This window comes from Sminthopsis crassicaudata, chromosome 1 (assembly GCF_048593235.1).
Source record: "Sminthopsis crassicaudata isolate SCR6 chromosome 1, ASM4859323v1, whole genome shotgun sequence".
In the NCBI taxonomy this organism is placed as follows: Eukaryota; Metazoa; Chordata; class Mammalia; order Dasyuromorphia; family Dasyuridae; genus Sminthopsis; species Sminthopsis crassicaudata.
Genome location: NC_133617.1, coordinates 738272861 through 738494984, shown reverse-complemented (window position 1 = coordinate 738494984; position 222124 = coordinate 738272861). Strand labels below are relative to the sequence as shown.

The 222124-nt window shown below is 44.5% G+C and overlaps 2 protein-coding genes across 3 annotated transcripts; both read left to right on the top strand.

Annotated features, from left to right (window-relative positions):
• The first annotated feature begins 59127 nt into the window (after positions 1-59127).
• Positions 59128-190371, top strand: FLNB (filamin B). Its single transcript, XM_074284281.1, is given in 47 exon segments — positions 59128-59526; positions 111972-112220; positions 114392-114489; positions 115454-115601; positions 119610-119728; positions 120570-120647; positions 121745-121907; positions 123394-123591; positions 125592-125729; positions 130496-130622; positions 133117-133253; positions 133933-134126; positions 136668-136781; positions 137652-137795; positions 137978-138101; positions 138323-138483; positions 139586-139676; positions 139978-140147; positions 146190-146307; positions 147441-147703; positions 151504-152101; positions 152751-152924; positions 154802-154964; positions 155276-155436; positions 159750-159917; positions 161761-161884; positions 162927-163083; positions 163557-163746; positions 165137-165384; positions 166453-166491; positions 167216-167318; positions 168123-168263; positions 169223-169351; positions 170651-170824; positions 171235-171393; positions 171981-172184; positions 172701-172853; positions 172968-173090; positions 173498-173764; positions 176281-176418; positions 176512-176627; positions 180020-180152; positions 181787-181963; positions 186374-186592; positions 186903-187106; positions 190164-190219; positions 190221-190371. Coding segments are annotated over 47 exon segments (7776 nt in total). The 5' UTR covers positions 59128-59234; the 3' UTR covers positions 190353-190371.
• Positions 190372-202206: 11835 nt separating this feature from the next.
• LOC141551979 (protein SPMIP1) lies at positions 202207-209439 on the top strand. Of its 2 annotated transcripts, none has more exons than XM_074284279.1 (2): positions 202207-203020; positions 203856-204156. In XM_074284279.1, exons 1-2 carry the CDS (start codon positions 202546-202548, stop codon positions 204044-204046), a joined length of 666 nt encoding a protein of 221 aa, XP_074140380.1. In that variant the 5' UTR covers positions 202207-202545; the 3' UTR covers positions 204047-204156. The 2 variants fall into 2 exon arrangements, with proteins under 2 accessions (XP_074140380.1, XP_074140381.1); XM_074284280.1 differs by lacking the exon at positions 203856-204156 and adding an exon at positions 207369-209439 and having other exon boundaries at positions 202262-203020.
• Positions 209440-222124: the final 12685 nt, after the last annotated feature.

Below are 222124 nucleotides of genomic sequence, written 5' to 3'. Positions count from 1 at the left end.
CGACCCTCGTGACCCCGTGGCGGGTTTTCTTGGCGGGGCGGTCGGCCACGTCCTTCTCCAGCTCATCTTACAGAGGGGGAAACTGAGGCACACAGCATGGAGTCATAGCTAGTAAATCCCGAAGCAGGACTTGAAGTCCGGCCTCCCTGCCTCCAGGCTGAGCCCCTGAGGCCCAGCGCGGCTTCCCAGCCCTTCTTCCCCCGGGCTTTGCTGCATTCAGCTCAGCCACCCCGGTCCCTGCCACCTGGGATGTCCATCTCCCCCTCCTCTTCCTCCTCCCTCTTCCTCCTCCCCTCCTTTCCCTCCTCTTCCTCCTCTTCCTCCCCCTTCCTCCTGCTCCCCCTCCTCCACCTCTTCTTCCTCCTCCTCCTCCTCCCTCTTCCTCCTCCCCCTCCTTTCCCTCCTCTTCCTCCTCCCTCTCCTTTCCCTCCTCTTCCTCCTCCTTTTCCTCCACCTCCTCTTCCTCTTCTTCCTCCCTCTTCTTCCTCCCTCCTCCTCCCTCTTCTTCCTCCCTCCTCCTTCTCCTCTTCCTCCTCCTCTTCCTCCTCCTTTTCCTCCTCTTCTTCCTCCCACTTCCTCCTTCTTCCTCCTCCCTCTTCTTCCCTCCTCCTCCTCCCTCCTCCTCCTCCTCCCACTCCCCCTTCCCCTCCCCCTCCCGGTCTCCCTAAAATTCCCCCCTTCTGCAGGCCCTCCTGGTGGTGCCTGCGGACGCCCGGGTGCATCCCGTCCGGAGCTGATTTGTGGTTGGTCCTGGAGGACCGGGGCCGCCTTTTCCCTTTCTCCGCGCCCTGCTGCAGCAGCAGCTGCTGGCACAAATAGCGCCCAGCCTGGCCTCGGGAAGTCCTGTGTGATCCTGGGTGAGTCACTTACCTCGGCTTGCCTCAGTTTCCCTAAAGAGGATAATGACGTTATCGGTCCTCCGGGCTTGTTGAGAAGTTGAAATGAGATACTAGTTGTAACCTGGTATAGTGTTTGTTTCCTTCTTTTTTCTTTTCTCTCCAGCACTTAGCAGAGTGCCTGCAGATAACAGGTGCTTAATAAATGCCTGTTTCCTTGATTGAAAATTATAAAGTAGGGGAGGCCTTGGGGGAAGGGAAGGAGGAAAACAAATTTGGAAGACAAGGTTTTGCAAGAGTGAATGAAATTATGTATATGTTTTGAAAATAAAAAAGCTTTAAAAATTAAAATTAATTTTAAAAAAGATTATTAATTAGGGAGCACAGACAAAATAGTTTCTAAAGTCCCTTGTTGTTGAAATTTATAACCCAGGGGACTTTCAAAGGCATATTTACTATCATCCAAGCGGTCTCCACCTTTTGTGTCATGGCGAGAGAAACCAATGAACCGCTTCCCAGAATAAGATTGTAAAACAAAAACAAAAGTGCAAAAGAAATCTATTGAAATAAAGTTAAAAAAAAAAAAAAAAAGAAAATTGTAAATTTTCCCCATCCAAATGCATGGACCTCCTAAAACCTCTCCAAGGGGCTTCAAATTAAGAACTGTGAATTATGCTAAATCAGAAGTAACTTCCAAAGTGACCTCCTGTAATTTTGAGGCTCCCCTTAGCCATGCTTGACCTTGGTGGCTTCTCTTCTGCCAGAGAATGAGTTAGCTGCTGTATTTGGTCCCTTGCACATGTGCTAACTGGAAAGCTTTGTCCATGAGGGTTTCCCAGTAATGAGCAAAATGGGGAAACTGAGGACTTCTCACAGTAATAACCTTGGGTAATTCAGCACCAAGGATCTGTTCATCATTAAGGCTCTTGCTCTACCAATAGAAAACGTCTAAGAGATAACCCTTTGACCTTTACTCAACTGCTTCTAGAAGAACCTAATAAAAAAAGGCCTCGAGTCTCCAAACTAGCTAACTCTGTTTGTTGATTGAGATAGCCCAAGGTAAACCAAGTCTCCTAAATTATTTTAGAAACCTTTAACCCCTCTGGCTTAATCCATTCCTTACCTCTAAATCAATCTTCTAGTTGGAGGAATTATGTGGTTTCCCATAAAACCATTAACTCAGGCAGATGGAACCTATAACCTAAATTTCAGTAGATGAAGCTCTGAGGGGTTTGGGGAAAAGGGAGTTCTTTGTACAAACCAGACAATAGAGGGCCCGGATGAGCTCAGGCATTTGCAAACATTGGGACAAGCTGGCCACGGTCAATTTAGGCAAACCCACTTGCAATAAGTCAATTAATGGGCCTGACTAGAATTTAGCAACCCTTTGCTACTTCCACCTGAGCAAGCAGTGAAAATTAACGGGGGAACAAGAGGGGCCGGTTCCTACCACTATTTAATTGCTTCTAACTCTGTAATCCGGGCCTTTTCTCTCTGAGAACCCAGTGAGTGGACTGCCCACTTCTAGGAGATTCTAATAAAGCTTCTGATCTTCACTCTGAGAGATCTGAGCAGTCATTTTGAGTTAGGGGTTGCCAGGCAGCCGTCCCACACAGGAAGAAAATCCCAGCAGCCCTGTGACAGCTAAGGAGCCATCTCTTCCCCCCTCCCCCCAAAAAAACCCTGCCCATATGAGGGTGAAACAACCAAGTTAGATTTTGTTAGAAACAGACATTAAGGGGCAGCTAGATGGAGCAGTGGGTAGAGCACCAGCCCTGAAGTCAGGAGGACCTGAGTTCAAATTTGATCTCAGACACTTAACACTTCTAACCCTGGGCAAGTCACTTAAGCCCAATTATCTTAACAAAAACACAAATATCTAGATAGATAGATAGATAGATAGATAGATAGATAGATAGATAGATAGATAGATAGATAGATAGATGGATAGACAGACTAGATAGATAGATAGAAGTATAGGACAGACAGAAAGATAGATAGATAGATAGATAGATAGATAGATAGATAGATAGATAGATAGATGGATAGACAGACTAGATAGATAGATAGAAGTATAGGACAGACAGAAAGATAGATAGATAGATAGATAGATAGATAGATAGATAGATAGATAGATAGATGGATGGATGGATGGATGGATGGATGGATAGATAGATAGATAGATAGATAGATAGATAGATAGATAGATAGATAGATAGATAGATAGATAGATGGATGGATAGACAGACTAGATAGATAGATAGATAGATAGATAGATAGATAGATAGATAGATAGATAGATAGATAGATAGATGGATGGATAGACAGACTAGATAGATAGATAGATAGATAGATAGATAGATAGATAGATAGATAGATAGATAGATAGATAGATAGATAGATAGGAAATAGCCATTAAGTCTCCAGGAAAACATGGAAGGTGTCAACAGCCTCCTTCTGCAATGGGAACCTTGCCCTGAGGAATGAATAAGTCTCTGATCTTGGCTCAGGACTTTGAGAAAAGTGAGGAAAGCTTTGCTCTCAGCTTGTCCAGAAACCATTGGCCTGTCCTTGAAATCTACCCTATTCAGTTGGCAAGTCAAGACTCGGTCTTGAGCCAGCCTTCAGTTCCTTCAGACTGCTGAGTTGGTTCTACCCAAGACCCACAAGGAAATCCAAAAACACGCTCATTGCCATGAGCTCAGGCTTCTGTCTTTTCCAAGCCGTCTGGAAACTCTCATTCACCTTCCTCGACAATACCCACCCACGTCTTCTCTTTAACCCAGTCCTGCTCCCCACTTCTGGGTGATGAAGGAATGCTAGTGTTCTCCCAGGCAGTAGCTTTCCTCCTCCACCTTTCCCTCCCTTCCTCAACAAGATCCCTTGGCCTTGAGTGTCCACTTCCTGCAGGGCCTTCTCAGATTCAGTGTCATCAGCAAACTTTTGGTTGGAGACTCCAAGTTGGGCCTTGGGCCTGCCCCATCTCAGACACTTAGTAGCTATGGGACTCTGGATAAGTCACTTAACTTTCCTGACTTTCAGTTTCCGTTTCTGTAAAATGGGGATGATTTTCTTTGCACCCATCTATTCATAGGTGGTTGTGAGAAGTGCACTTGAAAGATCCCCAAATACCATCAAAATGGCCTTAATTATTTAGGGAATTATGTCACATGAAATTCAAGGTGCTCTTGTGTCCGGCTGACCTGTTTCCTGAGCTATGAAGCCCAGAAGAAATAGATACTAATATGGAGCATAATATTGATGGTCTTTAAAGAGCACAGACCTTGGGTTGTTTTTGCTTCTGTTTTTAAACAAATATCATTTGGTTAGTTCCTGCTTTCTCTAGTGCAGTTTCCCCAGAGCTCTATCCAAGTGGTCTGTGAGCTTCAGCCCACAGCTGTCCTATAAACCAACCTTAGCTGCATCCCCAGACCAACACAGAATTATGGCTTTCCGGCTTTGGGGAGTCCGCCAGGGGGATACTGGAGTCTCCTACAAGAGAGGCATTGTAGCCCGGGACTTTCAGTAACCGCTGTGGTCAAAGGACACAGACTTCCCCTCTGTGAACTGTCCATCTTTCCACACATTTTGTCCAATTGTGGTTAACGAGGGAAACTGACTTCCTTTTTCCATCGGTTCACTGGACATAAAATGATTCAGTCTGGTAAATATTTCATGGTGCGAAGCAGGGAAAGTCCTGGCTGCACTTCTCATGTCATTAAGTCCTTTCTCTCTTGTCTGAACCTTTCTTGGGGCAATGAAGATTTATAAACCTTTACTTTTTCCTATATGATTATGTCTGAAAAGTTGTCTATTCTGTTTCCCTCAAAAAATAGTCTTTCATTTCCAAACCAACTCTCCCTTCAAGTGTTGATAAAGACTGAAAAGCGACACAATGGTTTTTTAGACTCCCGGCCCTTCGGAAATTGGTTTCTGGGAGGAGACGGAGCCCTCAACCTCGATTTTCCAAGGGCCAGGAGGGCCAGCGCCAACTGGAGCCACAGGCAGCAGGTCCAGCTGGAACCCGTGCTGTGTGGGCAGCCTGGAATTCTCTGTCCAGAATGAGCCTAGATTGGGACGTGGAGAGCCGATTTTGCTCCATTACCTATTATCTGAGTGACTTTGAATAAAACCTTCGAACTCCCTTAACCCTTGGCTGTTAAGGTTCCTTCCTGTTCTAGAGCTAGGGTTCTCCTTTCAAGCAGAAAGCGTTGAGGAACACTGGGTCTGGGTTCCACTTGCTGGCCAGCCCATTTGCTTCTTGTACAGTCTTTGTTTTGGGGAAAACCCTGCTGGGTTAGGGGAGAGGGAAAAGGGATACAGGCAAAAATGGACCTGCTCTAACACAGCAGCATGACGACAAATCAGTTCTGGATACCCTGGGCTCTCACCACCCACATCTCTCCCTAGACACGAAGCCGGAGCCACCCAGGTCAGAGGAGTTTGGGGAGTCTGTGGCAGCCCCGGAGCACAATCTGGGCTTAGCATTCAGCTTGCTTTGGCTCAGTCTGGGGAACACTGAAGTTTTATTTTGGGGCAGACTTTGAAGCTACCAGAAACCTACTCTTGTTCAACCTCTTCTTATCCCTGCTAAGCATGTACCCACACACGTACATATGTACACACAGAGACACAGAAAGTAAACCACACTAGAATTAGAAGGAATTTTAAACAAGCTAGTAGAACCGGCTCGTTATTTTTGCTTTATTGATGCTTTTTGTGTGTTACGCCCCAATATATACAATCCTTTCCTAATAGATCCCTCTTTTATAACAAAGTACACACAAAAAAGTGATGTGTTATGTCTGAAAGTGTATGCACCATTCTGCACCCATAGTCCCCCACATCTCTACCAAGAGGAGATAAAGACATTTTTTATCATCTCTTGTCCTGGACCAAGAATGGTCGCTACTATTTAATCTGAGTCTAGTTTCCTTTAACTGGCTTTTTCTTGAAAAGAATCCAAATGTTCTGTCTGATTTTTGAATTATGAGATTGATCCAGGGGCTCATTCTAATGAGCCAATACACTTTGAGGTTCTCCTTTATACTCCATCACTAGAGATGGTAAAAGAGGAAAAGAACAAATGGAGGATTTATGGGGAAATGGGCACACTAATACATTATCGGTGGACTTGGAAATTGGTCCAGCTTCTCTGGAATGCAATTTGGAACGATGCCCCCAAATTTACCAAACTGTGCATATGCTTTGACCCAGCTATATCACTGCTAGGCTTATGGCCCAAAATAATTAAAGAAAGAGGAATATTGACCTTTATATACCAAGAAAAAAAGCAGCTTTTTTCATGTTACACAAAAATTGGAAACTGAAGTGGTTTCCTCCTTTTGGGAGATGGCTAAAGAAATTGTGGCATGTTAATGAAATGGGATATCATTAAAAATTATGACATGGACAATTTCAGAGGAAAGTGGGGAGACCTTTGTGAATTGATACAGAGTAAAGTAAGCAGAGATAAGAAAAATGTAAATAATAACATTATAGAGAAAAGCAAGTTGAAAACTTTAGAATTGAGTTCATCAGTGAAATGATAAGCCACAATAACAGGAAAATAAAGATGAAATATGCTATTCATTTCCTAATATAGAAATACTGAATTTAAAATGCAAGAAGAGAAATATGTTTTTGGAGAGGGTGAATATTAAACTTTGATTTGATTGTCTCTGAAGCTCCCTCCCTCCTTCTCTTTCCTTCCCTTTCCTTTCCTTTCTCTTCCTCCCTCCCTCTCTCTCCTTTTGTCTCTCTCCCCCTTTTTTCTCCCCTTTTCTGTCTTTCTTTCTCTCTGTCTCTCTCTGTCTTTCTGTCTCTCTTTCAATATCCAAGGATAATGAAAGACAGATTTTTAAAGTGAAAAATAGATAAAGTTGACAAAAAGAAAAGAAAGGGCTCTTCCACCAGGCACGTGCCCTCCAAGAAACAGGCTCCCCGGCTCAGATCATTATATACGGCAACAACAAGAGTATAAGATGATCAATTCTATTGGCTCTCGTCAACAATGAGATGATCCAGGTCAGTTCTAATGGTTTTATGATGGAGAGAGTCATTTGCACCCAGACGCAGAATTGTGGGGCCTGAGGGTGGATCACAATATAGTATTTTCACTTTTTTTTTTTTAATCTGATTTTTCTTGTGCAGCAAGACAATTGTGCAAATATGTATAGAAATATTGCACTGTTTAGGGGAGGAAGTGAGGGAGAAAAAATGGAAGACCAAATTTTACCAGGGTGAATGCATGTGTTTTGAAAATAAAAAGCTTTAAAAAAGAGGAAATTGCACTCTGAGTCATGAAGACCTGAATTCAAAACCTTCCTCAAACACTTAATACCTGTGTGACCTGGGCACTGACTGCTTAACTTTCCTCACCCTCAGCTTCTTCATCTGTTAAATGGGGGCATTAATAGCCTCTACTCCTAGGCTTGTTCTGAGGATCAAATGAAATAATATTTGTAAAGTGCTTTGGAAACCATAAAGTCCGATAGACACACTGGCTAGATTCGATCAGTGATGATAGAGTGTCTCCTAGCCCTTGTCTGCATTTTTAGAAGAGACCATCAAATGCACAGTTTCCAGGGCAGCGATACATCGCCATGGCAGTCCTGCACCTTTTTATAAAACATGAGTAAAGCCATTCGCTCCCACAGCTTGGGACTGATTCACAGTTTCCACGGGGGAAGTGACCTTTTGATTTGTAGGCAGGTAGAAGCTGTTGATGGGATTTGGATTCCCTTCCACCTGCTTCCCCAGGTGCGAAGGTTGCCATAGAGTAAAGAAAATAAACGAGTTTCATTGCCCTTTCCTGAGTTCCAAAAAAATCCCCAAATCCAAGTTTGGAAAAACTAACAGCATCTCTCCTTTTTCTACTCTTTTAGGATAAAACCCTCCCCTGCAGTCCTCTGCTGATGTTGGTAGTCAATCATCAAACCTTTATTAAGGGCTTACTGTGTGCCAGGGATGCGAAGAAAGGCAAAAGGAGCTCATGGACTATTGGGGGATTAATGGATCATGGAGCAGAAAGAATACTTAAGGTCCAAACTTACCTGTATGATCTTGGGTTGCTCACTTCACTTTACTGGGCCACAGTCTCCCCCTCTACAAAATGGACAGAAGAAGCTTTATCTTGTTCAGCTATAATATTATGGCCTCTGTTTATTGGCTCCCCGGGCCTGGATTTCCCCATCTGTAAAATAAGGGGGTGATCTCTGAGCTCTGCCCCAGGGTTGGAGCTGTGAGCCTATAATATGGTAGGGAGGGACCTTGAGTTCTGGGACACACTTCTCTAAGTCCTTTGCTCCTGAAAAGGCTTCCAGGCCATGACTAAAGGGTGGACGAACTGGGTGTCTGCTGTCCCAAGACCAGCCTGGCTGAGGGCAGAGAGTGACCACTTCCAGAGCTTGGGCCACCAGCTAATGGATTATGTCCCGAGGGTGGCAGCTGCCCAGTGAGATACCCAGCCAGCCGAGGTATTCTAAGTGGCTGTAAAATAACAGGGGAGAGGAGGGCTGCAGCCATGACCGGCCATCCACGTGGCTTAAGCACCCCAAAAGACGTTCCATTTTGGTGAATGAGCTGGGGGTTTTACCCATCTATCCATGGTTGGCAAGCAATTTCCCTCATAAAAACCTTGCAGCTGGAGGCTTCCTTCTCTACACAGCCCTAATCGCATTGAGCGAAACTAGGAATGGCTCTGACCTGGCAATGCCAGGTAAGTCCAGGCAGAGGAAGTGGGGGCCTAGAGGACTTATTTCTGAGCAGCCTGTTTCCCATTAAAAACCGGCAGGTCTTGTAAGGAGAGCAGAAGTTGGACACACCCCAAGCCTCCGGCTCCCACCCGAGCCTTTCTCTAGTCTCTACTGCAGCCCCCCTGCAAATCACCGGGAATTTATCTTGAATGTGCTTTGATGTTCTCTCTGTTAGAATGTGGGCTCCTTGGGGTCAAGGGATTGTTTTGTTTCTTGTTTTAATGCTTCCATAACCCTGGTGAGTGCTGGGCACATAGTAGGTACTTTTAAATGTTTGTGAGTGGATTATATATGGTTATATATATATATATATATATATATATATATATATATATATATATATATATATATATGAACAAACACATATACACATATATGTTATAGTTGTTGGGTTGGTTCACATAGATAGGATTTATATATATATAAATACATACACATACACACATACATATTATAGTTGTTGGGCTGGTTTATATAGATAGGATTTATAAATATATATATATATATATTCATACAGAGAGGATTTATTTATATATATATATATATACACACACACACACATACACACATACATATTATAGTTGTTGGGCTGGTTTATATAGATAGGATTTATAAATATATATATATATATATATATTCATACAGAGAGGATTTACATATATATTTTTAATACGCACGCGTGTATTATGTATTAGAGTTGTGGGGTGCGCTCACACAGATAGGATTTATATATATATATATATTATACACACACACATACACACATATATATTATAGTTGTTGGGCTGGTTCATATAGATAGGATTTATAAATGTATATATATATTCATACAGAGAGGATTTACATATATATTTTTAATACGCACGCGTGTGTGTATATGTATGTATTAGAGTTGTGGGGTGGGCTCACACAGATGGGGTTTGGAGCTTCCAGGCTCCGAGTGGGAGGAAGGCTGGTGCTGTAGCCTAGAACCCAGGGTCACTCCTCAAAGATCAGAAGGGTCAGGATTCATATGCAAAAGCTTTTACTCTTTTAGTCCGTCCTCCCCTCCCCCCCCATCATGTCCCAGGCTCCTGGATGGAAAGAGCCCCCAACACCATCTAATAAACAGTTTGTGGCAAATGAGGAAAATGTGGCAAGCAGAGTTAGGTGACCTCACAGCTAAGTTTCGTCTGAGGCTGGATTTGAACTCAGGACTTTCCGCCTGTAGCCCCGGCCCCACCCAGCTGCCCCTGGTGTATAGTAAAGCCCTAATAAAAGCTTATTTTGACCCCCTCTTTAAGGAATGTGAAGGGAAATCACAGAAATGAGTCTGAAAACCTTTCCCTTATCTTGATTTCCACACCCTGCCTGGGAAGAAGTGGGCTGCCTGAGGGTTCCCAGCTTTCTGAGGGGTGTTTGTGGGCCCGGCCCTGCCCGGGACTGGCAGCCGGAGGACATGCTTGGTGACCGTGGCAGCGCTCCCGGTGGATGGCACATTATGTCTGGGTCCCCAGCTGCCCTGCCTACGTCCCAGAATGGCCAGGGCTCCCCTGGCCGCCCAGTGCAGCCTCCAGGCCTTCCTGCTTTTGTGGGAGCTTTTCCTTCCTTGAGCCTCTCGCTGAATGGGGAACAGAAACAATTGAAAGGTCCAGCTTGCTCCCAGCAGCCCCCTCCCCCAAGCTCTCGACCTTTGTCCCTCCCGTGGGCAGCCCTGGAGAAGCTCGGGTGGAGCTTGAGTTTAAGGTCTCCCTTCTCCCAGCAGAGGGCTTGGGGGAGGCATGGGAACCCCACTTTTGGAGCCGGCCACTTTCTCTCGGAGGACTTTGGGAGTCCAAGGTCCTGGAAGTTCAGTGATGACGGGAACTTGGGAATCCAGGGGAGCAAGGAGACCTGTGTTCTGATGCTGCCTTTGGCGCTGTCCAAGGTGGGGCCCGGGCAGGTTAGTTCTCCCTTCACCATCTGCCCAAAGGGTAAAGAACCATCATTACAGCATTGCATTTTCACTCTTTGTTGTTCATTTATATTTTGTTTTCTTACTCATTTTCTTTCTTTTTTCTTTTTTGCTGAGGCAACTGGGGTTAAGTGACTTGCCCAGGGTCACACAGCCAGGAAGTGTTAAGTGTCTGAGGCAGGATTTGAACTCAGGTCCTCCTGACTTCAGGGCTGGTGCTCTATCCACTGCGCCCCCTAACTGCTCCTTTTCTTTCCTTTTTGATCTGATTCTTCTTATGTAGCAAGATAATTGTATAAATATGTTTACACATATTGGATTTAACATATATTTTAGCATGTATAATATATATATATATTGCAATCCAATGTGGGGGAAGGAGGGGAAAATCTGAAACCCAAGGCTATGCAAGGGTCATTGTTGTCAGTTTATCTGTGTATATGTTTGAAAATAAAAAGCTTTGTAAAAAAAAAAAAAAGAAAGAAAAAAGAAAAAAAGAAAAAAAAGATTAAAAAAGAGAAAAATTATCTGTGCATATGTTTTAAAAATAAAAAAAGAATCATCAGACATATACCTTTTCCCCCTGCCTCCACAAATTTGACACCTTGATAAACTAATCCGCTCTACCTTTCTAAAGCACCAATAGTTTTATCAGAAACTGATAAAAATCAAAATGGAAGGATCTGAGAGGAGGATCTAGCATCTGGGTAGATAGAATTCTGGGCTTGGAGTCAGAAAAACTCATCATTGGGAGTTCAAATCTAGGCTCAGACACTAGCAAGTCACTTCCCCCTGTCTGCCTCAGTTTCCTTGTTTGCTAAATGAGCTGGAGAAGGAAATGACCAACCACTTCAGTATCTTGGCCAAGAATACCCCCAATGGGGTCATGAAGGGTGGGACAAGACTGAAAAATGACTCGTGAAAAACAACACACACAGTGTCTGCGGGTAGATGATGGTAATCTAAGAGCCGAGGGGCTAGCCACCTGGGGAAGAGGCAAAGGTCTCCTGTAAGGGTGTTGGGGCAGAGCCCCCGAGTCAAGGAAACGGGAGATAAGCCCCTGGAGGAGCAGCAGGAAGGCCATTTGTAAGCTGTGAGAAGGGAGGAAGAAGGTCAAGTAGACTAGACCTTTCCAGTCCCCTTTGCCCCCTCAGACCTCACTGATAAACCATCCTGGGGAATGTTCTAGGGAGCACTTAGTCAGCCGTCTGCAAGCCAACCTGCCCTTTACGGCATTTCTTCACCCACTCTGAATGCACTGTTCCCAGGGAGGGAGATACTGGGGCGAAGGAGATGGATGGAAAAGAGGGAGCAGATCACAAGGGAACTGAGCCACAGAGAACAGGATCATGTGGCTTGTGGGCATCCATGGCAGGGTCAGGACTGGGAGCATCCCCCGCCTCCAGGGTCAGGACCGGGAGTGTTCAGTGCTTCCAGGGTCAGAACTAGGGGCTTCCAGCGCCTCCAGGTTCAGGACTAGGGGTGTCCAGAGCTTCCAAGGTTAAGTTGTGGACCTGTGGGAGCCGCTTCAAGGGGGGGCCACACCCTCCGGTGCCTCAGTGACCTGGCGTGGCACCCGGCCAGGGGATCGGAGGCCCGAGCTGTTGGGCAGCTGCCCAGGCTTCCCCGGCTGAGTCAGACGCCCTCCTCTCCTCCTAATCTCTCCCTGACTGAGCGGGGAGATAAAGAGTCCATTCCGGAACCGAGGGATGGGTAGGCTTCGTGGGCCAGGAAATGACTTGTTGGTTTTTCTGTGGTTAAAGGTTTGGGGCGAGGCTTGAGTCACCCCAGGGAGGAGGTCCGAGGCCGCAGCCAAACCCTCAGTCAACAGAGGCTTCTCCGTCCAGCTGCCACACCCGCCTAGGCTACTGAGCCAGGGGTCAAGGAGAGGCCGGAGATCTGAGGCACCCGCTGACCCGAGACCCGCCCTTGACCCCGCTGACCCCTCCACGACCCAAGTTCTCCTTCCCTTTGCATCCTCTCTTCACTTTCTCTCCATCCATTCCCTTCTCCATCGCTTGCAATCTCTTCTGACTCAGCTGAAACTTTCCTCCCTCCATCCTCGGCCACCATATCCCGTGCCCTTTTCTTTGCCCTCATGAACTTCCCACTCTGGCCTTTGACAGGAGGCTCTTCCCAGCCTCTCTCTCATCAGTGTGATCTCTCATCAGGGGGCTCACCCCCCCATAAGCCCAGGTCTTGCCCAAAGCTCGTCCCTGAGCCCTGGTCTCCTCTGAAAGAACCCTGGACTTGTAGTTCCCAGACCTGGGTTTGAGTCCTGCCTCCTGATCAATCACCTAATCTCCTGTTATCCCATCTGTAAAATGAATCTGATTAGCAAGCTTTCCTTAAGCACCTTAGGTATAACAAAGATGCAAAGAGAGGGGCAGCTGGGTCACAGGTGGATGGAGCACTGGGGCTCATCAGCCAAGTCACTTCACTCCATTTGCCTCAGTTTCCTCATCTGTAAAATGGGCTGGAGGAAGAAATGCCCAACCAGCCCAGTATTTGTGCCAAGAAATCCCCGTGGGATCATGAAGAGTCAGACAGAACAACAAACTACTTTGGATAGATATCATCTCAGTATACATAAATGTGTGTCAGCCAGCCAATTAACAAGCATTTATGTGATTAATCGGTCAGTTTACGAGCATTTCTTAAGGGCTTACGATGCACCAGGCACTGTGCTCAATTAAGGCTTCAAAGAAAGGCAAAAACAAATAAACTTATAGAAGAAAAGAAAAAAAAAAAAAAAAAAAGAATAAATGGAGGCGCCACACACAAAAAAGTAAAAACATCACTTGCCCTCAGGAAGCTTACATTCTAATATTCTAGTGAGGGATACAACCTGCCTATCACCAGGTCCATACATATGTATGTATATATACACACACAAATATATATATATATATATATATATATAGTATACATATAAATTATACCTATACAAACATATATATACCTGTGTAGTTATAATAAAGAGTTATTTTTGTGGGGAAAGCTCTAATAATAGGAACAGGACCTCCTATAGAAAGCAGTCATTGAATTGAGTCTTAAAAGAATCTAGGGAAGCTAAAAGGGTGAGGAGAAAGAGCATTCCAGCCCCGAGTGACAGCCAGTGCAGAAGCCTGAGTTGGGAGATTGAGAGTGACAAACAACAAACAGGCTCCGGGGCTGGCTGCAGTAGATAGAGATGTAGTCTCCGTGGAGTGGGGAAATTTCCGGAGTGCAGATTTCCTCCAACACTCTGGATTTGCAAAATGATCCAGAAGAAAAGGAAGAGGAATTCCAAGAAGGGCCTCAGTTGGGCCGGCTGGGCGGATGGATATGGCGGATAGAGCCCCGGCTCTGGAGGCACAAGGACCTGAATTCAAATCAGATTTCAGAGACTTGCAGCAAGCTGTGAGACCCTAGGCAAGTCACTTAAACCTGATTGCCTCACACACACAAAAGGGGGTCACAGTCATGTGCATTCTTTCCACTGCACCATAACAGAACCGAAACATTCAACCCCCGTTGAGGAGAAGATTTAGCTTATTCCTGGTGACTCTATGAATAGCCATAATAAATGATAAAGAGTAAATCTCATTATCAATAAGGAGTAAACAGAAACGGGAGAAGTTATACAGAGCAAGACACAGAAGAACACATTGGAGTGAATGAGCTTTTCGCCAGGAGCTAGATAAAATCACTTCAGCTCAAGCAAGAAGATGATTATCTCTGGGGGTTTCAACTTCTCTTAGCTATATCTAAGAGGCACAAGCACCGGAAGTCAAGGGGCATGTTGGGGGATTGCATTTCAGCTGAAAGTTTGACTGTTGCCTCCCTTGGCACCTTTCCCACAGTTCTCCAGTCTCAGATGAAGGCCCTTCTCTACTCAAGGATAGAGTATTAAGGCTCCTTTTCATTCTGGATTTCTTTGATGCTGAAACTAGATACAAATTTATGTTTGGGGGTTTTTTCCCCTTGAAAGAACTTCAGAAGGCTTGGACAAGGAGCATCCAGCACTATCCCCCCAAATGAGATGGACTACAGCTTAACCGACAAGAAAAGACCAGATATTTGGGAGAGTCATTTGGAAATGAGCTGCCTTCACAGTCAGACTGTGTAAAGTAAAGGTCAAAATCAACCCCAAACTAGAAGAGAAATAGCATTAGAAAAGGGGCTTCAGTCCCTTAGGGTTACACCTAGGACCCTTTCTTTGGAAGGAACCTGCCCTGTTCATGGAGTTCAAGTTGGGAAATTAAGTCCCAGAGTGTGCGTTTACATACATACATGCAGATATACACATATACGAACAGTATAGCATTTTAACAAACAAAATACCATATGGATAAACATTTATACAGTTCTTTTGCTGCACAAGAAAAATCAGATAAAAAAAGAAAGTAAATGAGTAAGAAAATAAAATGCAAGCAAACAATAACAGAAAAAGAAACTACTATGATGTGAACCACACTCTGTTCCCATGGTTCTCTCTCTGGCTGTAGATGGCTCTCTTCATCACTGAACAATTGGAGCTGGTTTGAATCATCTCATTGTTGGAAAGAGCCACGCCTGAGCCACTGAGCCACGTCCATCAGAATGGACCATCGCATAATATTGATGTTGCTGGTGACACAGTTTCCTTGTGTTTTTCCTTCAGAACAACCAGTAACTTGGTTAATATGTCAGAATTACTGATAAACTGGTTTATGCTATTTCTACAAATGGAGAGGATTCATCCTGATTGTTTTTTTTTTATAGACTCTTGGCTCTAGAGCCAGCAGGGATCTTAGAGGCCTTCTAGTTCAACCTCCCTTCTTCCCCCGGAATTTTGTAGATGAGAAATCAAGGCCCAGAAGGTAGAAGGACTTGTCCGAGACCACAGGGCTCGAGGTAATCCCCAGCAGTCTTTGTTACTACGAAGAGGAGTCCACTTTTGTATTTCTACCGGGCAGTTCTTGGCTTCCAAGTATTGCTCTTGGTCACCTTTTGCCCTCTGAAATTGTCTTAGACTGAGGGTCAAAAAGTGACAGGAGTCTGGACTTCCTCTATTTTTTAGATAAGATTTCATAAAGACTTTTGCACCGTTTCAGTATCTCTCTGTTTCCAAAGATGACATTTGAATAAAAATTTAAATCTTCCCAACTGGATCTATACCTGGTTTATTTAATTTGTATTATTCTGCTTGGCTTCAGGGCTGGCTTTACCAAAAGCAAAGCAGGGGACTGGAATCACATTATGACCCCCCAGGAAAAGACCATATTTTCCAATTAAATTCGGCCTCACTTCTTTGATCCCTGAAATTTTATTGCTGTTCGAGTCACCAAAACCATTTGGTATTGGCTAAGAAATAGACTAGTTGATCAGTGGCATAGGTTAGGTTCACAGGGCAAGATAGTGAATAAAAATAGCAATCTAGTGTTTGACAAACCCAAAGATCCCAAATTTTGGGATAAGAATTCATTATTTGACAAAAACTGCTGGGAAAACTGGAAATTAGTATGGCAGAAACTAGGCATGGACCCACATTTAACACCACATACTAAGATTAGGTCAAAATGGGTCCAAGATTTAGGCATAAAGAACGAAATCATAAATAAATTGGAGGAACAGGGGATGGTTTACCTCTCAGACTTGTGGAGGAGGAAGGAGTTTGTGTCCAAGGGAGAACTAGAGACCATTATTGATCACAAAATAGAACATTTTGATTACACCAAATTAAAAAGTTTCTGCACAAACAAAACTAATGCAAACAAGATTAGAAGGGAAGTAACAAATTGGGAAAAAATTTTTACAGTTAAAGGTTCTGATAAAGGCCTCATCTCCAAAATATACAGAGAATTGACTTTAATTTATAAGAAATCAAGCCATTCTCCAATTGATAAATGGTCAAAGGATATGAACAGACAATTTTCAGATGATGAAATTAAAACTATTTCCACTCATATGAAAGAGTGTTCCAAATCACTATTGATCAGAGAAATGCAAATTAAGACAACTCTGAGATATCATTACACACCTGTCAGATTGGCTAAGATGACAGGAACAAATAACGATGAATGTTGGAGGGGCTGTGGGAAAACTGGGACACTGATGCATTGTTGGTGGAGTTGTGAAAGAATCCAGCAATTCTGGAGAGCAATCTGGAACTATGCCCAAAAAGTTATCAAACTGTGCATACCCTTTGACCCAGCCATACTACTACTGGGCTTATACCCCAAGGAACTACTAAAGAAGGGAAAGGGACCTGTATGTGCCAAAATGTTTGTGGCAGCTCTTTTCATAGTGGCTAGAAGCTGGAAGATGAATGGATGTCCATCAATTGGAGAACGGTTGGGTAAACTATGGTATATGAATGTTATGGAATATTATTGTTCTGTAAGAAATGACCAACAGGAGGAATACAGAGAGGCTTGGAGAGACTTACATCAACTGATGCTGAGTGAAACGAGTAGAACTAGGGGATCATTATACACTTCAACAATGATACTGTACGAGGATGTATGCTGATGGAAGTGGATTTCTTCAACATAGAGAAGAGCTAATCCAATTCCAATTGATCAATGATGGACAGAATCAGCTACATCCAGAAAAAGAACACTGGGAAATGAGTGTAAACTGTTATTTTTACCTTCTGAATCCAATTCTTCCTGTGCAACAAAAAATTCGGTTCTACACACATATATTGTATCTAAATTATACTGTAATATATTTAACATATATAAGACTGCTTGCCATCTGGAGGAGGAAGGGAAAAAATCTGAATAGAAGTAAGTGCAAGGGATAATGTTGTAAAAAATTACCCATGCATATGTACTGTCAAAAAAAAGTTATAATTATAAAATAAAATTTAAATTTAAAAAAAAATTATTGCTGTTCGGAACTTTTTCACTCGTGTCCAACTCTCTGTGACCCTTGTGGGGTTTTCTTGAGCAAAGGTGGTTTGAGATTTCCTTCTCCGGCTCATTTCCCAGATAAGCCAAGTGAGGCAGAGTTAAGTGACTTGCTTCAGGCTCACACAGCCTGGCTGCAGGAAGATGATTCTTCCTGACTCATCCATCCACAGGCCACCTCTTTTAGCTGGGGACTATCAAAGTGCCCTTAGGAAGGGAATTCTTATGCAATGGGGGACTGGCCACTGTGTCTAGTCTGCATGAGTATGCACAGAACGCCACTGATGTAATCTCCCACCTAGAAGAGGCTAAAAAGTCAAAAGAAGTACCTGGGAGAGATCTGGAGAACGGACAGATGTCCTGAGTCTGTTTCTTGTCCACAGTGGGAAGGAGCAGCCTCTTTGTCTGAGTCTGGTAGCCAGAATAGGGCTCAGCCCAAAGCACAAGTTGGCCGCTTGTTGGGTTGGTCAACTTGGTTGGCCATCCCACTTCTTCCCGGCCGGCAATGCCTGGTGAGGGAAGAGGTCTTGGACCCTCCTGCTCCAGGATAATATTTGAACCACAAAATCAGGCCTAATTCTTTATCAGGGATTTTTTTTTTTTTACATGAAGAAATTAATCTGTATGCTATGACCTTGTGAATTTTGAAGGTCAGAAGAATGACCTCTGGACCTCAGGACCAGGAATCCAAGAGTCAAGTTCATGACAGGTTTTATATTCTAGCTTCAATACCTTGAGGAGCAGGAGTGACCCTTGCGACCTAGCTCAGCAGTGCCTTGTTTAGATTTGAATTTGGTCTGACCTTTGCTAATTCTAAGCCCACTCTCCCCAAGGTCTGAGGAAAAAAATATACCCCCTCCCTCCCAGTGTTGGGAAATGGGAGAGGAGCGTTAGTACTTCTGGTTTTTTGTTTTTTGGTTTTTTACTATTTTTGACAATAAATATCCCTTTATGAGAGCTAATTGAGGTTAATTGGTTAAATGGAACTAGGCTGAGAGCCACTGGCTCTCAAGTGTAGGGGTGGGGAACACATCTGGAATGGGGCTTGAGGTGACAGCATTTGAGAAAAGGCACATTGGTCTCTTAGAAGTACCTCCTAGAACCCTGAAGGGGCAAAAGTAGCTAAACTAATTCTGGGACAGTGAGCTCTGGGGACTCACTACATTTATTATCACTTGGCATAAATGAATTTCAGATCCTTTCTGGTTTTCATTGTCTTCTAAACAAAAAAACCTCCCACCCACTCTGTATTTTTCTCATATATAACTAATTGTTTACACATTGTCTCCTTCCATTAAAATGTGGACTCCTTGAGAGCAGACTGTTTCTGCCTTTCTTTGGGCTTAGCAGAGTGCTTGTATATAGTAGGTGCTTAATAAATGCGTATTAAGTATCTGACACATAGTAAGCACTTAATACATAGTTGCTCTCTGGCTGCTGATTGTAAGTATCCAATGCAGGTTAGCACTGATTGGATTTTTTTGTTTTTAAGTTGTTGTTTAGACTTGTGATTTCATCCTTGGAGGGAGCTTCTGGTAAGGTAAATCCCTCTACCCATCCAGATCCACACTTTCTCTGCACTTTGGAATCATAGAGATGCCCGGAGCACTTGGCAATGAAGGGACTTGTCCAGGGTCATACAGCCTGACGGCTCAATCTTGATTCTGACATTGCTTTTGAGCTACTTCTGAGGGGACTCCTAGTCGGGGAGAGAAATTCTCATGAACATATTCCATGTAAACCCCATGAAAAGTAACTCCATGCTTCCACGAGAGTTTTTTAAGTGCTTTTGAGTGCTCAGAGTACAGGGAGTAGCGAGCCCCCCCAAAATCCCAGTCTCATGCACCCCACAATAAGGCACTGGAGCCCCTCAGCGGTACAGCTACCTGAGGTAATAGACAATATCACTGTTCTTAAAAATACAATTTGTATTTTTAATGTAAAGTAATCCTCCTTGCCTCCCCATATGTGGATGGCTTCTTGAGGGGCTGACCCCTTTGCCCAGCCTCAGTTCTGACTTTCTGGACTGGCATCTGCTCTTGCCCAACTCCACTGGTCCCGGTTCCTTAAACCAGCCTGAGCTCCCAAATCCAAGGGAAATGGCCTCCAAGCCACTTCTCGTTTTCTTATCGGAGGAGAGCACACTCGAGTTTCTGTTTCCAAATACTTGACTACCTCAAGGATCTGCAATTTCCTGGGTGTGAGTAGCCTTTCCTCCCACAGAGAGAGAGATAGCAGCCCTTTGAGTCCCAGGGCTTTGAAAGGGTCATTCCCCTGTTTCTAGTCAGTCGGTAAATATTTATTGAGTATTTATTATTACCGGGCACTGGGCCAAAGCACTGCAAAAAGGGAAGGCAAAAGACAGACCTTTCTCCTCCCGAATTCCAAATCCAATGGTTGGATTTGACATCTTGTACAGATCAGCTGGACCGGGCTAACAGGCAGCAGAGGGAATTAAGAGGGATTGGGAAAGGCTTCCTGGAGAAGTGGGATCTGGGCTTGGATTTGAAGGAAGCCAGGAAAGGTGGAGAACTGGGCTCCTGGGGAAGGAACTGCTCTTATTTGGCTAAATTGGATCCAACCAAATGTGCGATTAATCCATCCCAGGCCGGGAACGCGGGCGTTCCAGCTTGGTGGAAGGCAGCAGACCGCACCTCCCAGGCCAGATGAGCCATCAGGACGGGGCTTTGGTGCAGATGACTCCAAATGTGGCTGTGTGACAGCAGAGCTTTGTTCTGCAGAGGTCCAAGACCCCACAAGTTCAAGGCACCCATTATTTCTGGCTGCTGAACCACTTACAGAGACAGCGAGCGGCCATTGTTTTAGGAGACAGCAGGACTTGGGCTGCTTTGGTTTAAAATTGGGGCCCGGCACTGATTTCTTCAGGGTGGGCATCTCTTGCTAAGTGTGGGTCAGCAGAGTCTGAGACAGTTGCCAGGATCACTGAGATGTGCAACATCTTGTAACAAAGAGCAAAAAAAGGAAAACAGATGAGTAAAAATTAGCCGATACATAAAACAAATGTGTGATTATTGGCTCCCCAGAGTCCTTAAGGATTATAAAGGACAAAGAAGGAAGAGAAATCTCTTTTGCTAGCTCTTCTCCAGGCCGAGCACACTGATGATAATTGTACACTTTCAGATTTTTTTTTTCTATTTATATTGTTACAGTCACTGTATATGTAATAAAAACCTACATGTAAAAAGACGTGCAATATAGAAATAAACAGGCCCACAAGGGGGTGAGGGTAAATATTGGTGGGAAAGGTAAATACTGGGACAGGTAAGAGTAGTCCCCAAACTTGAAAATATCCTTCCCCACAGGCCAGCTGCTCCACGAGGAACTAGAAGTTCTTGGTAAACACCTGCAAGGAGTCCAATAGGGTGCCCACCAAAAGAGTTTCCCTTCTCCCTCTGCTTCTTAACCAGCTTGTAGAATGTCTGCAGTGTAGGGGATTTTTGAAACATTCTCACACCCTAACCTCTCTCTACTTATTACTTTTTCTTCTTATCCTTTTGGGTTGGCCAAGAATTAGGACTGCACAGTAGCCAAAATCTTTTTGTTGTTGTTGTTTATTTTTAATACACATTGTTTTATGAATTATGTTGGGAGAGAAAAACCAGAGCAAAAGGGAATAACCATGGAAGAGATTTAAAAAACAACAACAACAACAAAAAACAGAAAAAAGAAGTGAATATAGCATGTGTTGTCTGCTTGCAGATGGCATTTTCTGTCCAGAGTCTATTGGGATTGCTTTGGATCACTGAAGCACCAAGAAGAACCAAGGCTTCCATAGCTGATCATCGCACAATCTTGCTGTTATTGTTTATGATGTATTCCTGGTTAAATTTATTTATTTTATATTAAAATTGTTTTAAGAATTATATTGGGAGAGAAAAACTAGAGCAAAAGGAAAAACCATGGAGAAATTTTTAAAAAGAAAAAAACAGAAAAAAAAAAAACAGAAAAAAGAAATGAACATAGCAAAGTGTTGATTTGCATTCAGTCTCCTTAGTTCTTTTTCTGGTTGCAGATGGTATTTTCTGTCCAAAATCTATTGGGATTGCCTTTCACAGTTGATCATCACCCATTCTTGCTGTTACTGTGTACAATGAATTCCTGCTTCTGCTTGTTTCTCTCAGCATCAGTTCATTTAAATCTCTCCAGGCCTCTCTAAAATCAGCTTGTCCATCACTTTTTTACAGAACAATAACATTCCATTACCTTCATGTACCACAACTTGTTCAGCCATTCCCCAGTCGACGGGCTCGTTTTCCAGTTCTTTGCCAGTAGCCAAAATCTTTATGATCTTCTAGGGAAAGTCCTCGGGTCCAGTTCCTCAGGGAGATTCTAGTTGGGTATTCCCTTTCCTTCCCAGTTCCCCAGTTTGCCAATCTCTATCATCTTGGCTAACACAAAGCAGGACACACAAGGGTTCTCAATTTCTTTACATAACACTGGAATAAATGGTAGCAAGAGACAGGACAAAAGCTGAAGGAAGAAAGAAGAGTTGGTATGAAAGGACTGGCCCGTACATTTATTTTGTTGAAAATGACTATTTTTATATTATATATATATATTATATCAATATAACTAAATTTATATTTATTTATATTACATCAAAATAACTAATGCCCCCAAATAATCTGTTTTTGCATCAGATAGAACACTCCTGGCATAGTTTCTCCTGCTCAGTCTTTTGGCCTTTTGGTGACTGCCAAGGAATAATTCCGTTAAAAAGTGAGCATCGCTCCCAGCTCTGAGGCAAAGAGGGCAGAGGGGAGCTCATCTGGGCTAATCATCACTGAGCCGGCGATGGACACCACTATAGGAAAGAGCCGTCTGCCACTCCAGCAGAGAAGGGAGGCCCACAGAGAGCTGTCAGCACCTCCAGGGCCAGGGACAGAGGAAAGGAAATGGTCAAGTCTGCAAGGCTGCCTCATGCAAAGATGGAGTAGGACCCTTTTCTCACCCTCTTGGTCTGTTTTCTTCCAGCCTCCTTCCTCCCCACATCCTCTGGGAACACACCCAGAATCCCTTAGTTTGGCGATGTCAGAGGAGGCTAGAATCCTAGGAAAGCATCCCCATCTCCACAGTTATTTACATTCCAACACAGTCACCTGTATGTTTTTCTCTCTCAGTTACTTCACTTTGTGTCCGTTCATATAACATCTCCAAGCTTCTTTGAAACGTTTCTATTTATCGCTCCTTATAGCCTGGTAATATTCCATGACATCCCTGTACCCAACTGGTTTAGCCTCAGGTGATGGATATCTGCTCAGTTGGCTGTTTCCTGTTATCAGAAAGAAGCACTGTTAAGACTCTTTTTGTGTATTGAGGAGCTTTCTTTTGATCTTATCTATTTGGAGTATGTGCTACACCATGGGATCTCTGGGTCAAGGGGTATAGACAATTTAGTCACTTTCTTTAGCCTTTTCCTTGTGGCTTTCCAGAATCATTGGACCAATTCACAGTCTCACGGACATTTCTTATATTCTGTCATCACCAACATTGATAAACTCTTGGAAAATTTTCTTTTTTAAAATTTTTTTTATTATAGCCTTTTATTTACAAGAATATGCATGGGCAATTTTTCAACTTTGACTCTTGCAAAACCTGTTCCAACTTTTCCCCTCCTTCCCCCCACCCTCTCCCCTAGATGGCAGGTAGTCCCATACATGTTAAATATGTCAAATATGATATATATATATATATTTATATAGTTCTCTTGCTGCACAAGAAAAATCCAATCTAGAAAGAAAGAAAACAAAATGCAAGTAAGTAACAACAAAAAAAGTGAAAATGTTATTTTGTGGTCCACACTCAGTTCCCACAATCTGGGTGTAGATGGCTCTCTTCATCACAAGATCATTGGAACTGGCCAGAATCATCTCATTGTTAAAGAAGAGCTATCGTTGTATAGTCTTGTTGTTGCCGTGTACCATGATCTCCTGGTTCTGCTCATTTCACTCAGCGTCAGTGCATGTAAGTCTCCCCAGCCTCTCTAAAATCATCCTGCTGATCCTGCTGATTGGGAAAATAATTCTTTTCCCAATGATTTAGAACAAATAAAGTTCATTAAAGATATATTTAATAAAACGATGAGTTCTTCTTCTTACTGAGCTTCTTTGTGACCTTCAGGTTAGAGGTGACATTCAGGTGTCAGTCATTCATTTATTAAACATTTATTAATTAGGGCAGCTAGGTGGCGCAGTGGATGGAGCACCAGCCTTGAATTCAGGAGGACCCGAGTTCAAATCTGGTCTCAGACACTTAACACTTCCTAGCTGTATGACCCTGAGCAAATCACTTAACCCCAACTGCCTCAACCAAAAAAAAAAAAAAACATTTATTAATTAAGCATCTGTTATGTGCCAAGGACTGGGAGAGCTGCAAAGTTTACTAAAAGGATAGACCTCCTTCCCTATTGCTTCCATTCAAATAGGGGCATAGTGCACAGACACAAATAATTACAATATATACTAGTCTGTGACAAATCCATTAGAGAGGAATCAAATAATTGTGCTGTATTCTGCTGAGGGGAATTACCAGGAGTGCAATGATGGGAAGGAGAGGGGAGGGTGGGCTGCTGTGAGCAGGAAAGGAGAGGGAATGGTGGACTCCAAGGAGCAAAGAAAGAGGTACCATTTGAAATTGGCCTCTAAAGGACATGTAGAATTCCCGTGTCCAGAAAAGGGAAATTGTAGGGAATCCCATGAGTCAGGAGAAGCATTGGGAGCTCATCAGATCTAGCTTCCCTTCTCTGAGACTATGGAGCCAGAGAAAATAAGTTTAGAGCCAGCTCCACTCACACCAATCATTCAAACAAGTAGGAAAGAGTTTTTACTTGTGATTATTCCTCAGCTGATTTCTTGTAAAGGAGAGGTATCATGGAGAAGGCAAGAAAGAAGGAGAAATCTTTAGGATCTCCTGGGACTCTCCTAACACAGGTTAAAGAGGATCTAAAAATGAACTGGATAGAGCTGGGAAGACCTGAGTTCAGATATTTACAAGCTGTGTGACCCCAGGGAAGTCATTTGATCCTGTTTGCCTCAGTTTCCCCATCTGTAGAATGAGCTGGAGAAGGAACTATCAAACCACTCCAGTGTCTTTGTCAAGAAAACCTCAAATGGGACTGTGGGAACTGAATGTGGATCACAACATAGCATTTTCACTTTTTTTGTCGTTGTTTGCTTGCATTTTGTTTTCTTTCTCATTTTTTCTTCATTTTGGATTTTTCTTGTGCAGCAAGATAATTGTACAAATATGTGTGCCTATATTGGCTTTACATGTATTTTTACCACATTTAATGTATATTGGATCTTTGCCATCTAGGGCAGGGGGTGGGGGGGAGGGGGGGAATTTGGAACACAAGGTTTTGCCAGGGTCAATGTTAAAAAATTATTCTTGCGTATGTTTTGATAATAAAAAACTTCAATAGAAAAAAGAAAGAAAAAGGAAACTTCAAATGGGATCAGGAAGAGTCAGGAAGATAAAAATAATCAAAGATCTCTTCTAGGCATCAGTCAAAAGTCCTTTGATTTTCTGATCTTAACTCTCACTATAAGCTCTGAAGTCCTTGGGATGTCCTTGAGAACGTGATAACCAAATCCTTTTAGCCTGAAAGGGAATTGACTGTTTATCCTGCTTGGGTAAGAGCTGGGAGGTGCAGGAGGCAAAGGTCAGAGCCGCCTGGCCTGGGTGGGGCTTCCCTGCTTATGGGGTAGGAGTCACTGAGAGGAAGTTTAGCAACACCTCCCCCCCCCACCCTGGGGAGCAGGGGTTATCTCTGGCATTGCCTCCCTTGGCTTATGGCTAAGGGATCTGGGGCCTGCCCAAAAGCTGCACTCTGGGAATTGATGGGTCCGGGAATGGGAGAGCATTCTCTTCCTCTTACTCACCGAGGAGCTAGATCTGTGAAAAGGGATGGGGGCGAACCCAGGAAAAGGGCAAGGCCCTGAATGAAAAATAGAAACTAGGACTTGCCATAAAAGAGGAAAAAAAAAGGTTTCATTGCTTGATCGGAAACCGAGGAGCCAGGTTCGGATGCCAGCCTCAGTCTTGGTAATAATACTGGCTGGCGGGGGAGGGGGGGGCAGCTACGTGGCACAGTGGATAGAGCACCAGCCCTGAATTCAGGAGGACCCGAGTTCAAATCTGGTCTCAGACACTTAACACTTCCTAGCTGTGTGATCCTGGGCAAGTCACTTAACCCCAGCCTCAGGGAAAAAAAAAAAAAAAAAAGAAAGAAAGAAAGAAAGAAAAAATTAATAATAATAATAATAATAATACTGGCTGGCCAATGTGAATTCACTCTGTCCTCCCATAGCCCTGACAGGCAATTGCCATTATCACTTCCATTTTATAGTTGAGGAAGGAGGCAAACAGAGGATGTGTCTTGTGTGGAGTCACAAGGATTCTGGGGCCAGATTAGATACAGGGCTCTCTGTCCTCCGTCCCACCTCTGACTGTCTCTTAGTGCTTTTGTTCCCTTGGGCCTCAGTTTCCTCATCTGTAAAAGAAAGCAGTTCGATTATTTAGTTGGCTTTGGAGGTCCCTTCCAGCCTTAAATCCAGAAGCTCCTTGAAAGTGAGCATCATTTCATTCTTTGTATATGTGTACCTGCTTAATTAATAATCACTGATTAATTTTAAACTGCCAATACTTGCTGAAGAAAACGCCCCTGGCATTTCTCACTTTAAATCAGGGGCTCCTCTAGAAACTGTCATCGGAGTTCTTTGGCAAAGCCTATGGACATCTTCTTAGTATCCTGATGCATAAAATGAAAGAGGATTACAAAATAAATCCGATTGACTCATAATAAAGTTACCAAAAAACCCTTTTTAAAAAAAAAGATATCAAGCTTTCAGATTCCCAGGTTAAGAGACTCAGCTTTAGAAACATTAACTCATTTGATCCTCACCACAATCCTGAGAGGTAGATATTATTACTCTCATTTTAGGGATGTGGAGAATGAGCTCATTGACTAACTTTGGGACTCTGGGCAAGTCAACTTTTCTGCACCTAGTTTCCTTATATGTAAAGGGATGGGATTAAACTAAAAAAGATTAAAGGTCTCTGAGATCCTTTCTCAGTTGTAACTCTATGATTCTCTGAACCTGTGTACTTATTTGCACAGTGTTGTAGTGTAGTTTTAAAATGTCTGACTCATGGATTCTATAACCCCTTTTTATTGCATATAAATGAATATGGTTTTGTTTCTTAAAATTTTATAACAGTCAGTGCTAACTTTTTCCCCTTCAGGTCATGTAAAAAGTCAATATTGCCTGCTATCGAACGGACCCATGCACACATATGTATGCATATGAAGGAACACATATATTTCTATGGAGTTATATGAAAAGAAATGCTTTTATTCTTCCGTTAAAATTTTTTGTGTATTAGAAGTTGAATTCTCCTTCCCTATGAAACCCAAGCTAGCGTTTTTCAGATAAGATCTCAAGGAAAAGAAACCCATATGGATATTTTAAGATTAAGACTTAACCCAGGACCATTCTCCTACCATTTACTAGGTAATTCAAAAGACAGAACTACCCAGGAAAATGTAAAACTAGAACACTTGGCATGAGTCCTGTAAATATTAATTGTTCTTTGCCTTTTGCTTCTCCCTTTACAATCAGCCCAAGCAGGTATCCTCCTTTTTTTCCTATTGTCCCCATAAATAAAATGTTTCTTTAGGCCTAGATAGCCTGAGAGCACTGTAGCATCAGAGATAAGACCCTTCATATGATCTCACCTTTTTTAGCCCAAAGCAAAAGTACCCTGATTTCCTCAAGGATGGCTTTACTTGAATTAAGCAGGGTATATTTCATTCTTGTATGTCCATCTCCCACAAGCAATTTCTTCACTAAATATCTTCAAATCATGGATTCACAAGCACAAGAATCAAGAAAAAAGCTTGATTCTCTACCAATCATTGTTTAGGAAGTCTAGAAAAGGAGGGAGCATCGGGGATACCTAGCAGAGAGGAGGGACAAAGAGCAAGTGGAGAAGCCATTTTGAAGCTGCTCTCCCAATTTGGATCCCATTTGGAGGGCCACAGCGTTCCACTCCTGATCTCTAGCCCTCCTGGGGCTTTGATTGACTGCATGGAATATCCTTCAATAAATCTTTTGTTGGTTCCATAAATTCTAAGTAACCCTTTTTCTTTTCCTTCTAGCATGGATGTTGAGTTGCCATGTAATCACTCATTTAGAGAAGTCTTTGATGCTCAATGTAGGAACTCATAGATAGAGGCTACACCTGCCATAAATTTCCACAACCTAATTGGTTCTAAGGGTGAGATGACTTTGTGCTATCTCAGACACTGAGAGAGAAGTAAAAGAACAAATTTAGTGGCAGAGATTATCTCTGTCTTTTGTGCTTTGTGGCTTTAATCCAAACTTGCTACTTCAGGTTCTTCTTAAAGATGGATATGGGAAAGAGTAGATTTTGGAGATGACATTCAGTGATTAAAATAAGTTAAAGGGGATATAATGTGTGGGATTCCATAAATTCCAGCAGAGTTGCTCTCAAAGATCCACTTCTCCTTCATAGTGTTTTCTGAACATCTCGTGTTCTAGACTTCTCTTAAGGGATAGACATTTTCTTAATGGGAATAGTCCATCCACCCTGTCAGATCTCTTTTTTTTTTTTTTAATTTTTTTTTCCCTGAGGCTGGGGTTAAGTGACTTGCCCAGGGTCACACAGCTAGGAAGTGTCTGAGGCCATATTTGAACTCGGATCCTCCTGAATTCAAGGCTGGTGCACTATCCACTGTGCCACCTAGCTGCCTCCCCCCTCCCCCCATCTCTTAAGTAAGAGACAGAAAAAGATGTCTGCACAGCAGCTGTGTGCTGGTAAATGTTTAACAATGGGAAAAAAATGCATACATGACATACTTTAAAGTTTAATTTGCAATTATTTACATTTTTCTTTATCACTTTCTTTTTTTTTAATTTAAAAAATTTTCCATGATTATTGGAAATTAAGTATAATTTCCAATTATATTTAAAGATAGTTTTCAACATTCATTTTTGTAAGATTTTTTTCTTCCTCCCTCTCTTATCTTCCCCCCCCCAAGCAATCTGATATAGATTTTAAGTGTACAATCTTGTAAAACATATTTCTATATTTGTCATGTGGTGAAAGAAAAATTAGAAAAGAAAGAAAAAAAATAGGAGAAGAAAAAAACAAACCAAAACATGATGAAAATCTTCTGCTTTGATCCACATTCAGTTTCCATAGCTCTCCCTTTGGATGTGAATAACATTTTTCATCCCAAGTCTATTGAAATTGTCTTGGATGAATGCATTGCTGAGAACTAAATTTATCATAGATGATCACCACATAATCTTGCTGTTACTGTGTACAGTGTTCTCCTGGTTCTGCTCAGTTTATTCAGCATCAGTTCACATAATTCTTTCCAAGCTTTTCTAAAATCAGTCTATCCATCATAAAATAATAATATTCAATTACACTCATATACCATAACTCATTCAGCCATTCTCCAACTGATGGGCATTCACTCAGTTTCCAGTTCCTTACTACCTCTAGAAGAGCTGCCACAAACATTTGTGCACATGTGGGTCCTTTTCCCTCTTTTATGATCTCTTTGGGATAGGCCCAGTAGTAAGACTGCTGCATCAAAGGGTATGCACAGTTTTATAGCCTTCTGGGTATTTTTCCAAACTGCTCTCCAGAATGGTTGGATCAGTTCACAGTTCCACCAACAATGCATCAGTGTCCCAGTTTTCCCACATGCCCTTCAACATTTATCATTGTCTTTTCCTTTCATCTTAGCCCATCTGAGAAATGTGAAGGGATATTTCAGTTTGCATTTCTTTAATCAATATTTGAGTTAGAATATTTTTCATATGACTATAAATACTTTTAATTTCCTCATCTGAAAATTGTCTGTTCATATCCTTTGACCATTTATCAATTGGGGAATGACTTATGTTCTTATAAATCTGACTCAGTTCTCTACACATATAATATTTACCAGAAACACTGGCTTTCTGCTTCCCTCCAATCTTGGCTGCTTTGGTTTTGTTTATGAAAACCCTTTTTAATTTAAAGTAATCAAAATTATCCATTTTGTATTTCATGATGTTCTCTAGTTCTTTTTTGGTCATATCTATCACTTTCCAAAATCTATCAATAAAATGGTGACTCAAGTCCTATTCAGAGTTGGCTAATTTGTGCGATGTAATTGCTGACACTTAAAATGACCTCTACCATATCAGGAGAGATGGTGAATTCTTCCTTCGATAGAAACAAAGGTTTCTGGGTAATATAGTTGTAAACCATTGTTACCAAAAGAACAAGAGAGAGAGGCCTTTGTGAGCCAAACTGACCCTGGGTAGGAATTTTTCCTTCTCGACTTTCAAGTCAGGCATTCCACCGATATCTTAGAGTATTTAGAGTCTCTAGGTTTTATTGGTGGATAATAATTTAACCAAAGCTAATTTAACAATGGAAGTTGGTTTTTAACCAGGACATACAAACAGGAAGTTAGGGATTTTTCTAAGCAAGAGGCAGAGTTCACTTGCAAGTCAAGGTATGCTAAAGAAACCAGTCACTATCTCCTTATTTTGCCACGTAATTATTTCATTTTGTTTTGTTTTGCTAAGGGATCCAGGACCCCAACAGGTTGAGATAAACAGGCTTCTGCTTTGAGAGAAGCTCAGCAGAGGGAATTAGCCATTTTGGTTTTCTTGTCAGTTATATGCAGAGTTAAAAAGGGGGGAAACTGAAGATGAATTAGTATCAGACATCCTAGAAGCTCCAAATCCACTGAGAAAATTACTGAAGTATCTTTTCTAAATTATCGTATAGTTTTTTCAGTAACTGGGAGACATCCCTTCTTGATTTGAGGAATCAGGGGCTTTAATTAAAGAAACTTTGGTTAATATCACTCAACTCACAGACTTGGGGCTGGAAGGAGCTTTTAAGACCAGGGGTCTTGTCTTAGAAGCAGTAAGAGAGAGCTGGGATTTGAACCTGGGACTCTATGCTTTCCACTGTACCAACTAATCTTTCAAAGAAGACTTCTCAGAATCTCTCCTACAAGGAACTCAATCTGTCCCAAAGCATCCTGGGCCTTAGTTATGTCTCAGTCATGAATCAATGGGAAGAGAGGTTTTGTCCCAGCAGCTCTGGGCTGACTTGGAGCCCCAAATCCCCCTTTCCCTCAAATATGCACAGCTGGTCTGAGTTCTCAGACCATGTCTGGCCAGTCCTCCAAATATTTGAATATTGGTGTGACATTTACTCTTTATTCAGTCTAATTTAAAGTGAATTTAGGGGTTAGGTTTCAGCCCTTGAATAAAAAGTCATTTGTTTAGAGCTGGGCTACATTATTGATGAGGAGGAGAGCCGGGAGTTTTCGGATTCCCCGTGAAACTTTAGACACAGAATATGGAATCGGTTAGTTATTTGTTTCACAATTTGTAACTGAGGTTGCATTTAATTTTCCATCTTTTTTAAACAGAGCAATGCTTAGGAATGAATGCAAACATAATTAGACAAAGAGAGTGGGTTTAGGGAGATGGGCTGCAAAGGGAGGTTTCCAAGGAAACGTTTAAAAGTCACGGGATAAATGTCCCCCTCGAACTCAGCAACAAAATGTGCTGCTCATTTGGAAACTTTTTGATGATTTTTCTTTTAAAACAGTCATTTCTGGGTATACCCATCCTCAGCCCTTCCTGCTCCCACCCCCTATACCCAGTTGGACACCAAGAGAGCCTTTTCCTAGTTCCCAAAGAAACCCAGTCAATAAAAACCAGCCCAGTCGCTCCAGCTGACAGGGGGTGTGACATTCTGTTCCCCTCCAAGGAGAGGACAGAGATTCAGTTTCTTGTCACTTCTCCATGGCCAGCATTGGTCATTACAGTTACGTATCATTAGGATTCATTTTGGAGTTCTTTTTTTTTTTTTTTTTTTTTTCCATTATGGCAGTCGTTGATTCTGAGTCTGCTAGTCATTACATGGATTTATGCACGTCTTCCCATGTTTCTGAATTCTGCATGGCTGCCATTTCTTAAGGCACATAATATATTCCATTATATTTGTTCACCCATTTCTCTAGATGTTCTCTAGATCTAGGTATCACTCTAGATATCTCTGACCCCTACTCAGCTGAGAAGGAAGCCCGTTGCAGTGATTTGGAACGTTGGGGGAGGGAGATAAGGGGTGTGGGACTCCCAACTCTTCCCCCAAGGCCTCAGGGGCCCCCAAAGCTCAGACCAAGCCCTGCCTTGGCCCAATTGGAGACTTCCTTGGCTGTGCTGGTGCTCAAGGAAGAAAGAAGGTTAAGGATGAGGCTGTTTATGAGAGATGGTTTATGAAGATGATGATGTTCAGAGCTGGGAGCAGGGGAGACCAAAAGGCCTGAACTTGGGGTCAGTTTTTCTAGGCCCTTTCACATAAAGTCATAGGATGATAGGACCTCAGAAGTCATCGACAGAGAAGGAACAGGCGGAAAATAACCTCGCAGTCCATATTTAGTGCTGCCTCTTTTATTCACCCGGCGATCTCAGACAAATTGTTCAACTTCTCTGTGCCTCAGTTTCTTCCTCTGTAAAATGAACGGCTTGGACTCAATGGCTGCACTTCCCACTTCCATATCTACCCTTCAGTATTATCCCACGTACCTATTTTTCCTCTCCAAACTACAGGCTAAAGAAAGTCTCCCAAATCACAGGTTCACATTCTGTGGGACTACATTAGGAGCAACCATAAATCTCTCAGGTCTGTGAGCTCCGACCAGTTGGAGAGAAAAGGTAAAAATTATTTATAAAATTGGGAACTTCTCTGGATCTCAGTTTCCTCTTTTGAAAAATGAAAGAACTGGACCAGATGGTCTATAAGTTCTCTCCTAGTTCTTAGATCTCGGTGCCTGTTTCCAGTCAGGACAAGAAACACAAGAGATTGAATTCAGTACCAGCAGGTTAATTATCCACTAAACACTTATTAAGCACCTACTGTGTGCTAAAGTTAAAGGCAGCCACATGGCTGCCTTCGATTGGTGGGAGTAACACTCTTGTGGAATCCACTTCCTATGTGTGACTGAGATGTGGAAGGTGTGAACTACATGATGTCTAGAGGGCGGGGTGGGGGGTGGGGGGGGAGAGGGTGCATTAAAATCAGGAAGACCTGAGTTCCAGTGCCGCCTTTGACACTTAAGTGTCCAGCTGAGTTTCTGGCAAATCACTTAACTGCTTTTAGTTTCAGTTTTCTCATCTGTAAAATGGGAGCAAGGAATCTAAGTGTCAGAATCAAGACAGTAGAAGACTTTGGAGTCAGAAGTCTTGGTTTAAAATCCTACCTGGAGTAGATAGAGCACCAGCCCTGAAGTCAGGAGGACCTGAGTTCAAATCTAGCTGTGTGACCCTGGGCAAGTCACTTAACCCCAATTGTCTCAGCAAAACAAATAAATAAATGAATAAATAAACAAATAAACAAACAAATAAGTAAATAAGTAAATAAATGAACATAATAAATAGATAGATAGATAGATAGATAGATAGATAGATGAATAAATAAAAATAGATAATGAAATCCTGCCCAGGGTTAGCTGTGCGACTTTGGGCATCTTACTCAAACTCCCCAGTAAAGAGAGCACCTGGGACTAAGGACTCCTGAGTTTCCAGTCCCCCATCTTGTCATTCCTACAAATTGTGGGTAGATTAGAGAGTGATTTAAAAAACCTCCATTAAAAAAAAGGTTCCAAGTCCGTGAAGTTCTCTGACTCAATGTCTGGGGGAGCAGAGCAGGGACATGTCTAGGAAGGAGTTCTAAATGTCAATTCATCCATCCCCCTGCCTTCGGACAGAGCCACCCCCCCCCCCCAAGTGGGACAGAGGCTGCTTCCTTTCTCTTCTTCCCAGGGAGGGAAATCGGTTTCAGGCTTCCCGGATTAACCTCTCCCAGGAATTGAGGCCGGCCCTCCCGGCAGGCTCTGGGGCAGGGCTACCTCTCCCATCCTGCCGATTGTCTGAGCTCCTCTTTGGGGCTGCTGGGGTGTGTGGGGCTGTGGGCCATGACATCATCACATTCCTGGCGCATGAGGACTCGGCAGCCAGCGCCTTTGCCGGGATCCCTTCCTCTATTTCTCCCCTCCCCCGGGCCGCACCTCATCTCCCGGCCTCCCTGAAGCAGGAACTTAGGGGAAGGAAGCCCTGAGACTCCTGGCACTTGTTCCTCATCTATTTTCTCTTACTCTCAGGGATGGTGGGAGGCAGGATTTACAGAATGAAAGCCTGATGTTTCAGGAAGGGGTCCTCAAGTCCTCCCCCCCCCCCTTTTTTTTTTTGCTGAGTCAAGTGGGGTTAAGTGACTTGCCCAGGGTCACACAACCAGAAAGTATTAAGTACCTGAGGTCAGATTTGAATTTAGGTCCTCCTGACTTCAGGACCAGTGCTCTGGTCACATCTGATGGTCGTTGGAGGTCTGCCCTGGGGTTCCTCAGTGGGCCACCGGTGTTCTGGCTCAGCTAACTCCAGGGACATGGCAGGAAGGAGCTCCAGACAAGACCCACTCCACTATGGTTTGGGCCCCTCTCATTCCACTTGCTTCAAACACTAGACTACTTATTAATAGGCAATATAATTAATTAATAATTAATAAGCAAGAGGGATTTCCTTAGCTCCTACCACAGGCAAGGCACTGTGGGTATCGGTACTGGAAATACAAAGACAAAAATGAAAAGCAGCTCCTGCCCTCCAAAAGCTACAATCCACCGGAAGATATGAGATTTCTGCAAGCATGTGATAAGCAGATTTGACATGAGATCGAAGGGGCAAATCCTGCCTCTGCTGACTCCCCTACACAGAATGGAGGCTCCGAAGGGACTCACCAGTGGGCAAAGGGGAACACTCCCGATGAGAAGGCCAGGGGGTAGCTGGTTGTTCCAAGGCAGAAGAGGCCCCAGGGACTAACCTAGTTCCTGAAGGTACCTTTTTTCTGGCTGGGTTCCAGGCGTGGGGAAGCCCTCCCTCTTCTCCTCTGCCTCCGAGGCTTTCAAGATTCTTCAAATTCCACTTTTTTTTTTTTTTTTAAATAATAGCTTTTTCTTTTCAAAATACATGCAGAGATAGTTTTCAACATTCACGCTTGCAAAACCTTGTGTTCCAGATTTTTCTCCCTCCCTTCTCCCCTAGACAGCAAGTAATCTGATATAAGTTAAACATGTGCAATTCTGCTAAACATATTTCCACATTTATCATGCTGTGCAAGAAAAATCAGATCAAAAAGGGGGAAAATGAGGAAGAAAAAACAAGCAAATAACAAAAAAATAAGGTGAAAATGCTATGCTGTGGTCCACATTCAGTTCCCATAGTCCTCCCTCTGGGTGAATCACTTCATTGTTGAAAAGAGCCACGTCCATCACAGCTGATCGTCACACAGCCTTGTGGTTGCCATGTACAATGTTCTCTTCATTCTACTCACTTCATTCAGCATCACTTCATGTAAGTCCTCTCTGAAGGCCCCTCTGAAATCATCCTGCTGCAAATCCCAGCTTCTGCTTCAGATCCACCTTCCTGCCAATGCTCTCTCTGCTATTACTTCCAGATACGTTGTCTGTATGTTATACGTACATAGTTCCATGCTATTTCCCCTCTTAGATGTGAATTTCCTACAGAGCAGAAGCTATTTTTCCTTTCTTTGGATAGTGCCTGGCACATAATAAATGCTTGATAAATGCTCCTTGAAATGAGATGATTCAGGCCATTTCTAATGGTCTTGTAATGGAGAGAGAGAGGACTATGGGAACTGAGTGTGGCTCACAACAGAGCGTTTTCACTTTTTTTGTTCTTTGCTGGCATTTTGTTTTCTTTCTCATTTTTTTTCTTTTCTTTTTGATCTGATTTTTCTTATGTAACATGATAATTGTGGAAAATTTCTAGAAGAATTGTATATGTTTAATCTATGTTGAATTACTTGCCATTTAGAGAGGGAATGGGGAGAAGGGAGGGGAAAATTTTAGAACACATAAGGGTGAATGTTGAAAATTATCATGTATGTATTTTGAAAATAAAAAGCTCAATAAGAATTTAAAAAAGAATAAAAACAAAACAAAACAAAATGCTCATTGACTGATTAACTGAATCACTTTCACAGAAGCAGAAGGGAGATATCTTTCTATATCTTATTTGGGGCAAATTTAGCCATAATTCCACATCAATCCATTTCAATTGTTCTGCTTTGCTCTTCTTTACATTTGCATTATTTTTCTCATTGTGCATATTTTCCCCCGGTCCTGCTTGTTTCACTTTGTATATTTTTTTCCTATGATTCTCTGTATTCATCAGATTCATCATCCTACAGCAGAGTAAACGATATAGAGGTAGAGATATTTGTAGTACTCCCTCTTAAATATTTCTCCAATTTGCAATGAAAGGTTAGGTACCCAGGAGCAGTTATTTTCAGGGTTCAAGTGTGGATGCTGTGGTATCACACTGCTAAAACTATAGCCAATGAACCCCCACTTGTGTGCTTTCCATTAATAATCAACCAATTGGTTCAATTAGTACTTAGCAAAGGCATTTACTCAAATGATCTAAGAATAACACTTATAAAATATTCAATGGGGAGAGTAGACACAGACTAATACATAGAGAACACAAAAGGTCAAGAGAAATCACAACTTTGGAACTGTAGGGTCTTGGCGATCTGTTTAGTTCTTTTACTAATGGGCATCCATTCTTTTTTTTTTAGTTCTTTGCCATAAAAAAATACTGCTATAAATATTTTGTTTAGATGGGATCTCTGTTTTTATCAGTGATCTTCTGCGAGGGCTATTCCATGGAATAAAGGGAGGGAATATTGCAATTTAAGTGAGGCAGTGTGGACCAAAAATATCTCTGCAATCAGAAGGATCTGACTTCAATCTCCATCTCTTACAGTCCTTCCTGTGGGACCCTGGACAAGTTAATTTACCCCAACTGGCTCAAGCCTCTATCCCAAATCAGTGACAACTCTAAGATCACATTATTGGTCACATTCTATGGGCTGGATTATTGGTCAACGGGCCAGACACTGTGCTAATATCTGGGTGCAAAAGCAAAAAGGAAAGAATCCAGACCCTAAAAATACTTTCATTCTGGATGAGGCAACAACATGTACGTGGATCAGTTTATACATGAAGTTCATCCAAAATGAATGCAAGTAGGAAGATAAGGCACTAAGACTGATGGAGGTCAGGAAAAGCTCTTCAAGAACATGGAACCTCAGCTGGGTTTTGAAGAAAATAAAGACTTGTAGAAGGGGAGAAGGGAAAGCATCCCACTCATGGGGGCGGTGCAACGGTGCTAAGGTGGGAGATAGGATCTAAAAGGTGCTTATGAGGAACAGTGGAAAGACCAGTTGGGCTAAAATGTAGAATGACTGCAGGGGAGTTAGGTGTAAAAATGCTTGAAATATACACTGGGGCCAGATTGCACCAGGAGCTTTAAGTACCAAATAGGGGATTTTGTATCTGATCCCATGCAGCAAATTTTTTTTGCTCGTCCATCCATCAGGAAAAACTTTCAGGTGTGCAACCCTGATATGTGTATATTTACTTACTTATTTCTTAAGTTACTAATAATTATATATATTATAGAACATAAGTAAGATTAAAAAGTCCATTTATCAAAATAAAAATTTAAAAAGGATAGAGAAACAGGAATCATGTTTAGTCCTGGAATTAATAGGAAGCCAGTGAAGTACATTGAGTAGGGGAGGTGACACGGGAAGGTTTGAGCTTTAGGAAAATCACTTCGGCATCTGGGTGGCAGTGAGAGGATGCCTGAGACAGGAGGCTGTGGCAGTAATTCATGGAGAGGGCAAAGGGAAGAAATGACAAGATTTGACCGCATCGGCTAAATGGGGTGGAGGAAAGGAGGGAGTTGAAGGTGATATTGTGATGTGGACCTGGGTGACCGGGACCAAGTGCCCTCCCCAGAATAAGAAAATTTGGAAGTGGGGAGGACTTGGCGGGGGGGAGATAATGGAATGACCTGTAAGTTCTGGTCATCATGCATCCATGTCTGTTCATCTTGTGAGACTCCTCCTGTCGAAAAGGAGAGCATGATGTTCTCCCTCACTGGCCACTGCCCTCCAAGAGGTGACTACCATGTTGGAAGGAGAGGAGCAGGGGCAGGAGGGCCGGGGATGGACATAGGGAAACTGGCCCCAGCTGCTTCTGCGTTCGCCACAGTTGAGATCACATTATAGTGACTTAGGTCTCAAAAGGTGAGAGGTTGGGAGTTTGAGGGGGGAAGGGACAGCTAGCACAAGGGGATTCGGGTACGTGTGGATGTGCTAGAGAAAATCCTCCCCCCCGCTGGCTAACTTTGGGAGGATGTCCCACTAGTCACTAATGACGTGTCCTTGAGGTCGTGCCACAGTCACTTTGGAATCAAGACAACAGCCCTTCCTTTGGAGTCCACTGTTGGAAGAAATTGGCTCTTTCCAGAGGGGCGAGTTCCTGCCTGCTGGGAGCTCTTCAAGAAGAAGTCTGATGGCCCCTTGTCTTGTATCCCTTTTGAGTATTGGTTAATTAGGTGGCTGTTGAGGTGCCTCCCAATGGTCTGACTCGGTGGTTGTATAAAAGGGAGTCAGGGGAATTTACTTAACAGGAAAGAAGCCTGTTCAGGCCTGTACTTTAGGAAGATTGTCGGGAAGTCAGCCAGGACTGCTTTCTCTTCAGACTGTTAATCTGGAGCCTTTCTGTTAGGTGCGTAATAAATATCTGCTGACTTGGGTAATGACCAGTGAATGAATGGCAATACGGGTGAGTTCATTTGCTTGGTTGATCCCTCTTCGTGTGATTGCAAAACCTCCCCGGCTCAGTTTCCCGGCCTATAAAATAAGAATTCTGATTCCCTCACACTCACATGTCAGTGAGAGGATGAGTGAGATCATACCTATCAGTAGTGGGAACCCCAGGATGAGTCAGACCAGGAAAACATGATATCACCGTCTGTATCTCAATGGAAGCCAAGTTCCTAAGTACACAGAGCCCTGAAAGAAGCCCAAATGTAGAGCTGCCGGCTCCCTGTTCTAGGTCTTTCAAGAGGAGGAGAAGGTTTGGCAGGCCTGGGGGCCAGGGGCTGGGCTCCAGGGAGGGCAGAGAATTTACAAAATGACTCTGTGCCTCCTCAAACCCTTTTTCTCTTGGGCACAAACATGACAGGGCAGCTTTCCCCTCTCCCCAATGCTGGAAATTGGGAGCGACCTGCTCTTGTACTTGTTCAGGGACTAAGCTGTGTAGGGGAGAGAACTTGTGTGTGTGTGGAAGTTGTCAGAGAGCTGTCAGAATTCTAGCTCAGTCACATCTTGGCTGTCACCCACTCTCTGTCAGAACTGTAGCTGGGAATGGGTTTTGTAAATTATGAGCCGCCAGCTGTATACACAGAAGGGGAGGACGGGTTGACGGCTCCCCTCTAGGATGTCACCCGTCTCTCCTTTTCCCGAAGCTGGGACGCTGTTTATGTCTGTAGACAGCCTGGCAAGGTGAACCAGCCATGTGCTGAGTGCTCCTTCCCCTATTCCCCCCCATCCCAAGAGCATAACTCATAACCTCATGATGTATAAAATCCAATTCTTCTGCCCAACATGATCCGCGCACAGCTTGTTCCTTTCCTCTGGACAATTCAAGGGAAGTGACCATTAGCCCCGGCCCACTGGATCCCACCCTCATTCCTAACCAGATCGCTCTGAAACCCAGAACCTCCGGCGTGCATCTTTTCCACCCATCCGTGTCCCCCGAACTGCTGAGTCTGCTTTTCGAATCACTTTCTGCCAAGTCCTTTCCACATCCTCTTCCTTGGCTGACAGGGATTTCAGCATTTCCGTTTGTGCCGGCCCCAGACATCCTCTGCATTTTGTAAGGCAAAAAGAAATTAATTAGAGACCAGGAGAGGAAAGCATCTCCCATTCGCCCCCCTGGGACTTCCCTTCGTGAGCTAGGAGGAGGAAACCGGGCTTGCTGGGGAAGGTCCACCTCCTCCTGGCCGTGGCTATATTCCAGGAAGGCAGCCCTGGACCCTTTTTGTTATTTCTCTGTTTCCCTGCTCCCGGCTGGATTGGAAGCTCTTTGTGGGCAGGGGGCTGTACTTACCCACCTCGGTCTCCCCAAGGAGGATGCGGTGTTTAGGCGTGTTTGGTACCTAGGAGGAATCAGCACGTCGGAGAGCTGGAAGGTACCTCAGAGAGCATCTCTCCCCACAGGCCGGCCATGGAGTCGGCCACACGAGTCTCCTGATTCCTAGTTCAGGCCTGGACCACAGGTTGTTTTGTTTTGTTTTGTTTTATTTAAACATGTTAAAGTATATCTTAAATACAATATATGTGCATATATATTTATACGGTTCTCTTGTTGCACAAGAAAAATCGTATTTAGAAAGAAGGTAAAAATAACCTGAGAAGGAAAACAAAAATGCGAGCAAACAACAACGGAAAGAATGAAACGCTATGTTGTGGTCCACACTCATTTCCCAGTGTAGAACACTGGTTTTGTAAGACCATGACTTTCCTGGTCCTGACGCAGGTCTATGATTTTCTGGTGTCGTCAATGTTGACCCCTCAGCTAAGCTAGTCAAGAACTTAATTCCTCCTGATCCTCTCTTCTCAAGAAGGATAGATTTGGGGCTTGGGAAAAGAGAGAATGGCTTTGGAATTCCCCCTTCTTGCTGGGAATTGTTGGTGGAGGCTCTGAGGGGCTTCCCAGGAACTCTGGGAAAGAGGAAAAGGCTAGATTGTTTTGATCTGCAACTTCTGCTGAAACACGCTCAAAGCAAACTTTCTGGGAAGAAGGCTTCTTCGTAATTCCCAGGAAAGCTCAGGACCAGGGCTTGGCCCCACCTCTGCTGAACGCCATACTGTTGGGCTCATCTGGTTCTAGAGGGGTCTCTAGCCATTCCATGGCCCCACTCCTCAGGTTACTGACGGCTCATCACTCTTGGATCGAGTCACCAGTCTACTGGAGGTCTGCACTTTGAAAAGAAAGAAAGAAAAAATAGAGTTTCCCAGGGGAACTGTGTTCAGAAATGAAAGAAATATCCAAAACAAAAGCATCAAGGAGAAGATGGATCTACTTTTTGGGTATAGACTCCTTTTCCGAACAGCAAAGGATTGTGGTTGGACTAGGCTGGATTTGAGGTTCTTGCTGCTCCTCTATGAAGAGGGAATAAATAACAGGAGAGAATACGGACAAGGGAAATGCTGGGTGTTTGGGGGATAGCTTGTACGTAAAAGTCTTCATAATTTTCATAATGTAAAGGTTTCAAACCCCAGCATAAGTTTTCTCTCCAATCTTGTCTCATATCCTTATGTCCCAGACAAACTGGATTTACATTTACATTGTCCTTAAATCACAGAGCACTTTCCTAACCTCCAAGTGAATCACCGATGCTTTCAACCTTTTAGAGGGCGATAGAATGGCGCAGTGGTAAGCATTAATGGATCTGCATCTACGTTCTGGTTCCGTCTCACACGTGTGGTCTTTGGGCTCTGAGCTTGTCATGGCAATTTTGGGGGCCTCAGTTTCCCCCTCTCTGGTCCCTTTTAGTTCCCATCTACAACCCTATCTGGTGATCCCCTAGTAAACTCCCTGTAACAGGGGCTAGGCAGAAGTATCAGATCAGAATAATCTAAAAGGGAATCATCCAGTTATTTTTCAGTCCTGTCCCACAATGTTTTACCCCATTTGAGGTATTCTTGGCGGAGATCCTGATCTGATTTGCTATTTCCTTCTCTAGCTCATTTTACAGTTGAAGAAACTGAGGCAAACAGGTTAAGTGACTTGCTCAGGGTCACACAGCTAGGAAGTATCTGAGGTCAGATTTACTTTCAAGATGAATCTTCCTGTCTCTGGGCTTAGCACTCTATCTGCTGAACCACCTACCTGCCTTTTTAAAAGGGAAAGTCAGAGCCTGAATCGATCATACTCAGATGGTAGAATTTCAGGCACTGAGCAGTTGGGAGAGAAATAATGTACTAAGTAATGTGAGTTGTTACTTTTCATTATGATTACGGTAGAGCAGAAAGCTTGCCGAGCCATCCCTTAGATCACACCAGGTAAAGGGCTGCCCACTTTGCTGACTTTTCATTGCCTCAGTCTCTACTGAAGGCTTTGTGTAATGTTCTTTAGCTAGCAATTTCCCCCCAAAAGTCAAGAGTGATGCTCTCCTATGGAGAGACATGGTGACAGATGAACTGAGACTTCACCGGCGCCATATGTAGCCAGGATTGGAATAGGGACCTTCCCCTTCTCTCCCCCATCACGGGAGGTCTGAAATGTCTCAAAGGACTCCTTATAGACTCAACAATAGCCTTTTCTTAACCCAGATCCAGAAAAGTGGATTTCTGAAGGATTATCGGGGGACGGTTTCCCGTAAACGTGTGACATCTTGGTTGACTGGTGCAGTTTCCAGGAGTGGGGGCTGGGAAAGAGCCACAGCAGCTATTGCAAAAATCAGAGCTATTTGGGGAATCTTGGCTGGGAGACAGTGCAAAGGTAAGAACTTAGGTCTCGTCAATCTAATCGAATTGTTTCCTTCTTGGTGGGTCACCAGAGTCCGCCGGCTTTGAAGACATGACCGGGAGACCATAAATCATGGCTAAAGGAGACAGAATTTGTACTGATATTAAAACACACCCAAACCTCCGTGTCAAAGAATGACAGATACCTGAATAATAAGCTCCATTTTTTTCAGGAGACATCCTGTTGGAGGTGGGGGTGGGGGTGACGGTGACATTTTGGACTCGTATTTGCTGGCCAAAGTCTACTCCAAGGCAAACAAGACAGCTCATTCCACACATTTCTAATACCGGGAGCGCCCTGTCCGTTCAGTCTTCCTGGGCTGAAACCCAATGTCATTTCATCTATTTTTCCTCTTTATCTCTTGTAGGGGGGAAGGGAGGACAGGGAACAGAGATTAGCTGGAGTCCTAATTAAGAATTTTGGTGCCTGGACCCAGTAGAATGAACTTTATCCTCAGTTTGATCAATCATTTCTTAAGAGCCTACTGGGTTATGTTGGACTACTTGCCATTTAGGGGAGGGCGTGGGGGAAGGGAGAGGAAATTTGGAACACAAGGTTTTGCAAGGACTAATGTTGAAGAACTGTCCATGCATATGTTTGGAAAAATAAAAAGCCCTTAATAAAGAAAAAAATTGTGAATCTCAAAAAAAAAAAAAAAAAAAAAAAAAAAAAAGAGGCTACTATGTGCCTGACACTGTCCCAGGTGCTGGAGATATAATGAAGTGGTCTTTCCTCTCAAGGTGCTGACCTTGTAATGGGGAAGACAGCAAACACATACACAAATATATGCAGACTAAATAAAACTAGAATAAAGACAAAAAAAAAAAAAAAACCAAAAACCCAAGGTAGTCATATACATGCTAGCTAGAGAAAGAGGGGAGTTCCAGAATTTCACATTATCCTACAACTACTTAACGGTAGCTAGGAGCCGAAGTGGAGAACTAGGCTTAGAAAACTCATCTTCATGAGTTCAGATCTCAGACATTTTCTAGCTGTGTGACCCAAAGCAAGACACTTAGCCTTGTTTGCCTCAGTTTCCTTATCTGTGACCTGCCTGAGTTTTCTCATCTGCAAGATGAGTTGGAGAAAGAAATGGCAAACCGTTCCAGTATCTTTGCTAAGAAAAGCCCCCAAGGGATCACTAAGTCAGACACAACTGAAAGACTCAAACAACATAACTATGTAAATGTTCTTTTGAGTTCTGGTAGTCAGTGGATTTTAAAGATTAATAAAAATTTTTTAAATTTACAATTAAAATTAAGAATAACTTTTTAAAAAATTAAAAATAAAATAATTTAAAATTAAAAATTTAAATAAGAATTTTAAAATTAAAATGAATGAATGACATTTACATTGACATCTTGTCTAAAGTACTATAATAATTTGTAAAAGGAAATGATCTTGAGGATTTATGTAGCAGGCTTAGGGAGAAGTGGATTTCAAGCTGTTTCTTCAAAGGAAGCATTCTGTGAGATTGAGGCGAAGCGGGCGTGTTTTCCAGGCATGAAAGGCACGAAAATGGGAGAGAGTATGCCCTGTATGAGGAGCAGAGGACAGACGAGTTTGGCAGGATTGCGGAGTGCAGGACATCAGTTAACGTACATTGACAAGAACAGAAAGTGTCTTGAAAGGGTAGTTTGAGGCCAGATTGTGAAGAGCATTAAAGGAAGATAGAGAGGGTCCCCTGTGATCCTAGGGACCATAGCCTAGGGCCACTGGAGTTTTCCTGAGTAAGGGACTGGTGATCATTTGCGTCAGATGTAAGGAAAATCACTTTAATCATTCAAGGGGAAAGGGAAGTGTACCCTTGTGTGAGGGCACTGGGACTCTGCCACCAGGCTGCCCCTGGGTTAGCAGGCAGAAGTACAGAGGCTGAGAATGGGAGGAATTCACAGTAGCTAGGCTATCCAGAAGCTTCCCAGGTAAACTAATTATTCTTATGCATTGAAAAAAAAATTTTTTTTTCTATGCTGCTGAAGCAATGACTATTTTTTTCCCCAATAGTTTTTAAATAAACATCCTAGACAAAGCTCTGGTTGCCCACCCTAGTTACATCTCTGGGGACGCAGATTTTTTAAGGAGGTTTTTGCATTGGACTTTTTCTCTCCTGAAGACATTGGCAGAGGAAATGGTGGTTTGGAGTCCAGAATGCTTCTGTGCCACAAAGCCAGAGCTCTGTCCTGTGTGCAGCCTGAAAAGTGCATCGTGGCATTCTTTTGTGGGGTTGAAAAAACAAACCAAGCCCACATATAAATCTCACAAGGGAAGGAGAGCAAAGGAAAGTGGGAGGGGTAGGACTGGCTCCTGCCAGAAGGTTTTCTTGGTCTTTCTGGCCAAGATTAAGAACACAGGATTAGGCATCTAGAAAAGCAGATCTTTCAGGGATGGCAAAGTCAAGGGAAGTGCTCTGTGCTGGGAGCAACGGTCACCGCCTGAGTTTCCGTTGCCATGGCCCAGAGGCTGGTGAGTCTCTGCCAAAGGGAGCCAATCTATTCTGAGCATGTGTGACAGTTCCCTCAGCCAACTGGACCACTCGGGAGCTGGGCGTTGTGGGTGAATGAAATTTCAGGTTAATTTAGCATTACCCAGAAATCCCTTTTTGTTCAAACCTTGCTGTGGAGAGGCTTTCTCTAGTGTCTTTTCTAATTCTAAACATCTTGAATTTTATGAACTCTTGTTGTATATTTATGTGTCCCAATGTGTGAGCACACATTTTAGTAAGATAAGTTGAGTATAAAGGGCAGCTAGATGGTGCAGTGGGTAGAGAAAGACAGGAGGACCTGAGATCAAATCCAGCTTCAGATACTTAATACTGACCCTGAGCTAATCATCATTGCTTTGCAGAAAGAAAGAAGGAAGAAAGAAAGGAAGGAAGGAAGGAAGAAAGAAAGAAAAAAAGAAAGAAAGAAAGAAAGAGAAAGATAAAAAAGAGAAAGAAAGAAAGAAAAAGAAAGAGACTGAGAGAGAAAGAAAGAAAGAAAAAGAGAAAGAAACAAAGAGAAAGAAAGAGAAAGGAAAAAAGAGACAGAGAGAGAAAGAAAGAGAGAAAAAGAAAAAGAAAGAAAGAGAAAGGAAAAAAGAGACAGAGAGAGAAAGAAAAAAGAGAGAAAGAGAAAGAAAGAAAGAAAAAGAAAGAGACAGAGAGAGAAAGAAAGAAAGAAAGAAAAAGAAAGAGAAACAAAGAGAAAGAAAAAAAGAGACAGAGAGAGAAAGAAAGAAAGAAAAAGAAAGAGAAAGAAAGAAAGAAAAAGAAAGAGAAAGAAAGAAAGAAAAAGAAAGAAAGAAAGAAAGTACAAAGAAACAAAGAAAGAAAAAGGAAAGAAAGAAAATGGAGGGAGAGAGGGAGGGATAAGTATCTGCTATGTGCCAGGTACTGGACTTAAGTCCTGAGACTACAAAGATAGGAATAAAAAAAAATCCCTGCCTTCAAGAAGCTTCCATTTTATGTGGGAAGATATCATGTATGTGTGTATCTATATATACACTCATATATACATATATATACCTATGTATATATGTATGTATATATCTTGTTTTTCCAGATAGGATGTGCGCACACACACACACACACACACACACACACACACACTCATAGACATACATATATTTGATTGTTTTGGTCATGTCCCCCTCTTATTATGAGGTTTTCTTGGCAAAGATTAACTGCGGTCTGCCTCAGTTTCCTGTAAAATGGAAATTATAAGTGGCACCTCTATCCCAGAGTTGTGAGAATAAGATAAAACATTTTGTAAAGCTTAAATCTATCTCCCTTATGTGTGAGCTATTACTATGATATTCAAAATATTTACAAACAAATACAAATTAATTTGGGGCTGGGGGAGGATGGAGACACTAGGGGCTGGGGAGGTTAGAACAGATGTGGGTTGGAAGGGGGCGACGTCTGAGGTGAGTTTTGAAGGAAATCTGGGCTTTGGGGGATTCAGACATAAGCAGTCTTTGTCTAGCACTGGAGGAAATGGAGGGGCAGGATCCAGGAGTCAGACTGAATGGGGACAGACCCCAGAAGTTTCTCTTTGTGAATAAATGCCCTGTCTCAGCTTATTTTTCACTTTTCTTTTCCTGAAGTCAAGTGTAGACAAAGAACGCTAATTAACCAGAGGAACAGTAAACAGAAATTCAGAGTTTCTTCCTGGGGCTTTCTGGGAGGAATGATAAGCCTAAAAAAATGTTAAAAATCTTGCGAAGGGAAGTTCTCAGAGACTTAATTGGGAAGGAGCATCTGAACTCAAGGGGAGGGGGTAGGGAGAAAAGGCGAGCTCCCCCATCAGCCACACTGACCCAGCCACTGGCCCCCTTGCAGCTGGCTGGGGCCCAGAGATTGATATTATATTTTACATCAAACCTTTTTTTTTTTTTTTTAAATAACACACTCTTTATTCCCCCAAAACCCTCTCCCCCCCAAGGGCCTGATTTTGGGGTGCCATCCTCGGTGTCCCACTCCCGCCCTTAGCCTCTTTCTTGGACAGAAGGGAGTTGGGAATAACTTCTTGGGTGCACAGTTCCTAACCCCTGGATCAGCAGTGGACAACCTCCGGGCCTAGTCTCACCCCAGGGACGTGGGGTTGGCCAGTGTGAGGGAACTGTAAGGGAGCCAACACCTCAAGAGGCCAGCAGGAAAATCAGCTTCTTGTGTGCTCTGGGCAACGCCCTCCTGCTTCATGACTAGCCTTGAATGACCACCTCTGTCTATGGGTCAGAGAATTAGACCTGGAAGTCAGTTCAAAGGTCACGGAGGAAGGGGAGGTTGAGAGGTAGGGACCAAGATTTGAATCTTTTTGACTTCAAATCCAATATCGTTTCATTTGTGCCTTAAATTAGGAAAATCTAATGATGTTAATGGAAGGAGCTGATAAGACACTGAACTAAAATTTGACAGGTAGGATTTGGAGATTTTTTTTTTTTTTTTTTTTGATAAGTAATAGAACTTGCCTCAGATCATATTATCTGAAGCTGAATTTGAACTCAGGTCCTCCTGACTATAGGCTCACTCCTTTATCCACTATAGCACCACCTCGCTGCCCTGCCTAGAGATGTTCTTATAGAAAAAAATCCACCCCATTATTCTAGGAGACTGAAGAACTTTGGGTAATCTGATGAAAAAAGAGCCCCTGGAGTTCTTGGGACCCTTCTGAAAAAGTATTATTTCACGTGTAATATTATTAGCTGTGGGCAGCTGGGTAGAGTATGGACTCTGGAGATAGGAAGACTCTATGTGAGTTCAAATCTGGCTTCATATACTTCCCTCCTGTGTGATCTTGGGCAAGTCACTTAACCCCCGCTCACCTCACTTTCTGTATGTGTAAAATGAGCTGGAGAAGGAAATGACACATCAGAGTCTTTTCCAAGAAAACTCCAAATGGAAGAGTTGGACATGACGGAAACGACTGAACAAAAACAATCAACTACTATGTGCCAGGTGATAGGCAATGGGCACATGAAGACAAAAAGGAACCGGTTCTCGCCCTGAAGGAGTTTACCCTTGGGATCATGTATTCATATCTGGGTATAACAACTCACAGGATGAAATTGGCTGGCTAGAAATCCCCCTTTGGAAACCGAGGAAACTAGTGATCAGTCCTTGCATGGGGGTACCTGTGTTTCCATAAGTAAATACAAAATAGACAATTCTTGAGAAGACGGGATGATAGCATTTGTTTTTTCTGTTTTTAAATTATTTATTAGCATTCATTAAATTTTATTTTTGCATTTCAATTTTTTTCTCTCCTTCACATCAGTAGAGAAAACAAGCAATATAATAACAATTATTCATGTGAAAAAAATGTTTCAGTATTGCGAATGTTGCAAAAATAAACCACAAAATAAAAAACAAGAAACATAAAGTTTAAAAAATTGTTTCACTTTGCTCTCAGAGCTCATCACCTCTTTCTTTTTAAAAAAAATTAATTAATTAATTTTTACAAAAATTTTATACAGAGGTAATTTTCCAGCATTGACAATTGCAAAACCTTTTGTTCCAATTTTTCTCCTCCTTCCTCCCACCCCTTCCCCAGATGGCAGATTGACCAATACATGTTAAATATGCTAAAGTATAAGTTAAATACAATCTATGTATACATGTCCAAACAGCTATTTTGCTGTACAAAAAGAATCGGACTTTGAAACAGTCACCACCTCTCTTTCTAGAGATTGATAATCTTTTGGAATTGTCTTGATTAGACTAGCTAATCCTTTCCTAGTTGCTCATCCTTATGATATTATTGTTTATATATTGTTGTCCTGATTCTGCTCCCTTCGCTTTGCATTAGTTCATACCCAGGTTTTTCTGAAATCATCCCTCTGATCATTTCCTACAGCCTCCTTTCTTACTAGAAAACAAGCCTTTGCAAACATATAATACAATTTGTTCAGCCATTCCCCAGTTGATGAACATGCCCTTGATTTCCAGTTCTTTGCAACCACAAAAAGAGCTGCTATATATATATATATTTTATATATATATATATATAATATATATATATATATAAAAATATATATATAAAATATATATAAAAAATATATATAAATATATATAAATATATAAAAATATATAAAATATATATATAAAATATATATATAAAATATATATAAAAATATATATAAAAATATATATATAAAATATATATTTAAAAAAATATATATATATTTATATATATATATATTTTATGTAGATAGGTCCTTTTCTGCTTTACTTTGATGTCTTTGGAATACAGACTGGGCAGCGATACTGTATTACTGAGTCAAAGTGTATGCAGTTTTATAGCCCTTGAGGCAGAGTTCCAAATTCCTTTCCAGAAGGGTTGGATCAGTTCACAACTCCATGAACAATGTATGCGGTTTTATTTTTCCATATCCCCACCCGTATTTGTCATTTTCCTTTTCTATTATTTTAGCCAATCTGATGGGTACCTCAGAGTTGTTTTAATTTGCACTCCTCTAATAGTGCTTTAGAGCATTTTTTAATATGATTGGAGAGCTTTGATTTCTTTTTCTGAGAACTGCCTGTTTATATTCTGTCCATATTTAAATCAATTGGGGAATGGCCCTTATTTTTTATAAATTCTGCTCAGTTCCCTACACACTTGAAAAAAAAGACTTTTATCAGAGAAATTTGCAGAAAAATTTCCCTCCAGCTTCCTGCTTCCCTTCTAATTTTGGCTCCTTTGGTTTTGTTTGATGATAACAATTTTCTGGAACAACTCCTGGGGAGTAAAAGATGACCTAATGCCCCCTTGCTCTAAGGGCCTGGGAAGTCCAGCTGGGTAACCTGTGCGTAAGCCCAAAAGCAGTCCCTCCGCCTCAGGGGGCCAAGCAATCTGTCCCACCCCAGCAGAAGGAGCTTCCGGGACATTCCTCAGCAAAGGTCTCTTATTTGTTGGGTTTTTTTTCCTTGACAGGGTGTGGACGCCATCAAGTCCTGAGTAAGAAGACACAGACCCTCCCAGGGTGAGGCCCCTGGTTAATAGTACTGAGTGTATGGGAACTGAAGGCAGAAGGATTCATTTTCTATCTCATGGAGGGCCTGGGGTCACTCTCCAGCTGGGGGCCTTCTTTCCCTTTTTGGGCCTCTTTTATTTGATTGGACTATATGACTTTTAAGACCCCTTCTAGCTCAGTTTCCCCTCCTTTCCATGTCAGGTAGCAATTATCTTCTCCTGGGTCCTTTTCATATTTTATTTCGTATTTTAATTTACTTGTGCATCATAAGCCTTGTTAGACGGTCAGCTCCCAAGGGGAAGGCTTTTATTTCTAACCCTTGTATCTTTTATGGAAGGTTCAAGGGACTTTGCATGCACAGTGGGTGCTTGATAATCTGTTAATGGATCACAGGAGCATAGAACCTTAAAACATGAGTCCAACCCCTTCATTCTATAGATGAAAGTGTTTTAAGTGACTTGCCCAGGATTATACAGCTATTGCGTGTCAGGGCAGGATTTGAATCCAGACCTTCCTGGTTCCAGGTCCATCTGGCTTTGACCCCAAAGGACTTGGGTTCAAGTCTCATCTTTGCCATGTCCTGGCTACTAGATTCAGATTCTTTCTCTGGCCCGTCCTGGTGGTGTGACCTTAAACAAGTCAATTTCTTATTGTTCCAGGGAACTATCTGAGGTTTTAAAGTACACAGAAGGTGCAGACCTTCATTTGTAGATGTGGGCAGAGTGAGTTTTTCCACCACTTATATCAGGGTCCAGTTTAAAAAAAAATTGAATATTGATTATTGTTGAATTAAATTGAATTTCTTCTACGTCAAATCAAATCAATAAGCACTTATTAAGCACTTACTGTGTGCCAAGCACTATGCTAAATAACAGAGGTACAGAGAAAGGTGAAAATATGGTCTCTGTTCTCAAAGAGCTTTCATTTCTTTCTTTCTTTCTTTCTTTCTTTCTTTCTTTCTTTCTTTCTTTCTTTCTTTCTTTCTTTCTTTCTTTCTTTCTTTCTTTCTTTCTTTCTTTCTTTCTTTCTTTCTTTCTTCCTTCCTTCCTTCCTTCCTTCCTTCCTTCCTTCCTTCCTTCCTTCCTTCCTTCCTCCCTCCCTCTTTCTCTCTTTCTCTTTCTCTCTCTCTCTCTCTCTCTCTCTCTCTCTCTCTCTCTCTCTCTCTCTCTCTCTCTCTCTCTCTCTCTCTTACCTTTTTTTTGCTGAGGCAGTTGGGGTTAAGTGACTTGCCCAGAGTCATACAGCTAAGTGTGGGAGACCAGATTTGAACTCAGATCCTCGTGCCTTCAGGGCTGGTGCTCTATCCACTGTACCAACTAGCTGGCCCAGCTTCCATTCTAAGGGACAGAATTCTTGTTCTGGAGAGTTTTCTGAAGTCTCCATCCCTATAGCAACCATGTCTGATCACACACACACACACACACACACACACACACACACACACACACACACACACAGGGTGGGATGGTGCACAGATGAGCCATCAACATGCAAGGCTTTGCCCACAGATGAAATCTTGAGGTTTCAGTTGCTGTGATCATTTCCACTCTAAGGGAGATCTATGGCAATTTTAATCTTCAAGAGTGTGAAGATCACAGAGCAATGTGTATTAAGAATCAATCAATTTAAAAAACAAAGAAGAATCAACAGCGAAAGAGACACTCATTTGTGGGACCAGGTCCAGAGCAAAGAGCTGGAAGACACGAGGCTGCAAGGGTCCAAATAACAGGGCCGGGGATGAGTCACTGAAAGAACACAGAGCCGTAGGACAGCCGGATTTGGGGGTTTTCGTTAACCAGGAAGACCGCGCAGAACGGATAGAGGGGAATGGAACATCAACATCGGGGTGAAATGGCTACTTGCTCACAGAGTGAGCAGGCCGTACATTGAGTAGCGGGCTCTGGTCTCCATGGGTCTGCCTTGCTGTCCACACAACAAACCTAGGTTAACTGTTTGAGGTTTCTGACAAGGGGAGGTGGCAGGAAGCCTTCATTCTGCCTCCCTGGTTAACTGAAAAAGGCGGAGGCTGTGGGAAGGTCCTGGAACAGGAGGATGCTGCTAGGAGGCAAGTCCTCGAACCTGACAGGGTCAGGCATCTGATGGGAGAGTGAATCTGTAGCTGAAGGTTTTATTGAAATTTGAATAACTTAATGGGTATGGGTAATGAACAGTGACACTGGCTGTTTTCTGGCTAATCAAAAAAATAAAAAACAATCCTGGGGGCAGTTAGATGGTGCAGTGAACAGAGCATGAGTTCTAAAGTCTGGACTGCTGCTGACATTTAACACTTTCTGTGTGGCCCTGGGCAAGTCACTTAACTCCATTTCCCTTGCAAAAGCAAAACAAGACAATCCTGTTGTGATCTTATGCAAAAATAGAAACAATAGCAGTTTTTCCTTTAAAATTCTCCAAGTGTCACCAGGGACGGTAACATAGTTCAGGTGCTAAATGCCTTTAATTTGAATTTCTTTTACAAACTTATGAATTGGGGGGTGGGTGGCATCTATGTAGTGCAGTGGATAGAGCATTGGCCCTAAAGTCAGGAGGACCTGAGTTCTAATCTGACCTCAAACATTTAACACTTCCTGGCTGTGTGACCCTGGACAAGTCACTTTAGCCCAATTGCCTCAGCAAACAAAACAAAAACCAAACTTATGAATAGGTGGACATTAAAAAAAATTTTTTTTTTTTGCAGACTAGATTAAGAAAAGTATAACAAAACATTTCTTTCTGAATTAAAAAGACTGAGTAAATAATATCACATAGGGTGAGAGTTCTGCTCACCCTGCAGGGCCACACTGTGCTTCTCTTCCCAGGTGAGCAGCTCTTTTGCTTCCTATCACCCACTGAAAAAGGGTCACCTCTCTGTTATTATTTTGAAAAGCAGAATGAGAAAAGGCTGTTTTTTGAACCACAGGAGCCGGGTTTGAATCCTGCCAGCTTCATGCTGCCAGGATGACTTTCACTACATCTTCTTCTTTCTCTGGGCCTCAGTTTCCCCATCTGTCTGAGGTTGGCAGAGAAGTTGCCAACCTGCCTTTGTAGACGTGGGCTGTTTTCCAATCTGGGCCTCATTTTTCTGCTCTGTGACAAAAATGGGTTGGACTAGATGGGGAAATCTGGGCTGGAGTGCTATGGATAGATTTCAAGGTCTCTGTGAATGGGAAGGGGGAAAGAAAATCACACCTTGGCTGTTTTCACTAAGACAATTTTAGCATTTCCTTCAGTCATTGACAAACATCAGTGTGAGAGGAGTTCCATGGCCTTGACCAGCCAACCCAAAGGTCATCACACGCACAGTCAAGAACTTCAGACCAGGTGATTTCTGAGGTCCCTCCCAGGTTGTTCTCTGGGGTCCTGGATGGCAGCAGCTCTCAACGTGTGGCCTGGAGACTTCTGGGGCTCCATGCAAAGCTATTTTCCTAATAGTAAGAAATGTTAATGTTAAATGTTAATTTAATTGATTTAAGATAATTTTATAAAGATATGGGACTGCTTTGCCATTTCTTTCTCCTGTGGATTGAAGAAAGTGGATTTTCCAGGGTCACATTGCAAGTTAGTGTCTGAGATCACATTTGAACTCAGATCTTCCTGACTCCAAGCCCAATGTTTGAACCATTGAGCAGTCTGTCTGTCTCTTAAATGTACATAAAGAGAGAGAGAGAGAGAGAGAGAGAGAGAGAGAGACAGAGATAGAGAGACAGACAGAGACACATAAATAGAAAAAGACACACACACACACAGAGAAAGAAGAGATAGAGAGAGACAGCCAGAGAGGGAGAAAGAAAGAGAGAGAAGAGAGAGCAAGAAAAAGTGTGTGTGTTCCAAATAAACAAAAGCTCTATGCTTTGTCCTCAATAATTATTAAGATTATAAAGGGGTCTTCAGACCAAGCAGTCTGAGAATCACTGCGCTGTATATTATTAAATTCTGTGGAAAATGAGTTATTATCGCAAGAACATATTTTGTAGATCAGTGTTCAGGCTAAGATAGATCTCCTCTTGGATGCCGCCTGAGAGAACTTGGCCAGCTCATCACAGGCTTATCTCTGAAAAGGTGGGGCCCACAATCTGCATCCTGAAGGCAGCCTTAACTTGAGGTTTCTGGAAACCCCAAATATGAAGAAACAGCTCTGAGGAGTGTGGATCTGAGCCCCGCAGAGGGCCGGAGTCCCCTTTCCCTAACAGTTAAAAGCAAGAGGTTGGCATTTAAAGCATTTGATCAGCGTTTATTTTTACATCTGTCCTTCCTTTCCTTTTTGGCATCTACCTGCCTGATGTTTGTGAATGTGGGAGTCCAGGCTGTTGGAAGCTGCCGCTCTGTTTATGTTTTCTTGGAAGAAGTTTATTTTCTGCAGTTCTCCCTACTGTGGCTGAAGGGGTTGTTTAAAATTTTGACATTACCGCAATTCAGTCCAATTCAACAAACACAGAGAAATGTTGTCACCTCTTGGGCAGCAGGATGAAAGGCCCGCAGGACTTCAGAACTGGCAAAGACTGGAAAGGATTGGTCTCTGCTGAGGTACCAGCATCCCCCTAGTCACTCTGGGTGAAATCTTGAGAGTCACTTAAACATAATTTTCTTTTTTCTTATAAATAAACATGAATATTTCCAAATACAGAGAATAAAAAAAATGTCCTTTGTACAAGTGGAGGATCATGGGCGTGGAATATTGTTTGTACAATTAGACTTGGCAGATATGTCAGTTGTTTTGATAAAATGCCTTTTTTTTCTCATTCATTTTTAATCTTTGTCACTGAGTGTACAATACAGCTTGTACAATCAGACATGGCAGATATGTGAGTTGGTTTTGCCTTTTTTTTCTCATTCATTTTTAATCTTTGTTACAAGGGATGGAAGAAAAATATTTGGAAATGAAGGAAAATGATGTAAGACAAATGATAACAAGAGAGAGTGAGAGAGTAAGAGAGAAAGAAAGAGAAAGAGAAAGAAAGAGAGACAGAGACAGAGACAGAGAGAGAGAGACTGAGAGAGAGACAGAGAGAGAGAGAGAGCAGTGAGTAACTTAGAATCACAAAAGTTGTAGGCATTGTCTATATTGTTTTCTTGGTTGTGCTGACTTCACACAGCATCAATTCCTAGAAATTGCTCATATTATTTCCTTTTTTTAAAATTTCTTTTTTTAATTTTATAATTATAAATTTTTTGACAGTACATATGCATGAGGAATTTTTAAAAAAACATTATCCCTTATATTCATTTTTCCAGATTTTCCCCTCCCTCCATCCACTCCCTCCCCCCGATGACAGGTAATCCCATACATTTTACATGTGTTACAATATAACCTAGATACAATATATGTGTGTAAATACCATTTTCTTGTTGCACATTAAGTATTAGCTTCCGAAGGTATAAGTAACCTGGGTAGATAGACAGTAGTGCTAACAATTTACATTCGCTTCCCAGTGTTCCTTCTCTGGGTGTAGTTATTTCTGTCCATCATTGATCAACTGGAAGTGAATTAGATCTTCTTTATGTTGAAGATTTCCACTTCCATCAGAATACATCTCCATACAGTATTGTTGTTGAAGTGTATACTGATCCCCTAGTTCTACTCGTTTCACTCAGCATCAGTTGATGTAAGTCTCTCCAAACCTTTCTGTATTCCCCCGTTGGTCATTTCTTACAGAACAATAATATTCCATAACATTCATATACCATAATTTACCCAACCATTCTCCAATTGATGGACATCCATTCAACTTCCAGTTTCTGGCCACTACGTAAAGAGCTGCCACAAACATTTTGGCACATACAGGTCCCTTTCCTCTCTTTAGTATTTCTTTGGGATATAAGCCCAATAGCAGCAATGCTGGGTCAAAGGTTATGCACAGTTTGACAACTTTTTGGGCATAGTTCCAAATTGCTCTCCAGAATGGCTGGATTCTTTCACAACTCCACCAGCAATGTATTAGTGTCCCAGTTCTCCCACATCCCCTCCAACATTCATCATTATTTGTTCCTGTTATCATAGCCAATCTGACAGGTGTGTAGTGGTATCTCAGAGTTGTCTTAATTTGCATTTCTCTGATCAGTAGTGATTTGGAACACTCTTTCATATGAGTGGAAATAATTTCAATTTCACCATCTGAGAATTGTCTGTTCATATCCTTTGACCATTTATTAATTGAAGAATGGTTTGATTTCTTATAAATCAGGGTCAGTTCTCTATATATTTTGGAAATGAGACCTTTATTAGAACCTTTAACTGTAAAAAATATTTTCCCAATTTGTTACTTCCCTTTTAATCTTGTTTGCATTAGTATTGTTTGTACAGAAACTTTTTAATTTGATGTAATCAAAATCTTCTATTTTGTGATCAATAATGATCTCTAATTTTCCTCTGGTCATAAATTCCTTCCTCCTCCACAGGTCTGAGAGGTAGACTATCCTCTGTTCCTCTAATCTATGATCTCATTCTTCATGCCTAAATCATGGACCATTTTGAGCTTATCTTGGTATATGGTGTTAAGTGTGGATCCATATCTAATTTCTGCCATGCTCATAATATTTCTTATGCTGAAGTAATATTTCATTACATTCATGTGATATAATTTGTTTAATTCTTATTCTTCCAAATAATATGTCAGCATCACAAAATACCAAAGGACAGATCAGAGAAGACAAGTCATCACCATCATCACTACCTCATCATCATCATCATCATCATCATCATCATATCATCATCATCAGCAGAAGCAGCATATGCTTTTATTAAGCACCTACTATATGCCAGGCATTGAGCTAAACACTGAGGATCCTGGGAAGGACAAAAATCCCTGCCCTGAAAGAGCTCAGAGCAAGATGCAAACAGTTGTGCACAGTGTGTAAATAGGGCGTGTTTTTAGAGGCTGGGCCCAGCCCTGGTGGATGGGAGAGGATTGAGAAAGATCTGAAGTTGGGCTGGAAGTTTAGGCTGGAAGGGAGCCTGGGATGGAGGAGTGGGAGCATTCTAAGTAGAGAGCATAGTGAGAAAGCACAAAGTGGGGAGCTGAATGTCGGGAAGGCTGCTGTAGCTGCTTTGTAGCACATGAAGAAGGGAGGAAAGTGTAAAAAGGCTGAAAAGGCTGGAAGGAGCCACGTTTTAAGGGGCTTTAAAAGCCAAACAGAAGCTTTTTTCTTTGAAGATGGAGGTAATAAGGAGCCTCTGGGGTTTGTTGAGCAGAGGCCTGTGCCCCTCCAGATGACTTTGGCAGGGGTATGGAGGATGTACTGAGAGTGGGAAGAGATCTGAGTAAGGGCTTAGGCAGTGGTCTGGACATGAGGTGATAAGGGCCTGCCTCCGGATGCGGGCTGTGTGATAGAAATGGGAAAACAGGTACATAGAAGAGAGACATTGTGACAAAACAAACACAAAGACATGGCAATATGTTGGATACGTGGGGAAAGGCATGGAGGGCGAATCCAAGATTATGAGCCCAGGTGACTGGGAGGATGCGGGGGATGCAATTAGCAGGAAGTCTGAGGGGGAAATAAGAGAGTTCTGATTTGGAAATGTTGAGTTTGAGCTGTCTACAAGACATGTAGCTCAACATGGCCAGTGGACTGTTGGTGATCAGAAAAGAGAGGGCTGGATAAAGATCTAAGAATCATATGCAGAGAGATCATTATTGAATTCATGGGAGCTGATGAGTTTGCCAAGCCAACAGAGAGAAAAGACAGAGCCTTAGGGGACACCCACCATGAGTGAGCATTCCTCATGAACTTTCAGGAACTGAAAAGGAGCTGTCAGGTGAGTAGGAGGAAAAGCAGGGAAGAGGAGAATCTTTTTTCTTCCTCTTCCTCCTCCTCCTTCTCTTATTACTACATTATTTAAAAAAAATTTTTTTTCTTTTAGCTTTTTATTTAGAAGGCATATGCCTGGGTAATTTTTCAGCATTGACCTTGCACTCACTTCAGTTCCAACTATTCCCTTCCTTCCCCCACCCCCTCCCCTAGATGGCAGGTAGAACAATACATGTTAAATATATTAAAGTATATGTTAAACACAATACATGTGTACATGTCCAAACAGTTCTTTTGCTGCACTAGGAAAATTGGACTTAAAAATAAGGTAAAAATAACCTGAGAAGGAAATCAAAAATTCAGGGGGACAAAAATGGAGTGGAAATGCTATTTAGTGGTTCACTCTTATTTCCCAGAGTTCTTTCTCTGGGTGTAGCTGGTTCAGTTCATTACTGCTCTGTTGGAACTGATTTGAATCTTCTCATTGTTGGAGTGGGCCACAGTCCATCAGAATTGATCTTCATACAGTATTGTTGTTGAAGTGTACAACGATCTCCTGGTCCTGCTCATCTCACTCAGCAGAGGAGAATCTTAAAAACCCAGAGAGAGAAGAGGGAGATCCACAGTACGGGGAGGGGGGGGCACTCCAAAGCGTTCCAGAACGCTGAAGACTGAGAAAAGGCCCCTGGCTGCAGCAATCACGAAACCACTGCTGCCTCCGGAAAGAGAAAGTTGAACGTTAAGGTGGGAAAGACCTCTTATAGCTGGACTTTAGAAGGGCCTTTAAAGGCCCGTTCAATCCAACAGCTTCATTTTACAGATGAGGAAACTGAGGCACGAAGTCAGTAGATGAAATGTCCTTTGTGAGTGACAGGGATGGGCAGCCGAGTCTGGAGACGTGCAGATTCCTCTCGTGGGATGACCTTAGACAGGTCACTGAATCTTGGTAAGCGATTGTTTTAATTGAGCCAAGGAGGACTCGAGCCTTCCCTCCCCTCCCCCCTTCTAAATCGTTTGCAAGCTTGTAAACTCCTTTTGGACCGGGACTGGTTTGCTTTTCATCTTATCTCCGGGACCCAGCCTAGAATTGAGAACAGAACCGACGCTTGATTAAGCTTCTGAGACGGAGGAAGGATTCCTAGCCTAGGCCACAGTAGGATTGGGGACTAGATCTCTGATTTCTTGGGGATGAGGGAACTCCCGAGCGAGGAAATTCCCCCAACAAAAGCGCGTTATTTTTGTAGTGGCCCCCGGCACTGAGAGATTAAGGAGTCCGCTCCGAGTCCGGGGGCCGGTCTGTGTCCGAGGCCCACCGGGCCACCCGGCCTCTTCAAACAGCAGGCGCTTACTAAATGCTTGCTGAATAAGTAAGCGGAGTGAATCGGTAGCCCTTGGCACAGGCCGTGGCACAGAGTAGGAGCATAAATGGAGGGAATGGCTGGCACGGGGTCTGGCACACAGGAGGCGCTCAATACATGCTTGTTGAATGGTACGTGAGGGAGCCCATCGCACTTGGCAAAGGCGCCGATCGCTGCTTAGCGGCTGAGCACTCGGGGGGCTGAGGCAGCTCCGAGGTGAAGGAGGCAGCGGGGCTCGCCAAGTCCGGCCGAGTGTGACTCGGCTCAGCTGGGAGCCTCGCCCGGCCGCCCCTGGCGTCCGATCCCCGGGTGCCCAGCGCCGGCAGAGGGGAGGCGTGGCGAGCCCGGGGTCCGATTGGCCTCCGCCGGGGGCGGGGCCGAGCCCCGCGCCGCCAGGTAGCTCGCCGGGGGCGGGGAGGGCGGGGGCGCCGGACGCGGCGGGCCGCAGTGAGCCGGTCCGGGCGGCAGAGGGAGACGGCTGGCCAGCCGAGCACAGGCCCGGAAAGGCGGAGGGAGGAGGGGGAGGAGGAGGAGGAGGGGGAGGAGGGGGAGGAGGAGGGGCCGAGGCGCGCAGCCGGGGAGGGCCGGCGCAGGCGCGGGGCCAGGCAGGACGCACGCCCGGGGCTGCGGGGCAGCAGAGAGCGCCGAGAGCCGAGTCGAGCGGAGCCCCAGAGCCGAGCGGAGCCCGAACAGCCGCAGCCGCCCCAGCATCGCCCCGCCGCGCCCGGCCGCAGAGATGCCCGTGACCGAGAAGGACCTGGCGGACGACGCGCCGTGGAAGAAGATCCAGCAGAACACGTTCACGCGCTGGTGCAACGAGCACCTCAAGTGCGTGAACAAGCGCATCGGCAACCTGCAGACGGACCTGAGCGACGGGCTGCGGCTGATCGCGCTGCTCGAGGTGCTCAGCCAGAAGCGCATGTACCGCAAGTACCACCAGCGGCCTACCTTCCGCCAGATGCAGCTGGAGAACGTGTCCGTGGCGCTCGAGTTCCTGGAGCTGGAGAGCATCAAGCTCGTGTCCATAGGTCGGTGGCCGGGGCCCGGGGGCGGGGCGGCCGAGGCTGGGGGCACCCTCCTCCCTGCGGGGATCTCCCCCATCCCTTCCCCTTCTCGCGCCCCCCAAGCCCGTGATTCGCACTCCGGGGTGCAGGGTGCTCCCCTAGAAGTCGGGTGTATGTGTGTGTGTGTGTGTGCGCGCGCGCTCTGAGGGTGGGTCTGGCTCCGGAACTCTCTGGGGGGGGGTCCAGCTTTCACCCCTGTTCTGGGTCCTTTTTGCTAGGATGGGGGCGTGTAACATGTGTCCTGAGCTCACTTTTTTCTGGGGGACCGAGGGGGGGGGAGGGAGAGGAGTCTGGCCAGGGCTTCTGCAGGAGAGAGGGAGAGGATCTGGGTCCCGTCTCTCAAGTTTCCTTCCCTTGATATAGAGGGGCTGGGGGCGGGGCGGGGGGCTGAGTGGCGGAGGGTGCGGGGCGCCGGACGCCCACGAGCGCGGGTGGCGGGAGGAAGCTGGCTAGCTGCAGGTGAGACCTCGGGCTGGCGGGGGGCATAGCCTCGGGACTATTTCCAAGAAGTGTGGTCGACGCCAGCAGCCCCCGAGGAGAGGACTAACAAGGCTCTCGTACCTCCTCGACGGGTGCGTCTTTCGGGGCGCCGGGGCCCCTGCACCTGCTTGGGCGGCCCAGCTGGCCCCTGCTCACCCCGCTTTCCTGGGGACACCCGCTGGGCCGGCCCCCGGCTTGGGTGGCGTCTGTGCCTAGGAGAAAGGCAGCGCGGTGCCGGGGAGCCGCCGGGGTCCGGCTATTCCTGCGCTTGGTATCTGTCCGATCTAAGCCGTTAAAGCTTCAGTTCCTTTCCGGGATAGAGACTTCCCGGGGCCCCTCGCGTTTCTCTGGGTTTGGGCCTCTGGGTCTTTCCTCAGAGAATTTCTCCTCAGGTGAGGGCTGGCGGAGGGGTGGGGGTGGGGTGATCCACTGACCCCCAAGGGCGGGGAGGGAACCAGATGGCCGTCTGGGCTTGGGAACCTATAGGAAATCTTGCCCGGGGCTCGGCTGAGCTCACCTGGGCCTCTTACCCCTGCAGAATTACCTCAGATGAGTTGAAAAAGAAAGTCCATAGCCCCCTGGGGGGAAAGGGAGGGAAAAGCCGTCTGGCTTTAATGAATATTCCTTCCTGGGGTCTTGTGTGGCTTTGAGATTGCTAGGGTGGGGAGGTGTGGAGCTCTGGAATTCCCGGTCCTCTCCCTTTTTAACAACTCCCAGAGTCACCCCAGGGAACTAAAGGAACTACAACCAAAAAAAAAAAAAAAAAAAAACCCAACTCTGAAGGCCTGCAGTTAAAGTCTGGAAGCTGGGGTGGGTACTTAAGAAATTTGAATTGCAGAATTGTTATTTTCTCCAGTTTTTCCTGTGGATAAAGGACCCACCCTTGGTATCATCTAACTTAAAGTTCTAGAAGCTCACTACTACTCCTTCCATTCGTGGCCTTTGGGTTTGCCCAGAGTGGCTAACGGGGGTATTTTGTGTTATGTGGGGTACGTTGGTCTGGATAGAGCTTGCTTGGTGTTCTCATGGAAAGAAGGCTCCTCCTAAACGCAAAAGATGAGCCTACTTGCATCCACTGTTAGCAATTGGACCTTCGGCCAGCCTGAGTGTTTCCTCCATCTGCAAAATGGGATTCATAATCCTTTTGCACTACCCAACTGCTGAGGATTTGTAAATCAGAAGCACTGTAAGATGGGAATGGTTGTTAAAAACTTATAGTGTATGTCTGATTCTCTACTTAGAGAAATTGTCAGACGCTGAACTGTGCCAGATTGGGCTCTCTTGCCAATTTGTGGTGTAGGTGGTAGTAGATAGGGTGCTGATCCTGGAGCCAGGAAGATACATGAGAGTAAATGCTGCCCTAGATACTTCCTAGCTGTGTGACCCTGGGCTAGCCATTTAATCTCTTTCAGGCCAGGTAGGGAATAGGAGTTTAATAAATGCTAGATGACTTATTGACTCAGTTTCCTCCTCTGTAAAATGGAGACAAAATATCAATTTACAGGCTGTTTTAAGGACCAGCTACATTCAATGCTTCACCAACTTGAGAGCACATTAACCAACTCTGTTAAGTCCTTTGCAAACTTGAAAGCACCATATAAATGATAATAAATGATAGCTGTTGTCTATTGTCTTTGTCCCTTTTCCCAGCACTGGTTTGGTGTTCAGTTCTGCTTCTGTTTCATCTGGTGTTCTGATAGCAAAAGGAAGGTCATGGGGTAGGTAGGATTATGAGTTTTCACCCAAAACAAAGGTGTAGACAAAGTTTGGCTCAACCTCTTTTTTTCACATTTGAAGAAGTGGTTGAGGTGAGATTTGAATAAAAAAGATTAAAAGAAAGAAAACATAGGAAGTCATCTCCCTAAAACATGGAATTGACTATGTAACTCTTGCTCTAAAGCCTTCCATGAATCCCTATGGCTTCTAAGACAAAATACTGTTTGAGGCTGGCATTCAAGGCCTTCACAATCTTACTTTTTTATTTGAATTCTTCAAATAGTCTGTTTTATTCCTCCTGATTTTTTTTTCTGATTTTTTTATTTTTTCATCCCTTAAGGCTTAAACCATGAACCATTTCTTCTAAGATACGATACCCTAATTTTTGTTTCTGGTCTCCTAGTCCAACCTCCCCTAAGCAGAAAGTGCTCTTTCCTTGTCTTCCCCAGATACACTTTAGAGAATTTTTCTGAATTTCTATTTTATTCTTACTTATCTGTGGTCCCCTTTATCTGCTCCTCCTTTCTGAAGTGGCAGGAAGAATTTTTCTTTTTGCTTCTACTTCAGTTCAGTGAATGAATGGGGGGAAAAAGCAGCACTTATTAAGCACTTACTGTTGTAGTACACTTTGATATGACGCTTACTGTCTTAAGTGAGTACTCAATTGAATTAACATTATAACACATTTTACAAAGCAAAATCAAAAATATTGTCTTAAGTTTCTGTAAGGAGTCCTCTCTGTGGGTGTCTCTTTCAAAGTTCCCCAAACTCCCTCAAACTTTCTTTTAAAAAATTCTTACTGATCACAATATTCCATTGCATTTCCATGCCATAGTTTATTCAGGCATTTTCCCAGAGACTCCTATTTTTCATAATTTCAAATAAAACAGCTTTTGAATGTTTTGGATGATATTTTTAGGAGAAATGGGATTCCTAGATAGAAAAGCATAATTTGATTCTTTTTTTGTTGTTTGAGGTTTCTTAATTATATATCAATAGACTGGCAGGAGGAACATCTAGTTGGTTTCTCTGAAATTTACTACTCCCTGGCTTTTGATTTGGTTCAGGAAAATATTTGAATATGCTATCTTTTTTTTAAAGGCATTACAATTAACTTATAAAGGAATCATTTCATCTAAAACTAACTCATAAGTAGAATAATCTTTAATGAAAGAGTCTCAAAGAATGCAGATCATTTGACTTTAGGTAAATAGAGTCAAATTTACTCTAAAGAGCTGGATACATCTCTCCCTATGCCTCTCTACTGTAGATTGTAACTATTATCTCTCCTAATCCTTCCCGGTAACCTCCCCAAACTGTGGAAATTCTGGCTATCTTTCTTGAGTCATTTAGCAAATACCCAGAGGCACCTAAGTGATATAATCAACTTGAAGTCTGGAACACCTGAATTCAAATCCAGCCTTTGGGAGCTGTGTGGCTCTGGGCAGTTTCTTTAATTGTAAAATGCGGGATAATAATAGCATCTACTTCATAGGATTGTTGTGAGAATCAAATGAGATAATATTTGTAAAGCACTTTTATAACCTTTAAATGCTATATACATGCTAGCTATTATTATTATCTTCTAAGATAACCTCACCCAGTAATAATCAGCCTCCCTCCTGTGATAGTCTTCTGTTATCTTCATATTTTATATATATGATCTGTCATATATCGTTATTCACTTGACAATATGTTGTTCCTTAAATTTAAACCAAGAAACATTAGTAGCAACAAATGGCCTACTAAGTGCCAGGTGATACAAGGCTTAACAAAAATAAGATAATTTCTCTGCTCTCGGGAAGTTTATTGGGGAGATAGTTACAACTTGTGCCAAATAACAAATGGAGAATAGATTTAGTTTTTAAGAAGTATAAAGAAAACGTTATGGGCATTCAGAAGTCCAGGCAATCACCTTAGGCCTTGGCTGGGCAGGCCCAGGGCGTGGTGGGCCAGAGTGGTGGAGGGGCCAGCAGAGTCTCATCAGTGAGGTGACCAGGCCTTGAGGGATTCCAAAGTTTGCTAGAGGTAAAGGTGAGAGGGATGGGCCAAGGCCTGACAGTGATGCATGATGGGAGCAAAGACTGGGAATCCAGAGCCTATTTACTGGATCAGGAGCAGTGTGGTTTGCTTGGAATGTACTGTAGGGGAAGGATAGGAGATGAAGCTGGATGGATTGGTTGAAACCAGATAATGGGAGGATTGGAACATTAGACTAAGGAGTTAGGACAGCTATCACATTCTATCCATCATCCATTGTTCTAAGCTTACTAACCTCAATTCCTTTGCCTAGTTCTTACTGTATATGTTGTTATAAACATATTTTGATTTTTTTAAAACATTAAAATTTTTTTAAAAATTAGTCTCTTCATTTATTATTAATTTTGGGGGGGGTCCAAACTGTGATTTCTGATGGTAAAGTGGATAATGTGCAGGGCTTAAAGTGAGGAATACTTGAGTTTAAATCTTGCCTTAGATACCAGCTACCCATGTGACCCTGGGTTTCCCCTTTTGTTCTGTAAAATGATGATAATAATGCTACTCACCCGGGGCTGTTGTGAAAGGCAAATAAGATATTTGTTAAGTGCTTTACAAATCTTGAAGCATTGTTATATATGTTTTTATAGAAATTTTTCATATTTAAAATCACATTAAAATACATTATCTAAATGCCAGCTGCTGCTGCTGCCAGCTGCCATTATTATTATTCTATTGAATTCAGTGAGCTTGTCATTAGTTAACCCTTTGTCATATTAGCCGCCAGTTAGCCAGGTCTCCTCCAATCTGTCTGCTGGAGTTGAATTGCTTTTAGCCTGAGTGATATCTAGACATAAATCTTTGCTGATTTCAGGCCCCATTTTGCTTGCCTGTCTATGTCTTGGGATTTTGAGCTTTCGAGCACATTAGTTCTCTCTGCCAACTTATGGCAAGTGCCCATTTGATAACTGAGTTCTGACCCTCTGTCCCCACTGCTGAGGTTGATTGACATCCATCCAACAGTCACATGGCTTAGTTTGTTCAGCTTGCTATGAATCATCCTAATTTCTCTCATCATGAACCATTTCTGAAGAACTGTTTCTTTCAATTTTCATTCAATGGAAGTGGTTCTCATTTAGTAAACATCTATGAACTTTAATTTTAATGGTTAATAAAAAGCTGCAAGTAAGTGTAGTATACTTTTAACACGGGAGTAAACCAAGGACATGAGATAGAGGAAAGTGGATAGCATTTGAGCCAGAGATCCAGGTCAAATCCTGACCCTACTACTTACTTTATCAGTTAAGGTCATGCTAGAGCTGCTTTCAAAGTATTCTGGTCCAGCGCAGTTAAACATGTGGCTCACAACCCCCTCCAGTTTGGCCTGAGCCAGATTAAAATGTAATTGAGAAATATTTGACAAAAGTATAAACATATAATAAACCAGCTCACATTACATTTTAAAACTAAGTTAATATGCATAAAGATCCACAGGGATCTTTATGTATGGAATAGCGCCTCCAATTTCTCTGTGAGTCTGCTGTCTCTGATCTAGCCCAGCCAACTTTCTCTTCTTAAAGAGGAGAAAACTGTCTCAATCTCGGCCTGTGCATTTTCCCTAGACCTTAACACACTTTTGTCTAGTCTGTGCATCTTAAAACATGCCAGTGGCTTCAAAGGGCATTTAGGGGCCCAGAGACATGAAGTTAGTGGCCCAGAGGCGCACAGATAAGTCAGAGTTGGAATTTGAATCCAACAGGATCTACTCCATAAATCTGTCCCTCCTTTGCTTTTTTTTTTTTTTTTTTTTTTTTTTTTTTTTTACAATGGTAATTCCATTGTCAAGTACAGTGCTATGTATGGAATAGAGGCTTACTGAATGCTGATTGACTGATTGGGTAATTGATTTGATGACCTCATACTATGGGAAGCTCCATTGAAAAAAACAGGGGTGTTTTACCTGTGGAAGAAAAATTTATAGAGGACATGGTAGCTATCTGCAAATATTTGAAGAGCTGAGGAGAAGGATCAGAACTAGGAGTAATGTATAGATATCCCAGGGGAAAAAAGACAGCAAACTTTTCAACCATCCTTATTTAACTGTCCAAAGTAGAATGAACTGCCTTGGGAGGTGGTGGGGTTACCCCTCACTGGAGGGCTTCAAGTTGAGCCTGGCAGACCCTTTTGAGGGTCTTTATTTCTATACATATATACATTGAGGCTTTATTTCTATACATATATACATTTTTTTTTTTTTCTGAGGCAATTGGGGTTAAGTGTTTTGACACAGATAGGAAATGTTAAGTATCTGAGGTCAGATTTGAACTCAGGTCCTCCTGACTTCAGGGCCAGTGATCTATCCACAGTGCCATCTAGCTGCCCCGTATTTATTTTTTTTCAGGCATATATGACTCTTTGTTCCTCCACTTGAGGTGTTCTTAGCAGAGATAGAGGAATGCTTTGCCATTTCCTTCTCTGGCTCATTTTTACAGATTAGGAAACTGAGGCAGACAGGGTTAAATGACTTGCCCAGAGTTATACAGCTAGTGAGGGAGGCAGAATTTCAACTGGGGTCTTCTTGACCTGAGGCTTCCCTAGGCTGAGCCTATGGATATGTTGTAAAGTTTATTATTGGATTAGATCATGGAATTTTAATGTGTGTTGGGGGGGGCTGTTTTTAAAATATAATTTGATAATTGTGTTTCAATATAATTTTTTCCTCATAATCTTAGGTACTTTATGCTTTGAAAATATTGTTCAAAGAAGTGATTCAGACATTGGATCCCCATGAAGGCAGCTTCTTTTTTGTGTCCCCATGATTTAGGAGAGTGCCTGGTCCGAGGTATTGATTGAAAGTAGTTGACTCACTGGAGTTGCTATTAGGATGACTCATCTTCATGAGTTCAAATCCAGCCTCAGTTACTAACTCTGTGACTCTGGGCAAGTCACCTAACCCTACTTGCCTCAGGTCTACCACCTCAGTATCTTTGTAAAAAAAAACCCCAAAAAACAAATCAGACATGGCTCTGCAATCCTGTTGACTTCGGGAGAATGTTCAAGGAAGCCAGACATAACAAGGTTAGGGGATGGATGTGGAGTCCCTTCTGATGGGAGAGTCTTTGTCACATTAAAAAATATCTAATTTGTAACTAGCTCTGATTTGGATCAGGAGAATTCAGGCCACAAATGTCTTCTACACAAGGGGGTCTCGAAGCTGATCTTACATAGGAGGGTACCTGCCAGACTTCTCACGGTAACCCCCAAGTTTAGCTACTAGTGTGAAAACCATTTTGGTTCGAGGAAAAACAATGTTTTCTTACTGATTAAAGCTGTGAAAAGTTAGGTGCGAGCTGATCTCTGCTGGACGGAATAGAATCTTGGAGTGATTTAAATCTTGCTTGTTTCAAGCTGAGTAAGACCTTGGCTTTGTGCCAGGAGAAATATTGAACTATATGATATCTTTCTTCTATTTTTCCTGAGAGTCTCGAGCTGGCTTCTAACACATTCCCTTAATCAATTGCAGGCCTCTTGCCTTCTCGCCATTCCACGGCAAGCTCTGCGCCGTGAAGGGAGGTAGTGGCCCGGATTTTGGTCAGGAACATGTGGGGAGGCGTGGGGGGCTCTAGGCAGTCAGCCCCTTGCTTGATGTCCTTTTGGAAGCCAAGATTTTTCTGTATCGGATTAGAAAAATTCACTACTTCTCGGGGATTTACTTTGTATACATTTCTAAGTACAAGTTGTCTCCTCTGATACATTGTAAAGTCTTGGACCAGAGATTGTTTTCTTCTTGCTGTCCTATCACCAGTGCCTGGCTTTGGCTTCGTAAATACTTCTGGATTGGTTTAATTCGAGAAAAAGAAGAAAAAAAGAAATAATGATGTTGCCAGAATACCCGATTTTCTCCTTTTATTTAGTGCTTCCCCTAAACACCCAACCCTCCCGGGAACTGACTCCTTAGATGCTCTCCCTCCTTCCTTCCCAGGGTACCCGGGTCGCAAGAGATCTCAAAAGCCATCCTGGGCCAGCTCTTTGATTTTCCTGAAAAAGAAACTGAGGCTCAGGAGGTTATAACCTTGGTCAAGGTTACATCAGCGAAACCTTTGACTCCAGAGCCATTCAGGGTCCTCCACTCAGAGTGGTCTCTTTAGCCTTTTCTAGGCTGGCATTTTCCTGCAGAAATCAACCCTCCCTGAGATCAGGGACAGAGATTTTAAAATTTGGTCTTGCACAAAGTCCGTGCTTTAATATATGACTCCTTCACCAGCCCCCCCCCCCTTTTTTTTTTTTAAATTCAAAACTTTTATCTAACCCATTCAGGGTGATGAAATCTTGGGACAGATTCCCTGGCTTTCGTGAAGTAGCACAGGCCCTAAGTGAGAAGAAAGGCAATTAATTAGAATCCAAGAGCTAGCTAGAAGGGGCCTCAAGTCATCTCTCCTCCATCCTATGGGGAAATGGAGGCAGAAAGCTTGTTCAGTTTCTCGGCTATCTGAGGCAGAGATGCTTTGGCAGCCTTTTTGAATGTGGCTCAGCCAGAAGTGATTCATGGGTCCATAAATCTAGAGCTGATCTAAGTGCCTCATTTTACAGATGAAGAAACTGAGGCACAAGAAAGCCAAGAACACACACAGAATCCTAGATCTAGCATTAGAAGAAGGTACATTAGAGGCTGTTTGGGTGAGGAAATTGAGGCTCAGAGAGATTGTCATTTATTCAAGCTCAAACTGGCAGCAAATATCAGAAGCTGAATTTGAACTCAAGCTCCTTGACTCTAGAGTCACTCCAGAGCTCTTTCCACTGTTTCCTTTTGATACTCTTACCATTCAGACTTGGTTAAAGGTGAATTGAAAAACTGCCTCAAGCCAACCTTTCTTCTATCTTTATTAAGGCTCTATACTCCAAAATCTTGAACTGGAGTCCTTTTTCTAGTTCTGGACATAATGAATCCTTATTTCCTTACTCTTGATATGATGTAACTTGAGAACTTGAAGTTAAAGGTCACTTGAGAGTGTCAATGAACCCAACGTAGGCAAGGAAGTTGGCCCCCTTCTCACCCATGCCCCCTTAAAAAGGCCATTGGAGTTTGCTGATTCCTTTTCTCTGTAATTGTGGGATCTGAAATTGGAAATGGTTTGGGTGGGAGGGGAGTGGATTGGAATGGACTTTCAGGGGAATCTTTGTTGACAGCTGCCACAAACTGATCCCTGGGCCAGAAATGACTTCACCCCCAGCTTTTCCTGCTCTCTTTAAATATTAACAGGGATGGTGTGTTGGGGGCTGATGCCTTAGCTAGTGGACAAGAAGCAAGGATGAGTTAAGTTTCTGAACTTTTACGGGGAAAACCGGACCCTTTAATATCCCGCTGGGCAGGAGGTTTTTGCTTGGTTAACTCGTGGGCAAAATTGATCCCTCGGTGGCCTCTTAAGAAGTTCATAGTGAACTTAGTAAATTTAGTTCTTATGTCCCTATAAGTAAGCTTTCCTTCAGGGAAAATTAAATTAAGTCAGCAGAGATTTTATTAAGTACTTACTCTGCACCAGGAACCGGGCTCAGTGCTGGAGCTCCAAAGAAAGGCAAAAGGTAGAACCAGTCCTCAAAGGGGCATGGGGCCTAATGGGGAGACCACATGCTATGTACCGACAAGCTATTTAGGGGCTAAATAAGGAATAGCCACCAGAGGAAGGGTGATGGGCAGAGGCTTCTGGTGGAAGGTGAGATGTTGGTTGGGATTTGGAGGAAACTCCAAGATTTGGAAATGAGGAGGAAGAGAATTCCAGGCTGGGCAAGCAGAAGATGGAGCGCCCAGTTTGAGGGTCAGCAAGGAGGCCGTTGGCACTGGATCCAGACATGTGGGTGTGGGAAGGAAGGTGAGAGAAGGCTGGAAAGATGGGGAGAGGCGTGAAGGTTTTAAAAGCCTGCCTGAGGAACTGGGCCCATTTCTGCCTGCTCAGCCTTTTGCTTGGCTCGTGCAGCTTTAGCCACCCTGTGCTCGCCCCCCCAGATCCCCTGCATCATGGTGAGGGGGATAGATCTTAACACAGTGACTCTGTTCCCTCCTGTCATGGAGTCAGAGGTACAGAGTTGGAATGAATAATCTTCCATTTTATACATGAGGAAATGAGTCCCGGGAAATCACTTCTCCCATGTCCTAAAGCTAGGAATCATGGGAGGGAGCATTTGAATGAGGTCCTTTGACAGTCCTGTAGCCCAGTTCCTCTAGGTGAATTGATCTCAATTCCTTTTTCCTATAGATGTGAGGACTATGTTTTGTGCCCACTAATCAGAGGGCTGATTTCTTTGGTTTTCTTTTAAGGATTCACAGATTGAGAGTTTGCAGCGACCCGAACAAGCCATCCATCTTGTGCCTTCTCAGGGGGCACTGGTCCCTTTGGCATGTGGTGTGAAACACGCAATCTCCCTTCTCTGAAACAGGCTTTTAAATGCAGGAAATAAAATGCCCAGGACTCCAGTTAGCCAAATTCCATAACAATCAGGTTCCTGGGCCCCTGGTTAAGCCCCCACGAGGTAGAGCTTGAAGGGCCATGGGGACCTCAAGTCCATTAACAAATTTCCAGATGAGAAGTTATTTGTCCAGGTCCCACACGTGATGAGATGGGCAGGATTTGAATCCAGGTCTTATGGGTCTCTCTCCTCCCCAGTGTCCCCAGTTTTCTAGCCCTTCCCCCAGCTACCTTTGCCTTTCGGTGGGCTTGGAGTGGCGCTGATCCAGGCAGTCTTGGGGCAGGGGGACATGGCAGGTTAAGAATCTGGGAGTCTATTAAAACCAGACCGGGTTCTTTCGGCAGACCTCCCCCTCCAGCAGCCAGGCTCCCTTTGTTTTTTGTTGGATACCTTCTGGACAAGCAGCTCCCTGCCTTGCTAAGCGGAGCGATTTGGCTAGTTCTGTTTGTTGTAATCTGAGAGCACATTCCTGAGCCCTTCCCGTGGGGGAAGGCGCCCTTTGCTTGCTTGCTTGAGAATGAAGCTATTGTGTGGATAGGTAGGTTGGCTGGGCAGCCCGGGGAACGGGGAGGAGAGGGGGCAGCTGTGGCAGGCCCTGGGCTCTGAGAACAGGCTTAATACACACTCAGGCCTTTAACTCTGGTCAGCCAACTCCGAAGGGTCTACCTTGTGCAGGAAATTACCCCTGTAGTTCAATGGAGTGAGTCCCTGCAAGTCGGCTTAGAAGACCCAGATCCAAATCCACATCATTCCCTTTTCTCTCCCTAACTTTGAGTGGTTTAATTCCCAGAGCTCTGTCCTCTGTACAAGTCTGCATACAAAATAACCAGTGGACCAGCCTCTGGCTCCTGGGAGCTTAGCGGGCAGCCTTGGATAAGCAACTACCTGGTCATTTGGAGAGAAGGAGAGGGAGGGAGAAGAGGAGAGAAAAGGAATAGGGCAGTAGGGGTGGGGAGAGGGTGGGGAGAGGGAAGTTTTTTCCTTTTCTTTTTATTTATTCATTCATTTATCTATCACTTTGTTCATTTATTTATTTACAAAGCATATGGTAATTTTTCCAACATTGACCCTTTCAAAATCTTCTGTTCCAAATTTTCCCTTCCTTCCCCCTCCCCCTCCCCTAGCTGGCAGGTAGTCCCATACATGCTAAATATGTTGAAATATATGTTAGATTGAAATACATGTTAGATGAAGTTTTCTTTTTTTTTTTTTTTTTTCCTGCTATTGGTTTCTTTTTTTTTTTTTTTTTTGTAATTTTTTTTAAATTTTTTTTTTATTTTATAATTATAACATTTTTGACAGTACATATGCATGGGTAATTTTTTACAACATTATCCCTTGCACTTACTTCTATTCAGATTTTTTCCCTTCCTCCCCCAACCCCCTCCCCCAGATGGCAAGCAGTCTTATATATGTTAAATATATTACAGTATATTCTAGATACAATATATGTGTGTAGAACCGAATTTTTTGTTGCACAGGAAGAATTGGATTCAGAAGGTAAAAATAACAGTTTACATTCATTTCCCAGTGTAGATGAAGTTTTCTTAAAGTAGGTAGTATCTGAGGTTGGCTTTGAAGTAAAAAAAATTCATTTTTAAAAAAAATTAGTTTTCAGTGGTTAAATTCTTTCCTTCCTCTCATTGAAGGGTAAGAAAAAAGAAATCGATTACACCTATATAGACACAAAACAAATTTGTACATTGGTCATGTTCTAAAAGGAAGGAAGGATGAAGGAAAGAAAGAAAAAGAAAGGATGGGGAAGGGAAGGAGGGAGAAGTGAAGATTTAGAGTGAAGGAAGGAAAGGAAGGAAGGAAAGAAAGAATAAAAAAAAAGACTGGAAGAATCAGAAGAAAATAAATTTCAATCTTCAGAGACTTTGGGCTCTCTTTCTGGAGGTAGATAGTACTTGGAACTCATCATGAGTTCTTTGGAATTATGGTTGGTCACTGTGTTGATGAGAATTACTAATTAGGGCTTTCATAGTTGATTATGAATATAATTATTGTGTACATTATTCTGGTTCACTTTGCATTAGTTCTTATAAAATCTTCCCAGTTTTTCTGAAACCTTCCCCTTCATCTTTTCTTTTTATCTCTTTTCATCATTTCTTAGACCATCACAACTATGTACCACAACTTGTTCATCCATTCCCTCATTGATGGACTTCCCCTCAGTTTCCAATTCTTCACCTCAGAAAGCTGCTTTAAATGAATATATTTGTACATTTTGACCCCTTTTCCTCTTTTTAAAAAAATCTCTTTGAGATATAGCTCTAAGAGCAATATCTTTGGATCAAAGGATATGCACAATTTAATGACTTTGAGGGCAGAGTTGCAAACTGCTTTCCTAGAATGTTTGGACTTTTTCATAGCTCCACCACTAGGGCATTGATGCACCTATTTTCACACATTCTCTCCAACATTTTGTCTTCCCTTTTTATCTTAGGCAACCTGATGAGTTTGCTTTTTTTCTAATTACTAATTTTTTAACTATTACTGACTTTGAGCTTTTTTTATAATATGCTTCCTCTGAAAACTGTCTATTCATATCTTTTGACCATTTATCAATTGGGGAATGATTCTTACTCCTGTAAATTTGACTCCTCCATATAATTTTTAATATGTGATAATTTAATGTGATTAAAAAAAAAAAAAACCTCATCAGATAAATTAGCTCCCAAGATTCCCCCTACCCCAGTTTCCTAGGACATGGAGAATACCATCCAAGGGTATGACATGAGTGTCCTGCCAAGAAGTAGATTAGTAGAACCTGGACCATAAAATTCATAGCGGGAGGTAAAGAAGGAGAAAATTGGACAGATAGAGTCAGGTTGTGAGAACTTTAGATGTCAAACAGAAGGTTATCTGTTGGATTTTTGAGGTACTAGGGAGCCACTGGAGTTTGAATAGGGAGATGCCTTTTTTAAAAAGCACTTTGGCAATGCAGTGGAAAGTGGGTCGAGTTGGGGAGAGACTGGAGGCAGGGGGATGGATGAAAAGACTTTGGGAAGTCCAGTCGAGAGGTCATGAGAGCCTGGACCAGAACCATGTGAAAGGAGAGAAAGGGTTGCATGGGAGATGCTGTGGAAATGGAATGATGGACTTGGCAGTTTGGATACATGGATAGGGAGGGTGAGAAACTGAGAGTGCAACAAGGTTGCAATAGGGAGCTACCAAAAGCTATTAGTCAGGGTAGTGAGGTCTTTGTCCTATCATTTAGGAAGATAATAGTGGCAGCCATGCAGAGAACTCATGCTAGAGAAATGGATCACACCATTGCACCATCCAGGAGAGAAGTGATGCGAAGCCTGTTTTTGTGTGGGTCAAGAATTAGCTTTGGACAGTAGAGATATGGGAGGAGGAGCCACAAGTTTCCATGGATGCATTTATGTGTGTGTGTGTGGGGGGGATTAAAGGAAAGGTTGGTTTGACTCCACTTGGGATGCTGGAGAGATGGAGGTCCCTTCCAAAAAAATAGAGAAAATGAGAGGAGAGGTGGACTTAGAGAGGAAGATACTGACTTCCCCCTTGGACTTGCTGAGGTTTCTGGGAGGGGGCCTGGAGTTCAGCGGGGATTAGTACTGGCTATATAGTTTTAATCATTATTTACGTAGATCTGAAGGAGTCTTGATTAAGCAAGTGCAGCAGAGAAGTGAGAGGAATGGAGGGAGAGAGACAGAGGATAAGAAAAGAAACGAAGGTGCTGGACACACATTTAGGGGTTGGGAATCCATTAAAGAATACCAAAAGAATGCTCAGAGCCAGAGGTGGGTGTTCTAGAAGCAAAGGTGAAAAAAGAACATCTTCAAGGAGGGGATCAAAGGCTAAAGGGGTCAGAGGTCCTTAGAGACCAAGGATTGAAGAAAAGCCATTGCATTGAACAGTTAAGAGAGTCTAGATAACCTTTGAGAGCTGTTTCAGTAGAGGAGGGTAGGGGTGCGGGGTCAGAAATCACATCCAAAGGCCTTCAAAAGTGAGTCAGCTTTCTTTGTCCATTCATCCATATTAGACACTTTCCCACACAGTGAGGGTTCTGTTCTGATCTGTTTTTTTTTTTAACCCCCTTTTCTTTATTTTATAAATTTTCTGTTGAGATTTCCTTTTTTTTTCACCATGTACTTCAAATCTTTTTAAAATTTAATTAAAATTTTTTTTCCTGTTCCCCAATCTTAGTGGCAATTATAATTTCCCTATAATTTGTAACATGCCTCAGTTTACTCAGATAGTCTCTTATAGCTAGATTTGGATTCTCTCCAGGTTGATGTTATTTTTTTTCCCATTAGGCATATTGCCCAGTCAATGCCTGCAAGATTTAGGGTCTGCAAGGAGATCCAGACCAACCTGGCAGTGCTTGGGCCCACAGACTCTTTCAGACTCTGCATTTTTCAGGGTTTACCGGGAGAGACAGGCCCGGAGGAGTTTGTAACATTAGAAAAAAGAATGGTATAAACTTTATTGCACTCTATTGCAATAAACTATTGCAAGGATCATAATTGAGGACAGAGACCAATTTTTTTTTTCCTTTAAAAAGTTTTATTGCTGCCTTTTTAATTTTTATATCATAGTCCCACATGGATGTTCTTCCCTCTTGCTTTGGCCCACTCCTACCTCCTTAGTCATCGGCCTTGTCAAAAAGGAAAAGCAATCCACACAGCGAGTCTGAAAGTGCATGCAGCTTTCTTGCTCCCATAATCCTCTTCTCCCTCACTCAAAGATGGAGGAGGGATTTAGAGGGTTGAGAGCTTAGCACAGCACCAGACACACAGTGAGTGCTTAATAGACACCCCCTGCCTTGCCAAGATTGGTGATTACAGTTACTTGGCCTTGGGTCTCCTATTGAGAGAATCCATTTTCTTGCTTTGTCTCATTTTTATATTGCTGTGACTGGTGCCGATTGATCACCTGGTTCCACTTACTTTGCTGTCCATGCTTTTATGGCGCCGAAGATGCTTCATATTGAAACGCTTGTGGCAGTTTCTTATGTAAAAGGCAGCCAGATTTTAATAACCTGGTGGATGAGAAGTGCTTGAAATCCTGCGTCGGCTCCAGAGAACTTGGGTCTGGGCCCCTTTGTGACATTTGGTGTCAGATCCTTTGGAAGTGTGGGGAGAGTGTCCAAAGCACTGGGTCCCGGCTGTGTACCAAACTTGGTTCTGTTAGCTTAGAGTTAAGCGGTCTCAGAGATCCCTTGAACTCTAAGATTCCGGGCTCCTCGGAGAACGTCTTGAACAGCTAAGAATTCTTTCCTAATACCTCTGATGACATCCATGGTCATTAAGTTTCTGCTTAAATACTGCTGATAGAAAGAGAGCTTGTTGCTTTTAATGGAAGTTTATTTTATTGATGGCTCTAGTCAGTGGTAACTTTTGTTTTGAAGCACAACATGACAGATAGAGAGCAAGTCTTGGAATCAGGATGAGGATTTAAAATATATTTTTTAATACACATTGCTTTATGAATCATGTTGGGAGAGAAACGTCAGAACAGGAGGAAACATGAGAGAGAAAACAGAAAGAAGTGAACATAGTCTGTTGATTTATATTCAGTCTCCTCAGTTCTTTTCCTGGATGCAGATGGCATTTTCAGTCCAAAGTCTGTTGGGATTGCTTTGGATCACTGAACCACTGAGAAGAACCAAGTCTTTCATAGTTGATCATCTCACAATCTTGCTGTTACTGTATACAGTGTATTCTTGGTTCTGCTTGTTTTGCTCAGCATCAGTTCATGTAAATCTTTCCAGATCTTTCTAGAATCAGCTTGTTTGTCATTTTTTGTAGAACAATAATATTCCATTACCTTCACGTACCACAGCTTGTTCAGCCATTCCCCAAATGATGAGTGTCAACTCATTTTCCAGTTCTTTGCAACCACAAAAAGAATTGCTACAGTTTTGCACATGTGGGGCCTTTCCCCTTGAGGATCTCTTTGAGATCCAGGCCCAGTAGAGACACTGCTGGGTCAAAGGGTATGCAGTTTGATAGCACTTTGGGTATAGTTACAGATTGCTCTCCAGAGTGGTTGGATCAGTTCACAACTCCACCAACAATGCATTAGTATCCCACTCTTCCCACATCCCCTCTAACATTTATCATTATGTTTTCTTGACGTCTTAGCCAATGTGAGAGGTGTGAGATAGTCAGAATGAACGAGCCAGGTCATCCTAGGCAAGCCACTTTCACTACTCTGTTGTTTAGTCAGCTAGTCTGATTCTTCCTGACCCTGTTTGGGGTTTGCTTGACTGATTCTGGAGGGGTTTTTCCAGCTCATTTTACAGATAAGGAAACAGGCAAACAGGATTAAGTGACTTGCCCAGGGAAACACTCCTAGTAAGAGTCTAAAGTCAGATTTGAACTGAGGCAGGACTTTCTATCCACCACATCACCTGGCTTTCCTTCTCATAATGTCACTAGCACCTCTGTCACTGGTTGGTGTTAGAAACAAATGACTAAATATTCACTGCCCTCTGCAGCCTTTAAAGTCATTATCAGAGGTGCTTAACCTTTTATGAGTCAAGGCTACAGCCTAGTGAGCTTTAGACTTTTTCAGAATCTTGTTTTTAAGAAAATAAAATATATAGAATTACAAAGGAAACTAATTATGCTGAACTATCATGATTAAGACATTAAAAAAAATTAGGCTCCCTGAGTGAAAGATGGCTCTCGGTATCATTCATCCCCTTTACTTCCCTCTCCCTTTTTCCTTCTCCCCCTTCCCTTCCCCACTGTCCCTTCCTCATCATTGCTTTCCTACCTTTTGCTTGCCTTCTGAAGAGCCACAGGCGGAACCTCCGAGGGTCTGTTTTTAGGTAAGTGCTTGGAAGCCGCCGAGAGACTGGCAAGTTGAACCTGAGTTATCTCCAACACTGAAGGCTTCCTGGCAAGCTCAGCTGTTGAGGTGTTCTTTCCAGATAGCATCTGGGCCTGCCGGCGATGGCTGCTGTCTTACCCTCTTCGTTTCCAGAGGGTCCTTTCTTGAATGATTTTTGTTGCTGATAGAACTGATTCTACTGGTGGACTCTGGATGGTGTGGGGCTTCCTGCCTCATGTCTCTGGGGCCTGGAGGAGCCCCATTTGTATGTCTTTGTCTCAGTCTGGGCTTTGCGGAATTGGAGACTCATCCCCACCCTAGCCCCAGGATTGATGAATTTTTTAGGCACAACCTTGAAAGCTTATGCCCCAGCTGGGAGCTATCTCACGCTGATGAAATCACAGTCTTAAAAATAGGATCATAGATTTAGATCTAGACGGGGACCTCCAGGATCCATTACCTAGGCCAGCCTGCTCATTTTTATTTAAGTTTTTTGAGGCCACGTCTCCTATCTCATCCTGGCTGGTTGTCAGTGAGCATCTGGAGAGCCCTTCTTATGTGGCCGGCTTTGCCCTAAGTACTAGGGGTACAAAGAAAGGCAAAGTGACTACCTGCCCTCAAGGAGCTCCTAGGCTCTTCACGCATTGTTACATGTGAGTGACAGCAACATGCTGAAGTTAATGTCCCCATAAATATTACTATGAACAGATGAGGGGAAAAGCTCTGGTTCTTTTCAGTCCCAGTTTCCAAAAAACTGAAGGTAGATAATAGGTGTCAAGAAGAGATAAGGGAGAGGAAGACAGCTAGGGAGGAGTGTAGTGCCTGTGGAAACCAGGAGAGATTTAGAATAGGCCCCATGGCTTGGCTTTTACTTGGTTTTTCTTAAGATTTCCATTCGCAAATAGTCCTTGGTCTTTGGAGCCATGTTCTTCTCAGGGTCCATGATGTCAGTTGCCAAATTTGGTTCGAATTTTATGGTTTTTCCCTCCCCACTGCCCTTGGAGGCTGTTAATGCATTTGTTCTCTTCAGACCTTTGCCCTCCTCTCTGTTTTCGGAACTATTGACTTCTGTCCCTTTATTATTTAAGGTCACTTTGCTTTGAACCCAAGAGACTCCTTTTCTCCTAATTACACTCCCAAGTTTTGTCCTGAAATGCATGTTCTTAGTCATGATTCCAGCTGGCCTTGGGTCTCCATAGTGGGTGGGCTTAGCTTTGAAGGCCTCGGGTCCCTTCTCCATCTCAGCTTCCGGGATCTGAGGAGTTTCTCATCCTCTGAATTGCTTCTGTTTCAGACCATCGCCATTTGGGAGGTAGGCGAGGAGGCACATGGGCTGCTGGGTGTTGTGGGGTTTTATCAGCACAGTGGGGCCACTGTCAAAGTGGAGTGAGTGGAAATATTTTAGTAGCTTCCTATCTGGCCCATTCTCTAAGCTCAATTAGTTGCTCTCAGCTTAACTGTGTCCCTCCTGATGATTATGTCTGAAAGGAGAGCTTAAAGATCAGCTGAGGGGAGATCCTTCCCTCCCAAATACACACAAGGTGATCCTTGACATGTCAGAGCTTGAGGGTAGAGTTGAGGCTTAGTGAGGTGCTAACTGTTGGCTGGGCAGTGAGGATCCCTTCTCAGCTAGTTGTAAGCAGCAGAACTGGGACCTGAAGCCAGGAGCCAATATTCTTTCCAAGACAGTCAGCAAATAAATTTATTAAATAACTATTATTTGGGGGCAGCGGATAGAGGGCTGGGCCTGGAGTCAGGAATACCTGAATTCAAATCCAGTCTGATTTATCTGGGGTTTTTCCCAGGTGAGAATTAAGAGAATTTGTTCATAAGATTTTGCAAGGGAGAGTATCAAAAATTATCCTTGCATATGATTTGAAAATAAAAAGCTTTAATTAGAAAAATGAGAGAGAGAGAGAGAGAGAGAGACACACACACACACACACACACACACACACACACACACACACACACACAGAGAGAGAGAGAGAGAGAGAGAGAGAGAGAGAGAGAGAGAGAGAGAGAGAGAGAGAATGTGTCCATTTAGCTTGTTTTGCAGTCCCAAGTCCTTTGGATCTCGTTGGAGTCATACACAATGGCTACTTTACCACTGTAGTTGTAGCTTCTGAGGTAGACTAAGCGAGCCAGCCTAGGTGGTTGTCTGGGAAGAGTGCCGGACTTGGCATTGGGAAAGGTCTGAGTTCAAATCCCACTGTTAAGGCTTACCAAAGGTTTTGTCATAGGCAATCATGAAGGAATCACTGAATTAACACGGACCAAACCTCAGATTATCTGGCTTACCTGAATCATTTTATAGAGGAAAAAACAGACAAGAGGTCCCACAGGCAGTGAGCCTCCGAGGCAGTATTTGAACTCGAGGCTGCTGCTTTTCTCATTAGGCCACGGGGCCCACCTTTTATAGAAGCTCCATCTGGTGTCTGTTTTGGAAAGGGAAGAGGCTGGAAGGGGGAGGTGGGGAAGAGAGGCTCCTGCTGTATTCTAGGGGACCAGGGCACATGGGCACCCACAGAGCTTCCTGGTGTTCTCTGGTTCAGAGTAGACCTGGAACCGTAGCCAGGAACACATCGGGCTGCCAGCTCCGCTTCCTTGGCTCTGGCCTGCTCTTCATCCTCCCTCTGGCTTGCTCCTCTGTTGGCCACCTTTCAGCACCTGGGTGAAAAGGGTTCTGAAGCTCAGCACCTTGGGGCGAGCTGATAGGCAGCCGGCCAGCCCGCCTGGACAGCAGCTGCGGCTTCTCCCTCCGGGCTGCCTTTCATTAGAATCTGCAGGGAAGGCTGCAGCAGCTGCCTTAAGGATGATCTGCAACTGCTTGATTTTACAAACAGGGAAACTGACTCCCAGAGAGGTAGAGGGCTTGTCTGAAAACTCCTGGGTAAAGAAGCAGAACCGAGGCTTCTGACCCCATTCCTCTGACTTCAGATCCAGTCATGTTTGAGCCAGGGACACTAGAAATGGCCCCTACATTTATGTAAGGTTTATACAATGCAAGACAAACATCTTATTTGATCCTCACAAAAGTCATGGAAGTAGGTGCGATTAATAATAATAATACTAACAGTGATCCCTGACATTTATATAGTACCTACTATGCGCCAGGCACTGCCAAGCACTTTACATAAATATTATCTCACTTAATAACTCATGATAACCCTGGAGGTAGATGCAATTAATACTAATAATGATAGCTGACATTTATATAGTACCTACTATGGGCCAGCGCTTAGTAAATTTTATCTCATTTCATCTTCACAGTAACACAGCAAAAGTTGGTTGTGTTATTTTCCCCATTTTTACAGTTGAGGAAATGGACAGAGGTGAAGTGACTTGCTCAGGGTCACAGAGCTAGTGTCTGAAGTGGGATTAAACTCAGTTGTTCCTGACTTCAGGTCTAGCATTCTGGCTGTCGGTTTGAAAAGGGGCAACTGAGTCATTCTTCAAATTTTCCCTACTCCCTTTCTTCAGTTAGTCATAAAGGGGACTTACTCAGCAGGGGATTGACAGCTATTTCTAGAAACCATCTATGAGTGATAGTTTCCTTTTCCCTTTTAAAAATTGCTGAAATTAAAACTTTTTGTCTTGTTTTTGTATTACTGACATTTCCCGGTGTATCCGTCCCTTTTCTGGAGAGTAATTTTTCCAACAATTCAATATCTCCTGAGTCTGAGATTAATAAGCAGTGTTCCATACCCACTCCCTTTCTCTGGAGAAATAAAAGTCTTTGTTTGACCATAATATCTTTTTTTTTGATTATTTTGTTGTTCTTTCCATTTCCATCGCCATAGTTATTGAAGTTTCTTGGTTTTGTATACTTTACTTTGCATCAGTTCATTGAAGTCTTCTCACACTTCTCCATAGTTTCTTACATTTCTGTAATGTTCCACTGGGCAGTTCGATGGTACTACAGTGCACAAAGCCAGCAGGCCTGGATTCAAGAAAATTCAAACCTGGCCTCATACATTTATTTATTTTCTGTGTGACCCTGGGCAAGTGACTTAACCTTGCAATATTCTATTGCATTCATGTGCTATGGCCATATGGCCATTCCTCTTTTGATAGGTCAGAGATAACAATCCTTATCAGAGCTATTTGATAGATACTTCCTCCCCAGCTGACTGCTTTCCTTCTTAACCTTTTGTTCATACAAAACCTTTTTATTTTGTAGTTGAAATTATTCTGTTTGTACAAAAACTTTATTCTTGTATTGAAATTATTTTATCTGTTGTAATTGCATTTATACCTCATTTGTGAATTTAAAAAGCCTAAATCGTGCTTGTGAAGGATACTTGATTTTTTTTAAAATTAAACTTTTTTGTGGCCTGATTTTTAGAATGTGGTGTAAGAAAGTATTCTCAACCTCATTTCCACCAGGCTTCTTTTGAATTTCCCCAACCATTCTGTTTAAATAGAACATTCTTTCCTAGGGTTGCTTTAGATTTTATTGGATACTGGATTATCGGGTTTGATTATTTTTTGTTCTTCTAGGAAGATGTTGATTTAAGTTCCTTGAGGACAAGAAGTATTTAATTTCTAAATACTTTGTATTCCCAATGCCTGGAAGAGCAAGTGCTTGCTTATGAATGTGAGGGGAAAGATTACTTCAGAGTTAGACTTCAAAGTCTAGTCATTTGTAACCTAGATTTCTGTTTAGAACTGCCTTTCCTTGATACTCCAAGAGGGAGTGGGGTGAGGTGAGAGGACAAAATCAGATGCTCATAGTGAGCTTCATGTACAGTTTTATAATGAGAATGTCCTTCCATGCCCCCATAGCTTAAAAGGAAAAACTTAAAATCACATTTTTATATGGTTTAAGTATATTTTAAGATATGTAAACATAGAAATATATTTATATTTATAAGTAAAATATTTATAAATGAATATATTAAATAATATAAATATTACAATTTTAAATTTATTTTTGCATAATTTTAAGTTAGAGTCTGTGTAATTTAAAGGTGATTACAATAGTGTGTGAAATCAAATAAGCCCAATTTAGCACATTAGTTTTCCAATCTTGTAAATGAAATAACCTCATCCTTTGCCATCTTCTTCCGTTCCGCAAAATCATGTAGGGTGCTGCAAGTACAGCTGGGCGTAATGCCTGGAGGATTGGGTTTGAATCTTGCTTAAATGTGGGGTTCAGGGCAAGACTGGATGACCCATAGTCTGTTTCCCTAACTCTCTAATGAGGCTGATAATATTGGTACTTATTTACTCAGAGGGCTGTTTTGAGGTTTGCCAAATGCAAATAGGTGCCATGGTGGATAAAGTGCTGGGGTAGGAAAAGCTGAGTTCAAATTCTGCCTCAGTGACTAGTTGTGTGACTTTGGGTATGTCACTTAATCTGTATTTGCCTCCGTTACCTCATCTGTAAACCTCACAGGATTCTTTTAAAGATTAAATGAGATCGCTTTGCCAACTTTGAAGTACAACATAATTGTTAACCATTATCGATAATATACTGTTAATAATGGTTTATTAAAAACATAGCGATGGCAGTTTATTATTTATAATTGATTGTGTATTGTTACTTAATGATATTTTAAAATTACACTTATGAATAATAATAACTGAATCATTTTATAATTGGAATAAAGTTCTCATTGCCCTAAAGTGGATAGAGAAATACTCAGGGGAATCTTTATCCTCAAAGGTCAGATGTTAAACAAGCCTGTGAATATGCAGTTGGAATCTCTTTTGTTTCTGGCTTAAAGTGGGATTGGGGGAATAATGTAAGTGGGTCCTAGTAACATTAACAATTATATAAAAACAAGTGCTTGTGGTCCTTGGCTTTCCCATGAGCCAGGGCAAGTCATTTTGAATCAAACTGTAGAATGGCCAATCCCACTGAAAAGGTAGCCCTGGGGATTTCTGGGTAGAGGAGCCCCAGCATGTTCACTGAGGGATGTCCCACAGAGCATCCCGTTTCCCAGGGAGATGTTTATGCCACATGAGGGCTCAGGATAGTTCTGCAGGCTTCTCATGTGCAGACAACATGGGGATATTTATTTGTTTCTAGGGAGATGTGATTAAAACTAAACAACACCCATCTTTTCCTATTTCCTTGGAGTTTACTCTTCAAGTAAGAGTTACTTGTAACTCTTTGGTGATTCAGTTAAAATTCCTTCATTAACCGACCCAAGACTTGCCTTGATTGTGACATTGTGACCTTAGAAATGCTTCTTTGTCCAGAGTGACACAGTCTCCCCACTGGAAAGAATCTGGTCCTCCTGATGGTCCACAGCTACCTCACCTAGTGATGTTGGGAAAATCATGAGACCTTCTGGACCTCAGTTTCCTCAGCTGTAAAAAGGGGATTCAATTTGAAGGCCCTCTCCTGCTCTGTATTTGATCCTCATAAAATGCTTTTTTAGTATTAAAATGAAACATTCTACAGATTTCAGAAATAGAGAGTAAAAAAGCAGAAGTCTGTTAAGAAAATGGCCTTCCCTGTGGCTGCAGAGCTTTCTCAGGACAGATTCTGTTCTCACAGCAGTTCTTCAGTTGTGGAGGGAGATTGGGACAAGGGTTACTGCTGCCTTTGCCTTCAGAACCTCGGTGGACTCTTCCTGCCCCTTCCAACTTCTGTGACTTTGGCCACATCCCAGGGTGATCCCAGGCCCAGCATCCACATCTGTAGAAGGGGATCGGGCCGGACAATCCCTGATGACATTTCACTTCAAAGTGAGAGAACCCTAAATTTGGAGCCAGGGATCCCCCAGAACAGGGGAGTCGGGCCCTAAGCTCCGCCTGCTGGGCAGCCACAAGCTCGGTTTTACTCTCTTTCTCTCTGTTGGGGCTTTTAGCTACTTGAGGCTCCTTCATGAATTTCACCCAGTTCAAGCTCAGCCAGAAAAATGACCTTTTTGTGTATTTAAGCTTTTCCAAACAGTTTTGCAGAAACTTTCCTCCCTGTCAGAAAGTCAGTTTCATGGATGGGAAAACTGAGGTCTAGACGGATGCTAATTAGCCTGCCTGGGACTGTGGCCTGGGTAAGGCAAGGTTAGACCTGGGCTTCCCCGGCTTCCCCTTAGGATTTGCTCTGGTGTAAGTCGAGATGCAGTCACTTGATCTGGTGATTCTGTCCTGGGAGATGGCCAAGTTTTAGAAAACAGAAACCTGTAATACTTTCCTTCCTAGGACATACAGGAGGCACTGAGACAACTGGGTGGTGCAATGGTTACAGCCCTGGGCCTGGAGTCAGAAAGATTCGATTTCAAATTCTACCCTCAGACGCTAGTTAGCTGTGCACCTTAAGCCTCAGTCTGCCTCAGTTTTCTCAACTGTAAAATGGGGATAATATCAGCACCTACTTTCTAAGATTGTGAGCATTAAAAGAAATAACAGCCGTAAAGCACCTTATAAACGTCAGCAATATGGCTCCTGCTGCTTCTTTTTTGGGGGGCAATCAGAATTAATTGACTGACTCAGGATCACACAACTAGTAGGTATCTGGGGCTGGATTTGAATTCAGGTCCTCCTGACTCCAGAGCCAGTGCTCTATTTGCTTGGCTGCTCTTTTTTTTTTTTTTTTAAATTTTATAATTATAAAAATTTTTTCACAGTATATATGCATGAGTAATTTTTAAAATAACATCCCTTGTATTCATTTTTCCAGATTTTCCCCTCCCTCCCTCAACCCCCTCCCCTAGATGACAGGCAATCCCATACATTTTACATCTGTTACAGTATAACCTAGATACAATATATGTGTGTAAATCCAATATTTCTTGTTGCACGTTAAGTATTAGATTCTGACAGTATAGTAACCTGGGTAGAAAGACAGTAGTGCTAATATTTTACATTCATTCTCTGGGTGTAGTTGTTTCTGTCCATCATTGATTGAAGATTTCCACTTCCATCAGAATACATCCTCATACAGTATTGTTGTTGAAGTGTACAGCGATCTTCCGGTTCTGCTCATTTCACTCAGCATCAGTTGATGTAAGTCTCTCCAAGCCTCTCTGTATTCCTCCTGCTGCTCATTTCTTACAGAGCAATAATATTCCATAACCTTCATATACCACAATTTACCCAACCATTCTCCAATGGATGGACATCCATTCAACTTCCAGTTTTTAGCTACAACAAAAAGAGCTGCCACAGACATTTTGGCACATACAGGTCCCTTTCCCCTCTTTAGTATTTCTTTGGGATATAATCCCAATCTGGTTGCTCTTTTTATGCACTTGAAGGGACCTTGAATATTGAGTCTGAGAGACACAGAGAGAATATAGACCCCTTCTGCTGGAGAAATGGAAACTATCTGGGTGAGCTTTAAATAAACAGTTAAATTCTGCCCACAGGGAGCTGGCAGCTGGCCAGGGGCAGCAGAGATGTTCACACCCTGTTCTTAAATCGTCACTGCATTTCTAATTATGAGGTGGGCAGCCGGTGAGCTTGTCTCCTTCCCACCCACTGCTCGGGCCCAGGGATTTGACTTCTCTGTCTGGATCACCTCTTTGTTTTTTAGGGAGGACCGACTAAATTCTGTAGGTTGTTTTCCTTCCTTCATTTCTTTCGAGCTCTTGGTTTTTTCTTTGGCAGATTGAGTGTATTTTGGAGCGCGGAAGGGTCGGTTATACCCCACGAACATAGCTCTGAGCTCTTGGGTCCCAGATCAGGCCCTCAAAAGGCAAATGGTCATTGGAATCCAGATCATCCACCTCCAATGTCTGCAGTGCTTTTTGATGTACCGCGCTTTGCCCTCCCCAGCCCTTCTTGGTTATAGTTACTCCATCCTGTCTTAGTGGCTTTCCCCCTATCCCGGAGACAGGCTTCAAGGCTCCAGTGGAGAATCTTGATTGAACAGATGCTGAAAAAGGGTCCACCTGGCCTCCGTGCACACAGCCATGCTGTTAACTGCCCCTCCGTGCCTCTTTGTGCTCTGAAACAGAACAGGAAACCTTGGCTTTCCATGTCTGTGTTGGTGCTCCTGGGCCACCCAGAGCAGGAAAGGGTCTGGGCTGAAGGATCTTGGGTCCCTTAAATGACTCTTTTGATAATGGACTCATTGCCTCCATTAAGGGCCTGGGCTTCCAGCCAAACTTCTCATTCCTAATTTAGTTTCCAAATAAATGGTGATGCTGTTTAAACCCATTGCTTTGGTGTTTTAGGCAGTCACCTAGTAAAGAAAATATTCTCAGCTCATCTTAAATCTTATTCCTTGTGGAAAATAAAATGAACTTTGGAGACTTTGAGACTGCAGCTTTCCTGCAAGTCGATGCGCTTACAGCCTTTGTGAATATTCTTCTGGTTGGGCCCACCTTACAAAAGCCCTTTTTGTAAAACGTTTTGGTTCAGTTTTGTGACTCCCCGGAGCTTATCTGTGGTTGGTTAAATTTTAATGGAGGCGTTTTCCTGATAACCAAATCTGAAAAATGGAGTTGAGGGGGATGGGATGAGAGCTATCTTTTTTCTCTTGTGCCCCTCAGCTCCTCCATCCCGTTGTCAAATTTCCTCCCCATGTTCTATGGCTCAGTTCAACTGTAGAAATCAATCTCTGTACAGAAAAAAGGGTCTGTGTTTAAGATCTGACATGAAGTGTGCACATCACCAGAGAGGCCCTTCTCCAAGTCTCAGTTTCCTTATCTGTAAAGTGGGGTTGCTGATAGTCTTGTAAATAAGTGTTAGAAGGGAATTCCTTCATGGTCTGGAGCTTAGCTTCTTTATTTTTAAGATGGAAAATTGGGTCCAGAGAAAAAACAATTTACTTAAAGACACAGAGGCTGTAATGGTAGATCTGGGATCCAGCCTTGGAAAACTGCTTCATAATGTAAACATGATTTATTTGTTCATAACTACAGTGACCATTTTGTTGTTCAGTCGTTTCAGAATTGTGTCTTTGGGACCCCATTTGGGATTTTCTTGGCAGAGATACTAAAGCGTTGCCATTTCCTTCTTCAACTCATTTTTAAAAACTTAAAATTTTTTTTCATTTTCAACATTCACTTTTTTAAGCTGAATTCCACTTTTTCTTCCCTCTCCCTCCCCAAGATGGCAAACAATTTGATATAGGTTATACACATTGTCATAGTACATATATTTCCACATGAGTCGTGTTGTGAAAGAAGAATCCAAACAAAAAGGAAAACCATAAAAAAGAAAAAACAACAATGGTGGAAATAGTATGCTTTGATTTGTGTTAAGACTTCATAGTTTTTCCTCTGGATGCTCCAAGTCATTTTTTAATAGATGAGGAAACTGAGGTAAACAGGGTTAAGTGTGGCTTAAGGGTGACCCAAGCTACTAAGTGTCACTCCCTTTACATTGGAAATCAGGAAATGTCTCTGACAACTTGGGCTAGTCAAAGGATCCTGGATTTAGATCCTCTATTTTGTCTGTGTGACCCTGAGCAATTAAATGAACCTTTCATTGTGCCAGACTTTTGGCTAAATTACTGAACTCTTTGAGAGGGCCTTCCCTTACAATCAATTAAGTCAGAGGCTAAGTTAAGCAGCCACAATCACGACACTGATCGGGAGTTCTAGAGCCGATTGTCACTATTGGCTCCAGGAATTTCGCCAAGCACTTCTTCACTTTGCTCCTCAATTTCCTTGGTTAAATGGAAATGGATGCAATGGTTAGTCCCCAAGGTCCAACACATTGAGGTTCTTGGATTTTCCTCCAGGATATAATTAAGGATTCAGAAAGTGTTTAGTCTGTTAAGAACTAGCTCAGTGAAGTTTCTTTAACTAGACCTGGAATTGACACCCTGGGCCCTGGTCATATGTTAACCATTCCTCTGAAGGAGCCTCCTCCCGCAGAGATGCATGAATGAGAACTTCCTCCTGCCAATCCCAAGTTCAGTGACTTTGGATGATCCGGCCTGGAAAAATTGAATCAAAGTGTCGGCCGTAGCCAAGGATTTCCCCAAACAGTAATCACTTCTGATTATTTCCAGGGTGTTGCTTTTGGCTCCGAAAGCCATTTTGTCCACTGTGGTTCTGAACTTCGGCTTCTTTTGCCCGCTTTTACGAGGAGCCGGGGCATCTGTTCAGACGGTGTTTTTCTTTCACTGCCCTGACCTTGACTGGAGGGAGAGAGCCCTCATTCTGCTTTTTGCTGTAGTTGCTGTGAGCTTTCAGAAGAGTCGGAGGGTGGGGAGTAGACGCCATCTATCCATCTCCTTTTGAGATTCCCTGGAGCATCTTAAGCGTGGTGCCGTGCACATGGTGGGGCGATTAGGGGGCTTCTTGCTATAGACATTCAATGCCCTCATTCATTCTGAAGATCTTTGGTTGTCTGGGCTAACTGGGACCATAGGAGGAATTGTGTGTAAGTGAAATCCCCAGGTGATGTCTTAGAGAGAAAAAAAAAAGCTTTTGTGGAACCCAGGCAAGATTGAATGAGGCTGTGACTGAATGTCAGTTAAGATAATAATGTGTTTTTACCTTTTGAGGCTGAGGATTCCGATCTAAACTGAGTGTGTATGTCCAAGAAGGGGCCCAGCCTTAGCGAATCAAAGGGAAACCACATGAAACCGCCGAAGGCAGCCCGTTGCTTAGTTTGGGGGCCCTTGAGTCTGAGACTTCAGGATCTGAAGCCCATTTTCTTCCTAAATTTTATTCCAATCCCTGGAAGACTAATATGTCTTCTTGAAGGGTTCGGTGAACCCTTTTTAGTAGATGGCAAAAGAATCTGAAACAAGGACACTTAAAATTAAATATTGCTTCCTGAAGCCTTGTGATTTATTCTTTTTTTGTGGGGGAACTTTGCCCTGTTGGAATTTCAATAGATAGTCCTCAAAAAATGCTTACTCTGTGAGCCTGATTTTGTGCTGAGCTAAGAACTGGGGGTGCAAATATTAGGGCGGAGGAAACCCCACCATCTCAGTCTCTGTGCTTAAGGGCTGTCTATTCTAAGGAGGTCAAGTCAACCCATAAAGAGGAACTGGGCTTTTGTAGAAATTGGGATAAAAATTGTGCTGGCCTTCTCCAAAGTATGCTGACTGCACTCTGACCTCCTGTTCCTCCTCCTCCACCCTCCTACCCAAGCTCTCCTCCTTGGAGCCTTGGACTTTGCCTAAGTCTTTGTAGTCATCCATGCTGCTGCCCTCCCCCCAATCCATTCCAATAAAAAAAACCCCAAAACTATTGACTCTATTAGAATGTAAGTTTCTTGCTTGTTTTTACTTCAGGGTTAGCCCAGTACTTAATATATGATGAGTACTTAAATGTTTTCATTCATTCATACTTAACATATGTTTCCTGAATTTGCCCTTCCACGAAAGATTTATTTTCCAAGTTTTCCCACCTGATAATGGCTGACCTATTTTGTGACAAGGAGCCTTATCATGGAAGGAGGATTGTTTTAGATCCTCCTCTGTCCAGGACTCCCCCTGTGACTTTTGCAAAGTGACTTGACTTCTCTAAGTTTCAATGACCTTAGCTGTAAAGTGTGTGGGGGTTGGGACTGGAAGATGCCAAGATTTTGCTCTGAAAACTAGCCAGAATATTCTGGAGTGGGAAGAGCACGAGAGCCAGAAGTCATCTTTTTCTTTTTTTTAATGACCTGAGGAGGAAACACTGTAATGATGGGGAGAAATAATAGGTAGTCGGTTAAAACACTTTTTTTTAAACTTTGCTAAACCTATTTTTTTGTGGGCGGCAGCTGGCATTGGGGCCCGTGGAGGTAGATTGAGGACAAGACTCCCTTATATGTTGAACACTGACGATTTGTGGCTATAGACCCTGTAGAATGGTGGGTACTTCCCCCACAGGGGGATGTAAGAAAGTAAATGAATCTAGTTTGAATGCTGTCAGATTGGAGACTCCCTATGGCTGTTGGCTGAGAAAGTTGAGAAGCTTTTTATCTCTCCCTTTTTTTATCTTTTATCTTTTAAAAAAATCTTTTATCTCTTACAGAGCCCCCTTCTCTCTGTCGGGTTAGGCTAATTTGAATTTTGCTGGGTCTCCTGGGGGAGAGCCACGCCTTTGGTCTGTGACCCTTTGGTCATAAGTAACATTCGTCGAAGTGGACGGTGTCAGTTGGCGATAATAAATACACTGCTCTTCCATTCCTTAGGACACTTGGGCTGTAGGGAGCCACTCTAGGGTGGAAAGGGCCACTCTGTAAGTGGTGACGTCTCCTTGCTAGACGGTCCCTTGTACAGGGGATCCCCTTGTGAAGGTATAGCATGAGATGACCTCCTAGTTCTTTTTCAACTTTTACATTTTGTTATCATTTCCCAGATGAGGGAACTTGGCAGCTTGGTGGTCTAGTGGATAGAGCCTGAGGTCTGGAATCAGGAAGAGCTGAGTTCAGGTGCCCTTGTTGATATTTCATGGTTGCTGAACTATGGGCAAGCTATTTAAACTCTGCCGGCCTCAATTTTTCCATCTGTAAAATGGGGATAATAATAGCACCCAAGATTGCTGTGAGCTTCCAATGAGATGATATTTTAAAAACCCTTTGCTTAAAGTGTTAGAAATATGAGCCCTTGCTGTTATTGTTACTATTTTTTTAATTAAAGCATTTAAATTTCAAAACATATGCATAAATAAAGAGGACAGTGGGAACTGAATGTGGACCACAATATTGTATTTTTACTTTTTTGTTGTTGTTTACTTTTTTTCTCATTTTTTTCCCTTTTTGATCTGGTTTTTCTTGTGCAGCATGATAAATGTGGGAATATGTATAGAAGAATTGCACATGTTTAACATAGATTGGATCACTTGCCAGCTAGGGGAAGGGGTGGGAGGAAGGGAGGGAAAAAATTTAGAACACAAGGTTTTGCCAGGATGAATGGTGAAAATTATCCATGTATATACTTTGAAAATAAAAAGCATTAATTAAAATTAATAAAAAATTTTAAAAGCATAGATAATTTTCAAAATTTGTCCTTGCAAAACGTTGTAATGATTATTTTTCTTAGTCACTGCCACAGGCCTGGTAGAAAGGCTGGTCACTCCCCATTCTGTGTCCAGACCTTTTTGTCATGTAACGCCGTGTAGGAAGGCTGACTAAAGGGATATATCTAAGGGGGAATGACTCTCGTCCAACTTCAATCTCCCATTAGTTTTATAGGCCCCAGACCTTTCCCGGTCTCTTCCTTACTAGATTTTTCCTCCTCCCTCTAACATATGGAAAATGCTTAGCACAGTGTCTGGCACATAGTAGTTAATAAATACTTGTCCCCTCCCCATCCCTCACACCCAGTGGGAAGTAGCAGAGCTGGGATTTGAATCCAGGTTTGCTGAATTTTAATTCATTGCTCTTCACGCTACATCATACAATTCTCCATAGGTCTTTTAAGTTAATAATCTAACTTAAAAATAGTTTTGAGATGAACTAGGGAAGGAGAAACACTTTACGAAATAATTCTTGGCCTTGCACAAGTGTTTCCCTGCTGAACTCCCTCTAAGAAGCCAGCTTCCTCTCTGCACTGGAAGCTGGGATCCAGGAACCTGTTTTCTTACTCAGAATCTTTTTTTGGATAACTATGTCTTATAATTCATTTCCTTTATAATTGTATGGATTTTAAAGCATTTTGCTGGGAAGGAGCCCATGGGCTTCATTCACCAGATAGCCAAAGGGATAACCGACACAGAAAACCCAGGATAGAGAAAATCTGAGTGAAAGTGTGCTTCTTTCTTTACAATGGATTTTTTTTTTTTTTCTGAGACAGCTGGCGTTAAGTGACTTGCCCAGGGTCACACAGCTAGGAAGTGTTAAGTGTCTGAGGACAGATTTGAACTCAGGTCCTCCTGACTTCAGGGCTGGTGCTCTGCAATGGATTTCTTAGAAAGCCTGAGATGAAAGAGCCCTTCAGGCCCCCTACAAAGACAGCCTCTGTATAATCCACCTGTCAATTGAGCATCAATATCTCGTTTGGGGATTCCTCTCCTGCTTTCAGGCAGATCATTCCCTTAATTGTAAATTTTTTTTAATTTTCAAATTTTTTTTCTCAATAGTACCTTCCCAAATCCATGTTAAATATCATTTTTCAGCATTCATTTCTGTAAGATTTTATGTAATAAACTTTTTCTTCCTCCTTCCCCCAAGACAGCAAAAATCCGACATAGGTTAAATATTGCAATCCTTCTAAACATACTTCCATATTTGTCGTGCTGTGAAGGAAAAATCAGACCAAAGTGGATAAAAAAATCATGAGAAAGAAAAAGCAAACAAATAAAACAAAAAAAAAGTTGAAATAGTGTGCTTCGATCTCACGTTCAGTCTATAATTCTCTCTGGATGCGGATGGTATTTTCAGCCCAGGCTATTGGAATTGTCTTGGATCACCATGTTGCTAAGAAGAGCTAAGTGGATCCCAGTTAGATCATCGCATCATTAGGAGTGACCTTCCTAATTAGGAATGTGCTTTTGCTGTGTGTTAAGAGGGGTCTGCTGGGACCCGTTGTCAGAAGCTAGCCGTGTGTATAGTTTAGCTGTAATTTTTTTTTTAAATTCCAAATTCTCTCTCTCCCTCCTCCCTCCTTGACAAGGCAGACAATTTGATATAGATTATACGTCATTTGCAGTCATGTAAAATTAACTATAAATTTTTAAGAAGAAACCTTAAATCCATCTTTTTTTAGTTCTCATTTTAGAAGTTTCCTGGCATCAAAGCTATAAAATGGTATCTTTGTCACTTGTATACATCTGCTGTATGGCCAGAGGTCCTTCCACATCCAAATCTGTGGTGATATTGTAGAGCAAGGAACCCCTTTAGCTTTAGTTATCCTATGTTCCTGGGCTGAATTTTAGTTGTTTAGAAATTGTTTCTAAGACAGTTTGGGGATGGCCTTGGAGGGCAGGGTAAGGGCGAGCCCTGTTCTGACCCCTCTGTACAGTGAAGCAGTAGAAAGGTAAGCCGTTGCCTCCATCCCACAGTTTGATCCTAACCGGGCTCCTGTTTGGGGGCTGGGGAGGGATGAGAGCTTCCAGGGGATCAGCACCTAGCAGAAAGTGACCTTCCTAATTAGGAATGTGCTTTGGCTGTGTATTCAGAGGGGCCCAAGCTCCTGGGACCCATTGTCAGAAGCCGGTTGATGATGTCACTATTGGAAAAGCGAGCTTCAAGGGCTTGGGAAGGGGCTCCGGAGCGGGGTTTCTGTTTTGGTAATAAATAGAAGTCTAGTTTCACAGGTGGAGGGATTTATTACAACAGGAAGCATTACCCGGCCTCCTGTTGATGCCGTCACTGCCCCGGCTTCCAAGTTCTCCTTAACGACCGCAGGTTTCTAACCAAGCGTGGCTTCATGACCTGCATTGGCCAAATGCCCTGGAAAGTTAACTGGGACCTGGCAACCACTTTTTTTTAGGGGGGGAGGGGAGAGCAGGGGTTGCTGGGAAAGGTGTTGTTGGGGTTGGTCATGAGTCTTAGGTGTGGCTCGGAGGTTGGGGGAAGGCAGAGGGGATGAGGAAATGCTTTCTTAGAATACCAGGGTAGTTAAAGAAAATCCATATTTGTGGCTAACTGGCTCCCTGATGTCCACCTTCTGGCAGTCCAGCTGTGTGAGCTGACGTCTGGCAGTTTGGGAAGAGAGAGACTGCAGAAATCCAAGTGATTTTTCTTTTTTGACCTTTGATTTGGAACCTGTTTTACACCCAGGAAAACTGTTGAATTTGTAGATGTTTCTCCTGTCCTCTAAGGATCCTGGGATAGAAGCCATTTAGTGCTGATTTTGAGAGCCCTAAGGGTGAATTGACTTCCTGGGATTACACAGTAGAACTGAGACAGGGATCTCCAAATCCAGCCCCGAACCCACTTTGTGGGCTGGACAGTAGCACCCAATCAGAGTCATCCCTGAGATTTAGAGCTGGGGAGAACCATAGAGGTCTTCTAGAACAGCGGCCCCCTCATTTTCCAGATGGGAGACTGAGTGCCTCCAAGGGCATGCCATAATTAACATCTCCAGGAGCTGAACCCCAGCTCTTTTCCACGGCACCTGCTTAGGGAGCAACTTTGGCTGGTGGCCGGCTGCACAGGGGACAGTTCCTTATACCATTTTATGGTAACTGGTGAATCATTTGCTACCTCCCATGATCCTCAGAAGGACAAAGATAATAGATACACTTGTGAGCTTGGGGCTGGAGAGGGAGGGATTGACTATTGGCTGGATTTTTATAGAAGACCAAATCTGTCCAGACAGGTTGATGCTCTGAAAGCAATTACTCTTATGGTTTGCCTAATGCTGCTCAAATGACTTACTAATTATCCCATCTCTTTACAGGGAGGGAGCTGCCCTGTGAGTTAGCCAAACTTGACCTTGCACATGGCCTTTGGTGGTGGTGATGGGGTGATTTGCTGTCTGGGCCGTTCAGTGTTTGGGAGCCGTGGTCCTAGGACCAGAGTGGGAAATTCTAACAAGGTGTCTGATGATGGTGCTCTGGCCAGTCTCTGGCTGCCATCTTTTTTGTTGGTTGTTTCTGAATGTCCCAGGAGTGGGGGCTTACTGCTGGGTGACTTTGTGGTCCGATAGAAAGGGAACTGAATTTGGACTGGGGTTCCAAACCCAGCTGTGCCTGGATGTTAGTTAGCCTTTATTTTCTTCTGGAAAGCGACTAGGGAGGACCAATGGCTTCTGTGGCCCCTTCTAACTCTGTGAGCCTATGAATTCTTCTTTAGTGGAAATGTATCTCTGGATTATAAAAGGAAGTAAACTCATTATGGCCAGTCAACAATTGGGAGGGGGGAAAACCAGGTTCAAGTTTAGATCCTGCTATTAACTTAGTTGGGTGGCTCAGTTGCTCCTCCTGGTTTCCTTTTCCTCATCTGCTATTGGATTATTAGGTCTCAAAGGACCAGGCTGGCTCTAGATCCCAAATCACTCTCTGTAAGAAATTCGATCCAGCCCTGAGGGTCTCTCTCAGGTCTCTTGTGTTCTCCTAAGATGGTGATATGGTCTGTAGTCCCGGAAGGATGCTTCCCATCAAGTGTGGACTCAGGGTCCTGGTTTAGGTTTTGCAATTTGTTTTCATAGAATAAGGAAAGTGACAGGTGATCCGGTCATTATTTGTAAAGAATTTCAGGGTGTTCAGCTCAATTAGGAAGGGATGTCTCAAAATAAAACATCTGGATTATAGTGGAAAAGAGAGGGGGCTTCCATGTCAGGAAAACCAGTCCTGCCTTCTATGGGAAGCCTTTCCAGGCCCTGGGAACTATCAGAGGGTCTTTCCTCTGTGTAGTATTTCCCATATCTAGATTGTTTATACGTAGCTCTTTTTTCCCCCCTTTTAATTACCAGTGACTAGTAATGTGCCAGGAACTATGAAAAGCAGCCTTGTAAAGGGCTCAGCAGCTTTTACCCCCAAAGTACTATTCTTCCCTAAACACACCCTACACCCCAATTCCCAAAAGACTATTTTATGGAAAACTCACATGATGGTCAGAAAAAGCGGTACGAGGACACTCTCAAGGTCTCTCTCTAGAACTTTAGAATCAATTGTATGGCATGGGAGGTGCTGGCCCAGGACCGCCAGCATGGCGTGCTCTCATCAGAGAAAGTGCCGTGCCCTATGGGCAAAGCAGAAATGAATTAACACAAAAGAAACACGAGATGTGCAGAATTAGAGAGGCCACCCCAGATGTTCATAGGGACCCATGTGTCTGACCCGTGACTCAGCATCCCGAGCCCATATTGGTCTGATCAGCCACAGCTGGACACCTCGTAACTCCACTCTAATGTAGTGATGTCATTTTGATCCTCTCTGAAAATGAAGAACAACAACTCTTCCTGTAATAGTGTCTATTGATTGAACGACTTAAGCTTCCTCAGCCTTGGTTTCTTTATCTGTAAAAATGAGGGAGTTGGTTTTGATGGTTTTCAAGGTTCCTTCCAGACCCCAGGCTGTGGCTGGGTGATCCTGGCATTTATCTTCAGCTTAATTTGTGGAGAAGGAGCTGACCTTCCTTGGTGGGGGGAGTTTCCTCACTGGTCAATGCAATCACAGGCCCTGTCCTTGTCCCTTTCTTTAGTAATTAGAACTGCCAGAAAGTGGAATGAGCTGCCTTGGGAGGTAGAGAGTTGTCTGCCATTGAAAGTGTTTAAAGAGAGGATTGCTGACCATGAGATTAGATTTCTTTGTCTCCAATAAAACAAGGTCCTTGGATAAGAGGTTGAGTCATAGACTTTTGGAGTGATCTGTCCCAATTATCTGCTAAGTAGCTGAGCTGGGATTTGAACTCTGGACCTTTGATTGTAAACCTAGTTTGTCCAGGGTATTACCAATAGCTTTAATGGCTCACAGAGTCTTCAGTCAGGAACATGCTCCATATGCGTTATTAAGCAACAGTAGGTGCTTAATAAATGATCAAATGCATTTCTTGAACAGCCGCTGTGTTTTAGCCTAGGCTATCTGGCACCTACTTAGCAACAACAGCGGTTGGGAAAAGTCTTTCATTTTCTGGGTTCTGTTTGTTTCCACATTTACCCAGCATGATTGTGTAGCTGTAGACTAGTCCCTTGATTCATCAGCATTTTAAGTCACTTGGCAATGTTCTTAAATTAAAATTAGGAAGGAACAGCTGTTCAGTGACTGTACTAATGAAATCACAGGTCCTGGTTCATTTTTTATCTGGAGTCCACACCTATGACTCCAGATAAAAAATGAACCAGGACCTGTATGGAATAAGGTATTTCTAGTTGTAATACTAATTCCTTTTGTAAATGAGTGGGGGGTAGGGACCATGGCTTTGGTCATGCGTTGCTAGAACTCAGCTTTTAGTAGCCATTTTAGTTAATGGAACTGTTCCTCAGGACTGGCTCCAATCCTTTGGTCAGTTTTTATCACTGTGAATCTTATTTAAAATGCATTGTTTGTTTAGGGGATGTTTTTTGTGATAGTGCCTTTTTTGACCTTTATAGTCGTATTCTGTTCCCTTTATTTTTAGGTAGTCTTACCAGCACAGGGCAAGAGCAGTCAGTTTCTGGCCATGAAACTCTTTCCTGATAGGATGGACCGCTCTGGCTTCCTTAAGTCCTAGTTAAAATCCCACCTAATATTGGTGGGATTTTACTAGAGTCTTCTCTTTGCTAATGATTTCAGCTTTTCTATATTTAATTTGCTTTGCTTCCCTTTCCCTCTTCATTCCCCTCTCTCCATCTCTCTCTCTCTCTCTCTCTCTCTCTCTCTCTCTCTCTCTCTCTCTCTCTCTCTCTCTCTCTCTCTCTCTCTCTCTCTCTCTCTCTCTCTCTCTCTCTCCTTCCATCCATTCAGTTTATCTATCTATCAATCATATCTATCAATCACTCATCTACCCATATGTTCTGTCCCCTGTTAGATTGGAAACTCCTTGAGGGGAAGGATTGTCTCGCATCCTTTTGTATTCCCGGGGCTTAGCACTGTGCCTGAAACTTAGCAGGATATTTAACAAATGTTCATTGTTTAATCTATGAAAGGCAGGATTTGAATCCAGATCTTTGCAACCTACATATTGACCTCTTCATGATTCCTTTTTTGTCACTAGGTCTTTAGCAATATCACTTTGCTGTTATCCACATGCTGTTTGTAATTTTTGGAGAGAGACATTTGGCTCTTTTCATTTTTACAGGATTTCAGGGAAATTCTTTTCATTTAAAGAGAAAGCTCAAGAGGTCTGGAGCCCTCACTTGTCCCTGGGAAGTGGAATTTACAGTTGTTTTTTGGTTTCAGGATGAGTTGGTCTGTGTGTGAAGCCATTCCCTCTTTCTTGAGTTCAGTTCTTAAAATAAAAAGGGTTGACCTGGGGGGACCTCTGAGGTTATTACTTACAGCTCGAAGGCTGAGCAATACATTTCATTTTAGAATCTCATTCTGGCTTAGATGAGATGGGGCTTGGTTTATAAGTTCTAGAGTCAGGAGAAAGCTTGGAACTTGCCCATTTTACAGAAGAAGGAGGTAAAAGAGGAGAAATGATTTGTGGGTCATCAATACAACCAAGTGGAGATTTGAACTCAGATTCTGTGTGAAGTGTGTGTGTGTGTGTGTGTGTGTGTGTGTGTGTGTGTGTGTGTGTGTGTGTGTGTGTGTGTGCGCGCGCGCACCCCTTTTGTTTACTCCCTGGATTTTCTCTGAACTTTGTTTATGGGGGGGGGGGGGTCTGGAGGCCTTGGTGCAGAGGAAATAGGAGTTACCCGGCACACTTCAGGGAAGTCGGGCGGTTCTACAGGTGGGTAGCTGATTTAGTTGGTTCACACAAACAACCTGGTCCCTTCTGCAATTAGTGCCCCGGACTATTCTACCAACAAGCCAAAGGTCATGTGCTCAGGAAGGAGCTCTCTGCACTTGAATTTGGTCAGATTTTTCCTTATTAGATAAGGCCAGGTTTGGGGGGGGGGGTAAAGGGAATGGGGAAGGGCTGTAGAAATGCCTCTGATCTCACAGCACTTGGAAAACTGAGCAGGGGAGGCAGGAAGCAAAGCCTCCTGAGGTTTTTTCATTTAAAATCTGATTCCTTACATTTAAATTCTTTTTGTTCTTGGAGGTCGAGTATTCAAAAAATGAGAGCTGAACTGTCTTAATTTAAAAAAAAAAAAAAAGACCTTGTGTTTTGAGTTGGATTTATGTTTTTTTTTTTTTTTTTTTTTTTTTATTAAAGCTTTTTATTTTCAAAACATGCATGGATAATTTTTCAACATTAACCCTTGCAACAGCTTGTGTTCCAATTCCCTTCCTCCTCCCCCTTCCCCTACATGGCAAGTAATCCAGTGTATGTTAAACATGGTAAAAATATATGCTAAATCCAATATGTGCACACATATTTATACAATTATCTTGCTGCACAAGAAAAATCATGGATTTATGGCTCTTGAGTCTGTTTCTCTGCCAGCCACAGCCCCCCCTTGGGGGACCCTGGAATCTGCTGGAGCAGAGGGGGTGGCCCCGGTGAATGGAGCAGAATACTGAGGAGGAACATCTTGATTCCATCACCCCTCATCCAGCGTCCCCTCTGTGGCTTGCCGGGTAATTACTTAGCAGACGGAGCACAAGGTTTGGGAAGCTGCACTTGGGGTTGGCGCGGCTGAGCGCCCGTTTACTTCTTCTGGCTGTGTTGCTTTGGAAGTGCTGCTCCAAGCCTGGAAGTCCATTATCCTTCTACTCCTCCCGCAACCCGGTCGCCCGTTTTTCTTTGCATTTGTTTCTGGTTGTCCTATTAAACCACGAGGAATTGTCCCTGGCTTTCTGTGATTGCAGAACGTGGTGCTGGTAGAAAGAACTGAATTTTTGTAGAGACCCAGTTTGATATCTGGTCTCTGGCCCTTACTGGTTGAGTGGCCCTGGGCAAGTTAGAAGCCTCAATTTCCCCGTTTGTAAATGGGTAATATCTGCATTACTTGCTCCAGGTCAAATGAGGTAATGTATTAGCACACAACTTAAAATGGTCAAGAAAACCCCAAGCGGGGCCCTTGTACTATTTTGGTATATGTCTGGTGTTTTATTGATTGATTTAATATCACTCTTCATTCAGGTGGTGCAGTGAATAGGGAGCCAGCCCTGGAGTCAGGATAACCTGAGTTCAAGTCCAGGCTGTATGACCCTGGGCAAGTCACTGTTTACCTAAATTTCCTTATCTATAAAATGGACTGGAAAAGGGAAATGGGAACCATTGTCAAGAAAACCCAAAATGGGGTCACAGAGAGTCCTCCTTGTCTGAAGTGACTCAACAATAGCTCTTTAGCAAGCATTGAAGCGCCTACTATGTGCCATGCCCAAGGAGAGACAGAAAAGGGGAGAGAGAGGCAGAGACGGAGAAAGAGATTCAGAAATAGAAAAGGGGAAAGAAAGACAAGAGAGAGAGATTCAGAGAGACAGAGAAGAGATGGGGGGAAGAAAGAGAGAGAGATGGAGAAAAAGAGAGAAGGGACAGAGAGACAGAAAGCACGGGTGTGGATACAAGAGAGACAGAGAGATACAGAGAGGTACTGCTGTCCTCAGGGAGCTTGGGGAACTAAGGAGTGGGCTTTGCGGATGTGAGGAGCGGAGCTTTTTGCTGTTCATTATTTTGCAGGATTCTCTGGGTCCCCCATAGGAACGTGCTAAAATTGGAAAGGCTCTAGCTTAGTGCTCAGGATGCGCCTCCAGCTTACAGGAAAGCTCCAGGGACAGACAGAGAAAGGATCTATGGGGTGGAAATTTGTGAAAGGCCCAAGGGCAGCTCCAGCCCCTCCCTGTCTCTCCCGCTCCCCCCTGTGCATCCCTGGCTTTCCACAGCCAGCAGTGAGGTTCTCCTGGAGTTTCCCTCTCCAACCTTTTTACACTCAGAATTTTTTTTCCTTCTTTTACTTCATGAAGCTCCTTGGCAAATCTCCCCTTTTGTTTAGTGGAGGTTGGTGGCCTGAATGTGTTAGGGGGAAATTCTTGGAGGATTGGAAACTCTGAGAGATAATCTAGCCCAGCTCCCGTGTTAGAAATGAGGGCCCAGAGGGAAGGGGCTTGTGCTCCTGCAGGGAGTAAGCAGAGCTGGAAGTCACCTCTAGGTTCTTGTTGAAATTAAATGTTAGAAACACACACTCACAGGTTGGATCCTGCTTTCCCTGGTACAGGGCACTCCCTGAGCGGGGATGAAGCACCTTCTTTGAAAAACGGTCTTTGAAAATTTCCTACACCAGGAAAAGTTAAATGACTTGGCCAGGGACACAGGGCCTGTGCATATCTGTAAACTGTTGTGAACAGAGAATTCTGGGGAACAATCCCTGAAGGGCTATAACTGTGCATACCTTTTAACCCAGTGGTGTTTCCATCCCAAAGAGATCCTAAAGAAGGGAAAGGGCCCCACGTGTGCAAAAATGTTTGTGGCAGCCCTTTGTGCACTGGCCAGAAACTGGGAACTGAGCGAGTGCCCATCAGCTGGGGAATGGCTGAACAAGTTCTGGTATATGAATGCTATGGAATATTATCGTTCTGTAAGAAATGACCAGCAGGATGAATACAGAGAGGCTTGGAATCAACAATTACCCCAAAGATCACACAATTACCCATCTTTTCGGTTGTATTCTTTACTGGTCAAAGCATTTTCAACATTTTCTTAACCTGATCTTCCTAGCAGCCCTCTATAGGCAGCAGAGGTATTTTTAGCTCCTTTTCCTGTGGAGAAACTGAGTCTCACAGTTAGTGACCAGCTTCAGGTCATTGTCAGGGCCAAGTTTCTGTGCCCTCTGTTACACATTCAGAAGCTCCAGGTTAGTCGTCATTTGTGGTTTCTTTTTGTTTCTTTGACCTTGTCTTAGAGTAGGTAGCAGAGACAGAGACATCCTGGGCTGGATCCTGTCTCTGGCACACGCTGCTGTGTTACCCTGCATAAATCCTTTCAGTTCTCAGGGTTCTAGGCTGGGATGTCCACCTCAGATGGAATCAGATCCCTGCAGGCCACAAAGTGACTTAGAAAACCTGTGTTGTAGCATATTGAAAACCATTTCTCAGTTATTAACCTGGTTCCAGCCCCTGGGTGGGAGTTTAGCAGAATTTAGTGAGCTGGGGCTGGAGGGCGGGGGGTCCTCACTGAGAGCTTCTCTGTTCTGCCTGTGAAGTCAGAGGTGGCCTCCTTGCCCATGGGAGGCTCAGCTGTGAGGGTACCTGGCGGTTGTTCTTGTCTCGAGTGCACAACTACTCACGGTATTCTCTGTTATTTCTACTGCCTTAAGCTTAGTGCAAGAAGCCTTTGTTGACCTGGATACTGATCCCATCACCAGTTTTCCCTCGTTCTCCCCATTCCTGTGGCCCCCAGCTTCATCACCTGGTCCTTCTGTGCAACCTGTCTCGCCACACAAATAGCTAATCTGTTCAGGGACAGTGTGGACCATTACATAACCCATGGAGGTTGAGAAGGACCTAAAACGGTGTGCTGCTTATTGTTCTCCTCGTGGCCGTCTCTTGATTACTCTCTGGGTGGCTTTGAGTATCCATGATACACATATATGAAGTGCACGTAATTGATTTCCTGCCACCTAAAGGCTGCTTTTCAGGTTTAACCCAACCCAACGTTAGTACAGTCTTGGTTTTTATCCAAAAGAGTGAAAAAGGAGCAGTTACTAAAGTGACAACTTCTCTGGGTCTCAGTTTCCTCATCTGTAAAATCTGATCGTTGTATTGGTTCATTTTTAAGATCTCTTCCAACTTGAGAGCTTTATGATCCTTTGAAAAAAAAATATTTTTTTTAAAGCAAGAAAGTTGTTTTATTTAGTTGATTGAATCCATTGTAAGTTGAATTGGGGGAGTGGCTATGTGCTGGGATGGTAATCCTTTGATTTCTTGAAATACTCATTTTCCTAGCTCCTTTTTGGGACCCAGCAATCAACTTTCTAGTGAATAAACACTGTACAGTTTTCCATCAGAAACTTCAAAGGAAAAGTCTATTTTGGGACACTTGCCCTTTCATAAATGCCGGTTAGGGCAACACCCCGGGAAGGCAAGCACGACAAGCTCTGGCATTATAAAGTTGGGGCTTGAGGGTTTCGTCAATTAAGCTGGCGATGCCCGAGTCTGGGGGCCGTCAGCCTGCAGGCCATGGCGCTGTGGCCACAGATCTGTGGGTGTGTTTCATAAAATGACTTGGTGTGAACATATACCATCTGTCAACTGAATAAATAATGTCTTCCATATGCTTTATGGCTTTTTTAGATGTATGTTGATGTTGTGATGATGAATAAAATACAAAGTCATGTTACTGAGTTGATAGTGGCTTTTTAAAAATTTTTATTTATTTTTAAAAAGTTTTATTGGAGAATTTTGAAGAAGAGAAAATAAGTTATTATTTTCAAACAGTTCATTAAAACCTACCGACAAAGAACAGTAATGCCCCTGTATTTTCCCATTTTTTTTCTGAAAGAAACCTGTTTTGTTGGCTCTTTGCAGTCATAAATGTGTCTTTCTTTAGAGTCTACGTTGCCTCAGTCCATGCAAGTGTTTGCAGGTTTCTGCCATATTTTCTTAATTTTTAATAATCTAGCACTACTGGTGTGAAGTGGGAATCTCTAATACAGAGGGGCTTCTAACATAAAGAGTTTTCGAATAGGTGGCAGCCCAATTTGCGCTTTTTCTTCTTGTTTTCCTAATTCTCCACCAAAGCCAGAGTTTGGCCCATTTATTTCCAGTTAACAATATTCCTTTCTATTTTGAATCTTCTAAGTACAGAGTTAGTTGCATAGCACCTCCCCCATTCAGAAGGGCTTTCCTTGAGGGCAGGGACTCTGGTTTTGCCTTTCTTTACATCTCTAGCCCTTTACACAGGGTCTGGCACCCAATTATATGGCTTAATAAATGCCAGTTGTTAGGCTGATTCCAAAGCTCCGGTAAAAGTTATTGAAGCCACTTGGTTTCTCTCTTAAACCATGAAAGCACCAACATATTCATTAGCCTCTGGATAACTTTGGTTACTTAAAGTTACTAAGTTACTCAGTTACTTCAGTTACTAAATTACTTCAAATCCTGCACAGGATTCTGTGTTACTCTGGTCAGATTACTTAGCCTCCTTTCAGCCTCAGTTTCCCCATCTGTAAAATGAGGAAAATACTTAGGGTTGAATTTTATTGCTGCAAACTGAATAAGCACAGGAGACGGATTTGCCCTTTGTGAATCGGTAGGTCAAACGAAATGGATGGCTAATGTTCCTTATTCAGAGGCTATATAGAATGGGATGGACAACTCGGTGAGAAAGCCCTGTGGAAGGGCAAGGATTTTGGCTCCTATTTGAATAGGATGAGGAGACTGGTCTGGATTGTTTGGGGATGAGAGAGCTTTTTAAAATGACTCCAACTTTGCCCTGGAACAAAGACCCGTCTTTGAAACATCAGCAGTCTTCCCGTGATGTGGGGTTGCGGTGAGTCATGTCAAGAATTGTTGTGGAGATCACCCAAAGGGCAATGGGGAGGCAGGTGGTGGGTGTGAGCAGCCTCCAGTACCTCCCATTATGGAGCAGGAATGAATTAGGTTAGGAGATGTGCTACTGAGGATGTTAACAGAGCTGTATGATGGAGAAAGGTGGGCTGATACCCTGATGAGAACAAGGCCAGAAGATCCTCCGCTCTCTGGGAATCTGTAGCTTTCTTGAAGCTACACATGTTCTGTTTTCAAAGTTTTTCTAATACTTCTTGTGGTTAGTATTCATTTCGTCTCGAAAATGTTTCTCCATTCTCCCATTCCAATTGAATTCAAGCTTCTTGAGGACTGGGAATATTTTATATCTTTATATCTTCAGTGCCTCTGCTGCTAATGGTAGATGAGAGATTAACTATAGGAATAAAGATCTGTAATCTTGGGATTGTGCTCTATATTCCTACATTTACTTTTGCCTATATTTGTCATTCTTTAAAAACACAACTTTTATGATAATTTGCTTTATTTTCCTCCTCAGCAATATAGTAAAAGTGTCAGAAAGACTTGAGTTCAGTTCCTACATGGGATTCTGTGTTATTCTGGTCAAGTCACTTAGCCTCCTTTCAGCCTCAGTTTCCCCATCTGTAAAACGAGGAAAATAATGATGCTTATTTCTTGGTGTTGTGAAACTTAAGACTTAAGTACTCCATAAATGCCAGCATCATCATTAGGAATAATAATAGTTATAATTTAGTTTCTCCCCTCCATTCTTTAGGAGGCAAAAAGAAAAACAAACCTCTTGTAACTAGTACACATAGTTGCACAAAGCAAGTCGGCTGTGTCCAAAAGTGATTCAGCCATTCTCCAGTCTTTGGGCACCCTGTGTCCTAGGTAGTGCTTGGCTCTTAGGTAATAATGGAGGAGAATCCACTGACTGCTGTGGTTATGACTTAGCCCGATCTCAACTCCAGCAGTAAATCACTTGGCCCAGGGAAATGACAAATTTCTGGTCTCGCCAGCCCCCTCGTTAATCTACACATCGTGATTATAGCTTTGGCTTGGAGCCGTGGGAAATGGGACAATGAACAGTAGTTGTGGGGACTCTATCTAGCCTCTTGTCAAGTTTTTGTTTGGGCTTATTAGCAGGGAGCGAGGGTGGAAATGGGACAGCTCTGTTGTCATCCTTGTGGCAAAAATGGAAAACTAAAAATTGAAGCACTCTGACTCTCCCAGAAAATATGTCTGTGGAAAGAGTGCTGAGTTTGGGGTCAGAGGGTCTGAGTTCAAATCCCACTCCTACTTGTGTGACTTTGGGAGAAGCGCCGCCACTCTTTGGGTTTCTCTCTGGTCGGGCTAGATCTGATCTGAGGTTATGTCAGTCAGACCCATTGGGCAGTGTGGTAAAGCCTACCAATATGGTGATTTTAAACCTCCAAAATAAAAGCTACAGATTACAAAGAAAACCAACCATATGGAAACAAAATTATAAAAATATTGGGGAAAAAAATTGAGACCTCTAAGGTTGGGGTGATTTCTGAGGTCTCTGGATTTCTGATTCTTTGGTTTTTACTAATATCCTATCTATCCCAATAGATGAAATACTGGAATTCTCTCTTACTACTTACTGTTCTCTACATGTGAATTTGAATCTAGTATTGAGTCATTCAGCTTGGAAGTAGATGAAAGGATTAGATAATCGGGTTAGAGAGTCCTGTTCTGATGTCTTTCTGCTCGATAGCTTCAGGAGCTGGAGGAGGTGCCATGTTTAAACTTTTGAGTTCTAACAATGGACTCTTCTCGGTGTGGTAGGAATGTTGCAGGTCGCCCTGAGCTGGAAGGATGCAATTTGAAACACCACTGGTGACTTATGCTTATCAGTGGTGTGATCTGGCTTGGACGCTGCTTTTTCCAAAAGGAACCCCACTTCTTGGCTGAGTCAGGGAAGAGTTATTAGGGTTGGGTGATACAGTGGAAAGAGCTGGAATCAGAGTGAGTTAAGGCCCTTCCTGATCTTCAGTTTCTTCATCTATACAATGAGGAAATTGGACCAAAGCTCTTCCACGTCTCACTTGGTGACTCATTATGACTCAATTGGATCATCTGTGAAATAAAGATGATGAATTTAAACGAGGACTTGCTGAAATGGAAACTGAAAGTGACCTTCACTCTTGTCATGGTGGTCACTCACCTTTGTCTTTTCACTGGATTCCCGCAGGCAAAATGTGACTCAGGTATGACCTCCCTAATTTGGTAAGGCAAGAATCCCAAACCCTGGAGGCCCTGGCAGTCAGGAGTGCATCTGGAGCACCAGTTAATGTCATAGCTGAGGGCAGAAAGTGTGACAGACCTGGGTTCAAATCAGGACTCTTCTTTGGCCTTTAGTTTCCTCATGTGAAATGGGTGCCTCGCTCAAGGCTCAATACATACATACATGGCAGGCCCTTAATACACAATCAGGATAGGACTACGTGGTCTCCTCAGGAACTTTTAGCTCTGAATCTATGACCAGTGGATTCCTGAATTGTGTGTATGGATGTAAATTGTAATGTTCTGATCGTCTCTCAGTTTTAATCCTTCTCTGGGAGGAGGTTTCTTTTCTGTATAATCTTTTCCTCTATGAGCAGGTTTCTTGGGAGGCTTCTGGAGCCTCCAGCCAGCCTCTTCTTCTTCCTGAATCCTGGCTCTGAATCTCCTCCTGCTTTTGTCCTTTCCCAGTCCAGACTGCTCTCCAAGCTCAATGTTGCCTCTTTTTATCCTGCCAGAGAATGGGCGTGGGATCATACATGGGCTTCTGGGAAGAACCACTTCAACCAATGAGCTTGCTCCTCCTAGAATTCCTAAGGTGTAAACTCCCTTTAAAGGCCGGAACCAAAGGACTGAGCCAGAGAACTGTCAAGTCAACCTGAGTTCTCACCTTGTCACTGTCCAGACAACCTGAGTTCTCACCTTGTCACTGTCCAGACAACCTGAATTCTCACCTTGTCACTGTCCAGACAACCTGAGTTCTCACCTAGTAATCCTAACAGTAAATGAAGTTTATATAAAACACATAAATATATCCGTGTGAATGTGTGTGTAGATGAAATTTGTTTTAATTATAAACATGTTATATGTGAGGGATATAGAAGACCCTTACCCAAAATGACTACTCAGATCACTCAGTAGAAGGCAGAAAGCTTGTTTATTGAAAACCTCCTGAGAATGAGCCATCCCATCCCCAGATAAGAAAGAGAAAGCTCTTGCTAGGAGGGCTAAAGAAGTAGTAAAGATACATAACTTTTTTATAAGAGATTACATCACAAGTAAGAGAGCATTGAGAAGGGGGAGGAGGAGGCAGCTAATTGGTTGTTGCTACTCGGAGAGATTGGAATGGAAGGTTTCTGTTTCCCTAAAATCTCCTGATTTCTAGGAAACAGAAAATCAGGCCTTCAGGCTTAATCAACCAGATAGTGGTCCAGCTAATAGACTAAATATCGATAAAGGTCAAATACTGATAAATGTCCTCAGCTCAGGTTAAGTAAATATGGTTATAGCTGGCCAACGCTCAGGTAAATATGGGTCTGCACATATTATATAGGTCGTAGGGGAAACACAGGAATAATGAAAATAAAATACAGAAAAAGAATTCACATATTCTTGTAAGTTCTTCACTTTATCTCGCTCTATTCCCCATATTATACACTCATATATAATTATACACACAACATACATGTACATGTATGTTCACACATGTTTCTATGTGTCTGCTATATAAACACATACTTGTATTCTTGTCTTTTGCCACGCTGGGATTATGTCATTGAAAAGAAACTTCTAGGAACAGCTAGTTTTTCTCTTTGTAGTCCTGTTTTGCTGAGTATGGGAGTAAGTGCGTAGAAATTGATTTATTCCTGTTTGGACCTGCCTTTTCTGCAGAGGTTAATCTTTTTGCTGATGGATTGTCATCCTGAGTAATTCCTGTTACAGTCTTCCCATGAATCTTCCCACTGGGGATCCACCCAACAGCGTGTTGTGGGGGAGGACGCTCTCTGGTTCTCTTACTACTCGGGACCCCTTGCATAGATTCACACCCTCTCTCTGAATCTCCTCACTACATCACCTCCTTTTCTGGTCCTGCTGCTTATCAGTAAGCCCTCTTAGGAATGTACACTCCCCATCTAGCTTTTCATCAAACTTGGAGTTACTTGTCATCGAGATCCTTCCAAGGTGGCGGGGTGCCATGATTCTTACAGCCAGATGGTTTGCTCAGGAGGGCGGCATGTATGGCAGGAGGAGTTTGGGGCTCGGAGTCAGGAAGATCTGGATTTGAGATCTGCCTTGAATGCTTATTAGGTTAGTGACCATGTGCAAATTCCATAACCCGTCCACGAGCATATTTCTTCCTCTGTCACGTGGGGAGTAATACTGTCTCCAGCATAACAAGGTCTGCTTTGCAGAATTATCTTGAGGCTTAAGCAAGATCAAATCTATAGTGTCTGGCACATGTTCCAGGGCGACGGGAATCCTGCTGCTGCTCTTGTTATTGTTAGTGAGTGAGTCGTTGGGGATCACTGGGGATGTCCAGCAGCAACGATTTGGACCTCGGCGATCCAGCTTGGTGGTGGACTATGGGGGAACCATGAGGGAGCCTTTCCACGAGCTGGTGCCGGTGTCTGCAGTTGTCCCTACCCAGGGATTGTTGCAAGGACCACGTTATATATTGTAATTAAAACTCTGCAAATCTCTATGTAAATGTCCCCGACTAGCCAGTGCTCAGTTCAATTTGTTTTAATGCTTTGGCCCTGGGTAGGGGCTGTCTGGCCTCCTGAAACCTCCTACTGCTGCTTTCTCTCTCATGTCTGTCTGGAGCTTTGGGTAAACAAATCACTAAGTCCATTCAAGTCTATAAAATCTTATGACTGTAATTAAGCAACCTTGGTAGGAGCCTAGTGAGACTTCACTTTTAAGATGAGGGAGTTTCTTGTTATGGGTGTGTCCTTATGGGGTATGGGAGATGAGGGTGGGAGCTGAAATGGGGCTTAGTTTTAGAAACTTAAGGGAGCCTTGCTTGGAACTCTGTTTCTTCTAGTCTGGAAAATAAGGCGCTTGGACTCTGAGATGGCTCTCAGCTCTAAGAGTGGGATGCTTTCTGGGCCTGTGGGCCGAGAGCCAAGGAGCCCCCAGGAATGTGGAAAGACACCTCCTGAAAGGTCCCAGTTACTGCTGGAATCAAAGGACCATTCATTGGGGCAGGATTGGGTGGAGAGAGTGTTATTTCTTTCAAGGAAACTTCTTGTGGACAGGATCCAAGTTTGGACGCCCACCTTGAAACAGAAATACTGCATATCATGTATTTCAGGATGAAATAATTATGAAGTGTATGTTTGTGTGTGTGTGTGCACAGAAGTGTGCAATTTTGTCAGGAGGCAGGTACAGTGGAAGATGCTTTTGTGAAATACTTGACTTAGAGCTTGATTTTAGAACTCTAAAATATACATGGATTTGACTCTTCTCCCTTTTTTCCTTCTCCCCTCCTCACCCCTTCTCATGTTTTCTAAGTATTTAGCCCTACTCTGAATCATAATGAGCATACAGTCCAAGATTTGGCTGAAAGGAACCTCAGAGACCACCTTGTCCAAGTTCTTTTTTGCAAATATGGAAACTGAGGTAGACAGAGATCAAGTGACTCAGCCAGGTTCACACAGCAAGAAGTGGCCTCTGCTTCCAAATCCAATGATCTGTTTGTTCACCTTTCAAACTGGTTAAAGAGATGCTTAAATAAAAATCGGTCCAGATTTTCTAGATTTCCTCTTCTTCCCCCATGTTGTTGGTCAGTACTTCAACCTGTACCCGAATCTTTGTAACTCCATTTGTTAGAAACACCAGACTGGTTTGCTATCTATTGAGCCACCTAGCTCTTCACCCTTTCCCCATCCCATCCAGAAAAAAAATAATCAGGAATCCAGTTTCCTGACTCAAACATTTTTGGAAAAGTCAAAGGGGAAGAGAAAAGAATTTAACCTGGAATTTCTAACTCTGACACAGAGCAACACCCGAGTAATCAACAACACATTTTTGAAAACTTTCTCATTTGAAAAAATTCAGAGTTCCCAGTGAAAGCAGGCAAGAGGAAGTGGGATTAATTAATCCTGTGGGATTAATTCTTCACTCTTGGGCTCTGGTCAGTGGCTTGGGCAGAATGGATTCACAGCAGAGGTGACCAGTATGGACAGTCATTGCCCTCTCCCAGAAATCACGGTAGTCTCCCTCGTCCTTTCGCCCTGAATGACATAGAATGAGAGCCTGTTTGGGAAGTGCTTTGTGGGCCTTCAATAAATCACGGGGGAAACTTCAGTGGTGATTATTGTTATTTAAGGCTTTATAATTAAAGCATACACAAGCTTTTTGCCATATTCTACCGTTGGCTCACACATAAAGAATTCTTCATAGCTGGACATTTAAAGGTGGAAACTGTTTTTTTTTTTTTTTCTTCCTTCTCTCTTCTCCCCAAAAAAGTCCATAAGGAGAAATCTTTTAGCTAATTTTGCTCTTTAGAAACCACTAAATTTTCAAGTCTTTTGTTTTGTTAGCTAATTGATTTGAAATACTGAAAAATAAAATTGGCAACGGATGAAAACGAGGGCAGGGACCATGTTTTTGCTGTGGTTTTGCCCAGGGCTTTGCTGTGCCTGGCACATAGTGCTTAATAAATATTTTTTGATTCCTTGATTTTTTTTTTTGCACTGTCCACGTGGGGCTGTATTCCAGACAGACAATCCTTCTAGTGTGTAGCTTTGTAGAAACAGGTGGAGGCCTTTGGGTGCCATCCTGGAGTGACGAAGGCATTTCAGAAGGGGCCTAGTGACTGGTGGCCCTGTTCACGGGGCACTCGGGGCAGAAATGCCTGTTACATCTGGGGGTGGGTGGTCTGGTCTTTGGATGAAGCTGATTGCCAGAATTCTGGTTGTTCTGATGAGGGTTTGAGCTAAATTATACAGTCAGGCCCACAGGGAGCAGAGAACAAAGCTCTTGTGTGAATCTGAAGATGGTCAGATCTCTAGAACTGAGAGGGGACCTCCGAGTCTAGACTGTTCCATAAATTTACAGGCAAGGGGGAAATTGAGTTTCCAAGCTAAATTGGAGTTAATAGCGCAAATAAAATTGGAATCCAAGTCTCAGTGCAAGTCTTTATTGCTATTTTGGCTAAGAACACAGTTTTTCAGTGTCTCAAACATTATACTCCCCTTAACATGACCCCATGTTTGATGCCAGAAATGCTTAAGACATAAATGAAAGCCTTACACGTATATAGAAATCATTGGAGACTTTCACTTTGAATGACATCAAAGGAATATAGATGCAGAGCTGGAAGGGACTGAGAAATTTGGCTAGTCCAAGGCTTTCATTTTAAATGAAAAGATTTGTCCAGAGTGTCACAGGTTGCAAGCAATGGAGAAACCCAACCTTGGGTCCTCTGGTTCAAATCAGGCTTTTTTTTTTTTTTTGTGCTGCATCAGAAAGGCTACAATTTGCCTTAATCTTAATTGACGTAATACTGAGTCATATCTTATGGTGTCTTCATCTACGGTTCTCAAGTTTTAAGTTTTTAATCTAAGGTTGTTTTGGGCTAGTTTGGAGACAAGGCTGTTACAATGCTCAGCACAGAGTAGGTGCTTAATATTGATTACTTTTGTCTGACACCCATTGGTGTAAGGGTATTTTTTGTTTCTAAGAATTATTTCTTGAAGCCATAGCTTTGTTGAATATGGTAGATTGTGATAGATTCCGCCCCAATGTGCTGGTTGGAATTCTAAAGGCACTCTGTATTGAAAAATGAATTCGTTATTTGTTATTACAAAGATATTAATAACTAGTTATTAGTTATTTGGACTACTTTGGAGACAACTATTTTGTCTGATATTGATTGGCGTGGGATGTTGTTTGTTCTTAAGGATTGTGGATTCCAGTGGATTCTGCCCCATTGGATTAGTTGGAATTATTAAGGATCTGAATTGAAAAATAAATGAATTTAGACCTTTATTATTTGGACTCGTTTGGAGACAAATATTACTTTTGTCTGATAACTCTTGGTATGGGATATTGTATTCTTAAGGATCGTGGATTATGGGGGATTCCATTGGATTCTGCCCCATTCGGTTGGTTGGAATTATTAAGGATCTGAATTGAAAAAGGAATGAACTTGGGCATCCTTTGTTCTTTCTTTCACAGATAGTAAAGCTATTGTTGATGGAAACTTGAAGCTCATTCTGGGCCTCATATGGACCCTCATTCTTCACTACTCAATTTCTATGCCTGTTTGGGAAGACGAAGGAGATGATGACGCTAAGAAACAAACTCCGAAGCAGAGGCTGCTGGGCTGGATTCAGAACAAGATCCCTTATTTGCCCATCACCAATTTTAACCAGAATTGGCAAGATGGCAAAGCGTTGGGAGCCCTCGTGGATAGCTGTGCCCCAGGTAAGTGCTTGTCATCCCTTCTTGAGCTCCGCCTTCATGGCTTGGTTGAATTTCCTGTTTGAGTGGAGACTTGAAAGGGAAAGTTCCTCTCTCAGCAGTAAAACTACCGACTTGTCACAGCATTGTTTTTGTGGCCAAAAGCTTAGAATCCTCCGGGCAAGTTGAATGTCCCTTCCCCCATCACCTAGGGCTGCCTCCAGTTGAGTCACCCATCAGCCCCCAACCCCACCTCCATTTTGAACCAAGTTCTTATTTGTTTCAATCAGAACTCACCTCACTTAGTATCTATACATAATTGGACTGGGCCTGATTGTTTTAATTTAGGCTAATGTGGTCTTACTCCCTGTCCCTTCCAAACACTAGAATAACATTCATTCATCAGCTTGTTCAGCGGGCCCTTCTCTGTCCCGAGGTTCTGAATTCTAGGTGAGGTTGAGGGAAATGGGTTTGCAGGTTGGCTGTGGTTCTTTGACTTTTGGAAATTTGGAAATAGCATTTCCCAGCCTGAGGATTCTGATTCCCAGAGAAGGTAAGTCAGAGAACCATTTTTTCCTGGCCTTTGTGGTGAGATGAGTGGAACGAAGCTGTATCTTTCCCTGGTATACAGCCATAGAGAAACGAAAATGTCCATTCCTGGCAATGAACTCTGACCTTGTTGAAGAATTCTTCAATTCAAGTCAAGTCAGACATTTATTAAGCACAAAGTACCAGGAACTGCACCAAGTGTGGACCATACAAATAAAGCAGAATGATTGTCCCTGGTCTCAAGCTGTTTCCTTCTAATAGCAGAACACTACTCAAAAAAAGGAAGTGTAGGTAGAGGGAATAGGAGAAGGGACCACTGGGCCGTGTTCAGTGAGTAGAGCCTCGAGAAGAATCTCTGGTCACGGTGGGCCCAAATGGAGACCTGTGCCGATTCTGGGAGAATATTCAGGAGAATATGGAAGGGACCAAAGGTGGTAGCCTTCATGAAGTGTTAGAGCTTGAGAATACGAGGAGGAGGAGGAGGAGGATGAGGAGGGAGGAGATGGACTCAGACGAATAGGTGACAAGATCATCTATTTGGGAAGTGCTATAGGAACCCAAGAAAGGTGAGAGGAGTCTTGGCTGGAATCCCTGCTTCTGAGAGCAGCTGGGAATTAAGCCAGGCCCTTGAGGATGGGCAGCAAAATTAGTTTGCTTAAAATTGGAGCCAATGCCATTTGGGGTTTTTTGTATTATCTTCATTTCCAAGAGTGAAAAAAAAGGTAGCTCTGAGAGAGAGACAGGAAGAGAAAGAGAGATGGAGACAGAGGGAAGTATATTTTTCAGTTCTTCTTTGGACTAGAAGTTGTTAGTAGACATGTTTTTAAAGAAAATGACAGACTAAATAATTTGGAATTTGTGGCTTTATGTAGCCTGTAATTAAAAATTGCGTATTTCAGTGTTTTGTTGATGGTTACTAAGTTTAGAATTAAATAATTACACAATAAAAGGCCTACTGGAATTCTGATTCTCCTGGATGAAGAAACAGCATGGGCCAAGGAGAATAGATCAGAATGAAGCTTGGTGTGTGTGGGGTGAGGAGGCTGACCAGACCAGGGAGGGGGGAAGGTTGAGAAGCTGCTGGAGATGAGGTTGGATGGCTCCAGGGGGCCAGGTTCTGGAGGCCTTTGGGTCTAAACTCAGTGACTCTTGGGAACTTCTTGGGAAGTGGGAATGCTCCCCAAGTCCTGATGACTCATGTCATTTGAAGTTCCTTGAGTGGTACAGGAGAAGGGAGAGAAGAGAACCAGTGGATGGATGGCTTCTTTGGGAAGAGACCCCTAGTGGAGATTGGGAAATGCCGAATTTATAGGACACCAATCTGAACCATCTCTGTAAATTCTACCCATGTTGGAAAAAAAAATAATTAACAAGATTGAGATTGAAATGGTGAATTTCCTTCCATTTAAGCCTTAATTGTATTAAAGAAAAGGAGGGTAAAGATTCCCAGAACTAGAGAGAATGCAGGTAGAACAGGCTCCATGTGGGGAGTTTGGTGAATGACCATTGTGGGGAACGTGGTCTGATTTTGGTGCATTTTGGGAAGACGAAGCATCAGTCTCTCTGGATAATTGCTGCTGCTGTCTCCATCAGGTGGATGACTTAGCTTTGGGGTAGTGGTCCGCTAAAAGTTCTCTGTTCTACAGGTCTCTGCCCTGACTGGGAATCTTGGGATCCCTCAAAGCCGGTGGACAATGCCCGGGAAGCCATGCAGCAGGCCGATGACTGGTTGGGAGTCCCACAGGTAAGAGCCCTTCCCTCCTCCATCCTCTCTGGTGTTCTGAGTAGTTTTCTGTCAAGTCAGTCAGTAAGCATTAAGCTCCTCCTATGTACCAGGTGCTGTGCTAGACCTTGGGTGTACAGCTCTTACCCTCAAGTTGCTTATTCTCTATTGGGGAAAACAAACACAGAATAGAAAGGAAGGACTATGGATACTGAATATGGATCACAACATAGTATTTTCACCTTTTTTGTTGTTTATTTTTCTTCATTTTTTCCTTTTTGATCTGATTTCTCTTGTACAGCAAGATAAATTTGGAAATGTTTAGAAGAATAGCACATGTTTAACCTATATTGGATTGCTGTCTCAGGGAGGGAAAAAAAAAATTAGAACACAAGGTTTTTTTTTTGGTAAGGATGAATATTGAAAACTATCTTTGCTTGAAAATGAAAAGCTATTTAAAAAAAAAAAAGGATGAAAGGGAAGGTATAGAAGAGGGATCTCGGGGAAAAAATACGCAGATCTTTTTAAAGAGTGATGTGAACTCAAATACTGATTGCCATTATTACTGCTATTGATTTGATTCTTCTTCCCCAAGCTAGAAGTAGACTGGGACTGTGGGTAGGTGGCTGGAGTATAGCTGCCTGTGGACAGGTCTTAGTTGGACCTATTGTGGAGAATCCTAACCAGTGGGGAATGCTGGTCACTCTTGAGGGATGGGCAACAGGAGATGGAAAACAGAGAAAGAAGGCTGGGTCACTTCTGTTTTGGTTTTGCCAAATGGCTTGACTGGACTCTTTCCTCATCTGGAGTCCAAATTGGGGAAAAGGACTTGTGGGTTTCATTGGATAATTTATTGGGAAGTAATTGAGAACTGATCATCTTTATGCAAAAAGACACAGATTGTTTTAAAAACTTCTTTGTTCATTGTCAGAGTTTAAGATGGCAGGTGTATTATCTGAGGAATGACCGCTCTATTCTCTTTAAGGTCATCACTCCTGAAGAAATCATTCATCCCAACGTGGACGAACACTCTGTCATGACTTACCTGTCTCAGTTTCCCAAAGCCAAACTCAAACCTGGAGCCCCTCTCAAACCCAAACTCAACCCGAAGAAGGCCCGGGCCTATGGCCGAGGTGAGGAGGACGCTGGGAGACTGGGTTTCATGGCAGCTTTATTCGTGTTTCTATGAAAGTCCATCTTCTCAGGGAAATCTCCAGGTGTGAGCTGTTGGTGGAATGTGTGTTGCAGGGCTGGTTCCCACTCCCTGCTAACTTTGTGATTGCAGTTGCCCCATCTAGATGTAAATGGAGTCATTGTTAGTCTTTACTAGACCAGCTCTTTGCTGAAACCTCCTGGGTATGATCCCCATTATGCTTCCTACTGGCCTGGTGCAGGCTTGCTTAACAAAACCAGCAGTAGAAATCAAATCCCTCAAAACAATCTGATTTGTAACCTGGAGAAGATGTATTTTTTAAACAAAGGTCTAAAATAGTGGTAACTCCTTTGAATTTGAATTAAAAAAAAATGAATAAAATTTTATTTTTTCTCTATCCTCTCTTGGAAGGAAAAAAAAAAAAAAACTTTTATAACAAATTTGCTTAGTCAAAAAAAAAAAAAAGAAATTCCTCCATTGGCCACGTTTTAAAAAAAAAAAGTATCTCTTTTTCATTTTTCATTTAATTTAAATTCTTTTTTGTTTTCTATATGAATAAAATTCTATTTTCTTTCTCAATCCTATATCTTTATCCGTCTTCGGATGGAGAAAAATAAAACTTTTGTAACAAATATGCAAATTTAAAAAAAAAAAAAGGATTCCTGCATTGGTCATGTGTTTTTAAAAGTATCTCATTCTTTTTCATTTTAAATTACTAATGTAATTAAAATTAATTAGTAATTTAATTATTTTTTGAAATCAATTTTTTAATTTTTAATTTTTAAAATTAATTAGTAATTTAAATTACTAATGTAATTTTAAAAAATAATACAATTCTGTTTTCTCTCTGTATCCTGCTTCAGATGCAGGAAAAAGAAAAACTTTTATAAGAAATAAACATCATCAAGAAAAAGGTCTAAATTTTGACCATGTAATTTAAGAATTATCCATTCTGCCCCCTGAATGTGTCCATTTTCTTGGGGTGTTGGGCAGCATGCTTCATCATCCCTTTTCTGCACCTTGTTTTGATCATCAAAATTATCTCTTTACAATTTTGTTGTGGAAATGGTGGTTCTGGTTCTGCTCACTTAACTCTGCATCAGCTCATATGAATCTTCCCGGGTTCTAGGACATTCCCTTCTCTTGGTGATAACTTTTAATTAAGACAGTAACGAATGTAGCTTTTGGAGAGCTCGATTCCTGGACTTGGGTTCAAATTCTGGCTCCACCATTTCTACCCGTGTGATCCTGGCCAAGTTCCCTGACCTGCTGGTTTATAAAATTAAAGGTTCCCACCGAGCCTCTTCCAGCTTTAGCGCTATATATCTGTGATAGAAGAGCGCTGGAGCTTTGGAGGTTGCCCAAAGCCAATGCAATTAATTCTCTTGTGGGTTAGTGGTATAGCACAGAGCACTGGGCTTGATCAAGGTCTGTGTTCAAATCTAGCTTCCTTGCGTCACCTGGGATGGCTCACTAGTCTGTCTGCCTCAGTTTTCTCAACTGTAAAATGGGTGTGCCTTCTAGGGTTATTGTGAGGATCCAGGAGTTAAAAGGTTATGTGAAATATGTCCATTGATCTGCAAACCTCGTTGTTCATTTGGTTCTGACTCTTTGTGACTTTGTGTTTTTTGGGCAAAGATAATGGAATAGTTTGCCATTTCCTTCTCCTGTTCATTTTCTCAATGAGGCTAATGCGGTTAAATGACTTGCCTAGGGTCACATGGCTAGTGCGTGTCTGAGGCTGGATTTGGACTTAGGAAGATGAGCTCTCCTGAACCCGATAGCTGCCCCTCGCAAACCTTAAAATGCTATATGAGTGCTTAGTGGTTACTTTCCTGCTTAGAATGAGTTTATTCTTTAAAGTACTAGCATTAGCAATAGCATAATGTCATGGGTTTGTTATTTTTTTTTTGCTGAGGCAATTAGGGTTAAATGACTTGCCCAGGATCATACAGCTAAGATAATGTCATGGTTTTACAGTCCTTTAACTTTTGCAAAGTTCTTTTTTTGTAATCATTTTCTAAGAAATATTGTGACGGGGATCATTATTCCTGTTACACAAATAAGAACATTTGGACTCTCCTAAATTTACCAATCTACCCCCAACTCGGAGTCCAGTACTCTGCCCACTAGCAGGTGAGCTCTCTGAATGAATGACAGCCATCACTTACCTAGTGCTTTTCATACATCAGAGACTCAGGGCAAACCTGCCTGGTTGCTGTTCTTAATTTTTACCCAGCCTCCTCCTTAGTGAGGAAGCCCCACAGAGGCCAGATTAGCCTCCAAGTCCAGCTTGTTATCCTCTGGCTACCGTGCCTCCCCAGAGCTAAGCCAGTGAGCTCTGCTTTCTCTAAGGCCATCCAGCGAGACTAGAATTCAGGCCTTAGGTCTTCAGCCTTTGAGTTTCCTTGAAAGGTAACAGGCTAGAACGGCCCGGTCCTTTGGTAGACGGACCTAAGGGGCCGGATGAAATCTGTCCCGGAGCTGATGGTTTGTTTGTAAGGAGCTTATCGCCGACTTTCATATTTCCTCACCCACCATGAGTCAGTTTCCTTTCCCCGTCACCCCTCGCTCTGTTGTTCGGCCCTCTTCCTTCATCTGCTGCTTTGTCCGGGTTGGTTCAGCCCGAATGGCTTTGTGTGGAGGAGCCCCAGTGGCTATTTTGGGAGCTGGGATGGGCAGTAACGGGGCCCCCGTGGAAAGTCTGACTCGGGACGGCGCACCTGTCCCATGATGTCTCAGAGGCGCTGGAGCAGCCAGCGTTCTTGGAAAAAGAAGCTAAGTCTGCTTGTGTTAATGTGCTGTTTGTTTGGGAGAAAAAATCTTAATGAGCAAGTGAAAGAAAATTTCCATCCCCTTTGTTGTAAGAGGGATTTTGTCTTTCTTGAGTTGCCAGGATTTTTTTTTTTTTTTTTTTTAATAACTTGGTTTTTAAAAAGAATAAGAAATGAGAACACGGGGATAAGATAAATCTGTATAGTTACAGATGTCTCCTTAATGATGTAAATGACTCTGAGAGCTGTGCCATTGGAGAGAGAGGATCAGACCCATCCATCTATTTGAGAAAAAGTTGGCAAACCATCCTCTCTGGTCCTTTCGGGGTGGCACAGTAGCTTTTGTTCAAAGGACCCAGCAGGGGAATGTGGCTGAGACTTGTGATTGTGACCACTTTTTCTGAGGCAGAAACTCACGGTTGCTGGTTTCAGTACAAACCTTTTTGTGCCATTGAGATCAGTTTAATCTGTTTTACTAAATAATTTCTCACTCTCCAGTCATGGCCATATTCAAGTTCTTTCTTGTAAACTCATTATGTCAATCTTTTTCATTGAGATCAGGTTTAATCTGTTTTATTAAATAATAAGTACTATCTAATTGTCCAGTCATGACTATATTCAAGTTTTTACTTATAAATTAAACCTTTTTTTGCCACTGAGATCAGATTTAATCTGTTTTACTAAGTAATTTCTAACTGTCCAGTCATGGCCACATTCAAGTTCCGACTCGTAAACTCACCATGACGGTGTACAGCTTGATGTTGGCTAGTAGAGCCGTTTTCTGTCTTCCATAGAAGAGTTATTTCATTCTGTCCTCCTAGTTTCCTGGGCTTGGTCCAAATCTGCGATTTTGTCAGCGTAGTGTGGAAATTCCCTCTGAGGCTAGAAATCATCCTCTGCCCTGTCACTTAGTCATCTGAAGCAGAGAAGTTGCAGCTTGCTCCTGGTCACACAGCATTGCGTTGTTGTTTTTTTATTTAATTAAAGCTTTTTATTTACAAAGCTTGTGCATGGGTAATTTTTCCAACATTGACCCTTGCCTAACCTTACATCATTACATTTGATGAGCTAGGTCTTATTCTTGAGATTCCCCTGTGTCAGTTTTGTAAAAGTGACTTTCTGGACACTGCCCAAGTTAATGCCGTGACTTCAGTCCGATAACCTTTCTAACCTTTGTAGCACTTCTGGTAACTTGTGTCGTGAATGTTTAACAGGAATTGAGCCCACGGGAAACATGGTGAAGCAGCCGGCCAAATTTACAGTGGACACTATTAGTGCTGGACAAGGGGATGTGATGGTTTTTGTGGAAGATCCTGAGGGGAACAAAGAGGAGGTATGTGGACTTTCCTGGGTCAGTACTTGGTCACAGTGTGTACAACACGACCTCTGCTCCGGGGCCTTCAGCCTTTGCCCATTTTTTCCCATAGCCACTGGTTGAGGGTATCATGTACCGGTTAGAATTTTTCATGGATTCTCTTAGGACATTGAAAGTCATAAAGGATACTTGACTTCCTGTTTTGGAGGGTGATTTCCTTTAGACAGAGACAGCTCTTGTTTAGTCAGCACCAATAAACATTTATTATATACTTCCAGTATGTTGTATGCACTGTGTAAAGCCCATGGAATATGAAGACAGAAATGAAACAATATCTGTCCCCGTGGAACTTACTTTCTATCAAGGAAACATGTACACAATAATTAGAAAGTGATTTGGGGGAAGGGACCAAAGATGGAAGATATACCTTAATATCAGATACTTATTTAAGAAAATAACACAAGGGATCCAAGACTGTAGAGACTTTCCAATATGGCGTTGTACCATTATTGATGGATGTTCATGGACATTCTAGGATTTAAGAGTCCTCATCCCCTGAAGTCAGGAATGCAGGGAGGCGGGTGGTATTTTTGAAAATGAACAATGGACTTCAACCTTTTCCTCTTTAAGAGAAAATGAAAACTTGGTGTGTTTTTTTGTTTTCATGAATTTATGACTCTGTGGCCTTTTGTTTCAGCACTTTTGAATCGCTGTTGGTTTTAGGAATGTCTTGGAGAAGAGGTTAGAGATCCCAGGTCAATAGCTTGAATGACTGGCCTGGAAGGATGCTGGCTGCTGGCTAAGATGTTCCTTTGGCAGTATTTTGTGGTCTCTAATGTTCTTGTGCTTCTGTTTCCAGGCACAAGTGACTCCAGACAGTGACAAGAACAAGACTTACTCTGTTGAGTATCTGCCTAAGGTCACTGGACTTCACAAGGTAAGAGATGGACTTCTGGGGTGATCTAACTGCTAACATAGGATGGGTTGAGCCACCTTGAATTCCTGGTTAAAAGAGGAATTAAGTACTAATTGTTTTAGTTTCATAGAGCTTTACTCACTGAACTTGTTTTAAGCAAATCTCTAAAAGCTAAAACAAAACAAAAGACAAAACCTCTGATGTTTTTGAATGATTAAATCACTAAACTGTGGGGCTCTTTGTAATGTGAAAGCTTAAATAATATCTACTTTAACACTTCAAGTTTACTTCAACCATTTTCTTAAGATTTCAATCCTTGAAAATCCCATGAGGAAAAGAAGGGGCCTGAAAAATTAGAATAGGGAAGAATGGAACAAAACATGGTAGCAGAGGGATCTTGTCCTGTCCAGGAAGATGTTGGAAGAACTTGATAATAACAACAATAATAATGACAATAATAGCTATTAGTTAGATACATGGCAAGCATTGTATTAAGGACTTTAAAAATATGATCGCATTTGATCCTCACAATTCCTTCTTATTTCCTTCTCTTCCTCCTCTTCTCTCTCATTTTCTTTTCCTTCTTTCTCCTGCTCCTCCTTTCTTCTTCTTTCTCCTCTTCTTTCCTCTCTTCTCTTCCACCTTCTTCCCCCTCTCCTTTTTCATCCTCCTCCTTTTCTTCTTTCTCCTGAGGTAATTTGACTGCACGGTCTCTGAAGTCTTCCCTTCTGCTCCAACTTAATGTTTCTGGGGTCCAATGATTCGGTTCCTCCCAGCATTTGTTTATTTTCCTAGGTTTTACTCAGTCCTTTTTATTTTCCATCACACTGAGTCCTTCCTTGACTTCTTTTTTCCAAAGCACCATCTCCTTCTACTCTGATTAACCTTCCTTTGTAACATTGAAAAAAAAAAACAGTAACAAATGGTTCATTAGAACCAACCGAGGTCTGCTAGTGTTTGCACAGTCCCCTTTCTCCTCACCTTCTCTTAAGGAAAGGGTATTTGATCATCTCTCACTGGGCTGGTGATGGTTTGGGGGTCCCTTAGGGTTTGGGTCCTCTGGTGACTGTTACAATGGAGCTGGCCAGACCTGAAGCCGCTTTCTCTGATCCTCACAGGTCACAGTTCTCTTTGCTGGTCAGCACATCTCCAAGAGTCCGTTTGAGGTCAATGTTGACAAGGCCCAGGGCGATGCCAGCAAAGTGACAGCCAAAGGACCAGGCTTGGAAGCCACCGGCAATATTGCTAATAAGGCAACTTACTTTGACATCTACACAGCAGGTACTGCGCCTCTTTCTTGCGGGACTTAATGGGTTGTTCCCTAAAATCATGGCCCCCGGCGTGTCCCTTCTTTTCTTTGAGTCTTGGTTTCTTTTTTGTGGAAGGTGGGGATTGGCCTCCAAGGGTCCAATCAGCTCTAAATCTCATCATCTCCCAAAGATCTTAGTTTCTGTTGGAGAGGAACCCCATGCACTCAGTGAATCCAAAGTGATTCCATGGTCAAAAGTGGGCAAATAAAATTTTATCCTGGAGCCCAATAATGACTCCTTTTAGGAGGTGCCACTTGAGATGACTTAGAACACTTAATTTTCTGAAATTTTGATCAGTAGCTTTTTTGTGGGTCAGAGCCCAAGTTGGAATGTGGTGAATGTAATCCCTGAGTATTGATTTGTTGTGAAAAATTGGGATAAATCCTAGGTTGGATAAGTGTTTCTGCTTCAGGGGAAACATGCACTAGTTTAAAAAAGGACCCAAAAAACTACATTTCTGTCTTTCTTTTTTAGCTTTTTATTTTCAAAATGCATGCAAAGATAGTTTTCAACATTCTCCTTTACAAAACCTTGGGTTCCAAATTTTTCTCCCTCTCTTCCTCCCATAGCAAGCAATTCAGTATATGTTAAAACATGTGTAATTCTTCTCTACATATTTCCACAATTATTTCCCTGAACGAGAAAAATCAAATGAAAAAGGGAAAAAATGAGAAAGAAAAAAAGCAAACAACAAAAAACTACGTTGTGGTCCACATTCAGTCCCTATAGTTCTCTTTCTGGATGCAGTCTGTACCTTTCTTGATAATTTTGGATGGCCTTTGAAGAGGGAGCAGGCTAGCTTAGGAGTAAGCGAACTAAGCCTATGATCTTAGTGGACTACCTCTTCCCTTAATTTTTTGGAGGAACCCTTTTTAGAGGGGCAAGTTGAGAACTTGAGAACATCAATGGATTAAACTTTCCCAGTATAATATAAAAGTTCCCACAGATGCACCAAAGCCATTCTTGAGCTCTATCAACTGAAGAGAGAGACGGGTAGATGGGCTGCTGTGTGTCCTTCAGAATTAAAAAGAAAAAAACATAACTTTAAGAGTTACTTGCTTGGAGGGAGCTATGACGCCAGGAACTTTGGAGAGCAATTTAAGTAATCTCCATCTCCCAGGACTCAATAAACTTCAGAAAGTAACTAGGCCTTTGGGGGGGGGGGTCTAGTTTTAGTTTCCAGTTAGGGCTGAGCTAAGATTTCCAAAGTAAATAATCATTTTGTGCCATCTGTTCTCTAAAACTTTGACATGATTTTGTACCTTGAAGCTCTTCGTTGAGTCATTTCTCTTCTTCAACTAAGATTTTTTGGTATCTTATCACTTTGAAGCATCTCTTCTGTGCTAGGTACTCTGCTAACTGGTGAGAATACAAAGAATAAAAGTTCTTGCCCTTAAGGAACTCAAATTCTATGAGGAAGATGTCTAATCTCTTGCAAAATGGTGGCTCTTTTGCAGGAGCTGGTGTGGGAGACATCGAAGTGGAGGTGGAAGATCCCCTAGGAAAGAAAACGGTAGAAATGGTCATGGAAGACAAAGGCAATCAGGTCTACCGCTGTGCCTACAAACCCATCCAGGCTGGTCCCCACATGGTCAAGGTCTCCTTTGCTGGGGAATCTATTCCCAAAAGCCCCTTTACCGTGAATGTCGGCGAAGGTAGGCACTTTAATAGGATACGTGTCTTCTTGAAAGTCTCTTATTTGTGCTATTTGAATTACTGTTGTCTCCCAAGGAATCTAGCTGATACAGCAACGCCTTTCGTGTTTCTTGCTCATAAAAAAGCAATTTTACGATTATAAATGTCTTAAAAGTTCATGGCACAAAAATGATCTGTGCTCTTTAGTGCCTCCAGAGAATTAAAGATGAAGCCTTTTTCTCCAACTTCTTCCTTTTGTTTTTTCAACCCCTTATTCTCTCCTAAACCAGTACTGAACTCAGTTTCTCCTTATTCTGTCCTCTGCTCCTGCACTCTGCAGACTTCTCTGTCCTGATCCGTTTCATTTGGGGCATTTTGGACTTCACAAGGAATAATGGCTTCCCTAGTGAGAGGGGCTGTTCCGAGACGGCTTGCTGGTAAGGGGAGGGAGAGGCGGTGGTCCTGGCCTTCTCTTGGCTTGTGCAGTAGCATGTCCTGCATGCCGTGTTTGTCGTCCTTGTGGGTAAAAAAACCAAAGCACTGTGGTCATCTCTGAGTCACTGATCAAAACCTGCTGGGAGCCAGGGTATCATCAAATGGTCCTATACAGGAGCCCTCGCAGCTGGCTTTATTTAAAATGCCTCCATTTGCTGGTGGCTGGACTTACCGTACGTAGACTGTAAAGGTCAGTCGTAACCCACCGTCAGTGTGTTACACGTCCTAGCGTTTTTCTCGTCCTTTGATTTATTTCACAATTCCTTTACTTAATAAGAACCCTTTTTATTAGAAGAGCCCTGTTTACATTGATTTCCATTATGATCTGCTGATTTCTCACTCCCCTTGACGCTGGATGGGATTATAAGTTCATTAACAATGTTTGTCTCCCAGAGACATATTTCAGGAAAGTCTTTAAATAAATAATAATTTTAAAAATCCCATGAAAGGGTTTGCATAGTTGGCCTTTCTCTTTATGGAGTAAACAGCTGAGATCATTGGCCCATGCAAAGAAAATACCTTCCTCTCTCCTATTGAAAGTTACTTTGCTTCTTTTTTCTTGCAGTAACAGGAAAGCCAGTGATGGGGAGCCTAAGGCTCTAGAGACAGGGACCGCAAAGTCAGCAGTTAGGATTTAAGAAAGGATGGTCTTGTACCGCAGATTTTGTCCAATGAATTCTCATTTCCTTTGCTAATGAGACTTGCCCACGTGCCATCAAGTTTTCTCATGTGTTTCCTGTGCTGCTTATTATTATTTTTGGAAATAGTCCATTTGTTAAAAATCAGTCTCTAATTTTTGGCCTCCTCAAAGGTGGATATATTGTGAGCAAATTCTGATTTTCATTTGAGTTTTTTTTTTTTTCTTTTAAATCCACTTTAAACTAGAATTAGAGCTCACCGAGTAGCATTTTTTGGTAAAGATTCGTGGCTGTGCACATGGCAACCATTTTATTACATGTAGTTGTTGAGCCTCAGACAGTCTCGATTAGTCGGGATTGGGTTGGACCAGTCAAGTATTTTTGTTGTTTTTTCTTAAATTTCTTCTCCTTGACTCTAGTCTGGAAGAAAAGAAGCTTTAAAAATGGCTGACCCAGGATTTGGCACCTGGTCAGACATTTAAAATCACATTAGCTGGAGGGGGTTTTAAAAGTAGTCTTGGAAATGTCCAACGGGTCTAATTACTGGGCTCTTGGGCAGGGCAGTGGGGTTTGCATGGAATCCAGCGATGTGGTCTGCACTCCCCCTCCCTTTGCTGAGAGGGAATCAATGGGAGGCTTCAGCCGTCCCGGGCGCTCGCTGGGCCCGAGCCCATCCTGCCGACGGCTTCCATCTGCATCGTGGCTGGATAGAGCCGCGCTTCTGTGTTTGCTGGCTGCGTGTGTTCCCTGAGTGGACTTTGGGTCCATGTCAGCGTTTTCTTCCTGTAACGTGAAGGGCTTTTTTGTGGACGGTGGCTCCAAGCTCCTTGGCCGGCCACGGGGGACGAGAATGAAAGTCTGACCTGACTCCCAAAATGTGTTTGCAGCCTGCAACCCAAATGCCTGCCGGGCCAGCGGTCGGGGCCTGCAGCCCAAGGGCGTGAGGATCCGAGAGACGGCGGACTTCAAGGTGGACACGAAATCTGCAGGAAGCGGGGAGCTCAGTGTGACTGTGCGGGGGCCCAGTAAGTATCACTTCCCCGAATGAGCCATTTATGGGGGACTCAGCTGTAACTGGCAGACAACATGTAGACAACTATGGGCAGACAAGATGGATCCAGGAGGGATAATCACAGAGGGAAGGCTCTGTCATTAAAAACAAAGTCGGGGTGGAAACCATTTTTACAGCACTGTAATTTCCCCCAGCATTCTGCCCCCTCTGAGAGCACCATCTTGTAGGACAAATAGTATTTTAAATAAAATCAGAATAACTGGTCAAAACGGTATGTGAGGTACTGTGGCCATGAGCCATTCCCCTGTGCCAAGGTTGAGGGCAGGGCTATCTTTGTATTTCTTCATTGGAGCCATGCTTGTTTGTCATATTGCAACTTAGCCTCCAATAGTTCACTTTCTCTCTTTGTTCCTTGATTTCCTTATTTGTAAAACGAGGGGGTTGGACGGCTCTGGATCTGGATCTAAGTTTGTATCAGTCAGATTTGGTTCTCCGGTCAGACCCATCATGCTCTTTCTCTGCCAGGCAGGTAGAGTCCATTTTTTATTTGTGGAGTGGGCTAGAGTTAGTAAAGGAATTCATTTTCCCATCTGTCCTAAGTATCCTGCCTCCTGATATCGAAGGATCATTCTCAGGGCCACAAGTGATGATGAGTCTCAGGAGGCACAGGAAAGCCTCCATTTTTGCAGAGACGTCGAGGGCCCCCTTTGGCCTCCTGGTTTCCCTTGTGGTTGACCCCATCTATGCTGGATCACTTGGTACCGGCCTTCTTCCCCTTTTTCCTCTGCTTGGAGTTCATCTGGCACCAAAAGCCATTGACCGGAGCGAGGGGCACGCCCTTTTACAGATGGTGCTCTAGATATTGGGGGGTGGGGAAGAAGGACTAACTTAGATGGCTGAGGATCTCATATTATTCAGTTCCAATCAGCCAGTATTTTGGAGGCTCGGTCCCAGGTGCCATTGTAGGTTTTAGAGCCCAAACTAAACCCAGCTCCTGCTCTCCGAGCGCTTGCCATCTACTTGACCAGGGCTGTGAGGGCTGATTTTCCCAAAAGCTGCTCCCTCACACGGAGGGCTCCATGGGCTTTTGTGTATCAGGGAAGTGAGTCAGGTTCCTCTTCCCTATGCCCACTTCACCTTCTTAGCTAAAGAAATGCCATTCTGCTTTTGGTTTCAGCTGCTTGTTCTCCTCTCTAGGGGGACATGAACCTTCTCATTCCCACAATATGGGGGGCTTGAAAGTAGCTCCAACAGATTCAGTCACAGGGGTCCAGAGCTCTTGGGGTTGCCGCTGTGCCACGGCCTTGTTTGGCCAGGGAGGAGTCCTGCATTGCGTGGACAGCTCCAACTCCCGCTCCTAAAGCTGCGCAGGACTGGCTGGGTGGGAGGTTGTGGTTCTAGGCAGGTAGCGGGTGGGCCGGTGCCCTCCAGAGAAGCATGGGGGCTGCCCCTGTTCGGGCCTGTCCCAACAAGAAATGTTTGACCCTGGGTCCCGTTGGTGACTCAGCTCCATTCCTCAGCTAACCGCCGGGCCAGCCGTAGAGCGAGTTCCTGCCCGGTGTCTCAGACACAGGTTTTAGGAACAGTGTCTACAAACTGAGAAGCCGTTGGAGGAAGGGGGGGGTTCAGCTTCAGTGCTTCTGGTTTGTGTGGCTGGCTAGATCTCAAACATTTACAGATCAAATCCAGCTTGTGACCCTGAGCATCTGCCTATACCTGTCTCAGTTTCCTCAGCCATAAAATGGGAATAATACTATCTACCTCCCAGGTTGTTGTGAAGATCAAATATTTGTAATAATAGATAGTTATTTACTAGATAATACTTGAAGCAGTCTTTGCAGAGTACCTGGCACATAGTAGGTGCTGAATACATGCTTATTCTCCTTCCTACTCATTTCATGGAGGAGGTTTGGGTCACTGTTTAGATAAATGACATGATGTGTTGGGAAGGACTTTGAAGTTTGGCTAGAGGATCATCCATGAAGAAGTGAAAGGAGCCTCAGGAAGAGACTTTTTAGTTATAAACAAGGAAACTGAGGCTTTTCCCAGAACAAATCATAGCATCAGAAATGAAAGGAAAATTGGCAATATGACTGAGAAGGTCCTTGACCAAAGATCCATCCAGTTTTTCACTTACAGTGGGGCTTGGAAAGTGCAGCTCAGGGTGAAAATGTGCCCTCCAATTTAGGAGGAAGTTGTCTTGAATGAAAAGGTGGGAATTGTTTATGTTCTGCCTATCTGAGTTATTCCACTCCCTTTACAGTCTGCTAAAGTTTATTTTGAGTATTAAAATTGGCATTTTCTGATTTGGGGAAAGACGTTCTCTGAAGGCCATTTAAATTTCCCCTCGGAGCGTCCTGGAGACCTGTCTGGTACGGCAATCCGCTGATAGACTGGTAGGGTAAATGAATGACTTCCTCTTCCTGCTCAACCAGGTTCTTAATCTCTCTTAACTGCCCATTAGAACTTCCCATCATAGGCTCTCCTCATGGGGCCAGCTGCTGAAGGAGGATCTTGGTGCTTTCCCTCTCTGTGACTCCTACAAGCGCTCTGGGAGGGTTTGCCCATCATCCAGAGGCCTTCCTCTAGGCCTGAATCCCACTATGGGAGCTATGGGGCTGGCTGTTGGCTCACACTTCCTCCATAACCATCTTGATTCATTGTCAGTAAGTCACCAAGTCTCAGGGAGAGCCTCCTCTCTCCAACCCCATTTTATAGATGGGCAAATTGAGGAGCAGAGGCTAAGTGTTTGCTCAGGGTCTCACTAGTAATAAATGTCTGAGGCAGAATTTGAATGGAATTTTCCCGATCCTGGCTCTGGCCCTATAGCCAGTGTTTTTAATGGATTTGATTATCTAACAACTAGAATGAGTAATAAAAACCTCAAATAAAGCCTTAAAATTGTACTCTGTTTATTAAAAACATCAATTCATAGGAAATAACTGCAGTAGAACAGAGCAGAACTTTGCCTCTAATGAGCTCTTTTCTGTGTTTGTGTGTTTGTGTCTTATAAAAGGTTTTGCTGCTTTCCCCTTTAATTTTAGTGGGTGTATGTAAGCTTTTCTAATTCTCCTGTAATACTTAGTTTTTCCTTCCATATTTCCTTGTATTATCGATATTTTTATGGCACAATAAGCTAGTGTTAAGAGCCCAAATCCAAGCTCTAACAACGCGCGTGAGTCGGTTACCTTTTTCAGTGGACCGTTTGGCCGCAGAGTCCCTTCTCCCTCTGAGTCTGGATGGATTACAACATTGTTTGCTTGCCTCTTCCCCAGGTGTTTGTTCTAGAAGCCCTTTCTGGTTTCTGTTATTCCAAATAAAGTAACAATGAAGTAAGAAAGTATTTTTTTTTAAATGCATTAAGGCTTTTTGTTTGTTTAATATTTAGCCTTTTTTTTTTTTTTTTTTTTTTTTTTTCCTGAGGCTGGGGGTAAGTGACTTGCCCAGGGCCACACAGCCAGGAAGTGTTAAGTGTCTGAGACCAGATTTGCACTCAGGTCCTCCTGACTTCAGGGCTGGTGCTCTATCCACTGCACCACCTGGCTGCCCATATTTTGCCTTCTTGATGAGTTCTAGTACTGAACTTTCTGAGTCAGACTATGATCAGTTTGGTTCCCCTTATCGTCTTGTCAGGTGCCTGGCACATAGTAGGTGCTTAATAAAGGCTTACTGGCTTCTCCCCAGAAAGACCACGGTGCTCACAACATGGTGCCGTGAGATTCCTGCCCCTCCTTTTGCCCCACCAGCACGGAATTGGATTGTTTTAGATTTTTGTCCATGGATATCTTGGTCTAGCCAAGTCTGAAGATATTTGTCTTCACCAAAGCTGGGAAGAACTGCCCATCCTTGCCACTCTTAGGGACTGTTGCTAGGTTGCATTGGCAGAGGGGAGTGCGGAGCCATGTTGGCCAAGGGACAGAAGTAGAACTGCTGGTTCTAGATCCAAGCCAGTCCTCCAAAGTGGTTTTAGTTTGCATTTCTCTTCTTGGAGAGTTTGAAAAGAATTCTCAAGCAATGACTGCAATTTGCATTTTCTAAAATGATTACTTTCCTGGTGTCTCACTGGGGAGAATGAACATGACTCTTGTATTTGCAAGAATTCATATTATAGCCTCTTAATGTCTGAGTTTCCTCTCAGGCCCTTGCCATATTCTCTTTTCATTTTGGAATTCATTGTTCCATTTAAGTTCCTTTAGTTTTATATGCTATCTCCCGAAATTTTTGTAATTTATTTGTTTGAGATTTTTTTTTCCCATCATTGAGCTACGCAGTTCCCTTGTCTTGCTATTTACACTGTTTTTTTTTCCTTTATTGATAAGAAAAGGGGCCATTGCTGTTGATTATTAGATCACTGACCCCGTTTAGTGATAGTCTAAGCTCATTTTTCACTAAAAGATCATCTATTCTTGGAGCATTTTACAACCACCTGTGACATGCGATTTCTCGTTCGATATGTTCGGTACTTACTAAGATAGGGGCTGACTGCATGTTATCCTTCCTGGCGCAGGTCTGCACCTCCTGTGAGACGGGTTCCCTGAAAGGATCAAGGAGACAAATATTCACAATACTAAAAGCTATAGTTGTGTAAAATGTGGTTGTTACTTTTAGCTCAATGGAAATATAAAGCGTGTTTGACCAGTCTGGGCCCCTGTGTTGAGCCACTCCAGGCTGGAGGGTCCCTAGGTGCTGCCCCCTTCACCAGCGCCTTCGCCAGAGTCGGGGCAGCATTTATTTATATATTTATATATTTAACGATCATTTTTGTATGTGTTCCCTCAGAGGGGCTGGAGGAGCTCGTCAAACAAAAGGGCTTCGCGAACGGCGTCTATGCCTTTGAGTACTATCCAGGAACTCCTGGGAAGTACGTGGTGGCCATCACGTGGGGCGGACACAACATTCCAAAGAGGTGAGTCTCCTGTCCACGTTTCTGCCCCTCCCCGGCAGGGCTGGGACACTGCTCGGAGTCCTCCTCCCCCCCAATCCTTTCCCGGATTCGAGGAAAGCAGAGAGAGCGGCTTTGTTGGAAATCTTTGGAGAGCATCGGCAGCAGACATTTGGCCCCGAGTCAAATAAAGTAAAAAGCTGCTGGTGGTTTCAATTTCCTGCTTTCAATCAGTGCGAGTGGCTTTGGGCCTGTGGGAGGGAGGGGAGCCAGGAGGACGGCCGGGTCTGCAGGGAGACTCGCTCATTTTTTCATGACTGATGACTCTGTTCTCCGGGTAAACCTGAAAGCACCACATAAATGTCAGCTGCGATTATTGCCGTGTGGTGGAATTAGTCCTCGGGATTGTGACTGCGTCCTTAGCGACCTGAGGAAACAAAGGAAGCTAGTGTGGGACTTTTTCTGGGGGGGTTTCCTAGAACCCCATCAGGGAAATTGCGTCACCCCCAGCAGGAACAGATCGTTTGAGAGGCGACTCCGAGGTTTGAACCCGGCTTTCCTGAATTGGAAGGTAGGGCAGTGGAGAGGAAGCTGCCATTAGGAAGCCCGAGGAGCCGTCTCGGCCCTGACACCTACTGGCTACGGGAGCGTAGGCTGATCTCTCAAGGCCCAGGGCAGCTCTTAAGCCAGGAAGGCTTCAGGTGAACCGCTGCTCTGGGGTGGAGGAGGGTGTTTCCTCTCCCGGGAGTTCCTCATGAATCAAATCATGAACCAGGCCTGGGTGAGGAAATTACTAATAATAGTAAGTCAATCAATAAACATTGATTAGGAGTGTGCTAGACCCATTGAGGTAAGACAGGTTCTGTCCTCAAGAGCTTTCAGTATAAAGGGAGAGATAAAAAGCAAGAAGCTACAGGGAGGAAGATGGTGGAGGCACTGAATTGGGAGAGCTTGGGAAGGCTTTCTGTGGAGGGTGGGGCTTTTAGTTGGACCTTCAAAAGTCACGGAAGGCGGTATCAGAGTGGAGGAGCAGGAGCATTCTGGATTTGGGGGTGCGGGAGCAGCCCCCAAAATGCCCAGAGGCACAGGCCTTATTTGAGGAATATCGAGGAATAGTCTAAGAAGTCTGAAGAGTGAGTTGGGAGCAAGTGACGAAGGGCTTGGACTGCCGAGCACGGCTTTGTATATTTGTGTTATGTGTGAGGCAATTGGGGCTAAGTGACTTGCCCAGGGCCACACAGCTGGAAGTGTTAAGTGTCTGAGCCAGATTTGAACCCTGGTCTGTGCTCTGTCCACTCTGCCACCTAGCTGCCTCACATTAGCAACTTTTACAGAAAGTTTCTTTGCTATAGATTTCATTTTTCAAATATATAACAAATAGAGAACTGAGACAAGTTTATATTCCATTTGGTATGGTCAAAAGACCAAAAGTTTTCATAGGAGAAATCAAAGCTATTTATGGTCATTTAAAAAAGTGCTCTAAATTACTATTGATTAGAGAAAAACAAATGAAAACAACTCTGAGACACCACCTTCCCCTACCAGCAATGACAAATGTTGGAGGAGAAGAGGAAAAGCAGGTGCACTAATGAACTATGGGGGAATTGTGAATTGGTCCCGCCATTCTGGACAATAATATGGAACTATATCCAAAGGACTATAAAAGTTTGCATGCCCTTTGACCCAGCAATACCACTTCTAGGTGTGTACCCCAAAGGGGTAAAAGGTAAAGGAAAAGGTTCCTTATGTACCAACATTTCTAGCAGGTTTTTAGTGATAGCAGAGATTTGCACATGGGGAGGGTGCTCATCATTTGGGGAATGGCTGGACAAGTTGCAGCCCATGATTGTGATGGAGTACTATTGTGCTGTGAGAAATGAGGTGGATGAACTGAGGCAAAGTGAAGGGAAAACAACCCGGGAAATCATTGTGCCTGGCAATAGCAACGTTGCAATGATGATTCATTTTGAAAAAATTGGCTCTTCTGATCCATACAATGATCCGAGACAATTCAAAGCACGTTCCAAGAGAGAGCTCATGGGCTTTGGGTGCAATTTGAAGTATACTTTTCTCACTTTCTTTGTTTCTTTCTTTCTTTTTTTTTTTTTTTTAATAATTTTATAATTATTACTTTTTTTTTTTTTTGACAGTACATATGCATAGGTAATTTTTTTTTTTTTTTTTACAACATTATCCCTTGTACTCCCTTCTGTTCCGAATTTTTCCCCTCCTTCCCTCCACGCCCTCCCCTAGATGGCACCCATTCCCTTACATATTAAATATCTTATAGTATATCCTAGGTACAAAATGGCTAACATGGAAATATATTCTGCATGATTTTGCATATGTAATAAATATTATATTGATTGCCTTCTTAGGTGGGGAAGGGGACGGGAAGAAGTCTGATATTTTGGACTTCACAATTTAAAAGAAAATGCCCTAAATAAATAATAAAATTTTAGGTTGATTATTAGGATGTCTCCTTCTTTCCTAATGCAAGCAATTTTTTTTCCTCTAGTCCCTTTGAAGTCCAAGTGGGCCCTGAGGCAGGTGTCCAGAAAGTAAGAGCGTGGGGGCCTGGTCTCCATGGAGGCATTGCCGGGAGGTCGGCGGACTTTGTGGTGGAGTCCATTGGCTCAGAAGTTGGATCACTGGGTAAGAGAGTAACCAGAATGGTCCATTCTATGTATACAATAGCCCATGGATGGATTCTGGCCCTAATTCGATATCTCCGCCTTTAAGCAGATTATCTAGTCATGTTTTGTAGGCCGGATTTAAAGGACCTGAAACCTTCTTTTGGTACTTAATAACTGTATGATTTTCATTAATTCACTTAAAATCTTCCCGGTAGCTCTTCACTCATATATAAAATGGGCTTTAAATAGACTAGGAGGCCCCTTGCAAATCTAGATCTAAGATCATCAAAGTCGTTTAGCTTCCTCTGGAGCCTTAGTTTCCTCATCTGGAAACTTGACTAAGGCTTCCCTTAGTTCTAAATTTGTGGCTCTGTGACCCAACTGTGTACTTTCTATGATTGACACGTAAATGAAACTTTAAATTTCTTCTCACGCTCCCAGTTGTTTGCTTCATAGCTCTCGTGACAAACCAAGGATAAATAACTCATGACCTTGAGTGGGAATCTCTGCAGTCCACTTAGAACTTTATGGAGTAAGACGATGTGGATGGCTTTTAGTGTCTCTAACAAGTCTCCCTTTTAATTCAGCTTAGTCTCGGAGCAATAGCCATGATTTGTGACAGCCACGAAGGAGATGTGACTCTGGGTCCCCTGCTTGTCCTGTCCCCCCATCTGATGTGTCCTTTGCCATCTTCCTAGGATTTGCCATTGAAGGCCCCTCCCAGGCAAAGATTGAATACGATGACCAGAACGACGGGTCCTGCGACGTGAAGTACTGGCCCAAGGAGCCCGGGGAGTACGCCGTGCATATCATGTGCGATGATGAGGATATCAAGGACAGTCCTTATATGGCCTACATACAGCCCGCCACAGGGGACTTCAACCCAGACTTGGTGAGAAGCGTCCTACCCTGGGAGCCTCCCTGTCCTCCCCTCTGACCTTTCACTTCTTTCCCAACTTCAGCGAGCATAAAGATTGCACAGAATGTTGAGGAAGTTCCACTATCATCCTCGCAGCAGCTAGTATTTAGCAAAAGTTTGTCCAATTTTTATCCCTGCATGGCTCCGTTGTGTATGTGGGTGTTGTCTCCCTTCAGAAGATAGAAGCTGCTGAGAATTGGGACTTCTTTGTTTCTGCTTTTGTATCGCCGATGCTCAGTACACAATAGGAGCTTAATGTTTGTTGATTGATGCATTCATGGAGGCAACATGATACTTGGGAGTCAGAGGGTCCTGGCTTCCCAAATTCCCTCCGATGCTTACTGCTCCTATATTTGTGAGCAAGTCCCTGGACCTCAGTTTCCCTATCGTAAAAGAAGGGACACTAGATAGTGCTGAAGCCCTCTTTCTTACATTTTAGGTGTTTAATAAATGCTACATGATTAAGGGCATAGTATCGGCAAATGGGATTTGTCTCTGGAATTAAAGAGAACCCGAGTTAAGATCTGGCTGCTAATGGTTGATTTATTCATCTGGAATGTGGAGCAGGGTTTGGGTTACATGACTTCCATTCCTGCATCTTTGGTCTATTATGGATCCATCAAAAATGCGTTTAAGCAGCATTCAGTCATTCACTAGGATCCAGGAGCTGTTTCAGCCTGAGATCCTTAACCTGTAACATTCATGTACAAAGGAGCGGCTGTATTCCTCATGGATGGAAGGCTGGGTTGAGCTACTGAAGCACAGTGGCTTTGTCACCCTAGGCAAGTCATTGTAATCTTTCCCTGTTCCCGGGCAGTTGTCGAAGGACAGGTTAGAAAAGACTTGTCTTTTTTGTGGAGGGAGTTTCCACACTGGGACCAAAAAGCAGAAACAGAAAGTTTTCCTCCTCTACTCCATCTGTTGATCTCCCAGTTTCCCTTTAAGTCCCAACCAAAATCCTACCTTCTATAGGAAGCATTCCCCATCTGCTTTAATTCCAGCACCTTCCCTCTGTTAATTATTTCCTGGTTATTCTGTATGTAGCTTTGTATATATTTGTTCATATGTCTCATCCACAAGACTGAAGCAGAGATTGTTTTCTGTCTCTTTTTAAGTACACATACTAGGCACTTAATAAGCCTTTATTCATTATCTTCCTAATTCCCTTTCTCTTTTCCTACCTTTTTTTTTTTTTTTTTTTCTCTTTTTGTTTTAATTTAATCCAATTTTTCTCTTAGCAAAAATCTATTTTCTATTTATACTACATTCTCCAACAGGGCAGGGGAAGAAGTCAGAGTAAGGAAAAAACAAAACAAAACCCTTGAAACAAATACAGAACCAAACAAGAATACCTGCATCGGTCATGTCCCCAAATATATCTCATTTTAGGTTGATTCTGTCATCTTTCTGGCAGAAGATGGGCAGCATGTTGCATCATGGATGCTCTGGACTCAGTCATTGCTTTGGTCAGAGTTCTTAAATCTTACAAATCAAGAAGTATCTATAAAGAGCCTACTATGTGCCAAGAACTATGCTGGCAGTGGAGCTACAGAGACTTTTAACAGTTCTCTCAGGGAGCTTTTGTGTATTCACAAAATAGATAAAAAGGTCTTTTTTTTTTGGCAGGGGGGGGGTGAGGGGGAGGGGGGGAAAGGGTAATTAGGAAAGGTGGTAGATAGTGTTATAGAGAGACAGCCCCCGGAGCTAGACTACCATTATGGTCTTTTTTAACCTCCTTCCTCCCATAATCTCTTTTTACCTGAGAAAGTTGTGTGCTAATCTGAGTCTATGTATAGAAATCAAACCTTTGCTGACAATAAGTCATAATTTTCCGACCTTCCACATTCACTTATGAGACCCCGCTGGGATCGTTTACTACAGCTTACGTAGCTGGGCTCTGGAACAGACGGGCAAGACTGTGAATGAGGAAGGCTAGCAGGGGAAAAAGCCGCTTTCCCGGACACGACGGCCTCGAGCCGGGCTTCTGCCTCCCATCTCAGCTGAGCAACCGATGGTTTACCTCTCTCTGCTTTCTCCTGGATGACCCCCACCCCCATCCCCCAACTGCCAACCTTGTACCATGTTCTCTGAGCTTTGGCTTCTGACTCTCCAAGTGTAAAGGTGACACTGAGACGGAAGGTCACTCTTGTCCCCGGGCCCATGATCAGCACCTCCTGAAATTTTGATTAGGTTTCAGGCCAGGGGTCCATTTTCCACCGTCTCTGTGTCCCCAGCGAAGGTCATTTGCCTTCCCTTTGGTGAAGAAATATGCTGGTACAGGGAAAAGCTCCAGTGTTAGAATCTTATGCTCTCACACTCAGTCCACTAACAAACAATTATCAAGTACCTATTGTATGTGGGACATACTATATTTCTTTTCAGTTGTAGAGCGGATTATTTTTTATTTTTTATTTTTTTGTTACTTAAAAGCTTCCTCATTATTGCCCAGCGTTTAATTTTCCTTATCCTCTTTTTCCCGGATGCCCCATAATCATCACCCCCTCTTCCTCCCAGGTTCAAGCCTACGGCCCAGGATTAGAGAAAACTGGTTGTATCGTCAACAACTTGGCAGAATTTACCGTCGATCCCAAGGATGCTGGGAAGGCACCCCTGAAGATCTATGCTCAGGTAAACCCCTGCAGGTGCTGTAACTGGGCGTGTCCCTGCTGCCTGGGGATAGGAGACACTTCATAAAAGCCAGGTGACCCAATAAAGGTGCTTTGGGTCTGATGACACTGGGCAGATTTTTTTTTCCCTGAATGACAGCACTATCATGACTGGAGATGAAATGTGGTAACACATTCTCCCAGCTGGCCCCCTTGGATCAGGGCCTGCAGCTCATACCTGACGTACACCAGATGGGTCTCTTTACTTCTTCAAGACTGGCTAGTCCCATGCATCCCCAGGAGTTTTCCAGCAAAACAAAAATAGAATGTGGGAGGAAAGTAGATAGTGGAAAGTGGGAGAGAAAATTGGAACCAAGTAGTTACAACTTGAAGAAACAGAGGAAGCTGTCAACCTTCTACCCACTTATAATTACCCCAAGATATAAGAGCAGGAATTGGGAACACGAGCCAGTGAGTAGTGTTATGTTTACATTTCTCTTTCAGAATCCGTGAAGCAATAGCACGAATAAGAGCTTTTTAAAATAGTCTGTTCAAGTAGTCTTTTTCTTAATGAGAGGATGGCTTATGCCTTCTCTTTTTTTTTTTTTTTTTTTTTTTTTTTTGGGGATCAGTAAGAATTTATTAAGTGCCTACTACGTGCAAGAACTGTGCTAGATGCTTAGAATACAAAGTTTAAAATGAAATATTAGCTAGATAGATAGACATATTATTGACACTTATCGATTTATTTGGACGTATCATTATATATATGGCTATAAAGGGATGTCACTGGAGCAGCCTTAAGTAACGTTACCTTACTTACATCCTCTCTAACATCCAGGAGATGTTACAGCTTGTACTTCTTTACTAAAGTCTTGATGGTTGTTTTCAGGATGGAGAAGGCAATCCCATTGAGATTCAGATGAAGGGCAAGATGGACGGGACCTACGCCTGTTTTTACACCCCGCTGAAGCCAATCAAACATACCATTTCCGTCGTCTGGGGAGGAGTGAATATCCCCAAAAGCCCCTACAGGGTGGGTAATCGAGCACAGGTGGGATCGGGCAGATTCGCGTGGGTCACAAAATAGACAATTAAGTAGAAATTCACCAAGGATTACAACAACTTAATAGTGAACTAAAGTGTGCGGAAGAGTGCGGAAGCCTGTTTTTCTTTGTTGGTTTCAGTGGGCTCACGATTTCTGAACTTTGCCTCTAGGTTGGCGTTGGTCAAGGGAGCCACCCTCAGAAGGTCAAGGTGTTCGGTCCTGGGGTGGAGAGAAGCGGGCTCAAGGCCAACGAGCCCACTCACTTCACCGTGGACTGCACCGAGGCAGGGGAAGGTAAGCAGGGGAGCAGAGACCTTAGCTGGCGATTGCCCTTGTCGCTCTGCGATGGGGACTCCTCCGGAGGAAAGCTAACCCGAAGCTGAGGCTGGAACCCGAGGAAATGCGCTCACGCGTTAATGCCGGCTCGGCTTCGCCCTCGCGCCTTGGTAGCTGAGGCTCCCGGGGCGTTCCGGGGAGCCTGAGGGATGTGACCGATGTCCGTTCCCTTATTTCAGGCGATGTCAGCGTCGGTATTAAATGTGATGCTGGAGTTCTGGGCGCGGACGAAGAAGACGTGGACTTCGACATCATCCACAATGCCAACGATACATTCACTGTGAAATACGCGCCTCCCGCCCCTGGCAGATACACCATCAAAGTTCTCTTTGCCTCCAAGGTGTGTCAGGGGAGCAGAAGAGCTCTGGGGAGGGCTGGGAAGGGCAGGGAGGTCACTCCGCACAAGGGGGTTGGCCCAGTCCCGGAGAACCCACCTCCTCCAGCACTGGCTCCCCTTTCCTCTTCCAAACGCCTTCGGGTTTGCTTTGTTTGACAGCACAGCCCTGCTTTCTCACAACTTGCCACACGTCTTGGTTTCCCTAGGGTTAGTTAAGTGAAGGTCAGAGTCTAAGCATCCTTCCCTGGCATTTGGCCTTTCAGAGAGAGGCACTTGTGTTTCTTAGTAACCAGCGGTAAGGGCTGCTGTTTTTGACTTATTTTTGGTGGGGGAAGTATTAATAAAAGGGATGAACATGATTCAGATTGAGACTTAGACACTTAATGCTTCCTACCTCTGTGACTGTGGGGGAGGAAAAGAAGGGGGATGTGGAGGGGAAGGAGGAAGAGAGAGGGGGGAGGGGAATATCTGTACCAAGAGCTCCCAATGGACAATGGAATGACATCCTCAAAGTAATCCTGAGTTACAAGTGGGTTGGGCTTGGGGAAAGAGGATCGAGGAGGTTCCATTGAGGGACAATCTGGAGCCAACCAGGAATGCTTCCTGCCTAACCCCAGCCAACTTCCTGAGAGCATGAGGTGCAGGGCACAGGCTCGTAATCCAGTGTGGGAGGTGCTTTCCTCACTGGGAATTCCCTTTATGAAATCATATGTAAACGGTGGGGAGAGAGACAGAAATGATAACCAGAAAGAGAGGAGGGGAAAGCGAGAGAGGGAGGGAAGGAGGCAGGGTGGAAGAGAGGGACAGAGAAAAAGATGAGGGGGGAAGGAGAGAGGAACAGAAAGCGAGATAGAGAAAGGAGGAGAGAGGTGGAAAAAAGATGAGAGGCAATACAACCATGCACACAGAGAAATGGGCAAGGGGCTGTGCTGAAAATTGGCAGTCCCGATGCCATGGTACCCTGGTCTCCCAATGTGAAGATTTGTTGTACCTGGTGATCAATAAACAGAACCAGTCCCATTGCCTGACCTGAAGAGAGGGAAGTTTGGCTGCTTTAGGTATGGATCTGGGGGGATTCTGGGTTGAAATCCTGTTTGTGTTTTAGGAAATCCCTGCCAGTCCTTTCCGCGTCAAAGTTGATCCCTCCCACGATGCCAGCAAAGTCAGAGCCGAGGGCCCCGGGCTCAGCAAAGCAGGTAAGGTGACCCTCCCACAAGCAGCTTCTGCAGAACTTAGGGAGATGAAAATTGGCGCCTGCTTATTTAAAAGGCGTGGGCGAAGGCTTATCTCTACAAAAAGTCGATCTTGTATCAAGGATGTTGATTTAGAAATCGGAAACACTTAGATCGTGGCACCTTTCCAGAGGGAGAAGTCGGTTCGGGACGCTGGAGCCCGGACCCCGGAGCCCCAGAGCAGCGTCTCTCGGGCAGACCTGCTAGACCAGTTCCCCGGGAGAGCGGATCGCCCAGGTTCTAACTTCAAAGTGTTTCTTTCCAGGTGTGGAAAATGGCAAGCCGACTCACTTTACCGTTTTCACCAAGGGGGCGGGGAAAGCCCCGCTCGATGTGCAGTTCAGCGGTCCCCAGGCCGGGGATGCCGTCCGCGATCTGGACATCATCGACAACTATGACTATTCCCACACTGTGAAGTACACCCCGGTCCAACAGGTGGGTGCCCGTGGCGACGGCAATAGGCCGGCCCCTGCCAAAAGGCCATTTTTGTTTTCAAATGTGAACGGATCCAGTGCATCTCTGGGTGATGTTGGCAAGGACCTGACCTTAACCGGCTCGTGTTTTCTTGCTTTTTTCCAACCTTGTTGGGGAAATTTTGACAACTGCCTTCACAGGGAAGGGGGTTGGCTTTTGATTAAAATCACTCAGACCCAGGGGAAAGCGAGCTGGTGAGACTTATCTTGTTCTGGGCTTTTAAAAAAATTTTTCCTTTTTTTGGGCAGAGAAGATGCCCAGTCCCTGCCTGGGGAGCACGTGTATGGTCTGAGTGAGTGCACTGCTTCTTGGTGTGGGATGCTGCTGCTTTTTAATTGGGGTCGAGGGGAGCCCAGCTCTCCAGCCCAGCTCTCACGTCCTTGATGCGGTGACAGTTGCCATGCTGGTGCTTTGTATACATTGAAGCAGACTGGGCACCAGCCCTTATGAAGGAGGAGCCAACCAATCTGACATTCAGAGTCTGGAGTTTCCCCGAAACAGCCTAATTGGGGTGGGTGGCATCCAATGGGACCCTAACCCTTTCAAGTACAAAAAATGGTTTACAGGATTCTGTCACTGGGCATTGAAGCCAGTATAATGGGGCCCCTGGGGCAAGATCTGAGATGGCTGAGAATTAGGGAGATTACCTGCCTATTGGGAAGAAACTTAAGGTCAGGGGTTTGGATTTTAAGCACTTCTAATGATCTCATCAAGCTGGAAGCAGAGGAGGCTGTAGAGCCCATCAGTTTCCAGGCTTTCCTGAGGAGCACGTGACTTGGGGAAATGTCTTGCAGATAGGATTGTAAGGTCAGCAACTCTGAGCTGGAAGAGCCCTTTAGACATCCCCTCCACCTCCTTCATTGTTCAGAAGAGGAAGAAAGAGGGGACCAGGGAGGCTGACAATTGGTTCTCATCTGGATGTGTTTGTGGTGTCAGAGGTGGAGTTGGAACATGGCCCTTTGTAGAGTTCTTCTCACTGAACGCCCTGCCTTCCATCTGGGAAAGCTTGTAGGAGCCAAAAGGGAACCCCCTGCTCTTGGTGCTTTAGAACGGTCACTCGCTCCATGGTTTTAGGGCTTGAACTGAGGGGTACAATGGAGTGGAGGAAGAATCACCTCGGTTACCTGGTCTGATGTCCATGTTTTTATGAGAAAAGGAATCTAAAGCTCAGCTGGATAATGCACTTGCCAAACGTCAGTGGAAGTACCTTTGTGGAATGATTTGGGTGATGAGCTCTGAACGTTTCCATGCTGCAAAAGAGAGGACGGGCTTCTCTGCTGGGCTGGTCTGGGTGTCGGGTCATCCTGGCAGGGCTGGGCGGGTCATGCTAATGCACGTGAGGAAGTGATCCAGGTCCTTCTAAATCCTCCTCTGTTTGGACAAAGCCAGATTTGTGGGGTGTTTTTTTGGTGTGTATGTGACCTTTTGATCCTGGCTGTGACCTCTAAAGGCAAGATTCTTAGCCATGGTTTGTGAACTTTTTATATATATGTGATTTAGATTTCAATATAATTGGCTTCCTTTTAGTCTTAGGAACTTTATTTTGTGCATTTATAAATGATACCCAAGAAGGGGAACCATCAGCTTTCCCCAGCGTGGCTGCTTGAGGGGTCCGTGGCGTGTGAAGAGTGAGGAAGCCCTTCTCTGGAGGCTGCTCCCAGCAGGCTCTGCTTCTCACACCCCCATCGTGGGCTTCCTGAGTCGCTGTGTGATTTCTGCAAGGGCGTCCCACCCACTGGCACACCTTTCCAGAAATGTGGCTGCCCCGGCAGCTATGCGGCTGTGGGTGTGTCTTGGCGGCTGGTGAATGCTCTCCTCCAGAAGGCAGAGAATGTGCCCGCTGTGCTGCCAGCAGGCTCGCCTCGGGCCCTTCTCTGGAGGAAGCTGGCCCGCCTTGGTCTGTTTGCTGACCCCCACTAGGGAGCTGGTCAGCCATTGGCTCTGACAGCTGGTCTCCATTAGCTTCCTGTCCAAGGTCCTCTGACCATCCCCTGAGAGGAATTTCATTTGTTCCCATCCATTGTTTCTTGTCAGGTCTTCTTAGCTTGCAGCGTGAGGCAGTGAGACTGGGTTAGATCTGCTGGAATCCCATCTTATTAGCAAAAACTTCTGAGTGAAAAAAACCCTAGTGAAGGCCTGTTTGGGAGGGCCTCAGGGGCTCAGGGCCCTGTACTGACCAGGTTGGGCTTGGTCCTTGTGGAGTTCCTCACTTAAGGCTAGAGTTCCCTGGAGTCCTGAGAATACGACTCCTCCTGGGCCTGTTAGGTATGCAAGGGAATTCTGGGCTCCCTTGTCTGCTCCTTCCCTCAGGAAGCCCCTGGGTCTGACCTCAGGCCATAAACTGGTGTCTTATGTGTAGTATTTGCAAGAGCTTGGGAGATTTGGGGGGAGAAGAAAATGCTTATAACCCCCAATAATTCATGCTCATATCTGTCAAATGGGCAATATATATATTAATTTAAACATTAGGGAAAAGCCAACTCATTTCTTGGCTGTGCTCAGCACAATTAACTTAAAACTCCATTTTCAGGCAAAAAAGTCCCAAGTTTTATTTCCCAGTCTCAAATAATTCTTAAAAAATTTTTAAGCTTATTTGTTGTTAGCATGGAAAGACGTAGGAAATCCCTGAGAAGCAGAAAAGTCAAGCCGGACTTGTGGCAAAGATAATGAGGCAATAAGGAATCTTCGAGGACACCTGGTCCAGCCTGCTCCTGAGGAGGAATGGAGGGCCGCATTAATGCATGTGCTCATATATGCACAGATTTCTGATACAGACATGGAGTACATGAACACACGCACCCGTGCCTGCAACCTACACTTACATGCACTATACATAATGCTCATACAGCCTTCTGCACGTTTGCACACATGTCTACGTACATGCACACATGCTCCCATGGAATTGTCCGGTGCTCCAGGTTAGCCATCTTGGCTCCCACAGAAGCAGAGTTAGTTCTTCCTGACTGTTCTTCTCTTGACTTCCCTCCGGGTATGTCTGGAAAAGCTCTCCGTGCCTTACTGTACACACTCCCCAGCCCTTTCTGGAAAATCGGCCCCTTCACAGGTCTGTGGCCCAGCGTTCGGGCTCGTCCTTGAGCATATTCACCAGTTCTTTCAGAAGCAGATTGGGAAGAAGCACCTCTGGGCTGCCTTCATCTTTGTTGTTGTACATTCATTTCCGTTGTTCCATCTCTTCGTGACCCCATTTGTTATTTTTCAGGAGAGATGGCTTGCCATTCCCTTCTCCAGGTTATTTTACAGGTAAAGAAACTAAGGCACACAGGATGAAGTCTAGGGTCACATAAGTGTCTGAGGCTGGTTTTGAACTTAGGAATATGGGTCTTCCTGAATTCAGCCTCTGCGTACTGTGGGCATCCCCAGATGTCCCCAGGCTTCACTTAAGGCCTCGTTTGTTATGGCTCCTTGCTAATCTAGAAACCCAGCTTTCTGTTCGACATTTTTGTTCTATCATTAGTGCAAAAATCCTTTTCTTTGATAGAGGAAAGCCCATGGGCAATTCTTCCCAATTTGCTGACAGTTGTCCAGCCAAGGAGATGTGTTCCCCAGCTGCAGCTCATTCTGGAGTTACCGCATCCCTGGAACTATTCTTAATCAGACCATTACAACCTTCTGTGTACTTCCTTTGTCATTTGTAAAGTTCTTTTCTTGCTCCATGAGTTCCCTGTGGATCCACCGCAGGCTTTTAAGACAGCTACCAGTTGTTTTTCCTGTGTCCTCAGAATTTCCTTAAGAGCCCGCCATTCCTCTTCTGCTGTTTTCCCCTATAAAATTTGAATCCACATCTTCTTTCCTTTGAACTCTTTGAAATCTGTTCTCCCTAAGTCTAGCTTGCATGTTAAATTCTGCCTGGTGTGCTTCTCCTTTGTCATGCAATCTATGAACAAAAGGTTTCCATCATTGTCATCCTAGCAATAAACTTTCTTTCTTGGGATTCTGGGGCAGAATGGAGCTTCTCTTTTTTTTTCCTTCTTTTTGGAGGATGGATCTGCAATTAAGGGAAATCAGTAAGTTAACTTCTTATTTTTTTTTAAATAGCTTTTTATTTTCGAAATACATGCAAAAAAGTTTCCAGCATTCACCCTTGTAAAACCTTGTATTCCATGTTTCCTTCCCCCCCCCCCCCCCCCGCTTCCTCCATTGATTCTCCTAGACAGCAATGGATCCGTTATATGTTAAACATTTGTAATTCTATACTTATTATTATGCTGCACAAAAATCAGATGAAAAAGGAAAAAACAAAGAAAACAAAAAAAGAAGACAAAAAATAAGCAAGCAAAGAACAACCAAAAGAGTATATTGTGATCTACCTTCAGTCTTCACAATTCTCTGCAGCCCAAGTCTCTTAGAATTGGCCTGAATCCTCTCATTGTTGAAGAGGACCCCCTCCATCAGAGTTGATCATCACATAATCTTCTTGTTGCCGTGTACAATGATCTCTTGGTTCTTCTCACTTCACTCCACATCAGTGCATGAGAGTCTTTTCTGGCCTTTGTAAAATTATCCTGCTGATTGTTTCTTATAGAACAATAATATTCTTATAGACTAATATTTTTTTTTTTCTGAGGCTGGGGTTAAGTGACTTGCCCAGGGTCACACAGCTAGGAAGTGTTAAGTGTCTGAGACCAGATTTGAACTCGGAACCTCCTGAATTCAGGGCTGGTGCTCTCTCCGCTGCACCCCCTAGTGGCCCCCTAGACTAATATTCTTACAGAACAATAATACCATCTACCATAACTCATTTAGCCCTTCTCCAATGATGGAGATCCACTCAGTTTCCAGTTTCTTGCTGCTACAAAAAGAGCTGCCACAAACACATTAGCACATGTAACTCCTCAGCATCTAATAGAGATCAGTTGAGCAGGTGTCTGGGTAATGGAAGGGCCCTGTCATGCTCCTCTTGTCTCCCTCATGCGTTATCTGTTTCATTCTCCCTCTGTCCCGGTGGTGTCCAGCATATTCTGATAACAAAGTGACTTCTCTTTCTGCCGCCTCTGATCTTTCACCCAGATATTTCTCACCATGCTCTGGTTTCCCCAATACGTCCTTAACAAACGATGCTCCCTTCTTGGCAATTTAAAAAAAAAAAAAAAAGCAGATGAGCCAGCTGAGGGGGCCAGGGGTTAGAACGAAAGCCCTGAAATCAGGACCTGAGTTCAAATCTGGCCTCAGGCACTCAGTCAGTCCAGTGGTGCGGCCCTGGTCAAATCATTTATCTCTATTTGCCTCCAAAAGTAAAATAATAGTGAGCAATACTAGTGTCCCCATCCCTGCTCTGCCGTTCACCAGCTCTGTTCTCACAAGCAAACGGCTCCCTCTCCCTGAGCCCCAGTTTATTTCTAGGATGAGGGTGTCGTACTTTTTAATTTTGTGGTTTGCACAGACTTTTAAAAAGTCTGACTTAGAAGTGTGATTTATCCAGACTCTGAGATGACAGAGATGTTTCTTCTTTCCCGCTTCCCTCCCCTCCTCTACGGCACATTTTGTTCAGGTTATTCCCCACACTTGCCATGGGGAGCCAGCCTTGCTGTACCCCCTCTGCTGGGGGCACAGGAGCACTTGGCGGGATGGAGAAGCCAGCCACCAGTGTGCTCTGCTGGCAGGGGAGGACAAAGGGCCCTGTGGAGCCTTCACCCGGGGCTGCCGGCCTGACTTCCCCACACCTTGTTTCCTTTCCATGTGGCTCCTCGGCGTTGACCCGCACTCATTTCCCTCCCTGGTCACTGCCAACATGAACCCACCTTCTCCCCTCCCCTCCTTTGGAAGGGGGCAGCCTAGGTCTCGTGCCCATGGCATTTTCTGGCTTGCATGCCCCCGGGTATTAGCCCTGCCACCTGCTCAGGGAAGCTGTGTCCAGGCTGGGTCTGAGCAGGGTTTGGTCGCTTCTTGGTTTAGGGAATAACGGGAAGCAGCGCACTTCAATGACGGGTCTGGGGGCCACGGTCCAAAAGGGTTTCTGAAAGTGCCTGTTTTTGTTTGTTCCAGGGCAGCACCCAGGTCCTGGTGACCTACGGCGGAGACCCGATACCCAGAAGCCCCTTTGTGGTCGAGGTCGCTGCTCCTTTGGATCTGAGCAAGATAAAGCTCAACGGGCTGGAGAACAGTAAGTTGGCTCGTGTGGGCAAGGGGGCCCCTTACGCGAGCAGTCAGGAAGCAGCACCCCAATTTATGTGAGGATCACAACATGCCGCGGTTGCTTTTGGTGCCTTCTGCTTTCATGTATGCGACGTCCTCATGACAAATCTGTTGGTCTTTATTCCCATGTGAAGCTGGGGCTGAGCTGGGATTTGAACGCAGGCCTCTTGGACTCCCAGCTAGAGCTTTATACACACATTCATGTCCCACCATGCGGACCAGGAGGCTCTTTGGGCCTTAGAAGGCCTCTGGCGTCCGGCCTAGTCCCAGGACTCTGGCTGTGGGACGTCATCAGCCATAACTTCTCAGCACACGCCTCAAGACTCAGTTCCCTTATTAGGCACTTGCTGTGGGCTAGATTTCAAAACATGAGCTGGGCTCTGCCTCAAGGAGTCTGCTTTTTACTGAAGGGAAAATAAAATCTCCATAATTAAGGAAAGAATTGGGGTCCCCCTGTGGGAAGCAGGATGCACTTTGGGTTAAGAGAGGGCTCCTGAGATACATCCTGGGGGAAATCAGAGATTCTTCGAGGTAAAAGCTGCATTCATGGTGTCCTGGGGAGATGCAAGATGTGGACAGGCAGACGTTCCTCGTGTGGATACAGGACACAAGAATCAGATGTTCTGTGACCTCTTTTGGGGCGCGTGGCGTGGTGGGGAGTTTCCTGTATGGTTACTTATGGGTCTAGATCCCTTCCAGAAAAGTACAGGCCGGGGTCCCCACTGAGCAGGGTTAAGGGGACGGATGCCCCTGGAGTTTCTTTCGAGATTTCTCCTTTACCTAGTTCTAACTACAGAGACAGCCTGGTGCAGTGTCCAGGGAATCTGTCCTTGAACCAGTAAGTCCTGGTTCTGACCCACGACCTGCGTAAGACCGCTGACCTTCACTGTCAGGTGCCTCCCTCTCTATTGCAGAATAGGAGCTGTGCCAGGAATGCTTCTGAATGGGGGGGGGGTCTCCATCCCAGATCTCCCTTCCAGCTCCAGCCACAACCACCGCAAGGGCTTCCTTTTTGTCCCTCAGACTGTCCCAAGCACTCACACATCTCTCTGGTCATGTCTCTGTAGCCTTCCCTTCATCATCCTGCTTCTCCCCTTCTAGGAGTGGAGGTTGGAAAAGACCAGGAGTTCATGGTGGACACCAAAGGTGCTGGAGGCCAGGGCAAGTTGGACGTGACCATTTTAAGCCCTGCGCGTCAGGTGGTCCCGTGCCTCGTGGCCTCCGTGCCAGGCAAGGACTGCAGCACTGCCAAGTACATCCCCAAGGAGGAAGGCTTGTACGCTGTGGACGTGAGCTACGATGGGAACCCCATTCCCGGCAGCCCCTTCACTGTGGAAGCCTCGCTCCCTCCGGATCCCACAAAGGTAACACTGTTCCTTTCCCCTTTCCTGGGCTGGAAACTCGGGTTTTCTGGAGTTTGGGTCCTCTCGGCTCCTGTTCCTTTACCTCTGAGTGTCTGCAACTCGGACTTGTGTTCAGAGGATTTCATACCATTGCTCTTCTCTGTCGTTGGTGGCTACTTGGGAAGGTGGACTTTGGAGACCCCGAAAAGCCAAATGGCTTCTTGGGTCATAGGGGGACCGACTGGTCCCCCCAAAGATATGGAGGCTGTGCTCCCTTCCCCTCCCTACATAAAAAAGGACAAGAGAAAGTTGTGGGGGGACGCGGGGGAGACATCAATCATGGCAATCACTGCAGATGGAGCCTGCCGCCCTCACCTCTCATGGCATCCCCTGGGCATCCCTGCCCAGACAGGCCCAGCCACCATCCCACCTATTTGCCCCTTCGAAAGCCGTGACTGCCCATGGCCTCCTGTGCCCTTCCTCCATCAGCCTAGGCTAAGAGTCATCTTCATGAGTTTAAGTCCAGTCTCTAGCACTAGCTCTGGGATCCTTTTTCATCTATAAAATGAGCTGGGGAAAGAAATGGCAGGACACCGGTATCCTGCAACCCCGAATGGGATCCTGTAGTGTGCCCTCCTGGCAGTTAAAATTACTAGTCTGTCCTAGACCCACCAGAGTACCTTTGACCACTGTCCTTTGCAGTGTGAACTCTACCCGGCTCGCCTCCTCTGAGGCCTTCAAAGGTCTCTGGCCACGATCTCTGGAATCTATAGCTTAATAACCGGTAGCGCACTCAAGGACAACCACGTGTAATCTTAAAAGCCTTTATTATACCTACTCACATAATGCCCTGACTGATGCCCTGACTTGTTGGTTCCCGAGTGAACACCTGGTCAGAAGACTCACGTGTTCACTACCAAAACCCTTACCTCTTTTGGCTACCCATCTTGGCTTGGCCACCCAGGCTAGGAAGGGTGAAGAATGCCAGGTTAAAGAGACTGCCTGCTGCCTGCAGTGGGCTTACATAGGGCCTGTGAGGTCACACACACAGCCAATCAGCGAGAGAGTCACCCATTACGAAGCTATCTCAATATGGCCAGGATCCCACCCAAGGGCAGTCCTAATATCCACAGAGATTACTTCCTGGGGCACTCAATCTCCTGATTTGCTGTGGCACCCATTTAAAGGGCCCTTACAGGATCCCAAGGCATTGAACTTGACTCAAACAACTGAATAACAGCAATAAATAAAGGTTGGCCCCCTGCTTCAGCTCTGTGAGATAGAGGCCATTATCAGCCAGTTTTAGACATAGGAGACATGAGATCCAGAAAGATTACACAGAAAGTAAATAGTCCCCGGCAGGATTCATGCTTTGTGCCCTTGAACCCCTGCTGCTTGACCAGCTGCTGCTGCAGCCTCCAGCAGCCATGGAATGGGCACCTGCCCAGTGTAACCCTGGCTGTGAAACCCGCAACCACAAGGGCTAACACTGTACCTCTCCGGCTTCTGGCACCCGTTAGGGTTTCCATCCATCTCCGTGGCTCTCCCAGGTCTAGCTTATTTATAGGACAGAGTTCCCATGGTCCTACAGGAAACTGCACTTTGCAGCCCTGTTCTGAAGACTGCATTTAGGGCCGCATTGGTGTTGACCCTACTGCCAAGGTCACCATTACTCTCCCGCTGTTGACCCCTGAAGGAAAAAAATCACCCAGAAATAGAATGTAAAAACTTCATGTTCAGCAGAAAGTTTTTTGAGAAATGGATGTTGCAACCTCAGAGTTTCAGTTGTTGGAAGAAAATAGCAAAGGAACCAGTTAGATACTGAAGGATTTACATATAGTGCCGACCTCTGATCTTGTTGTTGCTTGGAGCTCCCAGTGAGGAAATTCCCTCTGCCAATACTCATGTCCCAGGTCCTGCTGCTTCTAGTCTTACAGAATTGCCGGGGGTGGGACATGGAGAGAGGGAGAAAGGCATCAACATATTAAGCACTTTTTTTCTGGGGCTCCAAGATGCTAACAGAGGGTCACATGGTCAGTACGCATCCGAGGAAGGATTTAAATCCCATGATTGTCTCTGGATTTTGCCTTCTCTCTACCATGCTTTAATGTCCTTAACAAGATGCAGAATAAATTATGAAAATTGTGACATTGAAAATTCAGTTAATATTTTATACAATGAGAATTGGTTAAAGAAATTAGAGAAAATTCAAAGAAATATTTCAAATACATAGAAATAGCTAAACCAGGGGTTCTCAAACTATGGCCCAGGGCCAGATGTAGGGGCTGAGGATGTTTATGAGGCCCACTGGGTTATGGCAAATGGGCTTGAGGGTTGGAGACAGAGGGTGAGCTTTTGTTTTTACTATAGTCCGGCCCTCCCACAGTCTGAGGGACGGGGAACCGACCCCTATTTTAAAAGTTTGAGGACCACTGGTCTAAGCAATGAATGTGGCTAGTAGCCATAAGGGAAGATGATCAAAGCTTGAGTAAATAACAGAAATAAGATAGAAAAAGAAAGCTCTGGATGTAAACTGACTTAAAAGTTTATACCTATTAGTACCAGAGTGTGAGATTTAGAATATAGAGACGTATAAGCCACAGATTAATCAGAATCTTGAGCCAATAAAGGAAGAGAAGAAAAAAAATCAGACACTCTATTCAAGGACCTAATTATATATCAATTAAAAACCCAACATTTCCAAGCAGACAAGATCAGTCAATGCTGGAAGAGAGAAGTCCACAGAAAAATCCCACTTCTTGATCTTCAAGGCACAAAGGGGTTAAACTACAGCATTACAATGACAAAAATCCTCCAGGTGTCAAGAAAGAAAAGTACCTTACTGTTTCCTGTCATCCACTTTTCTTAGTCATAGCAAAGAAAAGACAACAAAGTAATCTGAAAAACATAGAATCCACAACACACAAAGAATTAAGAATTTCATGATCTGTCAAAAGAAATTTGTAATTAGATTCTGAGAAGCAATGAAAGAAAATTCTTCCTTTTTTTTTTTTTTTTTTTTTTTTTTCCCTTTTTTGTCTGAGGCAATTGGGGATAAGTGACTTGCCCAGGGTCATGCTAAGTGTCTAAGGTTAGATTTGAACTCAGGTCCTCCTGACATGAGGGCTGCTTCTCTATCCACTACACCACCTAGCTGCCCCCCCGATTTAATTCTTTAATTGCAAATGAAAAAGAAAAGGAAGATTCGTTGATTCTAATTTTAAATAAGAAAGCTAATAGGAATAAATGGAAGATGGCAACTTAAGAAGCAGTACCGTTCTATGCACTAAAATAACCTTTGAAAAATATGGATTATTTCAAAGCAAATTTATGTGACATTTCATAGAAAGCTTATCCTTCTTTTTACCCAGTAGGAAGTTAGTCTGATGATTTTGCAATGATCTAGCCTTGAAATAACGTGTTTTATCAAATGGGCTGCACCCCCTGCTCTCCGTCTCCCCCAGAAGCCCACATTTCAGTGTAATGGGCCCTGAGGCCTGTAAGTTATGTAAAGAGGAATGGAGATATCCAGGGACGTTGTGGAAAAAGTTCTAGCCGCCCAGTGTGGATGGCCAAGCCTTCCCGCTGGGTTTGTAGCCATTTAGATGTTGATGGCGCGAGGAGGTTTCTTTCCTACTCTTCATTCCAGCTTATGGACGCTGATTTACGGTGTTTTTCTTTGCCCTCGCCTATAAAACCCGATCTTTTCCGTGTGCTTGAGCCCATAAATCAGACGCATCCGGGAGGCTGGCTGACGGAGCTGGGGCTTCAGGGGTGTGGATGGCGACACTGACCCAGACTAATCTCCTTTCCCTTTGTAGGTGAAAGCCCACGGCCCGGGCCTGGAAGCTGGGTTTGTGGGAAAGCCTGCCGAGTTCACAATAGACACCAAAGGAGCCGGCACCGGGGGCCTGGGACTGACGGTCGAAGGTCCATGTGAAGCCAAAATCGAATGCTCAGACAATGGTGACGGAACCTGTTCGGTCTCTTACCTTCCCACCAAACCTGGCGAGTACTTTGTCAACATCCTCTTTGAAGAGGTCCACATTCCCGGGTCTCCGTTCAAAGCCGACATTGAGATGCCCTTCGATCCCTCCAAAGTGGTGGCCAGCGGCCCCGGGCTGGAGCATGGGAAAGTGGGGGAGCCCGGCGTCCTGAACGTGGACTGTTCGGAGGCCGGCCGTGGGGTCCTGGGCATGGAAGCCGTGTCCGATGCTGGGGTCAAGGCCGATGTCCACATCCAGAATAACAAGGACGGCACTTATGCCGTGACCTACGTGCCCCTGGCTGCGGGCATGTACACACTGAGTCTGAACTACGGGGGAGAGCAAGTGCCAACATTCCCTGCCAGGGTCAAGGTGGAGCCCGCCGTAGATACGAGCAAGATCAAAGTCTACGGACCTGGCATCGAAGGAAAAGGTAAGGAGCTGCCCTGTCGGACCCTCCTTCTGGAGGAGCCTGCGCCCAAGGGGCTGTCACCGAAACTTGGACCCGACTCATTGGGATCTAAGGGGTGACATTAAAAGAAATCTGGTTTCCCAGTCAAAACATCGACTGGCTTTCAGCAACAATTACTAGGATTTGTTCCAGGTCAGGGATTAAAAATTGGTTAGGCAGTGATGGTGAGCTTGGGAATCCTTAATTCGATAGGAATGGGAGCTGGGGCTCATCCAAGGCATCCCAAGTGTGGAAACTCCTCCCCTGCAGCTCCAGGAGTTGCCAGAGCAAAGCTTCTTAAACTGGGGCTTGTGGCCCCATATGGGATCTTAATGTGGAGGTCACGCAATTTGTTACCAGGAAAGGTTTATTTTGTATATCTGTCCCATATGCCCACAAGCCCGGAATCACGTACATTTCCTGGGCAAAAAGGGTTGAGAGTGTAAAAAAGACAGAAGCCCTGATCTGGGACCCTGAGAAGGTGCGTGAGCGCGCGGCTCCGGGCTCTGCTCAGGCTCTGAGACCCTGGGTCACACCTGAGCATAGAAGCTGCCCCGGCTCTTCGGTGGCCGTCAGTCGTCCTGCTTCTGGGCCCGAGAGCCGCTCCGACCGCTTCCCGCTTGTTCTGCAGATGTGTTCCGGGAAGCCACGACCAGTTTCACGGTGGACTCCCGCCCGCTGACCAAGGTTGGAGGGGAGCACGTCAAAGCCAGCATCACCAACCCCTCCGGGGCCTTCACTGACTACCTCCTCAAAGACAATGCGGACGGCACCTACGAGGTGGAGTTCACGCCCTTTGAGAAAGGTGAGCTGGCTTTCCCTGGTCCTGACTCCAAGTGCTGCCTTCTGAGCAGGTTGGATCGGTCTGGGGCCTTTTCTCTTTTATTTTTTTAACCGGTGATTTTAACAGTTTTGACACTGCCCAGGCTTTCAGTATTTAATGATATTTTCCAGAAAGCACATGAAAAGGGACTCTCGGAAGCCTGGAGGGACACTGCATTTTACTGCGTCTAAGACATTTAGCCTAAGTTTCTGTTCAGTTTCCTTTTCAGCAAAATAATATAATAGATTGTGATAATAATATATTTTGGTCTTGAACTGTGACCTCCGGGTGTTGAAAGTCCCTCCTCTGAGAGAGGACAGCAGCTCAGGACCTGGTCTTAGAGATCCTGGCACCTGAGGGATTAATTGGCTCGCTCATAGACACACAGTCCTCCTACAGGCAGGAAGCAAGATGGTCATCCCTCTGTCCATTATACCACACTGCCTTTTTTTCCCCTTCCGAGGCAAGTGGGGTTAGTTTACTGGCCCATGGTCATACAGCTAGTAAGTGTTGGAGGCTGGATTTGCACTCGGGTCCTCCTGACTTCAGGGCTGGTGCTCTTGCCACTGGGCCACCTAGCTGCCCACTGACACTGCCTTTTAATAATAAATTTATAATTTATATAATTACATATATTTAGTAGCATATGTTTTTATAATTTAATAATTCATGACATAAACAGTAATATTAATGAGGGCAATCACAGCAGTGTGGCTAACGATCTGACCAATCTGACCTTGGAGCGAAGTAGAGCTGGATCAAGTGTAGCCTTTGGTGGATATCATCCACTTGATGATCCTTGGGGGCGGGGGGCTGGGGCAATAAGCCTCTCAGTGCTATAGGTCACTGGTATCAACTTCAGACATCAAATATTGTCTTATAGAAAACTACAAGCCAACATTACCTAACTTGCATTATATTTTTATTTATTTTACTGAACATTTCCCAATTATATTTCAGTCAGCTTCTTGCCACTCAAAGGAGTTTGCTTTTGTGATTCCGATAAGATACATTGCAGCGAAGATGTTGCCCTCCCTGGGCAGAAGGGACTTCCTCATTGGGGAGTTCCCTCTCCCAAACCCCCTCAGAGTCCAATCCCTGTCCCTGGTTGTAAAACAACATTTACCTAGAATTTTAGGACTTCCAAACGCTTTATCTATTGGATCTCCTGTCCTAACTACTCTGTGAGGCAGTTAATGCTGATGAGGAAACTGGCCTGGAGAGGTGTGCCTTGTCCATCTTTATTCAACTAGGAAATATCAGACTTAGGATTTGAATCCAGCTCTGCCATTATTCCTTTCTGCTCAGTGTTGACTCTATATGCTTCTCAATATGCTTAAGTGGATATATTCTTTCTCTTTTAAAAAAAAAATTATTGACATTTTAAACAATTTTCATTTCTGAATATGTTCTTTCCCCATCCCCAACCCAGAGAATCATTCTTCATAAGGAAAGATTATTTTAAAACAATTTTCATTTCTGAGTATATTCTTTCCCCCATCCCTTACCCAGAGAACCATTCTTCATAAGGAAAGAGACGATTTTAGAACAATTCTCATTTCTGAATATGTTCTTTCCCCCATCCCCTACCCAGAGAACCATTCCTGTTAGAGAAAGAGACTGTGATTCTCTTGCTCTAGGGAGCTCCTTTTACCATTGTAGGTCCTTAAAAACCAAAAAGATTTTTGAAGGCTTTTCAGTAAAATGAATCCACGTGTCAATTGACCGCGACAGAATGCAGTGGACTCCACGCCGATAGTCTCCCCCAAACACTTGCCTCTACCTCGGCCAAGAAGGAGCCACAGATTTTTCTCATTTTTCTCGACCAAATTTGATCTCTCTGCATGTTTTTTAAATAGGTTTCCACACAGTGGAAGTAACATATGACGATGTGCCTGTGCCCAATAGCCCCTTCCAAGTGGCCGTCACCGAGGGCTGCCATCCATCTCGAGTGCAAGCCCAAGGCCCTGGGCTGAAGGAAGGCTTTACCCACAAACCCAACCCCTTCACGGTGGTTACCAGGTAGGGGAACCAGGAGGTCTGCAGGGATGGCTCTCAAAAACAGGATGTGAGCCCAAGGAGTAGGGTGGTCAGTGGTCTCATTATTGGGAACATAAAGGAAAAAACATCTGCTTTTGCTCCGAGGAAGAGACCCTGATTTTGAATATAAATCCTGCCTAGGATAGGGCTGGTAGCCTTGGAAAGGAGGGAAGGGGCACAATAATAGCCAGCAAGTAGAGGCTTGGGGTCTCTGTGGTTGGCAGAGAAAAGCTGCATGCCCAGGGGCTCTGAACTGAGGACTGACTTATCTCCTTACTCGTACCCCCTTTCAGAGGAGCAGGAATCGGGGGCCTGGGGATCACGGTGGAGGGACCCTCCGAGTCGAAGATAAGTTGCAAGGATAACAAAGATGGCAGCTGTAGCGCGGAGTACATCCCTTTTGTGCCGGGAGATTATGATGTCAATATTACGTACGGAAACGAGCATGTGCCTGGTAAGATGCAGTTCTGAAGTGCAGTTGGTTGGGGCTTCTGAGTTGGGGAGGACTCAGAGAAACAGCCCGGGAAGTCACAACTTTATTAATTTTTGGTATTGGTTATTTCTGAATATTCTGTCGCCTACCATGTTAGAACGGGGAAAACAATCAGTTAAGACTACTGATCACCAGGTGCTCTGTGTGTGTGGGTGTGTGTCACCCAAAGTCCCCCATTTCTGAACTATGGAAACAAGCCTGGGACATTTCCTGAGAGCCAGCTCTAAAGTAGAATTGGAACATATGTCCAATTTTTTTTTCTTTGTTCACAGCATAAAGCAGATGCTTTTTGTTTAGCGAAGCATTGAGTTCAAAGAAATGCTGAAGGAACATTTTAAATGCTTTTAAAAAGTTTTATTTTTATTAATTTTTGCCTGGTTCTCCCAAGACACTCACAAGGTCTCCATGACGTACTCTCAGCTGGGTCTCTAAGGAGCTAGTCAGCTGGCCTTGGAGGCTCCGTAGATTCCTGTTCTGGGATTGTTTGTTGGGCTGGGGATGGGTCCTTTTCTCAGATGGTATTATTGAGGAGAGGATGCCAGTTGAGATACAGTTAACCAAGATCCTGAGTTCAGAGATTTCCAGGACCCGAGGAAGAGTTTTAATTAATTAGATTACTGTCTCACTGAACACTTGGAGAAGTTTAGATTAAGGTGGGATTTGAAGGCAAACCTAAGCAGGTGTTTCAATAGCTGACATCTGGCACAAGGCGCCCCACAAGATGGTTGTTGCTTCTTGGATGTGCTCATAAATGGAAGATGTCTCCCTCTCAATTTTTCAACAGAGATTTTATGTCAGATTTTTATTTATGGAGGAAGGAAAGAAAAGACTCCCCCACTGATCCGGTGGGTGGATTTCCCTGGTTCTGTTCACCTCTGAATATATCTTTAGTGGCATCCCCATCTCTGTTCTTGCCCTCTCGCCCATTCATCCCTCCCCGGGTACACTGGGCGGAGACTCTTAAGCCTGAACTGCTCTAGATGAAATCCAGCCAAGTACATTTTAAGGTCCAAATACAAATTTTCTTTTAGGAAAATTAGACTTTGTGCTTTGAAAACTCCAGCCAACTCTTAAGCAAAGTCTATTCCTGAGGGAAGAGCATCATTTTGCTTTGTCCCAAATTGTGTTTCCTTTGGCTTGGGAATAAACCAGTTTTTCAGGTGTGTGGGGGGCAGCCTGACTTTTGCATTGGAAATTTGAGTAAGGGTGTGGTCTCTGTTACTCTGGTAGCTATTGCCTACATTCAATTAACTCCTTATCAGTTTATCTGGGGAAATCTAGGAGAGAATTCTTGGTTTAAGGATTAAAGCATTGTCTAGTCCTACTGATCAGCCCTGGAAATCCCAATGTAGGAACTTTTTTTTTTTTTTTCCTGAGGCTGGGGTTAAGTGACTTGCCCAGGGTCACACAGCTAGGAAGTGATAAGTGTCTGAGACCAGATTTGAACTCCTGAATTCAGGGCTGGTGCTCCATCCACTGCACCACCTAGATGCCCCCTGTAGGAACTATTCAAGAACACCTAGGGAAAGCCCTGGCACCCTACCATTGGGCTCAAATTTCATCAGACTCTTACAAGTTATGTGACTTTGGGCAAGTGTCCTTACTTCTGAACCTCATTTTCCTCATCTGTAAAATGGGGAGACTGAAGTCAGTGGCCCTGAGAACCTTATTGCCCTTAAATCTGTAGCACTGTGAGCTCCTGTTTTAATTTTCCCAGCAAGCCGAGAGATAGAGATCTGGAAAATTAAGGTGGCATCTGGCTGTAAAGGGATTTAAGTGCCAAACCAAGATTTTATATTTATACGTGTGTGTGTGTGTGTGTGTGTGTATGTGTGTGTGTGTACACACCCATATATATATATATATATATATATATATATATATATATATATATTTATGTATGTATATATACTTAACCACACACATATAATCTTTATTGGTATAATAGGGAGTCAGAAGGATTTAATGAATGAGGATAGGGTGACATAGTCAAACTTGCATTTGAGAAAGTTGAGTAGAAAACTGATTGAACTAAGAACTTTGAGGCAACAAGACGCAGCAGAAGGGAATAATCTGGGTGAGAGTTAAGGACCTGAGATGGTGACTGTGGTAGTACTGAGAGAGAGGGAAGGGGGGGACAGATGGAAGGTAGGGAGGTGACAAGATTGGGCAGGATTGGCTTTGGTGGAGTGAGAGAGTGGGGGGTCAATGAAGAGCCTGGGGGGCGTGAAGAGCAGGATGGCTTCTGCCCTCGGCATTAATAGGTAACATTGGAAGATGGGTGATTTCGGGAGAAAAGTAATTCCTTTAGAATAGCAAGTGTGCACTGTGTGGTTGGAGAGGCTGGATGGGCGCTCAGCAGAAATGAGGACTGGATGTGTGAGTCCGGGAGTCCTCTGCTTAGAGATCATGGACAGCTTGGGAGTGGATGAGGCTCCCTTGGTAGTAATAATATTAACAACAACAACAGGAGGTAGTGTTTATGTAGTTCCTTAAGATTTTCAAAGCTTTGTTCCTTAGAGCATCTCCAGGAAGTAGGCGGTGTTTTTATTCCCATTTTTCCAGATGAGGTAACTGAGGCAGACAGAAGTGCCCCAGGGTCACCCAGTTAGGAAGTGTCTGAGGCTGGATTGGAAGTTGGTCTTCCTTGCACATTCAGTACTCCCTGCATTGATTCCCTTAGATCTGTCCGTAAGAGTAGGAGTTATTGTCTAAATCCTTGCCTTTACCCCATGGTGTCTCGCATAGTGTGCTGGACACTAGTGACTGCTAAGACCAATTGTAAACCCTTAGCTTTACCTTGGAGGTGTTTATCACGCTGGCAGCCCCGAGAATTGTGGGATGGGTAAGTCAGTGGCAGCTGGTCCTGCGGTGGCTCAGCTGGGCAGGGTCCTGCAGTGGAAGGAACACGTTATGGCCGCCCCTACGCATTTGTAGTGACGCCTGGCTCGGACCCAGCCAGCGAGGTCAGGCTCATGGCCTCAGGTCCCCCAGCTGGCGAGCGGCAAGGCCGAGATGTAAATGCTGGACGTCACGGCCCGTCCCCAGCCGCTGCTTGGTCGGCATCCATCCTAAGCTCTCGGAGAAGCTCTGTTTTTGCGATCAGGTTCCCCTGATGGGGGCCATAAGCTCCCCAAGGGAAGACATTAGTGCATCTCCCGCTCACTCAGGTGTCTGAGTGAGCCTTCCGAGGGGTTTCTCTGAACCCCCTGCCCAAGTAGATTGTTAAACCATCATTCATTCCTGTGCCTCTCCTTGAGAGCAAAGGCAGATGTCTCTGTCCCAAACCAGTTCCAGACGCTCCCCACTTGAGAGGTCTCTGCTGTTTACCCTGTGGAGTCTCAGTTTTAAACATGTTTGGAGTGGAGTAAACAGACCCCGGCTCCAATGGCAGTTAACTATAGTTTAGCTTTGTCGGGTGGAACTCGGGCCTGGATTTGCAGGGAGCCAAGGCTGGGGTTTTCCTCCTAAATTGAGATGTGAGCCCTGATCTCCCTTTGGGAAGGCTGGATTTTGGGTTCTTAATGTGTCTCTTTCCCATAGATGGCCTAACAAGTCATAAGAAAAGTACGTGTGCAGCCTGATAATTGTGAAACATGTATGGAAGAATTATACATGTTTAACCTCTGTTAGATTATTTGCTGTCTAAGGGGGGGCGGGAAGGGAGGGAGGAAAATTTGGAACACAAGGTTTTGCCAGGGTGAATATTGAAAACTAGCTTTGCATGGATTTTGAAAATAAAAAGGTATTATTTTAAAAAAAAATAAGAAGTTGAGAAGTTAATAATTTATTGATTTGCCTTAACTGCAGATCCATCCTCCACAAGGGAGGAAACAAAAAAAGAGAAGGTCTCTTCTATTATTTTGAGAATAGAGAGCTGTTACAAAAGGAAAGAAACAAACAAAAGGCACCTGTTTCTACAGGAAGATGATGTTCATGTTCTCTCTCCAGTTGTGGGGGTCTGGTGGGGGAGGGGGATCAAAGAACAGAGAGGACGTGGGAAGAGCCAGCGAGATGTCCCTTACTTAGCAAGACCCGGGGATAGAAGGGCTGTTTGTTTCCCTGCCTCCCATCCAGGCTTTAGCCCATTTGAAGGCCAGAAGTCGGCCGGGAGACCTCACAAGATGCTTGTGTAAAAAAAAAAAATAGGTGGAAGAGGTTGACCCCAGGGGTTCCAAGATGGGTGTGGCGGGATTTGTAATCCAAGTGAAAGCTCAAGGCTTCCAGCTTCCAGTTTGTTGTAATCTTGTGGGTTTTACTTTGTTTTCTTACAGGCAGCCCATTCAGGATTCCTGTGAAAGATGTCATAGACCCCAGTAAGGTCAAGCTCGCAGGCCCCGGCCTGGGGGCAGGAGTCAGAGCTAAAGTCCCACAGTCCTTCACTGTGGACACCAGTCAGGCTGGTCTGGCTCCCCTGGAAGTCCTGGTCCTGGGCCCCAGAGGTGAGCAGGAGGGGAGGGAGGGAAGGAGGGAAGGTTCTCCTTGGGAAGGCTGCTGACCTTCTCCCTTCTCCAGATTAGGTTATAAGATGCTGACTACTATTGTCAGAGGGAATTTATTCAATGGGTGTTCCCTTCCCCACATACCACAAGTCTGGACCCTCCCAAAATGTGTTCCATCTTACAAGAGATGCCTTTTCTATGGCTTGTGACTTATCCCAAAGTCCAGTTAAACTCAAATCTCATTCCTCGGTGGGTGGGCTCTTGAATGCAGTCTCCGTCTACTTCAGGCCATACTTTTCTCCTTTTGATGTTTCTGGGGCCACTGGGATTTTCTCTCCGGGTCTGAGACAAAGGAAGCCTGGGACTAAAAGGCATTGCTCCTCCATCTTGTTTGGAGTTGGCTTTGGTGACTTTTTTTAGTTCTTTTCCTTTTTGGGGGGGCTCCCTGTGGGATGACTGCTCATGTTGCTCCCGGAACTCTGGTCCTGTCATTGGCCACACATGTGCCTTTTGCTGCTGGAGGGAAGGAATATTTTGTGTGAAACGGGCTCAGAGTTGGTCCTTTCATGTGACTGGACTGAAACTTCTTGGATCTTGAGGCCGGAGTAGATATCTCTCAATCTGATGGACACCATTGAGCTCAGAGTCCAGAAGTGCTGGGTCCTGATCCAGGCCCCGGCCCCTCCAGAGGCTCTGGTGTCCTGAGCGGTGACTTGACTTTTTAACTCCAGAAGGTGCTGACCTTCCTTGTGAGGAAGACCGGTCCCATTCCCTTTTCTCTAAAGGAGCCTCTTTTAGGGAGCTCAGGAAAGTGTCTTTCTGTTAACTGGAACAGTTGTCCACTCCTGGATTTGAGAAGCGGCCCGAGATAGGGTTCTCTAAACTGAATGTATGGAATAGAGAAAGCAAGCAGCCTGAGGCGGCTCGTTTTGTGGACTGCTGAATCGCCCTTGCCTGATAGGTTGTCGAGGGAGGGGGCTGGGGACCCTGTCCCGCGGATCCCAGGACCCTCCATTAATGGCTTTTTAATTCCAGCAGACGAGGTGGACTCCCAGGCCTGGCGCAGCCCACTGAAAGCCTTGTCAGATTTCTTTAGAGGTGACCAGCAGGGTGACTTTAATGAGACAGGTTTGCAGTTTCACATTGGCTGCTAGAATCACATCATGCATGTTGCTCGTCCATCTGTCTGTCCAGCTTCCGCTCGTCGCCTCAGCTTTGCCTGACTCACAGTGACTGCCCTGGGAGGCTGAGGCTTTGGGGAGCTGGGGGAGCAGTACCATTTTCTGAAACAATGTGGCTTCCTGCAGTGCCGCGGATGGTTGCTTTGCCAGGATGGCCGCTTTAGAGAGTCTTTCGCTCCCTTGCTTTGAGCTGCATGTGATCAGAAGCTTCTCTGCCCCTTGAACTCGCCCCCTCCGTGCCACCGGCCCAGTCGTGGTCTCCTCAGAGCTTCCCTTCACCCCCAATGGCGGCAAAAAGGACGCCGTCTCCTGTTACTTCAGGGGACGTTGCCTCCTTGAGCCTCACAGTCAGCATGTGCCGGGGACACTAACCCACCTGAAGCACACTGGTAGCTGCATGATGGCATTAACTGGGGTGCCCCGCACCCTGCGAGCCAAAGCTGTCTCATTAAGGGTCCTCCAGGACAGACTAGGAATCAAATGGCCCCCCCTCCCCCAGCCAGCACAGGGAGGGAGCCCCTTTCTTCTGAGGGCCCCACCTGTGCTTCAGGAGGCCCTGGATGCCCAGAGGGCTACACTTGGGGGTGCTGGGAGGACCGGGCCAGGCCTGGTGGGAAGCCCCTTGGCGCTGCCTTTTCAGAGCCGTCCCATTTGTTCCCTAGGCCTGGTGGAACCGGTGACTGTGACGGACAATGGAGACGGCACTCACACCGTCACCTACACCCCGTCGCAGGAAGGCCCGTACATGTTGTCTGTCAAGTACGCCGATGAGGACGTCCCCCACAGGTAAGGGAAGCCTCCATCCTTAGAGCCAAAGCGGGGGGGGAGGGGGGGAAACATGTGAATAATTCTCATTGTAGAGGAGGAATATGTGATATGTGGGAAGAATAGATGGAAAATCACTCCAGGGGAAGCACCTGGGGTGGAGGAAGGATGTGGAAGAAGCCTGGGAAGGGCTTCCTTCACAAGGTGGGATTTGGAAAACGTGGAGGTAAAGAGCCTCCCTTGCACGGGGAACTGCTGGTGCAAATGTGTGAGTGCGGAGAAATGGGCCGGATTCGGTGCTGGATCACAAGAGAATGAGTGTCTGGGTCACTGAGCTCGTGGTGCGGGGAAGGAGATTATAAGAAGCTTGTAAGGCAGGGACGAGCCAGTTTGTGAAGGGCTTTACAAGTGAGAGGATCAAGAGTTCTCCAACAGGGAAAGCTCAGGGAGAAATCAGGAGACACAGGTGCCCTTCAGCTGGAAAAAGCCCGGGAAACCAGCACCTTTCTTGCGAGACAACTGGGCAAAGCTGCCAGCTTTCCCCCTGGCTCGGTCTCTCTCTACCGAGTGCCTCCGCGTCCTCCACTCATGCTTAACCCTCTGAAACAGGACCTCCCACATCTTCACTCCTTTCCAGTGAAGCCGTTCGGCCCAGTGATCTCGTCGTGGCCAGACTTCGTGGCCTCTTCAAGCTCTCTGCCCCTCACCCCTCGCTCCGGCGTTCTCCGTTCTCAGTTTCCTTGCTCCTTGGGCTTCCCTCCTCCTGCCTCTGGCCACTCTCGCCTCCTCCACCTGCTCTGCAGGGCCTTCCTCCACCTCTACCATCCGTGACTCTATCCTGGTCCCCTTCTTTTCCCTGTACACATTCAGGTCGGGTACATGCAGATTTTGAAGTCAATTTAGCTGGTCCCGGTCTCCCCTGAGCCCCAGTTCTGTATCTCGATCCTCTCACTTGCTTCTTGCTTGTGGAAGATGTCATTCCCCGGTCACTTTTAGCATTTGAACAAAGCTTATTAATGAGATGAGATGATGGGGAATGACAGGTGCCTTCCCCTCGATTCAGTCCCTTTAAGGTCAAGGTCCTGCCCACGTATGACGCCAGCAAAGTGACCGCCAGCGGCCCTGGTCTCAGCTCCTACGGGGTCCCGGCCAGTTTGCCCGTGGAGTTTGCGGTCGATGCTAAAAAAGCAGGAATTGGGCCCCTCGCCGTCCAGATAACGGTAAGTTGTCTGCTTCCTTTCACGTTCTGCGAGTCCCGAGTTTAGAGACACTCTAGAGTCCTGGAAACCCAGAAGGAACCTTTGAGAGCATCCAGTCCAGGGCCAGCTGAGGAAACTGAGGCAGGGGATTGATGCAGGGAATTTCCCGCAGTCAGAGGGCTGGGGGAGCGGGGCCATGCCGTTCTTGCCCCACCTACCACCCTTCCCTTGTTGGTGTGACCCATCCGTTTGTAAGGCCGGCTTGTTCCTCTGAGTACCCAATGACATAATTAATGCCTTTGTGCTGAGCCCATCTTCAGAAGAGAATAGGGAGTCGTCCCTCCTCTGTGCAATAAAGTGGACCTGAAAAATTCCCCAGAATCATCTTCCTCAGCTTATTTAAGGTCTCTAAATCAGTTGAGTGTGAGAGGGCCGTGTTTCCTGTGAATGGTTCCTGGAAGTTTTGACTGGCTTTGTTCATTGTAAACACCCAGGACCAAGAAGGAAAGCCCAAAAGGGCCAATGTTCACGACAACAAAGATGGCACCTACGCCGTGACCTACCTCCCTGACAAGACGGGCCGCTATCTGATTGGGGTCACGTATGGCGGGGAAAACATCCCATCTTCTCCTTACCGGATCCGGGCCATGCAGACGGGAGACGCCAGCAAGTGCATGGCCACAGGTGAGCGGGGTTCTGGGCCACACATCCCGTTGGGCCTTCGCCAGATGAGCTGTAGGAGCTGACAAGGGGGCAGCAGGCGCTTCCGGCTCTTCATAGAGTTCGGGGATAAATTAGGGTCCCCTGGAGACAACCGCCGCCAGGGATTGAGCTGTCCCCCTCCAGGTGTGAAGAGGAAGTATTTAAAAATGGATGCGTGGGGCAGGAGCCCAAGGCAGAGTTGGTAGCCAAAAGAGGTAAGGGTTTTGGTAGTGAACACGTGGGTCTTCTGACCAGGTGTTCACTCGGGAACCAACAAGTCAGGGCATCAGTTAGGGCATTATGTGAGTAGGTATAATAAAGGCTTTTAAGATTACACGTGGCTGTTCTTGAGTGCGCTACCGGTTATTAAACTATAGATTCAAGAGATTGTGGCCAGAGACCTTAGAAGGCCTCAGAGGAGGTGAGCCGGGTAGAGTTCACACTGCAAAGGACAGTGGTCAAAGGTACTCTGGTGGGTCTAGGACAGACTAGTAATTGTAACTGCCAGGAGAGCACGTTACAAATGAGTTCTGCTAACTCAGCAGCCGGAGACTCATTTTCTCTGGGACAAAATGTTTCTTTTATGATAACCTGTGTACTTGAGGGTTCAATAGATAAATAGAGGTAGCCTGTTACAGTTTCCAAGTCTGAATATATCTTTTAACTTGCCTAAATGTTCTTAGTGGCCAAGAAAATCTTTAATTCAGCAAGCATTTATTAAACACTTGCTGTGTACTGCGTGTTTTGGAATTTTAAAAAATAGCGAAAAACTCCCTGCCTTCTAAGAGCTGCTAGTCTCCTCGGTTTGTTCCACGAACCTCTAGTTCCTGCTCCCCAAGAAGGAATGATTCATTTATAATCAGAGGAGTCAGTTCCTTGTTCTGCCACTTAGAAACTTAAAAGACAAATTGCGTCCCCAATCCTGGCCCCTGATCTTTCATCTGTAACGTGAGGAGGTTCGTGGGCTCTCTGGTTCCTTCTGTGCCCCATCTCTGACACGCTGAAAATACGTCTTCATCTGTGTGGGGCTCCCTCCAGCGCTCATTAGGAGGCAGTTTCATGGGTCATTGGGGCTATAAAGATTCTTCCCCCAGTGGCTGACCTTTCGGTGATGGCCCAGCCACAGCTCCGGTGGTCCTTGGGAAGGACCCAGCCCTGTCATCGGGGTCCACTGGAGCACAGTTTCCTCCTTCCGCTTGGTACTCCTCGGTACTTTAGCTTGGCGTTCCACAGTCTGGCCCCAACCGTCCTTTTAGTTTTATCCTGCTGGGGGACGTGGGGTTTGCCCAGGGATGCTGGGAGCTGGGATTTTGGAAGCACTTTCACTTGCTCTGCTCTGGTTGAACTTTCTGCAAACTTGCCTGTTTTCTAGGCCCTGGGATCGCACCCACTGTCAAAACTGGGGAGGAAGTTGGCTTTGTGGTCGATGCTAAGACTGCTGGGAAAGGCAAGGTGACCTGTACGGTCCTGACCCCCGACGGCGCGGAAGTAGAAGCCGAGGTCATCGAGAACGAGGATGGAACCTACGACATCTTCTACACGGCGGCCAAGCCCGGGACCTACGTCATCTACGTTCGCTTTGGGGGAGTGGATATTCCCAACAGCCCCTTCACCGTCATGGTAAGGCTGCCCTGACCTGCCGTTGTGGCTCCCTCTGTGCCGTGCTGCCGGGCTCTGCAGTCCAGACACTTGCCTTTCCCTGTAGGCGTTATTTTAACACTTTCCAGATTTTGTTGTGAGGGGGGGTGAAGGGTCCCTAGGGTCTAGATACACGAGCCTTTGTCCTCTCAGGATGACTTTGCATTTCGCCGTGGGTTCTTTCTGCAGCAGACAAAAGATTTGATGGATAATGTTAGCTTGTTTAATTAGAGGGCGTTCAGAAATCGTGCTCAGACAGTTGGATTTCTCCGGTTATTTTACCTGGAGAGGCTGGATTTGGTTCAGCGGAGTGGAGTTTGGGGGAGGGGATATAGCAGTCTATGTAAGAGCCAGTGGAGACCCAGAGTGGAAAATGGCAAAGCCAGAATTTGAACCCAAGGCAGTTCGGTCACACAGTGGATAGACTGCCAGGCCTGAAGTAAGGAGCATCTGAGTTCAAATCCACCCTCAGAAACTTCCTGGATGTATGACCCGGGGCAAGTCCTTTCACCCTGTTTGCCTCAGTTTGCTTATCTGTAAAAAAGATGGAGAAGGAAATTGCTAAGTAGTTGCCAAGAAAACCCCCACAGGGGGTCATGAAGAATCAGTCAGGCAAGATTGAAAAGTGAACAGCAGTAATTTTTATTTCATGTCAAGTGTTGTTTATATTCACCATCCCTCATCAGTCCCTTCAGTTTCTGGGACTTGGTTTCCTCACCTGTTACATGAAAGAGGTAAAGGAAATAAGCTCTGAAGCTGTGCTCCTGTGATTTTCAGACACGGCCTGAGAACGGGCAGCTCTGTGTAAGTCTTGACTCCATGTCTGTTAAAAGCTGACAGTCACAATTACTGGTCCCGACATGATGTCCGCGAGATGTGGGGCCCTTAGATAAAGGCCAACAAGAAACAGCTTGGGCCAGTCTTGGGGACTATTACCAGCCCCCCCCACTCTTCTCACTAGGGAGGGGGAGGGTCTTTGGTTTTTTCTGTGGGTAGGGGGAGCCCCCCCTTGTTGGGGTACCCGACTAATCTCCATTTGCCACTAACCAGGCTACAGAGGAGGACGTTGCCGTAATGAAGGAGGCGCCGGTAAATGCATGTCCCCCCGGCTTCAGTCCTTGGGTACACTTTTTTCCCTCCTTTACACATTTCTCCTCACGTAGCTCTTCATTTCAGAGCGCCTCCGGCCTGCTGCTTGGGACCGCTCACGCTTCCCGGGTGCTCTTCGTCCGCGTGTCTGTCCGGTTGATCCGTAGCTTTTAGAAGGGTTCAGAATCATCCTGGGATCTGTGCTTGTTGCTTTCTAATGGAGCCTAAATGCCATAGCCCACGCCCCATGAGTACCATTGGTCACCTCTAATCGTATTAATCAAAGGTCTGGGTCCGCGCTGAGGAGCAGGGGCTTCGGGGTCCCGCGCAAGCTGAACCTGCCCTCGCAGACCTGGTTTTTCCTTGAGATCGAGATCTTTGCTGCTTCTCTCGGGGCCGGCCAGACCTTTTCCAGGCTGAGCCTTTGGGGCCTTCACACAGACACACACAAACTGTCTTTTTTCCTGATGCCTTTGGGTACCGCTGGGAATTTTACAAACATAATGTCTTGTCCCAGCCATTGGGCACGCTTGAACCCCCAAATCCTTGGTGCTCGAACCTCAGCCCATCCACTGCACGCTCCTCGGTTGGGCAGAATTCGGCTCTGAAGAACACAGGCCCGATGTAATCGGTTTGCAAAATTACCAGCTGCTCTGCCCCGCTCTGGCTTTCCCGCGGGTTACCCTACGCTCCTGGCCTGAGCCGTCTCCCCTCCCGTTTTTAGGTGACGGAAGAAGCCTACGTTCCCGTCAGTGACATGAATGGCCTGGGATTTAAGCCCTTTGACCTGGTCATTCCCTTTGCTGTGCGGAAGGGAGAAGTAACTGGTAAGTAAGCCAGTCAGCCCTGCCTCTCGGATCCTCAGTGCTCCCTGGGCGCCCTGGTCAGAGCAGCCTCTCAGACCTTCAGTCCAGGCTGACTTGGCTCACTTGGTGTGCCGTCCTCCCGCAGTCCTCTTGGAAGCTGCAGAGATGTCCCAGGAACCCCTCTCTCCTCTGGGGTCTTGCTGCATTCATCAAACCCACTCTGGCTTTAATTTTTTCATTGAGGGCTGGGCTTGCAAGGATGGCTTTTGCTTTTAAAAAGCGTTGCGCCTCCTGGAAGGAAGATCCAAATTCAAATCCAAAGCTGGACTCATTTTCTAGCTGTGTCTGGACAAGTGATTTCATGTTCACCTACCTGAGTTCCATCATCTTGAAAATGGGAATGAGAATAGCTCTCACTTTCCGGGTTAACGCTTGTAAAGAGCACTTTCCACATTTTAAAAGTCTATAAAAATACCAGTTGTCATTACTACCATTAATATTATTTGAGAGGGGACCTACCTTTGAATCCTTGCTTGAGCCCTGGCTGTCTCCAGGTCAGTTCTTACGTAACTTCGAGAATAAATCTCCCACTAGACACTTGCTGTCCTGTGTGAACGCCAAGGAGAGGGATTTGGCCGCCATCTTCTTGTTATACGGGGCTTGGCAACTTTTTAGTCTGTATGTCTATGTGCTGACTGCTCAGCTCAGGACGCCCCAAACTGCGGGGGTTTTTAAAGGCCTCTTTAGCCAAAGCATCCACCTCTTCAAGGAAAACAGCTGCAGCTCATCCCCTGAAGCCCCCTTGTCTGCCTTTGTTGTCCCCAGGGGAAGTGCACATGCCCTCCGGGAAGACGGCCGTCCCCGAGATCGTCGACAACAAAGATGGCACTGTCACGGTTCGCTACGCGCCCACTGAGGTCGGCCTGCACGAGATGCACATCAAATACATGGGGAACCACATCCCGGGTGAGTCGCCTTTGGCTGGGCCGCGGGGCCGCTCGGCCTGAGAAGAGTTCAGGGGCTAATGGACGCTAAGGGTTCTGGGGGGGATTTTAGGACCCAAAGTCTCATAAAATCGAGTGGTCTTTGGTGTCTCCAGGCCTGCATCTTGGGTTCTGGTAGAGAACGCTTGGAGCCTGATTCATGCCATATATCAGTGATGTAGACGAAAGGAGGGAATCAAAGGAAAGTCTGAGGAGCGAGGGTCGGCCCAGCTTGGCTTAGAGAAACTTTAAGGGGCAGGACGGAGCCACTGGGAGAACTCTCCATGATAAATGTGGAATTACGTGTAGAGGAATTGCACATGTTTAACATCTCTGGGGGGAAGGGAGGGGGAGAAATTTGGAATATGAGGTTTTGCAAAGAGTGAATGTTGAAAATTATGCACATGTTTTGAAAATAAAAAGCTTTATAAAAAAAAGTATACTGGAAAAGGGGGGAAAAAACAAACTTGTTGGTACCTGCTTCCCACCTCCTGGCGGTATTGAGGGTTAGGGACGTGTGATTGAGCCCGGTCTAGCCATTTTCCCCATTTTTCTAAAATTGTGAGAAAAACCCATTTCTTTGGATTTTCTTACAGAGCCTCAAGCTTTTCCTTGATTTCCCCCCTTGCTTTATACTTCACAGAATAAAGGCCAATAGAATATCTTCCTGATCTAGGGAGAGGAGAAAACCCTGAGACAATGGAATGGCCTACTGATTTAGCGGGCTAGCCTTGGGTTTAGAAAGTTCTGCCTCTGGCACTGCCCGTGGCAGCTCAGAGAGCAGAAGCCAGAGAGGAGGCCCCATTCTGCACATCTGGGGGGAGAGGGTGACGCTCCCAGCCCCCCAGGGCACCTGGGGATTTATGATCCCGAATTGAGAGTTCATGCGAGCTAGAAGTGACCTCACTGGCCTTTCCCTTGTTTTTCATTTTGGGAACTTAGAGAGCCCGCTGCAGTTCTACGTGAACTACCCAAATAGCGGCAGCGTGTCAGCATATGGGCCCGGCCTGGTGTACGGCGTCGCCAACAAGACCGCCACCTTCACCATCGTCACTGAGGATGCGGGAGAGGGTGAGTGCCTCGGGGGTGGGGAAATGAGGAGGAGAGCCCTGGAATCTGAAGTCTGCCAGGGCGTGCTGATCCCGGGAGCCCCTGGGCGCAGGGATTCCTGCTGATGGAGTCTAAGGATCACAGCTCCTTCATAAGTCTTTGCCCCATCCATTCAAGTCTGTTCTTAGAACAGGAGGCCTTGAAATAGATTTTGAGTCGAAACGGCCTGAAATTCTGATCCTTTTCCCATCCCAGCCCACTGGGCATACACACACGCACTTCCAATAAAGTCTTGTATTTATGTATATAATAATGTAATAGTATTACGTATATAATATATGAATATAATATCCACAAAATAAATTAACTCCAATGAAGTCCTTCCTGATAATAATTAAAAATATTTTATATTTATGTGATATTCATTTATGTAATCCACAAAATTAATTCCAATGAAGTCTTTCCTAATATATATATGTATAAAATGTTATTAGATATTTATATACATATTATTCATATACATTTACAGGATGAATTCCTCTAAAAAAAAGTGTTTATATATAATTGTCTACATCCAATAAAGTCATTCCTGGCTCCCTATTCCATTGAGGTGGGCCTAAATTTTCAAGCACTGTGCCACTGGTCTCATTAGGCTGTCCGCTGAGCCATGGAAGGGTCTCCGTGTGCACTGGTAGAGGGGGTACTCTTCCCCAAATCTCAGTACGGCAGTGACTTTGTGCACCCCGAGACACAGAACCTGGTGTGTTGCTTTTGCCTCTTTCTCATAAGGCCCATGGCATTCTCTGATAATTTTCAGTGATTTTAAACTTTAACAAAATAAGAAAAGGAAAAACCCATGGTCGTGCACAGCAGAACATGAGAAAAGGACTCAAAATATCAAGCAATAAATTTCTATTTCAAGAAGTCCTCTAAAGGGAATACTACACGTTGTGTCGAGCTGTCCATCTTTGTTTCTTTTTAGGTTTTCTTTTGTTCTCTGCTGGGTGCTTTTTACTTTTATTATTCTCCCCCCTCCTTTTTTTTTTTTTTTTTTTTTTTTTTTTTTTGTTTTGTTTTGTTTTGTTTTGTTTTGTTTTTACCCCCATCCTTGGAAGGCAGACGGCCCAGGCTGGAATGCAGGGGGTCATGTGGTTCCCACCCTGTGGGGGCCCTCTCCATGGCAGAGTTGCCCTGGGGTGGCTGCAGTGACAGCCATTGTCCCCCCTGATCCCGTGGATGATCGGGGATCGCTGCCACTTCGCCAGAAGCAATATCTGGCCCCATTCCCCCTGAAAGCAAAGCTCCTTTTCCGTCTGATAGGGGGACTGGACTTGGCCATCGAGGGGCCTTCCAAGGCTGAAATCAGCTGCATTGACAACAAGGACGGCACCTGCACAGTGACCTACCTGCCCACGCTCCCCGGGGACTATAGCATCCTGGTGAAGTACAATGACAAGCACATACCTGGCAGCCCCTTCACCGCCAAGATCACAGGTAGGGGAGCCCCAGCCTGGAGTCCGGGGAGGGGCTTTGCGGCTTGTCCACCTAGTGGCTGCTCCCACACAGCCTGTGTTTTGAGGTGCCCTTGTGTCCCCTGGATGTGGAGGTAGGAGGACCCTGGGTCAGGGGCCTTTTTTTCCACCCTCTTTCCCCCTGCTTGGGGGCACTTCCTGTCCAGGAGATTCAGGCCATTTCCTAAGCCTCCACAACTGCTAGTGTATAACATGATCTGGACCGGACGACGTTCCCTCGGTAAAATCACACATTTTCCTTATAGCATCCATGGGACCCTGTGAAGTTTACTTACAGCTAAGACCCGGTCACACAGTTAATGCTATTTGTAGGAGAAAGCCCAGAGAGATTAATTTGAGCCGTGGTATGTTTGTGTGTCTGTGTCCCCGCAGATAACAACAGGAGATGTTCCCAAGTGAAGCTGGGCTCAGCTGCCGACTTCCTGCTGGACATCAGTGAGACTGACCTGAGCACGCTGACCGCCAGCATCAAAGCGCCGTCCGGGAGAGATGAGCCTTGCCTCTTGAAGAGACTCCCCAACAACCACATTGGTGAGTGGGCTGTCAGGTCCGGGCTCCCGGTGTCTGCTCTGTTGTTCTTGGATGGGAAAAGTGGGGCAGCAGCCCCTTCCCCTAGGTCTCCACCTAACGCCTAGAGAGATGTCTGCTTGTCATGTGGCGGTGGGTGGGGAGATTTCCTTCGTCATGGGCGGCTTGGTCACCCAGAGATGGTCTGGCTCCATGCCCTGGCATTTTGTGTCCTGTGATTCCTTTTATTCTAAGACTGCCATTTGGCACATTTGAAACAAACAAATCTCAGCTGAAATGATTTCATTTTTTTCCTTCGTCCTCAGTGCTTATAGTGTTCCTGAAATGGCTGGTGCTGTAAGACAGGGATCTCAATCTGGGGAATGTGATTTTAAGGGGGTCCATAGCTTGTTTGGGAAAAACAAAGTACATTTTATTTTTCCCTGACTTTTAACTAAAATCTAACATTTCCCTCTAGTATTTAAAACCATGATTCTGAGAAGTACAGACTTCATTCACCAAGCTGCCCAAGGGACAGAACTCTTTGTGAAACTGGGTTGGGTTCATGCTCCCCTTCTACCCCCAAAACCCCTTGTTTCCATTTCTTTCAGGCATTTCTTTCATCCCCCGGGAAGTCGGGGAACACCTGGTCAGCATTAAGAAAAATGGCAGCCACGTGGCCAACAGCCCGGTATCCATCATGGTGGTTCAGTCTGAGATTGGAGATGCCCGCAGGGCCAAAGTCTCAGGCCGGGGCTTGAGCGAAGGGCGCACCTTTGAAATGTCCGACTTCATTGTTGACACGAGGGATGCAGGTCAGTCTGCTTGCCCCAGTACTGCTGAGGAAAGTCTGGTTCCCTCTCCCCCTAAGTAGCATCTTCCATGCCCTGAAGCCCCTTTTCCTGTAACAGACCAATAGTTTGGACCCCTAAGTGCCCGCCATCACCTTCGTATCTTGAAGTCTGGCTTATTCCCCTTGAGGCATCCTGGCCCGGGGCAGGGTACCGGAGTGGAGGGTCTCAGGCTTTATTCTTGCACTGGGCACTTAGCAGCTGTGTGGATAAGTCTTGGAAAGGTTGGGCCTCCAGACCTGTGATTGCACCGTCCTGTGGTACCCAAGGCCTTGGGGGTGCACTTGTCAGAAAGGGTCTGGTCACTGTGGTCTAGAATTCCAGAAGTGGGCAGGGGGTGGGGTGCTGCAGTCCATGAGAAACATTAGCCACTGGGGCCGGTTCTGGTGAGGGCAGGCACGGCGATGTCCGCAGCTTGAGCCTCTGCCTATTCTGATCGGGCAGTTTGGGGTTGATGATCCCGCCGTGTGTGTCCTTCAGGTTACGGCGGCATATCCCTGGCGGTGGAAGGCCCCAGCAAAGTGGACATCCAGACGGAAGACCTTGAAGATGGCACCTGTAAAGTGTCCTACTTCCCCACGGTGCCGGGGGTTTATATTGTGTCCACCAAGTTTGCAGATGAACATGTCCCAGGTACAGAAGCCGGCTTGTGGGCCTTGCTTGGATTTTGCTCACATTAAACACTTGGGGTACGTACCCTCCCTCACACAGCTTCAAGACCACCTTTCTTTCCCCTGTTCTTTCCAGGGAGTCCCTTCACTGTGAAAATCAGCGGAGAAGGCAGGGTCAAGGAAAGCATCACGCGCCCAAGTCGAGCGCCGTCGGTGGCGACTGTTGGGAGCATCTGTGACCTCAACCTGAAAATCCCAGGTAAGCCAAGGCGGGTGTGCGGTCAGAAGCCTGAATGCTGACAGGCCAGCAGCAGCTTGGGGAGGAGGACTGGTCCCCTACGGAGGTCCAATGGCTGCTCTGTGTCTTCCCTGCTCGAATCAGCCAAAAAAAAGGGGCCCCGGGCCTTGGACAGGGGGATGGCCACGTGCGGCAGCAAGACTCAAATACTAATCACTCGGGGCGGGCAGAGCCCCCTCTGTTGATTCCTGCCTGAGCAAAGGGCTTCCCCCTCCACTGCAGAAGGCAAGTGCTCATGGCAAGAGCTCTTCATCTGGATGCCTTAGAAACTGGTCCCAAAGCTGCCCGATTGTACCCCCTCCCCACTTGTAATGCAATATCATATGTAATGTCATTCATCACATACACTCTTTTTTTTTCACCCCAAGAAATAGACAGTGCAGACATGTCGGCCCACGTCACCAGCCCCTCCGGCCGCACGATGGAGGCCGAGATTGTGCCCGTGGGCAAGAACTCCCACTGTGTCCGGTTTGTGCCCCAGGAGATGGGCGTGCACACGGTGAGCGTCAAGTACCGAGGGCAGCACGTGACAGGAAGCCCGTTCCAGTTCACAGTTGGGCCCCTCGGGGAAGGGGGTGCCCAGAAAGTCCGCGCTGGGGGCCCCGGCCTGGAGAGAGGAGAAGCAGGAGTGCCAGGTGAGCAGCGGCGCTGCACGGGGTCTCCCTAGAACGAGGAACAGGCAGCCCCTGGGTCCGGCCTCAGGGGGGACCTTCCCAGGGTCCCCAGCAGTGCAGACAGGCCAGAGCAGGTCCTCGGGGGCCATGGTAAGACACCCACTGACCAACCAAGGTCATGGGGAAGGTGGGAACCTCTGCTGAGGAAACCAGTGGGGAGCATTTATGGGAGCAAAGCCAGTCGGCAGGCACACAGGCAGCAGCCAGGATCATCCCATTTGGGAGATAATTGGCAGAGAAAAAGCCTGAAGGGGCAACTGGAAAATCTTGTTGTAGAAGGTGGGATTTTAGCTGGAGCTGGAAGGAATTCAGGAGGGAAAGAGTGGGGACAGCCAGGGTCCCACGGGAGGACCAACCAGGGACAATGCCTGGAGGCAGAAGGGCTCTGCGGGAGGCCTGGGGTCATGATTAAAGCCTAAAGCTATAAGAAGACTGGGAAAGGAGAGGCCCCTTGTAAAAGGACTTTGGACCCCAAGCAGAAGGTTTTCTTTTTGATCCTTGAGGTGACTGAAACAGCTGGCATTTATTTATCAGAGTGGGGATGGAGAGTGACGTCAGATCTCTGCCTCTGGAAGTAGAGAAAAGGGCCAGAGGCTTGGGGGGGGGGGGAGGTTATCCAGAAGTAGTCCAGGTATGGGATGAGGAGGAGGAAGGTGACGAAGGTCCAGTCCACAGAAGGGCCCCAGATTGGATAGGGGGGAGGTGATCCCCCACAGCGGGGTGGGGAGGAGTCCTGAGTTCAGTTCTGGACATGTTGGGTTTGAGATATCTGGTGGACAGTTGGGAAGGTGATGTGGATAAGTGGGCCTGGAAATCCGTAGCAGAGCTGATCACTGAAAACATGGGAGCTGATGAAATCCCAGAGTAAAATAATATAATGGGAAAAGAAAAGACAGACTGAGTCTGAGCCCTGGGACACCCTTGGGTCCCTTCCACTTCTCAGTCTACAGCTGGTCAATTGTTTTTAGAAACTGGAAAAATCTGAATGTTGCCAAATGTGTAATTATAACAAATGTTCTTGTCCCTGTCTCTTTCCCTTGTGGGGAGGTGGGAATGGAATGGAGGAGGATCCATGAGGCTATTAGGAAATCAACTCTGAATTATAGATTTATGATGACCTAAGAACAAGGGTCAGAGGGAGTGTGCCTGAAAGCTTTCCAGTCCACTTAAAAAAAAAAAAATTACTTAATCCTATTTTATTTTTTCCAATTACACATAAAGACACAATTTTCAGCATTAATTTTAAAAAAAACCTTTTTATTTGTAAAACATATGCATGGATAATTTTCAGCATTCACTCTTGCAAAACCTTATGTTCCACATTTTTTCCTCCCTCTCTTCCTCCCATCCCCTCCCCTTGATGGCAAGTGATCCAATCTATGTTAAACATGTGCAATTTTTCTATGCATATTTCCACAATTATCATGTTGCACAAGAAAAATCAGATCAAAAAAGAAAAAAAAAAAGAGCAACAACAAAAAGCAAACAACTACAAAAAAATTAAATGCTAAGTTGTGCTCCACACTCAGTTCCCACAGTCCTCTCTGGATGCAGATGGCTTTTTCCTTCACAAGACCATTGGAACTGGCCTGAATCACCTCCCAGCATTCATTTTTGAAGGATTTTGAGTTCCAAAGTTTTTTCTTTCCCCTCCCCACTTCCCAAGATAGCAAACTGTCTGAAATAAGTAATACGTGTGCAGTCATATAAAACATATTTTCCACATTTGTCTTGTTGTGAAACAAGAGACAGAATAAAATATATATAAATTCTTTTGTTGTTGTTGGAGGCAATTTAAGTTAAATGACCCAGGGTCATACCATTAATGTCCAAAGTCAGATTTGAACTCAGGTCCTTCTGAGTGCAGAGCTGGTGCTCTATCCACTGGGCCACCCAGCTGCCCCATTCGCTTTACTCTTCAATATAGTGATGTTGACCCTGGTTTGAATAATCAACAAAGTCCTCCATCTCTTAGCTCTGAAATTTTCTCTCGCCCATGCCTGGGGGCAGGGCTCTTCCTCCTCTGCTCTGACTTCTTTCCCAACTAATATCCCACCTTCTACAGGAAGATTTCTCCGACCCCTCTCAATTCTAGTGCCTTCTGTTAATTATTTACAATTCTATATTTTACATTTTATCTTGTAAGCTCCTTGAGAGCAGGAACCGTCTTTGGCTTCTGTTTTGTATTCCTGGCACCTAGTAGGTGATTAATAGATATTTAGTGAATTGGCCAGTTGTAGAGTAGGGAATATCTGCATTCAAGGCACTTCTGGGAGTCACTGTAGCTCTTCCTGCTCCAGGCAGCTCTGCCTGTTAGTGTCAGGGAGCAGCCCGTCTGTATTGGTAAAGGGCATTTCCTCTCCAGAAGCTCTCTTAACATGATGGACTCAGGTATTCAGAGCATAAAGGAGGAGTTTGGGGGGGAGAGGGCGATGGCTTCCTTTGACCACGACCTTCTGTGTGTCTGCTCCTTCCAGCTGAATTTAGCATTTGGACCAGAGAAGCAGGGGCTGGAGGTCTCTCGATTGCCGTCGAAGGACCGAGTAAGGCAGAAATCGCCTTCGACGACCACAAAAACGGGTCGTGTGGTGTGTCTTACATTGCTCAAGAACCTGGTACGTAGCCGAGGCGAGTGGGAGGTTTGAGCTGCATTGGGGAACGGCGGTCCTGCGGGCGCTCTGACCCAAGCCGGCTTTCTTATCCCTCAGGTAACTACGAGGTGTCGATCAAGTTCAACGACGAGCACATCCCAGAGAGCCCCTACTTGGTGCCCATCATCGCCCCTTCTGACGACGCCCGCAGACTCACTGTTATGAGCCTTCAGGTGAGACATAAGGAAACATCCAGATGCTTGACCACAGACTGACTGATTGGGCCTTGTTCTTCACCTGCCCTCCCCCTATCCTTCCCAAGGATCAGTGGCTACCCCCCCTTTTTTTTTTCCAGCCATAGAATAGGCCTTAGGATGTATGTGTCCCCTAAAACTCCTGGCCTTCGGGACCAGTGAGTACCAAGCTGGAAAAATCAGTTAGTTCTGCCTATGATCATAGAATCATTGCTTTCAAGTTGGCCAATCTCAGAAATCATTGAGTTCAGCTCCTTGATTTTACAGTTAAAGAGGCGGAGGTCCTGAGAGCCTAAGGGGAATATCCTATGGCCACATGGCTGGTCTAGACAGAGCAGAGGCAGCTCCTGAACTTGTCTCCATGACCCTTCATTGCCTCTAATGCTTCTATCATTTTCTGAGGGCTCCCCTCACAGCAGTCCTGCTCTCAAGTTTTATTAACTGAGACAGATTTTATTCATCAAGAAACTATATTAGCCCAGAGGTTTTCTGCTTGCCCCTGGGCACATGAGTTTAAGTTCAGATTCAAACTCAGTTTTTTGTTTTTTTTGTTTTTAATTTTTAAATTTGTTATTTTTTTGCTCTTTTTTTTTTTTTTTTTTTTTTTTTTTTTTTTTAAAGAAGGCATTTGTTATGCCTCTTGCTATGGGTCAAGCTCTGGGTTACAAATACAGAGAAGGAAGATGGTGCTAACAGCAGAGCCCCTTGGCTTCCAATTACAAGGCCTCCTTCTCTGGTGCCATTCTTGGTCTAGTTCTTTCAAGGACTGAGGACCCGTATATCCATATCTAACTCTAATAACTCTAAGCATCTTGGCTGCTGGGAGTGTAGACTGTCCATGACCCAGTTGCAGGGAAAGCCTTCAGGAACCAGGTAGAGTTGTGCTGAGCTGATCAGGGAGCCTCCCGGAGACAGTGAGGAATTTGTCACTTACTTGTTAGACAAGCCCTTTCCTGGGCTGGCTGACCAGTATTTGGACAGCTGACTCCAACTGGCCCAAGTGTTTCTTTGTGGAAATTAACCCTTGCCCCCCTGAGCTAAGGGGGAAAAGAATCTAGGTATCTCCTCTTGTCAGGAGGACATTGAACCAAAAGTCAGTCCCCAAAGAGTCTCTCTCCACTGATGGGCATTGCATTTTTATCTCGGGGCGCTCCTTGGGTCAGAACCAAAAGTCAGTCCCCAAAGTGTCTCTCTCCACTGATGGGCATTGCATTTTTATCTCGGGGCGCTCCTTGGGTCATTCTGGACCAAGGGAGAAAGAATGTAGAGCCCAAGCTTATGGGAGAACTTCATACCGAGGCTATTCTAATAGATTCATTTCTGAGCCTCTTGTCAACCAAGTCATGATAACTTGGCGAGAATCTTAATGAAAAATGACATTTTTTATCCTTGTTACTCCTGAAGCCTTGCCTCATTCTTGGCGCCCATTCCAACTTTGTATTTAATCTCTCACCCACAGTGAGGCGCGGTAGCGATTGATGATGAGGTTACTTGTAATTTGCCAAGATTTATTTGCTTCTCTAAGAACAGAGCCGGCTCTCGGCCCTGCCTCCCATCAGGAAGCGCCCCCCTCCTCCCGATCACCCAGAAGAAGAACAAGGCTTCAGATTAGTTATCGTGGTTTCGATGTTTTTCTTGTGTTTCATTTAAAGACTTCTTGACAGGAATTCCTGTCTCTGCCAGCCACCCAAGCCTTCAGAGGGAGATAAGGCCCTGACCTGCTCAGGACGCAGGAGATTGTCTCCCTGCGTCTCAAGCCTCTGGCCCCGTTATCTCCCTCTTCAGGTTTATGGGGCCAACAGACAGGTTGGTGGAACGTAAGTGGCTTGCCCTTCCCGGACAGCCTTGGCTAGAAGTATGTATTTGGGGTGGGCCGTCACTATGTGATGCCCCTTGGCCCGTTGGCCTGCTATATCCCGGGGAGATGGAAAGTTGGGGGAGTGTCTCAGTACTGGCCCACTTCTCCAACCTTCTGCTGAATGGGGCATCCAGCTGTATGGTAAATCTATGTGGGCAACCTCTGCTGTGAATTAGGAAAGGTGTCAGGGAGCCCAGAGCTGCGGGTGTGCTCCTTTGGCGACTTTTTTTAAAAATGTTAAATTTTGTTGAGAATAATCTCTCTTTCTTTGTGGTCCCTTGAGCTCATTGGTATCTACCAAGACAGAGCACAGGTCATCCACCTTCTCATCCTTTGTGATCTACCCAGTATACTAAAAGCTTTCCTTTGGGTCCTTGGGCGGGGGTGGGGGTGGGGGAACCTCCTTGGGATTTGTTATCAGGGCACATTTGGATAATAATAATCCTGAGTCCCTAATGGACCACAAGCCTTAGCATATTCTCCAGATCTGGAGAAGTTTCAAGTAATGGTCCTGTGCCTGAGGAATTTACCTAGAAACGTGTCTAGAGCATACTGATAACCCAACCCTATTGGGGTGACCTTTAAGTGATGGCTCTTCATTGACAAGAGCCAGTATTGGAAAGAAAAGGGATGTGGGGGCCTTGGAGACCAGAAAAGCTCTGGTTGTGGGTTAGGGAACCGTGTAAAGAGGGTGTCTGTGGTCAGCGGGCATGGGGGGGGGGGAAGTGCTATATCTGTGCTATGGGGGGGTATGGCCTAGCATACTAGCAACAACTCGCTTCTGGATCTCCGTGTTCCTAACGAATAGATAGAAAAAGACTAGTCAGATCCTGTTAAGGGAGGAACCAATCTGGCCCTCTAATCAGAGGCTCTGGGGTCGGATTCTGCTGCTGTGGCTTGTTATCTCTATCTTTGGGAATCCATTTAGCTCCTTTGAGCCTTCTCTTCCCAAGATGTTAAGTGATGGGGATTCACTCTCTGAATCCTCAGCTCTTCTGTCTGCAAAGTTGTGGTCTCATGGGCCAGATAAGGAAATGTCCCCCAAACTAGGGCAGAGAACATGGTGCTGCTTCCCTTGTCCTGAGGGCCACCCTTGGCAACGCTCCTCACTGAGATTTAAGGAAAGCTCTCCACCTTAGCTGGGGTTTAGTTGGCCTTCTGTGGGCTGTTGGGCCTGTGACCCGATCTTAGCCCCGCAGGGCATGTGCCAGCACAGAGCTTGGTCCTTTCCCCTCTGCCACAGCAGCCCCCTAACAAATTAAGGGCCTGAGTCCACAATCGGAGATAAAGCAGGGAGCCATCTCCTCCCCGGGAGGAGTCAGTTCTAACATTCCTGTCACTCTGTACCCTACCTGTGAGCTGAGCTCTCTCCCCCGGCATCAGCAGCTGTTGTATAAAACGGACACAGTCTGCTGTGGGGGAACCTGTGGCCTCGGTTTCCATTCGGAGTGCTCCAAATGACTCAGAGGAAACCCCCCAGAAAACTAACTTCTCTGGTGTCTTAAATACTCAGGAGTCTGGATTAAAAGTTAACCAGCCAGCGTCCTTTGCGATAAGGTTGAATGGGGCCAAAGGCAAGATCGATGCAAAAGTCCACAGCCCCTCGGGCGCCGTCGAGGAGTGCCACGTGTCCGAGCTGGAGCCAGGTAAGCCCAGTGGGCCTGGGACCTCCCTTCCCCAGAGCCAGAGCAAGGTTGTGTCAGCTGTATAGACTGGGGGTGCGGTGGGGAGCAAAAGGGCAGGCCCTTTGTCGCCGCTGACAGCGAGGCACATCTTGGGGCGGGAGCCAGCTCCCCAAAGGCCCATGGGTGCCCCGGTCCAGCTCCTACCTCTGTGCTTTGTCTGTGAAACTAAATAAATTAGTTTTTACTCAACTCTGAAGAGAGTAGAACAACCCTTGGAGAAAGGCTGGTCTGCGACCATTGTCCCGGGATGTTGACCTTGAGGAGGTCCTTCTCGGTACAGAGTTCTCCAGGTGTGGTTCCTTTGTTTCTGCTCTGGCCAACTGGAGTTATTAGCTGATGTCCAGAAATTGAACAGACGTGCCTCTCTGTCCCTTCATGCTCCCCTAGACTCTCCCTGTTTGCTGGGTCACTAATGACAAACCCTAATATCTGCCCAAGGCCTGGAGGTGGCCTTGGATGAGCTGTGCCGAGTCGAGACACAAACTCTGGTTCTCCTGATGGGGGCAGGCTCAGCACGGGATGGGGCAGCTGGCGGACGGGCACAACACCTGCCCACGTGGCCCTTTTCATCTTTTAGTCCCAGCAGTTCTTGGAAATGTCCATTAAAGAATCAGAGGTTCTGTAGTCTGCATAGAAATAGGAAGAAACTGATCAAGTTGTAGGCTTTTCAGAGTAATATTTCAGTATTAATATTTTAATTAAATATTTGTTAATCAATATTTAATATTTTAAATCCTTGGGTCCAAAGGGACAAACCTTGGAAGGAATGATGATCAGATTGAAATCTGAGAAGTGATTTAGAGTCTCCCCCATTTGGAATTGGAAGACCTAAATTCAAATTCTGCCCTCTGTATCTCTTGCTAAGTGAGTCACTTTTTCAGGCCCTCCTTGAATCTTGGTTAAGTTTTCCTGGATGACTTCTGAGATCCCTTCTAGTTCTTAATTTGGGATCTCTGCTCTTGGGGTTTTATTGGTTTAGGGAACCTCCCAGAGGAGGAAATTCCCTCTATCAATGCGAATTAGAATCCTGTTCTGCAGGATTCTCCAACAGATTAAGTAATCTGGCCAAGACTCCACAGTCAGTGCGTGTCAGAGGTGAGACTCGAATCCAGGACTTCCTGGCGCAGGGCCAGTTCTCTGACCACTAGGCCACACTCTCCTGATCCTCGGGTCACAGACCACAAAAGCAGACTCCAGAGAAATTAAGTCATTGACCAGTGTCTCCCACCTAGTTAAGCCTACGCCACATGAAGCACGCTCCTCATAAGCCAGAAGGGGCTGCCGCATGTTTTCATCTTCTTTTAACATTTCCCCTCACCTTGAAGACCCCTCCCTGCCAGGGAAGTACCCGGAGTCTGCTTCAGACGGCTTTGTTCTCTTTTGTCTTGATGTCCTATGTTGCTGTAAGAACTGGGATCTGGAAGCTCTCCCCCAAAGTAGTCCGGGGCAGGTCTAATCCTGAAGTTTTCCGCCCTGGGATGAGATACTGAAAAGCTGACTAGGCCATCTTTCCTTTAGGCTTCAGGACTTGGGAAGGAAGTTGTCAAGGCCTCTGAGCCTGATCTGGGTTTTTTCTTCCTGCTCTTCATTCACAGACAAGTACGCCGTGCGCTTCATTCCCCACGAGAACGGCATTCACACGATCGACGTCAAGTTCAACGGGAGCCACGTTGTTGGAAGCCCTTTTAAAGTTCGTGTCGGGGATCCAGGACAAGCGGGAAACCCGGCTCTCGTCTCTGCTTATGGAGCTGGCCTGGAAGGGGGGACCACAGGTAACTAACTGCCTCTGGAGATACCGGAGCCTTTAATTACTAACCCGGATCATTCCCGGTTACTTTGCCTAAGGATGATGGGAAATGCCTTTTTATTTACAAAAAAAGGCTTTATTAACACTGAACTTTGAACATTTGTATGGACGATCACATTCATTTAAGTAACCATTTGTGGTGAAATGAATTTCAGCTTAAAAGTCACAGCCCTTGTTCAGCTGCTCCGTAATTCTTTTTGTTGTTGTTGTTGCTGCTGAGGCATTTGGGGTTAAGTGACTTGCTCAGGGTCACACAGCCAGGAAGTGTTAAGTGTCTGAGACCGGATTTGAACTCAGGTCCTCCTGACTTCAGGGCTGGTGCTCTCTCCACTGCGCCCCCTGGCTATCCCCCAGCATTGTTTCTATATTGATATTTAAATATCAGTGGCAACCCCCACATAATGGGGGAGGGTCCTCACTAGCTGAGTGTAAAGCCCACCCAATTAGAACCGCTATTCTCTGAGGAGTTTCTGGGTTTTTAATGGATTTCCTAAGAAGCTGATTTTATCCGTTACTTCTGGGTTTTGGTCCTTTGACCTTGAGATCAGAGAATCCCAGATTTGGCTCTGGAATGGACCTTCGAGGCCCCCAAATCCAGTCCCCCCTTTTACAAGTGAGGTGAACAGATGGGATGTGATTCGTCTGGTAAATGTCGGGAGCGAGATGGAGCGTGGGCCTTCCTGGACCAGGCCAGGGCCTGCGGGGCTCCAGTCACTGGCTGCCTGGAGAAAGGGGAAGCAGAAAGGAGGCTGCTGGGTTTCTGGCTGGGTGAGCCCATTCCCTCTGTGGGACAGAGAATACTGCGGGCACTGTGTACCTCCAGTGGGCGGGAAGAATGGGCTTTGCAAACTGGGAGCGGCTCTGTGAATGTGAGTCCCTGTTCCTTTTAGAGATGGGGTTGGGTATCAGTGACAAGCTCCCTGTGAGAGTGCGGGCTTCTGTCCTGGAGGAGGGAGAAGGCTTGGGCCCGGAGGCCATTGCTGGGGGGCCTTGTGCGGACGGGGGCCGGTCCTGGATCTCCTGGACAGTTCAGCTTTGTTTCTGCCGAACGCCGGGGAAGGGGAAGTCGTCCAAGACAGGTGGGGTGCACATCGTGCTGGGCTTTCAGCCGCAGGGGACCAAGGCGGGGGGTATGTGTTGCCTCTGGGAGGTCTGGCCCAATATAGAGAACCAGGCTGCCACCAGAGCTCTCTGGGATCAGCCCACCCGGTCGCAGGTCCTCTCAGCAGTGGAAAGAGGAGAACTCTGTCCAGAGAATTGGGAGCAGAAAGAGTTGCTGCAGCCCCGCCTGACCCCCCACTTTAGCCCTGACCTGCTGGAACAAGGCCTTATTGAGCGCTCCCAGAAGGCAATCCCTCATGTGGGGCAAGGCCAGTGGAGAGCCGGGCCCGCTTGTCTCTGCCCTCTGCTCCCTTCTGAGTGCACGGCTGGTTTGGGCCTGGGCCCAGGATAACCCAGGCGGGGTCTCCATCAGGCTGCTGCTCTGCAGCCTGGGCCAGCCCGATGGCTCTGAGCCCTGCCAGGCTGTGCCCACTGCGCCTCGCCCGCTGCCACCCTGCCTCCTGAATGCTGCTTTCTCCTGCTTCCTGCTCTTGCCGGGGCTAAGGTTTCAGTCTGAGCTTGGGGAGGGGGTGCAGGGAAGGAACCTAGTCTGCAAGGTGGGGAACCCCACAGGGGGGTAAATAGCCCCCAGGTCAGGGGGGGCTTCTCCAGTGTCCTTTGCTCCCTTCCTGGGTCTTTTCCAGATGCCTGGTCTGAGCCAACTCAGCCGGGCTGCGGACCCAGAGGAAGGTCTCTGTCCTGCAGCTCGGAGGCCCGGGTGCTTCCTGCCGGGCCAGTGTTGGGGCTCCAGGTGGAGGCCATCTGGGAGAGTGACAAGCAGGATGGACGCCCCTTCTCTGGTCTCAGCCTGCCCCTCCCCCGCCACATCCCATCTTAGCCCATCTTGTTTCTGGAGCATCAGCAGGCCCCATTGTTAGAGAAGCTGGTTCCGTGGCCTTTTTGAGCTGGCTGTCCCGGCTATCCCAGGAGACCCTGGCGGTGGTTGCCCCCCCCCACCCCCAAAGGGAGGGCAGGTGGGGTGGATATAACGGGCCCATCAGTGGCTTCGGGGGCCTCAAGGCCTGGCTCTGGGCTGTTGTCTATAAAGTGGGCCCAATAGCACTTGTATCGCCTGCCCCCCGGTGGGGAGAAGGTTTGGGGTGACTTCTGCCATTGTATGGGATTCCCCTCTGTCCATGTGTCGGGGGAACCTGTGGTGAAGAGACCCTTTCCCATAACTAAAGTCAGCCCCTGCTTTGTACCCTCACACCTCAGCCAGGGACCAGGCCAGGCTTCCAGAGCTCCCCCGACAGCCTGGGGTCCCAGAGCTGAGCTGGGCTGCAGGGGGGCCTTGAACCCTGACCTTGCTAACTCTGCAGCCAGCTCCCTGTGGTCAGCAGAAGAATTTCTCAGGCCATCTGAGCCTCGGTCTACTCATCTGTAAAATAGGATGGTTGGGCCCAATGGCTGAGTTCTCTTCCAGCCCTGGACCTATGTAACTCATGTTGCTTGATCTCCCTCTGCTCATTCATCAATGAGAGGCCGGACTGGTCACTTCTGGCCCTTCAGCTAGAGTCCCCTGGCTCTGTCATTGCCCTGTGAGTTAGAGTACTGTGGAAACGGGCCAGCTCCAGGCTCCCTCATGGTCGTAACAGTAGAGACTTCTGGCTCCAGGGGAAGCCCCGTCCTGGCTGTCTGCTTGTTTGAAGGGAGGAAGGTTGAGTTACAATCCATTTTACTGCTGGGGAGACTGAGGTGCAGAGACCACCATAATGTTTCGCAGCATCAGAACCAGTCTGGGACAAAGCAGAGTGTCAGAGTTGAGGGACCTCGGTAACCCTTAAGTGCTTTGGTAGGAGTCCTCTGCCCACTTCTCTGATCAGAATTGGGTGGGACCTCCACGTTCCCAAACTGCTTTCTGTCCCACCCCCTCACTGCTCTCCTCATCTGCCCTGAGACTGTCCTTCCTCTTGTGCCCGTGTTTCCCCCAAGCCCTGTCCAAGCTGACCATCCCCTGTGGCTCCCCTGGACGTGCTCCAGCTTATCGTCTCCCTTCCCATAGTACGGCGCCCAGAACTGAACCCAATCCTCCCGGCGCGGGCCGGCTGGGGCTGACGGCCTCCCTCCTCTGGGACACAGGGCCTGAGGCCTTATCTCGGCTCTGTTGGCTGACCTGGTGAGCCCACAGTGCCTCAGACAGCCCACATGGTTTTTTGGGTTACCCCGCCTAGCCCCACCTCTCCCGATTGCTCCTGCCTCCCCTAAACTCTTAGTAGAGAAGCAGCCTCGGTGGACTCCTGTGGGTTCTCAGATTTGTGACGTTTGGCCCTGAATTCAGGCAAGATTTTGGGCGGACAGAGCTTGGGACAGTGGGAGAAGGTGGGGGGGGAGTGGGAGAGGTGCAGTCTTTTATCATTTAGGCAGCAGGTCTAGGCTCTGTGGCTCCTGCACCCTGTGGTTTTTTGAGGGAGATTTGGAGGTCCACTCCCTTCTTCTTCCCTCCCCCCCCCCAACACCCCAGAACGGACTGAATTTAGTAACTGTGACAAGACCAGATCGAGCGGACGGGGCGGGGAGTTGGGACCCCAGATGCTGGGGGAGCTGCTGGAGGCTTGGGGGAACATCTGGATTGTGTCTGGAGATTGCTGATCGCAGCTCCTTTGTTTTAGTGACGGCCAAAAGTAATTCGTTTCCTGGAGTCGTGGCTATAATTAAACCAAAAACACTGTTTTCAGCAGCTGGGTCCATTCTTTTTTTTTGATCCCAGATAAACCCCAGATCCCAGAAACAGGTTGAGTTTTTGCTTATTTATCTCTTCCTGGGTCAGGTAACTCCCCTTGGAGGCCCAGCCCTCATTTGGGACCAGGCATGGATGCTATTCAGAAATGCGCCCAGAGGACTTTTCAGTTCTGATTGTGCTACTTACCATCAGCTTGACAGTGCCTTTGACCTCAGTTTCCCCATCTGTAAAAAAGAGAGGAGCTAGACAAAAGGCTTCTAAGGTCCATTCCAGCTCTGAAGCAGCTACAGTCCTCCAAGTCTAAAGGTGGCGGCTGGCTGTTGGTGTGGACCACAGAAGCCGACTTGATTAAACACAGGAAGGTGACGGCAGATTTCTTTCTTGTTGGCAAAAACCACTTGGGGAACTGACTAAGGAGCATCTCTGACCATTAATTAGACAGAGTTGGGAAATGATGGGGAGTCCTCGGCCAAAAAGCCTCAGGGCCGAGCTTTGAAGGTGAAGTCGACTTCCTGGGTCAGGGCAGGTTCCAAATCCTGTTTTCTGTTAGACCACTTTCCTTGAGTAAAGGCTAACTGAAGATTTTCCTTTCAGGCGTCCAATCGGAGTTTTTCATCAATACCACCAGAGCTGGCCCCGGGACACTGTCTGTTACAATTGAGGGACCGTCCAAAGTCAAAATGGACTGCCAGGAGACTCCAGAAGGTTACAAAGTCATGTATACACCAATGGCTCCTGGGAATTATCTGATCGGTGTGAAATATGGCGGACCCAACCACATCGTTGGCAGCCCTTTCAAGGCCAAGGTGACAGGTAAAGGTGGGGCTTCCTCAGGGGTGTGTGGCTGGCTATAGAAGCAGCTGATTCTGTTGGGCCCTCAGGCCTGAATTGGTGCTGAAAACCCAGCCTGGGGTGGACATGAGCCCCGTCATCACTGGCCCAGAAAATCTGTTCTCCAGATGTGACCTTGCTCTTAGCATTGGCCCAAAAAAACCCCAAAACCCAACCACCCCCAGATTATCGGGATCCAGGAGTCCTGACTTCTGGCTGGGGGGACTGGCGCTCTGACAGCCCCTGCCAGTGATTTTTAGCCAGTGACAGATTGCCATGTCTGGTTCTCCAGGTCAACGTCTCGTTAGCCCGGGCTCTGCCAATGAGACGTCTTCCATCCTGGTTGAGTCAGTGACCAGATCCTCCACAGAAACCTGCTATAGCGCTGTCCCCAAAGCTTCTTCGGATGCCAGCAAAGTGACTTCAAAGGGAGCAGGGCTCGTGAAAGCTTTCGTGGGCCAGAAGAGCAGCTTCGTGGTCGACTGCAGCAAGGCGGGTAAGTGAAGGCCCTGAAGGTTTGGGGGGCCGGGGGAGCTGGAGCCCGCCTGTCCAAAATCAAGCCACTGAACCCCCGACCCTAGAAAAATATGCTGGGCAGGAGCAAGAAGGGCAGAGCGCATTTTCTGTTAACATCATCATTATCAATTATCCCATTGTTGTAATTCTTGTGTCTATTGTTCTCTGCTCACTTCTATCTGCATCAGTTCAAAGAGCTTTTTCCAGGCTTGATCATCTATTACTGCACGGAAATAGTCCAGTTCATCCACGTGCCTCAATGGGTTTAGCCATTCCCCTGTTGATGGACAGCTACTTTGTTTCTAATTCTTAGTTATCACAAAATTGCTACTGTCAATATTTTCGAATATATGTGGACTTAAAAATGGCTCCCTTGGGATACAAGTGCAGTGATGGAATCTCTGGTTTAAAGGGGTTATGGACAAAATTTTACTCCCTTTATTTGCATCATTCTAAATTGCTTTCCAAAGTGGTTTCACAGTTCCACCCATAACATATTATTGTGCTTGTTGTTTCTTAAATCTTTCAATATACCATGGTCTTTTTTTAAAATCATTTTTGCTAATTTCGTTCTTTTGATTTGCAATTTTTTTATTATTAGTAATCTCTTTCATGAGGCTGTGAGTACTCTGAAGTTCTTTTTAAAATTATTTGCTTGCTGGTTTTTTCTCATTTTTTTCCCCCTTTTTTGATCTGATTTTTCTTGTACCATTTTGTCCATGCGTGAGTACAGTTTTGTCTATCCTTGTCCCACATATTGCCTCTGTTGTCTTCTTGGGAGTTCGTAGGGTCTACTTTTCTCATATTTTAGTTTTAATGTTATTATTATGGCAGGATATTTTTGTTTATTCAGCTTTTCACCAGCTTTTAGCATTTAAGTTTTTTTCAGATTTGTGTCTTTTTATATTAGCGCTATGATTCTTTGATTCCTGGTCTAAAGGTGGGGCACAGGGGCCCCCAGAACCATAAAAATATCAATATTTTGAAGAAACTGACGGCTATGGGGAGTGAGTTCACTGTGCATATGCAGCTGTGATTCGCTGAATAAATAAGGGACATAACTCAATATATTCATTGACCTCTCAGCCTACTCCCTTTCCAAAAAAATTTTTCCTTGTGGCTGGGTTCCAAGCTCAGGGCTATTATCTTCCTTTTGCTATCTGTATATATTTGTTATCTTGTGAAATGTTCCTTGAGGGCCAGTTTATGGTGAATTTCTCTTTCAATTACTGTCTCATCTTTTTTTTTTTTTAACCTATATAATAAGAGCTTTCATAAACGGCCTAAGGGAAGCTCTCTCACCTGTCTGAGCACTTTATTGTCTCCTGTGACTCAGTTTAGTTGTGGGTGTGCTGCACTAAGCCATTCCCTGTCATGTATTGGGTCTTTCCAGTCATCCCATAATCAAAGTTCATTCCAGTCATCTCTTCTTGTTCCCCCATTGGCTCCACCCTCTCCCTTATTACTTCTTGAGAAAGGTAAGGATCCAAATAACCTATTTGCTTTTCAACCCTCCAATTGATCCGCCATCTCATAGAGGCCGGAAGCAGGTCCCAGGCAGCCTATTCTGTTTAAACCACTGCCTTTAGCTTTACCTTGGGGGCAGTTATTCTGATTGGTTTCTCTCTAAAAGGTTCTTCCTAGCTTTAAGAATTTCTGAAATTTGTGCTGATTTAAATGATAGCCTTATTTTTCAGTAGAATATTCTAGATTTAGTTAGGGAGCTGAAGCAGAATTTTTCATGTACCATATTCCAGAACTTACTGTTGTTTCTGATCTTGAATGAAAATCCAGTGTGTTTTCATTTGTATTGTGGTTTGAACTGCTTGTAGTCGTCCCTCAGTCATAAGTTTTGACAACACTATATCTGGGGGAATTGAATATGATCTTCACCCGTTAGTGTCCTGTGGATGCTGTAGTTATAAATTCTGTCCCATAGCTCTAGAAAATTTTTTTGTTCTCCCGAAATAAGGGGGGCAAGAATCCCTTCTCTGGTTACATTTTTAATGGAGTCCAATAATTCTTGGCTTGTCTCTGAGTTTCTAGTTTCTGCTTCTTTCACTTTTGCTTTTGTAAATTTATCAAATTTTTTTCTGGTCACAGTAGTATATCTGTGTATCTTTCTTTATCTCTCCTTCCTTCCATAGCAGTACCTCTAGGAAAGGCAGTCTCTCCTCTTTTTAGTCACTTTTCTCAGCCCAGGTAACCCAGCTTTCAGATTCCATGCTCAACTGAAACTAGTCTGACAGATTTTTAAATGCTGAATTTGATGACTACATCTCTCCCAACCCTTTTTTTCCAACTTTATTGACAACCCAACTGAAACTTTTGATGTGGTCTGACCAACTCCTCCTCCTGAGTGGTCTTTCTCTTACTCTCTTCCCTTGGAGAGTTTTCTTACTCATCATCTCTTTAAGGCATCCAAATGGCACAGTATATAGAGTCAGGAACAGCTGAGTGACTTCAAATCTAGCTTCAGACATATAAGAGCTATGTTTCTAGGAAAATCATTAACTCATTAATCCTGTTTGCCTCAGTTTCCTTTTCTGTAAAATGAGCTGGAGAAGAAAATGGCAACACTCTTTAGTATCTCTGCCAAGAAAGTCCTGAATTGGGGTTATAAATAGTCCAACAGGTGTTACCTTCCAGTATTCAGATACTGGGCTACCTTTTGAATTTTTTCTCTAAAGTATTATTACCCTTTCATGTACTTTCAGATTACCTTTCCTTTTATTTCCTATAGTATTTTATTTTCCAAATACATGTAAAAGAGAAGTTTTCAACATTTTTGCAAAATGTTCTAAATTTTTTTCCCTCTGTCCCCCACTCTCCAAAACAGCAAGTTCTCTGATAAAGGTTAAATACATGCAACTAGATTACCTTTCAAAATGATTTCATCAGCAACAATTGAGTATTCCAGTTTTCTTGCACCCCACCAAGATTATTATTATTATTATATTATTATCATTGCATATTTTATGCATACCTACCACTTTAAATTCCACTGTGACTTAACCTTGATTCTTTTGTATTTTAGGTTCCAATATGTTACTGAATGGTGTCCATGGCCCGACCACACCTTGTGAAGAAGTGGTCTATGAAACATGTAGGAAACCAGCAGTATAATGTGACTTATGTTGTCAAGGAGAAGGGGGATTATGTTTTGGCTGTCAAGTGGGGTGAGGAGCACATTCCGGGAAGTCCCTTCCATATCACAGTACCTTAAAGCAGGTCCTAAAATGAAATGCCTTGTTTGTAATGTTGATTTTTATACAGAGTTTATGGGCCTTTCGTGGAAACGAAACGTAGTCTCTAAATATGCAGCTCATACTTAAGTACGTCCAGAAGTAAATGCTAAACTTTTTATTCCTTTAAGAGACTTCTCAAACTCTCAAAGCTTAGAAATTTCAAATGTTATTAATGTACATCTCTGTGCACTCAATTCCAATGATACCTCTCAGTCCTGCCCTTCACAACCAACCTTTGAAGATCATGTGTGTGAAGGGGCCCGCACACTGATCTCACTGCAATCATTCAAGGAAACGGACATGAACCCAAACTGGAATTTCTTTTTTTTTTTTTTAAAGTGAGATTGGGGACCCTGAAACTACTGGTTTTCTCTTGGACTGTTATAGATCATGTTTACCAAGGGGAAGGTGTTTTTGTTTTTTCTAATGAAAAGGAAATGGGGTTGAAAACTTGGTACACATATGAGATTAATCAATTTTGGTGCCTAATGGGATGAAAAGGGCCGCTAAGGTATTTACCCCTGTTTTAACACTAACACTTTCTAGCCCGCTCCCTGAGGCTCTTCTCTTATGTTCTTTGACAAGTCTGTTAAGTTATTAACAGACCAGATAGGCCCCTTTTGGCTTTCCCATGTCTTTGCTACTTCCTCCTGGAGTCCCAACTGTTGTGTTTACCTTTAGGTTCCATTGATCAGTGGGAAGATACTACAGGCTCTGGCAGCAGCCTCTTTGCCAAAGGTTACTCTCTATCCCAACCCAAGAGCCTTCTTTTTTTTTTTTTTTTTTTGTTGCACATATTCGGCTTGTATTGTGGTGATTACTTAACTTTTGTCAAACTCCAAATTGCAGCCGAGTGTGAAGACTCAGACTCTGAGGCTTGTGACTGCAGAGAGTACTCTGTTCTAAAACAGGAACCCTTTTTTTTGGGGGGGGGTTCATTTTTGTTGTGGTTCTTAGTAACAGGTAGTAAGGAATTGAACTTTCTGTGAAGAACTCAACAGTCCAGTGTTAAAGGAGGGACAATGACTTCATCATGCTGCTGGTCAAAAACTGGCTGTGGAATTCTTGGTCCAGGATGATCCGCCTTCCCCGGGACCACTTTTGCAATATTTCATCCCATTCCTGTGAAAAACTTGAGACCCAAATCCCAGATTCCCTTCCTGGTCCCCCAACCTTTAGGGGATGATTGGATACCAATTTTCTTTTAACTTTGGCCACCTGGTAAACTTTCTGATGAGTTTCAACGTTTGGGGAAAATGCCCTGTGGAAGAAGGTGCTCCTGTAGGACAGACCCTGAGGCACGATACCTTATCTCTCCGACTAGGGCTCTGTCATCACCAGGATGGGTTGGCTGGGAACATGGCTCCAGGTGAAAGCCCAGGGTGCCCCATTGCTTTTATTTGTGTACCGTGCCTTAATGTGAAATTCTCACAACTTTGTAAACTAGCAAATGGAAGAGGAACTGGCACCAAATGCAGGATTGTAAAATTATATCTTATAACTTATTAAAATAAAATCTTTGCTCCCTAAAATTCAACTGCTGATGTGTTTTGTCTTTGAAGAAATCGTTCAAATGGTTGGATATCACTCGGAAAACTGCAGGACCTCCAGCCGGGGGCCCTTCTTTACTTGAAATGTCTAGAGGCCAGGGTTGGGGAGAGCAGGAGGAGGTGAAGCTCCAGATAAATCGGCTCTGTTATCTTGACCACGTGGGAGAGCAAAACTTCCTCCCAACACCCAGATGTGGTCTTTGTTTCTGTAGATCACAGATCTTTAGCCACAGGGGACCTCAGAGGCCATCACGTCCAATCTCTTTTTAGAGATGAGAAAACCAAAGCTCAGAAAAATATCTAGTGGACACCACACAGTGTCAGAAGTGGGGTTTGAATCTGGTCCTCGGGTTCCAGCCGTCTTCATGTTTCAGATGAGGAAACAGGCCTGGGGAATTAAATGAGTCATGTGTGAAGAGGCAGATCTGAATCCCAGGGATTTGGATCTGGGACCATAGGTTTCCTGAGCCTGAACATTTTCTGGCTTGCCAATAGTATTACATGCTCTGTGCTTAGGGATCCCAAGGCAGAATCAGTGCCTGCTCTCAAGGAGCTCACCAGCATTGTGTATGTGTATACCAGCTCTGGACGGAGGAGATGGAAGGCAGGAACAGGGGCCCCTTCGCTACGTGGCTTCCAAAGTACCAGGATTCATAAGGATGTCACATGCGAAATGTGGTCGTGTTTCAGCATAGAGATAGAGGAATGGAAGGGGGCTGAGCTCAGGAGGAGTTTGGCTTTAGATACTTCATAGCTGAGTGAGTCCCTGAATCTCTAGCTCAGCTTCCCTATCTGCGAAATGGGGAGAATAATACCTCCCTGAGACGGTATTTGTAAAATGCCGCATGCACAGTAGGTGCTTTGTCTCTAAAGGCTTGTTCCTTTTCCTTCTCTCTGTGCCCAAAGTGCCTTTTCCTCCTCACTTCCCTTGGGAAGGCCTTCCTGAAAGCTTTACTGTGAATTGGGCCTGGGAGCCCTGGGTTTAGGAAGTGAAATCAGGAGGGTCAGGTGGAGGCAGGAACAGGGAGTGGAAACTAGGAGACTGGAGCATTTGTGCCATCAGATCCTGGGTCAGTACAAACTGCCCCAGGTGCCTGGCCAGCTGGAGCTGAAGGTCCTCATGCTAAGTACCCACTTCTACCAACAGTCAGCTTCCTCCCCCCACAGAACCCTGGGTGGAGTAAAGAAAAGCAGATCCCCATGTTTGGGGTCCAAAGCTCTGCTAATTGTTCAATCCTTTAGTATCTCTCCGGAGCTCACGCTGTGGACTATGGGTGACAGCGAAGCAGGAAATCACACTTTGAGGGAGGGAGAAACCTTCCTTCCAAGATGGTGACTGTGGGGGAGGAGGTGTGAGCCTGGGATTCAAAGCCAGGGGAAATGCTTCTCCTGAGTGTGGCCTTTGTATGAACCTTCCTGAGGCTTCTTGGTGGCTGCTTGAGGTTGGTAAAGGCTGCGATTGGGATTGATTGAGCCTCTGAGAACCGAGATAAAAGCTCAAGAGCCCCGAGATGCTCTACCCTTGCCTGGCAGGCACATAGTAGGTGCTATATGAATGTGAGTAATTGTTAGTGTTAGTTGGGATCAGAAATTTAGGAGTTTTGCCTCGAACACTAGGGGACAAGTCACTTTTTCAGCCTTGATTTCAATTGTAAAATGGGGTTAATAATAACCTCAAGTAAGATAATATAAAGTGTCCTGTTAAACTTTGAAAGCTCCATCTGGCCCCAGCCCTGCTTTCCTGTCCCATCACTCTTTGCTTCCCAGGTGCTGCAGCCAAACCCACCCCTTCCTGGCCTTTGTCCATCCCTCATCCCTGAAGTGCGTTTCCTCTTTCCCTTCACCGGATAGAGAATGCTTTTTAGGAAGCAGGATCCCCTCCCCTTCTCCAAACTACCTCCATTGGTTTTGTATGCATACTGTATGTGGTGCTTCCCCTGGAGAATGTAAGCTCAAGGACAGACTTCCTTTGCCCCCTTTTTAGCTTCTGTTCCCTAGCTCTGATATGGAGTAGATGCTTAATAAAGGTTTGGTGATGGAGGTGGAAGGGGGCCTTAGGCCTTCTAATTCCATCCCTTTTATTTTCCCGAAGAGGGGAAGGATTTGAACTCGGGTCCTGTGACTGAAGAAACTGTTCTTTCCCTTGTACCATACTGATTCCCAACTGCATGGGCCTTCTCCAGGGTGCTGCACCCCTACTTGAGCCTTCATTTCCAAGAGCTACCAAGTGCCCCAGATGAGCTCCCCACCTGATGGGGGTTGGTCACTTATTTATCCATCAATAGGAAGGACCTTGGAGCCGGGAGGGGGGCACCTTGACCTAATTACTCTGGGTTGCTAGGGGAGCTGACAGATGTTGATATAAACAGTCCTGGAAGAGGAGGAAGCGGCACCTCTGAAACCTGAGCCTGGAGCCAGAGGCAAATGCCAGGTGCTTTCCTGTTCTGCCCAACTTCTTTTGCTCCCTTTCCCATAAGCCCTCCCTCGTGGACGGCATCCTCAGCTTGGCCTGTTGGCATTTTGTGGGCCTTGGCACAGGCACTGCTGAGGTTGTTGACCAGAGAGCGCTGGTCGGTTGTTTTGAATGTTCCCCCTCTAGGGAATGGTCATTGTTCCCTAAGGAACAGGCTACTGTTCTTCCAGAGGAAGCTGAAGTCAAACATTGCTGCTATTCTCGGGTCATTTTGGGGAGACCAAAGTGGGGCGGGATGGGAGAAAGGGAGCAAAAAAAAAAAAAAAAAAAAAAAAAAAAAGTCAGGCTGTTTTTAATCAACTCCCAATCAAATTTTGGAGAATATGACCAAGAAAGGCTCTTATTAATTGCATTCAGTAAAAGTTGAAAGAGAGCAAGAGCTTTTCCCCAACAATGCCTGGTATTATCACTGACGTGATAACTGAGTAATTGTCACCAGCTGCAGCCTGCACTCTGGGGGAGCACCTGGCACCTGCCTCCCTTCCCCCCCTTTCCTATCTCTGAGGGTCTTCTCGACAAACTGGTTCTATTGCCGAGGGCAACTCTCCAGCGGCCTCCCTGTCTGTACAGAGAATATCTGAACCTCATTAGACTCACTCAGGGAAGCAGAGAGCCCTTTTCAGGGAACAAAATACCATCAATCTTGTCCCAAATCTCTCAGCCTGTCCCAATAGAATGATTGATTTCAATGTAACCCCATTTATTAAGAATCAACTAGGGGCTTGATTTGGGGTTCTTATCCTGAACTTGTCTGTGAACTATTAAAAAAAAAAACTTTTATAATTATCTCAGTATAATTCATTTTCTTGAGTAAACCTATGTAACTTAATTTATGCACTTAAATACATTGTTCTGAGCAGACACCCTCGGGCTTCATCAGACTGCCCAAGGGGTAAGTACCTCTGACAAAAGGTTCAGAACCTCTGCCAGTGGCCAGTGCTGGGGAGAAATTATGCTTACGCAGGTAGTAAATATGAAATGCATACTAATTCATCATTTGGGGACAGGAAGAAGTTCCATCTTCTGGAGGTGTCCATTGCTCATGTCAGAGTGTTGCCTGAGTTTAGCCTAGAAGAGATCGAGGAGGTTTAAAAAAAAAAAAAAAAAGAGGGCATTCAGGCATGAGGTACAGCCTGGGCAAAGGCACACAAGGATTGTCCAGCCATCAAGTTAGAGAGTTTCTGTGTCAGGGCAGATTCCTTGTGCACAACATATTCTGTCTAGGAACTAGCTCCACTGAGTCTCTGGATTCCACTGGGATTTTTCTCCCACCTTTTTTGTGTGACCTTATAAAAACCCCTTCCATTTGCCTCAGTTTCCTTATCTGTAAAATGGCTCAACATGTTCCTTCCAGATGGATGTCTATGACTCCAAGGTTTTACCACCCTTCTCCTGCTTCTTGACAAAGCCAGACTCAGATGCCTCTATAGTCCCTGCGGACTCTGATCCTGGGATCCCAGAATGCTCCCTTTAGCCAAGCTGAGGGGCTCCCAGATTCTCTCCTGCCAGTCTCCTCACCTCAGGTCACTTTCCCCAGGACTGTACCGCCATTGTTCTCTCCCTGTGGCCTTCTGAGCCCCGTGTTCTCATTCTCCAGGCCTCCACCTTTTGAGCCTTGCCTGGGAAGTCTCAGGCTGAACAAAGCTTCCCTTGCTAGAGAAGGAGAAAAGGGGGATGAGAAGGAGATACGGGAGAAGGGAAAAAGCGGAGAAATGTTTGCTAGAGGGACACTGGGGTGTCTTTGGAATTAAAGCCTCAGCTTGGGTCACCCTTAGGGTGAGACCCAATCCGTCCTGCCCTTGCCCAGCTAGAGAAATCTGAACCTGCTGTTGGTTATTTGGATTCCTTGATGGAGAAGGGCTCTAATGGAGTGCCATAGAAGACAAAAAATAATCCCATTCTCAAAAAGCTTACATCCTGCTGAATCTGGGTAACCGTGGTATTTATGTAATGCTTCAATAGAAAACACTTGCTGTATATTAGTTCATTTGATCCTCCAGAGGTTGGTGCTGTGATGATAGTCTCTATTTTACAGATGAGGAAACTGAGGCAGACTTAGGTTAAATGGTAGACGACTAGTAAGCCATGTGAGACAAGATTTAAACTTGGGCCTTCCTGAGCCCTGGCAGAGGGCGGGGAGTTTGATCCTGTCTAGCTGATGACTTGACAGAAGCCATTTCCACTGCATAAAGCCGTCTCTCTTTCTCATGCACACCCTCCTCAGAGGTGAATTTGAATAGGGAGAGAAGGTTTGGGAAAGGGAGATACCCCAACACCTGATCAGCTACCCAGGTCTGGCCCTTCTGCCTCTGCCTCTCCACTCATGCAGTTAATATTTTAATCCCAGCCCCCATTGCCTCTTAATTGTTTGCACCTAATTAGCCTCTCTGTTTCTAGCCGGAGCCCTCTCTTGTCCACTTCCACACAGCTGCTGAAATTATTTTCCTAAGTCATGGGACTCCACTCCTCCATATAAAAAACCTTCCCCCTCACTCTCAGGATCAGATACAAACTCAAGCAACATGGCTCCCACCTGCCTTTAATACAGAATTCTTCTTTGGCCACTCATCATAAAGTCTTGATGCTGCTACTGAATTTGAACTCGGGTTTTCCCAACTAGAGATTTGAAGCTCAATTCCCTCCACCACCTACTTGAGTGAAAAACTTCCTGAAGCCTTGGGGCGGTTAATACTTCTGCCTCCAAACCCTTCTCTTATTAAAGCTCTGGATTTTTCCTTGAGACACAGGGAGCTGGGCTGTCGGGACTGCCAGAAAAAGAATGGTTTTATTAATTTGGCTCTTTTTGCAGTTCAATTTATAAACATCCAGCCACTGACCCACATGCTGAGTTGGGGGACATCAAAAGTTTCTCAAAAGCAACATTCTGATGTGTTTAGTTTAAATTAATGGAGGCCATAAGGATCTAATTCCCCCTGAAATTCACAACATAATGAATGCTAACGGCAAAATGTGAGCCCAGCATTTGCCAAAACCCTAGTGTTTTTATAAAAAAAGCAAAAAAAAAAAAAAAAAAAAAAAAAAGTCTAGTCCAACGGCCAAAAGTCATTGGCTCATCCCCAGGCGGTTCTGAGCCGCCCAGATTCCCAAGAGCTGCCCAACTGTCCAGAGAACGCCAAGCCAATAATATGGGCTATTGGGAAGGCTCCCCGGGCCCACTCTGTGGGGCGGGGGAGAGGGAGGTGGAGAAGAGTTCTTCTGTAGGTTTTATTATAGAGTCCCAGACTCCCACAGGCGAGACCCTTTCACCGAGAGAAGGGGCTTACTGGGGTCTTTTGTTAATGAGGCAGTTAAAAGAGAACCCGCAGAAAGATGGAAAGGTCTTGGCTCTGGGCTGCTGAAATCCCACTGAGGGGTGTGGACTAAAGGGCAAATGGATTACTGGTGTGTCTAGTGGGTTGTGTCTGTGCTCCCCCGGCTCATCTCATAAATGTACACTGTTCCCACTGCTGGTGGGAAGGCTTTTCGGGAACAAAAGATCCCTTCTTCACATTGTTCTGGCCTGTTCTGCCCCGGCCCCAAGGCCCACGGTTCAGCGCTCATGGAGTCGGTCCTCCACACGAGGTCTCCCCCACCCCATTCCACTTTCCTCTCTCCAGAGTTCTTGAAAGCAGGGAGGAGACTTGGAATTTACAGTCTGGCTTCTGGCTCCCGACCAAGAGCCTCTGCTTCTTTTGGACTCCGTTATCTAGCAGTGACAAGGTGCAAGATAAAGCTATCTGAGTAACCTTGCGCCACCCATCCACACCTTCTTTCCCTTTGCTCTTCCCCTGGGCCTTCTTAGTCATTAGAGCAGAGCCCAAAACTGGCAGCTCGCTGAGTCTCGGGTTCCTGAGAGGGCTCTCCCCGGGTTTTTGTGGCCCGCCGGGGGAGCCTGTCCCATCTAGCAAAATTCATCCTGGGGTAGGACATTGGACTGATCCCCTCAGACTAGATACCAAGCCCTAGCCCCCTTAAGCTTGTGGGCACTGTTGGGGCTGCTCCTTCTCTGGGGACAAATCATGGGGCAGAAGGGGCCAGGGTTCCCAGAACTGATCCTTCCCATCCTCGCTCATGTTTCAATGGGTCTCTGTGGTTTTCAGCCTGAGCTGAAACTCAAAGAAGGCATGGTTTCCTCCCTAACCACTTTCACCTCATTGTGGATCCTTCCAAACCCCAGGCCATTTAGAGGGAGGCTGGAAACAGCCAAGCCTGGCTGGAGGGGCAGAGAGGGGTGGAAGTGAAGGGAGCAAAGGGCTGGGCTGTGTGTGTATGTGTGGGGAGGGGCTTCTCCCCTCACTCCCCAGGTTGGAGGCTGGAAAAAGAGACTCTGGGGAGCTTCTAACATCTGGGAGCCACAGGGATCCCGGACTCAGCATTCTGAGCCATGGACAGGGCTCCTGACTCTTTACAAAATCTTTAGGTAAATTCGTTAGGTTTTTAGAACAAGTCTGTGAGATGAAAAGTTCTCCTTCCTCATCCATAAAATGGGAATAAGATTAGATGGAGGACACCATACAGTTGTTGAATGTGAGGTCATTGAAGGCTAGGACTTGTATTTCTAACCTTAGCACCTCGTATACAGTAGGCACCTACTAAATACTTGCTTCCTTGATTCATCTGCTGAATCACTATTCTGGTACAATGTGAGCACCTACAGGACAAAAACAAAAACAAACAAACAAACAAAAAAAACCCCTCCAGTTTTGTCTTTGTGTCTCTAAGGGTTGGTACACAGTAGGTGTTCAACAAATGCTTTTTGTTTGTTGATCAAAAATAAAACAAAAATGTCAGATTATCATTAGCCCCATTTTACAGATAAGGAAATTGAGTTGAAGTGAGGGTGATGAGTTCCCTATCATCTTTTAGTAGAGAAAGAGCAACAATTAATTGATTTTCTTTGTCTTTCTGTTCCCTGCATCTACCAGTGAATGGTATATAGTTGGCATTTAATAAATACTTACTGGATTGATTTGGATGTTGAGTAACCCTTCTGGGGGTTGTGTAAGGAGGATGTCTGCTTAGGTTCAGGTAGCACAATAGAACTGATTTTGGAGTTTAAGGAACTAAGTTCAAACTCCTCTGTAGCCTCACTGGGACTTTGTTTCCCTACCTGTAAAATTACAGATGTGGACAGGATGGCTTCTGAAGTCTGGAATGGTTCTAGAGCTATTCCCCTATAAAGTCTCTGAGGTTTCTGCCAAAACGGAGAGCCTGTGGTTGGGTGACCAGAATGCATGGCGTAAGTTGGGTTGGAGCGCCACCTGGGGGCTGCAAGGGCATCTGCGAAGGGTCAGCCACTCCCAGCAGCCTCTTCTGTCCCTGGGTTCTGTTCTGTCCCTTCCTGCAGTGCAGTGCGACAAGAAGAGCTCCCAGGATTGGGAAAGACCTGGATTCAAATCCCACCTTTGACGCTGACAATGACGGGTCCCTGAGTCTCCTGCTGTTCCCCGGAATTAAATGCTCCACCCCCCAATTCTGGTGCCTTCCCTCTGTTATTTCCTATTTATTCTATATCTAGGTTGTTTTCATGTTGTCTTCTCCCATTAGATAGTGAACTCGAGGGGAATTCTTTTTGCCTCTCTTTATAGTCCTAGCATTTAAGCACAGAGTCAGGTACATAGTAGGTGCTTAATGTTTGTTGACTGACCTCGTGTTAGACAAGGTTCATCATGAGAAGTGTCTCCAAAGCCCTTCTTGGAAACTGAAGGCCATAGAAAGGTGAGGTGTTCATGCTCCATCTTCCAAGTTCCCCCAGGAAAGCCTGTGCCCGAGGGACCAGAGCTGGGGAGCACGGGAGGCAGGGAGACGAGGACAGCTCGGGACCTTGGTCAGCACTGGTGCTGAGTGTGGGGTCCTCTCCATGCCCTCCATGGAAGGCTCCTGGGATGCCCGGGGTCTGAGTGACAAAGAGGCAAAGACACATCCTTAGTGCAAGTATTATTGTTGAATTAGAGACAGGGAAACAGAGGCAGAGGAGGGAGGGATTTGAATCCTATTTTCCAGCTTCTAAGAGTTGTAGTATGTAGGGCACACATCACTTTGCCTCCCTGAGGCAGAGACACAGTTAGACCTGAAAGATGCCATTTTCCCATCATTCCTCATTGGCTGCATGGCAATTAGGGAATATGGTGGTCAGAGCTCTTCTGGTTCTTAGGACTTCTCAAGGAGAAGTTCATGGGGTGACTGGTCAGAGATGTGCCTCTTGGGGAGGGCACGGGCTTTGTCCTATACCCAGAGTCAGGGACTGGAGAGAGTGCAGGCTTCCCTGTGGGGCTCCCCTGGACAAGTCTGTGCTGCCGTCTGGGACAGGGAATCTCACACTCAGGGAGGGAAAGGACTCCTTCAGGATAAGCCACAGGACCATAGATGGAGGAGCTTCAAGGGCCCCTAGAAGTCTCCTCATTACATAAGGAAACTGAGGCAGAGTTTGTGTTCTGCCCTAAGTCCCACAAAAAGTAATTAGTCATAGGATGGAAAATGCCAGTCACATCCAGAACTAGAGAAAGTGGATGTGGATTGCATAGTATTTTCACCATTTTTTTTCTCGTGATTTTCTTCTTTTGATCTGATTTTTCTTGCACAATATGACACCTAAGTTAATATGTTTAAAAGCATCACATATTTAACTTATAGTGGATTGCTATTTTGGGGAGGGGAGAAGTAAGGAAAGGAGAGAAAAAATAGAACACAAAGTTTTACAAAAATGAATAAAGTAATTAGTCATAATGAGAGGAAGGATTTATAAAGCTCTTTAAAATACCATCTAATTTTATCCTCAAAATAATCCTTTGAGAACTACGTGCTATTCTCATTTTATTGCGGCTGCTCCTCCTGTTGCTACTATTGCTTGTGCTACTGCTACTTGCTATTGCTACTTATTGCTACAGCTGCTACTACTGTTGCTACTACTACTATGCTATTTGTTCTGCTACTACTGCTGCTGCTGCTGCTGCTACTGTTGCTATTGCTGCTGCTAGTTCTGCTATTGTTGCTACTTGCTGCTACTGCTATTATTAATGTTGCTACTGTTGCCATTATTTGCTACTTCTATAATACTACTAATCACTACTTGGGCTGCTGCTGCTACTACTGCTACTGTTGCTATTACTACTGCTACTACTATGCTCTTTGTGCAACTGCTACTGCTATTATTAATGTTGCTACTGTTAGTTACTTGCTACTTCTGTTGCTGCTGCTATCACTGCTACTGTTGCTACTACTACAACTACTATGCTATTTGTGCGGCTACTATTGATGCTGCTACTGCTACTGTTACTGCTGCCGCCACTGCCTACAATGCTTCCTATATGCTAAGCAAGCTCTTTGCAACTAGTATTTCATTTGGTCCTTACAATCACCCTGAGAATAAGGGTTTTTGTTATCCCCACTTTACAGAACAGAAAACTAATTGAAACATTGGTGAAGTGACTTGGCCACACAGCTAGCCAGTAATTGCCTAAGATCGAACCTGAACTGGGGTCCCTCTGCCTCCAGGCCCAGCACTCTCTGCTTTGGGTTGTGTGTGAGCTGGCTGTCTAATTAGAGACCTCAGTCCTCTGGCTCCAAATCCCCCTCCCCCCGCCACTGTAGCAGACTACCTGCCAATATATATAAATTCTGGTTCAAGGAGCATAGACAGGGCCTCCCACTAGGCTGAAAAAACTAGTTTTTGGTGGTGTGTCCCCTTCTTATTTTAATTTCATCCTTAAAGAAAATGCTTAGTGGATTTTGTCCTGATGGGGGATGTATCTCTGGAACTCTTCTGGGCCTTGGTGGGGGGGGCACTGTGAGAGAAAGAGGAAGGAGCATTTGATCTTCAGAAGTAATTTGATCTTCAGGCTCTGCCTCCTGAGTCTTCAAGGGATTGGTGGCTGCCTGGCAGCAGCTGGTCCCAAACAAAAGAGTCCAGCTTCAGCCCCAGTCCCAGCCCCTGCCCTAGCCCAGTCCTTGCTCCAGCCTCAGTCCCTGTCCAAGCCTCAGTCCCAGCCCCTGCCCTAGCCCAGTCCTTACTCCAGCCCCTGCCCTAGCCCAGTCCTTGCTCCAGCCCCAGTCTTTGCTTCAGCCCCAGTCTTTGCTCCAGCCCCAGCCCCAGTCCCGGTGTGGTGGAAACCAGGCCAGCTCCTCTGGGTGCTTGGACCACCTCCCAAAATGAGGGACCTATTTTCCACCCGGAACCAGGCCTACTGGACAGAGCTCATTGAGAAGGAGGCTTACAGTCGGGTCCACTGGAGGACTAAGTATGCTCATAAGTACCCACGAGTTCCCAGCTCCCAGAAGACGCAGCAGCTCCCCTGCCCGTGCCCAGCTCCGGAGCCTCGCCTGCTGCCTCCCATCAGCCCCACTGGGCCGGAGTGCCAGGGGACCAGCAGCTCCCCAAGAGCAGGAGGCAGTGTCCAGGCTCCCAAGGAAGGGGACCCGAAGGGGCCGGGGGAAGAAGCCAAGGCCGAGGTCTTCCTGCCCGAGATGAGACCTGTCACCCCTAAGACGGGACAGCTGCTGTATCAGGGCATCTCAGGAGAGGGACAAGGGAGGCGCCTGTACTTGCAGACCCGCTGGCAGCAGAAGCCGGAGGACAAGTTTCGGTATCCGGTCCTGTCGTCCTGGGACTACGGCTGGGCCATAGGTGATGGATCTTACTTTATACAAAGGGTCTTGATATCTGTTGTCTATTGTTTGGTCTCTGTCACCGGTAAGGAGAGCTGGTTTCCATTCATCCACTCATTCATTCACTCACCAAACACTGACTTCTTAATCTTGTGCAAGGTGATGGGGTAAGTCTTTTCCCTATTTAATTGGCTCAGCCAGCCCAGGCTGGTACTCTAGATTTGTCATTTGGGCGTCTGCATTCAGGTCCTTAAATAAATCGTGTTGCCCATGTGTCCAGGTGGGCAAAATCAGTTTCCTCATCTGTAAAATGGGGGGATTTATTACATGGTCCTCAGAGCCCTTCCAGCAAGAGATTAAGGTGAATCCACATTTACTCTGTGTCCAAGAGGCAGAGTTGGGCCCTCTTGACTCAGCTCCGTGGTTTGTTCTGTGGGGCTGGGGGCCCCTCTTCTGCTCATGTTTCCCCCTCAGTCCCTAAACTCTCATTGCTTTTCTCCGCTCCTCTTAGCCAGCTGCTCTCAGATCCCAGGCGGTTTAACTGAGCAATCACATCTGCAGTCCCCAAACTGGCCAGTTAGAAACTCCTTCCAGTTCATTGTGTATATTTGGGGTGGAAGAAAGTGGCTCTTTGGGAAAGGCCCCAGTGGGACACTCAGAATCAACGTAGATCTTATAATGTGAGAGCTAGCAGGGGCTTCAGAGGCCATTTAATTCCCTGGTTTCCAGGGTGGGAAAATTGAGGGGAAGGGACTTGTCCAAGATCTCACAGCCAGTTGACAACAGATCCAGGCTCTTCTAAGCTCCTAACCTCAGTTCTCCTTACTTCAAATCCAATACCCTTTACCCTGCAGAGATCAGCAGACAACCTCCACTGCATGAGATTTGTGACCAGCAAGTTCCGATGTGGCTCAGCATGGCAAAGCTGGCAAATGAGGTTTTCAAAGGAAAGCAATTTTCATGGAAAAGAGGCTGGCAATGGGTGTTGGCTGCTGTAAGGGACCTCCATCTCTCTCATTTTACAGCTAAGGAACCTGAGGCCTAAGGAGGTAGAGATACTTGTGCTACTCTACAAATAGTGAGTGATAGAGATAGGATGTAAATTCAGAATCTCTGTCTCAAAAATCACAATCCCACACTGTCCTTCCTGGAAAGAGAGGCTGCTTTCTCTCTAATGAGATCCTAGACCACCATTTTTGAGGTGGGTACTAGAAAGAACCTTACTCAGATGGCCTCAGAGGTCCCTTCCTGCTCTTCAGAAGGGAGAGGGGAAAAAATGGGAGGCCGAGACCAGCAAAAAGCAGCTTTTTGTCTCTGAAGGAGCATTGGATTTGAAATGAATCCCCAATTTGATTCCATATTAGTTGTGTGATCTTGGGGAAGCCATTGAATTTCTTTAGACCTTGGTTTCCTTATATGTAAAAAAAAAAAAAAAAAAAAAGAAAGAAAGAAAATGGCCTACTTCCTGGGGAGATCCTCTGGGATCCTTCTGCCCCATTTTGGATTCCTCTTGTCCCCAGTTTCTGACCACAGACAAGACACAAATAAGTGATAGAGAGGCGCCAAGAAATGCCAGGCTTTAAAGGGCTGCTTCCTAATTCCCAGGATCCACCTCATTGCTCCTTTTTCCATTAGAAAGCACAACATGCCTTATGTGGACCAGTGCTAGGGCTTCCTGTGCTGCAGGAGATGCTCATAGAAATGAAATAATTATTTAAGCCTTTCAATTCCTTTCTAAGATGGCTGTGGCAAATGTTAACCCTTCTGATTGAATCAAAGAGAAAAAAGGAGGGTGAGGGGATGGGGTTCAGGTCAGAAATGAGCAGTTATTGCCCTAAGGGCACGGCACAGAAAGTATGGGCTTGGGGCTAGACCCCTGACCCCTAATCTTTCCCACTTTTCTGTTGTTGATTAGTCATGTCAGAGTCAGCTCTGCGTGAACCATTTGGGATTTTATTGGCAGAAACACAAGAGTTCTTTGCCATTTCCTTCTGATGAGGTCCAACAAGTCATGGAGGGAGGGAATTGTCCAGAATGAATTCACAGACTTAAACCATCCCCAAATCAAGGGCCAGAGTTTTAGAGCAAGTGGGCAAAGTTCCTAATGAACTCACAATTAACAAGAGGAAGGTGGAATCTTTTATGAGAATGGACCCTAAACAAGGTGTGCTCATTATGCTACTTGTGTAAATGGTGGTCCCCATGGTCCTGTTTATACAGAGAGCCTCCGGAGTCGAAGTCAATATCTTCCCCCCTCCCCCCCAGGCTGGGGTTAAGTGACTTGCCCAGGGTCACACAGCTAGGAAGTGTTAAGTGTCTGAGACCAGATTTGAACTCGGGTCCTCCTGAATTCAGGGCTGGTGCTCTATCCACTGCGCCACCTAGCTGCCCCTGAAGTCAATATGTTAACCTCTGCTTTTCATAAGGTAATAGTGAGGACCAGTACAGGATAGCTCAGTCTGTACAAGATAGTCTGGTTCAGTACAATATATTCAAAAGGGTCAGTTTTTTCCTCACTGAGATCCACTTGGTTGCTACCAGAGACATGGTCTTTAGCTGGAGTCCATTCACCCTATCCTTTTTCCAGTTCATTTTACAGATGGGGAAACTGAGGCAAATAAGGTAAAGTGAAGTGCTCAGGGTCACACAGGTAGGATTTGAACTCACAAAGATGAGTCTTCTTGACTTCAGGTCCATGTCAGCAGTGCTTTACTTGCCACACTGATGAGATTGAGAAGAATGTTCCAAATGACGTATTTGGAGTTTAGCACCAAATGTTGGGGTTTGGTCATGTGAAGAATTCATAACGGCCATTCTCTTTGGCAAAAGGAAGGTTTATTTAGGAGAAAATGTTAAGGATACAATATATATCAGGAAAGCAAATATGAAATAGGGTGGAAAGAGCAGATAGCAAGAAAAAGGAGTTTTAATAATTAATGATGAAAAGACAAGTTCTGTGGTAACCCGGAGAGAGGGAACACCCCATGAGGCTGGAGTGCCTCAGCTGGCAGGCTAAATCAATAAGGAATTAAGCACCTTATTATTATGTATTATTTATATTAATATATATAATATATATATGTACACACACACATATATATATTTATTAACACTTAAAAGAGTTAGTTAGCTATTTTTGTTTACCCTTTGCTCTCCAAGAGGACCATGACATGCAAATGAATTGGACTGAAGTGAGGGAGAGCTTTGCAAGGTCACCAGCCTCATTTTCCCCTCCAGAGCCATCTGGGTCCAGTAGCCAGGGTGACTGGAGATGGCCCCAAATGAAATGGGAAACCTCAGCCTTTTTAAGCTAAGCTCTTCTACAGGTCTCAGTTTGACTGAGATTGTACCCATTCAGTGATTAAAACTAAGTAGCAATTGAGGCAAAAACCCTCCTCTTTCATGGAATCCAAATTATTTGTTTCATTCAGTTAGCTATAAGAAAGAGAAAAATACCAGGAGGCATGGGTGAGGAGAGAGACACCATGGGAGAGGAGGGAGGGGAAGACCATAAGGAGGAGTGTTGTGGCAGATTGTAACCCAAAAGGGGTTCGGGAAAGAGCCACAGACAGATCTGTAAGGCAAATTTAACTTCAGGAATTTGACATAATCTGGATTTCTGACTGGACACGACAAGGTGGGGCTGCCCAGGACCTCCACAGGAAGTGGGACTATCAGGCTAAACTGATCCCTATCAATGGCCTTTCCTTCATTCTGTCAGTGCTCCAGTCCCTCTCTGCCAACAGCACCCAGTTATTTGGGATCTCATCAACATCGCCTAGATGGCAATGAGCAAAAATATCACCTCTGCATGATTCAAATGGCAGCCAAAGACCATAGTAGAGCCATCAAGTGTCTGGGGCTGAGAGACAGTGGGCTGGAGATATGGTGCGACTGTTTGGGCAAAGGAGTCCCCAACACAGGCCAAAAGTCTGATGGGCAGAGTACCCTGTGACAATGTGATGAAAAGAGAGGTTCTCAACAGGAAATCTGGCCTTTAAGTCCCGATGAAAATCGCCCTGTCTCCAGGAAGCCTTCCCCAACCCCTTTTCATTCCAGGGCTTTCTCGCTATAATTACTTCCTATTTATTTGATAGATATATAGCTTGTCTGCACATGATTTGTTTGCATGTTGTCTTCCATATTCAATTGTAAGCTCCTTGAAGACAGGAACTATTTTTTGCTTATTTTTGTATCCTCAGTGTACAATGTAACCTAACCCTAAGTGCAATAAACTCTGATTGAGTAATTGGTTCTGTCTTGGGCAAGCTGCTCAGAGAGGATCTTGGGCGGAGGGGAGGCAGTAGGGAAGGGCCAGTTCTTTATCCCAGTTCCTCTCCCCAGACTATTCCTTTGCTCTCTTTTAGGGGATGCGATGAAGAATGCCAAGGCTCCAGTTCACGCCAGATCCCGGCTTATCAGGGACACTTTTTACTTCCGTAATGGGGTCTTTCACCAGCCATCCAGGTCTGACCAGCGGCTCTAAGCTCCAGAAAGAAAGAACGCCACTTGGGGCTCGTCCTTCAGACCAGTCAAAGCCTGGCCCAGTTATTCTTGAGTTTCTTCCCCCCTCAGTCTGGCTCCAGCAAAAAACCAAACCCACAAAACACCCAAGTAATTGTGAGTTCTCAGTATGATTGCTCCTGATCTCCTGGTCCTGATTTGTGTTAACACTGAATCCAGGCCTGTCTCTTTCATTTAATCTGTTTATCCTCAAACCAATGGCCAAAGATTAAAAGAATTCTCATTTGTTTTGTTACCCAATGCAAACATTTGGAAGTCCTCCTCAAAGCCAGGTCAGAGCTGGAAGCCTCGATAGGGGCACTCCTCCTTCCCTGACCTTTCACACAAAAACAGCTTCGCCAAAGATTCCTCCAGACCCAAAAGATTAAAGACCAAATCCTTTCCTTAAATGCGGGGGGGTGGAAAGCAGTTCATTGCTTCAACAAGTCTGTAGTAAACAAAATCTAGTTTGCTAAAGTAATTTTTTTTTTTTTTTGCATTGGATTTTCTTTTTCTTTTTTTTCCCCTTTATGTTGTGTATCAAATTTTCTGCAGGACGTTCCTTTTTGGGCCTCAATAGGGGAAGCTATCAGAGACTTTGGAAGGGCTTTTAGTCAAAAAATCCTCTCTGATTTTCTTGGTCTAGACTTTATTCCAACAGGCTTTCATTATACTAGTTATGTCCCCTTATCCTGCCTGATACTCCTTCCCTTTTCTAGAATCTTCTTGACCTACAACTTCTTGATTAGCAAATTAAGCTCTAGGGAGGAGAAATAATGGCCAATGTCTCACATTTTGTAAGCATCAAAAATAGGAATTGAAACAAGGTCCTTTAACACCAGACTGAAGGATGTTATTTCAAGTTTCTTGATTAATAGGGAAAGATTTTTTCTTTCCAACATCCAGCTTCTCTCCCCCCCAAAAAAATCTCTATTTCTCAAGGCAAATCAGAGAACTTCCCTGTGCCTCTGTGTCTTCATCTATAAAAGGAAGTCTGGGGTTAGACTAAGAAACTCCCAGGGTTCCTTCTAGCTAGGTCCCAGAGGCCAGGATTCTGTGATGTCTTGCCGAGCTTCTCTCCTTTATGTGGTGATGGTAAGAGTTTAAGGTAGTGATTGATGGGATACAGCTTGTAGGGGAAATATAGCAGTAATCCTGAGGTCCCCAGATCTGAGAGTGCTATTATACTAACAATCTATATGTCAATGATTTTAAAGTCTCCTGGCCTAAGAAGATAATAATATAGTTATATATTTCTTCCCCTAGATTTTAGGGAAGATATAGCAGTAATCCTGAGGCCCTCTACCTTAGAGTGCTATTTTTCTATCAGCCCACCTATAAATGATTCTAAGGTCTCCTGGCCTTAAGAATACTATAGTATAATCCTACGAAAATTGCTGACTGTCAGATAGACAATCTGTTGGTCAGTAATAACCAAGTTCCTGAGACCATAGTGAATAGACCCCCCTCAACCCTACCTATAAACCAAAAATTAGCAAATAAGTAATATGAAGCTCTGATCTCTCTAACTTTGACCTGTAAATTTATTTTCTTATTCCTGGTTCATTTTTGGAACTTAGCCCACTTCAACTGGCATTACAACTGTGGTGTCTTTCTCCTTCCCCTTCCCTTTCCCCCATGCCATATGGTATCTCCCCTGACTCCACTATGCTTCCCAACCCCACTTCTCTTCCTTACAGCTAACTAACTCTTTAAGGTACTTAGTCTCTTTCAGGATTTAGCCTGCCACCTAAGGGCATGTCCCAGCCTCATGGAGGGGGATACTCTCTTTCTACTGAATAATTGTGTGTTCTACTGAGGAACTTGTCTTTCATATGCTTTCTCACTCTATTTCATTTTTACCTTTCCCAGTGTCTACTGTATCCTTTAATTTTGTCTATAATCTATTCCTAAATAAATCTACCTTTTGCCAAAGAGACTGGCCATTGCGAATTCTTTACATGACTGAGCTCTAACTTTTGGTGCCAAACTCCCATCATAGCTCAATCACATCAGTGATGAGGCTGCTTAACTCAAGATGGCAGTGAACCCTCTCCTCCTGACATGTCCTGAAGGCCATCATGCCCCAAATTCTGGCAAAGTCCTTAATTCTTACCTTTCCTACTCCACTTGGGAGGGCAAGCTAAGCAGTTTGGGTCTGAATGAGAGTGTAGTGCCTCAGTTTCCCTGAATTATTATGCCTTAATGCCCTGAATAAAATTTTATGGCAATCCCTCATTCCTTACCCCATTAAGCTCTGACCACTCTCACATTCCAGTGAATCATAAAACTCCAGGTGGCTTATCTCAAGTGCCTGAGTACTGCTCACTATCTCTTGTCCTAGACTCTCTGTCTCCTGCTCCCTGATCTTCCCCTAGATGGCAGGCATTCCCATACATATTAAATATTTTATAGTATATCCTAAGTACAATATATATGTGCAGAACCGAATTTTGTTGTTGTTGTTGCAAAGGAAGAATTGTATTCGGAAACTAAAAATAATCTGGGAAGAAAAACAAAACAAAACAAAACAAAACAAAACAGTGCTCACAGTTTATACTCATTTCCCAATGTTCCTTTTCTGGATGTAGCTGATTCTGTCCATCATTGATCAATTGGAATTGGATTAGCTCTTCTCTTTGTTGGAGATATCCACTTCCATCAGAATACATCCTCATACAGTATCATTGTTGAAGTGTATAATGATCTTCTGGTTCTGCTCGTTTCACTGAGCATCAGTTGATGTAAGTCTCTCCAAGCCTCTCTGTATTTCTCCTGTTGGTCATTTCTTACAGAACAATAATATTCCATAACATTCATATACCATAATTTACCCAACCATTCTCCAACTGATGGACATCCATTCATTTTCCAGTTTCTAGCCACTATGAAAAGGGCTGCCACAAACATTTTGGCACATACAGGTCCCTTTCCCCTCCTCAGTATTTCTTTGGGATATAAGCCCAGTAGTAGCACTGCTGGATCAAAGGGTATGCACATTTTGATAACTTTTTGGGCATAATTCCAGATTGCTCTCCAGAATGGTTGGATCTCCCTGATCTTCTTGACCCCCATCCTGTCAGGACTAAAGTTATGATCCTTTCCTGAAATTATGGCTCATCCACTTACTCGGGGCTCTGTCCCCCCTTGCCTTTGTTTCCCTGATAGCTGGAGCCCTATAAAAATCTCTGGAATTCATTGCTTTCTGCTGGATGCTTTGAAACAAGAGTCCCATTCAGCTGGCTAGGGGTCAGACATCTTTTGGGCATGATTCAACCACTAGCCCAAATTCTCCACTATTAAAATATTAAAAACTAACCTGTCTTGCCTCAGTTTTTCCGGCATGACAAGAGCTACTCTAATTTGGGGGTTAGCTGCTTTTTTCTTCCCTTCTCCCCTTCAACAGTCTCTCTGTGCTCCCACTGTTGAGTATCTCAAATGAAGCCTCCTCATCTTCTCAAGTGTGAGTTAAAATGAACCAAATAAATATGTTTCTTTCCTTAGTCTAATTTGTTTGCAAAGCTCTTCAGCCCTTATATCTGACCAGAACAGAGAAAGACATGTACTTGAAAATTGATTCTATTCTGTACAAACAATACTAATGCAAACAAGATTAGAAGGGAAGTAACAAATTGGGAAAATATTTTTAAAAGGAAAGGTTCTGACAAAGGTCTCATTTCCAAAATATATAGAGAACTGACCCTGATTTATAGGAAACCAAACCATTCTCCAATTGATAAATGGTCAAGGGATATGAACAGACAATTCTCAGATGATGAAATTGAAACTATTTCCACTCATATGAAAGAGTGTTCCAAATCACTACTGATCAGAGAAATGCAAATTAAGACAACTCTGAGATACCACTACACACCTGTCAGATTGGCTAAGATGACAGGAACAAATAATGATGAATGTTGGAGGGGATGTGGGAAAACTGGGACACTGATACATTGTTGGTGGAAATGTGAAAGAATCCAGCCATTCTGGAGAGCAATTTGGAACTATGCCCAAAAAGTTGTCAAACTGTGCATACCCTTTGACCCAGCATTGCTGTTATTGGGATTATATCCCAAAGAAATACTAAAGAGCGGAAAGGGACCTGTATGTGCCAAAATGTTTGTGGCAGCTCTTTTTGTTGTAGCTATAAACTGGAAGTTGAATGGATGTCCATCAATTGGAGAATGGTTGGGTAAATTGTGGTATATGAAGGTTATGGAATATTATTGCTCTGTAAGAAATGACCAGCAGGAGGAATACAGAGAGGCTTGGAGAGACTTACATCAACTGATGCTGAGTGAAATGAGCAGAACCAGAAGATCACTATACACTTCAACAACAATACTGTATGAGGATGGATTCTGATGGAAGTGGATATCTTCAACATAAAGAAGATCCAACTCACTTCCAGTTGATCAATGATGGACAGAGGTAGCTAGCTACACCCAGAGAAGGAACACTGGGAAGCGAATGTAAATTGTTAGCACTACTGTCTATCTACCCAGGTTACTTATACCTTCGGAATCTAATACTTAACGTGCAACAAGAAAATGGTATTTACACACATATATTGTATCTAGGTTATATTGTAACACATGTAAAATGTATGGGATTACCTGCCATCGGGGGGAGGGAGTGGAGGGAGGGAGGGGATAATTTGGAAAAATGAATAAAAAAAATTGATTCTAATTCTAATTTTAAGACTTTAGATGGTCTCAGTGGTTTTAGTATTCTCCCCGTGCTGTGTAAATCCAAACTCCTTATCTATGTAACTTCACTCTTTACCCAGTTCCCAAGAAACTGGACTAAAGGTTTTGTCTTGTAATTATGTCCATTCAGGACTCAATTCTATTTGAATTGAATCTCCACGCCTATAACATCTACCTTTGCAATTTTACTCACTACCCACAATTGCCGAAAGAAAGTTCCTTTGTTACCTTACCTACCACCTATTCTACCCAAAATTTGGGTGGATTCTATCAAAGCCTGCAATTTATACCAGTCTACAGGTTAACTTTCTCACTAAGAATTATTCCCATCATCCCAAGAGGAGGTAATGGGGAGTACTAATCAAAACATCTATAGATTCCTTTGAGATGCTGAAACAAAAGTACTTAACTTTTTTCCCACGACAAAAGAACTTTTTCTTTGTAAATGATCAAAAACAAACCAAATCAAAAAATTACTTATTGGGTTCTTAATTTTTATATTAGGTTTCCCTCATGTATTTACTTCTTTGAAAACACTGTCATTGATTTGTAAAATTATATCCAAAACCTAATTTGTAACTGGGTCATCATGAAAAATGATTATTGGAAACCTTAAGTTTAGTTTGCTTTTGAAAATTCAACAGTCAAAATATAAAGACACTAACTAATAAATAAAAAGAGATTGCAACTTAAAAAAAAAAAAAAAAAAAAAAAAGAAGGATGATGTTTACGGTGAGGTCCAGAGTAATTAAATAGGGCTGATAAAGAAAGACTGAGGACTGGAATTTTTTCCTTGAGGCAGTCATAGAAAGGTACTGATGGGGATCAATTCAACTTCCTCTCTAGAGGTTATAGGTAGTCTTATCTTACTATGTCCTGTCAGAAGTCTGAATTATGTCAAACTCCTGTGGTTAAATTTCTCCTATAAATCTGTCCATGGCTCCTGCTATTTTTACTGCATTCCTTTTTGGGTTATAGCTCTCCATGGAACTCTGCCTCATGGTATCTTTCTCCTTACCCCATGCCATGTGGTATGTCTCCTTTCATTTCCCCATATTGCCTCATGGAGTCTTTTTCCTTCTTGTATCTAATTAATTCTTTTAGGTGCTAAATCCCTTTTAGGATTTAGCCTGTTAGCACTCCAATCCCATGAGGTATTCCCTTTTTCCTGCTTAATTGTTAGTTCCACTAGAGAACTTTTTTTTTTTTCCCCATCAATAATTATTAAGTCCCCTTTCTTTGCTGTCTGCTCTTTCAACTCTATTTCATATTTACTGTGTGGAATTAAATGAGTGAAGATACTCTCATGGGAATATATTCTTAAACTATACCTTAATTGTGACTTGAGAACTATAGCTAAAAAAAAAAAAAAAAAAAGTTGCAGGTGTTCATCCCCTCCTGTTTCCCACTACCTTTTAGTTAGCACCTAACTTAGTTAAGTACCTCTTTTAAAGGCAATTTGTTCTTTTATTTCTGATATAGATTCCTGTGATTAGAATGTAAGCCTGGACTCCCCCAAACAATGGGAGAAAAGGTCAGGTTGGGGGGTGGGGGACTTTTGCATTCAGGCTATTTAATCTGTCTGTGTTTTATAGTTTTTACTTTGCACTCCTTTTACTGACAAACACCTTGCCAGATGGGAGATGCTCTTTCTCAAGAAATCATAATAAACCCCTTTTTGCTTTTTCTTACTCTGAGAGTCTGTTGATTGTTTTTGTAGTTGATACTGTTCCACACATTTACCATTCCTGGTATCTATTGTATCTCTTCATTTTTTCTGTTACCTTTTCTCCTAAATAAGCCTACTTTTTGCCAAAGAGAATAGACATTATGAATTCTTCACATGACTGAACTCCAACATTTTGTTCCTAGGTCAATCTCATCATTTGGTGCTAAACCTCAAACACATCATTTGGAACTAGGAATTGCTTTCTTAAATCACATCAGATTATAAGTAAGGGCCAGTCTTGTCTTTATTTTTAAATTTTGGTCCTTCTAAAACTGAGTAATTATGGATTTAAAATGCAATATGTTTTGCTGGACATACAAGATCTCAGCATTAGAAAGGGTTCAGGCCCATCTCTGAAATATTCTGGTTGGGTAGTTGGGCAAGTCATACAAAACACTCTTTTCCAGTGTGAACTCCCTATTTTAAAAGGTTACAGGACAGTAGCTAATCCTATTTTTCAGAGGAAGATGCTAATAAGGAGCTCTCTACACTGATGAAATCATAGATAAAAAATAAAATAAGTGCTAATGATGAAGTAACAAGAAGTGGGAGAGCAGTTCTAAACGTGAAGAACTCACAAAGGTAGTCTTGTCAGAAGATACCTTTTTTTTTTGTTCTTCATTTCTTTTTTAATTATTATTATAGCTTTTTATTTACAGGATATATGCATAGGTAATTTTCCAGCATTGACAATTGCAAAACTTTTGTTCCAACTTTTCCCCTCTTTCCCCCCACCCCTTCCCCCTGATGGCAGGTTGACCAATACATATTAAATATGTTAAAGATACCTTTTTGTTGATGTAAAAAAGGTTCGTGAAGGAGATCCAAAAACAATTTAGCAGCAGATTTAGAGTAAAATGGCTTTTTAAAGGGAAAGAAAACAACGGTTCTCCATTAGAGCCATACCACCCATAAATGGAACTATCAGTTATCACAAATGGAGAAATTTAGAATATTGTGGATAAGTTAATTTGTTTTGACAGTTTTACTTTTCAGGGTCAAAGCTTCTTAAAATATGGGCCATATTTCCATAAGGGGACATGCAATTGCATGTGGGAGATATGAAAACTTTGCCAATAGCAAAAGGTCTCTGAATGTATGACATCAAGAATGAATTCAAAATCAAACCCATGAGGAATCAAAGTGTTTCTGGCAGTGCTTGCTCAGGTTGCATTGCATGACTTCACTGCAGCCTTAGTTCTGAATACAGAACATGAACACTTTCCACTGTGCTTGTCTTCATATCATCCAATGCCCACGCAAGGTGCCAGAAACACCTCGGTTCAGACTCAAGACTATTGTATGTTATGAATTGCAGTGTTTTTACTGTACATACATTTTCTGCTTTTACAGAAACATAATCATTTAATTAGGGAAAATAAAGACTTAATATTTTTCTACTGTCTTTCCCCAGCATGTAAGTTTCAAATTAGTATATCTTTGGATTGTGTTGTGTTAGAATATTTGATTTGTAAAATTTCTGTTATCTCCTTCTTTTACAGAAACATAAAGGTTTAAATGCAGCAAGTAAAGATAAATACTCTTGAATAATATTTCTCTCCCATCACGTTGTATGTGTATGTAAGCATGAGTGTCAATTTTTAAAATTAAGCACAAATGAATATAATCTCATAACTAAAACCAGTATTTTTTGGAGAAATTATTAGCTATATTTATTTCTATTTTAGGACAAAATTTTTCTTGTTATGGATAAGTGGCTAATTTTAGAGAGAAAAGGTAAAAATACTGATGACAATGTGGCAGTCTTCCCTACTAGGTTGTAGTACACCTAAACTGACAAAAAAAATGCCAAATAATTTTTGCAGTATGGATTTACTTCTGATAATGGTGTGGAAAAATCTCTTTAATTTGTAACAAAGTTTTGGATGCAGAGAGCATAAAACTAGCCAAACTAACATGACATCTTAATAACGAAGTATGTAGTTATTGAAATAAAACAAAGGAATATTTGTAGCAACTTTTAAAATCTTCAAAAAAAAAAAAAAAAGAAAAAGAAAAACTGTGTTGTGAGAACTGTGTTACTGTCAATGAAAAGTATTTCCTTGCATCTTATGAAACTTCTTATTTAATTGCAAAATCTAAAAAGCCCTATGTGATGAGAGAAGATCTCATGTTACTTGCTGCTATTAAAATGTCAGAAATATTGTTCATAAGGATACGGGTAGGCATAGGGATGAAATTCATAAAAATTTCTTTACCAAATGATACTGTTTCACAAAAGAATTTCTGAAATTAGTAAAGACCAATTCTAGCAGCTCATTACCAGGTACCAAGTTTAAGAGCAGCCTAAAGTTTGCAATTCAATTAAGTGAAACAATTATTATTTTTCTAACATGGCACAGTTGTTACTTTATATAAAATGCTTATAAAGGAAGCATACATGAGGAATTATCTCTTTGGAAGGGCATATCAGATACATATATGTGTGTATATATATAGATAGACATATCTTTACATCTCTGTCTATATCTCAAAATCAATGAATTTTCTACAAATGAAGATTTATAGTAGGAAAATTGCATTAGTCTATACAGCTAGCACTGGAGCAATGATGGGCAAGAATGCTGGACTTGTAGCAAAATTGAAGCTGGTGGCAATAAACACATCACTTTTACTCACTGCGTAATCCATCAGGAGGCACTCCTAGCCAGAAAAAAAATCAGCAGCCAGATGTTATGATTTTCAATACTATCAAAATTATTAACATCACTAAAAGCTGTGCCCTTAAGAGTCATTTGTTTTCGAACCTTTGTAAAGATATGGGTTCTGATTACAAAAGTTTATTATTACATACATACTCTCAAGAGAGTAAAGTTTAAACAGATTATTGAAATTGAGAGATGGTGAAGTTGTTATATTTTTGACTGAATGGAAATCTGATATTATTAGTTTTTTTTTTCAGAATGACTTATGACTTTTAGAACTATTATTTGTTGAATATTTGCTAAAAACTCAATGATTTAAACATGTCATTTCAAGGGAAAATTGTAACATTGAAAGTTTTACAATCACAAGTTAACATATGGAAAAATAAGGTGGGAAAATGGTTTTATAATTGAAAATAGCCTTCCCAGAGATTTAATTGTAAGAGATAATTGATCATCTGAAGTGCCTAGAAATACCGTTTCAGAAAATTTTCCTTTCAGATTTTGATTCTAAAAAACTAAGTTGAGCTCATAAACCATATTTAATTGAAATAAAAAACACCATCCATCTGACATTAAAAGTTCAAGAAGAATTTGCTGAGTTATCAAGTGACACAGATTTCAAATTGAAGTTTCCTGGGAAAAAAAAAAAAACATTAAATGAATTTTGGCTTAAGATTTGACAGAATTTCCAACAATTTCTAAAATGGCCTTAGACATACTTCTACCATTTTGTATTATGTATTTATGTGAAGTGATGTTTTCAACATTGGTGATTACAAAATTGAAATATTGGAGATGCTCTATGCCCTGCAACATCAAATGTTCCACCAATATTGAATACTTTATGTGAAAATAAAAAAGCACATCCATCTCATGCAAATTTACTTTCATCATTAAGAAACGGCAAGATTATGTGTATATCAAATGTTTTGGTGTTTTGGTTTTAAAATAAATGTCTTGGTGATTTATTATTAGTAAATGTTTGATTTGTCAAAAAATATATATATATTTATATGCCTGGGGTCTTGTAAAAATGTCTCAGGTGAAAGTGGCTGGGATTGGGAAAAGTTTAAGAAGTCCTGACCTGATAAAGTTGATGCACACATTGCTAGAGCTCACTCAGGGTTTGGGAGGCACCTAAAGAAAATGTGGGTTAGGGGACAGCCAAGTGGCGCAGTGGATAGAGAACCAGCCCTGAAGTCAGGAGAACCTGAGTTTAAATCTGGTCTCAGACTCTTAATACTTCCTAGCTGTGTGACTTTGGGCAAGTTACTTAATCCCAATTGCCTCAAAAAAAAAAAAAAAAAAGAAAGAAAGAAAAAGAAAAAGAAAAAGAAAGAAAGAAAGAAAAGAAAAAAGAAAAGAAAAAAGAAAATGTGGGAGAGAAGAGCTATAGTGAACTGAATATGTACAGAGTTGTTGGGCAAGATCTGCAAAGTGAGGGATTGTATATCTGCAAAATCTGCACGGTGTACCAGTGCCATGCCAGAAAATTGACCCACATCCATTGGAATTGTCTTAGGAAGGTTCGGAAGATGTCCTAGCAAGACAAGATATCAGACACTGAGGTTCTCTCTCAAGCTGAATTGCCAAGTGTTCACACTCTACTTCAAGAGTGCATCTCTGACACACTGGCGGTGTTGTTTGAATGCCAGATATATGTTAGCCTATAAGACTATTTCATGGGGAACTCACATAAGGCAAGTGCCCGCATGAAGGTCAGAGGCAATACAAGGGCACTCTCAAGGTCTCTCAGAAGGAATCGATCGCAAGACATAGGAGACCTTGGCACAGGACCATAGGCGTGGAATGCCCTCATCACACAAGGTGCTGAGCAGTACAAGCAAAGCAGAATTACAGTAGCACAAAAGAAAGGGGAGATATTTCCATCTCAAATGTTGAAACAAATTATGTGTCCAACCTGGGATAGAATTTTCCAGCTCCTGCTGGATTGTTCAGCCACAGCTGAGTGGCTGTACCATGACTCCACCATCGTGATGCCGTTGGTCCTCAAGGAGGAAGGACAAACTACAACAAGCCGTGATTATTTGACTGTTTACGGACATTCCGTCCCAGCCTCTCTCGGTGTCTCTTTTCCCAGATTTCGAAGTCTCTGCTTGGCAGAGGTTGGAGAGCTCAGTGTGCTCTTGGTCCAGATGCTCTGCAGTGCCCCATAATCAGACCTCATTATGTTTAGACATGTCTTGGCAGCTTCCTGCTCTCCCACATTCTCTGCTACTGCTACCAAAGCCTCTATTTTATTCATTTAATAAAAGGGAAGGGAAAAGAAGAATCTGCGTGATTGATTTAAGGAAACCATATGATACCATTTCGTACCCATAAATCATCTTGATCATGCTTAAATCTCTGTAAGCTTATCCGTCCTTGGGGCATGAAGGACCACTTGGAAGCTCTTTCTGGTTTTTTTTTTTTTTTTTTTTTTCCGTGTAGGGAATAGCTCAACCTCTCACTGGCGTGGAGGATTCATGAAACATTCCCCTTGACCAACAGGTCAAAGGTTTGGGAAAACAAAGTTCGAAACATCTTTCTTGTTCCTGAAAAGGTTAGATGTTCTTTGGGAAGAGGACTGTCCATGGTTTATGTCATTTTCATTTCTGGGGATTTGGTCCGTCCCTCCCCAGTGCATCCCTGCCCCAACGCCAAACTTGAATTTTCCCCTTGTTTAAAAAAAAAAAAAAAAAAAAAAAAAAAAAAAAGCTGGGGCAGGTAGATGGTGCAGTAGTTAGAGTACCAGCCCTGAAGTCAGGAGGAGCCGAGTTCAAATTTGACCTCAGACACTTAACACCTCCTAGCTGTGTGACCCTGGGCAAGTCACTTAACCCCAATTGTCTCAGAAAAAAAAAGCTATGCAAAGATAACTAATTGAAGAAAAAAAATTCTGATCATATTTGCAACATTTGCTCTCTTAGTTCACCATCTCTTTATTGTGAGGAAGAAGGTATGTTTTTTTTTTTTTTTTTTTTTTTTTTTTTTTAACACAGAACATAAACATTTATTGACTGTCTCATTGGTTCTCTGGGATCATAATTAACTCTTCTGTTATTCAGGGTTCATTATCCTTTGAGGGACCTTCCCAGTCTTGGAAGGGGACCTGAACCTCTGGGACTGGACTTTCAAGCACTCCCAGAGGAAGAGACTGGAGTAAAAAAGCCTTGAAGGTCAACCCAGAGGCTCCTTCTGCTTCTCCCATTCCCCCCCCCCCCCCCAGACTCCTTCTCTGTGCACCTCTGTGCACCTCTGGGGCCCTACTCAGCTGGTCTGGAAATGTGAAGAAAGCCCCGAGAGGTAGGATTTCGTTTATTTTAATATTTTTAGCCTAATTTGGATATTCTTTCCTTAGCCATCCAAAGGACGTTTCTCAGAATGGCCACCAGATGGCGCAGCTGCAACACAACCTTGCCCTAAATCCCATGTAGGGAAAAGTCCTTGAATCTACAGAAATATCCCACAATGGAGGAAGCTCTATTTTCAGGAGAGGGAAAGGGAAGGCTAAGGGGAGAAGCAGATTATTTTGCAATAAGAAAAAACGAACCATAGTTTCAATGCCATCTGTTTGGAGGACAAAGCAAGAGCTTCCTGCAGGAAACATGCTGTATCAACTTAATTAAGTCAATACAGGATCAATGAGTAAACATTTATTAAGCTCCTACTATGTTCCAGGAGCTGTGTGAAGCATTGCGATATACAAAAAAGCTGGAATAGTGGCTAGCCTTTGAGGTTCCCAAATTGTTTTACAAAATAAATGATTCTCTCAACAGCCCAGGGAAGTCGACGTTATTTTTATTCTTATCAATAATAATATAGGGGGCAGCTAGGTGGCGCAGTGGATAGAGCACCAGCCCTGAATTCAGGAGGACCCGAGTTCAATCTGGTCTCAGACACTTAACACTTCCTAGCTGTGTGACCCTGGGCAAGTCACTTAACCCCAACCTCAGAAAAAGGAAAAAATTAATAATATAACCACTAGTATTTATACAGTGCTTGCTGTAATATGCTGCATATGTTATCTAGCACTTCCTACAGGCACTTTATCGATATTATTCACCTAATCCTCACAGCCGCTCTTGGAAGTAGCTGCAAGGAGAAAACTAAGATTCCAAGTGCTCGGGCTCATAATTAAGGGTCTGAAGCATGATTTGAATTCAGGTTTTTCAGAGTAAACTCAACAGGGCCGTGTGTTGTTGGGTGGGACTGTCTAGAGACTGACTAGGAGAGGATTGAAAGCCCCTCATCTCAGAGGTCTCAGGGAAAGGTTGGACACTGACCTCCCAGTCACGTCAGATGGGGAGAATGAATAATATCCAGGCTTAGCCTGAAAACCTCCCACAATATACCTTGTCAAAATGTAGGGGGGTGTTAAATGAGCCCTCTGTTTGTCACCTTCTGTCCCAGAGGATTTCAGTTCTGCAAATCCCTTGGATCATCAGGACAGGGCACTTGGAGCTTTGCCCCAGGCTGCTGAGTTTAGAAAGCAGCAAGGTCTAAACAGAGCTCAGTACCTCCTTTTCAAGAATAATTAATTAAAATAAGAAGCTACCAGATGGCAGGTTGAGATAATGGGATCGTGGAGCTGGAGTTGTGAAGGCAGCTTGGAGGTCACTGAGTCCGGTACCCTAAGGTTACAAACTAGGAAACTGAGGCCCTTGTAACCTAGGTCACACTGATAGGGATGCACAAGATGCGATGAGAACCCACTGGCTCCAAATTCAGGGGTCTTGTGTTGTACCAAGATGCCTTAGAAGCAAGGAGAAAGTGTATGTGGGTACGTGTGTAAGGTGTTTGTGTTCTCATTACCGGTATGGGTTTTGGTGGAATCCCTTACTTTCTCTGGATCTCAGCTTCCTTACCCCATCTGTAAAGGAACTGAACTGGGTAAGGTCCAAGGTCTCTTCCAGTCCCAGAGCTAGGATGCCATGGAATACTTGAGGAAGAAGAGAGAGTACTATCAATGGTGGGAGGTATCCAGGAGGCTTCCTGAGGGAGGTGTCACCTGAGCTAAGCCCTGAAGGAAGAGAAGAATTCTAGTAGGTAAAGATGAGGAGGGAAGGTAGTCCAGGTGCAGCGTGGATGGAGATGGTACCAACCACTCCCTTGTCTCCCTATATCCTCCTCCCCACTCTTCCTCCCTACACCGATGCCAGCAGGTTAAGGTGTTTCTCAGAGGGGTAACCCAAGGTGGGGACGGGAAAGACAAACATCTACGCCTTGGAGCTGTAGCTCCTGAGCCTCCACCCGTGTGCATCTTCATGAAACACATCAGTCAAGAGAGCACCACTAACTCACTCATGAAATGCAGTCCATGCGTAAGTCTGGAGCATACTCTTCCATCAATGCCCGGATGTGTGTGCTCAGGTGAGCAAAGGCACAGGATCTGTGGGAGAGGATGGGCACAAACTTATAAAAAATAAACAGGAGACCCCATGAGGAAGGAAATCCAGGAGTCTGGAGCAGCTCCTAGTTCTGGACTTCAGACCCTCTTCCCCTAATCTGTT

What these genes read in the sequence shown, in the direction of transcription:
- LOC141551979 (XM_074284279.1), top strand. Translation starts at nt 202,546, where the DNA reads ATGAGGGACCTATTTTCCACCCGGAACCAGGCCTACTGGACAGAGCTC. An exon ending in GGACTACGGCTGGGCCATAG is followed by an intron (nt 203,021 to 203,855) that starts GTGATGGATCTT and finishes TTTACCCTGCAG; the next exon opens with AGATCAGCAGACAACCTCCA.